The 255,041-nt window shown below is 33.2% G+C and overlaps 27 protein-coding genes and 2 pseudogenes across 34 annotated transcripts; 16 read left to right on the top strand and 13 right to left on the bottom strand.

Annotated features, from left to right (window-relative positions):
* Nucleotides 1–6,267: 6,267 nt before the first annotated feature.
* Nucleotides 6,268–7,658, bottom strand: LOC11418892 (uncharacterized protein At5g48480). The gene is made up of 3 exons (XM_003626828.4): nt 7,446–7,658; nt 6,951–7,136; nt 6,268–6,610 (listed from the first exon to the last, which is right to left on the bottom strand). The coding sequence occupies exons 2-3, from the start codon at nt 7,133–7,135 to the stop codon at nt 6,415–6,417; spliced, it is 381 nt and encodes a 126-aa protein (XP_003626876.1). The 5' UTR covers nt 7,136; nt 7,446–7,658; the 3' UTR covers nt 6,268–6,414.
* Nucleotides 7,659–8,979: 1,321 nt separating this feature from the next.
* LOC11435005 (uncharacterized) lies at nt 8,980–13,273 on the top strand. The gene is made up of 5 exons (XM_003626826.3): nt 8,980–9,165; nt 9,265–9,398; nt 10,942–11,044; nt 11,926–12,106; nt 12,885–13,273. The coding sequence occupies exons 2-5, from the start codon at nt 9,282–9,284 to the stop codon at nt 12,988–12,990; spliced, it is 507 nt and encodes a 168-aa protein (XP_003626874.1). The 5' UTR covers nt 8,980–9,165; nt 9,265–9,281; the 3' UTR covers nt 12,991–13,273.
* A 2,046-nt stretch (nt 13,274–15,319) lies between these two features.
* LOC11435004 (uncharacterized) lies at nt 15,320–19,958 on the top strand. Its single transcript, XM_003626825.4, has 5 exons — nt 15,320–15,775; nt 17,291–17,451; nt 17,814–17,844; nt 18,126–18,228; nt 19,418–19,958. The coding sequence occupies exons 1-5, from the start codon at nt 15,467–15,469 to the stop codon at nt 19,540–19,542; spliced, it is 729 nt and encodes a 242-aa protein (XP_003626873.1). The 5' UTR covers nt 15,320–15,466; the 3' UTR covers nt 19,543–19,958.
* A 3,143-nt stretch (nt 19,959–23,101) lies between these two features.
* LOC11434486 (uncharacterized) lies at nt 23,102–25,442 on the top strand. Its single transcript, XM_003626824.4, has 4 exons — nt 23,102–23,431; nt 23,578–23,793; nt 24,829–24,996; nt 25,211–25,442. The coding sequence occupies exons 1-4, from the start codon at nt 23,423–23,425 to the stop codon at nt 25,256–25,258; spliced, it is 441 nt and encodes a 146-aa protein (XP_003626872.1). The 5' UTR covers nt 23,102–23,422; the 3' UTR covers nt 25,259–25,442.
* Nucleotides 25,443–34,728: 9,286 nt separating this feature from the next.
* Nucleotides 34,729–40,663, top strand: LOC11434024 (fimbrin-2). The gene is made up of 14 exons (XM_003626823.4): nt 34,729–35,021; nt 35,157–35,327; nt 35,913–36,154; nt 36,240–36,411; nt 36,500–36,538; nt 36,676–36,744; nt 36,828–36,944; nt 37,034–37,245; nt 37,670–37,825; nt 38,366–38,565; nt 38,667–38,824; nt 39,283–39,379; nt 39,639–39,730; nt 40,245–40,663. Exons 1-14 carry the CDS (start codon nt 34,935–34,937, stop codon nt 40,431–40,433), a joined length of 2,001 nt encoding a protein of 666 aa, XP_003626871.1. The 5' UTR covers nt 34,729–34,934; the 3' UTR covers nt 40,434–40,663.
* A 2,421-nt stretch (nt 40,664–43,084) lies between these two features.
* LOC11420686 (gamma-tubulin complex component 2) lies at nt 43,085–52,196 on the bottom strand. 2 transcript variants are annotated; one of them, XM_003626822.4, is made up of 19 exons: nt 51,905–52,196; nt 50,945–51,082; nt 50,187–50,318; nt 48,213–48,296; nt 48,031–48,129; nt 47,809–47,900; nt 46,951–47,023; nt 46,697–46,849; nt 46,460–46,579; nt 46,290–46,343; nt 45,690–45,773; nt 45,464–45,538; nt 45,247–45,381; nt 45,035–45,160; nt 44,842–44,949; nt 44,542–44,604; nt 44,318–44,392; nt 43,554–43,738; nt 43,085–43,461 (listed from the first exon to the last, which is right to left on the bottom strand). In XM_003626822.4, exons 1-19 carry the CDS (start codon nt 51,965–51,967, stop codon nt 43,326–43,328), a joined length of 1,995 nt encoding a protein of 664 aa, XP_003626870.2. In that variant the 5' UTR covers nt 51,968–52,196; the 3' UTR covers nt 43,085–43,325. The 2 variants fall into 2 exon arrangements, with proteins under 2 accessions (XP_003626870.2, XP_024629562.1); XM_024773794.1 differs by lacking the exons at nt 50,945–51,082; nt 51,905–52,196 and having other exon boundaries at nt 50,170–50,307.
* A 3,690-nt stretch (nt 52,197–55,886) lies between these two features.
* LOC120577406 (G-type lectin S-receptor-like serine/threonine-protein kinase RLK1) lies at nt 55,887–57,388 on the top strand. Its single transcript, XM_039828723.1, has 2 exons — nt 55,887–56,001; nt 56,300–57,388. The coding sequence occupies exons 1-2, from the start codon at nt 55,887–55,889 to the stop codon at nt 57,340–57,342; spliced, it is 1,158 nt and encodes a 385-aa protein (XP_039684657.1). The 3' UTR covers nt 57,343–57,388.
* A 119-nt stretch (nt 57,389–57,507) lies between these two features.
* Nucleotides 57,508–59,150, top strand: LOC11434023 (G-type lectin S-receptor-like serine/threonine-protein kinase RLK1; the record flags this gene model as incomplete). Its single annotated transcript, XM_039828721.1, has 1 exon — nt 57,508–59,150. A coding segment is annotated over one exon (1,107 nt), but the record flags the coding sequence as incomplete, so codon positions are not given.
* Nucleotides 59,151–59,454: 304 nt separating this feature from the next.
* LOC112417187 (G-type lectin S-receptor-like serine/threonine-protein kinase RLK1) lies at nt 59,455–61,020 on the top strand. The gene is made up of 2 exons (XM_039828720.1): nt 59,455–59,466; nt 59,791–61,020. Exons 1-2 carry the CDS (start codon nt 59,455–59,457, stop codon nt 60,952–60,954), a joined length of 1,176 nt encoding a protein of 391 aa, XP_039684654.1. The 3' UTR covers nt 60,955–61,020.
* A 692-nt stretch (nt 61,021–61,712) lies between these two features.
* On the top strand, nt 61,713–65,323 carry LOC11430405 (G-type lectin S-receptor-like serine/threonine-protein kinase RLK1). The gene is made up of 3 exons (XM_003626820.4): nt 61,713–62,014; nt 62,697–62,936; nt 63,837–65,323. The coding sequence occupies exons 2-3, from the start codon at nt 62,855–62,857 to the stop codon at nt 65,111–65,113; spliced, it is 1,359 nt and encodes a 452-aa protein (XP_003626868.2). The 5' UTR covers nt 61,713–62,014; nt 62,697–62,854; the 3' UTR covers nt 65,114–65,323.
* A 5,575-nt stretch (nt 65,324–70,898) lies between these two features.
* Nucleotides 70,899–94,505, bottom strand: LOC11428594 (G-type lectin S-receptor-like serine/threonine-protein kinase RLK1). The gene is made up of 2 exons (XM_024771778.2): nt 93,742–94,505; nt 70,899–72,883 (listed from the first exon to the last, which is right to left on the bottom strand). The coding sequence occupies exons 1-2, from the start codon at nt 94,488–94,490 to the stop codon at nt 71,176–71,178; spliced, it is 2,457 nt and encodes an 818-aa protein (XP_024627546.2). The 5' UTR covers nt 94,491–94,505; the 3' UTR covers nt 70,899–71,175.
* Nucleotides 87,204–88,441, bottom strand: LOC112417185 (G-type lectin S-receptor-like serine/threonine-protein kinase LECRK4; annotated as a pseudogene).
* Nucleotides 94,506–101,686: 7,181 nt separating the features above from the next.
* On the top strand, nt 101,687–107,301 carry LOC11421994 (serine carboxypeptidase-like 20). Its single transcript, NM_001423434.1, has 14 exons — nt 101,687–101,880; nt 102,031–102,176; nt 103,403–103,479; nt 103,864–103,986; nt 104,087–104,189; nt 104,271–104,308; nt 104,385–104,486; nt 104,599–104,679; nt 104,759–105,001; nt 105,169–105,234; nt 105,308–105,429; nt 105,706–105,819; nt 106,647–106,692; nt 107,062–107,301. Exons 1-14 carry the CDS (start codon nt 101,738–101,740, stop codon nt 107,143–107,145), a joined length of 1,488 nt encoding a protein of 495 aa, NP_001410363.1. The 5' UTR covers nt 101,687–101,737; the 3' UTR covers nt 107,146–107,301.
* Nucleotides 107,302–107,772: 471 nt separating this feature from the next.
* Nucleotides 107,773–113,109, bottom strand: LOC11424953 (linoleate 9S-lipoxygenase). Its single transcript, XM_039828444.1, has 9 exons — nt 112,861–113,109; nt 111,861–112,165; nt 111,516–111,756; nt 110,939–111,280; nt 110,551–110,636; nt 110,306–110,395; nt 109,702–110,000; nt 109,240–109,503; nt 107,773–108,764 (listed from the first exon to the last, which is right to left on the bottom strand). The coding sequence occupies exons 1-9, from the start codon at nt 113,069–113,071 to the stop codon at nt 107,996–107,998; spliced, it is 2,607 nt and encodes an 868-aa protein (XP_039684378.1). The 5' UTR covers nt 113,072–113,109; the 3' UTR covers nt 107,773–107,995.
* Nucleotides 113,110–114,053: 944 nt separating this feature from the next.
* LOC11421221 (uncharacterized) lies at nt 114,054–120,763 on the bottom strand. The gene is made up of 4 exons (XM_003626811.4): nt 120,401–120,763; nt 120,153–120,324; nt 119,397–119,607; nt 114,054–119,008 (listed from the first exon to the last, which is right to left on the bottom strand). Exons 2-4 carry the CDS (start codon nt 120,309–120,311, stop codon nt 114,270–114,272), a joined length of 5,109 nt encoding a protein of 1,702 aa, XP_003626859.1. The 5' UTR covers nt 120,312–120,324; nt 120,401–120,763; the 3' UTR covers nt 114,054–114,269.
* Nucleotides 120,764–122,954: 2,191 nt separating this feature from the next.
* LOC11435003 (putative disease resistance protein RGA3) lies at nt 122,955–126,836 on the bottom strand. The gene is made up of 3 exons (XM_024772330.2): nt 126,568–126,836; nt 123,605–126,447; nt 122,955–123,299 (listed from the first exon to the last, which is right to left on the bottom strand). Exon 2 carries the CDS (start codon nt 125,200–125,202, stop codon nt 123,619–123,621), a length of 1,584 nt encoding a protein of 527 aa, XP_024628098.1. The 5' UTR covers nt 125,203–126,447; nt 126,568–126,836; the 3' UTR covers nt 122,955–123,299; nt 123,605–123,618.
* Nucleotides 125,530–126,614, bottom strand: LOC112417184 (putative disease resistance protein RGA1). The gene is made up of 3 exons (XM_024772388.1): nt 126,568–126,614; nt 126,222–126,447; nt 125,530–125,811 (listed from the first exon to the last, which is right to left on the bottom strand). The coding sequence occupies exons 1-3, from the start codon at nt 126,612–126,614 to the stop codon at nt 125,530–125,532; spliced, it is 555 nt and encodes a 184-aa protein (XP_024628156.1).
* A 9,037-nt stretch (nt 126,837–135,873) lies between the features above and the next one.
* Nucleotides 135,874–149,527, bottom strand: LOC11421220 (putative disease resistance protein RGA3). Of its 4 annotated transcripts, none has more exons than XM_039828453.1 (4): nt 149,418–149,527; nt 139,579–139,626; nt 136,562–139,464; nt 135,874–136,197 (listed from the first exon to the last, which is right to left on the bottom strand). In XM_039828453.1, the coding sequence occupies exons 2-3, from the start codon at nt 139,623–139,625 to the stop codon at nt 136,572–136,574; spliced, it is 2,940 nt and encodes a 979-aa protein (XP_039684387.1). In that variant the 5' UTR covers nt 139,626; nt 149,418–149,527; the 3' UTR covers nt 135,874–136,197; nt 136,562–136,571. The 4 variants fall into 4 exon arrangements, with proteins under 4 accessions (XP_039684387.1, XP_039684388.1, XP_024628095.1 ...); XM_039828454.1 differs by lacking the exon at nt 149,418–149,527 and adding an exon at nt 139,745–139,910; XM_024772327.2 differs by lacking the exon at nt 149,418–149,527 and having other exon boundaries at nt 139,579–139,738.
* On the bottom strand, nt 143,793–149,737 carry LOC11434022 (putative disease resistance protein RGA1). The gene is made up of 4 exons (XM_003626807.4): nt 149,534–149,737; nt 149,370–149,417; nt 145,691–148,376; nt 143,793–145,267 (listed from the first exon to the last, which is right to left on the bottom strand). The coding sequence occupies exon 3, from the start codon at nt 148,215–148,217 to the stop codon at nt 145,695–145,697; it is 2,523 nt and encodes an 840-aa protein (XP_003626855.2). The 5' UTR covers nt 148,218–148,376; nt 149,370–149,417; nt 149,534–149,737; the 3' UTR covers nt 143,793–145,267; nt 145,691–145,694.
* Nucleotides 149,738–150,554: 817 nt separating this feature from the next.
* Nucleotides 150,555–159,153, bottom strand: LOC11420685 (protein transport protein SEC23). The gene is made up of 12 exons (XM_003626806.4): nt 158,347–159,153; nt 157,760–157,933; nt 156,017–156,178; nt 155,279–155,421; nt 154,154–154,229; nt 153,877–154,052; nt 153,698–153,779; nt 153,036–153,113; nt 152,287–152,448; nt 151,910–152,173; nt 151,098–151,202; nt 150,555–151,007 (listed from the first exon to the last, which is right to left on the bottom strand). Exons 1-12 carry the CDS (start codon nt 159,073–159,075, stop codon nt 150,867–150,869), a joined length of 2,292 nt encoding a protein of 763 aa, XP_003626854.1. The 5' UTR covers nt 159,076–159,153; the 3' UTR covers nt 150,555–150,866.
* A 19,633-nt stretch (nt 159,154–178,786) lies between these two features.
* Nucleotides 178,787–182,992, top strand: LOC11428592 (uncharacterized). Its single transcript, XM_024772386.2, has one exon. The coding sequence runs from the start codon at nt 178,787–178,789 to the stop codon at nt 182,990–182,992; it is 4,206 nt and encodes a 1,401-aa protein (XP_024628154.2).
* Nucleotides 182,993–191,057: 8,065 nt separating this feature from the next.
* LOC11431114 (uncharacterized) lies at nt 191,058–199,748 on the top strand. Its single transcript, XM_039829532.1, has 6 exons — nt 191,058–191,373; nt 191,794–191,868; nt 191,967–192,039; nt 192,811–193,028; nt 194,216–194,426; nt 194,904–199,748. Exons 4-6 carry the CDS (start codon nt 192,861–192,863, stop codon nt 199,631–199,633), a joined length of 5,109 nt encoding a protein of 1,702 aa, XP_039685466.1. The 5' UTR covers nt 191,058–191,373; nt 191,794–191,868; nt 191,967–192,039; nt 192,811–192,860; the 3' UTR covers nt 199,634–199,748.
* Nucleotides 199,749–211,215: 11,467 nt separating this feature from the next.
* Nucleotides 211,216–215,432, top strand: LOC11425504 (putative disease resistance protein RGA1). The gene is made up of 3 exons (XM_003626798.4): nt 211,216–211,375; nt 211,640–214,407; nt 215,039–215,432. The coding sequence occupies exons 1-2, from the start codon at nt 211,329–211,331 to the stop codon at nt 214,401–214,403; spliced, it is 2,811 nt and encodes a 936-aa protein (XP_003626846.2). The 5' UTR covers nt 211,216–211,328; the 3' UTR covers nt 214,404–214,407; nt 215,039–215,432.
* Nucleotides 215,433–216,177: 745 nt separating this feature from the next.
* On the top strand, nt 216,178–222,411 carry LOC11421992 (disease resistance protein RGA2). 4 transcript variants are annotated; one of them, XM_024772514.2, is made up of 4 exons: nt 216,178–216,328; nt 216,640–219,349; nt 219,966–220,021; nt 221,867–222,411. In XM_024772514.2, the coding sequence occupies exons 1-2, from the start codon at nt 216,282–216,284 to the stop codon at nt 218,864–218,866; spliced, it is 2,274 nt and encodes a 757-aa protein (XP_024628282.1). In that variant the 5' UTR covers nt 216,178–216,281; the 3' UTR covers nt 218,867–219,349; nt 219,966–220,021; nt 221,867–222,411. The 4 variants fall into 4 exon arrangements, with proteins under 4 accessions (XP_024628282.1, XP_024628283.1, XP_039685505.1 ...); XM_024772515.2 differs by lacking the exon at nt 219,966–220,021; XM_039829571.1 differs by lacking the exon at nt 221,867–222,411 and having other exon boundaries at nt 219,966–220,950.
* On the top strand, nt 221,728–222,243 carry LOC11424952 (uncharacterized). Its single transcript, XM_003626796.3, has one exon. The coding sequence runs from the start codon at nt 221,728–221,730 to the stop codon at nt 222,241–222,243; it is 516 nt and encodes a 171-aa protein (XP_003626844.1).
* Nucleotides 222,412–223,371: 960 nt separating the features above from the next.
* On the bottom strand, nt 223,372–233,577 carry LOC11421219 (pre-mRNA-processing-splicing factor 8A). Its single transcript, XM_003626795.4, has 5 exons — nt 227,092–233,577; nt 226,722–227,000; nt 226,369–226,611; nt 225,909–226,132; nt 223,372–223,714 (listed from the first exon to the last, which is right to left on the bottom strand). The coding sequence occupies exons 1-4, from the start codon at nt 233,386–233,388 to the stop codon at nt 225,938–225,940; spliced, it is 7,014 nt and encodes a 2,337-aa protein (XP_003626843.1). The 5' UTR covers nt 233,389–233,577; the 3' UTR covers nt 223,372–223,714; nt 225,909–225,937.
* Nucleotides 233,578–237,153: 3,576 nt separating this feature from the next.
* Nucleotides 237,154–239,520, top strand: LOC11418891 (peptidyl-prolyl cis-trans isomerase FKBP65-like; annotated as a pseudogene).
* Nucleotides 239,521–240,670: 1,150 nt separating this feature from the next.
* On the bottom strand, nt 240,671–245,601 carry LOC120577422 (uncharacterized). Its single transcript, XM_039828794.1, has 4 exons — nt 245,094–245,601; nt 243,474–244,959; nt 241,293–242,070; nt 240,671–241,157 (listed from the first exon to the last, which is right to left on the bottom strand). The coding sequence occupies exons 1-3, from the start codon at nt 245,413–245,415 to the stop codon at nt 241,986–241,988; spliced, it is 1,893 nt and encodes a 630-aa protein (XP_039684728.1). The 5' UTR covers nt 245,416–245,601; the 3' UTR covers nt 240,671–241,157; nt 241,293–241,985.
* A 4,685-nt stretch (nt 245,602–250,286) lies between these two features.
* LOC11434485 (peptidyl-prolyl cis-trans isomerase FKBP62) lies at nt 250,287–252,529 on the top strand. The gene is given in 8 exon segments (XM_024772379.2): nt 250,287–250,361; nt 250,467–250,679; nt 250,762–250,842; nt 250,948–251,028; nt 251,127–251,300; nt 251,418–251,516; nt 251,602–251,777; nt 252,384–252,529. Coding segments are annotated over 7 exon segments (954 nt in total). The 5' UTR covers nt 250,287–250,361; nt 250,467–250,477; the 3' UTR covers nt 252,525–252,529.
* Nucleotides 252,530–255,041: the final 2,512 nt, after the last annotated feature.

Below are 255,041 nucleotides of genomic sequence, written 5' to 3'. Positions count from 1 at the left end.
ATAGTTTAAATTTGAAGAAAAAACTACATCAAAACTTATTTTTCTTTTATATATAAATATAGATTCGATATTTTTGTTGTTCTTTAAAATCATGCTCTGGACCCGCTCACTCTAAGTCACATAACTATTTTATATTTATCAATCATTAATTATCTCATCAATATTCTATATTAGTATACTAAAAGTATTTCCCTAAGGTGTATATATTCTAGCTGATGCCATCTACAAAAAGCCACTTATAATTGAGTTATCCAAAAGAAGCTAAACCATTCTATGTTCGTTCGTGTTAATGATGATAAAAATGTGGCAGCATTTGATCATGTTGTCCCAAAGTGACTGCCATTGTAGCAGTATGTGTGAGAATAGATTAATATTTCTTATAATCTTTTCAGGTTGGAACTATAATTTCTGGCAGCCAAAATGAGGAGCGGCTTATGTGATAAACTCCAGGTACTGCTTCATTACTATCCCTTAGTTCATTATTATGAATAAACCTGATTTCCTTGGCAGAATTACTGAGTTGGGTTTGCCGCGAGTGAAGTATGAATGGTACTTAGATCTTTGTTGAAATGGAACTGTTAAGCGATCTGGGTTAACTCTAAGGTTTGACCTTATGGTCCTTTTTACGACTGGACTTAGCAATGTTAGGGATGTTATTCCTTTTCCAAGAAGCTATGACGAGGTCAACAACTAATTGTATTTTGGCTAAAATTCAAGTTGTTCTCTCAGGCTATAAATATTGCCATTCCAATCTTTATGACAAGAGGAAAACATCACATTGATTCTGTAACATATAAGCATATCAATTGATTACATATATGCACAATATTAATGTGTAACTGTGTATAAGGAAAATTATGATTGAAATTAAATTAATGCAAGTCTTCCAAAGTTGTTTCTAGTTCAAATGTATTTCAGCTTTAAAATTCGATTGAGTATTCATTTTTCAACTTCAAACAAAACTACATTATTGAAGTTGCGAGCAAACAACTAATTTTAAACGAATGTAACTTAGTATATACACACTTACGTTATTGGAAGTTCCTTCTTATATAAACTCTAGGTTCCTTGTCAGTGTACTTGGAATTATAAAAAAATAAACTGATTTGGATTGTAAACTAAATTAGTTATTTGAAAGGTATTAAAAGTGGAAATCACAAAACTTGTTAAGCAAGATCTTTATTGTGTGTATACCATAAACAGGACAGCTTCAGCTTAATTACCTTGTGCTGTGAATTGTATACGACGTTATTACATCCTCCATTTTATGCTACCAATTCTTTGGTTTATGCAGTATGCATTGGTCAGTTGACTCAGTTAAGTATACTTTCAAGTTTAACATCTTTTCTAGACTCTTAATTTTGTTCAATAAATCAGTTGTAGACTGGTATGCTGTTATTAGAAAACAGAATTAGCCATAATACACCAATGCAGTTTGATTTGCATAATTCATTTAGGCTTGAAAGAAACAAATAAAATTCCAGTTTCTAGTCCAGAAATATTAAAGGCTGCTAAACCATAAGTTGTTTGGTGTAACTAAGTGCATGCCAAATTAAATTACCTAAAGTTTCCAGTGTCTAGCTATCTTTACACTGAAAAAAATGTGACTTCCTTGTATGATTGATGTGCTTTGTTTGATTCTAGTTTTGCAGCTTTGTGAATATTAGAAATTCAAACAAATTATACCCATGTGATCGATATTTTGATTGTTCATATGTAGTATTTGGGACCACTTTCATGTGCATAGTCAGTCTATCTTGTTAAATTGAATAGACTATGTTATGTTGCCCCCTATCCTCCTTCAAAATCAATGATTTTAACTAGTTATACACTTGTCAAATAAAATAAAGAAAACTAATATAATTGTGTTTACTAGCACTAAACTAATTGTGTATAAAGAAACTACATTCTTTCACCAATTTTACAAAATTGCCAAGTAAAAAACAAAAACGGTTTTTGTGGTCCAAACATATTATACTATAGGCGCACGCCTTTGCATTTTCTGCAAACTCAACCCTTGTCACATGCATGCCTCTGTAGCTCAATGATCTTAAACCTAATTTTTGGCTATAAATAACAACAACAAAGGGCATAGAAGGAAGAGAATTAGGAGAGACCATGAAATCGATCACACCATGAATCATACAACTAATGTTCAGCTCCTCTTTCTTAGTTTCTCATACTTCTCCTTCATGTAGTATGTTCCTATCAGTAAAATGAAAGAGAAGTAGTAGAGACTAAGAAAGAGGAACTCACCATCACCATATCCTTCACACAACCATTTCTCATTTATATCTCCCCATTTTTCTATACTATCAACCCCACAAACCATTCTTTCCTCAAGAAAAAGAAAACCATGAATCATCTTCAACTTCAATAAACCTCAAACAATTTTCATCTCCATCTGAAACTTTAATATTTTTCACTCATATTGCACATATAAATATAAATATAATACTATGTCTATATGTGTATACTTAAAAATGATTTCTTTTGGGTGAGTCATGGCCCACCTACCCATCAGATGCTCCGCCCCTAAAAGTTCTAATAATTTTTCTAAAGTATCTAGGAACTAGGAACCAGTTCACCATTCACGTAGACATTATTCTAACTAATGAATTAACTATTGTCTTGATCATCATAATGACATAATTGTTGGTATTTTTTTGTTGTTGATGTCGAGAGGGATCATAGTGTTCTACTTATAAGGGTGGGAGGGAGACATTTTTGTCGTACTAATTACCAACACCACTAGTTATATCATAACTACGTATTCAATATAATTAGTGTTGTAAGTGGCTAGTACGACTAAGATGAACCCTCCCATGCCCGGTGAAGTAGAACACGATATTGTTTTAACTAATATTAACAATTATAAGATTATGATAGAGGCGGTAGGCAGTGAATATGTTTTGATGGTTTCTCACTTGATCTTTGTCGAAATGGAACGATCAAGTGCTCTGGGTTCACTCTAAAGTAATCGAGTGTGCAAATCTTGCCTTAGTGAAGTACTCGTCAAATAAACAGTAGAGATGATTGAATCGATGTCTTCTTTCCGGTGAATGTGTTTATCATAAAACCTGTTATTGTTTCTACATAACCAAATGACATCAACAATATTAATGACGGTGGCAATAATCACAATCTTACATTGAGGGGACATATTTTGCATAGAAATAGCAACATTACCTGAATTCCTCAAATTACCTGCGGATTTTGCTATGGAAAACTTTCTGCCGGAATTGCTAAGGATTTTGCTGCGGTTTCAGTTTCTCTACTTAAGTTTCCTGCGGATTTTAACACTGCAGGAACATCCGCAGGAACATAACTTTTTGCTGCGGATTTGGCTGCGAAAATTCATATGGTACTTGGATCTTTGTCGAAATGGAACAATCAAGTGCTTCGGGTTCACTCTAAGGTTCGACCTTAAGGTCCCTTTTTATAAGTGACCTTAGCAATGTTAGGGCTACAATTTTAGCTAAGATTCAAGTTGTGCTATGAGGCTATTGCCATTGAAACTTTCAATCCTTAATGGCAAAAGGAAAACATACCAATGATTGTGTAATATAAGCATATAATATCATTACATGGGCCCAATGTATATTTGTATATATAAGTATACTTATGATTGAAATTAAATGAAAAAAGTCTTGTGAAGTTTTTTCTAGTTGAAATTTGATTTCTGCTTTAAATTGAAAATGAATATCCATGTTTCGCCTTCAAACAACACTACATTATCTAAGTTGCGAACAAACAATGAATTATAGATGAATATGTAAGACTAAATCGTAGTTCATAGTGGTTTTGTCTAAATATCATAAGCATAATCAAGAAAGAATCGAAGATTTAATTTTAAATATAAGTGTAAGTTTATATTGCATGGATTTTGTTATGATTCCCCTTGTTTATGATATAGAGAAAAGTATGTATTCTCAAATCACTTCAACACCTTCAACCTCCACTTAACTTGAAGATCTCCCACAAACTCATCACACAACAACAACACTCTCTACAATCTCATATCTAGAGACTTCCTTCATCACCTATCAGCGAACCCAAAATTATCCTCATAAAAACCGAGAGAGAAAGAGAAGAGAGAAACATTAAGCATACCATTTTTATGGTGGATAAATTTACATATTCTTTCATATTTTATGGTGGATAAATTTACATATTCTTTGATATTTTGTTTCTTTTGTACATTATTTCAATGTAATTTAATGTACGAAGTTAAACATACCATTTTTTGGGTCAGTAACTTAAACATACTTTCAAGTTTAACATATTTTCTAGACTGGTATGCTGTTATTGGAGAAGCAGAATTTGATAAAAATAAAATAAAATACCACCAATGCAGTTTGATTTGCATAATTTATTTAGGCTTGAAAGGAAAAAATGAAATTCCAGTTTCTAGTCCATCAATATTAAAGGCTGCTAAATCATGCTTTGTTTTGTGTAACTGTCAATATCAGGTCAAGTGCATGCCTCCAAATTAAGTTACCTAAAGTTTCCAATGTCTAGCTATCTTTGCTTCTAGTTTTTCCACTTAGCGAATATGTGAAATTCAATAAAATTAATTATGTGATAATTTGGTCGTTCATATCCACTGTTATATTTGTATTCTTATATGTTTGTAGTTTCAAAATGTTAATTAATTGAGTTTAGTCAGTTTTATTTTTTTGCATCTAAGAAAAAAATACCATTGCAGTTTGATTTGCATAATCTATTTTGGAAACAGATTCTAGAAACGTTGGTGGCTTGCTGCGTTGTTCGCCATCACACAAAGATTAAAAGACTTGCTGCTGCTCGTCGCCACTATTTGTCATTTGGGTTTCATCACTAAAAAATGTTATGTATAGTAGTGCGGTAAAACAATAAAACAAAATGGTTTAACTTCTTATATTGCAACATAAATGGAAGAACATACGAATTTTACATCATTGTAAGCAACTACAATTGCAAAAATTAACAAAATATTGTATAATTGTCTCGAGTTTAGATATACAAGTTTGCTAATTTGTCAACCAAATACTATATTTCATATATATAGAAGAATCAAAGGAAAATGGACTTATCAACAATGACATATTGATGGATGAGGGAAGTTAGGGAGAGGAAATATTGAATGATGAACAACTAGGTTTGTGATAGAATTTCCACTTTTCAATTTGTAGTACGTGATACGCGTGCTCAATGAGTAGCTCCTTCATTTCCCGGCCCTTAATTGCATGAAAGAAATTCTTCAATCACGTGTACAGCCATTTCGTAATCACATTAAACGATTTTGGCCATGTTCGTACAAACTTTGTCACAAAACTTAAAATTTCAGAACCCCAAATTCCAATATACTTTAGATGTAATAAAAAAACATACTTTTAATTGTCTCTCAAGCGTGTATTGCTCGCATTTCCAAATGAGCATTTACGAAGCAAACTATGACTATGCTATAGTGGATAAATAGCGTAGTAGCACATGATATGTCATTTTATATAGTTTATGAAAATTTAAAATTATTTCACGCCCCAAAAATGCAATGCATGTCACGGGAACCGCAATGATCGCATTTGCGACCACGGCCGCAATTTAAGACCATGGTTAGAGTGAAGCTTTGTTATGGTTTACAAATAGATTCCTCTACAAAGTATTGAAAAATGTGATAATAGAATTTGTGTAAGTCTACAATAAACTGAGTGTCTTTAAATTTATGAAAAATATCAAGTTTATAAAACAGTTTAGATGTACTGATGGTGAAGTCATGTCGAATAACAGTGTGGTCTATTATAGGTATTGAAGTCAATAATGTCGATGCAATGATATAAATTACGATTTTGGACTCACTTAATATGAGGATAATGGATTAGAAATAAAAAATTGCCTAAGAAAAAACAATCTTTGTTTATAGGGATGGAAAAAAAATTATAGCTTTGATAACATGTTCTGTTGCATCTATGTACATCATTTTTCCTATATAGCTAATAGCTAGTAGTTATTTGTGCCTTCACACAAGTCTCATGTTTTCGTCCTTGTTGTGCTATGACAAGAAAAGAAATTTGAATTTGTTTGAAACACAATTAGTTGAGTTTGGAAAAGCCAGCATAAGCAAGCTAACTAATTTCAGTTGTTTGTAACAATTATTTATGATACAACTATTAAATTTGAATTTTAAACTTTTAAGCATATGTCCAACAAAGACCAATACTAAAAGAATAAAAGTAGGATAAATGCACCAAACAAGATAAGATAATATAAAACAGCAATTTTTAAGCATAGTCTTACATCCCAGCAATTGTCATAATTAAACGATAATAGAAAGATAATTGTAGCAATAAACACCTAATTAGAACTAAAATGGATGTAGCAAAGTACTGATAAATATAACAATATCAAAGCATGGATCAACCAACCCTTCATTTGCTACTGCAATTTGGCTAAGGACTTGCCCTCACAAATGTACCAAACATAACCAAATGGATCCCTCAGCTTCACAATGTGCTGACCAGCATAAGTAGGTGCAAATTCATCAAGCTCTTCCTCAACAGCCCCAGCGCTCACAGCCTTCTGTACGGTAGCTGCGACATCCGCCACTCCAACCGTCGTAGCAGAGCCGGTCCTAAGATTTAATAAGAAAACGTTTAAGGACCAATAACTCTATTTCTAAATATATAAGCAACTATAGATTGATTATTTTTATTTTTGATTAGATGGTAACTATAAAAACATATTTTCATGTGTTTATGATTATTAAAATATACCCAAACACCAACTCAGTATAGAAAGTTCCATAAAAACCAAACAAATAAAAAACCACAAGAACAAACAGGCCTCAAATCAAATAAACAGAGAGAAAAAACATGATTAGATCTAGTTTTAATCACTTTTCCTCAAGCAATCCTCCAAAAGACAGTGACACAAAATATAAACTAAATTTAAAACATGAAAATCAAACTCACAGGTCGGAAGGGTCCTCGTGGTACTCTATCAAATAGACGGTGCCACCAATAATAACCTGAGCTGCAAAATAGGGATCATTCGCCTCGACAGCATCAAAGGCTGCCTTGTAGAAGGCAACAGCATCGTTCACCTTTTCAGGTTCCACATATAGAATTATTCCCACAGCAGAAAGTTGAGGATCCATTCTACAAAAAAGAACAATAGATTAAGATAAATACATTCGATATACAGAAATAATATATGATGAGTATTAAAATATATGCATCATTATTAAAATATGCTAGTATATGATGGAAAACAAAATAAAATAGGGTTTATTCATGAAATATAAAAACAATAATTTTATTCACCAAATGAAAAATAACATTAACTTTTGAGAATTAGAAAGAGATTCATCTTCTTAGCCATTATAAGGAACAAAAAGGAGGGACCAAGGAAGGATAAATGTTTTGTTGAATGTCTATAATGATGGGTTTAGAAATATTTATTATTACCACTCAGAGATGAAAATTGATGTTCTGTTTGTTGCTGATTTGATTTGGAGACTTCTCCTTAACAAAGGATAGTATTTATACTACTAAATAATAATAATAGGATAGGGTTGTATACTAGCTGAGGAGAAATGCAAAACTTGGGTACAAGGACATGTATATTGTAAGTTCAAGGGGTGGTTGAACTTGAAGGTCAAATAATAAGACAAAATCAGTTATTTGGTCAAGATGGAAATGGACGAGTATCTCAATTCTCAACAAGAATAGATGTGTTTTGCATATTGCTCTTTTTTAGCCCAAAAATTGAATCTGTTAGCTATGTTTGTCCACTTTTTAGAGGGGTCAAAATTGATTTTAGAGGTGTAGAATTAGTTCTAATATGTTTGGTTGCTTTTAAGTTAATTCTGATGGGAAAAGTGAAGAATCTTCTATTTGACATTTTTTTATTTAAATTGAAAAAAATATAAATTGATGGGAAACATTGTAAAATTAAACAATGTAATTTTAATACACCAGGAAGGAAATCTAACAAATTGAGATTCCAGTAAAATTAGGAATTTTATGTGAAGATTAGATAGCAATTGTCTCGAGATGTTTGACATGAATCGGAGCAAGAAGGGGGATCAAATGTTGGCTTTCGTGTATCCATCTGTGAAATACCGGGAGAGAATGTTAGGCTTCTATGAACGTTTAGGTGAACTCGAGGAATTAGCGATGCACGGGAATAGTGAATCGTTCTCTGAAGCATTTTTTAAAACCATATCTCTAATGTTTAAGTGAAGTACAAACGAATGATATAGCTATGAATCAAATACTTAAATTATGATGAAATTAAGTAATATGAAAACAATAGAATGAATAATGCAACATGTGTATTGATTATTATATATACACAAGCTAAGGTGGCAATTGAGGCAAATAAAGATAAAACTAACTTATGATCAATTATTAACATAACAGAAAGTAATATTAGTGAGGTTTATATGGGGAAGCTGGAGGGTGGAAGTAATAATATACCGATCATATAATAGAGAGACACACTGACACAGTGAAGAAAGTGAATTTAACTGGCGGAGCTACATAGAGCTCAGGGGGTTCAATTCCTTCTCTTCTTGCTGAATTGAAAATGTTAGCTCACACACTATTTAAAGTACTAGAAATAAGGCATAAGGATCAAATAATAAGACAAAATTCGTTACTATTCTTGTAGTGATTGTTCCATCATAACCTCTTTTCCAAACTTTTTACAAGTAAATTGTTCGTTGACTAATCAATATATATACTTGCTCATTTGTATGCCTAGTTAGCATTTTTTGAGTCATGCCTCTTTGTATTGTTAGATAAGCTAACAGATAGAATTAATATGAAGAGTTGTATTTAACACTTGAATTAAGTGATTAATATAAAAAAGGAATTACTTCTTTAAGAAAGTAGTATATTACCACATGAATGAATAATAAACAATAAATGAAAAAAACAAGGACTCCCGCGAACAGAACAGCAGAAGAATTTTTCTAGTGACACAACTCTTAAATGACAAAAACACCCTTAGATAAAATTTAATTCCCAATTTCACCAAAAACCTTTGCAATCGTTCTCTCTTCTTCTTCTTCTTCTTCTTCCAACTGAAAACCCTTTCCTTCATTGTTATCTCCTCTTCCAAAAACAGTTCTTCTCTCCACATTTAACAGCAAGATTTCATAGCAATTTTGAAACAAGCAAGGTTAGAAAATTGGGTTTTTTTGATTCATTTATGGTTTTTCTCCCTTATTCTGTGATTGTTGTGTGTTTGGCATTCGGTTTATTCTTTTATTGATTTCAGGTTTCAATTGTTGAATTATGAATAAAGGAAAAGTCTATAAGAAAAGATTGGAAACTTTTATTGAGGGTGATAAAATTACTGAGACTAGGGTTCAAGATGTAGCTTGGCTTTGCTCACTTTCCGAATCTGAAATTGTAAGTTTCTTTTTCTCCTTTCTCTGTTCATTTAATTCATTCTCGTAGTTGCCAAGTTTTGGCTTCCATTGTCATATCTATCATGAGGCTATGAAGTTCTTCTCTTTTAGGCCAATTGGGTGATTTCTCTTGGACTACTTTAGATGCCCCTCCTCATTCTATGCGTCGTTTTTTTTTGCATTTTGATAATAGAGTCTAGCACCCCCTGTATTGTTTCTTAGCCTTTTGACAATTTTCTTTTATCATTCTGTAAAAAAACCTATTCAGTAATATGCCAGTCAAATTATTAAATGTGTTTAAACAGACACATGTACACATGATTCTTCCGAATGAAGGTAACCAAAGGTTAACGGTATTAGTACACTTTTTTATACAATGTCCTAGTGATATTTTTGTAAGCTACTTTCCTTATGGATAAGGTTTTTGGATGTTTGGTAAATATCAATGTTGTCGAGTTTGGATTGCAGGAAATAGTGTTTTATTCAAATTCCTCTTTGCTAATGTATTATAGCGCCGCTGCAAACGCTGTTCGACAACACTTTATACTAAATAGGGTATTGCAGACGCAGACCAATAGTGGTTTGTTCAAATTCCGCTACATTATAGCGCTATAGAGCCAATATAGCCGCTACATGACAAATCTAGTGAATATTCGATGTGTGTGCCCCTTCACCATGGGGAAATTTTTCTTCGCTCATTTTACTTGTGGCTTTAACTGCAGGTAGCAGTTTTAGTATTTTTATGATCTTGCACTAGAGAAATGCCTATGATGTCATGGGATATAGATTTACTGTTATATTTTGGGATAAAATTGCATATATGGATGGATTCTCTTAGGGGCTTATTGTTGTTTCATGTTTTGAGGACAGAGTTACCATTGATAGTAATGTAGTCAGGAACGAGTTCCTACATAGGATTGGTCGGCCGGTGAAAGAACGTAAACACGAGGAACGTAACATGGTTCGTAAGTAGGATCGATAGGTTGTAGATAGAATTGAGAGAAATATATAGGGAAAATAGAGGGAAAGCAGGGGAACCAAGCATAAAACAGAGATATTAGAGGAAAAACAGAGGAACCAAGCAATAAAACAGAGAAAAACAGAGGAAAGCGGCCAAAAAACAGAGAAAACAGAGGAAACAGAGTAAAACAGAGAAAACACGGTTCGTAAGTAGGATCGAAGCACGGTCGAGGTACTGTGGCACGTAAGATCGTGCGATCCTACGTGCTGGGACTCATTCCTGACTACTGAGAGATTAGATAGTGCTGCATTTGTGAATATTTTTATTTGTTCTCTTTTGGTTTATTTTTGTAGGAGATCTTACCATTGGCTTGATTTTCCTGTGCTCTTTTTGTTTATAAAACTTTTTGGAATCTATATGAAAGAAATCAATATGCAAGTAACTAGTCTGAAATAGATCTTACCAGTCATTGATAGTTTGGTTACGACTTACATGTGTTTCTAAATTTTAGTTTTCATCTTGGTTTTTTTTCATACAAGTTCTTGTTCTTAACATTTGGTATTCAAATTTGAAACTTTTGCAGGATATGCTGATTAGCTTGAAATTGTTGATAATTAAGCGGGCAGAATGGATAGGTTGTAAGAATTTGGCTAATAAATTCGACCTTAAGATGCTTAGAGCCATTGGTATGTTTTATACTTTTGTTTAAAACTTATCTGCGTGGCTATTTAAAACTTCTGATGTACTCCCTCAGGCTCAAATTAGGTGTCTTCTTTTATAAATATCTGTCTCAAATTATTTGTCCCTTTTACAATATACCAATACAACATTTATTATTCTTTTCCACCAACATTGCCTTATTTATTGCATTTCGATCCTCTATAACTACTCCATTAACTATAATTAACAAGGGTGTTTTAGTAAATGACACATTTTACCATTGAAATCAACACTATTAATCATTTCGTTAATACCCATGTAAAACTCAAATGGGGCACCTAATATGAGACGGGGGGGGGGGGAGTATAATGGTCTTTTGTTTGGTTATGAAATATGTGTGCAAATCTTGTTGGTTTTATCCATCTATTTTTTATGGTTGTCTTATGATGTTAATTTTGAATCTTGATACCGTAGAGTTCTACAAGTTTCAGTTCAAAAATGAAAGAAGAAAGAAAAAATCCCATGTACTTCAAGAATTGATTAAATTAATATTTCATAATGTTCTTTGCTTGTATCTTATGAAATCCCCTGGGTCTATCCTGGACTGTGTCGCAATATTTTGTAATCATTGAAGGTCTCTGGTCTATCCTGGACCGTGTCGTGTCCAGACTGAGTGACTATTGCATAAATACATTGAACTGCTGGAGTATGAAGGTCACAATTCATCATAACCTGCCTGATTTGTACTGCACAAATTGTGCCTGCAATTTGAATTCTTGAGATTTTGAATTGAATTTAATGGAAACTCTTACTATCATGTGCATGGAAATAAATCAACTTGCATGTAGTAACTATTAGCTAGTTTTAAATTGCTGAATCGTCTAATCTTTCACTAACCTTTACGCAGCACTTGTTTTGATGGAAAATCTCAAAGCAGAGGTAAAAGACGCATCTCTTGTACCAGATATGGTGAAATCTACTGCTTTTTTAGATGTATGCAACCTACTGAACTGTAACAGCGAGGTTTCTGCAACTATTGAAGAGCTAAGTACAAGTGTTGGTGCTGATATACAACCAATTCTCCAAGGGTATGTATACTAAGCTCTTTAATGTATATGAGAAAGCACTTAATAAAATTATATGACTCTGATATTGTATATTGTCTTGGTGGTTGTCTAATTTAATGTGCAAATTATTGTCCATGGATATATCTATGGAGTATGGTGCTGAAAGCTAGAGCTATACTAGCAATAGATACAGAGAATATGATCCATCTTTTCGTTGAGAAGAAGTGAAAGATGTAACCACTTGAATTTAGCTATCATTTAATGCATTGAAATTTCCACTAGAAGTTTAGAGCCATCTAAAAAAAAAAGACCAAAGGTAACAAGTCTTACAGTTTATTAGCATGAGCTTGCCTTAGAATTGTCTCCTGAAAGCATGACTACAAAAGTATGTTGTATATTTATTTGTCACTTGATGCATCTGTCCCTCCTCTTGCCATCCATCTTTTCTGTTTCTTTCCACTCTCACTGCTGATGCCCCCTTGTTTGCTTTGAAACTAAGTACTGATTATGTGAAAATAGTTTCTTAGTGATGAAAAAAAAAAAATCAAGAAATGCTTACAGTAATATGTAGTTAGTTTGAATATTGTCAATCTATAATGAAGTAATGAACAATTGTTATTACGTGCTTATATATAATACTAAATGTTACTATTCTCTGCTCATATAACTATAAACATTAACATCAATTGGGGACAGAAGAAGGTAAAAGGACTATGCATTGAAAAATAACTTTTGCATGATCATCACGTTGAATGCCAGTTATGCTATCTATTTTAATAATTTTATCTTTTTTATACAGTTCCTCCTTATACTGTTCACCCTCTCCCAAACGAAAGAAGCAAAAAGTTGCTGGTCGCAGCGCAAGTTTAAAATTATTCTCTTCAAGGAAGTCTCTAAATTTGTAGCTTATCCTCCTTACTGAAGTGCCTATATTTTTTGCTGCAGAAACACTGATTTTGTGTGACCTTGTTGGCTAATATACACATGTAGTATTTTTTAAAATTTTCTAAATTGTTGTGTTGCTATTTGCATGACACGCAAGTAGTTTCAGCAAATATGTTGGTTGAGTTTAGTCACTTCCTATATCACATTCATTCATAGTGTTTGAAACAACCTGATATTGACATCTATCAAATTGTCTTAGTAAGATCTGTTATTCTTATTGAAGGGTATACAAACTTTAGATAACTAGTGTCTAGCTTGGGAGTGATTATGTTGTTTGAGCTTTTCTAATGCCTTGTTTCCGTACGTTTCATGCCTCGTTTTTGGAAGCAAAAAGTTTGTTTTTAAGATATGATTTCCTTCTTCATTAAGAAGAATTATAGTAGCTATTTTGGATAGCTTATAATCCCTACTGGGTTGTTAAGTGGGGAAAGCAAAAGTGAGAAGTGAGAAAGAAATGAAAGTGCGAAAAGAAACAAAGATATAAGAAATGAAGTGAATTTGGTGTGTTGTTTGGTAAAAGAAATAAAGAAAGAAAAAAAAAATAGTTGGTTATTTTTCAAAGTTCTAAATTAGATTAATTTTATTTGCTATGCACTTCAGCTTTTTGTTGTTGTGTTGTGACAAATGCTAGTCTTTCCAAAAGTTGATTAAGATTACTGTAAACAAAATGCATAAGGCGAGAAGACTAATTTGATTGATCGATGCATGGACCAACTGTGACGATGATCAGAACATTGCTCTTTAAATACATATGGGTTGCTCTTTAGATACATATGGGTTGTTATGTTATCAGGCATCTCAAAATGATAATTTTACTCCAACGGCAGTTAATTATCATTCGTTGGTGAATGATAGTTAATTACTGTTCTAGACCTTTATATTACATTAATTAGGAACAAATTCATGTTAGAACTGGTATTAACTCTCGCTCCAACAGTAGTTAAAGTGGGATCTCTTGCAACATTTTGATCACCTGAGCAGTGAGACTCAAATATTTATACTTGTGTCACACCATTTTAATAACTAGATAACCAATTTGAAATTCAAACTAAAAGAACATTTATTACTTTATGATGAAACCACTCAAACACCAGATTCAATTGGCTGTCTCCACATTACTTGACAGAATAAAAAGCATCATTTAAGAGTTTCTATGATACATCTAATGGTGCCCCACCATTAAGATTCAGATGCCTCTCGGTGCCCATTTCAATTTTTACACTGCAAGAATATTCCATAAAATATAGTATCCAGAAGTAACCTGGTTTATGGCCAAGAAATAGTAGAAGATAATGAATAAATGTTTGGGAGATTTATCATATTTAACGGGGTTTGCTTAAAATATGAATATTGATCCTTCTCGGACAAAGAAACAAATAAATACCTGAGTTCCCCTAAAAAAAATACCCGAGTTGCAAACTCCACAGATGCTTTTACAGCGGGGGTAGATGGTTAGGTGATCAAAATTATTATGCAAGAGATTCCAATAGTAGTTAACTATCATTGGTACGACATTTAGACATAAATGTGTTATGTGTTCCATTCGACAGATCTGAAATGGAAATTACTACTATTGTTTACCAGCGAACATTTGTTAACTTTGTTGGGGCAAAATGTTAATTTTTGGGTGTCTTAAATCCACTTATCCCTCTGTCCTTATATGTAAGTCTCTTTTACATTTTTCACATTTCTTAAAAAAAATTATCAGTGTAATTAATATGTCTGTTTTGTGTGTTAATATTATCAAATTGTCTTTTGTTTATATGTGTATTAAATTTAATTTTTCATATTTCAAGATAAGTTTATAGTATTAATTAATGGTATGTTTAGGGTCTTCTCTCTCAACCATATTTTTTTCATTCATAATACACGAATCCAAGATCTTAATTAAATAATTCGTGTTCAATTTCACTTGTACCGATGTCATATCGTTGATTTGGAAATTTTTATTGGATTAACTTTATTTTTTAAAGATTTTTTTTTTTGGGATTAGTTAAATATTAAAAAGACTCTCTCTTCATCCTAAAATAATGGATGTAATTCGCAAACATTAAAAAACAATTGCCTTTCAAAAAAAGAAAAAAGATAAAGTACAATTGATAAAAATTAATACCTTAATTAAGCTGGGCCAAAGCCAAACATAACCTTAGATACAAAGAGAGTGTATTAATATTATTAAGGTACAAATAAAAAAATTAATTTCTTTTGGTAGTGAATTGAAAAAATTAATTAAATATTTTAGAATAATTTCTTGTTAATGTAAATACTGATGAAACTTTTCTCTGTTCTTACGGATGTTTGTATTATCCTCTAATCTTTACACTAATTAGACATGAAATGAAATTGAAAATCTCTCCACAGTTGTTATCTTCTTCTTAAACCCTAAACCTCAAAATCATCAGAAGCAACACATTTGAATCCATTCAAATCCAATCCATGCTATCTCTCACCAAACGCCTTTCCTCTCTCACCCCCTTTCTTTCTCGCACCTCCCATCAACTTCGCTCTCCTCCTCAACCCTCCCCCACCCATTCCAGACGCCGCCCCAAGTCTACGCCTCTTCCGCTCAAAAAACCGGAGGAAAGATCAGAATGGTGGATCGTCGATGGCGAAATGCACGAAATCGGTGATCACGTTCCGCCACGTGAACGGTTCGTTATTCCTCGTGAGAATATCCCTAACAAACGACGTAAACAGTTGAGAGAACAGTTCATGCGTAGAACTCGCCTCGTTCTTAAGGAATCTGTCAGTCCCTTATCTCTTCTCTTACCTTAAATTTGTTCCTTTTCTATTTTTTCTGTTTTGTGATTGAATTTATAATTAGTTGAAAATTTAGGATTAATTTGATTTTCAAACTATATTAATCACTACACCTGATACCTGCTACACACTGACATTGACAAGACGAGAGACCCGTAGTAATTTGAGAAAATGACATTATTGAATTTAATCATGTGTGTTGGTGGACATGTGTCTGGTACTGGACACACCTTTGATCAGAAGTATTGGTGCTGCTGAGGTCAAAATGTCTTTTAGGATTTAGGGCTTGTTTGGATTGACTTATGTAAGCTTATTTATTGACATAAGCACTTGTGAGGCGAGCCTTTTTGAGAGAGTTCTTGAAAGTAACTTATGACATGGCGTAATATGTTTCCAGCTTCAGGGTAGCTTATGAAAATGGGTTATAGCTTTTATGAAAACAGATTGACTTTATTTGCTCTTTTATTGTAAAAATCTCTATTTGACTTTTGTTATTAAATTAGTGTATATGTAAGCACTTATATAACGGAAATCTTAGTTAAGTTGTTTATCCAAACATGACATTATTTAGTTTAGCCTAGTTTCGGATGTTCTAGAGTAGTATGAAAACAGGGTATCTTTTTAAGGACTAATTTGATATATTTGAGAAGCTTTAGTACAACAACAACAATGACCAAGCCTTATTCCACTAAGTGGGGTCAATTACATTGGTCAAACGATGCCATAGCAAAGTAGTAAAAATATAAAATGAGGTTATATTGCATTTTTAATCCATTATGTTTATTTTAATTTCAAGTTGGTCCCCTAAGTTTAAAAAGTTTCAAGTTGGTTCTTACATTACTGATGTCTGAATACGTTCATCCTTTCTGTCAAATTTTAAGTTAACTCCATCTAAGACGTCCTATGGCACCCCTCAAAGTTATTCGTGTATGCGTCTTTGCTAGCCACATGGACGTTTTAGACAAAGTTGGCTTAAAATTTAACGAAAAAGACGAATCTATTCTGACATCAGTAACATTAGGGACCAACATGACACTTTTGTTAACTTAGAGGACCAACTTGAAACCTAAAATAAACGTAGGGGACCAATCATGCAATTTAACCTAAAAATAAATATCTTGTTATGTGTTATTTGAGTATTGTTTAATATATGCTGTATTTTCACCATTCTAGTAAGTTTGCGTTGATTTAAATTAATTTATTTATGGCTTGAGATTATCTTTATAACTAGATCAAAGGAATAACATGGCAAAGGCACAAATCGATATAATAATCTGCCAATGTCTTTGTATACTATGTTTCAAACTTTCATGATTAAGTGGTGATTTTCTTTTGTAATGTGAATGAGAAATGTGATGGGCCTGTTCATATTTATGCCATATTGACTTGTTTGTGTTGGAAAAAATGTTGTCAATTAGTGATAAGTATTTTTGGTTTTTTATATATATCTGTTAATTGAATCCTAGTTACTGTCCTAAAATGTGCATATTGTATTGAAAGGAACATGATCCTTGGTGCAAAAGGTATATGGAATTATATAATGAACTTCGAGAAAATTGGGAGAGACTTTATTGGGACGAGGGTTTTTCTAACAAGCTTGCTCGGGATCATGCGAACTATGAGTCTGCTGAAGATGATGATGAAGATTTCTCTCCTTACAGGTTTGCCTCCATCGTTTTTCTCCTTTTCTGCATAGTTCATAACTGCTTTCTTGGAAGAATATAAATCGATCTTAATGTCATGTGCATGAGCTTGTCGCTTGACTGCATTTGAGATTTTCATGCCAAAGAAAGGGACTGCGTCACAATTATTCTTTGAATATTTTGAAGAGCTTTTTTTATTATCTCTGTACTCCCTTGGTGCTGAATTTTCTGTTCTTTGAATATTTTGATTTAACAGCATTGCATTGTTTTTGCTGGTCAATCAGATAAATGGTTTAAATTTCTTCATTCATTAAGTGATGGATTGGGGGGGAGGGTGTCATGGATATGGTGTCTAATCTTGGTATTTCATGGCATTTCAGGAATAGAAGACCCCAGATGGAATACAACAAGGTATGGTTGAATATACTTGATAATGACTAGTACAGCAGTTTGCTAATGATATTGTTTGATACGTGAGTTGCGCAGAATGAATTGCCGTAAGAAATTATGCTTACTGTTGTATTTTTGATCAATTTAAGGCATATCATCTTTTGAGAGGTGATAGATGGGAAAGGAACGATATTCAGTGTGTAATTTATTATTACTATTATTGTAATCTTTAAGATCGGAATTTTCTTTACTATATTTTTTTTGTGTTGTATTTTCTGTCTGATGACTGTATTGTAATGCAGGACCTGAATTTTGTTAGAGACAGAAAGTCTGATACTTTGGAGAAAGTTAACCTCATTCGCGATAAATTTGAGTATGACAGAGAGAGAAGAATGAGGGAGAAAGGTTAGTTAAGATTCTAGATTTTTCTGCTCATTCTCATACCGCATCACAAATTTTATAATCCCTGCATTCAACCCACTTAAATGGACATTTTTATTGAATGTTTTAAAATGGGCAACACACTTTGTTGTTATAGTAATGGTGTAGCCCTCATTGTGGTGATGAGCCGATACAGTTTTTCCTGAGTTTTCGATGTTAGACATGCAGACTGACAAACTTTCCACTGAGCTCAGCTAAGCATACTATAGTGTGTTGAATTGAATGCAAACGTAAATTCTGCTAAATGTACTACAAATCAAAGTAGCCTAAGTTAAATCAATTATAAATATCAGAGTAGATACCTTTAGGCCTTTGGTTAATGGTTGATTTGTGTTTAGTCTAGCTGTAGACTGTAGTGTTGAGAGAAGCTTGGCAATTTGAGAATAGTCTTTGTAAATATGTTCAAATCTGTCTTTCATACTATTCCAATTTCAAATTTTCAATCTCACTTTTGCAGGCCAAAAGTAATTTGCCATGAATTTGTTTTTCTAAAAGTAATCTGGTCATTTTCTTTGATTATGTACTGAAGGAGCAATTTAAGTCTACTACAATATCTATTGCAGTTTTTTGTCATGTTATTCTATGGTATCAATGTCAAAACATAGTGAGCCTTTAATGGTGCAGATCCTAGAGATTTAAATCCAATCTCTAGGTATGTCTGGATTGGTGATCTCCTAGAGAGCTAATGGTATGTCTGGATTGGTGATCCTAGAAAGCTAATGGTATCTTTGGATTGGTGGTATAGGGTAGAATGGATGGGAATGAAATGGAATTGGATAACATCTCTTTCTTAAAATTTAACTAACCTATATTATTACATTCCACCCTACGCCACCAATACAAACATACAGTCTTAAAAAAAAATTAATAGAGAGACACTTGGTAATCAATGAAGAGTTTTTTTCTTTTTTCATATCACTTATTTTATGATGCGATAAGTGACTATGCCACCAATCCAAACATTTCGTCTTCAAAATTTTAATAGAGGCGCTTGGAATAAATGATGAGTTTTTTTTTTTCTTGTCACTAATTGTACGTTGCTTTTTCTTATCACTTATTGTATGCTGCGAGAAATGACTATATGATTCAAGAACATTGTGTTTTGTTTACAATTTTGTTTTGTGGGTTAAAGTCTATCAATATTTCATTGCAGCATTTGCTCCCATGCATGGAGGATCTGTTGCTGATTCTCATGATTCAGAAGGTTGGAACCAACCACTAAATACAGATCGATATTTTAGCCAAACGGAAAGGTATCAAGAGGACAATAATAAGTGAGCTATGCCTGCTATCGCACAAGGGGGCAGTTTTTCTTTTCACTTAACATTTCTTTCGGTTTACCCTCAATACTCTTTTTGCTTCAATATAGTGTTTTCTAAAAATATGTTTGACAGAGAGAGATTGTCTGGATGTTTTTGGTTTAACGCCCCCCTTCAGTAAGGAATTAATGAAGGTGAAATTGTGTTTTGTAATAGAAACATGATAATGTATTAGAGCACTGACCTTAGCTCTGCCCCAAAGGTAGATTGTTGTGACATGTGAGAATGTAAATTGGAAGCAACATGATACTGATGAGAAATTGTAACTGAAAAACTCATTTTATCCGCAGTATGTAGATAGTATCTTTTTTGCTTACTTATGCTAAGCAATAGAATGCAAGCACATGCTCATGAATACAACATGCTTTTAAATGAGATTGTGTGATTAAATATCATTATCATCAATAAATGTAATTTGTCAACTTTTGTTTATGAATTATTCTGTATGGAGTATTGAATTTTTGATTGATTGTGTCTGTGAACATTAGCATGTTCTCGATTTTCATGCTATAATTAGCCTATTTATAGTCCTTAGTTTCAAGAGTCAAATTTGTAACATTTATATCGAAAAAAAAAGGTAAATTCTGCAACATTAGTAGTAACTTTTAAAAGTCTTGCTATGGTCGATTTTTTTAATGTCAAAAGGCATTAACAAATTATCTAAGAGCATCGTCTACGAGTGAAAAGAAAATATTTTTTGATAAAAAATTAATTTAAGTATTATTAGTCTATTATATTTTACATATAAAAAATATATATTGATTATATTTCTAGTGTGGTTGCCTACTTGCTAACAAAGATATTCTTCGTTAGTTAATTTATAAGTGTGTCTTGCGTTTATTTTGAATGTTTCAAAATTATGAAAGTATGATTAAATTATGGGAAATGTTAACTTAAGGCACAAGTTAATAAACTAAAGATAAATATAGAAATATTTTATTGGAAATTATGGCATTCCATGTTATAATTCCATTTTTAGCTTCTTAACTTATGTCCTTAAATTATTAATAAATTGATACAATAAAAACAACAAATTAAAATAAAATGAAACACTAAGTTAATACTAAGTATGTGTTTGGTTCTTCGACGATGAGAGTTGTTTTGAATTAATGGATTTTTTATAATTGATTTTAATTAAAAATGAATTTAAATGTAACATAGTTTGTGTTTCAATATGTTCAGAGTTTAATTAATATGCTATGTCAATGTATAATTATTTTACACTAACAAAATTTACAAATTAAATTCATGTTTATATATAAATGTTCTAACTTCAAATAGAATCAATTCAATAAACAAAACCAATTAAACTTTAAATATCAAAACATGTCAAACCCAGTTTTATTCCTCTAGAATCAATATTCACCGTTCCAAAATTAAAACTAAACACACACTAATTATAATAATAATGTACGAAAATATTTTGGTCTAAGTGATAACTTACTCAAAGGTCAATTATGCCGTATTTTGGCTGAGTTTGTCAATCACTCTCAAAGTTCATAGTTATTCTCTTATGTTTTTGTACTTTTGTGTGTGTCTAGCTATAAGACTATAAGCCAATACCCTCATTCCTTTATCGTTATTAATTATACACGAGTTTAGAGTTTGAAAACATGACTAGTTTCTACTTTCAATGGCTAGCTTAATAATGTAGATTGATTGATGGTCGTTGGGGAATATTGTTTAGGTGCTCGGTATAGAGTTACTACGTCAACCCACAGAGAGACGTAGACAGGGTCACATGGAAATTTATGGCACAAAGCACTAAGACACATATGGTTAAGCGTGTGACTTGTGATGCAAATAAAGTTAAACCTATCTCACGAGCAGAGCAGATTGGTAAATATATATGGGCATCGAGCTTGGAGTTCCCCAAGAAAGAAGCAACCAACTTTGTCACTTTTCTCATTTTGCATTGATATTCACGTTTTTGTTTCTTCATTTCAGCGACATATTAGGCCAAAGGACTGACTGTTACACAGATTATTGACCCCTCCATCCATTCAACTAAAACAAAAGCAGTTCATCGGTTCAAGCAGAGTAGTAGTAGTAGTACAAGTACTACTATTGTTTAATGCAAAATAAAATAAAAGTCATCAGAGATAACTTATTCACTTATTTACTGTTTACTTAATACTTGTACTCCTGTTCCAATAATATTAGAAAGAAATTAATATTGACAATAAATATAAATATTCATTGGAGTGGAGTGAAGACAATAATCGGAGTTGGTTGTAGAGTGTTCGTGGTGTAGTTTGAATCGATTTTGAGATAAAATGTCTTCAGATAAAAAGATTGTATATGGTTTGGTTTCGACGACTATTCTAAAAAAATTAAACCAATTCGATTCAAATATATGCAGTTTAATTTGGATTGGTTTTTGAATATAAAATGCAAAATATATATTTTTTATTTACTTTTATGGAACAATGTAATTTTTTTTATTAATATATAATACTTATAAAAGAATAAATTAGTATTAATATTTACTTTTGCGGTTCGGTTCGGTTTTGAGAAAGTGATCCAAAATCCGATACGATCCTAGCAGTTTTTACAAAACAACATCCAAACGCATCCAAAAATATTTGATATTTGCGGTTTTCGGTTTTATTGTTTCGGTTTGTGATTTTCTTTTGGATCAATTTGAATTAAAAAAAACCCTAGTTGGTTGGATGCGGTAGAGGAAAATTGTTGCTCGTCGCAGGGCGCGTTGATTTAATTTTTAGAACTCTGACGCTCAAGCCAATTGTGGTTCTAAGACAATTTATACGCTTAATCCAAATTCAAAACCATGGAGGCACATGTAAGACTTCAAAACTTGGTAATAAAAACGTAGTATATACTCCATCCGTTGTCACTTATAAGCAAATTTTGACTTTTTAAGTTCATTCAATTAATGATGTATGTGGTTCATAATATAGATCACATTCATTAATTCAATGAACCTAAAAATATAAAAAAATTTACTTATAATTGATAACAGAGAGAGTACATAAAAAAAAGTGTTAGAGATACTTTCTTTTCAAAATTTACTTTAATGATCACTCTCTTATTAATGAAGTTCATGTAATATCCCACCATTTTTAAAGATTTACTTTAACTATCACTCTCTTATTAATCAAGTTCATGTAATATCCCACCATTTATGTCATTATGCGACATTTATATTGAAAATGTAGAACCTACATTGATTCTAAAAATAGAGTGAACGTTAGAATGAGCGTTAAAAGAAGATGAAATATGATGATGAAAGTAGCATGCACAATCAACTTCTAAAGTGTTCACATTAAATTTTAATATTTCATTAAACTAAAATGGAGAAAGAGCAAGGTAGTAAATTTTAACAACCGTAGACCTAGTTTAGGTAAAGTAGCAGTAAATTAGTAGAAAGTTAATTGGAAATGTAGTATAGTATGTAGATAAAGATGAAAATGGTCATTTGAAAAAGAGAACACGAATGTACATTCTCCGCACCCCAATATCTTCTATGTTTAACACAAAGTACTTTCCTTTTCAACCCTACTCTCTATGACTCTATCTATCTATATAGTCTTTTACCTTTTCTCATACCTTACCTCTTTGTTCCTCTGTCTCCTACTCTGTTACGAGTTATCTTTTTTACCATTTCACCTTATTTCCTTTTTCATCATCTCCCACTTCATACCTCTTTCTTTTTCAACCTTTATCATTCATTTACTCTCTCTCTCTCTCTCTCATTCTTTCTCCTCCTTTTATATTGCTTCCAACCACCTGAATAACACACTTCAAAGAAAAGAAACAAAACCTCTTGGTCAATAACCTTCTACATTCTATCACTCAACACTTGTTTCATCAAAACAATGGATCATGTAAGTCTCTAATTCTTTTGTTATATACACTTATGTTAACTTAAGTTAATGTTCTTGTTGATATATATATGTAAGTTAACTTTGTTTATGAAAACTAAAATGTATGTTTTATGGGGGGTGTGGTTTTTTATTTGGGGGTGTAATAGGAATACCACTTCAAGAGGAACCATGTACCAGCATTTGGTAGCTGGGATTGGAATGATAATCTTCCATTCACTCAATGCTTTGAATCTGCAAGACAAGGTGGTTTTCTACACTATAGTTACTCTGAAAGTAATGAAGATCAAGATCTTTATGTTGCTGGTGATTTGTATGATAATCATGTTGTTACTCCTGCAATGATTGTTGTTCCACGTAGAAGGGTATGTTACCTTAACTCTCTTATCCTTGTTTTTCTCTCTTTTTATTTTTTATTTTCTAAAAGAGGAAATAAAAATTCAATTCACATATATTGTCAAAGTTAGAGAATCTATCATTCTATGTTGGAGTATATTCTTCACATCAAATTAGAAGTTTACATGGGTCTTACTAATTTTACTCCTACTATTTTATTGTTTTGCATGTCTTTAATTGGATTGGATTTAAATCATTAATTATGGAATTTTGTTTTGAGTTTTAATTTTACTAGGCTGTCCTCAATAGGAAGAGTGTGAAAATAAAAGTGAGTAGAAAAATTAAATTGTATTGCATCAAAGTGATTATAGGCTTTTAGACCGTGAGAGTAGAAAAAGAAAGAAACTTTGCCATTGTTAATGAAAAATAATTAATTTCTCTATGGTAGGTCACACTACTTTATAATTGGGCCTCCTATTGTATTGACATTAATGATTCCTGCGATAGCGTGACAAATTATTAAAGCAAGAGCTTTCTGACAACAACAGCAAATTGTTTGTGATGTTATTTTTAACTCTATTATTCAAGTTACTAAATTTTGATAGTGATAAAGTAGGATTATCCATGACTTTGTTTAATAATGCATCTAACTTTAGGCTTTATTATTGTCTATGTTAATGGAGAGTCTTTTTTCCTATTTTATGAGGTTTTCACGCGCATTATATAGTTTGGATTTTAAAATTTGAACTTTATAAAAATTTAATAAAATCTTCAAAAACACGTTGAAATATTTTAGATTTTAAAATCTGAATAAGGTGCGCGAGAAATTTATAAGGTACAAAAAGTAATGGCCATGTTTAATGGGTCACTAAAAATACAGACAATGGAATCCATGTGAATGATAACAAGATAAAGTAATCAAAATTGCATTCATAATGACACATGCAATGTGCTAGATATACAAAGCATGCATGTCTAGACATTAATTAGACTTATGTAACCACAAATGTCACTTTTTATAAAGCAAGATAGAATTATTAATTAATTTGTTGTTAACATTGTAGGAAAAGGTACGTTCCCAACATGAAAAGGATGTGAAAAAGCAAAATTGGGTGAGCCATGTTGTGAAAGAACCACCAAGTCCCACTCCAATGTCAAGACCAACACCAAAGCCTGTTGATGAAGACTTGTACAAAATTTCACCAGATCTTCTTTATGTCAAAACTAGGAAGGTATAGTATAGCCCCACACACCCTCTTTTGCTTTTGAAACCACTAAAATTAAATTTTCATTTACCTTTACTACTTTGCTTTCATAAATGTCTTTACCTATTTAGTGCATATTCAATTATTCATACTTTTGCTCTTTTCTTCTTTAGCAAAAGTTTTATTAATTTTATAAATTTCCTTTTCTAATATGACTTTTTCTTTTTTTTTGCCAATGCAGAAGAGAGGGTTGTGTTTCTTTCAAAGTTGCTTCACTTGCATTGCATGAGTCAAGAAAAAATTGAAAGGCCAATATTGTACATATAAATGATTAAATGAAGGCATTATTATTAATTAGTAGATAGATACTCTCTTGGATGATATTTTATTTGAAAATATAATATTTAAGGACCAAGAAGATTATCATATATAGACACATGATTATTGTGCTAAGCTTTTGGATTTTTTTTCTTCTTCTTATTTTTCACTTAAACGGTTTGTTTGTCTTTTAATTTTAGTCTTTGATGTACTTTGAGGTGTATCATTGCTTGAACTTGAACTTTGTTTGTAAAAGCTATGTTACCAGAAATTAAGGAAAAAAAAGTTTAAAGCTAACATTCTGTTTCTGCAAAGTAATCATTGCTAACATTCTCACTTTTCAGTTATGTTCACCTTGTTTGTTGTTTTTATTATACTAAATAGCTACCTCCTATAACTAGCTTAAAATGAGAAGTACAACATAGTATTAATAGTAGATTAAATGTTTAAAACTAGAGAAGGAAGAAATAAAAATTATTCTCTAAATTATTCTTTGCGAAATTAAGTAGCAAAATTACAAACACATAATAATAACACAAGGGAAATGATAAAAAAAAAACTAATACAAAATCACGTTGGAATACAACCTACGGATTTAAGTTGCATTCCGTTCTCCTTCAACGCAGTTTCCTCCGCCGTTCTTTCTTATATGAGAACGTGACTTATTCTATTAGTTTTTTATTTGGTGGTGTCTGAGGTTCGAACCTCAAACCTTACATATATTATACATTGTTCTTGTCAATTAAGTTAAGCTCACGTAGACTTTATCTACGAGTTTAAATTACTATAGTGTATACTAATTAAATTTTTATTGTATACTCCCTCCGTTCCATGTTATAAGAAAAAAAAAAATTACCATTTCCATGATTATCCTAGAATTCAACAAACTTGTCCTCGAATTCTTATCTATTCTCACGTTACCTATGTGACTTAGTATAGTATGCAATCCAACAAACTTGTCCTTGAATTCTTATCTTTTTTTCCATTTCCATGCAACTCATTAATGTGCTTTAGCGGTGCTAACACATTTTGGCATTTTTTTTTCTACTTGTTCAAGGGTCCAATTTCTTACCATCCTATACCAGTTTATTGTTAATTTTTCTTCTTCTTATCACATAAGAAAGTAAATCATTAATATGTAAGACAAATAAATAATTATGTTTTTTAAATTTATAAGATATGTATTTTTTTTAAGGACTAAGATATGTATATTGTTGCTCACGTTAAAAATATTGATCCATAGAGATGACTGGTCAATGGTCAATTCCACATAGATGTGATATAGTAGAATCATATGTGCTCTCTAGGCGACCGATCAATTGTTGAGAAATATAGATATCATGTTGTGTCACTAGAAGATAATCACATAATTAATTTTCATTTAAGAAAAAAATCATTTTGCCTCTTTAAAAAATTGAATAATATATATTTGATTTTATATGGGTTGCCAATATATGAACTTCCTTAAAATATCAAATAGAAATTTATTCACTAAGCTTGTAGTCCTAATTAATCACTATTATTATCTTTGCATTTGTTTATATCAAAAAATAATAATCTTTTCAATTCCCTTCCTAATTACAAAATGCTAATAGTCAATAGAGAAACAAATGAAAGTAAAGAACCATAGTTCTATACTCCTTGTTTCATTTTGTTTGATTGCTTTTCGTACTTGATTTAGTGCGACCAAACAACCTTTGTCATTGCCTTCTCATTTTTTCCATTTCCATGCAAGTAGTTAATACAGCTTGGCATTCAAACAAGTACAACAACATTGGTGCAAACTGCATCAAGACTGTAACCAAAAAAAAAATAAACTGCATCAAGACTGAAGAGTACTTCAGCACGAACCATAATTTGGCCTTTTCCTCTTCAAAAAGTTGTTTTAGTCTAGTTTCATATTTAGTATAAAATGCAAGAAAGGGATTGAAATTTTATATATGGAGAGTGAAACAGAAAAAACATTACACATGTGACTCATGGACTTCTTTCTTTTTCTTCTTCCAACTCATATTCTCAAATCCTATCAACCATACTAAACAAAAAACAAAAGGAGGAAGATGAAGAGGGAGTGAAAATTTTAGTTTCTGATATTAAATCAACATATATTTTTTAATGTATCCATTCAATTTGAATAGCATGCATGCATGCATTTAGGAATAACGTGAATTTTTTGAATAGGAGAACAATATAGGATCTCTGATGTTGTTAGGATTAGAATCAAAACCAAGTAATTTAACAATCAGTGCATTATCCATTGTTTATTTTAAAGAGATATATCGCTAACTACTTCTTTCCCCAACATTTTATTCCCTCCGTTTCAAAATACATGTCCAATTTTTGCAATGTGCACTATTTACTTGATTTACTTTGACCATACTTTTTAACTAATGTATAAATACAAATATTAGCATGTAAGATGTTGATTGATTTGTCTCGACAAATATTTTCAAAATATTAAAATTTTATAATTTTTTACTTTAGATATATAATTAATTATAATAACAGTCAAAATTGTGCATTGACATATCTGAAGTGATTGATTTGGACATGTATTTTGAAACGGAGGGAGTGGTATGTTATTCTAGTAAATTATTTTCGTCTTAATTATGTCATTACTATTTACGATATCAATAAAACATTAATGTTTATTTTTAATTTATCTTTTTTATACCATTAATGAAGGATATTTTAGTAAAACGATTCATATTTTCTCTTCTCTATACCACATTAATTACATTTCTTAATCTATGGAAAATTGTCAAAATGACATATAATTTAGAACGAAGGGATAAGTATCCTAACGACACTCTTTAAGAATTCTGACTTGAGAAACTATTTACCAAAAATGTCAAGTACTTCAATTTTTGATGCATTGAATTCATAAATTTCCATAAAAACTAACTACTCCCTCCGTCTTAATTTATAAGCAAAAAACACTAATTCACACTTATTAAGAAAACTAACACTTAATGATTTGAGGTATAATTTTTTGTGTTCTCGTTGGAATAAGTTTCATGGAAAGATGTAAAAATAATTCTCATTGGTTAAAAATTATGGAGAAAATAAAAAGGAGAACAAATTGAATGCAATTTGCATTTAATTTTACATTGGAAAAGATGATTTGTTTGAAAAAAACATAATAATAGCATAAAAGATTGTCTTTTTTGCTTATATTTTGAAACAAAGAAAATGAGATTTTTTTGCTTATATTTTAAGACGGAGGGAGTATCTAAGATGAGAAATGTTAGCAATACTCATTTTTGAACACTATCTCCCGTACTCATTCTTTTATTAGATGGAATCAATGTATGTTCCACCATTTTGTGTGAGTTATATTTCCAAAGTATAGTCTCACAATAATTTAAACCAATGAAAAGTATAATGATCCCACAATGATTTAAACCAATAAAAGAGTGAAAATTAGAGAAAATATTAATAAGAGTGTTGTTAACACTACTCATTTAAGATTCGTAAAGAGTGTCCCTATGACACTTCTTATCATTTCTCATATTTTAATACGCAAACCTTTTAACAAGGAATCACCTTCCTTCAAAGAAAAAAAAAACAGAAATCACCAATACTAATTAAACTTAGCTTTCAATGATATCAAGGTTTGATCTCTAATCTTCAATGATCACATCTTTGGATACGGCTATGAACGACATTTAGTAGTAGTTAACCTCACATCTTTGGATAACTGAGGTCGACAAAGATGACATTTTCTTTTTCAATTGACTATGGATTTGTAATTTTAAGAATTTGGGTAATGTCAAAAATATGTTTTTCTTGGCATTATTCAAATTCTTGAAATTTTATAGTCGTAATCAACTGAAAAGCGCAAAATGTCATGTATGTTGGCTTGGATTATCTTAAAATATAAGGGCAATCATCAATGCATGTTTATCATGTCCTTACCACGTTCACGCTTATTGAAGTATTTTGGAATTATTTCATCAAATACATCATTCTTAATACTCCTTTTTTATTTTATTAGTTGTTTTGACATTTTCACACGTTTAAGAAAATTATATAGTTAATTTTGCATTGTCTTTCAAAAAAGTTAATTTTGTATTGGAAATAGAAATTATGAGGGATTTTACAAAATTATCCCTCGTTAATGATATGAGAAAAAGAGATGAAAAGAATGGAAAGTATAGATAGTAATAAATGGTAAAGGATATTGTTCCACATCAACTAGAAGCCCAATAACGCATGTCCCAATAAGTCAAGACCCAAGGCATACAAGACTATAAATGGTGAAGGAACACATGACGCTCTATGTGGATTACCGCACATGAGCGCACCTTAGCCCCATATCCACCGTCCACGATATCTCCAACAACTCCCTAAGGAGACGCCGCTTAACGTCACCCTCAACGTACACTTCACTTTTCACCATTTTGGCACATAACCACCTCTTTAGATACTCAGTTGAGCGTTGTAGTACTAACGTGTCTGCATGCACCGGAATACCGCGAACAACCGCTTAACATCCTCAATCTTCATTGAACATATCAGGTATGATAGGAAAAAAAAATCATTAATGATACATTGGTATTTTAAAGCGACTTATAATAAAACCAAAACTTTTTTTCTTTCCAAAGTGACTTATATATATATATATATATTCAATTAGCTATTAAAAACGGAAGATAATTTTTTATTTAAAATTTATATTAGATTTTTGATTAATTATCTTAATACTTATTAGAATGGTTTTAATATGAATTATATATCAATTCTGAAAATGAAACAAAATATTAAAACTAAAATCAAATAAAAGTTCAAAATTTTTTTTTTTTTTGACAAACAAATATCTCTACATGATGTTTAATTGTTTATACAAAATATTTCTTATACAATACCTACTAACTATATTTTTTTTTTTGGAGATCTTTGGAGAGTTGGTTTAAACTTAACTCAGTTGATCGAGCATCCGTTCCTTGCATGTTTTTGCAATGAATCTATTCATTTGTTCCAAGTAGTGGTCGAAGCTAAAAGACTTGAAAGATCTTTGTTATCTATTTGTTTTCCTTCTCATGCTATCTCTCAAATTCCTACTAAATGGACTGCTTGGCGTCCATTGAAAGAAGATTGTTTTGTTCTCAATGTTGATAGCACGTTGTATGGGAAATTCTGCTCAGAATGGGTAACATTATTTGGGCTATTTATTATGGCTTAAGAATTTCTAAGAGCATTGCATGCACTCATCTTCCATGTTACTCAAACTCAACCCAGCAATAAGTATCATTTCTGTAGCAATTGTAATCAATTTTGTTTTGTATAGCTCTGACACAAATATAACTTTTATCTATTTACCACAACTGCCCTCATGAACTCCTTATATTATTCCCCGAAATATGTTGCTCTCTAATTTTTTTATAAGGTACAATTGAAAAATTTGTTTAGCGCATATTGTACTTCTATTATATTGTAAATTAGTATAGTGTGTTTTTTTTTTTTTTTTTTTTTACGGTGGATGATATAATCGTTTGATTTTGAATTTTTTACACCCTTTGAAAATCTTATATTATATTAAAAATAACTCAATTGATAAAAAAATATTAAAAAAACTCATACATTAATATTATTTTAAAATGATTTTATGAACCAATAAATATTCATTTATGATTTTAGATAGGTTGAAATAATTATCTAAAATGAGGATGAGGTGTTTAATTTTATATACAATTGATTGAAATGATAATTTGGTCAATACACGTTCAAAATCAATTTTGATTCAAACTATCCAAACAACATCAACTCATAAGAATCACTTTTAAGTGAGTATATCCAAACATAAATCAATTCATATCAAACTCACTTTTAACCAAAATCAATTCTCTCAAACTCAATTCTATCAAAATTAATTCTCACCACTGCTATACCAAACACACACTCACGTGTAATATAAACCAAAAAAAGTCAAAAGACACATTTCATTACAAAACTTCCCAAACACGAAAGTTGATTAAGCCACCATATATGAAAGTTGAAAGCGATATTAAGATAGTTCAGCCATCAAAAAGACTTAAGCTTGATTTTTTCAAAAAGATGATGTGAAGTAATCCTCTTTTGTTGAAAAACTCGAGTATGTCTTTCACGTCGAATAACCCAGACATAAGCTATCCAAATCATTTTCCCTAATTAAATATTTTTAAAAGAGAAACAATACTTCCAAGATTTGGATACTTTGCTTGAAAACAACTCTTTAACTCAACAAGATGGTGGGAAGATCAAATTCCTGCATGACAAACTTGTATAATCTTTCAACAACAAAATTTTATTTTTCTAAAAGTGAATTTTATTCATTTAATAAAATTAATTAAAGTGGTTGAATTCAAGTGAGTAATAAAATTCAATTGAGATCACGGTCGAAAGTATCTAAGCTTGATCAGACTCAAGTACTAAAGTAATCAATTGACTTCATTCAAATCCAAATGGTCGCAAGTATCTAAGTTTTTATCATTGAACTAATACCACTGATTAGTCTAACTTATATACTAAGCTTCAACCAAACATCATTTTATGATGACGACATGTCAACAAAACCTGTATCTTCGGGTGTTCTCCTGAACCGAATTCAATTTGAGTTTTTTCCATTTTGACTAGGTTTAGGTATGTGCTTGAGTTTTTTTTTCTTCTGATTTCAAAATACCGGTATGGAGTGGGTAGTGGGGATATATGTATCCATTCCGAAACTGTTTCCAAACTCGTTTCAAATGTAGAATATGCAACATACAAGTCTCTAAATGTCATCCATACTTTTGAGATATTTTAGAACTGTTAATCACTATCACCATTTCCCTGATTTGCAATTGAAAAATACACATAGTATTGAGAGTTTTCCTACCATAAATGAATTAGATTAAAAGAAAAACGTGGAAATTAATTTCTGGCTGTAGGTTCATGTTTGGGTTATGGGTACGGGAAAATCCAAGGTTCGGGGTGCGTTTGGGGCTGGTAAAATTTCTTTTTTATTAAAAAAAAAATGATTTGATTGTGATGATGGGGACGAAACGGGGATACTCAAACCCATCAAATATGTTGTTCAATTTTTCATCATTGTTGAAAATCAGATATGTTAAGGTCTAGTGTGAAATCCATCTTCACCTTAACCGATTAAAAGAAAAGAAGTGGAGAATTAATACCAGAAGAGGGAGTATTATAACTAGAAATTATCTCACAATTGACTTGTGAAATCATCGGCTTAAACGATTAAAGGTCTCTTTGCCCAGAATACATGTTGGTGATGACGAGTTCATGAGTTTATTATTATTATTTTTTTGTAGTGTTCTATATGAGTTATTCTTTGCTACAACATACTCCTCCGTTTTTTTTGTTTACTTTTTTGTACTTACTCCTCACTTTCATAATGAGTATTATTTTAGCGAAAAAAGATTGCGTTTTAAAATGAATGTTACTTTACATTTTCAATACAACTTTAATTTTTTCCTCCCAACTTTACCCTCAATAAATACTTCAACTTTTCTCTCGCACACTTTTCAATGCAACTTTAAGTTTGTCTTTTCCTTTGGCAGTTTAGTAAAAGTGTCATATTTAATGATTATTTCATTCTATTTTTTAATTTGTGTGTAATTGACTAAAACGACACTATTTTAAAATAGAGGAAGTATATCATTTCCATACCGAAAATATTGATTAACAAAATTAATTTTTCATGCCACGAATCTACAGTTACTTAATCTAAGTTCGATTAAAATCATTGGATTTTAAATCCGGATTCATGTTTACTATTTCGGATTTTATAATCCGGACAATTCTTATGTATAATCAGCCATCAGACTCTCTCACATTTTAACAGTTTTGAGTTTTGCTTTTAAAAATAACAAAAAAAACTAAGTAAAAAAATGCTTAAAACCTGTCAAATAAAATCATAAAAATAGCACCAAAAAATTCTAAAAATCAAATAAAACTAATGCAAAAATTTTCGGATTTTTCTGAGAATATGAAAAAAATTTAAAAAAAAATTGAAAAATGGGTCTAAACGATGAAATTTTGGATTTTGAGGGGTGGAGTCGCGTAAGTAGTCCCTCCTATGGGAGTCATGGTCCTTGAATTTTTTATGATTTTCTGGGCAAGTTTCGGAGCAATCCGATCAAGTAGTCCGAAAACTCGATTTTTGACTAAGAACATGTAACAATGACCCAAAACAGAAGGATGAGAGTTAGGAAGATTAATATTGTCCATAAAATGATTATCCATGTTACAAACATGTTTAGAATTTGTGCTGATACAGTTCAGATTATATAATCGGAACTGTTTGTTTTACCTTGAAAAATGGTGTTTAGGGGGTTTCCGGATTATGTAATCCGGAAACATCATGTAATGCGCCCTATTTTTTGAAGTTTCCGGATTACAAAATCCGGAAAAACCCGTAACTCCATTTTTCACCCTATAACAAAGGAAAACACCATTCCGAATTATTAAATGCGGAATGCTCCAAAGGTAATTTTAGAAAGAAAAAAATAGGGGGCGCGAGGAAAGACATAGGGTAGGAAAAGTAATAGTCTTATACTAAATAGATATTTTTAAAGTCAATCTAAAACAATGGCAAGACAATTAAACAAAATCATTTTCACTAAATTAATTATTTTCAAAAGAAAAACAATGGATAAATAGTAATTTTAGTCGATGAACGAGTAACAAGTGGTCATAATCATTGTCAAAATTTCGACTTAAATCTTAAAATTCAGGATTTTGCTACTTTCTTCACCTTCAACGACTCAAATCCATAGTAGAATCCTAAAATAGGCAAAATCCATCGATTTTGATTGCGATTTTACGATTTTTTTTTTTTTTATATAAACTAAGTCATTTATGACTATATACCATTTATAACATATATTTAGTATTTTTTTTTTTTTTGTAAAATCTATCAATTTTGATTGCGATTTTTACAATTTCTTATATGCCTACAAAAGTAATTGAGTAAAATCCTTCAATTTTTGTTGCAGTTTTACGATTGTCGATTTTGCTCTACTCTTTCCACCTAAAGTAAAATCTTGATTTTGACAACCTCACAATAGTCTTTCAATATATCAAAATTTTAAAATAGTCTTTAATTTTATATTACGTTAGTCAAAATAATCTTTAACATTAAAATGTTCTGTTAATACTGTCATATTAGTTTTTCAATATAGTTATTTATTGTCATATGTTAAGGGTTATTATCATCATTGAAAAACTATACGTCCAAGTAAACAATACTTCCAAGGTTTGGGTAACTTCCCTTCAAAATAATCTGACTCAACAAGATGATGGCAATTGGCAAGATTAAAATCATGCATAATATAAAGTTGGGAACTAAAAATTTGAAAATGTCTTTAACGGGCAAAAATGGGTCCCATGTCAAATATTACTAGGAATTTCAAACTTCGGACATTATTATAATTTTAATAATTTGAATTTCTCTCACTCTCATAGAACAAACTTTTGAACTCTGACAGCTCTAAACTGTCCCATAATGTTGCCAACTTCTCTCTCCTTCACTTAATAGCTTTTTCAAAACTTCATAAAAAGTGATTATTAATATTGAAATTTATAGAAACTAAATAAGGAAACTCTTTAGATGCATTAAATTGTTACATAAACTTTGAAACACAAATAGAAACATAAGCATTATGTCTGGTCACTGGGGAATTCTTGTTTCAGATCCATGTCTTCAGAATCAGTTCACACAAGTTGAACTTAGAAGCTTGAAAACACATGTAAGTGAATTCTTTGTTACAATTCAATTGTTCAATTTTAATCAATCCCATGTTGTTTTTTTCTATGAAAGATTGGATTTTTGATGTTGTTATTGAAATTTGGAATCTGGGTCATGATGATCATTGTTTGTGTAGTTTATGAGCATGAGGAGGGAAAGTGGGAAGCTTGTGATTGCAGATTTAGCTTCCAAGATGTCAAGATTGAAGGTTGTGGGAGAAAATCTGAGTGAGAAGGAGAGAGCTTCTTATGTTCAGGATTTATATCAGAATACTGATGAGGAGGTTGATTTTGAATTGTTTCTCAAGGTACGTTTTTTAATCTAGATTTGATTTGCTATCATCTGTTCAATTATCAACTTTTTGAGGATCACCACCTTTTTCTTGCTTTTTTCTGATCCTCTTACTGTTTTATTTTTTATATCACTCTTAAATAGGGGAGCTGAATATATAAGATGTATGTATGAGCTCAGTAGCATATTTTCACCATTGATTTTGCAGAAATTTGCATTGCTTGTAATTTTCTTGCTGCATAATATGTTTGTATTTAACTATACTGTAGAGTATTTCAATTGTTTTAGAATTTAGTAAGCAAACATAAAAATTGGACAACCTTGACAGGTTTATCTCATATATAGGTTTTGTTTAGATAACAACTCAATTAAACCTTTTTTTTACATAAGTGTTTATAACAAATCAACAAATAAAATCAAACTATTTTTACATAAGCTCTCTCAAATAGTCACAAGTGTTTGCGTCAATAAATAAGCTCAAATAAGTCAATCCAAACAGACACAAAGTGTGGAAAATTTCCATAAGTATACTTCATGTGAAACCATTGAAGTTGTTGTGAAAATGTCAAATTTTGATGCACTACTGCTATAATGGTGACAGGTTTACTTGAAACTGCAAACATTTGCAAATTCAAGAACAGGAAGCAGTCCAAAGAATTCCTCGGCATTCTTAAAGGCAGCCACTACTACATTGCTTCACACAATAAGTGAATCTGAGAAGTCATCATATGTTACACATATAAATCACTATCTTTCACAAGATGAGTTCCTCAAGAAGTATCTTCCCATTGATCCTTCAACCAATGAGCTCTTCGAAATTGCAAAAGATGGTGTTCTTCTTTGGTACTACACATTTTCAGTCACCCAACTTACTATTTTTATTGTTTATGGAAATTTTAATTAAAAGAATTGGATATGTTTTTTGCAGCAAACTTATCAATGTGGCAGTTCCAGGGACTATTGACGAACGGGCAATCAATACGAAAAGATTACTCAATCCATGGGAAAGGAATGAAAATCATACACTTTGTCTTAACTCGGCTAAAGCTATTGGATGTACAGTGGTCAACATCGGCACACAAGACTTCATTGAAGGAAGGGTATGTTTAATATATATATATATATATTTTGTTTTTCGATTTTTCATTTCGGCTCATTAGTAACTAGTTTATTTTGTTCTTGCTTCAGCGTCATCTGGTGCTTGGAGTGATATCACAGATTATCAAGGTAAACAGTCATTGATTAAACGGAACATTATATAATCTTTTGTTTATCTTTTTAAGAACTTTGTGAAATCCTACAAATAAATCTTGAGTTTTGTATTTTCATGCTGAAAAAATCTAGTTACTGATGGTTTTGAATAGATACAACTACTGGCAGACCTCAATCTAAAGAAAACTCCTCAGCTTCTTGAGTTGCTTGATGATAGTAAGGTAAATACTTTCTATCATTATCATCTTTTCCGATTTTCTTCATTTTTCATAACGTGTTGCATTCATATATTTTGAACTAACAGGATATGGAAGAGTTGATGAATCTAGCACCAGAGAAGATATTGTTAAGGTGGATGAATTTCCATTTGAAGAAATCAGAGTACAAGAAGATTGTCACTAACTTCTCCTCTGATGTCAAGGTAACTAATTATGGTTTTCGATTAATTCTTCACAATGCATTTCTTGTAAATAGTCTCTGATTGAATTTCGTATGGTTCTGACACTACAGGATGCTGAGGCTTATGCACACCTTCTAAATGTTCTTGCACCAGAATACACTAATCCTTCCACACTGGCTATCAAAAATCCCTTTGAAAGAGCAAAATTAGTTCTTGAACATTCTGACAAGATGGGCTGCAAGCGATACCTAACTGCAAGAGACATAGTGGAAGGATCTCCAAATCTTAATCTTGCTTTTGTTGCACATATTTTCCAGCACAGGTCAGAATAATCTTCCCCTTGAGAAAAATTATAGTATGCTATGTTTAATTCAAGGAAAAATACATTATGCGGTCGTTTAAGTTACTGGAATTGTATGAAATTAGTCCTTTAAGTTTTTTGGTAAAAGGTTAGTCCTTTAAGTCCTAAAACATACACACCATTACCCTTTTTAGCAGATTCTGTTACAAAAATGCACAGTATCCGTTAACTTATCCCACGTGGATTAGATGTTTAAGAACATTGTCACAAGTTCACAACCCTGATTCATGTGGTTAATTTTATAATGCTTTTGAATATGATTAACATTACTTACCTTTCTTCATCTTATAAATTGACAAAAGAATTTGAAATAGATCCAAATTTTCTTTTTGGTTCTGAGAATTGTATGCTTCTAGCTATAAATACATCCATTTTTTGCTTGTAGGAATGGACTGACGGACCAGACAAAACAGATTTCTCTCCTTCAAGCAATTCCTGATGACAATGAAGACTCTAGAGAAGAAAGAGCATTTCGCCTTTGGATTAATAGCCTCGGAAATTCAACATATATCAACAATGTCTTTGAGGATCTTAGAGACGGGTAAAGTATCGCTCACACTTTTGCTATTTTTCTTGCACACCTTATTCTTCGACTGTTTTTGTTAAAAGATCTTGTATGGAATTGAAACGACCTGCAAATTGCAATTAATTGAACTTCTTAAATATCTCCATTTCATTAACATAATTGTTCATATTTCAACTAAATAATGTAATTTCTTTTGGTTGCATTTACTTTGTTGAAATTATTCTGGCATTTATAGTAGGGTCTGTTTGGATTGACTTATTTTTATTTATTTACTACTAGTATAAGCTCTTCTGAGACTATTTAGAGATCTTATGAAAACAACTTATGGCATGTCAGTAAGCTGTTTTCAGCTTGTTTTCACAAGCTCTCCATGATAGCGTAGTAAAACAGCTTATAAAGTTATATAAAAAAGTTCGATAATATTTTATCTTTCGTTATAGAATTATCGATAAGCTCTCGTATGATAAATGCTTATTCTATAAGCCTAGATAGTGACACACTTGTTTTGAAGATAGTTTACATCCATTGAGTTGGTATGGTGTTGATTCTTTGCAGATGGATTCTTTTGGAGACTCTTGAGAAGGTGTCAGCAGGGATTGTTAACTGGAAGATTGCTAACAAGCCTCCAATTAAGATGCCATTTAGAAAAGTTGAGAATTGCAACCAAGTTGTTAAAATCGGGAAACAGCTTAAATTCTCATTGGTAAATGTTGCTGGAAATGACATTGTGCAGGGAAATAAAAAGTTAATACTAGGTAGGTTCTTGACATTCAAATCATTATCCAAATTACTCGGTACTAATTAATCTGTTAAGCATAATCTAACTAAATCATTGGTCACATATATCAAACTTTAGCTTATCTGTGGCAATTGATGCGATACAACATCCTACAACTTCTAAAGAACTTGCGATTTCACGCTCGCGGGAAGGAAATAACTGATGCTGATATTTTGGAATGGGCTAATAGCAAAGTTAGCAGCAGAGGAAGTCAAAGCAGCATGAACAGTTTCAAGGTAAATCCTTTCAATATTCAAAGCAGCCTTAAGAATGGTATATGTTAGGGAAAACCACACACACTGACGAAGTAATGCACACATCTATGGATCTTCGATGAAAACAAGCACACCACAAAGAAAGTGATAAGAGAACACATAAAAATTATGTGGTTCTGCACCAAAACTGTCACAAAGGAAATAAATAGCTTAAGCATGTGACATTATCTGTGATTATTTAATAAACATTGAAATAATGCCTTCAGATACAATAAATATTCAATCTCTTAGATATATTTTCTCACTCATTATTACTGAAATCAGATGATAACCTTGCAATTTGTTTAGACTGGTTTTTATTTAACTAGTACTGTGTTTTCTTCTATGTATCGTTGTTACTTTTTTTCATTTTCTGCCCATTCTCAGGGATTAAATGGTTACATGTAAAGTCTATTAATTGTTATAATCTCAATTTTCAGGACAAAAGTTTAGCTGATGGAATATTTTTCCTTGAGCTTCTTAGTTCTGTGCAGCCTAGAGCTGTAAATTGGGGTCTTGTAACAAAAGGAGTAACTGGTATGTTTTCTTGTTACAATAATTTGAACATTGCAATTATTTAATTATTGCATGTTTAATGGAAGTTTTAAATGCAAAGTTTATTTATAAAACTAAATGCTAAATTCATGTCTTTGACCAAATGTATTGCACAAGTAATCAAGTATTATAACATTCATGTTCAATTCATACATATAAAATATTGAAAAAATGTATTATTCTCTTGACCTTGCTTTACACTCCTATAACATTTGTATTGACAAACTCTTGTTCTATGCAGATGAAGAGAAAAAGATGAATGCCAGCTACATCATCAGTATTGCAAGAAAGCTAGGGTGTTCTATATTCCTGCTTCCTGAAGACATCACTGAGGTAATTTGGAAGAATCAATATTGTTTCATTGCTCCCACTCTCTCTTTTATCATTCAGTGTTGTTTATTTCTTTGGTATTGACCAACTTCTTTTATGAAAAATTAAACTTTTAGGAGATTTCTTCTTTAAAAATAGTCTATTAGTATTAGCTAGCATAGAAAATTTGGTTTTAATCTAAGAACAAGATGAATGATCATAGAGTGTGGTCAACTGTGTTTCGATCGTTGACAGTAGAGTGACTACTGTAGTTTTCTATTACGCAATGGATTAGGGTTACAAAGTTTAATGCTTAGTTTAATTCCTATGGTTCGATTTCCAAGATTATCCTTGAACCAACCGTCCACTTATCGGTGGTGAATATGAGCCATACTCAACAAGATTTACTTTTTTATATGGTTCTTGCGTTTTTTTCTTCTGAAAATCATATTATAGGTATGAAGTATCCACTGTTGTTTAGCAATGACTAATCATTTATGCTTTTTGCTTTGCGACAACGCCTGTTATACAATATCAGGTGAATCAAAAGATGATCCTTACTCTAACAGCTAGCATCATGTCTTGGTTCCTAAAACACCCTCATGAAGAAAGGACAGTGGGAGGAACTTCAGATAGTGAGAGTGGGAGTCAATTGGAGACTACATCAAATTCAACACTTGATGATTCTGCTTCTGATTCATCTATTGATGAAAATGGAAACATGTAAATATGCCACAAGTGAACCATTTTTTTATTAATACTATCTATATTTGAACCCCTCATTATAGTTGATCAAAAGGTCAATGTATGATACTAGGTAATTTATTTGTTTCAAAGAAAATTTTGTTCCAGCAACTGCTATGTAAATATTGTTTTTTATCGTAAGTTTGGAACCCAAGTTTTGTAATATGCCTGGAATTACCTCCTATAATAATCAGTTTCAACGTGTTTTTGTAAGGGGATTTGACTATTTTTGTGTGGGTGTGCACCATATCGGATACAAGTACGGTCAAAAAAATGTACACGTATACTTTTTCAAAATTATTTTTATGTACAAGTATAGAATTATTAAGTTTTAATAGTATTAATAATAAAAATTTATATAAACATGGCCTAATTATATAAAAGATAAAAAAAAAATGTATATTTTCAAAGATGAAAATTTGAATGGAAAGAGACTTAAATGACTACAATAGGATACTAGATTTGATATTAAATTGTGAGATAGTTAACTCTTAGTCACTTGTGTTTATAATAAGTGATAGTGAAAGTATGGTACACTTGAGTCAAATCCTATGAAAATTATTTGTACTGGTATGTGCATGAACTTGCAAAACAAGTAAACGGATGCAAAGTCATTTATACATGCAAGTTAGATGCATGATTGATGCATTAACTGGTGCTAAAACAAGAGGTAATATTGATTCATTATTGAAGTAAAATAATGGTAAAATATCTCAAAGAATAGATGACATAAATAGTTGAGCAAAGCAGTCATTTCAGGCTAATCGAGCACCCTTCCAAAAACTAATCATAACTATATCGCAAAAAACAATGATTGAATGCAGTTGGCCTCTAAAACCAGAATCATTTCAAATTCACGCAATGATTCACAAATCCTCTACCTAATATTCTCTTTGGAATTAATTATAAGCATTTTAATTATAAGTAAAAATATCTACTTTCACATTTTTTTTTTTTTTGAGGGAATCTACTTTCACACTTGTAACGTGGTATATACGTGGGTTTAATCTTCTTGTTTTCGTAAAAAATGAAAACATATTTACTAGCCTACCCCTAATTATAATATGATCATCTCACACCATTAATAATTAATGTAAGGGTGTTTTTGGAATACAAACATTTAATGTGCATAGAATATTTAACTCTCATTTGAAATTGAATCCGGAGTAGTACCTTCCCAAATTGTATTAAGAGATTTATATTACAAAGTAAGTTCTAGGTAGCTTCTAGGAAGTAAGAAGATATAGAGTATGATTTTGATACAACAATGTACAAAGTTCAACATTATCAACAAATTACAATTAATTTTTGATACAGCAATGAAAAAAATAAGAGTATTGCTCTTCACACATTCAGTTCAACTGAGAAACACGAATAAATTACTTAAATGTCATTCGGCAGTTAACTGTCGAAATTTTAAAGAACCGGCTGCAGTTAATTGCTGATCTAAATTTCGGCAGTTAACTGCCGAGGAATTTCAAACTTGAAATTAAATAAGGAAATACACCTAAATTTTCCTTAATTAAATTTAATTCTTTAATACATGATTCTTTTTATATGTTGCTGACTTCATTCATATAATTTTGTTGGCATAAATGAAGAAATGTGAGATACTAAAATTACATATTCGATCACATTTCTTACTAGTAATAGAAAATAGGTTTTATTTCTACAAAAAAAAAAAGAGAGGTTTTATTAATAGAATAATTACAAATATAATTATTTGAAAGAGAGATGAATAATAATATCTAAAATATTATAAAGTAATAATAGGTCAGTCAAACATATGAATAATGACAGACATCAATAAAATTAATTACAAATATAATTATTATTCTATCATTTTTTGTTGTTGCATTTTTTTTTATTGAATCACCATTTTAGGTCCATTAATTACCGAAGACAAACATTTTTCTTTGTTGTTGCGTTTTTATTTTTTGTTGTTGCGTTTTTCATGTTAATTAAAGTAATAATATCTGAAATATTAGTATAAAGTAATAATAGGTTAGTCAAACCTATGAATAATGACAAACATCAATGAAATTAATTACTAATAATTACAAATATAATTATTCTATCATTTATAACGTTTTTGTTGTTGCATTTTTTTTGTATTAAATCATCATTTTAAGTCCATTAACTACCGATTGCAGATATTATTCATCTCTCATATTTCTTCATTTATGGCAACAAAATCATATGAATGAAATTATAAAAATAATTATGTTTAATTTCTTAAAAGGATTAAAGAATTAAATTTAATTAAGGAAAATTTAGGTGTATTTCCTTATTTAATTTCAAGGTTGAAATTCCTCGGCAGTTAACTGCAGCCGGTTCTTTAAAATTTCGGTAGTTAACTACCGAGGAACATTTGAGTAATTTACTCGTGACTTTCAGCCAAAGGGAATGTGTCAACCGCAATACTCAAAAAATAAAATACATTATCAACAAATTACCGTCAGTCACATGTCTATTATAGTAGTTACTTTAAAAGTCAAACATTTTTAATGATTTGATGATTCTGATTAATTGGTAGTGCAAAAAATCATTGATATGACATTGTATATGAATGAATTAAATCCACACACAACTTATGTCCCTTGTTATAAACATGTTTCGATAATTTCACATATATTAAAAAAAAAATAGGTGGTATATAATTTGGATGTTACAATTGCTGGTACAGTGCTTGCAAAATTGCAATAGGTAAGTATTCAAGTCTAGTAGAAAACACATAAGAAAAATATTCTCAATATTGTTACAAAGAAAAAACCACAACTTCACAAGAATGTAAATACCCACACTCAGGAAAATATATTAACCTATGCACAATAATTGCTCAAGCAACTTACTGATAATCGACACTGAAAACCTATCACAAACCATTATGTTCGTGTTTAACACCAAGAACCCATTTCGCAAGATGGGCCAAATATGGCTCTGCCTGTGAGCTACTACTCAAGATTGATCCAAGACTCTGAAGCTCGGCATCAAATTCCTTCTCAAATTTTCTACAATTATTTATTTAGGTCAGAATGCTTGCATGACACGAATTCATCAGTATAAACAAATAATACAACAAATGTTTTGTTTTGGGACTTACAGAATAGATTCAGTGACTGCCGCATTTCTGGTGGTTGACTTCAGGACCTGACCTGATTTCGATTGTTTAGCTCCAGTTGAATCAACTTTAGGTTCATCTGGACTATGTAATACGATAGAAGATGATATAAGCCACTGTGTTGCGGCTGCATATTGTAGGCACATGGATTTAAGCCTCTCCACCTTCTGCAATGAAGAACTCAATAAAAACCAATCATGAGAAGTCTCAAACCTTTGACAATTAGCTGATGGAAAATATCAAATAGTCTACTATCTCTGACCAAAAAATGCAGCATCCCCATAATTAAAACAATGATCAAGAAAATATTTCTGAATTAATTGATCAAAGACAAGTCTAGTCACATAAGGAAAACAGTGAATTTATAAATAAACCCTCAATTTGGTCCTTCAGAGGCTAAGGTGGTGATGCTACATTACTCCTTTCAAAATTTGTCACCAATGCATATTCTAATATGATGTATCCCCCTCTGTTTCATTAGGAGATTTCAGAAGAGTATTGTTAGTCATGGAATTACCCATTTTAATTTCCTTAAGATTACATCCTGTGATCAAATAGATGTTTTAAAGTAATATTTGATTTTTTAAATTGTGCAATCAGGATGTCAAATTGTCAAAAGTAAAAAAAAAGGTTGACAATAAAGTGAGGCAGAGAATAGTTTTAATTGATAAAAAGTTTAAATTACGGGAAGAGACACACACACACACACACATATTATTAAAAAATAAATAAATAAAGAAACTAACCTTCAGCAACTCAGGTAACAGTAGTAAACACTCTCTCAAACATTTATCAAGGAAAAAATCATGATGTTGTATAACCTGTTACATACAGAAAATGTCAGACTTTCAACATCAGAGCCCCCCAGCCCCATCCCTCTGATAAAATAGAGAAAATACTCTAGTATTATTATGTATGTAACATGACTTATACATCAGTGTTGCAATCTATGACGACAATAATAACTTACCTCATCTATGCTATTTGCTGACTGAAGTCTGGTATACATCATATGCCAATTGGGTTCAATAACCTATAAAATAAACTAGAGTCAAAAAAGGATACACATAACTGCTCAGTTAAAAAACCAAATTTGAGAAAATGAGAGAAATAAGAAACCCATATCCAATCCAATAATCTTTGAAAGCCTTGACTACAATTATCTTTTTGCAATACAAATTGGTCATAAAAATAAGATTTGAAAACGTATTTAATCTAGTTTTGATAAAGCAAACAGACGATATGCATGTCAAAGAAAAGAAAAACTTGCCTCAAATGTTAGATAGTGCAAAAGGCTATTGACAAATTTAAGCATACTTCGGCACAGAAGAGATGATCGGGAGATAGCAGTTCCACGTGTATTGAGAGCACGAACTCCCTACAATATGGGACCAAAAATGAAGGTAAAACGAAATAAACATTAAACAAAAGACAATGTGAATTAAAGGCATTTGTAGCCATACTTGATGTGTTTGCCATGCTCCACATAGCTGACGGTCAACATGTTTGCAGTGGAAAAGAAATCGAAAAATTAACTGGTACTTTGTAAGGGCTTTGCGTGATAATACTATAGACAGTGGCCAGTGCGCCTGAAAAGAGAACCAAAAACAACCATATGAATGATGCAACGAATAAAAGGCAGACTTTCTCAGAAACTTGTAGAGAAAAAATATACCTTATAACTTAGTGAAAATGTTTCAAGGCCGGTGATGCTAACAGGCTCTTCCAGAATATCATTATTAATTACATCTCTCTGGTTAACTTCAGTAACATTAAATGTACCTAACCTTTTAAGCAAAGATGATCTTTCCTGAAAGTGTAAAGTTCGCATTGTGAGTGAATAAGGAATTTTACAGCTCCAAAATTCCATACAAGATAAATTAGTTACTTGCCACAATACAGGTTAAGCCTTCATGATACGGATCAACAGCAGCTGCAGTTGTACGCAAAGCAAGGTCTAGAAGAGACTGAGTCATACAGGAGGACAGCCAAAACAAACAAGAGATAAAGGAAAATCAGAGTCCATCACCCATTCAAAATTAAAATAGGCAGATGGCGATTTAAATTTTCTAGGAGAAATAAATGTATACCAAAGTGAATAATATCCCATAACTATACCTGCAGCTTCTCAACAGAGACTTCATCAGGTTTTTTGGCCAGCTCATCTCGAGCAATATCCATGAAATGTACTAAGAAATCCCCCTGTATAATCATGAACATATATAAAAAATATCAGTCAAGAAAAAGTGTTTCTGAAGTGATAAAAATATTCCATGGGCATTTAGAACTGCATTTATTATTGCTTCATTCAAAACCATCATATGTCTTCAGATTACAAACAGTAAGATATCACGTAATATCTCTAAAGTCGTTACAACTTACAAGGAAGGTGGAAGTAAAGGAATACTTAGGTTACGTATGGTGTGCATTTCATTTGTTTTTGCACTCATCAATAATTGCAAAAATACCAACATATTCCCACCTTTCCTGTTTGTTTATACCATTTTCTTTGCAAATTGTTGCAAACAGGAAACAAAGCAAAACAGGTTAGCATCTTTGTGATTATTAGAGAAAACATATTAACTGAAAATTGAAAATTAAGGAAAACGCACAAAACAAACACAACCTTAAATTTCGATCCTTTATCCATTTTTAGGTTTTCTAGTATTGGTAGTTATTGTCTCCGAATTGAACAATGTAAGACGAACATGATCATACCTGATCAAGAAGAAGGTAGTGTTTTATAGACCGCAATTTTCCTGTTAGATCATACTACACATACAAACACAATTCACAATCAGAACTTGGATTTTAAACAATAACAAATATTGCAGAAGCATTAAACTGTAAGCTGAGAACTTAAAAAGCCTAAATATATTTAAAATCACCTTTTCCTTAATGAGATTCACGAGTTCACCACTTGCAAAGTTATAAGCAGCCTTGATACATTCAAGATAATGATGATTTGAGCCAAAGCTCATTAGTTTCGAATTTTCTGATGGAGGCACCTAGAATAAAAAGTAACTACATTTAGTGAACAGTAAATATTTCACAAGCACACTCCAACTTGAATGGCTAAAGAGAAGATAAATTTATTCTACATACAAGCACAACAGTATCAGCACCTGAACATTGTGTCCACATTCTCTCAGGACATTTAGATATTTTCCTGTGGTCAAAATTGTTCCTGCAGAATTCGCAAGGAAGCTTGGAATTCCATCTTTGAGGCTATAACGTTGTCGCCAGTACTTAGCATCATAATCTTTAGTGAGACTCTCCTATAGAGAATATGAAACTGAGGTCATATGAAAAAACAAGTTTTGATATTAATTTTAGGCTGTAATAAGTGATTGAATATTTTGATATTAATTTTGGGTACCTTTTGAAGAGATTTGTCTTCTGCAATGAAAAATTCACCATAAGGATCATCTATTACTCCTTCATAGACCCATCTTTAGGATTGTTTGATTCCCAAATGAACAATAATATGGAATGTTAATTAGAGATAACTCAACATCAAGAGTGCACAAGACAATCATAACTTAAGGGAAATTAACTTGTAGAAAAGATTATAAGGAGTTTGAAAAAGGGAACTTAGATGTATGTGTCCCCATAAGCATGGTCTGGACGCCAAAAGACGGTGACATGGCTTTTAAATATTTATTTATAGTGAGATTCATGTAAAAACCAATACAAACAGTATAACTGAATATTAATTTGATTTGGTGTAAGTCTATGGCTTTTCTACATGTTATAGATAGATCATACCAATGTACAAGATTAATTATTCTTATTTGTGCAAAATTCCAATACAAACAGCATAATAGTAGAATATTAATCTGATTCAACATAGGGCTTTCTCTACATATTAATTATCAGATCTAGGTAAACGGATCGAAGAGAATGGAAAAAGAAGGTCAATCCTTCATTTTGCTTGGACCTTGTGAACTATATGAAAAGAAACGAATGAAGGATTTTCAGGTGATCCAAAATCAACCTATATTAAATTTTATGAACATTTTTTTTAAAATCCACACAAAAGGAAGTAAATTATTTACTTATCGTTCCTCATTTTTTTTTCTCTCTCTTTTCTTCCATATTTTTACTTTAACTTATTTGGTTCCCTTCTCTCCAAACATACCCAATAACCCAAAGGAGATGGAATACGGGAGAAGAAAATAACATATGCATTTGCTAGCCAATGATAAATGGCATATTAAAGGAGATAAATAGAAACCTTTCTAAAATGCTCATGTAGGCCCTACTTGCACATTGTGTCATTTTCTCCAGCAACAACCTAACTGCATTATCTCCAGCCATAGCCTTTGCCTATATACAATTGAATCCATAGTGGAGAGAGAGTTAAGTGCTTGAGAAACTGATACATGAAACTAAAGGGAAGTTTTTTAACATGTGAAGACTTTAGAAAATGGTGACAATTACAAGAGATATTCATTACCTGGCTCTGCAGTAAGTTAAGAACGGCGGAACCAGTAAAATTGTTGACTGAAGCCTTCTGTATGACAGTAGACAATGCTTGCATTGACCTCAACATGGGCTGAAACACATCATTGAAGGTATTATCAGCAATAATTTGACAAACATTTACTGATTTACATTTAATCCGAAACAAATTCATACCTGACAGTAGAACCACAATCCTTGAAGGGAAAGTCTCCCAAGCCGAAACTGGTGCTCAAGTTGTGCCACCATGGCCTGGTAATCCTGGTAAAGATAATGGCATGCCTTAATGGTAAAAGTAATTTCGTATTCAAATTGCACATTTTAATCAAAAGATATCATATACGCAGGCAGAACTGAAACAGATGTGAAGATTTATTTTGTTAATTTATGCTATGCTACTAGTTTTTGCTTATTAAAATCATTTTAGCTTTCTCATTAAGTAATAACCTGCAAATCAGATATTTACATAGGCTTAGGTGGTTTCGGCATGTAGAGAGAAGACCTATGATTTTGTGATAAGGAAAGTAGATCAGATGAAGGGGAGTGAAATCACTAGAGGTAAAGGAAGACCTAGATAACTATAAGAGAAACTATTAAGAAAGATCTGGGGATTGATGAGTTGGATACACATATGGTATTTGATAGACATTATGAAGTGGTTTGATCCATGTAGCCGACCCACTTAATGGGACATGGCTTGGTTGTTGTATTGGAGAAGGAAGCTATTCAGCAGAACCTTGGTTCTAAGATTACGAGAGTATCAAACAAACTGCTTTAGTTCAACAAAAGGGGGTAATACCCCCGGGGTATCATCTTTGTGGAGGGATTTCACTAACGGGCACTGGCAACTTTGGCCCATTGAAGTTTCATCTTTTTTTGGAAGATCCCTTATCCTACAAATTCTTCTACCAAAATTTTTTGAAAATAAAAACACTACATTCCAAACTAAACTAGAGCACATTTCAAACATATTGAGTCCTACTACTTCTACAAAATATTTGACCCTAAATGAGTTTGAAAATTCAAGTGGGTAAGATACTAAATAAAATTTTAGACTTGACCTCATGATGCACTGAAACCGACACATTGTAGACACATAAACACCGGCAATGTCCAAAATATAGCACTCCATGACACACAAACAGAAAGAACTTGAAGTATTACATTTTCCTACCATAACGAGTCACGCCTAAAAATACTAGTTAGTTAAGCACTTTGATTCTTTGCAACAAAATATTCTTTTTTTTTTTAGATAAATTCTTTGCAAAAAAGATTCAATACAATATGATGAGATATTGAACCTTTGTCTATCACCTTTAATCCATCCATCTATTACCAAATAGTGAAAAAGTATATTAAGTCAATGAAAGGACTTTCATCACCATTTAAAAAAAAAAAAAAGTTTTTGGTACCAACCATGTTCCTTTTAATTTCAGGCCAAACGGAAGGGTATGCTAGATGTCAGAGCAGTGTCCTCGACATATCGAAGCCTAAACAAATTATATCCCAACACTAAAATTGAGTGTCAGACACATGTCATGTGTGTGTCGGGCACACCTTAAACCTAAAGCGCCGGTTTTGCATAACACTACAGGACAACTAACTCTACTGATTTTCAATCTTAGAAATCTGTAGTCCAGAAAATGAAAATTACCAAACTTTTATTTTTAAGAAGCTAAACTAGCCCACCAAAATTGGCACCGGGGAGAAAATTAACAAACTAAATGCACACTTTTAACTAAAGTTTGATTGCCATTCCCTAGGAAAGAGTATTCTCAAAGTAAATAAATAAATAAAAGTGATCACTAAACAACAGTTCCTCGTAGAAACTATGATCTATTTATATCCCCTGCCCCCAACAGAAGATAAATAAAGGTAGTGTGCTGTAAGCTTCGTTCGGAAAAGAATCAGAAGGTGCTACTTCAGGTATACTGAGCCAGCATCATGCACTAAACATTAACACTTGAAATACTTAAGAAAAATAATTAGTCTACCAGACAATAACAGGTTACCAAAAGAAGTTAAGGGCCATTTATAAAAGGTGAATATATATAGACACACAGACACATGAAAACATATTTTCAAGAAGCAAACAATTACTTCATGCGAAATGTAAATCAACCAACTGACTCACTGTTCAGAAAAACATACGAGAAGGAATGCCCTAAGTGCGGCAGAAAAGGCATGATTGACTAGGCCATTCTCGAACTGAGACCTTGATTCCACAAATTGGTTGATCAACAAAAAGCTCCTACATAGAGGAAATATCCGTTTTGCCAACTCCTGCAACAACAAAACTGGCTCAGACTCAGCTCTATCATTGTATTAAATTATACTGTTCATTATCTAATCTGAATAATACAGCTATAGCATAGGACAATTTACATTCCCCATCAGCTTTCTTAGCAAATAGATACCTCCAAAAACACAATTCGGGGGCAGAGTTATGGATGCAAATCACAGTTTGAAACAATGACCGAATATAGAAAACATGGTTGCAGAAAATAATTTCCTTTATTTTGAATTACTGCCAAACACAGAGTGCAACTTAAATTAAAAAGCATTGCAGTATTTGAATTGCAAGATAGATGCTTCATATTCCATTTCTAAAGTTTACAAAAAATAATAATACAGAAACATGAAAGTAAAACCTAAATGGCTTTAATGAACCTATTTTATTTTAGCACTAGGTTATGATACTGAACATATTAAACACCTTATAAACTTCTAGTCTATAAAAAAAAAAATGTATAGAAAGTATTTCCGTTACCGCTATAGTTTGGCTTGCCATCTAAACTTCCTATCAGTTATCAGTTATTATCACCATAAAGAAAAAGGGGGAGGTTTAACACCTTTAATGTTATGATTGCGGGTCAAACCATGGTAGCGAAAAATTATGCAAATCTCACCTGTAGTGCCAAATCCATAGATGGGTCAACCAGGAAATTAATAATCTCATCCTTCTTTCCACGAAGTGTTTTGATTGAAATGTAACGCCCTTCAACTCCAACCATAGCAGAGAGGACTTCATCAATAACAATAAGCTCCTATATTTCAGTAGAACAAAACAATAGCTTAAATTTTTAAATCTTGAAACCCTAAATTGAATATGAATGCAGATATACACAGTACTTGAATACATATGAATAGAAATGAATACATACACACACAAAGAGAAAACTTTAAAAACCAATACAACACCAAGCCAAATAAGATGGCAGCATATAGAGGACACAAAGTGAAATAATTTTCAAAAATATTTAAAAAACCTAATCTATGCAGTTTGATGAAAGAATAACATTGTTGTCAATCACAGATTGCAATGTAGTAGTTTGTTCAAATTATGCTATGCTTTCCTATATCCGATATTTGAGGATACTTTGAACTAAAATGTGTGTCATAAAACCATAACGATATGTTAAAATTCTGTTTCTGCTATAGCCGCTACTTGATGACACTACAAAGCATAGCCAGGACCTTAATTTCTTACCAATAATCATAGCATAGTTCACTTTGTCTAATTTGTTAAAAAAAAAAAATTGAAAAAAAAAAGGTCCTTCCCTTGGCATAACAAATAGTACATTTTCTTAATTCCGAGCAATGTGCCGTATAAAAAAGCTTATATACAGTATAAACATATGTATTTTGAATTGAAGTTAGGTTTTTGAACTAAGATAAAATGTTAGGTAAAAATTGAATAGAATCGAAGGCAATTACACTACTAGAGAATACTTGAGCAATCACATTCTTAGAGACTACACAGAAATTCGAAAAACAAGCACCAAAATGAAGAGAACAAAAAGTTGATAGGTGACAATAGATCTGAGAATGGTTCGATAAGTGAGAGAGAGAGAGAGGGAGGAACGTACTTGAACAGGAGGATCGTAATAGCCGATAAGATTTTCAAACCCTGCGGCGGCGGTTTGATTCATGTTGAAATGCAGTGAAAGCAGATCGGAAGAAAAAGCGCTTTTCAGTAATCGCTTTTTTAAAGATTATTTGCGAATCGAAATGGGAAAGAGATGTTATGAACTATGGGAAGATAAATGCAGAGAGAGTGAAGTGAAGTTGTTAACTCACTAGATTTTCTTCTTACTTCTTTATTCTCTCTATTATTTTGAATTTTGTCTGGTTTCTTCTTTTCAGGAATCTCTCCATTCCATTCTTCACTTTTCAAAATAACTCCTTTTTATTTTATTTTATTTTATTTATTTTTAAGTCAAAAACTCACTTTGATTTTATCTCTGAAATTGTCCAAGTTATTTTTCTTTAGTAAATTACACTCTCCTCCTCTCAAAGATGCTTGAATTACACTCCCCTCTCCTCTTATATTAAAATATACACTCCCCTCTCTTGAAAAATAAAATTTATAATCCCTTCCCTTATAAGATGTTTAAATTACAACACTCTCCCTTAATAATTAACTATGGACTACACTTTAATCTATTTAAACATAAATAAATATTTTTATAATATATTTCAATTTTAAACCACCATTTAAGAAAAATTAATTCATTTCTTTATAATTTAAATGTCAATGATAATTAAGTTTAAACATTTTGCTACTGATTTTATAATTTAGAGTATAAAATTAACTTTTAATTTGTCTTTAGTAATTTTTCACATATTTTAATTTTAGTTTTGGTTGTTTATATTTTATAATAGGGTTTAAAACTACATGTTAATGAAATTGTGAATAAAAAATAGCGAAAAATATGTATTCAATTTTTATTATATTAAAATAGACCCACAATACTATTTTTTTGAAGTGTGTTAGATTATTATTTTTTTGCTAGATTATTAAAAATAAAATAAAAATTAATATTGAAGGAGTAAAGTGTAGATTTTAACATAAGAGGGGAGGGGAATGTAATTCAAGCTTCTCTTAGGGGAGGGGAGTGAAAAAAATTCAAATAAGTTTTGAATAAGAGGGGAAGGGAGTGTATATTTTAACATAAGAGGGGAGGGGAGTGTAATTCAAGCATCTTTGAGGGGAGGGGAGTGTAATTTACTCTATATTTTAACATAAGAGGGGAGGGGAATGTAATTCAAGCTTCTCTTAGGGGAGGGGAGTGAAAAAAATTCAAATAAGTTTTGAATAAGAGGATAGGGGAATGTATATTTTAACATAAGAGGGGAGGGTAGTGTAATTCAAGCATCTTTGAGGGGAGGGAAGTGTAATTTACTCTTTTTTTTTTTCTTTCTCATTAATAGTATCAATCTTGAAAACTTAAAAAAAAAAAAAAAAAAAACTCATCGAAATTGATATCGGGAAAAATCAAACCTGATACGTTAGAAGAAACACGTTTCAAGCTCTCAACTACCACCGTGGATTTGAAAACTTAAATCGGGTTAAACACCTTTATAATTTATATAAATATAAATACATTACATTACATTTCGTTTCTAATTGCCATAAGAATTTTTTAAGTTTCCTTTGGTACATCTTGTTAACGATTGCCCTACGGACATTATTTAATGATTTCATTAAATGAAATTTTGTCTTAAAAATATAAGTTACTCCAATAATTACACGTTTTTTTAGATAAATTTACCACTTTTAATACTTTAATCAATACCCCAAAGACACTCGTTAGTCTTTTTTAAAAATATGGTTAGCCTTTTTTAAAAATATTTGCATAAGCATGCTAATTTTTTTTTATTTTTTATGGAGACATAAATATGTCAATGTTTTTTATGAGGACTAAATGTGATATATTTATAGAGATCAAAAACATATTTAACCTTAATATAGTACGCTAAAATGTGAAAAGAAAAATACATAAAAAATGTTGTATTATGACTCAAATTTGATGAATAGAGGGTAGGCCAAAATCAGGCCACGATTTTGGCCCACTTTTGGAGTGTTCTTTCGACATTTTTCAGACCACAATTTGGTAAAATCGAAGTCCGATTTTGGATAAGGAAATATGTGTACTGTGGTACTATTGGGTAAATTGGGGCACAATTTGCTGAAATTGGGGCACATTTTTGCCGGGTCTGAGCACTATAAAAGGCTTCAAGAGAAAGAAACTTAAAAAAATCAAATTAGATAACTTTAGAGTTAAGGGTTTTTGCTTAGGATAATGCTTGTTTTTAAGGGAACCCGAAGAGACAAAACGCACGAAAATATCCAAGCCGTGCATTTTCACCAACACATGGGCGTGATTTCCATTACATAAGGATTAATACTTTTTTATTTTTTAGAAAAGAGCGGACAATGTTATTCTTGCTATTCTTGCGGCCATCTTTCCTACAACATAGCATTGCCCCTTTGATTAAGGTTCTTTTGAGGGGTTTTCTTGGGTAGGAAAACATTTGTAAACATTTCCCCAATTTCTTGTAACATTTTTGTATCTCTTTGTAAGAACTCATTGATAATGGCTTGGAGAGATCAATCTCTCCCCATAGTAGGTCAAGTTGGGCCGAACTGGGTAAACATTTCTATGTGTGTTTGTTTCTCTTATCTCTTTATCTTTTGCTTGTGGTTTTGTACTCTTCACTTTATTCCTAGATTAAATCTAGGTTTGTTGTTGTTGTTGCTGCTCATTGTGGTTACTTTGATACTGGTTATTACTTTCCTTTGCTCCACATATGATAGTTTATTGGTGTGTTTTTGAGTCCGAATTCTAGCGTTATGGGTGTATTATGTTTATGCATACTTAATAGGCATTATCCTTCGTATTTTATTGTAAGTCACTTTAAAAGAAAAAAAATTGGTTTTATTATAAGTCGCTTTAGAATTGAAATGCATCATTCCTATCGTACCATTTACCATTTATTACTCTATTTTTTTCAATTTTTTAATCTTTTTTTCACATATCATTAATAAGGGATAATTTTGTGAAATCATTTATAATTTCTCTTTGCAATACAAAATTAACTATATTTCATAATATGTGTGAAAATATCAAAACAAGTTTAATAAAATAAGGAGAGAGTAATAGATTATAGGTAAGTTTGTTACAAGATATAATAAGAAATGAAAAAGTCAATTCAAATAATGTATTCCTTTTATATATAATTTTTTTAGGGATCCTTTTATATTTAATTTATTTACAGGGTCAATTGCTCAAATTAACCTGATGTCTGAAAAATGTCTCAGTAAAATAAATAAAAAAACAAATATACTAACCTTGTAATAAGACTACACACAAAAAAAATTCCACTAGGGACTGATAATTATGATTTTTTATGCCATGATTAATCTCTCTCTTTTCTTAAAACTTTAAAATTTTATCGTGAAGATTCTTACGATGTTCTAGCCATGACTACACAATTAAAGAATGAAATTTGACTTATGAGTATACATTTATTCGAAACAAAATTACAATTTTGCATATTTTGGTTTGAGAGTAAAAATAAATCAAAACATTTTTGAAATCTCATGAAACTATGCAAATCTTTTTTATGTATTTTTATAGATGTCTCTCCAAACAAATAACTAAAAATTTGATTTATAAGTCAAAATCTCCGTTATTTTGTTTTTTAAGTTTTTACCGTTTTAAAAATTCATAATTAATTTATCCTAGTTGAAAAATTCCAATTTTTTTTTGTGCAAATCCATACTTTAATGTCTTAAACATGTATGGAAAAAATCTTGAATTTTTCATGTAGAACCATATTTTTTTTCAATGGGTTTTAACGTCTTTTTTCTATTATAATCACCACCATTTATTATCTTTTGTCTATTATTACTCTCATTTCTTTTTCTATAACATTTTTTGTCTATTAGTATGAGATGACCAAGTCTACACAGAATATTTAACAAATAGAAGAAAGACTAATGACTTGGTGCCAAAAAAAAAGAAAAGAAGAAAGACTAATGATGATGAAATTTTTATAAATCATATGGATCAATTTGATTCTACAATCTGTTTAGCTTTTCTGTATTATGGTGGACTTAGCCACCTCTTTCCTCTAGATGTTTCCGTTACAGGGATAGATCTAATTTTCCTTTTCGCAGGTTATACACTTACTGACTTTGTTGTATTGGTTCAGGCATCTCCTGTCTTTTATATTTTAGTGCTTTGATAATTTTTTTTTTCTTTCTACTTCTTCCCTTTTTTCTCTTCTCACTGATTCTTCAATCCATCAGTGTTGTAGCTCAAACCAAAAGTACCATAGCAGCTGGTGATTTTCATATTTCAGAAACCAACACCTCTCCATGGTTGCTTTCACCTTCTGGTGACTTTGCCTTTGGTTTTCTTTCAATCAAAACACTGATCATTTTTTGCTTTCCATCTGGTATGCAAATTTTTTAGAGAAAACTGTTGTGTGGTATCCTAATGGAGTCAGTCCTGTAACAATAGGGTCAAAAGTGGAGCTAACTTTCACTGATGGGTTGGTGCTAACTTCTCCGAATGGTGTAAGGTTATGGAATAATGAGCAACTCAGTAGTGATGTTTTTTCCAGTGTGCTCAATGACACGGGGAACTTTGTGCTTGGAGGTCGCGCTTTCAACACTCTTTGGCAGACTTTCGACTTTCCCTGTGACACCTTGTTGCCTTCTCAGGTTATTCTAAAAGATGGAAAGCTTTCTTCAAGGCTTAAGGAGTCAAATTTCAGTAAAGGAAGGTTTGAGCTTGTTTTAAAAAATGATAGTAATCTTGTTATTCATTCTATTATCTTACCATCTGGTAATGCTAATGAAGAAAACTACTATGAAAGTGGAACTGTGGAATCCAATACTTCAAGTCCTGGAGCTCAATTGGTCTTTGACAAATCAGGAGACTTGTATCTCTTGAGAGAGAACAGTGAGAAATTCTATATCTCAGGAGAAGATGGAGTACAAGATGAGGAGAGTAAAGTCTCCCCTACTAATTTTTATCTTAGAGCAACTCTTAATTTTGATGGAGTGTTTTCACCTTTCAAGCATCCAAAGAACTCAACTGATAGTGGAAATTGGACTACAGTGTGGTCTCATCCTAAAAATATATGTCAATATATTGTTAGTTCAGGTAGTGGTGTTTGTGGATATAATACCATCTGCACTTTGGGAGATGATAAGAGACCAACATGTCGGTGTCCAAAACGTTACTCACTGCTTGATCCTGATGATCCACATGGTAGCTGCAAGCCAGATTTCATACAAGGATGTGCAGAAGATGAACAAAGTAAAACAAAGGATCTATATGAGTTTCAGGTTTTGAATGACACTGATTGGCCTCTATCAGATGCCGTGCTTCTAACGCGTTTTACAGATGAACAATGTAGGAAAGCTAGTATGGAAGATTGCATGTGTTCTGTGGCTATTTGGAGGTTAGGTGATAGTTGTTGGAAGAAGAAGTTACCACTCTCAAATTGAAGAGTTGATGCGAGTCTTGGTGGTGCCAAGGCTCTCTTAAAAGTGAGAAAAGAAGTGAACACGAATAATAATAATAATAATAACAATAATAATAATAACAATAACAATAATAAGAATAATAATAATAATAATAACAATAATAATAATAATAATAATAATAATAATAGACAAACATTGGTTTTGGTTGGTTCTGTGCTTTTTGGTAGCTCTGCTATTCTCAATGTTGTATTGATTGTAACAATCTGTGTCAGCACCTCCATTTTTCAGCACAAGAAAAAGCTTAGAAGAGTTATCAAAGGTGACACGTGTGTTGAAATTAAATCCAATTTGTGTTGCTTCACTTATGAAGAGCTTGAAGAAGCTACCAATGGATTTGACAAAGAGCTAGGAAGGGGAGCTTTTGGTATTGTTTACGAAGGAGTCATCAACAACGACACAGATTCCAAAACTCGGGTGGCAGTGCAAAAGTTAAACAGTTTTTTGTTGGATCAAGCCCATAGGGAATTCAGGAATGAGTTGAATTCCATTGGTCTCACTCATCACAAGAACTTGGTTCGTTTACTTGGATTTTGTGAGTGTAGAAGTGAAAGATTGCTTGTTTATGAGTACATGAGCAATGGCACTTTGGCAAGTTTTCTTTTCAATGCTGATGATGAGAAACAAAAACCAAGTTGGAAACTAAGGCTAGAACTTGCAATAGGTATAGCTAGAGGACTTGTGTATTTACATGAAGAGTGCATCACTAGGATCATCCATTGTGACATAAAGCCTCAGAACATACTCCTTGATGATTACTTCAATGCAAGAATTTCTGATTTTGGATTAGCAAAGCTGTTGAACATGAATCAAAGCAAAACCAACACTGGCATAAGAGGAACAAAAGGGTATGTTGCACTTGAATGGTTTAAAAACATGCCTATCACAGCTAAGGTTGATGTGTATAGTTATGGTGTAGTGCTACTTGAGATAATTTCATGTAGAAAATGTGTTGAAGAAATGGATGAAGAAGATGAAGACAAAGCTATCTTAACTGATTGGGCTTATGATTGCTACAAATATGGTGCTTTAGGTGCATTGGTTGAGGGTGACAATGAGGCATTGGAGGACAAGGAAAATTTGGAGAAATTGGTAAAGATTGCTATTTGGTGTGTTCAAGAGGATGCATGTCTTAGATCAACCATGAGAAATGTGATACATATGCTTGAAGGTACTGTTGAAGTGCAAGCTCCGTTAAACCCCTCACCGTTTAGTATTCAATATTCTCTAAATTAATAAGTTGCTAAGCAAGGGGTTCAGCTTGTGCTTATCCTTGTTTCGCTGTTTTAAGCATACTGTGATATTGCTTTTATGTCTGTGTATCAAGCTGTGGTTTTATGTTCCTTCAAGAGTAGTTGTGTTTTGTACCCGTGTATATGGGTGCGACTGTAGTTTCTATATCTAATATCTATATCTACATAGTTGCTCTCTCTCTCTCTCTCTAAAGATTAGATGGCCAATTTCAAAATGAAAATTGAATCTTTTACATCATCTGTGCAAGTAAATCCAAATGCTAATTTTAGTCCATATGAATCAAATTTTATTATTGTGCATCTGCTTCACTTTCTTCAATTACATTGAGTGATCAAGTTGTGCTTCACTTACCCCAAATGGTACTAATTTAAATCATGTTGAATGTTGACAACATTTGGAGATCAATAGCTTAGAAATTGTGAATTTCTTCTCCTTCAACTTTGAAGCAATTAGTCTGCTATTCTCTTGGATATCATGCAGAAGGTAGTGTTTTATAGACCGCAATTTTCCTGTTAGATCGTACTACACATACAAATACAATTCACGATAAGAACTTGGATTTTTAACAAGGCTTAAATATTGCACTCGTCCCTGCAAATATGGTCCGTTTAAGTTTTGGTCCTTGTAAAATAAAAATTCAGAAATCAGTCCCCGCAAATTTTTTTGTTTTTGAAAATAGTCCCTCCAGGGACTATTTTCAAAAACAAAAAATTTTGCCGGGACCTTTTTAGAAAACAAAATATTTTGCAGGGACCAAAAACTACAAAATGGGTTCAATCAGCGTGCGCCACGTAGGCATTTTGGTGACTTGTCATGACTTAAATGGGTCCAGGGGTATTTTTAAAAGACAGATTTTTTTGCGGGGACTGATTTCTGAATTTTTATTTTACAAGGACCAAAACTTAAACGGACCATATTTGCAGGGACGAGTGCAATATTTAAGCCTTTTAACAATAATAAATATTGCAGAAGTATTAAACTGTAAGCTGAGAACTTAAAAGCCTAATCATATTCAAAATCACCTTTTCCTTGATGAGATTCACGAGTTCACCACTTGCAAAGTTATAAGCAGCCTTAATACATTCAAGATAATGATGATTTGAGCCAAAACTCATTAGTTTTGAATTTTCTGATGGAGGGACCTAGAGTAACAAGTAGCTGCGTTTAGTGAACAGTAAATATTTCACAAGTATACTCCAAGACATTGGTGATTCTTTTACTGCAGATACCGGCAACTCTCCATGGTTGCTTTCACCTTCTGGTGACTTTGCCTTTGGTTTTCTTCCAATCCAAGACACTGATCATTTTTTGCTTTCCATTTGGTATGCCAACATTTATGAGAAAACTGTTGTGTGGTATGCTAATGGAGACTGTCCTGCACCAAAAGGATCAAAAGTGGAACTCACTGCTAATGATGGGTTGGTGCTAACTTCTCCAAATGGTTACAAGTTATGGAATACTACTGAGGGACTGAGCAGTGTTGGAGTTTCTCGCGGTGTGTTCAATGACACTGGCAACTTTGTGCTTGAGGATGGTGAATTCAAAAGTCGGTGGGAAACTTTCAACTTTCCTAGTGACACCTTGTTGCCTTCTCAGGTTCTTCGTAAAGGTGGAAGCCTTTCTTCAAGACTTAAGGAGACAAATTTCAGTAAAGGAAGGTTTGAGCTCCTTTTACAAAATAATGGTAGTCTTGTTATGCATTCTATTAATTTACCATCTGGTTATGTTAATGTAGAAAACTACTATGAAAGTGAAACTGTGGGAACTCAATTGGTCTTTGACGGATCAGGGGACTTGTATCTCTTGAGAGAGAACAATGAGAAATACTATGTGTCAAAAGAAAAGGTTAAAGTCTCCACTACTAATTTTTATCTTAGAGCAACTCTTAATTTTGATGGAGTGTTCACACTTCTTAAGCATCCAAAGAGTTCAACTGATAGTGGAGGTTGGACTATAGTGTGGTCTCAGCCTGAAAATATATGTCATTATTTTCCTAAATTAGGTAGTGGTGTTTGTGGATATAATAGCTACTGCACTTTGGGAGAGAATAAGAGGCCAACACGTCGGTGTCGAAAAAGTTACTCACTGGTGGATCCTGACGATCCATTTGGTAGCTGCAAGCCAGACCTCATACATGGATATGCAGAAGATGAACTAAGTGAAACAAAGGATCTGTACTACTCTAAGATTTTGAATGGCACTTATTGGCATCAAAACGATTATACGCATCTAAAGCCTTTTATTGAAGTACAATGTATTATAGCTTGTATGGAAGACTGCATGTATTATTATTTGTTTATATTCTGGCACATTGATATTTGATATATCCTTGATGTTCAATTTCACATGTTATCAACAACTTGACTATATAAATAATTAATAGTTATTTATTCTCTAATTTTTTTCAGATGCCAACTTCAAAATGAAAATTGAATCTTTTACATCATACTGTGCAAGTAAATCCAAATGCTAATTTTAGTGCATATGGATCAAATTTTATCATTGTATATTTGCTTCACTTTCTTCAAGCACATTGAGTGATCAAGTTGTGCTTCGCTTACCCCAAATGGTACTAATTTAAATCATGTTGACAACATTTGGAGATCAATAGCTTAGAGATGGTGAAGTTCTTCTCCTTCAACCTTGAAGCAATTATTCTGTTATTCTCTTGGATATCATGCAACTTTGTTGCAGCAATGTTTCAAATTCACTTAAAATAAATTTATCAATCAAACTTAATGAGATTGTTCTAAATTCATGAAAGACAAAAGTAAATAGGTGGAAGCAGAACAAAATTCAGATTGGATTCTACTTCAATGTTTAATCTTGTTTAGAAAAAAATATATATATCTGAATTTTTTTCACTGTGTAAAGTCCACTTTAGAAGAACACAAATACATGTCAAAATTGTAATATATTTTAATTTTCTATGAAAAGGGAAGTGTATCATACGTTTGTTATCTCCAAACTCCAAAGTATACCAACTTGTGTGTTGGTTAATTGGTTTAGTATGAGTTGACCAAGTCTACACAAGGATACAAAAATGACTAGTGACTAAGTGCTTTAATTTTGATGGCACAAACAATATCTACTTACTATGAATCATATGGACCGAATTGCTTCTATAATCTAAACAGGTTCTATAATCTAAACACTGTTGTAGGTAGCTCAAACCAAAAGTACTATAGCCATTGGTGATTCTTTTACTGCACAAACCAACACCTCTTCATGGTTGTTTTCACCTTCTGGTGACTTTTCCTTAGGTTTTCTTCCACTAGAAGATACGATATTTTTTTGCTTTCCATTTGGTTGCCTTCTCAGGTTCTTGAAATAGGTGGAAGTTCTCTTCAAGGCTTATGGAGAAAAATTTCAGTAAAGGAAGGTTTGAACTCCTTCTACAAAATGATTGTAATCTTGTTATAAATTTTGTTAATTTACCATTTGGTTATGTTAATGAAAACTGCTATGAAAGTGTAAAACTGTGGGATCCAGTAAATCAAGTGCTGGAACTCAATTAATCTTTGAAAGATCAGGGTACTTGTATGTGTTGGGCTATGTAGCACTGACACCTCTGATCTAAGGCATGTCCGGTGTCTGACACATGTCAGTCCCTGACACGATACCGACACATGTTATTACATTCAATTAATCCATTTTCTCAAATTATTACCTGTGTCAACATGTCGGTGATGTGTCCGTGTCTATGTCGGTGCTTCATATATCTTCAGAGAGAACAGTGAGAAATACAATGTGTAAGAAAAAGAGAGTAAAGTTTCAAACACACATTTTTAACTTAGAGCAACTCTTAATTTTGACGGGGTGTTTACACTTTACAAGCATCCAAAGAGTTCGACTGAGAGTGAAGGTTGGATCATAGTGTGATCTAAACCTGATAATGTGTAATATATTGTTAGTTTAGGTAGTGGTGTTTATGGATATAACAGCTTCTGCAAATTTATAATTGTGGATGTGCTTTATTTTCTTCAACCACATTAAAGTGGTCAAGTTCTGCTTCACTTGGCCAGATGATATACTAATTTAAAATATTTTGACTGCATTTGTAGATCAATAGCTTGGAAATGATGAATTTGAAACAACTAGTCTGTTATTTTTGCGGAGATCATGCAAGTTGTTCCAATTCATCCACGACCAAAGTAAATAGGTGGAAACTGAAGGAAATTCAGATGGAGTAGTACAACAAGTTCTACTTGAAATAAGAAAAATGAACATGACAGAAGAAGAGGTGAGGATGGTTTTAGGACGAAAATGGCCGGAGGCAGCTGGAGTGGCTCCAAGACGACAGGGTGAGTCTCTGGTCTGTCCCTTTTACAGATATTATCATATATGTTATTTTAGTTTTGTTCCTTAAAATCACTAATCATCTCAATGTTTTGATTGATCTAACGGAAAAATTAGTGAACGGTAGAGTACCTTTCCCGCGCAAACTTAGAGTTTTCGCACCCAGCACAGAAAATAGGTAATTAGGCCATGAAGCACTACATACATAGCGTAATTGTTCTAGTTCAACTACACTGAAATTTGCATGTGTACAAACATGCAATGACACAAACATATTCAATAATCAACAATCAGCCACTGTCACTCTAGCAATGTGATTGCATCCAACTTGAACCCTGTAAAACTATAACCTAATGTAGTTAAAAAGTCAATAACAAAGAGCGAGGAACTTGTAGATATGGTTACCTGGATTCGAGAGTGAGAAGTTAAATTTACTAAATTAGATAAATATTCTTGTCTGTAACCTACTATAATTTATAATAATATTCTTGTTTAGAAAAAATAATAAATATATATCTGGAAAAAAAAAAACTGTCCTGAAAGTCCATTTTACAGAAGTCCATGGTCAAAATTGTAATGTATTTTTATTTTAATTTTCTATCAAAAAGGGAAAGTTTTCATACGTTTGTTATCTCCAAAGTTAAGCCAACTTCTTTGTTGATTTAGTATGAGTTGACTATAAGGACTAATGGCTTTAATTTTGATGGACACAAAAAAATATCTATAAATCATATGGACCAAATTGGAAGACTAGTGGCTCAGTGCTTTAATTTTGATTGAAACAAGAGATATTTATTTACTATAAAAATCATATGGATCATATTGATTCTACAATCTAGACATGACTCCCTCTTTGCTTTCCTTTGTCCTCTGCTCACTGATTCTGCAATCCATCTGTGTTGTAGCTCAAACCAAAAGTACCATAGTCATTGGTGATTCTTTTACTGCACAAACCAGTACCTCTCCATGGTTGCTTTCACCTTCTGGTGACTTTGCCTTTGGTTTTCTTCCACTCAAAGACACTAATCTTTTTTTGCTTTCTATTTGGTATCCCAAAATTTCTGAGAAAACTGTTGTGTGGTATGCTAATGGAGACAGTCCTGCACCAAAAGGATCAAAAGTGGAACTCACTGCCAATGATGGGCTGGTGCTAACTTCCCCAAATGGTGTCAGGTTATGGAATACTGAAGGACTCAATGTTAAAGTTTCTCGCGGTGTGTTGAATGACACTGGCAACTTTGTGCTTCAGGATGGTAAATTCAACAGTCTGTGGGAGACTTTCAAGTTTCCTAGTGACACGTTATTGCCTTCTCAGGTTGTGGATAAAGGAAGAAAGCTTTCTTCAAGGCTTAAGGAGACAGATTTCAGTAAAGGAAGGTTTGAACTCATTTTACAAAGTGATGGTAATCTTGTTATGCATTCTATTAATTTACCATCTGGTTATGTTAATGAAAACTACTTTGAAAGTAATACTATTAAATCCAGTACATCAAGTGCTGGAGCTCAACTGGTCTTTGACAAATCAGGGTACTTGTATGTTTTGGGAGAGAACAATGAGAAATACAATGTGTTCGAAGAAGAGAGTAACGTCTCGACCACACAATTTTATCTTAGAGCAACTCTTAATTTTGATGGAGTGTTCACACTTTACAAGCATCCTAAGAGTTCAACTAAGAGTGAAGGTTGGACCACAGTATGGTCTAAGCCCTTTAATATATGTACTTATACTGTTAGTGCAGGTAGTGGTGTTTGTGGATATAATAGCTTCTGCACTTTGGGAGATGATAAGAGACCAAAATGTCAGTGTCCAAAACAGTACTCACTGATTGATCCTAATGATCCATATGGCAGCTGCAAGCCAGATTTCGTCCAAGGATGTGGAGAAGATGATCCAAGTAAAAAGAGAAATGATCTCTATGAGTTTGAGATTTTGATTGACACTGATTGGCCTCTATCAGATTATGTGCTTCAAAGGCCTTTTACTGAAGAACAGTGTAGGAAATCTTGTATGGATGATTGCTTGTGTTCTGTGGCTATTTTCAGGTTAGGTGATAGTTGTTGGAAGAAGAAGTTACCACTTTCAAATGGGAGAGTTGATGCAACTCTTAATGGTGCTAAGGCTTTCTTGAAAGTGAGAAAAGATAATGCCTCCCATGGTTCCACCGTACCTGTCACAAATTAGTATTAAATATTCTCTAAACAAGTTGGTTAGCCGGTGTTAGATGCTGGTCCTTGTTGTGTTGTTTAAAGTCAATAATAAAATTTGAATGTATGGCTTTGTATTAAGATGTGACTTTATATTCCTTCAACATTAGTATTTGAGGTCCAAGATTAGTTTACTTTGTATGAATAAACCTTATTACATTGTTTTTTTTGAGAGAAAACCTTATTACATTGTTGTTTTGTTTTGGATAAAGTCAATTTAATATCTAACTAAGAAAATAAATGACAGAACATGGTATATTTTCAGGACCTATAGATTGAGTAATTTGTAAAATGAAAAAAAAATCAAAGATTAATATTGTAACTGTAAGAACTAAAAGTTATTTCAGAAACTTGAAGATAATTTCATTCTGCATCAAAATAAAGTTTCTGATACAATATATAGAAAAAACAGAAAAAGTGAACAGCAGGACAGCATAGTAGTCTGTCACCTAACCAAGATTACAAAGTCTTAAACACTCTAACAAGTATGGGTCACCATACTTCTGCAGAGGTAACTTCAACTACTACATTAAAATAAAAGAAAACATAAAATATCACAAAATACTATTGTGTACATCTGAAATCTCAATGTCTCAACACTCCTCCTTGAGATTTTGGATGGACACTCCAAGCAATTCTCGAAACTTTTCAAACTTAGCTCTTGGAAGAGATTTAGTCAATATATCAGAAACTTGAGAGTCAGAACAACAATGAATAAGTTTGATCTCTTGATTTTTAACAGCCTCGCGTATGGCATGGTACTTCACTTGAATATGCTTTGTTTTTCCATGTTGAACTGGATTTTCAGCAATAGCAATTGCTGATTTACTATCACAATAAAGCACAGTTGCTTCCAGCTGTTGTATGCCCAAGTCATAGAGTATTTTCCTCAACCAAATAGCTTGGTTTGCTGCTGCAGCTGCGGCTACATACTTTGCTTCAGCCGTGGATTGAGCTACAATTTCTTGTTTCCTCGAGTTCCATGAGAACATGCCAGAGCCTAAAGAAAAAGCATAGCCTGTAGTACTCTTCATGTCATCTATATTTCCAGCCCAATCACTATCAACATAGCCTAACAAACTTTCATTTTCACTTGGCTTGTACCATATTCCGAATTGAGTAGTACCCTTAACATATCTAAGTACCCTCTTTGCTGCAACAAAATGTGTCTTGGTAGGATTCTGCATAAATCTTGAGAGTAAGCTTGATGCATACATAAGATCAGGTCTAGATGAAGTAAGATAGAGTAGACTCCCAATCAAACTTCTATAACGAGAAGCATCAATTTTTCCAGCTTCATCTTCCTTTGAGAGTTTCAAATTCCACACCAAAGGAGTTGGAGCAGATTTGCAGCTTTCCATTTTAAACTTCTTCAAAACTTCACGAGCATACTTCTCTTGATTCAAAAAAATTCCATTCTCAGATTGATGCACTTCCAAGCCGAGAAAATAGTTCATTTCCCCTAAGCTAGACATCTCAAACTGGTTTTTCATCTCCTCCATAAGTTGTTGAACTTCTTGTTGATTATTGCTTGTTACTAGCAAGTCATCAACATACAAAGAGACAATTAAGGAACCACCATCCAACAATCTTCTTACATAAAGAGTTGCATCATTTTCACTCCTTTTGAATCCTTGATTAAGAAAGTGGCTATCAATTTTGCTATACCAAGCTCTAGGGGCCTGTTTCAGCCCATACAAAGCTTTATTAAGCTTATACACCTTGTCTTCCCTCCCTTTTACCAAAAAACCAGCCGGTTGAGCAACATAAATTTCTTCATCAAGGTTACCATTTAAGAATGCTGATTTGACATCTAAATGCCAAATTTTCCACTTCATTTGTGCTGCCAACGCTACAAGAATTCGAATAGTATCCATTCTTGCTACCGGTGCAAATGTTTCTGTGTAGTCAATCCCGGATTGTTGAACATAGCCCTTGACAACAAGTCTGGCCTTGTATTTGTTGATGGATCCATCTGGGTTCATCTTGACCCTATAGACCCATTTCACTCCTATGACATTCTTGTCTCTAGGCTTGTCAACCAGCTGCCATGTCTTGTTCTTTTCAATGTTGTCCATCTCCTCTTTCATAGCCTGGTATCATTCATCAACTTTACTAGCATCTTCAAAGCTGGTAGGTTCAAAGACAACACTATTGCATCTTTGATAAATCTCTGAAAGAGGTTGGGTACCTCTAACAGCAAAGTCATCATCAACTTCTTCATCTTGATCTTCATTTGCATCCTCGAGAGAAGACAAAGTTGAACCTCTATCAACTTGAGAGGTCTCCCAATTCCAATATGCATCTTCATCCACTTTAACATCTCTATTAATGAAAATTTTATTTGAATCAATTCCATAGACTTTATAGCCCTTAGACTTTGAGCTATAGCCTATTAAAATTCCTTTTTCAGCCTTTTCATCCAATTTGCTTCTTTTCACATCTGGTATGTGAGTGTAGCACAGCGAACCAAACACTCTCAGATGCTTGATAGACGGCTTGAAACCTCCCCAAGCCTCAATAGGTGTCATCCCTTCTACCGCCTTTGTAGGAAGTTGATTTTGGAGATAGACAGCAGTGTTTATTGCCTCTGCCCAGAAGGACTTTGGCAATTTCTTCTCAAAAATCATGCATCTAGCCATTTCAAGGACAGATCTATTCTTTCTTTCAGAAACTCCGTTCTGTTGAGGCGAGTAGCTGACTGTAAGTTGACGTTCAACACCCAAATCATCACAAAATTTATTGAATTCTGCAGAAGTATACTCCTTCCCGTTGTCAGTTCTAAGTTTCTTCAATAAACAACCACTTTGATTTTCAACAAAGACCTTAAACTTCTTAAAAACAGAAAAAACTTCAGACTTCTGTTTCAGAAAATAAACCCAAGTCATCCTTGTAAAATCATCAATAAAAAGAATAAAATACTTGCTTCCATTGAGTGAAGAAGTATTCATAGGTCCACAAACATCTGAGTGAACCAATTCAAGTTTTTCACTTGCTCTCCATGTTGCTGAACTTGGAAAAGGCAACCTATGTTGCTTACCAAGTTGACAACCTTCACACACCTCCGAAAAAGTTTGAATATTGGGCAAGTCTTTGACTAACTCTTGCTTTTGAGCAAATTGAATAGATTTCAAATTATAGTGGCCAAATCTTTTGTGCCAAAGCTTAGAATCAAGTTCAGCTTTACTCATATTACATTCATGTTCAGAAACTAAATTCCAGTTAATAGGAAAACTTCTTTTTCTCATATTTACTTCAAATAATTCATGACCATTAACATCAGTAACCACACAACTTCCTTCTTTAAATAACAAACAATAACCTTTTTCAATCATTTGGCCCACACTCAACAGGTTTTGATCAAGTTCAGGAACTAAAAGTACATCAGAAATGTATTTAATACCTGTTGCAGTGTGAATTTTCACCGTTCCTCTACCTGTGATGGCAACTTTCTGTCCATTTCCAATCTTTACAGATCCTGCAGCGGGTTTGATCTCTGAAAACAGTTCTGGTTTGCTAGTCATGTGTTGTGTGCAGCCACTATCAATAAACCATGTGTCTCCATCCTCCGAACTCCTTGTAGTATTGGCCATGAACAAGAGTTCTTCACTATCTTCAATTTCAGTTACATTTGCCTTTTGAGAAGTATGATTTTGTTGATTTTGGTGCTGCTGTTTCAGCCTACAAAACCTCTCAATATGCCCAGTTTTATTGCAGTATCTACATTGAAATGGTGGTGGTGTTTTTCCTTTGTACCAACAATCACTTTCCTTGTGGCTGGTTCTTTTGCAAATTCCACATTTTGGAAATCTTTCCTTCTTCTTTGTATCTTTCCCAGAGTGCTCTCCAACAAATTTCTTTTCACCTTTGGTTGCTATGGATTTTCCTTTGTGTTTGACTTGTAAAGCTGTTTCTGATGCTTCCTCTTGTCTCAAAAGTCTTCTCTGCTCTTGAGCTTGAAGAGCATTTATAAGCTCTGTTAAGGTTATCTTGGAAAGATCTTTTGATTCTTCAAGTGCAAAAATCTTTGATTCGAATCTTTCAGGTAAAACCACCAAGACTTTTTCTACAATTCTGCTATCAAGAAATTGTTCTCCCAACAATCTAATTTGATTCACAACTTTCATAACTTTCGTCATGAAATCATTTATGTTTTCAGCCTCATTCATCTTTAAGGCTTCAAACTCTCTTTTGAGATTTAGAACCTGCATCTGCTTGGTTCTTTCATTCCCAAAAAACTCTTCTTCTAGCTTTTCCCAAACTTGTTTTGCTGTCTCTAAGTGTGAGATTCTCATGAAAACATCATCATTCACAGCAGAGTGAAGGATGGTAAGAGCCTTAGCTCTCTTGGCAACTTGCTCACTGTGGTATCTCATTTGAGCAACAGTTGGATTTTCTTGCAAAGGTGGTGGTTCAGCAGCTGTTTCCACCACTTCCCAAAGATCATATGCCCTCAAATGAGTCTTCATCTTCACAGACCAGATTTCATATTTCTTTCCTGTAAATACAGGAGGTGCTGGAAGGGTAATATTGTTTAAAGCCATCAAGAAAAATGGTTGGGTGTCAAGAAAGCAAGGGTTTTTAATCACAGGCCCTTTAAGAAGAAAGAAGCTCTGATACCATTTGTAAGAACTAAAAGTTATTTCAGAAACTTGAAGATAATTTCATTCTGCATCAAAATAAAGTTTCTGATACAATATATAGAAAAAACAGAAAAAGTGAACAGCAGGACAGCATAGTAGTCTGTCACCTAACCAAGATTACAAAGTCTTAAACACTCTAACAAGTATGGGTCACCATACTTCTGCAGAGGTAACTTCAACTACTACATTAAAATAAAAGAAAACATAAAATATCACAAAATACTATTGTGTACATCTGAAATCTCAATGTCTCAACAGTAACAAACAACTTATAACTACTCAAGATTTGCTCCATGTGTCTATAATATCAACCATTTGTAGAAACTTAGGAAGATATGAGAAATGTTAGTATATCCATTGTATGTCTCAAGTACAAGTAGGTGGTCCTATTTATATTATAGGACTGGAAACAAAGAAAAACAAAAAATAATTACACATAAATATTAAACCCATTTGGGTTGGTCTGGTGGTATTGGTTTGGGTCTTGGGAGTGTGCTCCTCTGCAAGGTCTCAGGTTCGATTCTCTTCGGCGTCAATTTAGGTGGGCTATTTAGCTTCTTCAAGAAAAATGTTACACATAAATATTGATTACGCCTAGCATAATTACAATAAATAGAGAATCATAATATATCTTAACATCTAACTTGAGTTTGAAAACTAAAGTGCGGAAACGTCCTGGAGAATGGGGTTTCGTGAACAAATCAGCCGGCTGGTCAAGAATGCCAATGGAGATAAGAAGTTCACCACAAAGGAAATGTTGACAAATGAAGTAGAAATCAATTTCAATATGTTTGGTTCGCTCATGGAAAACATCATTGTGAGCAATTTGAATGGCACTATGATTGTCACAATATAGGTGAAGACTATGATGTCTCTAAATCAGCAAGAAGCCAACGAAGCCACGATATCTCAAAAGTAGTATCAACAAGAACACGATATTCAACTTCAGTCCTATAGCGAGCCACCAAAGCTTGTATCTTGCTACACCAAGATATAAGACAATCTCCAAGAAAAAAAATGCAAAAATCAGTGGTGGAACACTGATCACTAGGATCACCGGCCCAATCGACATTAGAGTAGGCTCTAATAATTAATAAGGATGTAGTTGAGTAATGAAGATCATAAAATAAGGTACCCTTGATATATTGAATAATCCGAAGGACAACTGCATAGTGTGTGGTACGTGGAGATGAACAACATATGATTGAGGGGTACGTGGAGATGAACTAATATTGGAACCTACCATAATATGGAAACAACATCTTGATACACAAAAATAAATGCAAATATTACGGTACACTTAAAAGAGCACAACAAGTATCAGCACAAGTTGTCAATCTTAGAAAAGAGCACAACAAGTATTAGCACAAGTTGCCAATCTTAGCTTACAGACTTATTAATTTAGAGAATATTGAATACTAATTTGTGAGGGGTATGGTGGAACTTGCACTTCAACAGTACCTTCAAGCATATGTACCACATCTCTCATGTTTGGTCTAAGATATGGATCCTCTTGAACACACCAAAGAGCAATCATTACCAATTTCTCCAAATTTTCCTTGTCCTCCAATGCTTCATTGTCACCCTCAACCAATGCACATAAAGCACCATCTTTGTAGCAATCATAAGCCCAATCAGTTAAAATTGCTTTGTCTTCATCTTCTTCATCCATTTCTTCAACACATTTTCTACATGAAATTATCTCAAGTAGCACTACACCATAACTATACACATCCACCTTAGCTGTGATAGGCATGTTTTTAAACCATTCAAGTGCAACATACCCTTTTGTTCCTCTTATGCCAGTGTTGGTTTTGCTTTGATTCATGTTCAACAACTTGGCTAATCCAAAATCAGAAATTCTTGCATTGAAATAATCATCCAGGAGTATGTTTTGAGGCTTTATGTCACAATGGATAATCCTAGTGATGCACTCTTCATGTAAATACACAAGTCCTCTAGCTATTCCTATTGCAAGTTCTAGCCTTAGTTTCCAATTTGGCTTCTGTTTTTCTTCATTGAAAAGAAAACTTGCCAAAGTGCTATTGCTCATGTACTCATAAACAAGCAATCTTTCACTTCCACTCCCGCAAAATCCAAGTAAACGAACCAAGTTCTTGTGATGAGTGAGACCAATGACATTCAGCTCATTCCTGAATTCCCGATGAGCTTGATCCAACAGAAAACTGTTCAACTTCTTCACTGCCACGCGAGTTTTGCAAGTTGTGTTGTTGTTGATGACTCCTTCGTAAACTATTCCAAAAGCTCCCCTTCCTAGCTCTTTGTCAAATCCATTGGTAGCTTCTTCAAGCTCTTCATAAGTGAAGCAACGCAAATTGGTTTCAACAGAAGTGTCACTTTTGCTAACTCTTCTAAGCTTCTTCTTGTACTGAAAAATGAAGGAGGTACAAACACATATTGCTACAATGAATACAACATTGAGAATAGTAGAGCTACCCAAAAGCACAGAACCAACCAAAACCCAAGTTTCTCTATTATTGATCTTGTTCACAATTGTTGAATTTGAATTTGGAGGAAAGATAGCAATGGAGGTATTATGTATTCTAACTTTCAAAAAGGCCTTAGCACCATCAAGAGTTGGATCATATTTCCCATTTGAGAGTGGTAACTTCTTTTTCCAGCAACTATCACCTAACCTGAAAATAGCCACAGAACAAAAGCAATCTTCCATACAAGCTTTCATACATTGATCTTCAGTAAAAGGCTTTTGAAGCACAGAATCTGACATAGGCCAATCAATGTCAGTCAAAGTCTCAAACTCATAGAGATCATTTCTGTTTTTACTTAGTTCATCTTCTGCACATCCTTGTATGAAGTCTGGCTTGCAGCTACCAAGTGGATCATCAGGATCAACCAGTGAGTATCGTTTTGGACACTGACATGTTGGTCTCTTATCAACTCCCAAAGTGCAGAAGCTATTATATCCACAAACACCACTCCCTTCATTAGCAATATAATTACATATATTATCAGGTTTAGACCACACTATGGTCCAAACATCACTCTCAGTTGAATTCTTGGGATACTTGTAAAGTGTGAACACTCCATCAAAATTAAGAGTTGCCCTAACATAAAATTCAGTGGTAGAGACTTTACTCTCTTGCTCTGACACATTGTATTTCTCATTGTTCTCTCCCAAGACATACAAGTACCCTGATCTGTCAAAGACCAATTGAGTTCCAGCACTTGAAGTATTGGATTCCACAGTTCCACTTTCATAGTAGTTTTCATTAGCATTACCAGATGGTAAATTAATAGAATGCATAACAAGATCACCATTTTCTTGTAAAAGAAGCTCAAACCTTCCTTTACTAAAATTTGACTGCTTAAGCCTTGAAGAAAGCTTTCCACCTTTTTGAAGAAATTGAGATGGCAACAAGGTGTCACTAGGATACTTGAAAGTCTCCCAACCACCACCCTCGAGCACAAAGTTACCAGTATCGTTGAACACACCACGAGAAACTTTAGCACTAAGTACCTCAGTAGTATTCCATAACCCGACACCATTTGGAGAAGTTAGCACCAACCCATCATCGGCATTGAGTTCCACTTTTGATCCTTCTGGTGCAGGACTTTCTCTATTAGCATACCACACAACAGTTTTGTCAGGAATTTTTGCATACCAAATGGAAAGCAAAAAAAGGTCAGTGTCTTGAATTGGAAGAAAACCAAAGGCAAAGTCACCAGAAGGGGAAAGCAACCATGTAGAGTTGCTTGTTTCAGCAGTAAAAGAATCACCAATGGCTATAGTGTTTTTGGTTTGAGCTAGAACATGGATGGATTGAAGAATCAGTGACAAGAGAAGAAAGGGAAGCAGTAGAGTGGAAGCCATGTTTAGATTCTATCTCAATTTTATTCATATGATTTTTATAGAAAATAGCAATTGTTTTTGTCCATAAAAATTTCATCACTTAGTCATTACTCTGCTGAATAATCTTTGTGTAGACTTGGACCTGGTCAACTCATAAGTCATAAGTTGGTTTAACCATCTGGATATAACAGACGTATGATATACTTCCATTTTTGATAAAAATAAAAATGAAAATAATTTACAATCTCAACAAAGGATTTGTGTTCTTTTAAAGTGGACTTTGCATGGTTAAAAATATGAACTATATTTTTGTTCTTCTAAATTGGTTTTCCCTTTTCAAAATCCAGTTTTTGGATCCTTAGCTAAGATATATAGATTCAAAAGTGGAATTATGAAAACAAACAAAATATTGATGTATCATAAGACCTACATAGTAGAGGTTCATTTGAATGATTCTTTGTTTGGTGTCAACTCTCTGATTTTCATGAGACGAGAATTTTGGTAATTTCGATTTTGATCGTGAGATAAGTATAGTCTGATCAAAATCATTTGACCATAATTACTTGGTTAATTTTTTTTTTTTTTGGTAGATAGACGAAATGACAAAGCCATTATAAAACTCACACACACAAGTGGAGGCACCGGGTTTCGAACCCAGTCATGGCATCCGGCCTAACAATTTCGGCATTTTGCCAGTTGAGCTAGAACTTCTGGATATTACTTGGTTAATTTATCTAAATGATTTTACAAAAGTAACGTTATATGCCATGTTAATAAATGGTTTGCCATATCACTTCTTTTAGGTCTAAAACTAAAACCTAGATTTTTTTGCCACATCACCTCATTGAGCTACAACATAGATGAGATGAAGTTTGTCTAGACTCTGAATCAATTTGGTCCATATAATTTTGATAGTAAATAGATATTTTTGTGTCCATCAAATTTAAAGCACGTAAGTCCCTCCTACAAGTCTTTCTATGTGTTGAATATTCTTTGCGTAGACTTTGGTCAACTAAACCAATTAACCAACACACAAGTCGTTATACTTTGGAAATTGGAAATAACAAACGTATGGTACACTTTCTTTCCCTTTATCACATAAAACCTCTATAGAAATATGCAACCCTGCATTAGCCTTGCAGACAATTCTATTTTTGTGAATTGCTAAGAACCCAATGAGAATGGTCAAGGAAGGGAAGTAGAGGAGGAGGGTGTAATATAAGAGATAGTGTAATTTTAGAGCAACTCATATATAGACACAACCCTAAATAAAATTTATTTAGGCGTACACCCATGATTGATAAAATTTAAAAGAGAAATTTTATTAAGTGATGTGACTAAATTATTTCTCTTTTAAATTTTATCATTTATGTGTGTATGCTTAAATACTCTTGATTTGAGGTAGTGTCATAATTATTTCTCGTAATTTACTAATTTTTTTTTGGTATGCAGAAGTGTAAATCAAGGATGAAACTCGTACAAAATTACAAAGTTACGGGTTCAAACTAGGGTCAAAATATCTAGTCTAATAAGGGAACTTCTACGGTATACTCAGAAATTTTAGTGTACCGATACTCTTGTTTCACAAAACTTATAAATTAACGATCATTTTTATGAAATAAAAAGTTATTTGTCAATATTTATATTTTAGAAAACGTCATATCATAAGAAAAAACATCATTTCATTGTTTATAAGGATTATATTAAAAAATTTATATTTTGTCATAAAAAATAATCAATATTTATTATTATGAGTAGTAAAAATTTGTAAAAGTTAAATTTTATTTCGTCGAAGATTTTGGTAAATAAAGTTTAATTATTATAGTTGTCAATGATAGAAAATAATTATTTTTCTTCAAAAAAATAACTAATTTATTATTAATTTAACGAATTGGTGTACCGATACATCCAAATTTATTGGATATACCATAGAATTTGCCGTCTAATAATCCTTGCAGACTAGTTGCATGCTATTTTCTCGGCAATTTACACCAAGGTACAACGATTTACTTGCAACTATTTTAATTAATAATGCCAATATATATTTCTTATTCTTATCTTCAATTTCATATGATATCAACAACTTGACTATATAAATAGAATAGTTATTTATTCTCTAATTTTTTTTTTCCATAACTAAAACATTCAAGATATTTGCGCAACGCACGAGCTTATATCTAATTATAACTAATTCCTAAAACTGTATTGAGAAACAGTAAGTTAGCAACTACTCCTAGGCTAACTTGTACATCAACTACTTCTAATTCAAGCTGGAAATAGATGTCAAGTATTTCAAGCTTGTTGTGCAAGTCATTGAATCAACCTGGATGCGGTGATGTTCTCGGGATGTATATTGTGGAGCGTGTAGCATTAGGGCATGCTCCCCAACCTGAGTCAGAAACACCACCACATCAGCAACCCCAACGTTGTGACCCATTCTACCATCTCGCTGCCAATCTATGGTCGTTTAAAAGGACAAAGTGGTGAAGATAGCCAGTGGTGTAGGGGATGGACGGCTGTTGGCAGCGTTGGAACGGCGACATCCAGAGGCAGCAGGAGTGGCAGCAAGAAGGCAAGATGGCTCACGGCGCATTGGTTTCCGGTTTGTCCCTTTTACGGATATATGTTGTTTTAACTGTTTCTTAAAATTTTGTCAAAAAAAAAAAAAAAAAACCTTTGTTTCTTAATTTCACTAGAATGGCAAAGTGGAATCAGCACATTATTACTCTAGTAATGTGATTGCATCAAATTTGAACCCTGTAAAACTATAATCTAAGATAGTTAAAATTAGAAAGTTGAAACATAGTAAAAAGAGAGGAATTTGGTTACATAGATTCGGTACGAGTAAGTTTTTAGTCTCTCCAAATACTCACATTAGCATTGATTTTCTGAGATTCTTTTGAGTTAGAATTTAACTTTACTAAATGAAAACAAAATATTCTTGGTGATCCATCTAGCACCTGCAAGCCGGAATTAAACTTTACCACTCACAAACGGGAGAGTTTATGCAACTTGTTGAAATTGCCTTGAAATTGTGATTCTGAGAAAGTTCAGAATCGTGACATGATTTGGTAGGCGTGTCACGATTTTCTAGACCGTGAGCATGGTTTTGTTTGATGTTCAATTGTGACACGATTTTTGGCATGTTTGACACGTTTTCAAGATAAGGTTGGTCGTACATTGGGTCGTATGCATCAATCGTGACACGAATTTGGCAATCGTGACACAATTTTGATAGCTGCAGAGTACTATATAAGTGTTTCTATGCAGATTTTGAAAGAGAGCTTGAAGAGAGAGAAACTTGGGACTATAAAGGAGAGAACTTTAGGGTTGAGTGTCTTTGTAGTGGGGTTCTCTTGAGTTGGGAAACATTGTAAACATCTTGGGTAGTGAGATTTCACCATTGGAAAGATCAAAAAGCTTCCTTTTGTGCTTTCTCTTAGGATTCATTGAGAGTGTAAGTGACATGAAAAATGGGTAGAAATTAAGTTTTGTTCTTTGTGAGCTCTTATGCTAATTTCTTGTAACTCATTTGTATCACTTTCATCTTAGTGGATTGGAGAGGTGCTCTCTCCTCCAGAGGAGGTTATATTAGACCGAATTGGGTTACTAATCTTTGGTGTGTTTGTTGTTTTCTTTCTTGCTTTCTTATGCTTGTGGTTTTGAGCTTTTCACTTTAATTTCTAGATTAGATCTAGGTGTTGTTATTATTGTTGTTGCTTGTGATTGCTTGCTTTGATTGTGGTTACTACTTTTCTTTACTCCACACATCATTATTTATTGGTGTGAGATTTGAGTCCCAATTCACAACAACTGTTAATGGTTCTAAGGCTTTCTTAAAAGTGAGAAGAGATAATGCCTCCCATGGTTCCACCATAACTGTCTCAAATTAGTATTAATTGTTCTCTAAATAAGTTATGTCTTTGTATGAACAAACCTTATTCCATTGTTGTTTTGTTTTGGATAAAGTTAATTTAATATCTAACTAAGCAAAATAAATGACACAACACGGTATATTTTAGGGAACTATGAATTGAGTAATTTGTAAAGTAAAAAAAAAGATTAAAAATTAATATTATAACAACTTATAACTACTCAAGAGTTGCTCCTTTTTGCTCTCAAAAAAAAAAAGAAGAGTTGCTCCTTCAAAAAAAAAAAAAAACTACTCAAGATTGTTATACATGTGTCCATAATATCAACTATTGATTTATTTAATCAACGATTGATATTAGCCGTTTTTAATTGATGAGATCATGAGTGCTCCCAATGATTTGAGTTACCCGGGTTGGTATTTTTTGGAGTTGTGTAAAATATGCATATTTTCCTTTACTTTTTACATAATATTTATTTTGGTCATTCATTTTTTAATTTGAGGAGATGAAAATAAGCATAGATCCGAGTGCTTACATGACAGTCGTTTTCAATTGAATTAGGGTCCATAAATTTACAGAGATAGAAAAACCGATTCTCACGATATTTTTATTGTTGTTAAGTTGTGTAGTATAACCCTCTCAAAAAAAAAAAGTTGTGTAGTATAAGTTTAGTGAGGTATAACATTTGCAAGTAAACGAGACTATAAAAAATATTATACATCCTTGAAAAAATGAATATTAAACATAAAGTTTCAAAATAAGAAATTACATTTCAAATATTTCACTGTGCGTTTGTTTCAAGTTATAATTGTTGATTCCCGGGAATAAAATGATAGGAATGTATATGCCTATGTTTGTTACAAGTTTACTAAATTTTATTCCCGGGTATAAAATGTTCCTGGGAATAGAAAAAAATTTCCAAAGAAAAGGGTGGGAATAAAGTTCCCATGGAGATGAGAATAAATTCATAAATAGTTTACCTATTATAATCCCTATTTTTATGATTCCTAGGAATATTATAAAGATAACCAAACATATTTTTTCTAAATTCCTTCGAATAAAATTCCCATCTTTATATTTCAAGGAATGTTATTCCTATGAATAAATTTGATAAACTTGAAACAAACACACCCTAATACTTTATAATGAACATTACTTTATAATTATTTTATAATAAAATTAAGGAAAATGCTACTAAGTGCCCTAAGAGTAGTGACGGAGCCACACACCATACTTGTAATATACCACTATTAGATTTTGCAGGCAAATTAAATATATGAATTGGAATATACCCCATATAGATTTTGCACTCAACTTATTCACTTTATTTTGCCGGCAATTTATCCACACAAACAAATCATGTTACACTCTCTCATATATTTATTTATTTTTAAGTTAAAATAAGTAGTTTTTATTACACCCCGTCTCACTATATGTTAAAATGTCTCACATCGGTTGAGAGATGACATGGATAAATATTTAAAAGTGGGAGCAATATTCATATCACATCCATTTTTGTGAGATTTTATTTTTAAATCCACCTATGATTATCTCTTTCTCAATGAGAAAAATGAAAACTCTTCCTCCTTGTTTCATGCAACCATAAAATCAAACACGCATACTTTTCCTCCTAACAAATTTCGTGTAATGGTGCCTCCACTATTCAAAATTACTGGCTCCCCTACCTATCTAAGAGCACTTGATAAGAAGCTTAAAGTAACAACTTTATCTTAGAAATTGTGTATTCAATTTATTGAAAGTTTAAAAAACATCTTTTTTTCACATAATTTCATGTAGAAGATGTGTTGAAGAAATGGATCAAGAAAATGAATACAAAGCTATCTTAACTGAATGGGCTTATGACTGCTACAAAGAAGGTATTCTAGATCCCTTGGTTGAGGGTGACAATGAGGCATTGAAGGACAAGGAAAATTTGGAGAAATTGGTAAAGATTGCTATTTGGTGTGTTCAAGAGGATCCATATCTTAGACCAACCATGAGAAATGTGATACATATGCTTGAAGGCAGGGGCGTTTCTGAGGGGGTGCAAACAGCTCAAACGAGCTGGGCCTCCCTCAAGGATGGGCCTCATTTTTTATTTATTTTATATCCAGTATAATGGTGGTTTCTTTTTAGGCCCCCTTAATATCTCTTAGGCCCCCTAAGATTATTTCATTCCCTCACAAGGATGGGCCTCTTTTAGGATTATTAGAATTAGTTCCTCTTGATTTTGGTGTTAGGTGAGGGTTCCTCGTGTATACGGTAGTCATTTTCATCTCTAGGTGTACCGCATATATACGGCACCTTGTATTTATCTTTTAAAAAATATAAATAGTATATTGCTCTTTTAAAAAAAATTATGTTTTGATTTTATCACTGGCCTCTTTTCATTTCCAGAGCCGAGCCTCCGAATTCTCAGAGACGGCCCTGCTTGAAGGTACTGTTGAAGTGCAAGTTCCACCATACACCCTTCACCAATTAGTATTGAATATTCTCTAAATTAATAACTTTGTAAGGAAGATTGGCAGCTTGTGCTAATTCTTATTATGTTGTTGCAAGTGTACTGTAATATTTGCTTTTATGTGTGTGTATCAACCTGTAGTTTTATGTACCTTCAAGACTAGTAGTGTGTCCGTGTATACGGCTGTGACTGTGGTTTCCATATTAAGGTAAACTGCAATATAGAATAAAAATATGCAAGTGTATTATACCGGTGCAACTGATAATCATATTTTTTTTCTGCTATTAATTCGAGATTAAAATTGAAATAAATAAATAAATTAATTCTGATAATCATATATTGAAAAAGTAAAACGACACTTACTGTAGAATAAATTATTTCTGCAAAAGCAACAATTACTTTGTGCAAGTAATAGACTAGTCGCAATGCACAACACTTTCCCTAAGTCGAATTTCATCAAGAGAAAAATATTCTTTAAAGATTACATTGTCAATTTCAAAATGAAAACTGAAACTTTTACATCATATTGTACATGTAAATCCAATTGGAAATTTTAGTACTTAGGATGCAAATGTTATTATCGTGCCCGCGATTCACTTTCTTCAATCACATTGAGTGTGGTCAAGTTTTTCTTCAGTTATCCAAATGGTATACTAATTTAAATCATGTTGACAGCATGTGAAGATCAATAGCTTAGAAATGGTGCAACAAGTTATTCTCTTGGATATCATGCAACTCATGCAACCAGAACAGAATTCAGATAAAGTAGTGCAACAAGTTATACTTGACATAAGATAAGGACTAATTAATTATAGTTTTAGTCTTTCTAGACTAAATTTCGTATTTGGTCCCTTAACCTATTTTGTATTTTCAATTTTATCTCCATAACTATTTTTGTTGGTCTAATATGTTAGATTTCAACCCCAAACGTTGGATTTGAGAAGCATGTTACTATCATACTATGCACTCGCAACATCTAATAACTTCCATTTTTTTCCCCTCCATCCTCATAGTCCAATGTATCTACGCCAAAATAGAGAAAAAATTATAATCATTCTTATATGATCGAATTTTGTGGTTGTATAATTCAATCTTTTATTGACGTGTCATAAATCCTGTATAGTATCGGTTCATCCGATGATTCCACATCATCAAGTTTTAGGCCGCATTTTTATTTTTTTTGCCACACGACTTCTTTTAGGTCAAAAACCTAATTTTTTTTGCCACAACAAAGATAAATTGAAGAATCAGTGATTAGAGGAGAAAGGAAAGTAGAGAGGAAGCCTTTATCTAGATTCTTAATCAATCTGGTCCATATAATTTTGATAGTAATAGATATTTATTTGTCCATCAAAATTAAAACACGTAAGTCACTACAACTGGTCTTTCTATGTTGAATGTTCTGCGTAGACTTGGTCAACTCATACTAAACCAACACACAAGTCGCTATACCTTGGCAGTTCTAAAGCCCCAATATTTTTAAAATGGTGAAGAATCATGTCCGACACGTATTGATACTGATACGTCCCGATACGTGTATCGGAGAAGTATTGGGCAATTAATATTTATTTTTTCGAAAAAAATTTACCGATACGTGTCTGATACAGCTAACTTGTACTCCGACACAGCTAATTTATACTCCGACACCGATACCTCTGTCTTACATATTTCCTTTAAAAAAAAAAGAAAAAGAAAATAATTAGAAATAAAACTATAAGTTTGGCAGCGCTATCAAAAACATATTGTCTCTTCTAACCCAAAAAAATAGGGTTTCTCGTCACCACATAACGATAACTATTCCCTCTTCTAACCATTACCACCAATTGAATTCTACTATGTTTCTCTTTGCTCTAATGCCATGTTTCTTTGGTTCTTCTCTCAAATTGGGAAAAAAATTGTTTGTTTTTGATATAAATTAGTGTTAAATATTAAGTAGTCAACATTAGACAAAGGTGTTATTTTTTTTTTATAGTACTTATGATGTTCTCTTTGGATGGTACTAATGATGCTTAGTTGTATTCTATCTAATTTGTGCTGAAAAAATATGTAATTATCACTTGTTTTGATCATTTTCATTAATGTGAACGTTTTTTTATTATCATTTTTAGTTATTATACATTGTGCACTTATACTATTAATTTTAAATTTAATTTTTTAATAACGTATCGAGGCCATATCGTATCGGAAATTTTGAAAATTTGCCCGTATCGATATCGTATATGTATCATGTCAGGTATCAGAGCTTCATAGCTTGGAAGATATAACAAATGTATGATGCACTTTTCTTCCCTTTTTCACATAAAACCTCTAGAATATGCAACCTTGAATACATTCTATTTTTATAAACTTAAACTAGAAAGGTTAGTATTGTAAATTTAACTAATTTAGCATATATTTTAAAATTATTTAAAATTTAGAAGTATATTTTATTTTATTTTATTTTTAAAAATATTCTCTATCAATATTGTTAAATGAACTAAATTGTACTCCCTCCATTTTTAAAGTGTTGTTTTATAATAGCACACTCAAATTAAGAAAGTGAATTATTGTATCGTTTTTTCAATAATACCTTCATTTTAATTCACCGATAAATTATTATTTTTCTCCCATAACAAGCAAGTTATACAGTCTTCATCTTTCAAACAATTATTCTTATTTGTTTACACACATTCCATCTCTCTCCCATGACAAACAATTATCAATAGTCTCATTGTTCTACACAATTTTTTTAATAATAGTAAAGCAAAAGAAAATTTCACATTAATCAAACTTTAAACTTGTTCTTCACCTTCCTTAAAAAAAAATGTTATTCACCTAAGTAAAACTTAACTTCCCTTCAACTCCTTTAACCAACATTTAGGCTCCAAGTATGACTTTAACTAATACTAGATTCACACTTTGTAGCATTATTATAGAATTTCAACTCTTTATTGCTCCATTATTATAGATTCATTATCGTAAGTAACAACATTTTGTTTCAAAAAACAATATTCGTTTTAAAATGAAACTTGAATTTTCCAAACATATAACATTAATTAATTTAATTGAAAAGTTGTAAGCAATAGTAATTATAAAAATAATATAATTGATAAATCATATTCTTAAACTATCAAAACGATAATTAAATAGAAACACAAAATATGTACCCAAAGGATACTTGTAAAAGAAAAAGATTGAGTATATATTTAAACATAAAAAGAGAGCTAAGTGTGATATTAGGATCTCTCACGAGAGATAGTGTAATTAGGGTCATGGTGTCTAATTGCATGCATTTTTCCAGGTGAAGAATATTTCAATCAAGAAGGTAAAATATTTAATTATAAATATATCCTTAAATTTTGAACAAACTATTTCTTGTAGTAGAGTCCTCCATTCTGCTTACACTGTCCCAGAGATTGAATCCCAAAACAAACAATAAGTATCAAAAAAATGAGTTTGACACCTTTAATTCCAGGTTACTGACAGGCTACAGGATAAATTTGGGACATGTGAAACATCTTGAAGAGTTAATAATGGAGAAATAATGACAGAACATTTTCCTGCCACGACTAAAAGAGAACCATCGGCAATCTTAATTTTTAAATTACCTGCACAAGGACTATATGAAGAAAACATACTAGACTCTCCTGTCATATGATCGGTAGCCCCTAAATCAACAATCCAAGTGCGACTTAGTTTGACACTAAGAAGGGCTGACTCTAAAGAATTGCCTTTTTGGGCAATGGAACCGAAAGAAAACATATGAGAAGTTGTTTAAGACTCAAGAAGCTTGTACAATTGTTCATTAGTGGACGGAAGTGAGTTTGAGAAAGACTGCTGCCCTTGATCAGAAGTATCTTGGAGTGCACGACCTTCGGTTGATTAGTTGAAAATTGTCTTACCCATCACCACCGTCGTCACACCTTCTCTCTTAGATTGTCTTACCTAAATGGTCTTAGATTTATTCATCCTTTTTTATTTTCACTTTTTGATCTGACTCAAACTGTAAGCTACGAAATTGAGTTTTTTTTTTCCTTCTTCTTTCCGATGAATAGTGCACGTGAACAGTACCACGTGGATGAACATTGCACGCGCGAATAGTACTTGGTGAACAATGTTGCTGGATATCAAATCCAGAAGAGAAAAAAAACGAAAGATGCCATAGTGATGGAGGCTAAGGTTTATGCCGAAGCAAGGCCACCAAAATCGAGGGCTCTGATGCCATGTAGAAATTACTCTATTATTTAAAGTTGTTATTTGTCACTGTATCTATCATTTCCCAATGAAAAATGAAAAATAAACAACCATTAAAATAGAATAATAATAATAAAAGGAAATAATATATATTTCAACAGCTACCCAAAAGCACAGAACCAAACAAGACCATAGTTTGTCTATTATTATTGAGTTAGGATCCGTCGACACCAGGTGTCAACGAATTCGTTGACACCAAATGTTAACCGTTCAATCTAATTAATCTAATGGTTGAAAATATGGAAACTAAAGATTTATATGTGAGTGTATCACGTGATAATAATTTGTTGATTTAATTAATCCCAAAAATTACTCCAATAAAAACAAACCGCTTAATCCTTGTCCCGGAAAGTCTTCCCTGACGGTCTTTTGTTATTGAGCACACAAGAATAAAGAATGAAGTAAGGACCAACATTAAGCCTTTGAAACTTAATTTAGTCCCAAATTGAATTTCAATTGTAATTTTGAATTTCAATTATATAGGGGGATTTTTTTGTCACGATGTATTAGAGTTTCTTGCAAAGGGCAATAAATCCTACATGACATGGTGTAAGCAATTGGAATTAGAAAGCAAAAAAATCAACCATGCATTAATCGACTTTGCAATAGCTTTAGCGATTTGTTTCATTCCCATAAAAGACAATTGGGTGAAGGAAAAAAATGAGTTTTATTGTACTTTGGATGGAGAATGGAATCGAAAACAAGAAAACAAAGGGATGATCAATTGGTATTTGGGTGTGTGGAAGAACCCGAACCATAAGAATACCCGACCTCAGGAGGAAGATGATGAGAGTGTGATATGTTTTTCTTTGAAGAGTCCCCACATTAACAATTAAGTGAATAAATGGGAGCCATTAAGATCAAAATAAAGAATGGTTAGGATTTGGTGTCAATGAATTTGTTGACACCAGGTGTCAACGGATCCTAACTCATTATTATTATTATTATTATTATTATTATTATTATTTGTGTTCAGTTCTTTTCTCACTTTGAAGAAGGCCTTAGCACCATTAAGAGTTGGATCATATTTCCCATTTGAGAGTGGTAACTTCTTTTTCCAGCAACTATCACCTAACCTGAAAATAGCCACAGAACAATAGCAATCTTCCATACAAACTTTCATACATTGATCTTCAGTAAAAGGCTTTTGAAGCACAGAATCTGACATAGACCAATCAACGTCAATCAAAGTCTCAAACTCATAGAGATCATTTCTGTTTTTACTTAGTTCATCTTCTGCACATCCTTGCATGAAGTTTGGCTCGCAAGTACCAAGTGGATCATCGGCATCAACCAGTGAGTAACTTTTTGGACACTGACATGTTGGTCACTTATCAACTCCCAAAGTGCAGAAGCTATTATATCCACAAACACCACTACCTGCACTGACAGTATAAGTACATATATTATCAGGCTTAGACCACACAGTGGTCCAACCTTCACCATCAATTGAATTCTTCGGATGCTTGTAAACTGCGAACACACCATCAAAATTAAGAGTTGCTCTAAGATAATAAAGCGTGGTAGAGACTTTACTCTCTTCTTCTGACACATTGTATTTCGTATTGTTCTCTCTCAAGACATACAGGTCCCCTGATCTGTCAAAGACCAGTCGAATTCCGGCACTTGATGTATCTGTTCCCGCAGTTTCACTTTCATAGTAGTTTTCATTAGCAAAACCAGATGGTAAATTAATAGAATGCATAACAAGATTACCATCATCTTGTAAAAGAAGCTCAAACCTTCCTTTACTGAAATTTGACTCCTTAAGCCTTGAAGAAAGCTTTTGACCTTTTTGAAGAAACTGAGAAGGCAACAAGGTTTCCCTAGGAAACTTGAAAGTTTCTCAACTAGCACCCTCGAGCACAAAGTTACCAGTATCGTTGAACACACCACGAGAAACTTTAGCACTAAGTACCTCAGTAGTATTCCATAACCCGACACCATTTGGAGAAGTTATAGCACCAACCCATCATCGGCATTGAGTTCCACTTTTGAACCTTTTGGTGCAGGAATTTCTCTATTAGCATACCACACAACAGTTTTTTCAGGAATTTTTGCATACCAAATGGAAAGCAAAAAAAGGTCAGTGTCTTGTATTGGAAGAAAACCAAAGGCAAAGTCACCAGAAGGTGAAAGTAACCATGTAGAGTTGCTGGTGTCAGCAGTAAAAGAATCACCAATGGCTATAGTACTATTGGTTTGAGCTACAACACCGATGGATTGAAGAATCAGCGAGTATAGGAGAAAAGGAAAGGAGTAGAGAGGAAGCGATGTTTAGATTTTGTAATCAATTTCATCCATATAGTTTTTTTTAGGCTTATTGATGTGTTTAGCTCTTGCAATTAGGCGGCATTTAAAAACTCGTCCCTGTAATTGCTAATCCTGGCATTTTAACCCTGCAATTGTTAATCATTTAAAATTTCGTCCCTCTCCCCACTTAATCACTGCCACGCCACATGAAATTCCAAATTTACCCCTGTGTTTCCAATTCTTTCTTCAATATTTTGTCCTCTTCTTAAGGTCAAAATTGGAATTTTATGTGTGACAGTGATTGCCACGTCATCAAATTAGTGACGTGGCAGTGATTAATTTGGTCCAAGGACCAAATTTTAAACGATTAACAATTGCAGGGTTAAAATGCCAGGATTAGCAATTACATGGACGAATTTTTAAATGCCGCTTAATTGCAAGGGCTAAACACATCAATAAACCTTTTTTTTATAGTATTGTAGCTATTGTTTGTTTCCATAAATTTTCCAGCACTTATTCATTAGTCTTGCTATCATTTGAATAATCTTTTTGTAGACTTGGACCAACCTGGATCAAGTTTGATGCCACAGTATAGTTTTTTTCCAACACGACTTCTTTTAGGTTAAAACCCTAAATTTTTTGCCACATCACCTCACTGAGCTACACAACAAAGATAAATTGAAGAATCAGTGATTAGAGGAGAAAGGAAATTAGAGAGGAAGCCTTCTGAATCAATTTGGTCCATATGATTTTGGTAGTAAATAGATATTTTGTGTCTATCAAAATTAAAGCACGTAAGTCTCTACTGGTTTTTCTATGTTTGAATGTTCTATGTAGACTTTGGGAGATAACAAACGTATGACACTCTTTTCTTCCCTTTTTCACAGTAAACCTCTAGAACACAAAACAATCTTCCATTTGAGAGTGGAGGCGTTATCTTTTCTCACTTTTAAGAAGGCCTTAGCACCATCAAGTGTTGCATCAACTCTCCCATTTGAGAGTGGTAACTTCTTTTTAAAACAACTACTACCGTCCCTGAAAATAGCCACAGAACACAAACAATCTTCCATGCAAGCTTTCATGCATCGTTCTTCAGTAAAAGGCTCTAGAAGCACGGCATCTGATCAAAATCTGAAACTCATATAGATCCTTTGTTTTACATAGTTCATCTTCTGCACATCCTTGTACGAAATCTGGCTTGCAGCTACCATAAGGATAGTCAGGATCAACTAGTGAGTAACTATCTGGACACCGAAATGCTGGTCTCGTATCATCTCCCAAAGTGCATATGCTATTATATCCACAAACACCACTACCTTCAGTAACAAAATAATGACATATATTTCGAGGATGAGACCACACTGTAGTCCAATTTCCAATATCAGTTGAATTCTTCGGATGCTTGAAAAGTGAAAACACTCCATCAAAATTAATTGTTGCTCTAAGATAAAAATCAGTTGTGGAGACTTTACTCTCTTCATCTTCTGCCCGGCCCATCTTCTCCTGACATATAGAATTTACCATTGTTCTCTCTCAAGAGATACAAGTCTCCTGATCTGTCAAAGACCAGTAGAGTTGCAGCACTTGAAGTATTGGATCCAACAGTTTTACTTTCATAGTAGACTTCATTAGCATAATCAGATGGTAAATTAATAGAATACATAACAAGATCACCAGTATCTTCTAAAAGAAGCTCAAACCTTCCTTCACTGAAATTTGACTCCCTTAGCCTTGAAGAAAGCTTTCCATCTTTTTGAAGAACCTGAGAAGGCAACAAGGTGTCACTAGGAAACTTGAAAGTCTCCCAACCGCCACCCTCGAGCAGGGTAAAATATGAACTATACTTTTATTGTTCTATTAGATATACTAGAGAAATGTCATTTGCCGACAATAGAGTAAGTTTAATTATAGTTTTGTTCTCCTATTATCACATTTTCTAAATTGGTTTTCCCTTTTCAAAATCCAGTTTTTTGATACTTAGCTAAGTTATATAGATTCAAAAGGGGTTATATGAAAACAAAAAAATATTGATGTATCATAAAACCTAGCTGATAGAAATTCATCTGAATGATTCCTTTTTTGGTATTAACAGTTCTCATGAGACGAGGATTCTGGTAATTCAGATTTTGATCGTGAGATAAGTATAACCTGAACAAGAATTATTCTATTCATTTATCATTTGACCATAAGTACTTGGTTAATTTGTAAATGATTTTTCAAAAGCAAGTCATATGCCATGTTAATAAATGGTTTCCCACATCACTTCTCTTAGGTCTAAAACTAAAACCTAGATTTTTTGCCACATCACCTCATTGAGCCACAATATATGGGTGAATAGACTAGAAAGGGAAGTGGAGATGAAGTCTAGCTAGATTCTGAATCAATTTGGTCCATATAATTTTGATAGTAAATAGATATTTTTTGTGTCCATCAAATTTAAAGCACGAAAGTCACCACTACTAGTCTTTCTATGTGTTGAATATTCTTTGTGTAGACTTTGGTCAACTCATACTAAATCAACGCACAAGTCTCGTTATACTTTGGAAATAACAAACGTATGATACACTTTCCTTCCCTTTAACACATACAACCTCTATAGAAATATGCGACCATTCTGTTTTTGTGAACTGCTAAGAACCCAATGAGAATGGTCAAGGAAGAGAAGTAGAGGAGGAGGGTTTAATACAAGAGATAGTGTAATTTTAGAGAGTCAAGATCTTCTTCATTTTGTATCCTCTCCATTTCTCCATAGACATAACCTCAAATAAAATTTATTTAGGCGTACACCATGATTAATAAAATTTAAAAGAGAAATTATATATATCAAGTAATGTGACTAAATAATCTTGATGTGAGGTAGTGTCATAACTATTTCTCGTAATTTTAAAACACTTGAAAGAAATTTTTAAAAAATTCCAGAGATTTTTTTTATTTTAATTAAAAATATGGGAGTAAAATTGAAATTTAAGAAAATTGTATGGTTGTGGGGTCTAGTTGCATGCTAATTTTTGTTTGGTATGTAGAAGTGTCAATCAACGATGAAACCCGTACGAAACTTCAAAGTTACGGGTTCGAACTAGGGTCAAAATATCTAGTCTAATAATATCGATATTTATCAATTGAATTAAGGAGACTTTTACAGTGCAGTCAGAAAATTGACTTTTTTAAAAAAATTATTTTGTTTAGCCAATAGTAGAATTGCTGATGTCATGTCAACAAGTGTCTTGCTGGTGGACCACTCTAAAACTAAACTTTACCTTATTACAAATCAATCATCATACAAAATATTAAGGGAATTTCAATCTTAGTGCATAAATGGGAATCTAAGTTTAATTTTGATTTAATCAGGGACACAATTGCAATAAGTAAAGATATAATGACACACCTTATGGACAGATGTGCAATACACTGTATAATCTGACGTGACATAAATTAAATAGACAAATGCTCAATGATATTTGTTGTTGTGTACAAGTGTGAGTTATATGTCCCACATCGGATAAAATAGTAAAGGTTGAACACTTTATAAGTAAAAGGACCCATAAACCCATTGCCTTAAGGTTTTGGGTAAGAGTGTGGCATCTCTCTTGCTTGTGTGGTTGTTCTAGCCTCGATGTGGACGGTCCTCCGAGCTCCCTCTCAGTGACCCAACAGTGGTATCAGAGCCTCGTTCGACAAAGGGTAGGACCAAGGCAGCCGGTCCGTTTGCGTAGAAAGTGTCGGTCCGTTTGAGGAGAAACCAGCAACGGCGATACAAAGCAAGTAAGAGCTTCCGCTTGAGGGGGAGCTCGATGAATTGATGGACTCACACTTTAGGGGAGTGTTGAGGACCCATAAATCCATTAGCCTCGATGTGGACGGTCCCCCGAGCTCCCCCTCAGTGACCCAACAGTGGTATGGCGTCTCTCTATCTTGTGTGGTTGTTCTAGCCTCGATGTGGACGGTCCCCCGAGCTCCCCCTCAGTGACCCAACAGTGGTATCAGAGCCCCGTTCGACAAAAGGTAGGACCAAGGCAGCCGGTCCGTTTGCGTAGAAAGCAGCAATGGATTGAAAGTGTGAGTTATATATGTTCCACATCGGATGAAATAGTAAATGTTGAACACCTTATAAGTAAGAGGACTCATAAACCCATTGTCTTAAGATGAGCTCCCCCATAAACCCATTGTCTTAAGATGAGCTCCCCCTCTTTTCCTTGAATTAAACCTTGCAGATTAGTTGCATTCTATTTTCTTGGCAACGCACTAATTAACTGTAAGGTTGAGAAGGAAATAGAAGTAGCTTGATGTACAAGCTAGCTAGGAGTAGTTAATTGTTTCTCAATATTTGTTTCTTAAAATTTTGTAAAAAAAAAAAAAACCTTTGTTTCTTAATTTCACTAGAATGGCAAAGTGGAATCAGCACATTATTACTCTACTAATGTGTGATTGCATCAAATTTGAACCCTGTAAGACTATAAACTAAGATAGTTTAAAGTAAAAGTTGAAACATAGCAAAAATATTCTTGGTGATCCATCTGGCAGCTGCAAGCCAGAATTTAACTTTACCACTCTCAAATGGGAGAGTTGATGCAACTCTTAATGGTGCTAAGGCTTTCTTGAAAATGAGAAAAGATAATACCTCCATGGTTCCACCATAACCGTCTCAAATTAATATCTAACTAAGCAAAATAAATGAGAGAACACGGTATATTTTAGGGACCTATGAATTGAGTAATTTGTAAAGTAAAAAAAAATTAAAGATTAATATTATAACAACTTATAACTAGTCAATATTTGCTCCTATATATGTGTCTATAATATCAACCATTGATTTGTTTAATCACAAATCAATGATTGATATTATACCCGCTTTTAATTGATGAAATCATGAGTGCTCCCGGTGATTTGAGTTACTCGGGCTGGCATTTTTTTGGAGTTTGTGTAAAATATATTTTTTTCCCTTTACTTTTTACATAATATTTTTATTTTGAAGGTACATAATATTTATTTTGGTCATTCATTTTTTAACTCAAGGAGTTGAAAATAAGCATAGATTCGAGTGCTTACATGACAGTCGTTTTCAGAGAGATGGAAAAACCGATTCTCACAATATTTTTATTGTTGTTAAGTTGTGTAGTATAAGTTGAGTGACGTATAACATTTGCAAATAAAGGAGACTATAAAAAATGAATATTATACATCCTTAAAACAATGAATATTATACATAAAGTTTCAAAATAAGAAATTACATTTCAAATATTTCACTAATACTTTATAATGAACATTACTTTATAATTATTTTATAATAAAATTAAGGGAAATGCTAACGGATGCTCTAAGACACTGGATAATAAGTTTAAAGTAGCAACTTTATCTTAAAAATTGTGTATTCAACTTATTAAAAGATTAAAAAACAACTTTTTTCACATAAAATTTAATAATTAATTCCTTTTTGAATCTTTAACAAATGCCTAGCATAACCTAAAAATTAAATATTTTTATTCTATATTGGGACCTACCTTAATATGGAAATCACATCTTGAACACAAACATAAATGCAAATATTACACGGTACACTTAAAAAGAGCGCAAGTATTAGCACAAGTTGCCAATCTTTGCTTCCCAACTTATTAATTTAGAGAATATTGAATACTAATTGGTGAGGGGTATGGTGGAACTTGCACTTCAACAGTACCTTCAAGCATATGTACCACATTTCTCATGGTTGGTCTAAGACATGGATCCTCTTGAACACACCAAAGAGCAATCATTACCAATTTCTCCAAATTTTCCTTGTCCTCCAATGCTTCATTGTCACCCTCAACCAATGCATCTAAAGCACCATCATTGTAGCAATCATAAGCCCAATCAGTTAAAATTGCTTTGTCTTCATCTTCTTCATCCATTTCTTCAACACATTTTCTACATGAAATTATCTCAAGTAGCACTACACCATAACTATACACATCCACCTTAGCTGTGATAGGCATGTTTTTAAACCATTCAAGTGCAACATACCCTTTTGTTCCTCTTATGCCGGTGTTGGTTTTGCTTTGATTCATGTTCAACAACTTTGCTAATCCAAAATCAGAAATTCTTGCATTGAAGTAATCATCAAGGAGTATGTTTTGAGGCTTTATGTCACAATGAATGATCCTAGTGATGCACTCTTCATGTAAATACACAAGTCCTCTAGCTATTCCTATTGCAAGTTCTAGCCTTAGTTTCCAATTTGGCTTCTGTTTTTCTTCATTGAAAAGAAAACTTGCCAAAGTGCTATTGCTCATGTACTCATAAACAAGCAGTCTTTCACTTCCACTCTCACAAAATCCAAGTAAACGAACCAAGTTCTTGTGATGAGTGAGACCAATGGCATTCAGTTCATTCCTAAATTCCTTATGAGCTTGATCCAACATAAAACTGTTCAACTTTTTTACTGCCACACGAGCTTTGGAAGCGGTGTTGTTGTTGACGACTCCTTCATAAACAATACCAAAAGCTCCCCTTCCTAGCTCTTTGTCGAATCCATTAGTAGCTTCTTCAAGCTCTGCATAAGTGAAGCAACGCAAATGGGATTCAATTTCAAAACTAGCGTCACTTTTGCTAACTCTTCTAAGCTTCTTCTTGTACTTAAAAATGAGGGAGGTGCTGATACAGATAGCTACAATCAATACAGCATTGAGAACAGCAGAACTACCCAAAAGCACAGAACCAGCCAAAACCAACGTTTCCCTATTATTAGTCTTGTTCACAATGGTTGGATTTAGAGGAACAAGGGATGTATTATCTTTTCTCACTTTCAAGAAAGCCTTAGCATCATTAAGAGTTGCATCAACTCTCCCATTTGAAAGTGGTAACCTCTTCTTCCAACAACTATCACCGTACCTGAAAATAGCCACATAACACATGCAATCTTCCATACAAGATTCCTTACATTGTTCTTCATTAAAAGGCTTTTGAAGCACAAAATCTGAGTAAGGCCAATCAATGTCAGTCATAGTCTCAAACTCATAGAGATCATTTCTGTTTTTACTTGGTTCATCTTCTGCACATCCTTGTATGAAGTCTGGCTTGCAGCTACCAAATGGATCTTCAGGATCAACCAGCGAGTATCGTTTTGGACACTGACATTTCGGTCTCTTATCAACTTCCAAAGTGCATAAGCTATTATATCCACAAACACCACTACCTGCACTAACAATATAAGTACATATATTATCAGGCTTAGACCACACTGTGGTCCAACCTTCACCATCAATTGAATTCTTCGGATGCTTGTAAACTGCGAACACACCATCAAAATTAAGAGTTGCTCTAAGATAATAAAGAGTGGTAGAGACTTTACTCTCTTGCTCTGACACATTGTATTTCTCATTGTTCTCTCCCAAGACATACAAGTACCCTGATCTGTCAAAGACCAATTGAGTTCCAGCACTTGAAGTATTGGATTCCACAGTTCCACTTTCATAGTAGTTTTCATTAGCACTACCAGATGGTAAATTAATAGAATGAATAACAAGATTACCATCATTTTGTAAAACAAGCTCAAACCTTCCTTTACTGAAATTTGACTCCTTAAGCCTTGAAGAAAGGCTTCCACCTTTTTGAAGAAACTGAGAAGGCAACAAGGTGTCACTAGGATACTTGAAAGTCTCCCAACCACCACCCTCGAGCACAAAGTTACCAGTATCGTTGAACACACCATGGGAAACTTTAGCACTAAGTTCCTCAGTAGTATTCCATAACCCGACACCATTTGGAGAAGTTAGCACCAACCCATCATCGGCATTGAGTTCCACTTTTGAACCTTTTGGTGCAGGAATTTCTCTATTAGCATACCACACAACAGTTTTTTCAGGAATTTTTGCATACCAAATGGAAAGCAAAAAAAGGTCAGTGTCTTGTATTGGAAGAAAACCAAAGGCAAAGTCACCAGAAGGTGAAAGTAACCATGTAGAGTTGCTGGTTTCAGCAGTAAAAGAATCACCAATGGCTATAGTACTATTGGTTTGAGCTACAACACCGACGGATTGAAGAATCAGCGAGTATAGGAGAAAGGAAAGGAGTAGAGAGGAAGCCATGTTTAGATTTTGTAATCAATTCGATCCATATAGTTTTTTTTTTTATAGTATTATAGCTATTGTCTGTTTCCATAAAAATTCCAGCACTTATTCATTAGTCTTTCTATCGTTTGAATAATATTTTTGTAGACTTGGACCTTGATCAAGTTTTATGCCACATTATAGTTTTCTTCCAACACGACTTCTTTTAGGTTAAAACCCTAAATTTTTTGCCACATCACCTCACTGAGCTACACAACAAAGATAAATTGAAGAATCAGTGATTAGAGGAGAAAGGAAATTAGAGAGGAAGCCTTCTGAATCAATTTGGTCCATATGATTTTGGTAGTAAATAGATATTTTTTCGTGTCTATCAAAATTAAAGCACGTAAGTCTCTACTGGTCTTTCTATGTTTGAATGTTCTATGTAGACTTTGGGAGATAACAAACGTATGACACACTTTTCTTCCCTTTTTCACAGAAAACCTCTAGAATATGCAACTTTGAATATACAATTCTATTTTTATAAACTTAAATTAGAAAGGATAGTATTGTAAATTTAATTAATTTAGCATATATATTTTTTTTTTGAATAATTTAGCATATATTTAAAATTTAGAAGTATATTTTATTTTTAAAATATTCTCTATCAATATTAAGTTAAATGAACTAAATTGTACCCCTCAATTTTTTAAAGTGTCGTTTTTAATAAATACTACACTCAAATTAAGAAAATGAATTTTTGTATCATTTTTTTCAATAATTAATACCTTCATTTTAATCTACCGATAATTCTTATTTTCCTCCCATAACAAGCAAGTTATACACTCTTCGTCTCTCAAACAATTATTTTTTTTATTTTTACGTACATTCCATCTCGCTCCCATTACAAACAAGAGTTTTTCTACTTGCACCCTAGTTAATCATGGTTGCACCCCAAAATGACAAGATTACCCTTTCATAACATTTGATTTTCAAAAAGCCTATTTCTTCTTTTTTGGTTACACCCCAAAACCCTTCTTCCAAAACCATAATTCTCCAATCGATCGATTGTGTTCTGCGAAGATTTTCAAAACCATACTTTCTCACGTTCATTCATGATTTCAAAGAAAATTCGAAGCAAATCAGGTTAGCAAGTGTTGTTCTTCAATCGATTGTGTTTTCCTTGTTCTGCGATTCACAGTTCTGTGATTTTGTAAACACAGTTTAAGTAGGTTCATGTAAACTCAGTTTAAGTAGGTTCATGTAAACTCAATTTAAGTAGGTTCATGTAAACTCAGTTTAAGTAGGTTCATGTAAACTAAGTTTACATGAACCTACTTAAACTGAATTTAAGTTAACCTTGCCAATGTAAATTAAAACCGTAATCGTACAGTGCATCATTGCAGTTGAAGGAAAAAAATTGAAACTATCAAATAGAAGAAGAAATTCACTTACTTATATCCAATTGAGTATGGATGAAAAATATTTTGATTCACTCTTTAATTTTCATGGAGATTGATATTGAACATCAAATTGTTTGATCGATCGCTTTGTGGGGTGAAAGAGGGTGAAACTCACTGACAATGAATAAAATTAGAGTTTTAAGAAAATTTATATAAAAGGGCAGTTTTGGTATTATAAAAAAAAATTAAGAAAATTTGGGTATAACCAGAAAAACATGGGGTGTAAATAGAAAAACTCTACAAACAATTATCAATGGTCTCATTATTATACACAATTTTTTTAATAATAGTAAAGCAAAATCAAATTTCACATTAATCAAACTTTAAACTTGTTCTTCACCTTCCTTAAAAAAATGTTATTCACCTAAGCAAATCTTAACTTCCCTTCAACTCCTTTAATCAACACTTAGGCTCCAAGTATGACTTTAAATAATACTAGATTTACACTTTGTGGCATTATTATAGAATTTCAAACTCTAGATCCATTATCGTAGGTAACAACATTTTGTTTCAAAAAACAAACTTTGTTTTAAAATCAAACTTGAATTTTCCAAACATATAACATTAATTAATTTAGTTGAAAAGTAGTAAGCAATAGTAATTAAAAAAAATGATATAATTGATAAATTATAGTCTTAAGTAATCAAAACGATGATCGAATAGAAACACAAAATTTGTACTCAAACTACACTTAGAAAAAAAAAATAACAGATTGAGTATATATTTAAACATAATAGGAGAGCTAAGTGTGATATCATGATCTCTCACGAGAGATAGTGTAATTAGGGTCATGGTGTCTAATTGCATGCATTTTTTCAGTGAAGAATATTGGCTAAAATATGTTTTTGGTCCCTGTAAATATGGCTCATTTAGGTTTTGGTCCCTGGTAAAAAAAAAATTGAAATCAATCCCTTCAAAAAATTTTGTTTTTTAAAATAGTCCCTATGTCCAATTTCTTGTTTATTTGGCACAATTCAGTCTATGTGACAGATGCTGACTGTGTAAAGTTGGCCACGTGTCGTCAAGGTGGCAATTATGTCATTTAACATATTTAAAAAACATTTTTAGAAATAAAAAATACATAAAATAATTTTTGATTTATTTTAATTATAGTTTTCAATTGGAAATTAGAGTTTGTATATATTCTTCATCCAACCCCAATCTTCAACAATGAATTCAATCACTAAAACCCAAAAATTCAACACTAAAAATTGATCCAAAACAATGTCAGAATCATTCTCTCACAAAAATCTTATCTTGAAATTTGGCCTTAGAAGAGAGGTAGAGTGAATTGGTTGCTGCCTTGCATTTAAGGGTTTGTGTGAGAATCATTAGCAGGTCAAAATTAACTGGGACGGTTAAATGGTTCGACAATAAAAAGAGGTTTGGGTTCATCACCCCTTGTTTCACCATGCTGTCGTAACACCGCCGCTGCCACCACCGCGGTAACAGAGGCTATAGTGGCGCTTCTTCTCTCTGAATATGCAGCCACCACCACCTTCAAAAACTCAACTCGAACTTGAAAAAATTACCTAGAAACAGTGATAGTAGATCTGCAGGTTTTGAAGATGGAGAAGCAATTGATGGAAGGAGGGTAGCAACTGAGAACAATGAGGATGTATTTTGATGAATTTGATTTGGGATCTTGGTAATAGTGAGTGTATGAATAATGGGTTGATTTGAGAATGGAAGAATTGTTGTTGTGTTGTTGTGGATGTTGATGCCATGGAAGGGGAAGAAGAAGAAGCTGAGATAAATGCAGCAAAACAAGAAGAGGAAATTAATAAAAAACAAAACATTTATAGATTTATTGATTTATTTTATATATATTTAACTTAAATTAAAATCCACTTGTACAAAATGATACAGTCAACATGTGACATCTAAGTAAAAACTTGCCAAATAAGCAAGAAAGTGAGTCTAGGGACTATTTTTAAAAACAAAAAAATTTGCAGGGACGGATTTCAAAAAATAATTTTACCAGGAACCAAAACTCAAATGAGTCATATTTGCAGGGACCAAAAGCATATTTAAGCCAAGAATATTTCAATCAAGAAGGTAAAATATTTCATTATAGATATATCTTAAATTTTGAAGAAACTATTTCTTGTAGTACTAACTAGTATTTGTCTCACGCAGAACTTGTTGCAGATACATTGTATCTCTCTCATGCTCATTTTGTCTCTATTCTGCAACCATTCTTGGCTTTGAAGCTAACCAAGGTTTCACAAGTTGCCATTAAAGAAAAAAAAAGTAGGTGATGGACTTATTATGAGATCAAGAACAAGAGAAGAATCAATTTAACTGAATCTATTGAATAAAATGATCTAACTTCAAGTTAGTTACATGAATCCGTCTTTTGATTTGAGTTCTGAAACGGTTATGGTGTTTGGATTATCGAGTGTTACTCGTTCTTGATCGTCACAACTTCAAATTTTTATCATCATAATTTTTGTTTTGGGATTTGTTTTGTTGTACAGTGTGATGATGATTGAGAAAATTAAGAGAGAATTTGGGGTTTTTTTTATTATGTAATATAGAAGAGTTGAGATGTGAGTAAGAGGAGGAGAAGTCACTTTAAGGATACATGGGAGGGTTGAGCATTTTGTTAGCTTACGGTTGTTGATCACCGTTAGTTGTTTGGTTTTGGATTCGTTATCGTGTTGGCGATCGAGTTCACCACCATCATCGAAAAGTTCGAGTTTTATGGGTTGATAGAAAACCCGAGAGGGTCTGTCAAGAAACTGTTGTTGTGTCGGGTTAGTGTTCTCATTATTAGACTCTCTGATGCATCTTGTTGATGTTGTAGGGAATTGATGGTACATGATCAGTTTGTGTTGACGATCAGTTCATTTGCCAAGTTATAAACTCAATTAGTTTGTTTAAATTGATTAGGATTGAATCAAATGTGTAGTTTTTATTGGTTGTATTACCTACAGGGGTTGATTCACTTGGATCGACTGAGTTTGGTTCTATGTCCCCCAATTTTTATGTATTTTTTTCCTTTTTTTAATAATATATTTAAACATTTGACAAAATTTAAATTGTTTTAACAATTTAGTTGGACATCCTCTATTCTCTTGTCATATGCTCTTAATTTATAATATATATATATATAGTTAGGATCCGTTGACACCAGATGTAAGTCAAAAGACTTACACCAAATCTCAACCGTTAAAACTAATAAATCGTACGGTCATTATTAAATTTGAATATTGGAACACGGCTCATTCTTTCTCCTTCCTCATAGTAGTTTTTTCTCTAACAATGAAACTTGCGATTCCGTTTACTCTGGCTTGAGATCCATTATGTCACCACTCACCAACAATCTCACATCTACCATCACTTGAGATCCATTCTTCATTGGTTCAAGACCTAAATGTTCTTAGTCTTCGATAAACCTCCTAATGTGACAACAAATTTTTCTATGGATGAAAAATCATGAGATTCAATCAATTTTATGAATCCAAAAGTAATTAAAATATTTCAATTTTTCTTTTTATCCCCTTTTAGCGTTTCTTTTCAATTATGATTGTTTTGAGATTTCAATGCTTTCAATTGCATCTAGATCCTTTGGTTTCTGATCTGATCTTTTTAGCGAAACTAACAGAAGGTTGTAGTTGGTGTAGATGACATGCTTTCAATTGTTATGTGTTCCTTCCGTTTCTTCCGTGGATATAATTTAAACTATACGATCAATTAAATTTAACGGTTAAGATTTGGTGTAACTCTTTTAACTTACACCTGGTGTCAACGGATCCTGACTTTTATATATATATATATATATATATATATATATATATATATATATATATATATATATATATATATACTTTGTTCATTGTGTGCGTGAAAAATATTGCAGATAAAATTGAATTGAAATTTAAGGAAATTGTATGGTGACTTTTCTTTGAGTGAACTTATTCTTTTTTAACAACATTTTTTTTGGGTGAAGTCGACGATGACTAGTTTTTGTTTTTTGTTGACAAAAATCAATGATATTTATTCATTCAAATTGATAGATTATATTGATACTACAAATTCTCTAAAAACAAAAAGAATGAAGACATCCATGTTAATAACATAAAATGACAAAGTACAAAAGTCTACACATATGACTATATTCAAGTCTCCAGAATACTCATGTCTCTGGATATGCAACTAGATCGAACCTGATAACAATCTGAACCGAACAAATACATGAACAAAATAAAAAAGACAAACAATGCAGCATAAAGACGACGAACAAACCAACATCACGTTAAAACGAAGTATATATGAGAATCACTTATTTCAATAAAAGATAAAGAGAAAAACAAGCTCGAGAAGTGATTTTGAAACAAAAATTGATCATGAATCACTACTCTTTAATGAATGAAGGAGAAGAAACAAATGTTTTGGTGACGGAGGAGAGAAAGGGACAATAGAATATGTTGTTATCGATGGTGATGACTAGTTGCATGCCTTCTATCTTGTAAGTAGATTTTTTTAATATAAATATGATGACCCATCCATAACGCCACTTTGCTTATCTTCTGCGTTCCGTTACAATAAAATCCAAAACAGTCACATCACAATATCACATACATTACATGCCATTGATAAGATAACAGTTTATATCCTAATTTAAAATATTAATTAATCTCATTCAATTTTTCTAATGTAATATTCCTTTTCTTCGTATTTCATATTTCGACCTATCATTTTTCTAAATATGATTTTAAATAAAAATAAGTATTGTTAGATTTTTTTTTTGACAAGAATAAGTATTGTTAGATATTAATTGATTTGTATTTTTCTGACAACATTGTGTATAATTTTTTTTTTGACAAAACAACATTGTGTATAATAAAACCCCTAAAAAAACATTGCATATAGTAAATATTTTTTGGACAACGTTGTGTATAATCTAAAAGAAGATTGTATTGTTGTAAAAAAAAAGACATTGTATTGTATATAATAAAAGGTGAACCCTATGATATTCGTTAGTTTAGTTAAATATCATCATTCAATGATATACTATATTTTTATAATTTATTTTAAAATAAATATAAATATTGATTTTTTTTTTTTTTTGGAATAAGTAAATTTAAGGTGAGGGGATGATGCTCCAATTGAAGATAGAGAAGACTTTCAAGTTCAAAAAACACTTACCCCATTCATAGGCACTAACATGACTTAGATATAAGATTTCTTGAATTAAAGACTTATCTTTTTACGACTAGTCCAAACCTTTAAAAAGTTTTTTTTTTTTATTGAGAAAACTCTAACATATTTTTTTAATAATAAAATGATTTAGTATTTTAAGAAAAATATTTTTTATATATATGTGACCAAATACTATTCATTTATGTTTGTGCACATACAAGAATACCTCTAATATAGAGTTATATATAGATAATATAAGTTATTTGTGGAACTCATTTATTTTATTTTTTTAGAGTTTTTAATTTAAAGATATATTGAGTGTTTATCTTACTTAATTAACAAAATTAGTTAAAATTTACTTATAAAGAAAGATAGTAAAATCATTGTAAATATCCTAAGGTTTATTTTTTTGAGTAAACTATTTATGGTAACTTAAATACTAATCTCACGCAAAACTCGTTTGAGATATTCTAATAAAATGGAGTATCTCTCTCATATTACTATTTGTAACAACTCTTAGCTTTCAAGTTAATCTATCTAGCTCCCACAAGTTGCAAAGTGGACCCATCATCACTCTTTTCTTAGATTACTCTATAAATTTAACTTCAACCTGTCTTGTTTTTTATAAGGTTGTTTTTTGTTTCTAATTTATTTCCTGTTTTGGAACAAACAAGGATGAACAAAACACGTAGCACTGTCTGTTTGGTCTTACTTCAGATTTACCTCAGCATTGTGCTGACAATTTCAGCACCTGAAACTGCCATTGTAACACAGGTTCCTGGTTTCAATGGAACAATACCTTCCAAGCATTATGCTGGGTATGTAGATTTAAAAATTCCAAATTTTTGTAATTTTTATTCATGTTTTCTTATAATAAATTTTGGGTTTTTTTTTTAATTCTTTGTTTTTTTGACTTATTTGAAGAAACGCATTATGTTATGTTTTGATTAATTGACCCTTGAATGAAGGTATGTGACTGTGGATGAAAGTCATGGAAGGAATTTGTATTACTATTTTGTTGAGTCTGAAGGTAAACCTTCTGTGGATCCAGTTGTTCTTTGGCTTAATGGTGGACCTGGATGTTCTAGCTTTGATGGATTCATATATGAGCATGGTAATTTTTCTCATTTGATTGTCTTGTTCTTTTTAATACAAATTAGTGTTTTAACCCTTGCAATGAATGATGTATTATAAAAAAAGTAGATGTGACACATGTAGTAGATGCTTGTGCCCATCAACAATTTGGTTAAGAGTTCGAGCCCTCGCCAGTGCATATGGAAAAACATATGTTGGAAGTGGTCAATGCCTTAAATGATTTTCAGTCGAGGGATTAGTACCTGCAGTTACATTGAGGGATAACTCGATATAAGTAAATATAATATGCATCAAACAAGAAAATAATGATCATACTATTCAGGCATTTTATCAAACACATAATATGCTTCATTTTTAAATTTAGATACTTAAAAGATTATGTTTAAGCCAATGAATGTTGACTCAGTTAGTAAGGAGTTGACTCACCTACAAGGTTGTGGGTTTAACTCCTGTTGCTAGTGCAATGACCTCTTTGATGAGTGATCTATAAGTACGTTTGTTAACGCCCATCGAGCCTTGATGAAGCACGGACACTCCTCGGATTAGCCGTGTCACAGTGTCAGACACGTGTCGTGTCCGACACTGACACCTATAATTACACTGAATTATGTGATTTTCTCAAATTATTAGCAATGCCGGTGTCCGTGTTGTATCCGTGCTTCATAGGCCTTGAGGCCTTCCCTGACCCAAGTGAACCCCAAGCTGAACTCACCTAAACTTTTTTTCTATAAAAACAATGATTATGTTTAACCTAGCCTCAATTAACAGTGAACACGCTGTTCTAGGATTCTTAATTTTTTTTTTTATTTTGAATTAAGAGATGTATATTTTTTTTAAAGGATTTACTAAATTAAGCTTTACGATCATTGTCTATCATTTATTCCTTTCAGTTTGGAACAGTATCAAATCACAGAATGTTCAGTTGAAATGAAATTTTTAGTCCTTTTCTTGTTCCTCCAATTGCCTCCTTCCAAACATATTATTAGGACGAACACGAGGAATTGCTACAGTGAAATGGTTTTCAATCAATCACACTAATTTCTTTTTGTTAATTACTAGCTACTAAGTACACTGGTTCAACAGACTTTTATGTGTAGATTTCCTGGTTATCTTGATAAAACATCAGCAGGAAGTAGTTATGGTTCAGTGGCTTTGATAGTTTCTGTCTTGAGTTTTCCATAATTCTTCTGCCATTGCAAATTGTTATTCAATTTATAAATCATGTGGCAATTGATGATTTTTCAGGTCCTTTCAATTTTGAAGCAGCAAAGACAAAGGGAAGCCTGCCAACTCTGCACCTCAATCCATACAGCTGGACCAAGGTACCAAATTTTTGAACTTTGTTGAATTTTGAAAGGGAAGAATGATTTCTTCTCATAGTTCGGTTTTCGGTAGAGACTCTATAGGGTTGTTTGTATTGACTTATTTGAGTTTATGTATAATAAGCACTTGTGAGACTGTTTGAGAGAGCTTTTTAAAAGAATGAGCTCTTCATGATAGCTTATGAAAGCAGCTTGTAACTTGTAAACTGTTTGACTTTATCTTATGTTATAGAAATAATTTATATGCAAGCCCTTACATGATAGACATTTATGCTATACGCACTTAGTTAAGCTGTTTATCCAAACAAGACCTGTGTAATTCAACAATTACTAGTTATTTTTTCTTGTTATCAAATGGTATATGATTCTGAATTTGCATTATAGGTTTCCAGTATTATATATTTGGACTCTCCTGCTGGTGTTGGGTTTTCATACTCTAAGAATGAAACTGATTACATAACCGGAGACATAAAGACTGCGTCTGATACACATGCCTTTCTCCTTAAGGTAGTTAAGGAAACAACTAGTAGATTTTGATGTATTATTGGAATCAACAAATCTGTATTCTCATCAATTTTCTTACATATCTTTCTTTTGATAAAACCAGTGGTTTGAACTATATCCCGAGTTCCTTTCCAACCCTTTCTTCATTGCTGGAGAGTCATATGCAGGAGTTTATGTGCCTACTCTTGCCTATGAAGCAATGAAAGGTAGAAAGTTATGTCCATAAAAATGTGTTGTATTAATGTGTTAGAATCACTACTAAGATCCACTTTCTTGATCTTCTACAGGGATTGATGCTGGTGTGAAGCCGAAACTGAATTTTAAGGTATTTATCTTTAAGTGATCAATTTATGTTTTTGATTTCATGGCTACAGCTGACATCTGAAACTCCTTGTGTGCAGGGTTACATAGTTGGAAATGGTGTTACAGATGAACAAATTGATGGCAATGCTCTTGTTCCATTTGTACATGGGATGGGTCTTATCTCAGATGAATTGTTTGAGGTGAAAATAAACCCTTTTAAGAGCAAGTTTGGAACTATATCTATTGTTTGAAACCTTGCTATATATTGTCTTGTAAGTATGTTTCTTTAAGTCATGTTGCGTTCTGTTGCAGGAGGTTAACCGCGAGTGTAATGGGAATTTCTATAATTCACTCAGTGATAATTGTACAAACAAGCTTGCAAAAATTGATGAGGTGATTTAATTATACTACATTTCTGAGATTATAAGAAATAAGTGAATTTGGCACTCATTGATGATTCTTACTATTTTAGGACATTGATGGGTTGAACGTATATAACATTCTAGAACCATGCTATCACGGCACAGAGGCAGATAAGATTATCACATCCTATATTAGGTTGCCGTCTAGTTTCCGCGAGTTAGGTGAGACTGAGAAACCTCATCCCGTGAGGAAAAGAATGTTCGGTCGCGCTTGGCCCCTTAGAGCACCTGTGAGAGATGGCAACGTACCAACATGGCCACAACTTATCAATAGCAACAATGTTCCATGCACAGTATGTTTCTTTACTACTATCTAAGTGTCTATATTTACCGTTTAATATCTACATATTACCTACTAATTGATTTAATTGCTTGATTATTATTGCATACTTGTATAAACCTTAGAAATGCTAATTCTTTATTGCCAAAAACAAGTAACATGATCTAACAATATCTTTAGGATGGCTCTGTTGCAAATGCATGGTTGAACAATGAAGAAGTTAGGAAAGCAATTCACACTGCAGAGGTGAAGTTTCTTGTAAGATACCTCTATACTTTGAATGTCAAAGCACTAAATTATTATCTCTCTGATGAAACAGAAAAGTGTGGTCAGTAGTTGGGATTTATGCACAGACAAAATTTCCTTCGATCATGATGCTGGAAGCATGATAAAATACCACAAGAACCTAACTTCCAGAGGATATCGAGCTCTTATATTCAGGTGAATTTCCAGCATTACAGTATTCTTACATTTATGATAGACATAACTACTCCATTGCTATACGTTTAGGTGCAGTTCATTGTTCCAATTGATTGTATGAAATATGAGATATAAAAGTTGGATGTTCAATCTTTTATTATTTGTGGTATTTTAGAAAGTGGGATTTACTACTTTTTCCATTTGCATCAATGCAACTGTCTCTGATCTTTTCTGTGACTACTGAAAAAAAAAATACAGAACATACTGGAGAAATTGAAAGTTTCATGTTTCTTGCAGTGGTGATCATGACATGTGTGTTCCATTTACTGGGAGTCAAGCATGGACGAGATCAATTGGATACAAGATTGTTGATGAATGGAGGCCATGGTTATCCAATGGTCAAGTTGTTGGGTACTTATTCCTTCTTATCTTACCTTACTTAATGAATTTTCAAATATTTTGCTCTCTTATATGAAAGGACTTTGTACGACCTTATGGAATTGTTTCAGAAATAGTTTATAGATGTGAATTAAAATTATCTTCTTTAATAATCTACTCCATGCTCTATGAAGCATATTATCTTCTGGTATGGGATCTATGAATACTTGTATTCTTTTGTGGCATTAGTCCACCTTCGCAGTAGGAGTTGAGGCGTCAAGATTGCAATCTGCTGTCAAAATATGCCTCATAAACTTTTGCGTGTGTTATTTTTACACAAAATGAGACACTAGAATTCAAAAACAATTTGGATGGTTACCATTCAAATACATGATTAATTACATTTAGTAAATAACTAATGAATATGATAAGGTGTTGCAACTCATTAATCATTCACAGAACACAATTAAACATGATTTTGTATGTTATCACTCATGATTTTCAGATGTATATTTGAACACAAATTGTGATTAATAGATATCATATATTTAAAAAACCTGAAAATCATGTATAAAACATACTTTGGATGGTTATAATAGATTTAATTTATATTTGAACATGTAAATATCATGGTTAATTACATTCAGCGGATAATTAATGAGTTTTGACACTATGCTAATCAGCCATGCACTAAACGTAATTAACCACATATCTAGACGGTGTTAAGTTAACCATCCAAATTGTTGTTGTCATATTTGTGGGTCCAAGTATCATTTCTGTAAACTTTTTTCACAATGTATATTTAGTATAAAATACCAATCTTGGTTAGAAATTGAGTTAATTACTTTTATTTGCTGCAGGTATACTCAAGGATATGACCATAATCTTACTTTTCTGACCATAAAGGTATGTATGGTGCGTGTGTGTGTGTGTGTGGATTATGGCATTTGAGAGCATAAGAATTAAAAGGAGCTAAGGAGGAGACAGAGAAAGTATAAAGACTTTGAATTAGGACCATGCTTAATTATAAAAGATTAGCATTAGCTCTTATTTATGCTAATTGTTGACTTTTTTTAATACTAATACTGGTTTCTTATTAATGAATCCTGATTAAATTGGAAAACAAATCATGAAAAAATAAATAGAATATGAAAACCAAAGATAATACTAGTTAAGAATTCCAAGGAGTTGGTTTAATCTGTGAAAAAACAAGTCTTAGCTTCGGATGTACCTGGTTCAAGCCCTGAAAATATTTATTTGATTGCATTGGTACAGGGAGCTGGACATACTGTTCCAGAATACAAACCACAAGAGGCATTGGATTTTTATAAACGTTTTCTGGCTGGATCCCCAATATGAGACAGTGATACTGCTATGGATATTCCATGAACTATATAGATGATTTGTGGGTATATGTATATGTTGACATTATATTATTATATCTGTATACTATGTTTACCTCTCTAATTTATTGCTAGATTTAATTGTTTCCAAATTTTCATGTTTGAAGTGAGGTTATGGCAATTAGATTAATATACTTTTCATCGATTTGAGATTGGACGGTTCAGAATATACAATAACAAATCATCTTAAATAAATCTCGATCGATAATTTGAGATTGGACGGTTGGGATGTAAAACTGCATGGCACAGTAAATGACCAAATGCAAATCCGTCTATGGTATTTAACCAAAACAAAAATTTAGGCCAGTGCAAAAATAAGCTTAAATTTGATTAGCGTTGGATTTTAAATAGTGACAGTTGTTGGTTCTATCATTAGGCATTACATTTTGAATAGTTAACAACCATGCACTGTTTTAGATGGTTTGTCGCATGATTATCTTAATACTATACTAATTGAATATATTGTTTTAGGATATTGTTCAATTTTATCACATATGTGGCGTTTTGAAAATTGGATTTTTGATAAATTTTTCCATGATCGTTAGAACTATTTGTTAAGAGTTAGAGTTTAACATATACATATAACTACAAATCGCTTAGGGAGAATTCAAGTACGAATACTGGCTTGATTAATCATTGACCAAAGTTTACTTACTTTTTGGGCGGACTCCAAATTATCATGGCTCTCTTGTCCGAGGAAAGGAGAGTTAAAGACAAAAATAAGAAAAGAGAGTGAGAGATTACATATTACTAATGGCATGCAGAGTTAGGGAACACAAATTCTATGAACAAATTAACTTGATATGTTATAAGACACTCCTCTTCCCATGATTCCATCTTCTTGATCCAGAACTAGGCATCTTAGGATACAAAATATTGTGATCAATTTTTGCAAGGCCGCGCCTATTCTTAAGCTTTGGATCTTTGTTTCTTTGCAAAACCCTTGTCTGAATCTCCTTAAGTTCTTCTTTGAACTCAGCAAATCTGTTGAGAACAATTTCATTGTCTATCCAACCATGTGATGGTTGACATCTCAACAAGTACACTTCATCATAACTGTTTTTTGATAGAAAATCTACCAATGTCAAACCAAGACTCATCTCAAACCTATCAGGAAACATCTTCATAAAGAATTTATCAGGATCCTTGAGGAACTCACCAAACTCAACTGTTCCTTCTAGTGGAATGAACTTTCTACATAGTGTAGGATAATTAGGAGGGTAATTACCATTTTGTGCATGTTTTTGGTGGTTTATAACTGCATGACGCGCCGCAGAAATCCATATGAGAGTTGTTAGCGTTTCTACAAGGTCTGAGAGTGTTGTCATTTGATACCACCATGTCTCATTGTGGTTGTCGCCGTGGCCTATAGTTCGAATCTCTGACCACCATACTTGGAGTTCAGTATCAGCTATGATGGCTTCATTGTCTTTGTAGAAGAATGAGATGAAGTCCCTGACCCATGATTTGATGGCAACCCATATTTCAAGTCCATCAATGGCATAGGGATAGTCCAACATGAGAAGTTGAATCCCAGTTGAGTTGTTCTCATCTTGGTCTTCTAAAGCCATGCTCCTGCAAAATCAATTCTTGGTTATCAGTATCTTACAATACATGCTAGTCGTATCTCGTTTTGATACTAAATTGAACCCAATCGATACGAATCTTAAGTGCGTATCTATTTGGACACAAATTCCTTCTTGAATCATGAGTCATTATCCTGAATCTCGATAACTCGGTAGCCCTTTCCGAGCCATCGGCAACTAATTATGATACCAATTGATAAGTATATAAGAACTAGGAGAACTCTCTATTAAAAGCTAGCTATCAAAAAGAAAAAACGAAACCACAATCCACCACCGAGCATCCCATACTACTCAACATACGACTTAGGCAGCCCAAAATACCTACGTTCCTATTAGAAACCTGTCATTTTTATCCTAAAACATGAAATCGTAAACAAGATCAACCATATCATGGTAACGAAATTAGAGAAATATGCCATGAAAATTTAAATATTGTCTATAACTAGCTAATAGTTCTATTGTACCTTTTGATTAGATCAGCAGGTAGTCCTTGTTCAGTAAATTTCCACTCTTTATAGAGATCACAGGTTATTTGCATACAGGTTTCACCAGGAAATAACATTCTCTCAAGAATTCCTCCAGAGTTAATAAGGATAAGTCTAGTCAAGGCATTTATATGCATGGTGTCTTTGAAATGAGGACTCAATATTCGATGGATTGGATGCATTTCACTTAGCCTTCTTTTGGTAGCAAGGATAAATGGTTCAACAACTGCATGTGTGTATAACCTGAAAAACTTTTCATTGCAGAATTATTAGATGGCATAAATAACACTGTAATTCAATAATTAAATTTCATATATAAACATGATCAAATCTACAATCCCATGTTTAATTGTTAAGCTATTCCCGTTGTACATGTGCACTTTATTTAAACCACTTAAAAGGGGAAATAATCTCTTTGACTTCATAAAGAGTTTAACTCACCAATGGCTTACTAGTATATGGTAAAAAGTATCATTAGCTAAAACATGAGCTTTAGCAAGCTGCCAAAGTGCTGCTTGTGTCCCTTGCTTTGATGGAAGAAAAACTCTTTGGATTTCAAGAGCTAGAGATGATCCCGGCAAGCTGAGTTCTATTGCCAGTGGCTTAAGCATGCCATCACTTCTTAAGAATAGAAGTGTCCTTGATGCATAAGCAGATACCCCATTTGCATTTATTCTGTTCAAGTATGGCATGAGATAGTCATGGTGGTCCAACATGAATATTCTTCCTTGTTCCAAAGCCTAAACACAATTTTGTGGTGAAAGAGAGAGAATTAAAATAAGATTTTCATCCTAGGATGGAGTACATTGCAAGAAGGACACATTAACTACTCACAGGTACTAATTACATGCATATTAATGTTTTGGCTGAATTACACTTTTGATCCCTCAAGTGTTTTTCATGGTTCACTTTATCTGTTTTTTTTTTGTTCCATTTTGGTCTCTTAAGTTACAAACGTTAGACATTTACATCATTTCTAATAAAATCTAAAATAAAAATTGACTGGAGTCTTGAAATTCAAGTGTTCTGGACAGTTGTTACTTACTTGAGGAAGCGTCCATCCTTCAAGCATCTGTTCTATGATTGATTTCTTAATTGAACTCTGTACTCCAAATTTGTTTTGAGGTGGAAATGTCTGAAAGTTATGTATAGAAACCAATGATGATTAGGCCAAAATTGTGAGTTTAAATAACTGTGTGTGAAAACTTACGAATTACACAAATTTATTGTTGTATATTATACACGATAACAAAATATTTCTAGAGCATAGTTCATGAGTGTATGAAGTACCATCAAGCACTGGATTCGGACAGGATGCGTTCCTGCAAGCATTTGTCTTCCAAACTCCATGTCATCATTCCAAGCCCATTCTTTTTCTGATTTGCAGAAGACATCTCAGAAAATGTCATAAAATTATTTTGCATTAATTAATAGGTCAGATAGAACACAAATTCATAGTGTAAAGTTTACAATCAGTGTAAAGTTTTCCCATCAAAGGCTTATTGACATAAAATTACAATCAGTGTAGAGTTTTTTTACAGACAGTCATTCATAGTCGTCAGATCATTAAAAAAGTTTGACTTTAATCATAACTACTTTGAAAGTCACACATGATTTGATCATTGTCTAAATTCGTTAAGTAACTCAAAGTTAACCTTTGTGAAACTAATTCTTTTACCATGTATGATTGGAGGGATAGGAACATGCCAATGATTTTCCTTGATTGACTGAGTTACTTCCTTTAAGTACTTATTTGGTACCAATTTCTTTAAGTTGTCTCTGATCAATCCTTCTATTGTTTGGTTTCTATTGGTAGAGAGCATGTCAAGTATCTCTTTAAATGATTGAAAGCTTCTAGAACTTTGTTGAGGTAATGATTCTGTCTTTGAAGATAGTAAATGTACAATGGCTTGGATAGAATTTGATTTGATCTCCTTCAATTTGTTAGGGCTAAATATCTCATCTGAAGGAACATATATATCAAAGTTCGTTGCTTGTGGCCTGCTCTCAGATGATGGACCTAAACATTTGTGAATGAAAGCATGTTAAAATGCTGCAATTCCAATGTAGTTTTAATTGCAATATTCAACATCATGGTAATACAGGTCTCTGCAATAACGACGCAACTGCAATTACGACTGCAGATGTTTTTGTAATATCGAGAATCATAATAATCTGAAAATATTGTTTCAATGGTCCATGACAATTGAAATTGCCACCTTAAACTAAAATTGAGAGGCAAATAAATAAAGTACCTGTTGCACTATGTTTTCGACCTGTTCTAACTCGACGTGGATATGGATATAACCTTGAACCACCCAAGATAGGTCTAAAATGCTCCGAACCTTTGTCAGGATCGCCAAGGTCATTGTAGTAGTCATAGTCGTATATTCTATCCCATTCCTTTCTTTCTTCCATTCCATTACCTCTCAATTTGTCAAGCTCTTCTTTTCTTAGTTCCGCTAATGCTCTAGGTGTTTGACTTGGAAGATAGCACTATCATGATGAACTCCATTTTGTAATTTCGTGTAATGTAATTTAATAACAAAAAATCAATCAATATATCAAGCATGTACATTGTTATATATAATGGAACTTACTCTATTCGAGAAAAATAGTCTATCAAATTTGGTTTTCTTGATTGGATAAATCCAAGAATTGCAATCAAAGTGAATGATTCTATTGGTACAAGTCTCAATAGATGCAGACAGAAGATAGAATTTCCTGTTTTGTTTGTTTTGAATTACAAAAGCCCTTGGAGTTCCAAAATGTGAGTCAACCTGTAGTTTAATTTTATATGTCTTAACCTTTGTTTGTGCATCATCAACATCGTCATCATGGTGAGGTTTCTTGCGCCCACATTCCTTAAAATATGCTTTCTCACTCAACCACCCTTTACCAGTATCTTTTCATTGCAATACAAAGTTGAAAACAAAGTAAGTTGTTCATCTTGTTCAAACAAATCATAAGTAAAATCGTATATTATATGTTTAATTGCATGTTTGGTCCCTTAAGTTTATTTTAGGTTTCAAGTTGGTCCCCCATCTTTAAAAAGTTTCAAGTTGATCCCTTATGTCACTGATGTCAAATTTTGAGTTCATTCCGCCTAAAACGTCCATATGGTACCCTCAAAGTTATCCATGTGTACGTCTTTGTTAGCCACGTCTTAAATGTAAGGGACCAACTTGAAACTTAAAATAAACGTAAGGGCCCAACCATGAAATTTAGTGTTATATCAGCGAATCATTATTTTGGTCATTAAAATTGTAGCAGTCAGGGCGATTTGTTTAGAGCAGCTCATTTGGATTATGCTTATAGAAATTGGTTTAGAACTTTAGTTCATTTCTATTATGTAATTCAGATTTTTTCTGAATTAATTGAATTGTTGACAGATGACTACATTGATTGACATTCTTCAATTTCATAGATTAATTTATCACTTTATAAATTTTTGGACCAAATCCAAGTCTTACAATTTAGATTAAAAAAATGATTTGAATTTGTGAGCTAAAGAAAAAATTTACAATTGAAAAGGATAAACTAAATTAAATTTTTCAATCAAAAAAACATTGACAGTGTTAGTGTGTAAAATGTACTTACTAGGATCAACTTCTGAGCCACTATAAATCTGAACAGAAATGAATTTTCCAGGTATTGATTTCTTTTGATTCAAGATGATCACAAACTTTCCTCTGAATGTTAATTTTTGGACAGCTTGGCAAACAGGATTGAAGTTACTCACAAGTTTGCTTTTGGTTGATGAGTATTGCCACTTTGAGATACAAGAAGAAGGCCTTTTTGAGGCTTCCATTCATGAATGCTTCTCTTAGTGATAGTGTTTGTTTGTGTATATATAAATCATCATGTTTGAGTTTTGCAGTTATTATTAGTTGTGTTTGAAATTTTAATACTTGCCTTGTATTACACGTTTTGGAATCTGATACTTTGCTTGCCTTGGGATTTTGTTCTAGCAAGGAAAATGCTACGAATCCTTGTTAGTATAAAGAACCAAAGCCATCACTTTCATGTTCTTAATTTATGTTAATTGATGTGTTGTTCAGCATTTTCAAAGTTTTTATTTTTTATTTTTTTAAAGTTGTGTTAATTGTTCCCTAACCACTCACTTGGAAGGAATTAATTAATTAATAAATTTTCTCATATCAAGCAAAGCTTCAATGATCTTAAGTTCATTTAAAGGCATATTGATCTTCTTTCTTAAGACAAATATCATGAATTAAAAGAGGACAAAAAACATATTCATAAAAGAAGGTACAAATATCATACATGCAATAAAAAGAAGTACATGTACTAAGAGACAAATGTAAAAAGACTTCACTTTTAGACACTATACTAGTACCAAGTTCAAAGTTACACAGCATCTTGAACTCAACACTGGCTTCCTGTGTTAAATAATCTAATCCAATAAACCTTGAAACAACATTTATTATCACACTTGACAGAATCAAACCACTGTTCGATGGTTCAAATGTACTTTTTTCCAGAACCAAAACTTAAGAAATATTATTATTATTATTATTATAACTTTAATTAAAGCACTAATGAATTGTTCCATGCTTGCAAGCAAGCAAGGAAAAGAGTGCTTCTGCATGATACAAAATAAGATGTGAAATTTAAATAACTGCTATTGTGCTATTGAAATTTAAATCATTTGACGTGTTGGAATGAAGTGGTTTGTTAGAGCCTGGTCAAAGTTTATAGCACCATTTCATCAGAGGGTTTTATGAACATATGCAGATAAGTTGCTAACATTATTCAACTCTAAAAAGAAATGGTTGATGCATTGAAGTTGTGCAATAGTTCAAACTATTATAGTAGCAATTGTATCAACAGAGTGAATTTCTACTGCCATAATTAAGGGTTATCATAAGAGTCCAACGACTGCTCATCAGATAATAACAGTATAACTAGCAAAATATTGTAGATACATAATTAGATAAGGCAGACATAAGCAAAATAGTGAAAACACAAGTAAGCAGTGCCAATAAGAGTTAGTCAAAAGGGAAGGCAGAACTGAGAAACTCCTCATCCTCAAGGTCAATCTGAAGATTCTTGGATTCCATTAGAAAATCAATTTCTTCATTCTTGAATTTCATCACAAAACCCAATGTGATTAGTTCGGCCAGTGCAGGAATATCATCATGATTCTCACGCAAAATACCCTCGGATATTGCTTCAGAGAAATTTGTAGCATACTTCAATGAATCACCAAGAACTCCATCCATCTTCTGGATGATAAACTTGCAACTTTGACTTTCCCAACGTACCCTTTTGTTTGATTTCTTGGTAATGATGTCCCCTGATGATAATGATAAACTATAGCTTACATTGATTGGCTCTGTTGTCTCATGGAAACTCAAGTTGATAAGACTTTGAACAGCTTCTTGTCTCCTTTTTGGTTCCATTTTCAGGCTAGAACATGCAAGAAAACCAAGAATAAGCTTAACCAACCCCTTTAAGTTGAAAATATTATTTGGATCAACATACTTCAGTTTACCACCATCATTCACCAAGGACGATTCTTCTTTGCATAGTGATTCAGAGATATTTCTAGCACCAATTTTTCTGTAAATGTTGGATAGTTTAGACTTGGACAATGGTGTCATGTTATACTGAGGATACCATACAAAAACTTTTTCCTTCTCAAAAAGCTTCTTCATATGAAGGCTATCAGGAATAAAAACATCTTCCTTATCTACCAGAAATATTTCATTATTTCCTGATGTTGTAGGTAGTTTCATCAAACTCTCAGCAAGTTTTTTCTCTTCATTTGTGCTCAAATGTTTCGAGATAGACATCCAGAACCTGCAGCACTCATCATAGGACAATTGCTTCATTGAATTCCCCCAATCATTCCAAAGGTCAACATAATCTTCTAGCGAGGGCTTATTCTTGATATCCATTGCAAAGTAGAAAAAAAGAAGAATATCGTTGTTATCATAGATATCTTCTAAAACGTAAAACTTTGAACCAAAAAGTTTAGCAGGGTCGTGTACGATGCATTCTTCAGAATCAACCCACTTACCACCTACAATTCCATCAAGAATCCAAATCTTTTTTGCAGCTTTCTCGTCAGGTTTCCAGTTGTGTTGACATAAATACTTGTATATTTTCAAAATGGTATCATGATCAGAGAGAGAGTCAAGGTGACTGGCAAGCAAGGAGCAACCCTTCTCAACTTCACTAGTGACCCCTATTGCATTCAGTTCTTTCTGGAAAATTGCAATTTTAGGTCCATAAAATTTCTCATCAATAAAAGGCCCATCAGTTGGATTCAAGAAAGAACTCCACTTGGAATCAAACAACAAACACTTCTCTGGAGGTTTATAACCAGCATTTGTCTTCAACCAATTTTTTGACAATCTTTTTCTGAAATCATCTTCAATTGTATTCTTGTTATCTAGCATTAGAAGTTGGATGCTTTCCAGCAAAGCAAACACACTTTCAGGACTAATGATGGAGGGATTTGAAGGAAACATCAGACATTCAGCCACAAAACTCAACCCGTCTTTCAATTCAGTAACAACACCAATGCTCTTCAGCTCTGCCTTATAACCACAACATTTGTCACTATAATCAATGAAAGGGAGACAAGTTATAGAAGATATTGATTTCCACTCCGGACCATATAAAATGCATTTTCTTGGGCACCTAAAATCACCAACACGAGTATGCAACCACTTTGTTTTACATAAGATGGTTGCGAATTCAGAAGGAAAACTATAGTCGGTTCCCTCCAGCAGCCTGCAACAATTGAGAAATGACATGACATGTTGTTGGTTAATTGAAGCTTCTGATGCCTTTTGTTCAAACAGACTAGCAAATTTTTTGATAGCATTTCCAAAATCAACCACCACCCCGATTTGCCTCAGTTCATCTTTAAAAGAGAAAATCTTCTGCCCGTAAAATTTATGATCAATAACAGGGAGACCATTGAATACCTCCAAAATGCAGCCCCACACTGGATCGTACAAGAAACATTCAGCTGGTGTCTTGAAACCCATGTTGGTCTTCAAGCAGCCTGTTCCATTTAAAGAATTCAAGAGTTTATCGGGGGCATTCAAGTGTCTGATGCACTCCATTATCAAAAGAACAGCCTCAGCTGTCAAAGAGGCCAAATTTGAGAGTGGTTTTAAATGCTCAATGACAACTTGGTAATTTCCATTCAAGTCAACTATCACTCCTAGCAACTTGAGCTCTTCTTTGTAATTATATATTTCCTCACCAAAATAAGCATGATCAATGAAAGGAATATCACTAATTTGTGATGATACAACTTGCCATCCGGAATCATTCAATACCGATCCCACAGGAGACCTAAGACCAAAAGATGTCTTTAGCCAATTTCCCTTTCTTATGCTGTCGACAAAATTGTCCAAAGGAAGAAGACTTTTCTTGAGATATTGGATGAAGTTAAGCATCAAAAGAACATCACTCCTGCTTAGTGAGAATGAAGCTGCACGAGACATGAGCTCTCTTCCAATGAATCCACATGCTTCCTCACAATTGAACATCACTCCAATTGTTTTCAACTCCTCTTTGTATTCATTTATTCTATCCCCATAGAAGCTCTCATCAATCAGGGGAATGTCAACAAGTACTAAACCACTTTGCAAAAGTTTTCCCAATGATAAGCCAATTAAGAATGACTTTGAAGGAGGCATGTATCTATTACCTGTAACTTTAAGCCAGTTGCCTCCTTTTAAGCATTCCAAGAACTTCTCTGGTAGGTGAACTCCCCTTTTCTTCAGATCCCGAATCCACTCCAAAAGTAGAAATGCATTGTCTTTGGTAAGTGGTGTATCCGCAGCTGAAAATCTAGCATTTGGAGGAGATATATAAGGTATGTCAGAAGCTTTAACATGAGTTTTGAGGAATTCAATAAATTTCCCAGAATCCATATGTTGGCCTGCATAAGAAGAATCATTTAGGTATGCCTTTCCTAGCTCAACATAATTTTCATTTCTCCATGGATTAGAACCAATCAAGTCTGCCCATTTGCTCACATTTGCAGGCAGAAGAACCCCATTTCTGCTTTTAGTTATACGTCCAAATTTGTCCACAAGTGGCATAGAACTGCATAAAGCATTAACCTCCTGACATGACAAATAACCCTTTGACAAAGAGTGGTATAAGAAATGAGCATAAGCAATGGCAAGCTTGCAGTTATCATTAATAGAACGGCAGAGGACATTTGCAAAATTGTTCACATCTAGAATACGGACATTAACTTCTTTTGCTAGCCATCCCAACAGATTATGCTTATTGGGGGATTGGGAGATGGCTTGTTGTGTGCTTTCTGGCATAAAAAAAAATTGGTTTGTCGCACATGCAAATACATTGTTCCAATTAATCAGCCAAGAACAAGGACAAGTCTTACTTGAGTCTGCTAGTACTAATCTCCGTGCACCTTGCTGTCTGCATTCATGAAGACTAGAAAAGGACAGAATCCCATCACAAGCTACATACTTAATCAATGGAATATTAATGATGTTGGATTTGGAAATCATTGAAGACCAGTGTCTTGCAACAAACAGCAAAAGCTCAAGATAGACATCTTCTGATACTCCATCTACGAGATTAGAACTCTGGATGCACTTTGCATACCAATCACAATTCACATGTTTCACCCCTAAAAATTTGAGTATTGCATCATACTCACTTTTATCAAATGAAGAACTCAAGATTTTCATCCCATCAGGAGAAGATAGGTCAAGCAAGTATACTCCTTCCTCGCGGGCCTTTGTCAAAATATTCCAAAATTTAGGTAGTAACCTGTTAACTTCACGGGGCTTATAGAAGTGCTTCTGGTTTATGAATGTCTCGATAGGTATAATTTTTTCTTCATCCAGCTTTGCTTTGATTTTCTGCCTCACACGATTGAAGATCTCAAAAGGAGAACTATGAATTGGAAGGAACTTGAACATATAAGGCAAGCTGGATAGTGGAGCTTCATCAGAACCAGTCACAAGTGTTTTGAATGCATCTATAAAAGCTAATGGAACATATTCAAGAATCCCTTGATTCCACTTATCATCAAAGAGAATTGTCTCCCTTGACGAGGCAAGAACAAAATCTGCTTGAATTATGAATGGAAAATTAGTGACCATCTCTGTAGGAAGAAATGCATAAACCCCTGGTAAGCTCTTATCCTTGTCTAGCCTCTCCTGTTGTGGGAAGGCCAATGTCACAACACACTCTTCCACACCCCTTCTCCTTTCCACCACATTTTCCAGCTTGACAGGAAACTTTTGCTTCCACATGTAGTAACTGCACTCCTTTTTATCCCTACTACTTTCTCCCGTAGATAGATGGATTGTGTATGACTTAGCATTCATGTTTTTCCTTGTCACAAAGTTAATCTCGCTTGAAATAGATACAGAAGTTGCAGTGTTCTGGTTGAAGTCCTTATTACCTTCTCTTACAGAAAGGTGTCTAATTTTCGAAAGAAACAACAGAACTTCCGGGTGAATACTAGATAGTTGTTGTTTAACAGGTTTGACCTTGTCTGATTTCAAAGGCAACACAATCGTTGTAGTTGGAAGGGAATCTTTACCAGCTCCATATATCTTCTGTATGTCAACAAGGGTTGGCTTCTCCTCAACCCATTCAGGAACTACATACCCAATTCTGCAATGTGGACAAGGCCTCTCATTGAACCTTATATGATATCCATTGCTAAAAATATAAGGCTGAGCAGTAACAAGAAACACACTCTTGAAACCAATTCCTGTAATTCAAAACATAGAAGAGATTATGTCAGAGATTTCCATTATCTTCTTCAATTTGGCTACTATAATGGATATCCATAGTCCAGCATTATTTCATAAATTTTGCACAAGGAGTACAACTAAAGAAACACATTTCAATTATGAAAATGTCCTCTTTACAAAAAAAAAAAAAAAAAAAAAAAAAAAAAAAAAAAAAAAATTGACATTGAATTCATTCAAACATATTAAAAGCATATTCTTACAACTCAGATATTAAAATACCAATACCAATGAAAACATTCAACTAATTTTCATTGAAAGTAGTCATATTAGCACAACAGCACATTTCCTTCTTAAGTCAAAAGCACACAACATTTTAAGAAACATTTAAATAAGAATGTGATGTACCTTTCTCTCCTATGTAACCACTGCTCCTATTGTCTTTCTTTGTTGATCGTCCAACACTGCAAATAGACTCGATGTTTTTTGGAGAGAAACCCTTTTCATTATTGAAAATTAGCAACGTGGCTGGAGCACCAGTACCAGTAATGTCATCAGAAGTTATGACAAACTCTAGAGTTGGATTCTCTCCATCAATATAATGGTTGTCTTCAGCATTCTGTTGAAGTTGACAAGAAAATTATGGTCATGAATATAAACAACTATGATTTGACAACAAGATTGCATCGTTCAAGATTCCTTGTTCATAAAAAGATTAAATTTATCCTTCACTACTATTTTGATCTAGGTTGACGATGTGATCATTGCAGGCAATAACTTACAAGAAAGCACAACCATGAAATCCTTTCAAGACTAACTTCAAAATGAAAATACAGCTCGAGCATCCTCTCAAAAATTGAACTTTCTGCCAAATATCCATTCAAACATGTTTTGACTTAAAGTCATTATTATTATTATTATTATTATTATTATTATTATAATCAATGGTTAATTAAGTAAATGGCCCCTATAAATACGCATAATATAATTTTTAATCCCTACAAAAAAAATTGCATTTTTTAGTCCCTCTAACATTTTCCTTTGCTGAAAATTTTTACTAGAACTAAAAAATCACATTTACAATGCATTATTATAATAAAAAATTAAAAAAAAAAATAGAAAAGAGGTTCAACAGAAAAAGATGAAAAGTTAAAGAATGTGTACTTGAATGAGTTCCATGAGAAAATGAACATCTTTGGCGTAAAGCTCGGCAGAGAGATTCTTGACTGCATGATGGAGATCATAAGTCAATGGATTAGGTTTCCCACCAATAGAAAACTTTTCTCTTCGTATCTCTTCAATGTGTTCTTTCGGTGTACCCATTGATCTTCTTCTTCTGTAATGAAGAAACACAAACACATTACACAAACTGAAATGTGTCGTGAAGAGACAAAAAACAAAGTGTTGGTTACCTGAAGAAACAAACGACACAGCTTCTAGGATTGGATTTTTGTTGGCTGTTTCTCTTGTTGGTGGTTTAGTTTAGGTGCAAAGCTCCTCTGTTCTGTTCTGTAAATGAGTTCTTCTAGGAGTCAGTCAGGGGAGTTACAAACAAAATTGTTCGTTGGATAAAAGCTTACTTCCTTGTATAATATAATGAGTATCGGTAAGCGTGTAGTACTAAAAAATTAATAAAAATACAAAATAAAAAGTTGGATTAAGCGTTTACCGATTCTTTCTTTTTCAAAACCCAATTCATTTTCTACAATAACACGTTCTCAGAATGAAAAGTTTCTTTTTCTTTTTAAGTTCTCAAACTATGAACAAGAGAGTACATATCAGTTAGGGTTGGGATTCCAAAGATGAAAATTTAGATTTCGATGCCGGTTAGAGTTGCGGTGGTGTTGTTTGTTGACCATTTGAAGAAATTAACTAGTTTATTTTTTATATAGTTTTATTAACAACTTTATGAACTTGTAAAACTTTTTTTTTGGATGGTTCTATGGATGGAAGACTTATGAAACTTATAATTTTGTGCATTAATTTTTGTATTTTGATGCTAAGTTGAGCATAACGTTTTATTATGATAGTTTGGTATAATTTGTCTTTGTAATTAAGTCATGTTTTGCACTATTGACTTATTTACGATGTTATATTAGCTTATATATTTCTTGCATATAATAAATTTTATATTGATTTTAATTTTAGGTAAACTCGTACGAATTCTCGAATCGAGTTTTGCTAGGCAAAACGAGTTGAGGTAAACTCTCGAGTTGTAAAACCTTGATTAAAATGATTGTATTCTACAAATATTAATACTCCCTCCATCGCTTTTTACATGATAATCTCGTCCGAGAATGGATCCCTTCCATTGAAGTTTTCACTTGACTCTCTCGAGTATTAATCTCCACCCTTAAATGCATCTTTTCCTTTTTTTCTCTTTCTCTCTCATTACAAATTTAGGGATGGAAATTCAGTGACTCTTCCAATCTCATCCTTGTGAATAGACCCCTTTGTTTTTTTTCTTCTTCATATTTCTTAAGAAAAGTTGTTAGTATAATTAATATGTCTATTTTATGTGTTAATATTACTAAATTATCATTTATCTGTATGTGTATTAAAATTGACTTTTTATATTTCTATTAGGATTTATATTTTTATATTTGACTTGTAATAAAATTTGACTTTTTATAGTTAGTAATATTAGAGGTGTTCGCGGTGCGGTTTGGTTCGGTTTCAAGCATAATAATCATCCAAACCGCGAGAGAAAAAAGCATGCGGTTTGGTTTGGTTCGGTTGATTTTTAAAAAGTCATCCAAACCAAACCAAACCAAACCAATGCGGTTTGGATTGGTTCAGTTGATGCGGTTAATCGCGAGATAAATAAAAAAATTACATTAACTCTAATATTGCCAACTAGTACCAAGCAATTTAATTATTCAAAAAAAGAACTTGAAGTTCCAAAATAGCATTACAATACCAATAAAAGTTATTTATCTAAAATAACATTACAGTACCAAAATAATATTTAAGAACCAAAAAATAGCTGGATAGTGTTGGGCTTGGGCTCACTTTGGTATTGGGCTAGTACAGTACTTACTTAGTTTAATAACATTGAGTATTTTTGCGGTTTGGTTTGGTTTGGTTTGGTTCGGTTGCTGAGATGCAAACCGCAAACCGAACCGCGCGGTTCAGTCTAAAAGTAATCCGAACTCATCCGAACCAAGTGCGGATTTTTGCTGTTTCGGTTTGGGTTGGTTCGGTTTGCGGTTTTTCTATTGGGTTGGTTCGGTTTTGAACACCCCTAAGTAATATTAATTAGGGGTATCTTTAGGAAGAAAATAATAAATTCATCTAGTAATTTGAAAAGAGATTTACATTTAGGAACAAAAATAAAGTCAAATAGGTGTTTACATACCGGGACGGAGGGAGTAATATTTAATTAAGGGTAATCTAGTAATAGCCACACACATTTGAGACAATTTGTAAACCTTGAGATAGAGGGGGCTGGAAACAAGGGTTTAGAAACAAATAACAAACTAGAGTTTGTATAGAGTTTGCTCTTAACAACAAACAATAGGGTTGGATTGATTCACTTTGGAAAACACTATTAGCATTGAGTCTCTTGGTCACGGAAAGAGATTGGGACTTTGGGTAGAATTAGGCGGGAGACTTATTCTTGTAATCCATTGATATCTCTTTTGTAAAGTTGCTCATCATTATAGTGGAACGGAGGGGTGCTCTCTCCCCCAGACCAGGTCAGTTTTGGACCGAACTGGGTAAACAAATTCTTGTGTTCTCCCTTTCTTCTCTCGTTGTTTGTACCTTTTCTTGTATTTATAACTTCCATACACTTTGTTTGGTTGTTTGATTATTACTTGCTCCACACATCAAGTATTTTATTGGTGTGATTTTCATCGAATTCACAACATGTACCTTTTGTTGCAAGTATAAACAGGTCAGGTCAGAATGGAGTTTTTTAAGTTATTGTTTTTATAACATAAGAAAGTATGAACAAGGTTGAAATTGCATGAAATTAATACTTTTTTAAGCCAAAACTCTTGTCCTTCCAAAAAATTGGATTCAAAATACACAATTTCATGCACCTGGATTCCAACTATATATCCATCCACAAATTAACAACATTTCTTCCTCCTAACAAAACAAGGAAATTCACCGATCATCATTCCAGAAATTATCAAAAGCTTTACCATCTTTGGCAATCACAAAAGAAGACAAAAACAAATCATCAAACAACCTTCTGCACCATCTTCACTCATCTCCATGCATGCTTCCATTTCTTTTGTTGAGCAAGCAAGCTTGTATAACTCTACAGCAGGTATTTGCTTAATATAAGCAAACATAACTCTTCTATGTCCAAAAAATAACTTAAATCAGTATTATAATCCATATAAATCTTAGAATAGATTATTTTCAACAGTATAAGAAGAAAATGGCATACAACTAGCGCTATTGCCAACAGAAGTAGAAAAAGTGGAAAGAAAGAAGATAATAATTAATTGAATGATATGTCTTTTATCTTCTTCAAAAAGAATGATCTTCCTTTTATGCATTATTATAGAATTATATATGTGAAAAGACATACTTTCGAAAATCAAGAAAACCAAACAACAGAAACAAAAAATACAAGTTTTTTTATTAAGAAGATAATGTACCTTTCTATTGCAAATCACTTCATGATTATGTTTGGGATGTGAGCAATTTTAGACCAAATTGCACTTGTTTCTGTCTGGCATTCTTCAACTAAAAGTGGACATTTAATGAATTCTAAGGTGCATAAGTTAGTAAGACGAGGCATTCCTTGTGGCAGCAATGCCAAATCTCTGCAGTTGATCATCTCTATATGATGCAGTGATGAGAGGTTGCATATCCAATCTGGTAATGCCTTTAGATGAAAACAATTATAAAAGTTGATTCTTTTTAGGGAAGGAAGATAGATGAAGTCATCTTTAAACCACGTCTCAATTACTTCAAATTGTTGACTTGAAAGAAAGAAAAATTCAAGATTCTCAAGAGAAGTGAGATTTTGCAACCAATTCTTTGGGAGTTTTTTCACGTCTGAACTGAATTCGCCAATTTCTATGGATTTGAGCATGGAAAGAGGAGGGAAGCCAATCGAATATTGTGACATTGCTATATTTAGTGTTGCTTCCAATATCTCCACACAACACTCTGTCAATGATAATCTCTTCTTAATGTTTGGAAAAGTAGGCATGTGAGTCAACATTTGACACCCTCTAATTGCTAATTTAGATAGACAATGAAACTGAGGCAACAAGAGATGATGTGAAGAATTAATATCATCGAAATCATCTCCCATTCTCTGCCATCCCCTCAGCTCGTGGCATTCCCAAAGTTTTAGGCTCTCCAAAGATGGAAAGAATGATTCGAGAAGAATAGGCTCCTCATAATATATGTACTCCAAATTATTAATGCAATGTAATTGAAGTGACCTAAGGAATGGAAGGCGTTCCAATGGTGGGAGATATCGGAAACCTTGACAATAACCAAGATGTATTTCAATAATATTTGTGAGTGAAGATAGCCTTTCTGAAAAGATCACCCCCTTGCCCTTGTACCGTTGTAGGCCCATTTTTGCAAATCCACCTCGTTTCTTGTCTCTATGGGTCCAATTATAAACCTCAAGGTGTCTCAAATTGATTAATTTTGAGACAATTTTTGTAGAAAGTATAACTTCTTCAGCCAATGAGACTTTTATTGTTTGTAAACAGATTAGATTGCCTATAGATTTAGGAAGACATCCTAATTCATGACATGACAATAAATTAAGATATCTTAAATGCTTCAACTTTTCAATTGAGCCAGATAGCTTACTCAAAAAAGAATCCCTCAGCTTCAAGACGCGTAAGAATTTGAAATTTGAAATAATTGTCAATTCCTCTCTATCTAGTTTGATGTCGTCATAAGAAGAAAACATAATCAATGTTCGCAGCCTACTTGCATCCAATGATTCCAACAACAAAAATGCATCAAATTCTACGGATACATGCACAGGTCTTCCTATAAATCTTTTTGACTTATTATCCAAGTAACAACAATCAGTGCCAGCTACTTGTGTTGCGAGATCATGCATTAAATCATGCATTTTAAAATCTTGTATATCACCATCTAGATTCAATTTTGCATCTTGGAAGAATGATTTCATCAAGAAAATATTCACAAATTGGTTACCAACATCTTCCATGCAGTGCTTTTCAATTGAACATTCAAGATAACCTTGCGCCATCCACATTTGAATCAACTCGTCCTTCTCAATTACCCAATCCTTAGGATATAAAGCACAATAAGCAAAACATTGTCTCTGTTGAAATGACAAATTTTGGTAACTCAATTTTAGGACCGGCAAAATGGTACCGTTATCCTCACACAATTTCCAAAATTCACCTTGTAAGACATCGATCCATTCCCTTTCTTCACTTTTATTTTGTAATATGCCTCCCAATTATCTAATTGCTAATGGAACTCCTCTGCACTTTTTCACTATCTTCTTACCAATTGACTCAAGAGTTTGATTCACTCCAATGGTATCATCCCCAAACGCAATCTTCTTTAACAAACTTCATGATTCTTCTGGAGTCAAACCATTCAAAAAATAGGGCTCTCTTACACCCATTGTTTGTGCCACAGCTTTACTACGAGTTGTCACTAAAACCTTGGTGCCTTGAGCATCACACATCAAATAAGTCCTCAATTGAGCCCATTTTTCAAAACTCTCGTTCCAAATGTCATCGAGGATTAAGAAAAATCTCTTCCCATTTAAATTTTTGCAAAGCATATTTTGCAAGTTTTCAAGTGACAACTTATCATCAATTTTGCTATTGGTTAATGATTCAACCATGTTCTTCACAATAGTTTTTACATCAAAGTTTTCAGAGACACATACCCACATACTTATTTCAAACAAATTTTGCACTTCTCCATCATTATATACCAACTGAGCAAGAGTTGTCTTTCCTAAACCACCAATCCCAACAATAGCAATCAAGGAGACATTTTGGTTTCCATGTGGTTGTCTCAAAAGGTGTATAATCTCCTTTTTATCGTCTTCTCTTCCAATGATATCCGATTCTAACACCAAAGAACTAGTTTCCCTCCCTACATTGTAATTTTGTTCAACCACCACAACATTTGGGTTTAGATTCACCCAGACATATCTTTCACAACATCATTAAAACTTTTTTGTATTTTTTCAATCTCAAGAGCCATTTTATGGCAAAAAGCAGCTCTGCTTAGAGAGAAGGAATGAAATACCTGTGTCACTTTGTTCTTATCAGCTTTATCCCTTTTGTGTATCATATCTTCAATAAGAAACTCATCTATCAAATCAACAGCAGGAAGAAGCACGTCTTTGAGCTCTTGTTTGTCTTCAGCATCAAGGAGCACAGCTTTGATGGATTCAACTGTGTTCTTAAGCCTTTCCAATTCATCCATAACACCATTAATCCTTCCAAATTCATCAAAGGCTGCAGAAGCCAACCTACGAAAACAAAATTTTCAGCAAATAAAATCACTGTTTTCATTTTGACATCCCTTGTACAAATTTTAAGAAAACTCATATGTATGAATCATGATAATAAAAGGTTGAAAATGAAGTCACCTATTAATGAGGCGTGTAGCAACACCGTATGCAATATGTGCAGTCATCCTTAAAAAAGAGACACACAAGACAAAGGCAAGCAGATGGATTAACAGGAAGATTGAAAATTTTGCAGAGTTTGATAATTGCAATCAATATGTAGGAAAAACATTGATGGACCAAGGGAAGTGCCTAGTAGTTTGCAAATGAAGTCGTCGCTTATCTACATGTTGCATCAATAATAATATAATATCGTCCATAAGACCAATATAATATTATCTCAATGAAAAGAAAGAAAAAAAAGTAAGGAACAATAACCAAATAATTAGGATCTGTTTGAAATAGTTTTTATTTTCAGTTTTTGAAATATACAAGTCCTCTTCTCACAATGGTTATCTTTTTACATGTTTTAGTTTTTTAGTCCTCAAAACTAAAAAATTCAAAACAGTTTCCAAAACTGTAATTTTATAAATAGTTTAGCAAATAAGTTTTTAATTTTCAAGTTTTTAAAAACTAAAAAAGAGTTTTTGGGAAGTGTTTCAAACAGGCTCTTAGTCTCTCTTCCAAAATAATCGACTTTGACTATATGCATTATTCAATATATTTTTACCATTTTTTTTTTACTATTATATAAAGACATGAAAACATATAAAATATTCGTCAAACAAATAAATATGTTAATGAAAACAATCATCCTCCCTTAAAAAAAACAAATCATTCAACATTTGATTTTCTCTCAATCTCTCTTATCCTCAAATCACTTATTTATCATATCGGTCTTTTGTTTTAGTCTAAATTGTTTTTATTTGTAACAAAAAAAAATATAAATATATTGAAAAAGTACTATTATATTAGTAGAATACAAGGTGTCCCATGTTTGGACTTGAATAATTCATACAAGAGGTACAAAGGATCAATCCCAGATGATAATTGGTCCAGAGGATCTTGTACCCCAAAGGAACCAAAGGGTCAACATAGATAGATGATGCATTGGTTCACTAATATAGTGTATAGCTGTTGTAATGTATATATTGTATAGAGTAATGATATTTGAACAACTATTTTGGTACATGCGATGATGAGGTTCCCATGATGATGACATGCAACGTCATATCCGTCCGAACAGACTGAACATCTAAAGAGCTCATCGTTGAGCTAGACCGGAAAGATGAACGCCGAGCTAAGGGCGAAATAGCCCGAGACTGTAAGGGGTGCTGAGAATGAGGTACAGGTCTCTGTCGATTTAGACGGCCGTGGACCCGGCCGGCATTCAAAGCATGAGAAAGCCTTTGTTAAGCAAGGTAGGAGTAGGAGGGAGTAATTCTGTTAGGAAAGAAAGGTAAATCATTCTCGTAGGGCAGGCAGTAATTTCAGGTCTCGAAGGTACCTTATAAAGTGAAAGTAAAGGCATCATCTAGTAGGGCATACGTCCCCCCATCCGTATCTATCATATGTGTTGGGTGAAGAGCTAAGACAATGCCTGGGCCGGGGGGCAACAAAATCAATTGAATAGACAGCGGTAAGCGTATCGATTCAAGCAAGTCCGACTCAAAATCATAGTACGATTTTGGATGGTTCAGGTTTGAGTTGTCATTGGAAAAATTGTAGCACGATGGGAGAAATCGTAGTACGATTTTGATGGACAAGGCATAGTATTGTACTGTCACCTGCTCCATCCTAGTACGATGGGAGAAATCGTCGTACGATTTCTCGAAATCCTAAACACTGTTTAAGCACTTTATGACCCAATTGTTGAAAAAACCTTGGTGAATCTCATAGAAACCAAAGGAGAGAACTTTTAGGGAATTTAGATACTAAAGGTTGAGGGTCTTTGGGTGATGTTCAAAGCTTCAAGATGTGAATCTTGGAGAACCAAAAGAGGGGGTTCTTGGGATATGGTTGGTGTCTTTTGGGGAAAGATTCATGGGGATGAGAAACACATGAGTAGAGAGTCAATTGTGAGCAACTTGGGCGAGTTTGACCGAACTGAGTAAACATTTCTTGATGTTGATATCTTTTCTCTACTCTCTTTATCTTGTTTATTCTTTGGTTAGATTGTGATTTTGCTATGCACTTGATTATTGTTGTTGTTGCTTGTTGTTATTTTCTTTTGATTAATGAATGTTGAATGTTAGAATACATCACAAGACTCAAATAATCTCAAATACCGGGGAATGTGAGTCCTCCAAAGATTTACATTTCCTTCATTATAATATATTTTAATTTGTCAATTTGCATGGGTTAACAAATAATCACTAATACCGGGTAAGGTTAATAGTATACTATAACAATATAATTTGTATGGATTGTATTTTGTCAACAATGATTCAAAAATATATTTACCTTTTATATGCTTAGTATATCTTACTCTAACAACAAAAACTACATTATTTTAAAGCATATATATATCAATATTTTGGACTCAAAATTATATATATGAAATTTTACCGCGCATTATCGTCTAGTTTATTATTGAATCCACCATGATGGTCAAAAAGTATTGCTTCACCATCCTTGTTATGTATTGAGAAACTGAATTGTAACAGAAAGGAAAGAGAAAATAACAGAAAGAGAAAAATAGAAAAGAAACTATGATTTTTCATTGAATGAATAGAGATTACAAGAGAACCATTATTTATAGTGTATCATAAGGTAGTGTACACTAAGCTAATATGAATCTTACATATATGATTGTAACTCTAATTGTAACTAACTTTGAAGGTTGTTAGAACAATAAAACTAGCTAAGAGTTTAGTTAACTTGTTGCACAAGTTATTGGTGTGTAGTATGTTCCTTCTCTTTATCTTTGATCATTTGTGTTTCCATATGATCTGTGTTATTCTTCAATATCCTCCCACAAGCTGGAGCATGATAAATATTTATCATTCCAAGCTTGGATACAAAAGAATTGAACTTTGGAGGTGGCAGAGGTTTTGTAAGGAAATCTGCAAGCTGTTCTTCAGTAGGTATAGGAAGCAACCTTAATATTCCTTTTTGCACCTTTTCTCTGACAAGATGGCAATCTATTTCCAAATGTTTAGTTCTCTCATGAAACACTGGATTGGAAGCTATGTGAATTGCACTCTGACTATCACAGTATAACACAGGTTGTCTGATGCAAGTAACTTTTAAATCTTTCAAGAGATATAGCAGCCACTGAAGTTCACATGTGCCAGTGGAAAGTGCTCTATACTCTGCTTCTGAGGATGACCTAGAAATAGTTGCTTGTTTCTTTGCACGCCATGAGATCAATGATGAACCTAAGAAGAAACAAAAACCTGTTGTTGATCTTCTAGAATCAATACAACCAGCCCAATCAGCATCTACATAACCAAGGATTTGTAATTCAGAATGTCTAGGAAAGAATAAACCAAGGCCAGGGTTATGTTTCAAGTATCTAATGACCCTACAAGCAGCTTTGTAATGTGATACAGTAGGAGCATTTAAAAACTGACTGAGTTGTTGAGTTGCTAGTGTGATATCTGGTCTTGTAGTATTGAGATAGAGAAGTCTTCCAATGAGTCTCCTGTAACAAGACACATCAACAAAGGGTTTGCTATTGTCTTGGTGCAATTTTATGGAAGTATCCAGAGGAGTAGAAGCAGGTTTAGACGCTAAAAGTCCAGAAGAATCCAATAGGTCAAGACAATACTTTCTTTGAGAAATAGAGATCCCTTCTTTGGAATGAGCAACCTCTAATCCTAAAACATACTTTAGAATTCCCAAATCTTTGATCTTGAAATGAGCATCAAGTGTAGCTTTGATTCTAGTGAATTCAGTGATAGATGAACCAGCAAGAATAATGTCATCTACATATACTAATAATGCAGTAAAATTAGAACCTTGTTGAATAGTGAAAAGTGAATAGTCTGATGGTGACTGTGTATACCCTTCTGCTATCAATAAAGATGTCAACTTCTCATACCATTTCCTACTGGCTTGCTTCAAACCATATAGGCTCTTATGTAACTTGCAAACCTTGTTTGGTGCACTAGAGATACCTTCTGGTATATTCATGTAAACATTCTCTTGCAAATCACCATGTAGAAAAGCATTGTTTACATCCAACTGATGTAAATGCCAGTTTTTTATTGAAGCTATGGCAAGTAAAATTCTTACTGTGGTAAGCTTGGCTACTGGTGAAAAAGTATCAAAAAAATCAACTCCTTCAACTTGATTATATCCTTTAGCCACCAGTCTAGCTTTGTATCTTTCTATACTGCCATCTGCCTTGTGCTTAATTTTATAAACCCACTTACTACCAATAGGCTTCACATTGTGAGGAAGATCAACAATAGACCAAGTTCCATTCTTAGCCAATGCTTCTAATTCAGATTCCATAGCTTTTAACCAACATTCAGACTGACTAGCTTCTTTGTAGGTTTTTGGCTCAGTACATTGTGTGACAGACATAGAAAAAGACTTTTGGAATGATGATAAATGTGCATAAGAATGATATGATGCAATAGGGTAAAGAGTACCTGAGGATTTTGGTGCTGATGCAAAAGCAGATGAAGAATTACAGACATAATCTGTCAGATAAGAAGGTGCATTTCTAATTCTGGTAGGTTTGGAAATTGATGGTAAAGAAGTGTCTGTAATATCAGGGTTAGGTGCATTATCAATGTGCATATCAAGGGATGTTTGTGTTGGAGAATTTTGGTCAGAAGAAGTAAAATCATTGCAAACAGAAGAATTGGAATCAAGATTTTGATCTAATGATTTTGAAGGTATGCTGGAGTAGTAGTTCCAAAGAGGTGGGGATGATGCAGGTTGATAAGGAAAGATATTTTCATGATGTGTAACATTTCTAGAAACAAAAATTTCCTTTGTAATTATATCAAGCAAAACAACTCCCTTCATGCCAGGTTTATAGCCTAAAAAAGCACATTTTCTTGCTCTAGAAGCAAGTTTGTTTCTGTTTGCTTGTAAAGTGGATGAAAAAACTAAAGAACCAAAAACTTTCAGTTGATTTAAATCAGGTATCTGTTTATGCAATAGAAAATAAGGAGTGTTATTATCAATAATAGGGCTGGTCACTCTATTCATGATGAAGACAGCATGAATAGCAGCATAAGACCAAAATTGTTTAGGAAGATTTGATTGAAAAAGTAAAGCTCTCACAATGTTTAAAATGTGTTGATGTTTTCTTTCAACTCTAGCATTTTGCTGAGGAGTTTCCACACAACTTCTTTGATGTAAAATTCCTTTTGAAGAGTAAAAATTTGGCATGAGGAACTCAGGACCATTATCACTTCTTATGGTTTTAACTTTACAAGAAAACTGATTTTCAATAAGAGTAATAAAATCAACAATGTGTTGTCTGGTTTCAGTTTTGGTTTTCATCAAAGTTAACCAAGTATACCTACTGAAATCATCTACAGCAGTGAGAAAATAAGAATGACCATGTATGGATTTAATAGAAATAGGACCCCAAATATCAAGATGTATTAGCTCAAAAGGCTGTTCAGCTTTATTACAACTGGGAGTAAAAGGAAGTTTCCTATGTTTAGCAAAATGGCATACATCACAAGTAGCTTTGCTATCAACATTTACAAAGGGAAATTTTGAATGTAAAACATTCATTCTGGAAAAAGAAAGATGACCTAGTCTAAAATGCCATAAGGCACTATCAGGTAAAAGAGTGGAGGGTGATTGGACAATGCTAGAACTGCAAACCATCTTATCTGGTGGATTCAAGTAATATAATTCTTCTCTCTTTTCACCAGAACCAATCATCCTCTGAGTATTCTTTTCCTGAATAAGACATTTGGAACCATCAAAAATGACAATGCAATTTAGTGAATCAGATATTTTGGACACAGATAGCAGATTGAAATGAAATTCAGGCACATATAATACATGAGATATTGAAAAATTTGAACTAAACTTAATGGTTCCAGCATGTTTGGCTATTGCATAGTGGCCAGTAGGCAATTTAATATGCATAGGAGTGATTTCATTGTAAGAATGAAACCATTGAAGATTTCCACAAATGTGATCACTAGCTCCTGAATCAATGATCCAGGAGTTTAAAGCAAAACTATGACAAGTTAAAGAAAGGATGCAACTAGTACTGTGCTTACCATTTGATGTATGACCAGATGGAGTGGAAAAAACCTGATTTGCAGAAGCTTGTGCAGTTACTGAATCTTGTTTAGAAGATGAAACCTGAAGTAAACTCATTAACTTTTCATATTGTTCATTTGTGATAGATGTAGAAGCAACTCTCCCAGGCTCATCAGGAGTGGGATTTTCAGTCTCTGAAGATGCAGTATGATTAGCATAAGATGAATTATTGAAATTTCTCTGGAGATGAGGAGGGTATCCATGCTTTTTATAGCAAGTTTCTATGGTATGATTGCTTCTACCACAGAAAGTACAAGACCTATTCTTGTTATAGTTGGAATTAGAACTTTGATTGGTATTTTTGTACATATTTCCAGAATTACCATACTTAGGTTTTCCAGAATTCACAGCATTGATAGAAGGTAAAGAATCTTCAATAATAGGTGCAAAATTACCCTGTCTTTCATGCTGCAATACCATAGAAAAAATCTTATTCATTGGTGGAAGAGGATCCATGAGAAGGATCTGAGACTTCACCATGTTGAAATTTTCATTGAGACCAGTAAGAAAACGCATAGCATATAACAGAACATGATTTTTCCTAGCAGTGCGCATAGCTTCACAAGAACATTGGATTCTGCAACTACAGCTAGGCATAGGTAGATATATTTCTAACTCTTCCCATAATACTTTCAATTCAGAGTAGAAATTAGTAACAGATTTTGAATCTTGTTGTAAAGAATAGATTTCTTGCATAAGTTCAGAAATACGAACCAAATCACCTTGAGCAAACCGTTCCTTAAGATCATTCCACACATCCATGGCGTTTTCCATGAAAACAATAGATTGAGAAATTGAAGGATCTACTGAATTCAAGATCCATGAGTGAATCAGCATATTACACCGATTCCAAGCACGAAAAGAAGGATCAAACGAATCTGTAACCGGAGGAATAGTTCCATCAACAAATTCAAACTTCATTTTTCCCCCAAGAGCTCTTCGCATCGAACGAGCCCAAGAATGATAGTTAGAACCATTCAATAATGGCGTAACTGTTACAGAAGAAGGACCATCACTAGAATGAACAAAATACGGGCTTGTTTGATCAAGAGCAATCTCATAGGAAGAACCTGCACCATTGTTGTTGCGAGGCGCCATGAAAACTGAAGAACAGAGAAAGAAAAACAAAGAAGAAAAGAGAGAATCGTAGCGGAAGAAGAAGCACTCTTTGGATCAAGAGGCTCTAGATACCATATTGAGAAACTGAATTGTAACAGAAAGGAAAGAGAAAATAATAGAAAGAGAAAAATAGAAAAGAAACTATGATTTTTCATTGAATGAATAGAGATTACAAGAGAACCATTATTTATAGTGTATCATAAGGTAGTGTACACTAAGCTAATATGAATCTTACATATATGATTGTAACTCTAATTGTAACTAACTTTGAAGGTTGTTAGAACAATAAAACTAGCTAAGAGTTTAGTTAACTTGTTGCACAAGTTATTGGTGTGTAGTATGTTCCTTCTCTTTATCTTTGATCATTTGTGTTTCCATATGATCTGTGTTATTCTTCAATATTATGTAATCTAAACCATTGTATAATTTCAATTCAAGAGTTTTCTCATTAAACTCGTGCTTGTGTTTGGAATGATCTGATTGCGGTAATGATATATGTTAATTTGGTTTGAGTTAAAAAAAATACTCAGAGAGAAGTAATATAATTACCCGATCGTATCAACCGATATTATAAAGAAACAGACACAGTGATATCGATTTGTGAATGCCACAATCTTCCATGCACACCTTGACCAATTACAACATCTGAGCATAATGGGTTTTTCTGCATATATAAAGAAACAGCAAAACATTTGTGCAAACTCTTTAAAGTTTGCAATCTAGTATGTAATCCAGGGAATTCTTCTCTACATCATCTAATAATTACCAAATCCGCAAATCGACTGATATTAGAGTTACAGCTCTAATTTTCGGGGTCATGTTGAAAGAGGGAGCTGAAAAGCATTAGAGTTTTCGGAATTTGAGAGAAGACTGAAATCATTTCTTGTATAATTGATGAGATCAATGAATTGTTGAATCACTATAGAGAGCCAACTATCATATATATACATCAATACCAGCACTCCAACATTCAGCTGTAGCGGTGCATCATAGCAAACTTCTAATAAATGACATAGTAATAATGTTAAGTCTTGAAACCACATTTATACATTATATATCAGACAATTCATCACTATTCCAATTTTCCTCAACCGTAGTCCACCCTTCAACAATTGCATCAGTACAATATTTATCAACAGACGCTATCTACCTAAAAATTGTTACACAATATTAGTGAAATTTTCCGAGTTTTGGAAAAACATTAGGATCTTAGCAGCTAATATTAAAGAATAAAAAACTTACTATTTTCATAATGAATATAGTAGCATATTGCATTTCCATATAAAGAGAATCTTTAAACATGGGAAGAATGTTTCATTCAAACAAGGCTCTTCATAACATATAGTGATAGACTTAAGGAACAGAAGATATTCCATTGGTGGGAGGTACTTCAAACCTTTACAATCATAGAGAGTGATTTCAACAATATTTGCAAGTGAAAATGTCCAATTAGAAAAAATTGCACCCTTGTATCGCTTTCCCATGCCCTTGGAGCTAGTTTTTTTGATGTGGAATTGGGGTAACCTGCAACTTTTAGTAGGTAATTGGAGTTGGTTCAGATTTGGATGTAGGACTGATATCATAGTTTATGTGTTGCCGAGGTATATAGTTTATGTAATCGGCATTCAAGTATCCGAAGTTTGTCGAGACATCAGCACATTGATTGGCTTCATGGTAAGAGTGATGCATCACTACCTCCCATTCCAAGTCAAACAATGGACAAATCTTCACAACTATCCAGCAATTAGAACTAGAATTGTCAAATAAGCTCCAAACTCTTGAGCCTCTTAATTATAGTCCTCTATTGAAAAAACTTTTTTCGACCAAATGAAAATATTGAAGAGACTCAAATGATAAAAAAAGATAACAAAATCCAAACTAATATATGGTCTAGCAATATGATAAAGTCAAAACTAATGTCCATCCACCAGTTAGAACTCAACACAAGAAGACTACTTGTGAAAATTTCTAGTCAGACTCTTATTTCAATTTTAAAAAAACAAAAAAAAAAAAATGCAATAGCATCTTATGACAAACTAAGGCATCCTAACTATGTTGACACGTTTTGGCTATCATATATAATTTGCAATACTCTATAAATATTATTAAATAAAAAGAAAATAAAGATACAAAAGTATTGGGGACTAGACCAAAATACAAGTCAAAATAACCAAGTGAGCACACACAATCTGCCTCGTTAAAAACCTTTTCAGGAAAAAAGAGTACAGAGAAAACAACAGATAAAAAAAGAACTCTTAACAAAGAGAACCCGTGATCAATCATCCTCTTATGAGCAAATACAAAATAACGTTAACAAGACAAGAAAATTCACTAATAATCATTCAGAAAATCCATCTTCACGCATCTCCTCCAGTCTTCCATGTCTTTTATTGAGCCAGCTAGCTTAACACAAGAACACATTTAATCAGTATGATAGTGTATGAATATTGGAATAGATCAGTTTTAAGAGTATAAAAAACGAAAAAAAAAATATGGCATACAAGTAACAATATTGCATATTTTTAAATCTTATGGAGTATATCAATATTTAAAATGTTATTAAAGAATAAACAACCAAAGTTCCTAAATAAGTGGTGTACAAAACTATGGAAATTCAGAAATATTAAAAAGTCTTTGACATCTCAGTATTTTTTTTGTACAACAACAAAAAATTAAAAAGCGTTTCAATAAAAAATAATGGAATCCATTTTACTTTTTAACAAATAAAATTATAAACAACAGAGATAAAATAAATAATAGTCGGTACCTTTCTGACTTCAAAAATAGAGGATACCGTCAGGATAAGTGTTGGAGGTACATTCATACTCGCCAGCAACAAAATAATTACGTTTGATGATTTTTGGGATGTGAGCAATTTTAGACCAAAGTGCACCTGTTTCTGTCAGGAATTCATTAGTATCTAAGATTGAACATCCAATGATTTCTAAGGTGTGTAAGTTTGTAAGACGTGACATTCCTTCAGGCAGATCTACCAATTTGCAGCGGAACATCTTAAGATGCTGAAGTGATGAGATTTTGCATATCCAATCTGGTAATGCCTTAAAACCACAATAAGTAAAATTGATTGTTTGGAGGGAAGGAAGATAAATGAGGTCATCTTTAAACCACATTTCAATTACTTCAAATTGTTGACTTGACAAACTGAAGCAAATATTCTCGAGAGAAGTAAGATTTTTCAACCAATCCTTTGGGACATTTTCCATACTCGTTCCATCAATTTTTAAGGATTTGAGCATGGAAAGAGGAGGGAAGCCATTTGAATATTGTGACTCTTCTACATTTAGTGTTGCTTCCAATATCTTCGTACTGCAAGACTCCATTGATAATCTCTTAATGTTTGGAAAAGTAGGCATCAAAGTCAACATCTTGCTACGATAAATAACTAATTGAGAAAGATAAGGAAAGTGACGCAACAATAGATGATGTGAAGAGTTAATATCATTCAAATCATCTCCCATCCTCCTCCATCCCTTCAACTTATCACAACCATAAAAGGCTAGGATCTCCAAAGATGGGAAGAATGATTCATGAAGAATAGGCTCTTCATAATATATGTACTCCAATTCATAGGGGAAACGTAACTCGAGTGACTTAAGGAACGGAAGGCGTTCCAATGGTGGGAGATGTTGGAAACCTCGGCAATAACTAAGAGATATTTCAATTATATTTGTGAGTGGAGAGAGCCAATTGGACAAAGACAGACCCTTGGGTTGTTGTATGCTCAATTTTCTAAATCCAGACGGTGTCTTGTCTTTGAAGGTCCCATTATAAATCTTAAGGTGTCTCAAATTGATTAATTTTGAAACAACTTCTGGAGAATCTACCACAAAATCTTTCAATTTTATGGTCTGTAAACAAACAAAATTGCAGATAGATTTGGAAAGACTTTCTCCTGATTCATAATTGCGCAAGTCAAGATGCCTTAAATGCTTCAATTTTTCAATGAAACCAGCTCGCTGGCTACTACTAATTTGCATTTTCAAAAAGCGTAAGTATTTGAAATTTCGAATAACCGATAGTTTTGGTCTAGGGAGCATATAGTGATTGTAATTCATCACAATCAAAGTCCGCAACCTACTTGAATCCAGGGATTCCAACAAACACAAGGCATCATGTTTCACTAATACATGCACGGGTCTTCCTAAACATTTGTTTGCCTTACTTGAATCCAAGTAACAACAATCATTGCCAGCTACTTGTGTTGCAAGATCATGCATTAAATCATGCATTTTAAAACCAGTTACATCACCATCATCATTAAAATTTGCATCTTGGAAGAATGAATTCTTCAAGAAAATATTTACAAATTGATTACCAACATCTTCCATGCATTGATTTTCAACTGAACAACCAAGATAACCTTGTGCCATCCACATTTGAATTAACTCATCCTTCTCAAATTCCCAATCCTGAGGAAATAAAGAGCAATAAGCAAAACATTGCCTTTGTTGAGGTGATAAGTTCTGGTAACTCAATTTTAGGACCGGCATGATGCTATTTTCACCATCACACAATTTCCAACATTCACCTTGTAAGACATTGATCCATTCACTTTCTTTACTTTCACTTCGTAATATGCCTCCTAGTGATCTAATTGCTAACGGAACTCCTTTGCACTTTTCTGCTATCTTCTTACCAATTGATTCAAGAGGTTGGTTCACTCCAACAGTAACATCCCCAAAGACAATATTCTTGAACAAAACCCATGATTTTTCTGGAGTTAAACCTCTCAAAACATGTTGGTCACTTACACCCATTCTATCTGCCACAATCTTACTGCATGTTGTCATTACAACCTTACTGCCTTGAGCACCACACATCAAATAAGGCCTCAATTGATCCCACTTTTCAAAACACTCATTCCAAACGTCGTCGAGAACTAACAAGTATCTCTGACCAGTTAAATTGACTTGAAGCATACTTTGCAACTCTTGTAATGTCTTATTTACAACATCATCTTTGGTTAATGACGCAACCATGTTCTTCAGAATAGTTTTGAAATCAAAGTTATCCGAGACACATACCCACATATGCTTTTCAAACAAATTTTTCACTTCACCATCTTTGTATACCAGTTGAGCAAGAGCTGTCTTTCCCAAACCACCAATACCAACAATAGCAACCAATGAGACATTCTGATGTTCATGTGATTGCCTCAACAAGCTTATAATCGTGTTTTGATCTTCTTCTCTTCCAATGATCTCAGATTCTAACACATAAGAGCAAGTTTCCCTCCTTACATTGTTAGTTTTCGCAACCACCACAACATTGTTAAGTTTCAAATAAGACATATCTTCCTCAACATCTTTAAAACTTCTTTGTATTTTTTCAATCTCATGAGCCATTTTACGGCGAAAAGCAGTTCTGCTTGGTAAGAAGGAATGAATTACCTGTGTCACTTTGTTCTTATGAGCTTTATCCCGTTTGTGTATCATATCTTCAATAAGAAACTCATCTATCAAATCATCTGCAGGAAGAAGCACGTCTTTGAGCCTTCTTACCCAGACTTGTACAGCAGGACTTTTCTCTTGTTTCTCCTCAGCATCAAGGAGTACAGCTCTGATGACTTCAATTGTGTTTTTAAGTCTTTCTAATTCATCCATGACACCATAAATTCGTCCAAATTCACGAAAGGCTGCAGAAGCCAACCTATGAAGAGAAAATATTCAGTAAACAAGCTTGTATGATATATATATTCGTCGGTTAAACTATTTTAACTTGAACTAAAAAAATAGATAAAGTGTTGAAAATAAAGTGTCAGACCTGTTAACGAGACTTGTAGCAACACCGTATGGAATTTGTTCAGCCATCCTTCAAAAAGAGACACACAAGGCAATTAGCATATCTGAAGATCGAATGAATTTTTTTTGGAGAGTTTGAGAGTGGCTGTGATTGTGAAATGTGAATGTAGGAAAAGTATCATACATACAACAAAATAAGGAGCGCCAAGGAAGGGATACAAAAGTAATTACTTCTTTGTCCACATAAATTACAAAGATAGTATGTTGTCTCTAATTTTTAAGAACAAAACAAATATTATCCTCACTCAAGTGTAAAAAAGTTATAAATATAATAAGGGATAATAGTTACTTTGGTCTCTGAATATGTAATGAGTAGTCATTATAGTCATTCAATGTATCAACATAATCTCTAATTATGCACTATGTTAGTCAAAATAGTCATTGACGCTAAAATAATATTTCAATACTCACAATAATTCTTTTTATATATGAACTGAAATGAAAATAACTAAGTATTTATGAGGGTCACTAAAAAAAAGTATTTGTGAGGGTTGATATGACAATAATAGGTATATTAAATGACTTATATGACAACATTAACAAAAAATTTATATTATTAGCTGCTATTTTGATTAACGAATTACACAATTAAACACTATTTTAAAATTTTGTTTCATTAATACATTATTGTGATTACATATTAATTAATTGAGAGACATGAAGTCCTCAGGGTTGCTATTATGATATCCTCCACCGAAAGTAGGAAGTGATAATAATGAAAAGTACTCTTGTCTGATAGGTATAAATAATGAATTATAAATATCTTTATATATGATAATTGTTAGATCAAAATCGAAGATTGTAGAAAACAAGCAGAATATTTTTTTTTTCCCAAAGCTCTAAAATGTTGAACTTAAAATCTAAATCCTCAACCTTGGTTCAATGGTCAATGATGTGCTGACGGTGTGAATTTGTGATTATACCAAATCTGAATCTGTCATGTTTGGGCTATTTTGTTCACTTAAATGGAATCAGTATATAATCATCCCTGAGGAATGGCCATGCATGATAATGGAGATTTTTTTTTAGGAATTTGTTGATAATGAAATGCTTATCTTGCTAATAAATATTCAGATCATCCCAACGACTATTTGTGCAAAATTTTGAAATAACAAACCAATTTAATACAACAATGATAATCCAACTGCATAACCAATCAAACATATTAAAGTTATTTAAGAAAAATATCCAAAATCAAGTTTTTTTAATAAAAGAACCTCAATAGTTTACAATTTTTACAATTTCGTCTCCAAGTATTGCGATTTTGGTCTCTTAGTTTTACAAGAATTGACTCCTAAGGTTTATCCCAAATTCCAATTTCCCGTTCCCCTCAATTTTGCCTGATTCTCAAGTCAGGTTATGTTTGAGGAAAATACTTTTTTGGTTTCTATCATGAATGCTCCTACAGTGACAAGCTACAATTTTACTCTTAATGGCTAATAAATAATTATGTATGCAGATAACTTTACTTGTCTAGAGTAATAGTCATTTTGGTTCCTAAATGTGAAACGATTAGTCACAATAGTTCTCAATGTATCAAAATTTTAAAATAGTCTCTGATTGGAAACTATGTTAGTCGGAATAGTCCATGGAGGTAAAATAATATATCAATGCTCACAATAACTCTTTTTATATAGAGACTGAAATAACAATAAATAAATACTTATAAGGACTAGTATGACAATAAGTAAGTATATTGAAAGACTAATATGATAGTATTAATGAAACATTTTAACATTAAATACTATTTTGACTAACAAAATGCACATCATAAACTATTTTAAAATTTTGATGCATTAAAGGACTATTATAACTAGCATCAAAAAATCAAAACAATTATTACCCTTTTTCTTTTATGTCTATGTCAGTTCCTCCTTTCGGTGACCTTTCAGAAAAGTGGAGCCATTTAGTCAAAAAGAAAAAGAAAAAGTGGAAGCATCTAGAAAAAAAAAAAAAAAAAAATTGAGGCATCAATTCTAAGTGAGTTACACTTTCATTTCCTAATATGAGTGATTTGCTTTGGATTCTAGTTAGAGAAGAACAACCTCAAGGATTACCATAATAAATTAATAGATCAGAAATTATTAGTTGCTAATGTCGAAGAATTTTAGTGTTGCACTCACACACCCTTTTTATTGTTAATTACTCCCTCCGTCCCTTAATAAATGACTTAGTTGACAATATACATTATTGACTTGACATATTTTGACCATACTTTTCTACTAATTTACAAAGATAAATAATATCATGTAAGATGTTGTTGGATTCGTCTCGATGAATATTTTTAAAATATTAAATTTTAGTAGAGAATTGAAGATATCAAGATAAAACATATGCATTGGTATGTGTGTCAGAGTCAACTAGGTCACTTATTCAGAGACGGAGGGAGTATTATATAGTAACCTATATTAAACAGCTGCAAAGTCTGAAGTGAAACTGACTATGTACAATGTGGCTACAAAAGTTTGTTTTATTTTCATAATAAAATATTTACACCAACCACTGGATATGGACTTCAATTAACAGATTTTATTCCTTAATGTGAGCAGAAACAGAAAATGTAAGCAAAATTTCCTATGAAGGTAGAACTTAGACCAAACTGCTAATCCAAGAAAACGGCTCTTGTGCATCCATGAAGCTGAATTAAGTATTGTATTAAATTGCAACAAAAACCAGTGGCTGTTTTGCTATTTATGTTCAACAAATTACAGAAGAAAATGGTTATATTTAATTGATCAGACAACATGACAAAAATAGTTAGAAGAGTTAATCAGATAAAGAGAAACCAAGGAAAACATTAAGAGAAAAGGGAAAATATTTGCTTAATGAGAAGTAGAAAAAGGGCATCAAATTCACCCGATACATGAACAGGTTTTCCTATACATCAACAAAAAGATGAAAAACCGTAGCATGATTAAAAATCATGTAAAACTGCTGATCTCGGGATGGTATAGTGACGTAGTCCAAATAAACCAAATCATATAACCCGTTCTCCTTAAGCGGTTGCCAAAACCAATCATGATTATTGTTTGGACGCCGAAGACTCAAAATTTTAGTCCCATGATTAATCGGTTTTACAATACGCAACTTACGAACCTGAAATAATAGAAAAATAAACATATTTTAAACAACGTAAACATTTAACTAAACAAAATAAAACTTAACACATGTAAAAATAAAAATCGCAAATTTAAATTGTCGCACGTATTTTTAATTTAATACATAAAGAAAATATAAAGAAAATAATTAAAGCTGATATAAAGAAAATATAAAGAAAATAATTAAACATAAAGAAAAGAATTAAACAAAAACACATATAAAAGTTAATATAATAATTAAACAAAAACACTTACGTTATTAGAATTATACCAAAGCGGCAATGTCATATAGTTGGCATAAGAGTGCAGCAAAGATGTATCTTCTGGTCCTCCAGAAAAGGGAGGTTGATCAGGTAACGCCGCTGGGGCAGCTGCTGCTGCAATGTCATCATGATCTGGTATATGCTGCTCTGGTATATGTTGCTGGTCATACCCACCATCAGTGACATCGTGGTGTACCTAATCCTGATAATTCAGGTACTCCTCCTGGGTCGGGTCAACCACCTGTGACTTTCAGGCTGTGTAGCCTAAGAAGTCCCTGAACCATCCCCCCTCCGACCTCTTCCCCTCTTCGGTATTTGTGCGTTTTTCCTCTTCTTCTGATGGCTTTGTGTCATACCACGCCTACCACCAATCATCTTAGATGGATCAATCAGCTGCCCCTGGTCCTGATCAGACATATCTACACAAAAAATTAAAAATTAACATCATTTCCATAACCTAATCAAACACATTAAACCTAAACTAAACATAAACATTCACATTAAACCTAAATTAAACATAAACATAAACATAATCAAACACATTAAAATTCCAATGAACATCATTTCCATAACCTAAAACCATTCCATATAATCATCATTTCAATATAATTTGTGTGCATCATTTCCATCATAACCTAAACATCATTCGATACAATTCTCATAACCTAAACTAACTAAATAATCAATAATCAATATACACTTTATCAAACTATAATTAACATCATTTTCATCATTTCCATAACCTAAACTAACTAAATAATCAATATAATTGTCGTTGAGGCATTTTATCAAACACTTTGTGTGCAAAGTATGAAACTTATTCAAATTGTGTTTATTTGGCATCATTCAAAACCACATTATACTTAAAAATCATTCAAAGATCAATTACATTCATCTATAACATCTTAACAACACATGCAATCATCAAATTGTCAATTTTAAAATCAACCCTAACCACATGCAAACTACTCTAATTTTTTTAAAAATTAAACCTAAACAAACTAACATAATGATTGATGCAACTTACTTGTGATAATGTGTGGCTGATTTGGATAAGATGATTTGTTTTGGTGTTAGGAAGCATCTAATGAGATGACTGTGTAACTGGGGCGATGCGTTATTTATTTTCACCATGGGTGGTTAAAATTCAGTAAATTTGATACTGTAGTCCTATTTCAAGGGCCGATTTTGTCTATCTTTAAGTTAGTTGATCTACTCGAGTTGCATGGGGCATTGGAGCTAGTTTCTTTGATGTAGCATTGGGGCAACTTGCAACTTTTATAGGCAATTGGAGTTGGTTTCAGATTATCAATTATAGTTTATGTGTTTTTGCTAAAGTCATTTGAGTTGCTCAAGCTTGTGTTGGTTGTATCTTTGAGAATTATAGTGGTGGTTTCTTTCATTCTCATACCTCTTTCTTTTGGATTGTAATTTTATACACTCACAGTGCTTTTTTTTAACGAACTTCTCTTTTGCTTCAAGAAAAAAATCAAAATTCAGGTCTATCTACTGTAAACAATTTCCAAATCCACAGTCATTCAAAATGTTGGATTCAAGATACAGACCCCAACCATCCACCTACTAGAATAAGCCTCTTAATTATAGACCTCTATTGCAAAAACTTTTTTCGACCCTGGTTCAATCTCAAGTACAATGGTGATTTAGATGAGTGAATATATGAGAAAATATAAGACACAAATGAACATATTAAAGAGAATCAACTGATAAAACAAAGATAACAAAATCTAAACTAATATGGTCTAGCAATATGTTTAAAAGAAAAAAGATAGATGATAAAGCCAAAAACTAATGTCCATCCATCAGTTAGAACTCATCACAAGAAGACTACTCATGAAAAATTTCTAGAGTAGATCAATCAAACTCTTATTTTTATTTTAAAAAACAAAAAAATAAATAAAGCACAATATAATTTTCAATCAGACTCTTATTATTAAATAAAAAGAAAATAAAGATACAAAAGTATTTGGCAGCTAGAACAAAACACAATTCAAAATAACCAACCAAACACTCATGATCTGCCTCATTGAAAACCTTTTCAGGAAAAAAGAGCACAGAACAAACAACAATAAAAACAACAGAAAAAGAGAACTCTTAACAAAGAGAACCCTTGATCAATCAGTCTCATGTTTATGAGCAAGTACAAAATAACACAATAACAAGAAAAGAAAGTTAACTTATAATCATTCAGAAAGTCAAAACTCTTAATATCTAGAGCAGCCATCTTCACGCATCTCCTTCAGTCTTCCATTTCTTTTATTGAGCAAGCTAGCTTAAAACAAGCACACATTAAATCAGTATGATAGTGCATAAATCTTGCAATAGATCATTTTCAAGAAGATAAAAAGAACAAAATGGTATACAAGTAACAATATTGAACTTTTAAAATCAATATTTGTAGTCACTTTTTAAAAGTTTATCAGAGAATAAACAAACAAAGTTTCTAAATAAGTGGTGTACAAATCTAAGGAAATTCAGAAATATTAAAATGTCTTTGGTATCTCAGTATTTAGTCGTGATGCATAAATATGATTCTTTCCATTTTCTTTTGCCAAAAGAAAAGTTTTTTTTCCCAGCCATATGCATTCAAACAATGAGCGAAGAAACAAAAATCATAATATAAATTAGTACAAAAACAAAAAATTAAAGAGCGTATCAATAAAAAATAACGGAGTCCAAAAATAATAATCGGTACCTTTCTAATCCCAAAGACTTTCTTTTAAGATTATGTTTGGGATGTGAGCAATTTTAGACCAAGTTGCACTTGTTTCTGTCTCACATTGTTGAGCTAAGAATGGACATTCAATGATTTCTAAGGTATGTAAGTTTGTAAGACGTGGCATTGCCTCAGGCAGATCTTCCAAATCTCTACAACCGCACACCTCAATGTGTTGAAGTGATGAGATGTTGCATATCCAATATGGCAATGCATTTAGGTCACAATGAAAAAAAGTGATTTTTTTGAGGGAAGGAAGACAGTTGAGGTCATCTTTAAACCACCACATTTCAATTACTTGAAATTTTTGACTTGAAAGAAAGTAAAATTCAAGATTCTCAAGAGAAATAAGATTTTTAAACCAATCCTTTGGGGCTTTTTCCATACCCATAATGGTATCAGTAATTATCAAGAATTTGAGCATCGAAAGAGGAGGGAAGCCACTCGAATATGGTGACTCTGCTATATTTAGTGTTGCTTCCAATATCTCTGCACTGCAACTCCTCAATTTTAATCTCTTCTTAATGGTTGGAAAAGTAGGCATGAAAGCCAACATGTCACACCCATTAATATCCAATTTAGAGAGACAAGGAAACTGAAACTGAGGCAACAAGCGATGATGTGAAGAGTTGATATCACTCAAATCATCTTCTATCCTCCTCCATCCCATCAGCTTCCCACAAACTAAAAGTTCAAGCCTCTCCAAAGATGGGAAGAATGATTCATGAAGAATAGGCTCTTCATAATATATGTACTCCAATTCATAAAGGTGACGTAACTCGAGTGACTTAAGGAACGGAAGGCGTTCCAATGGTGGGAGATGTTGGAAACCTTGGCAATAATTAAGAGATATTTCAATTATATTTGTGAGTGGAGAAAGCCAATTGGACAAAGTCAAACCCTTGTGTTGTTGTATGCTCGATTTTCTAGATCCAGAGAGTGTCTCGTCTTTGAAGGTCAAATGATATATCTCAAGGTGTCTCAAATTGATTAATTTTGAAAGAATTTCTGTATAAAGTACATCATCATCATTCATTAACAAATTTATTGTCTGTAAACAAACAAGATTGCTGATAAATTTGGGATGACTTTTTAGTCCATCACGCTTTGACAAGTTAAGATGCCTTAAATGCTTCAATTTTTGAATGGAACCAACTAGCTTGCTATGATGACGAGAAGTCACAAGCCTCAAGACACGTAAGTATTTGAAATTTGAAATAACTGATAATTCCTCTTCATCCACTTTTTCCGAATTGGAATCCAACATAATCAAAGTACGCAGCCTACTTGAATCCAATGATTCCAACATACAAAAGGCATCCCATTTCAATGATACATGCACAGGTCTTCCTAGACATCTTTTTGCCTTACTATCCAAGTAACAACAATCATTGCCAGCTACTTGTGTTGCAAGATCGTGCATTAAATCGTGCATTTTAAAACCATCTATATCACCATGGTAATTCATTGTTGCATCTTGGAAGAATGAATTCTTCAAGAAAATATTTACAAATTGATTACCAACATCTTTCATGCATTGCTTTTCAACTGAACCGTCAAGATAACCTTGTGCCATCCACATTTGAATTAATTCATCCTTCATAAATTTCCAATCCTGGGGAAATAAAGAGCAATAAGCAAAACATTGCCTTTGTTGAGGTGACAAGTTATAGTAACTCAATCTTAGGACTGGCAAGATGCTATCTTTATCCTCGCACAATTTCCAAAAGTCACCTTGTAAGACTTCAATCCACTCCCTTTCTTCCCTTTTGCTTTGTAATATGCCTCCCAATGATCTTATTGCTAATGGAACTCCTTTGCACTTTTCTGCTATCTTCTCACCAATTGACTCAAGAGTTCGGCTCACTCCTTGTTTCTCATTCCCATATGTAATGACAGTCTTTAACAATCGCCACGATTCTTGGGGAGTCAAGCCATTCAAAACATAGGGGCTACTTACACCCATTGTTTGTGCCACTGATTCACTACGAGTTGTCACTACAATCTTGCTGCCTTGAGCATCACGCATCAAATAAGTCGTCAATTGATCCCACTTTTCATTACTCTTGTTCCAAATGTCATCTAGGACTAACAAGTATTTTTTACCAGTTAAATTGTCACGAAGCATGTTTTGCAAGTTTTGCAATGATAACGTATCATCAAATTTCCTATTGGTTAATGACTCCATTATGTTCTTCAGAATAGTTTTGACATCAAAGTTATCAGAGACACATACCCACATTCTCTTTTCAAACAAATTCTGCACTTCTTCATCGTTGTATACCAATTGAGCAAGAGCCGTCTTTCCCAAACCACCAATACCAACAATAGCAACCACAGAAACTTGTTGATTTTCATGTGATTGCCTCAACAAGCTTATAATCTTGTTTTTATCATCTTCTCTTCCAATGATATTTGATTCTAACACATAAGAACAAGTTTCCCTCCTTACATTGTTAGCTTTCTCAACCACCACAACATTGGAGTTAAGATTCAACACAGACATATCTTTCACAACATGACTTGTACAGCATGACTTTTCTCTTGTTTCTCCTCAGCATCAAGGAGTACAGCTCTGATGACTTCAATTGTGTTTTTAAGTCTTTCTAATTCATCCATCACATTATTAATCCGTCCAAATTCGCGTAAGGCAACAGAAGCCAACCTACGTAAAGAAAATATTCAGCAAACAAGCTCTGTGATGTGTGTGTCTATATATATATAATTTACACCTACTTAAAAACATTAGAGTAGATTAGCAACTTACATCTACCTAAAAAGTAACTTAGTAACATACACCCGCTTAATTATTTATATCCACCTTGCTGGTTATTTACACACACTTTCATCGTTCAGAATATTGTTTTCTTAAAAATTTATCTCTCATGTTACAATTACATTTTTATAAATCTTGTGTGTTACTCACGTTAGTGTTTTGTTCTTCTAACATTTTTTAGCACATTAACTTTTTTTTGTTGTTGAAAGTCGGGCAGATCTGCATCATGTCTATGTATGGTTATAGCTACACATGAATTTAAAAAATAAAAAATAAAAAATGTTTAGCCATACTTAAAATGTATTCCTAGATCCTTCCCCTTTGAAAGCACATTAACTTCTTTTACGAACATGTATATTTCAAAAGAAAAATTATCAAGCAGTAGCTTGATTGAAAACTGAAAGTGAGCTCAAATGAAATTAGGACAACATGAGAACTCATATATTGCAACAAAACTCATATTTAAAAAAAAAAAAAAAAAAAAACTAAGCATATTTACGTGATGTGTGACGTTGAAACAAATATATGAAGGAAGCGACGCTTCCTACTTTTCCGGTGTTATTAAACAAGTTTGGGATGAATTAAATATTTGATTTAAAAAAATGAAAATTACATATATACCCATTAGTTGTTTTAAAGAAAGATTGGTTTATGGTAAAAAAAACTAATAGGTGTAGGTTTAGGTCGATGATTTACTCTTTCATTTTTTTCAAACTTCTTTTCGTCTCTCCTTCTTCTCTAAAGTCGTAAACAAGGCCTTAGTATTTTTAGATGAGTGTAAATTAGTAGCATATATGTGTGTATATATATATATATATATATATATATATATAGTTAGTTTAACTAATTTAACTGAAAAAAAAGTGTTGAAAATGAAGTCACCTGTTAACGAGACTTGTAGCAACACTGTATGGAATTTGTTCAGCCATCCTTCAAAAAGAGACACACAAGGCAATTAGCAGATCAGAAGATTGTAAAATTTGGAGAGTTTGAGATTGGTTGTGATTGTGAAATGTAAATGTAGGAAAAGTAGTATATACACATACAACAAAATGAGGACCAAGGGAAGGCAGACAAATGTAATTATCCTCAGCAGAAGTAAAAATAATAAAATTGATGTTTTAACCTTGACTTGAAAGATCTCAAGTCGTCGCTGTGAGTTGTTGCATATCTACACATTGCATTAAAAAGTTACAGCATGAGTAAAGAAAGAGTAGGAAATAATAATAATGAAAAGTACTATTGTTTGGTAGATATAAATAATGAACTATAAATATCTTGTCTACTCTTGTTTGGTATTTACGTAACCAAGCTTCTTACAATAACATTAATAGATGAGATTTTATTTCAGAATTGTATAGGTTCTGATGTAATCATATTTCAGATAATGGTAAATACAAAGTGAAATCACAGCTTTCAATCAAGATTTAAACAAAAAGTTATCTAAGTTATAGAAATATATCTCATTTTGTTGTTCGTAGATGATACAATGAAAGTTATTGAAAGTTAAGTAGTAGAATTTAGGATTAATTAAAAGAAAATGATTTTGATTTTGACTTTCTAATTGGTAACTAGTTCATCCTAAGATTTAGATTTGTCGCGGCCATAAATCCACACAGTTAATATATCGATAATCGTTGGATCAAAATCAAAAATTGCATAAAGCAAGCAGAATTTATTTTTTCATAGCACTCTAAAACGTCGAGCTGAAAATCTAAAACCTTCAACCTCGGTCCAATGGTCAATTATGTGCTAACGGTGTGAATTTGTGATTATAGCAAATCTAAATCTGTCATTTTTGGGCTATTGTTCACTTAAATGGAAAACCAAGTGATGATCAGTACATAATCATCGCTGAATGACCATGCATGATGGAGATTTTTTTTTTAGGAATTTGTTGATAATGAAATGCTTATGTTACTAATAAATAAATAATCAGATCATCCCAACGACTGTTTATGCAAACTTTCGAAATAACAAACCAATTTAATACAACAATGATAATCCAACTGCATAACCAATCAAACAATCTTTATAACCAAAGCTAGCAGACTTAAAAAAAAATAATTAAAAACCCCCTCTTCTTTATTTCAATTACATAACACCCCACATTTTTCTCATATTTCTAAGGTAGCATGATTAAGAACAAGTCAAACCACCAAATGAAGGATCTTAAATTATTTGGCAAGGTTCTGCAAACAAAAGCCAAAATGCCATTTGCATAAGGCGCTAGTCACCAAGGTCAGTCAATTGGGCCGTAAAAAGTAGACGTAAACTTTCCTGTCATTGACCAAATAATTACAAGATTTTGCACTAAATAGGAAATAATAATAGCAATCCAAGAATTTTTTTACAAAAGTCGTAAGACACAATATAATTCTATTGAACAACTAATCTCTGTAAATGATCAAGGAAGACGTCAAAGCTAACATCATCCGTAAAGATAATGTCCCCTCCAGGGAGTGAAGCTTCGGTGTTATATGTTGCAGAAGGATTTAACTTTGCTAGAAGAAATCGAGCCTGCACAATGTGCATGAATGCCAAACATGTCAGATTCCAAAAAAATATACTAATATGCAACAAGCCAGATCAAAGTATAAGAATGTAAACCTGGGATCCATGCTGATCACAAACAACCAGGCGAGGCACAGGAAATCTCTCTTTCATTATTAAATCTGAATCATCATGAGGAGCTCGTAGCAACTGAGCAAATGCCTGCAAAAATATTTGACCGAAGTTAACCAAATTGACAATGCAAAGATAAGATCATTACTCATCACAAATTTCCTATGGTCATCAGTGATGCATTATGACTTAGGAAAGGTGTCGAACAACCAATCCAACTATCAAGTAGGTTTGGCACAGGCCATAACATGGATTTCATAGTTAAAACCTTTTGATTATGCCCCAAATAGTTAAATGTTTCAAGTTATCAAGGCTTTGAGATAGGATGCTTAAGAAGTTCAAAATTTGTATAATTTTGCAAAACCTCTATCAAATAAAAGTTGTCCACAAAAACATGTTGTGGTACTGATCTTATATTCACATTGAGTTCATTAATGTTTTATTCTTTTGATTCTTTCATTACCAAAATGTATTCATCCCCCAACTCCCAAAATAATCTAACAAACAAACAATCACAAAGTCTTAGAAACTAATACAAGGCCCAATAAACTGAAAGTCCTTGTCGAAGCAGCAGGCGCCTTACTCAACCTAATCTTGACTCATAATCATCAGGTAAAGCCCATATACTACTAGTACAATTTATCCCGACAATGAAACCGTGTCAAAACACTAAATGATTTCACCTATTCTCGTATACTTTCACAATGTATATTGTCCCCATCAGCCGGATACTCTTGTTCATCAGAATTAACTAGCAGACATGATATTAGATCAGCAATAACATGTCCAGAGAATACCTGATGTTCTGGTTCATTATGATATCCAGCCTTGCGCCATTGGGCAATGGTTGAACCATGAAAAATAACGACTGTGAAAAATGCATCCAAAAGCAGAACCCTGTCAGCCGCAATGGCTGCGACATCGAGAAGAGTAGGCTCAGGACCAGAATGGAATGAATATGAAATCAATGAAGGCTGAACCATGACGACAGAGTTAGTAACATTTTCCCGGTTTAAAATCATTCTAAAGTAAGCAGTCTCGTCTGGGCTGTTGTTGAAGACCTACAATTATATAATTAACGGAAAAAATAAATACTGTGGAAGTACAGATATAGCAGCACGAAATATCAACAATGAAAAACTTTATAAGAGGTCTGATAACACAAAATGAATACCTGAACAAACTGAGAACGTCGCAAGTGAAACATAAATTGTGGGAATATTGACAACCTGGGAGACAAACTAAATGAAGATGGGGTTTCTTTTTGAAAATCTCCGAAACGGGAACACAAATTTATCAATGCCTTGTCCAACCATCTGATAGGATCAAATTCAGCCTGATACAGAAATTGCACCATCACAGGGTGTCAAAACAATGACATTTTTCATAAGCAGGCACAAAAAACATATCAAGCTAATCAGTGAGAGAGAAAAGCAGGTCCACAGTTCTCACAACTATGGATGTGTCATAAACAAACTGGCAAAGAATACTTCTGTGTCAATGTACTAGTCAACAATTCAACAATATAATACAAAAGTGTAATCTGTAATGGGTTCTGATTCACTGAATTCCATTATTCATGTTCCACTGGAATAATCAATTTACAGAAGAATAATCCATAATAATCCAAGTAAAGCATGTTAGAGAAATGGTGCAGAAAAAGTGTGTGTGTGTGTGTGTGAGTGTGCGCGCGCGAGCGTGCGTGCGTGTGTGTGTGTGTGTGTGTGTGTGTGTGTGTGTGTGTGTGTAGAGAGAGAGAGAGCCTTTTTAAAATTATTCTTAACTGGTGTATGAAAATAAACTTCTGCAAGAGAAACAAAAACCAATGACTTGGATTATATCCAGCTAAATACATGTCGAACAGGCTAAGATACAATTATCCAAAATACAATTAAAAAGAAGCAGAAAATATCCAGCACTCACCTCCGTTTCCATTTTGAAAGACACTTGGCGTGCCATGACTATAGCAGCTGCTTCTTGGTCAAATCCAGAAATCAAATCCTACAAAATTTTACATATAACTGATATAAAACATTGATGAATTCCAGAAAATGAATTTAATGATGAATTTATTAAAAACAAGTGGGAAAAAAATTGTAATTACAGTAATGAATAGAGTGCTCATGTTACTAGATAAATCATATCATACTATCGTTAACTAATTGTAAAAGTTAATGAACATAAAACTAGCATTGGTCATTATCCAAACACAATAAACATAAAACTCCAATTCAACAAAGAAATGAGTAAAATAAAAAGGGCAATTAAAGAAAAATTGTGTATAAATAACCCAAAATAAGCTCAAAATGATGTCTCTATCAATTTCCCTGAACTACTGATAAATATGCAAGGGAAGAAATATAATGATAATCAAAGAAAAGTCTTTGTTTTGTTAATTCCTTCTGTATAACTAAATATGCATTGTATATAATTCCCAAGACCATTTTTTATAATAAATTTTACAAAATGACAAACCCAAATGAATTGCTTTGCAGTATTACCCAAATGAATTGCTTTGCAGTATTAATAATGGATATCAAAATAACTAAATTTGGTGAATCAAATGGTGGTAGATGAAAGCTTACCTGTATGCTTCCTGGTCCAGCAACCCATCTACGTGAAAGAGTTGTAACCCGAAACCTCATTTGTCCACTGTTATTCTGATAACTGAAGCAAAAAATCTGTGATGAGTGAGAAATATTTCAACCACATTACCACAAAAGACAACAGATTACTCAAAGGCGCACTAAGATAGTTTTCATACTAAGTCAAGAATTGGAAGTAAAATTGATTGCTTGTGGATTGCATTGTAGCGTCTGGAGTTTCCTTCCTCACAATGTCAAAAAACAGGCACAGTGATGTCGATTTGTCAAGGCCACACATCTTCCATGCACTAGTACCCCCTTGACCAATAACAACATCTGAGCATAATGGGCTTTTCTGCATATACAAAGAAGCAGCTAAACATTTTGTTTTCCTTTTGGGAGAGGCTATATGGAATTTAACATGCGAAAAAGATAGAACAAAACTTCTAGACATACCTTTTCAAGAGAAGCACAAGGGCCAATAATCCCTTGGACTTTGATGTCCTTAGAGCAGTTTATCTCAAATATTCCACTGCACAGAGTAGATAAAATAAGGTTAAGTGCCAGTCAACTTCTCATAGATTTGTTTTGGTTAGAGAACATGTGTTTCTGGTATCTGGCTGGAATCAGAAGCCAAAAGAATACGCTTTTGTTTATGAATACAGGGATCTTTCAGATTTGGACAAAAAGTAATATGTAACCTCGTAACTATTCATAGCCAGAAATCATGTTTCTGGATCCAGATGCCACAGACCTACTTGCATTATTCCAGCAACCTTGGTTTGGTACTCCTAATTTGTTGGCGACTATTTTCCATGGTGTTTATTATGTGATACTCTTCAAATTCTACAATTATTGTTATAAATCGTATCATAGAATTAAGGTGGCTGTCGATATCATTATTATTTGCTTTTTATCCTACTATGTTAACAGGAGATAGTCCTTCAGTAATTAGAAATAGAATCCTACTATAATGGTTGTCGACTACTCACCGTGTATATACCATTTAACTGGTTTCATGTTCTAGACCACCTTCGACAATGTTTAAAACTACGTCTGATCAACTCCAAAATCATCTTACTTGTCCCAATTATAGTCTGCCGTCTATCTTTTTTCCTCATTCCTTAACCCTAAAATCTGGTACACAAATGTAACTGGTACTGCTCACCGAATATAAATGAGTCGTATCTTATCTAACAATAATAAATTTGCGCATACAATAGATTGTCCCCATTAGTCAGGTGAGAATTGTTTGAGATGGAAAATGCTGAATATAAATAACAAGGAGGTTTGAGAGGTGAGAGATCTAGTCATTTGAGAAAGATTTGGGTCTTTAGGCATATGGAGGTTGATGACAGGACAAGGCTCAAGAACAGTCTTTGATGCAAGAAAAGCTGACTAAATGGATCTGTGGCACTGGGGAGGCCATGGACAGAAAAAGACAGCTTAAGTGTCTGAATATAGAGCACCAAATATAAGGGGAGAACGAATAGTAGGGTTAACACTTAACTACACATAGCAAGAAACAAGAAATTCAAGACGATCCATATCATAGAAAAATTAAAATCTTTTATTACTTACTTTGATGCGAGGCCCAGATCATAATCACCAGATTGAAAAACACGCTTAAGTGAATCCTTGAACACTGGATGGCCAAAACTTTCAGTAAGTACAACAAGGCCCCCGGTCCTTTCAACAGCAGTTTTAAGCTCAGCAATGCCAACCTGAAAGATAAAGAGTAGACCAAAAAAATTATATTTTCAAATATAAGAACATTAGACAAAGCAAAAACAACCACCAGAATATGATTACAAACATTTGAAGCCATTAAACAATAACGCATATTTCAATAGGAAGAAAATCAAGTAGGCCATTTAACAAAATGTTCAACATTTTTCTATTCTAATCTCCTTGAAATTAGCCAAGGATTTTAGACAACAGGAATTATAAAGTTGGACAATCAAGTTATTAATAGTACGACTGTAGGAGGCATCATTTCAGAATTAACTCGTCATATAAAACAACACTTAAGCTTTGTAAAAAAAAATTAAACAATTTTTCCCATGAAACTACAATCTTAGTTGACAAGGTTACAAGCAAGGAACATCAAGAATGCCTTTAGAACAAAGAAAACAGGTGAAAAAAACAACTTGGTCAAATATAAAAATATTCATGGAAAAGAAATTGTAAACATTGTTTGGTAACTACTTCTGATTATAAAATGAGTGAACTGGTTTAAAGGATCTCTTTGCCAGCTTACAAACAAGCATAATGATGTACGCCAACCAGAAAAGATCAGTTGAAAAAGGAGAACTTTACCTGATCAAGAGCGCAAGCAAAGAGATCTAGCACATGACCCTGATGTACTAGCTGCTTTGAAAGCCCATCATAGAATTTCACACATTTATGGTAATGTGGCACAGAATCTTTATCCAGATCTTTGTGGGAGCGAATTGGTTCAGAAAGTTGTTTGGATACAATCTACAACAATATACAATAGTTCGTACGGACGGAAACAGTTGAGTGTCAACCAATGAAAAGAGATGGAAATCATTTCTATCCATAGCATCAGTAGAAGTAAATGAAATACCTAACAGTATGATCATAAACAGTCAAATACATTCCCTTGGTACAGGCACTCAAAAAATAGAGGTCAATCATTATCATACACACTAATGTCAAAATGACAACAGAACAATTGCCTCCACGACATATATTTTTATTTAGATAAAAATGAATTTCTATAGACAGAGAAAAAGTACAGGAGAGGGCCCAAAAGCAATGACAAAAGGACAAAACTGAGGAAGAAAAAAACCCACAAAAGAAACCACAAAACTCTCCAGAATCATAAGACGAAATGTAAATGGAGATACAACAGCTGCTATCCACTGAAACTGGATAACTTTGTCAGAAAAAACTTACAAATGAAAAGGTAGATTCTATTATGTAAATAAAGCCTAAGGGTATGTTTGGGAGATTGGAGGGGAGGGCTTTAGGGGGAGGGGATTAGAGGGAAAAAGAGAGAAATTTTTCATCTTTTCTAAGAGAGAGAGCTTGTAGAGAATGATAAAAGAAATATATTTTCAATTTTAGGAATATTATAACAACATTGTTTGGGTTTGAATAATTTATCCACGCCCTCCAAAATCTCCCTTCAATAAATTTAAGTTCCCCCAAATTAGGGGGATTTTGTGTCATGAAGAAAAATACAAAACCACTAGCTCTTGCTTACAGTCAATAACTCATCCTAAATGTATGCAGTACATTAATATGCAGATTCCGAAGGTTACACACACACACATGCATATTCTTGTTGGAGGAATTATGCTTTACCTTACAACATGAATAGATGTCAAGTAAAATTAGTCTCTGATAGATGTAAGCATAGAGTAATTAGTAGAACTATTTTTAGAAAGATATAATATTTTCATGTGAGTCCCAAAATAATCGAAATATTATCTCGAAGGCTTCCTGAATAACATTTTAGTCCTCAAATGTGTAATCTTTGGTGTGTTTGGGAGGGGGTTTTGGAGGGCGAAGGCTATATTTAAAAAAAAAAAAAAATATATATATATATATATATATCAAAGAACCGTATGATAAATGGTCATATAATACTTCAATCACAGCCCGCCCTTCTTCTTCAAAATCATCCATCCAAACATACCCTGGTGAATTGGTAACTAAAATATTCTAACCTGAGGTCCTGAGACTAATTTAACCAACAAAATATTAAATATGCATTCAAGTACAACATCTGTAATTACAAATTTTCAATTATCTAAGGACTAACACCATAAATGATGCTGTCTAAATCTTTCACAGTTAATTTGACTATATAGTATGTGTTTGGATTTCAATCCACACGTTTTCCAATGCATTTGAGAAAAAGCTACTATCTAGTCTCTACTTTGCTGGCTAGACACAAGTAAAGCTACTCTATACTTTCTATCGGCCAGACACCTTCATGTCCAACATACTATCAAATCAAACCAACTATATTGTCTGTTTCAAAAAAAGAAACTATATTGTCACTCTGTAAGTAAGAAGAGAAACGCTTACAGGAGCAGGTCCTTCTGTTGCCGGTCCACCAATAAACGCCATTATTCTTGCGGCAGAACCAGGAACACAAGCACCCAACAAACTAGCCGCAATGCTCAGCGCCGTGCTGGTGCACCTCGCCTCCCGTTGATCACCCGGCACCGGCCAGGGATCCCTCTGCAACTCATCTAAAACCTGCAAAAACAATCCAAACCAAAACTCACACAATTCAATTCATCAATACCAGTGTTGTCAAATTGCAGCTATAGTATAACAAAATCTAAACAAATCACTATTGTTCTGTGGGCGCAATGTTATCAATCGCAAAAACTAGTAGTTTGTTCAAATTCTGCTAGAAAACAATGTCAAAGCATCACTATAGCCGCTACTCCACAACATTTTATCCCAAATAGTAAATAGGGTATCATGAAACAATTGTGATTTGTTCAAATTATACTACAGAATAGCATGATACCACCGCTATAGTTGCTATTTAACAACACTACGTGAGTGTTGTTAAATAGCAGCTATAGCAGCGGAATTGAACTGCAATGTGCCACTAACAACTTTGATCAACACACAACCAAACTATCCAACATGCAAATTACCGAATTAAGGGCGAATTCACATTCCGAAGCTGGAAGCAAAAACCTCGAAATACTCTCAGATGAAAGTCCATCTCGCGCACCGGCAACAACACCAACCGCCGGCTTTGGTTTCTTAGCGAAAAAACTCATCTGCTCCAACAACTGCTCCTTAGACAAATCCTTATTACCTCTAAACACATAAGTTTTGGGAACAATACCAAACCCTAACTCATGAACATGAACAAAACTCCCAAACGTAATCAAACCAACAAGCGAATTATCCGGCAAAAGCTCAACAGCTTGAGAAATCGCAGATCGAAGAAAACCAATCTCCTCCTCAATGACACACGTATCAACAACAAACAAAAACACCGGCGGCACGTGCGGTCCAGAATCGTTAACAGAATCATATTCAACGGTAGTGTATTGAGGAAAAAGTTCCGCTGGCATATTATCTTCAGAGATTGAAGCGTAATGATTAGGAAAATGATTGCGTTGGAAGCAAAACGGACAGATCCAGATCTTGGCGGCGAAATCGACGATGCAGAAAGGGTTGAGGATTGAGCGACAAGTGCGGCAACGGAGAGGGGAGTATGGGAGGATTGGCATTGTTGGGAAGTGTTTGATCGGAGTGTAGATGGCGGCGACGGGAACAACGACGTTTACGGATTCTTGTTTTGTGCCGGGGATTACGTTCCATGGCATCCGTACGCCGTCTTGGGTTTCGAGATCGATGAATTCCGTCGTCATATTGCTGAAAGGAGGAGGATGAGAGTGAGAATGGGTGGTGTGATGTGAGGATGTTTTTTTATGGTATGTGGTTAAATTCAGTTATGACTCAATATTTAAGGTATGTTTGGCAATAATTCAATTTTAATTTTAACTTAGTTTATGCTTATGAGATCGTTTGATTGAAACCAATTGTTTGCTAATGTTACTATTAAGAAAGTGAAAAAAAAAAAAAAAAAAAAAAAAAAAAAAAACAAGAAAGTGAATTTTTTAAGTTTTTAAATTTATTATCTCTTTTTTTTTTTTACAAAAAAATAAACGATATTCATTCATTCAAATTGATAGAGTACATCGATACAATACATATTCAAAGTCGTTAAAAACGATAAGAATGAATCTGTGAACAAACACATATCATCCATCTTAATAACATAAAACGGCAAAGTACTTATGCCTACAAATACGGTTATATTAAAGTCCGGAATACGCATGTCTCCAGATATGCAATGCTGATGACACCAAAGTCATTGATCGGATTTGCACTTGCTCAAAGCGGATCTTTCAACCTGAATCAAATAAATACCGCACTAAGACGGAAAATAAAAAACACACCGCACAAAAACGGAAAATCAAAACAAACAAAGTTGTGCAGAGACGACAAAATCACAAAAACAAACGAAAGAAAACTAAAAATATGTGAAAATCACTTATTTAATTAGAATATAAAGAAAAACAACTCGGAGGAGAGGTGATTTTGAGTCAAAATTGACCATAAATCACTCATCTTCAATAGACAAGAAAAAGAAAGTACCAACGGCGGGAGTTTGAGAATGAGGTGGGTGAGAGAGAGTAATACTGAATTTATTATATCTCTTCTTAATCCACCAATGGATTGAAGTTTTTTTTTATTGTACATCTTTTTGATCCACCAATAAATAATTAACGCTTAAATGATATGGTAATGAGTCTCTTCTAACTTAATCGAAGTTTTGGGTTCGAACACTTTATCCGTCATAATAACCATTTTCTTTAATAATTGTAAAGCTAAATAAAAAAATTCAATTAGTATAAAATCAAGGCAAAATTACACAATTAGTCCCTTAACTTTATTTTAGGTAACACTTTCGTCCTTTATCTTTTTTTTGTCACGATTTAGTCCTTTATGTTATAAAATAACAACATAGTTATCCTTTTTTATGAAAAAAATAATCAAAAACTCCAAAAAAAATCATCAAACTCATAGGCAAACATAAATCTTCATCATAGAAGCATAGAAAATCAAATTTCTTTGAAAAAAATCTCATAAAAAAATGATAAGATATTGTCATTTTATAACATAAAGGACTAAATCGTGACAAAAATAAGATAAATGACGAAAGTGTTACCTAAAATAAAGTTAAGGGACTAATTGTGCTATTTTGCCTAAAATCAATTATCAACGATCATCTATAAATTCATCTACTATAAATTAGTAAATTAGTTATGTTTTGTTTTTTTACTTTTAAGTTATTTAATCCTAACAAATTGTTTTTTAAGTTTTTTTCCTTCTACTTAGATCCTTTAAATTAATTAATTATAACAAGTTGATGATTTTAAGTTTTTCTCATGCCAATTATGTTTTTTAATTGTTTAACGCGGTAACAATTGAGATGATTTCAAAACTACTAGGCGAATAATAAATATAAGGATTGTAAATGTTGTAGGAGCTAGCACTGCTATGAAACTATATTGAAGCCACTTCTTGAAACATGCAATATGAAGCCATGTTGACCATCATCTATACAAAAGCATGGTACCTTTCAAATATTACAGATCCTTCTTTCTTTGCAGCCATTTGATTCATTCCATTAACTGAAACATGCTTTAAATTCATCATCCGTTCTATATCTCGAAGAAGAGCATGCTTTCCTTTTTTTACAATGGAAACTATTTTTTTCTTTCTAAAAATGGACCGTTTTCAGAAAACGTTTTAACACAATATTTTCAAAAGCTCAGGTAAACATATTTTCACAACCTATTTCCGTTTTTTCTATAAATACAAACAGAAAATGGCTGAAGTAAACAACTCCTTACCATTCCGATCAAGGAGACGCAGTCTTGAAGTATTTAAAATCCCATTTCATCATTCTTCGCAAAAGTCTTCTATTGATGAATCAATGAAAGCAAAATGGATTTATCAAAGTCTCTCAAATTCCATTTCATACATCCAATTTACTAGTTGCTTGGCAGAGAACAACAACTACTAAGTCTTATAGATCGACTACATGAATCAAATGAAATCACAGTGTTTTATCAAAAATCATATTTTTATCTAATTCATTTATCTCTAGATTCTGCATAATAGTTTTTTTTAAAGTAATTCTAAGTGTACTCCTAACTTTAGGGATGTGACTCTCCTCTATCTCATCTACCATCTCTACTGCAAAATCTGCATGTCTTATCTCAACATGCTCAAAAACACTAAATCCTGTCTCTTTATTTTTTAGTAGAAAAAATGACATTGGGCTGGGCTTTTACAAAGCAAGCAGCAGCAGAGCCTGGGCTATAGCCCAGCCTAGCTGGGTGTTGCCTGCACCGCTGGGTGTGATGTTGGAAGAAAAATTGGAAGATTAAACATCAAATAATTATATTTTTATCTAATGTTATGGGAATTGAAAAAATAGAGTGTGAGGGTCCCATATAAAATAGAACACACACATTAGTAGTGTTTAAATTGCGGTATTTAATTTTAAATACTTAATAATGATAAAAATTATAGTAATTATTATTTTTATTCGTGAATATCACTTCCTATAAATTTACCTTACAGTGGTTCTAATAAGAATAAGAATTCAACTAAATTTTTTTATCTTTCCTTCATTCATATCCAATGAGTTTGTTTCCTCCACTTTTGTGGATTTGTTTCTTTTGATCCGATCCACTTTTGTGGCCTGCTGCCGCAATTTTTGCTAAAGCAGTTACAAAATCTCTATATAAATTGAAGACTACTCAGTTCAAAAATCACACCAAAGAGTTTCTATTAAATTGTCGAGAATTCTTTCTCTCTTCTCCCTCCAGCTTGTGTTGACGAGTTATTCTTCTCTTCATCTTCTTTTTTTGTCCCATAGGAAATAAGAGTGTTCTTAAGACCTTAGTCCCTGTTCGGTATAACGTCTCTTCAGAATTAAGAACGGTCTTAAAAACATAGTCCCTTCAGAATAAAAAGTATTTTTAAGATCATAGTCCTTTTTTGAAACAATAATGTCCCGTCGAAATTAAGAATGATTTTAACAGTATATAAATATTCTTTCAATATTTATTTTTCTACTTGAGGAGAAATTAAAAAGTCGAAATGGTGGTATCACCATATTTGAGTGGGCGTAGTACCATATCGATAGATTAGAGAACTTAACGTTAAAATGGTGGTAACATCATATTTGAGTAGTCTCAACACCATAACAGAGTGGTAACAATACTATATTAAAGTAGTTTTAGTATTAAAGAGTGGTCTTAGTACCATATTTGAGGGTGTAAATCTCAAATGGTTTTCTACAGTGCAGTAGTTAACTGCATAGTTGTAGCTGGACTTGTTTTATCCTAGAGGCGGTGTGGTTGATAGTGTGTCTTGCACAATTTTAGGCAGTGCCACGAAACGTTTTAAAGAGAGCGACCTGGTCGTGACTCACCTAGTAACAAATTTGGTGGATATTTCTTTTCAAAATAGAATTTGGAAATTCAAATACAGCAGTTTCGAAATCCAAAAACAACAATTTTAAGACGTTTTGACTGCTATATCTACCGAAGAAATTACTTACGGTTTCATTGTTCCTAAATACAAGAAGAATAAATCAGATTATAGATATACATCTTTTAACTGAAACGATGAAGTGTTTGTTGTCATAACAACAACACTAAAAAATTCACATAGGTAACTTAGAATCTGTTTCAAATTCAGAATCGAATCGTGAATAAATAACTTCAATGATTAAAAGAATAGAACCCTCATGTGTTATTGCATGGTCCTTAATTTTCTACTTGACTTTAACAATTGACAAAGACAAATATTTAGCAGACAATCTACTAACTATTTATTAAAATTGATGCTATGTAAAATTACAATTTTGTCCATAGAAGGGGCAATTTAGTAATTCTATAACTCCTTAATCTTGGTGAGTGCCACCTCATCCAAAAAAATTTCTTTTTTATTTATTTTATATTATTTTCTTTTTTATTTTATATTTATTTTATAAGAATAAAAATAAACCTAAATTCAGTTGCTTCTACATTATCGTTGTGGGAGATTAAGTTATCGTTTGACCCGACTTTTTTTCCAACTTCTCTACGTTTTTAAGGAGAAGTTAAGCCAAACGCAATATCAATTAAGTACTTAATAAAAAAAATATTTTTTTAAATGCCTAAAATTGAAGGGAATGAGTTTTGGCCAAAAAGTTTTTGAAAGTTACTTTAAAAAATTATTTCTCGATAATTTATTTGACAAACACCTCTTTTCAACTCACACTGGGAACATTTTATTTTATTTTTTAATATTATATTTCAATATATTTTTTCTTCCATTTTATTTTATTTTATTTTTTGAACCGTTCCATTTAATTTTTTAAGGAGGTTCCATTTAATTTTAGTATCTTTTTTTCAAAGGAATTTTATTATCTTTTTATCGCTTATATATTTAATTTCAATATCGTTTAATCATCACAACCTCACAAATATTTTTATTCACGTTGTCATTTAATGATACCAAATATTTTTATTTCCTTTCTTCAACCTCGCGAATATAGACACACACACATTAATGTATAGAGTAATATTTTATGTCCGTCCGTCTGTCTGTTTTTTTTTTTGTTATGCTAATGCATATAATTTTTTTTAGTGTTGCGTTAGGTGCTATCTACACCGCCGTTGTGGGAGATTAAGATACCATTTGACCCGGTTGTTTTTCAACTTCTCTATATTTTTAAGGAGAAGTTAAGCCAAATACAAAATCAATTAGTACTTATTAAAAAAGGTACTTTTTTTAATGCGTAAAATTGAATGGAATGAGCTTTGGTCAAAAGTTATTGAATGCTACTTCACAAAACTACTTCTCGACAATTTTTATTTTTTTTTGGCTTTCGCACCGGTTTCTGACCCACCAAAGGTGGGCGACTAATCCGGTTCGTGCGTAGAGGCATGCACATTGGCCAAGCGTTGTTCCTCATCGGAATCGAACACGGTATTCCCCGGGTACGTTCTTGGAAGGAGCTACTTGCCACTAGAGTCCAAGCAACTTGGTTTACTTCTCGACAATTTATTTCATAAGCATCTCTCTTCAATTCACATTGGAAACCTATTCTTTTATTTTTTAATATTATATTTCAATATGTTTTTTTCTTCCATTTAATTTTTTTTTGGAACCGTTCCATTTAATTTTGTTTAAGGATGTTCCTCTTAATTTTTCTACCTTTTTTCAAAGGAATTTTATGATCTTTTTATCACTTATATATTTAATCTCAATATCGTTTAATTATCACAACCTCACAAATATTTTTATTCACGCTGTCATTTAATGATAGCAAATATTTCTATTTTCTTTCTTCAACCTCACTAATATACACACACATTAACATTTAGAGTAATATTTTTTATGTGTCGTTTTTTTTGTTACGCTAATGCGTATTTTTTTATTTTTTTTGGCATTGCATAATACGTATGATTATTTTTATAATATTTTTTATTTTAATTAAAAGTAAAATTGTAGATGTCTTTTCTTCAAAAAAGGTATAGATGCCTAAAAAAATTATACTTATATATATTGCACCTTTATAGTGTTGGTGTAAGCCCTAGATGCCAATAGTTTATGTTAAACTTATCTTATGTATCATGATTTTTATTATTGAATAATATATGACACTTTTTATTATATTTATAGTAATGTTTAATAAAGTCCTTAGAATAGATAGTTCGTGTAATAATATATTAAGTGTGACTTAATCATGAGATTACATTATCATAAAGAACACTATTCTTAAATGTATTCGTGTCAAACTTTAATATAATTAGGATAATAATAAAGCGTAGAGACTATTATGTATGTAGACTAATGACCGTATCTCATGGGTTATAAATATGAGATATTAAGTCTATACATAGGTATAAATATTAGGAGTAATATTTATACTGGATAGACCTACCGCGAGAATACTACATAGTACATTATGAGATTAATTGTCATAAGATATTCTCACAATGATAATAGCGTATATCCCTCTTAGACCTGAAACCACTATGATCCCTAGACGTGGACTCAAGTACTTTGTTTCCATTCTAACGTTGTCTGCAAAAGGATAACCATAACGTTGGTTGATGGTTACTTGATGAATCATGCTGAGGGACATGAGTGTCCTAGATGGGATCTGTCCCTCCTCATAAACAGGAGATATATCTTTAGGTCTCTTGATGAAATATGACTGTAAAATTGCATGGCCATGCCGAACTAAGTCAATATGAGATATTGGACTTATTCGTTATTCAGTATATTTCGGAATCAAGAAATATAAACATTGATCTATACAAGGGTGACAATATCTATGCATTTGGATCAATAAAGATATCGAGAAAAAGGAGTAATTGTACACATAATTATTATCATGGAAAAGGTTTCGTTAGATCACTTGACATTCTTGTCACTTGGGTAGCAATGATGTGTTGTTAGATACTGCTCATTATTTATAGTAATAAATATTAGATTTAATATTATTACCAACGTGACTAGAACCTATAGGGTCACACAAAAAGAACAGAACAGTCAAAAGATAAATATATAAGTATGACTTATATAAGGGTGCGTTTAGTAAATAACATTAATTAGTTAGCAGAATTACTAAACAAGTTATTGGGCTTACTGAAGCCCAATAGTGGCTTCTGACTTGAAGAGCACATAAGGAGTTCTATAAATAGAACCCTATTGCTGAAGTTTGAGGTTGCACGTTTTTTAGAAACCTTAGCTATCTGAAACTTCTGATTCCTTGGCTAGAACCGAGTTTTGGAGGAGCACTGTTCGTTTGGACTTGCTAGAGGCTTTGCTGCTTGTTGCTTGCTTTGTTGTGATCGTGATTCCAGTTTCCAGTTTTCAGCTTTCAGATTCCACACTTCGAGGTAACAATCGGATCACTGATTCATGTATAATTCGTAATGATCCAAGGAAAGAAAATCGAAAATTTTATCCGCTGTTTATTCTGTTTTGAATTTGATTTTCCTTTAGTGGTAATGTTTTGACACAATTGTTATTTTACCTTCTGGTACTGTAGTTGAAAAATTGATGCATGTGGGTTATTTTAGTTTTTGTGAGTAATCCTAAAGTTGTAACAATTTTCATATTTGGTTAATTTTTTCCCATATCATTGATTATTGAAAAATTGGTGAAAATTTGTTTTGGTCACATCATTGAGGTCTAGAAAGTTGATGATACATAATTTTGTGCATTTAAGTTCACATTGATTTCATGATACAAAAATTGATCACATAGAAATATGTTAGATTCTTTCGATATGAGAATGAACAAAGGGAATAAAATTAAATGATGTATTATTGTATTTCCATATAGGACTTTCAATGTCAAAGGATTATGACTACATTAAGGATCTCAAAAATGATTTGGACATTTGAAAAATAGGATTTGGAGTGCTGGATTCTTGGATTGTGACTGGTGGTAATGAGAATCAAAGGACTCCAAATCCTATTTTCCAAATGTCCAAATCATATTTGTTTTATTTGATTTTGTATGTCTATTTTTATGTGTGGATTCTTGGATTGGACATTAATGTTGTTTTTGCTTCTGATACAAAAGTGTAGAAGTATGACAAGTTAACTGACATTGTTACTCATGAATTTTGCTTTAAGTTATTTAAGGAAATTCAAGATGGAAAGTTCAAAACTGACGTTTTATATCATATAGTTATGTGCTTTAATTTATTTACGTGTTTTCTCTGATTATAATGTTCTTATAGATGTAATTTTTGTTTAAAAATCATTGTGGTTCTTCATTAGATTGTCCTTTATGAACGACAACAATTTCTTAAAAAAATGCAGCTATTTCCCTTAATTTGCTCATTTCTTCTTTATAACAAAGATTTTTCTATTTTAATCCCTAAAAAAAACAAAGTTTTTTTTTTTTTAAAATACAGTAAAAGTGATTTATTTAGAATATCCGAGTTTGTTCAATATTCATTAATTTGCACATTTTTTTTTGAACAAATTTTTTACAAGATACGTTATTCAACCCGTGCGAAGCACGGGTTTGTAACTAGTTGACAAAGACAAATATTTAGCAAAGAGCCGATTGAGTTGGATAAAATTAATTGTCAAGAATTGGAAAATTTTGTATAATGCAATGACAAATTTTGTACCATGTTATAAGCATCGTCGGCGTACTATACCAATAATTGCTTCAGTTCAGCACATGAACCAACTAATTTTCTTTTGATAAATTAAAACAAGAACATATATTTATGTGATTGATTATAACTATTAATGGGAGCACCAATTTTTGGTAGACGGATATAAGTCGAGCACTCAATTATTTTAGGATTTTAATTCTATAATTTTACGGATATAGATTTACGGGTGTCTTCAATTGTAATTACTATAGATTTAAAATAACTTTAAAATAATTTTTACGGATATAGGATTTGAACTCAATTATTTTTGGTAATAGATTGTACTTGTAAGTTAAACTCAAAGTAGAGTTCAAATCTTCTCGGTGATAGTTAATAATTTTATTTTATTTTCAATATTATAAACTAAAACGTTTCTATGAAGGTTTTAATTTGTGCATGGCATCTTCTTCGCAACAGGTAGTCTACCAAGGATAATTTTGTTCGTCGCGGCATCATTCCATTTGATTCTCAATTGTGTATGACGGATGTGGTTACAATGAATCAACATACCATCTCTTAATTCATTGTCTCACTTTCGATGAACTATGACAACATATCAAAACTTGGATTGGTGTGTATTCAGTGGATACCCAATATATAATGGATTTTTTTTTGAAGAAGCTAAATGATATATATATAGATAAAATAATCAGTCCCTTAAGCACAAGATGTGCCAAAGGGAGCTGAGAAAGTTACAGAGAATACAAAAAGGCTACATCCGCCATAAAACAAAAACCAAAAAACAGACTTTACACAATAGTTTGTAAACAAGATAATGGGTTTTGCCTCCAATAAGAATAATCAAAAACGAACAATATGTAGTTCGCTTTCAACCACCAAAACGTTTGAAGTTTGACCCTTTCAAGAAGAACTTCCATATGAACAATTTCGTTTTGAAAAATCCTCCTGTTACGATCTTTCCAAATAGAAAATAAGACCGAAATCCAAATAATAGAAAAAGTTTACATAGAATGCTTTGAGAATCCTCCAAGTGCACAAAACTGATTAGCATGTGAATATAAGTTTCCATTGAGCGCCGTGACAAAACCTAACCAATCTGATAGCATAAGCCATAACCGACCATAATAATCACATTGAAAGAATAAATGGTCTCTGTCCTCCTCCTTACCACATAAAGCACCACAAAAAACGTTGGTAGCCTCGAGGACATTATTTGGCTTATTCTTCAAGAGGCTTTAAACCCCACCGATCATTCTTGCAATTTATTTGGCTTTGCGTGTTTGAGTGATATGGAACGAAAGGAATCATAGGCTGTTCTCTAACAATGCTAAAACAATTATGCAACTTCTGAAGAAAAAAAAAATCAAAATTACTTCTCTACAGTGGTTGAAAGCTAAAAGTGTATGTTTTAATTTCCTTTTGGTTACCATATGTGGTGGCAGCAACCTCTTTGTCTGTTTAGGAATTGGTTGAGTGTCTTTTTTGTATATATTCAGAATACTTTGCTATATTTTGCTTTGCTCTTCTTTGCACGCTTTGTACTAGAGAGTAGAGCTCTCCTAACGACGGTAGATGTACCTCCAGAAAGGGGAATGTTTGACGATGTGTGACACAGACAAGCACCGTTAAAGATTTCGTTGTTCGCATGGAGGCTTCTTCGCAATCGACTTTCAACAAAAGACAACTTGGTGCAACGACGCATCCTTCAAAGTGATGAAGTGATGACAGAGTGTGTGTGTGGGGTGGGGTTCACCTGAGACCATGGATCATTTGTTTTTTGGCTGCTACACATTCTGTAGTGTTTGGTTCTTGGTTTTTAGGTGGCTTGGCATCTCCTGCGTCATCCCAAGTTTGGCTCAGGATCATCTGCATCAGTTCAGGCACCTTGCGTGGTTACCGTGTTCTTCTCACACTTTCCTTAGGATAATCTGGCTAGCTTATGTCTGGGTTATTTGGAAGGAAAGTAATAATAGAGTTTTTAATAACAAGGCTGTGGATTCACATAACATGGCGGGCAAGGTTAAAAGGCTTTCTTTCGTTTGACTAAAGTCTAATATGCACATCTTTGTTTTTAGGTACCACGATTGATGGCGGCACCCCTTAGTTTGTATGAGTGTTATGGTGTAATTTGTTATTACTTCAGTTTTTTGCGGTGTTTCTTCTTTTGACATCGATGACTTGACATTGTAAATTTCTTAGTGATGTTCTTTTTTGCAGGCCTTGTGTGAGTTGCATCACCTATTATAATATTATAAATCCATTTTGGCTTGTTAAAAATAAACATTTAATTTTTTTATGATATTCACGGAAAGCTCTTGCATCTATTGCAATTGTTACAATACTATCTTTAATTATTGTTAGCTTTCAAACTTTCATATATCAATATAATAATTTTTACAAAAATGTTTTTTTTTTTTTTTTTGTGGTGACCAGGATTCAAACCCCGAATGTTACATATTATTATGCATTGTCCATACCAACTGAACTAAGCTCACGAGAACTTACAAAAATGTTTAAAATGTACTCAAATCGTTTATGTTTAGTGTGTGTGTGTGTGTGTGTATATATATATATATATATATATATATATATATTATTTTTTTCTCCCAAAATATCTCTGCACGGAACCTGCATAGATTATTATTAATTTTTAAAACAGGTAGCACCGTTATGAGAGACAAAAACTTTCTGTCTAGAAATTTAAGACTTGTCTTAATTTTCTTTCTTTTGATAGATTGCAGTTTATTTTTTAAAATATAATAGGTTAAGTGTAGGATTTTGAGAATGTATTATTAACTATAATCCTTCAAAAAAAGAAACTATTGGTTAACAAATCTTATGTAAATATTTTATATTGAATCGAATATAAATATTACATTCATATGCCTATCAAATTATGAGTGCGTTCAAAATTCAAATTTGATTTTTCATTAGGCAAACAAGATTTAAATGTTTTACTTTTTTTATTGATTCAAGTTCAAACGTAATCTTTTAAGATTTTAAAATTTACCAATTTTGAATTAGGTAAAAATATAAATATTTTATTGTATTACCAAAAATATGAATATTTATCGATTCAAATTTTAATGTTTGGCCTTAAGATTTTAAAATCCAAAGATTTGTACTTGACCTTAGTCAATATATTAAGTAATAAAAACTTGCAAATATTTTATTTTTGACGAGAATCAAATTTGATTTAATTTTTTTCCTGACCTCTACATATCACATGTAAAAGCTATGGTTGCCGGTCAATTATACCAATTTTTTTCCCCATAAAAAGTAAAAAATTAAAAATAAAATTCCATAAAAAAAAGTTTCTCATATAGACTAATATATCGGACAGATTCTTAATAAAAATATATTAGGAAATAGCCTGATATATTGACGTGAATTATTAGGAGAAACAATATATATTCTTCAATCCTCTAAAGAAAAGAAATTCAATTTTCTTATTATTTTGATTGAAAGAAACATAATCATCCTGGGAGCAATATTAGAGAAAGGACGATCAAGAAAGGTTAGCAATCCAGAATATTAATATTTTACAATCTCAAAGTTAATTTGTTCATGACATTAGTGTTTCTAATTAATGGAGGTTTATTATTGCAGGTACTTACTCTTGGATCACTACATCTACTACTGAATTTGAGGTTGATATGATTGAGTTGTTCCCTATAAGCAATAACCCATTTTGGTTTTTGACTCTACTAAAATTTTGCTTATTGATGTTTCTCATTTTGTAGATAGAAACAGTTCTCAAACTTGTATCATCTCTCGTCCAGTTCTCTAACAATAAGCTTCTTTTTGCTAAGGGTAAGGTTTTTCCATGCAAGACTGATTAATGTTTTTAATGAATAGTACTACTATTAATTAAGCTCAAAACAAACATTATAGTAAAGTGAGAATCAAAGTTTCTTTTGTTTTTTATTTTTTTTTTCTTCCAGCCATTGATAGATTTTGAGATCCTGATCCCAACCGAGCCTTAATATATTCAATAAACTTTTATAATTCTGACTTTTTTATTTGAAAATAAATAAATAAGCAAATCTTTAATGGTTGATTGATATTATTTTAAATTTTTTTTTTTACTTGAATTTGAGAGGACCAAACTGGTGTGCTTGGGTCCGTTTGGTTCGGGGGTTTTGATGGGGAGGGGAGGGAATATTTTAAATTTCTTGTGTTTGGTTCAATTTTTAGAAGGGGAGGGGAGGGAGAGGAAGGGGAGCAAAATCCCTTATAAGTTCATTTATTGCTCCCCCTCAAATTGGAGTTTTTTGGAGGGGAGGGGAGGGAAAGATAAATGATTTAATGCAATTTTAATTATATTGACATAATTATCCTCATATTCATTTTTAAATGACAAAATCGTCCTTATTAAAAATTTAAGTGTTTTCAATATATTGCTTATTACCCTTTTTTCTTAACATGCCTATATCATCCTTTTTTTTTTTTTTAATTTTTTTTTTAAAGTAGAACCACATATTCTTTTCTTCTAATATTTTTTTTACAAGAATTCTTTTTTCTTTGTACTAACGTTGTTCTCATTTTTTTTATTTAATATTTTTTAATTGTATTATATATTAAAACGTTATCAACAAATTTTGTGCGGTATTTTTTATAAATATATTTTATAAATCAGTTCTAACAATAATTTTTTTATAAATTTTTTTATATTTTCGTAGATTATTTTATAAATATATTTTATAAATCAGTGCTCTAATATTTATGAATATCCAATATCTTGTCAGAAGTTTTGTGTATGATTATTTATGGTGTTTACGGTTACTAAGTTTTCATGTTTAATTTTTTATTAAGTGGATAATTTAAAAATCGTGATACTATTTTAATATTAGAGGGATAAAAAAGTAATTTAGTTTTAAAATCTCTACCCTCCCCTTGTGAACCAAACATATATTTGATTAAAATCTCTCCCCTTCCCTTCCCTCCCATCATTTGAACCAAACATATATTTAATTGAAATATCTTCCCTTCCCTTCCCTCCCTTTCCCTCCCCTCCACTAAAACCCCTCCCCTCCCCTCCCCTTCGTTGAACCAAACGGACCCTCAAATGGTAAGCAATGTGAGTCTCTTTTTTGTTACAAAATTTTAGGGTGATATGATGGTGTCCCAAAGCGGTATGAGTTTTTTGATCACATGTTTGATCTATAATTTATGCTTATCCAAATTCACCATTTAAAAATGTTAACTCCTACACTTCGTAGCTAGTCAGTGTTTGCAGACATGAGTATATATATATATCTTGAGCAATAATATATTTTTTTTAAGTTTTGATTCAACCAACAAAAATACCAAAATTATTAAGTCTGGTGTTCTTTTGTTATTCTAAAAACAATTGTTATTTTTTACATTTATATATCTTTTATACAATTATTCTCTTCTTTTTTATACACACCTGACTTTTAAAGGTTCTTTTTTACAAAATAAAAATAACTTTATTAATAAACAAATATTATAAAATATTACACTTTTAACTTTTATTGACCCATTCACTCGTTCATTCTCTATTCATTAATGCAAGTCTAAAATAATTTCTAAGGAAATGGTATAATTAAAAAAATGTAGTCAACTCAAACCTTAAATTTCAAAATTAAAAATAAATAAGAATTAAGTTCGACAAAAAAATGTAAAATGAACAAAAAGAGTAATTAATAAATGCTTTGTTTAATTACTTGATATCAATTGACCTTATTTTTGTAACCAAAAAAAAAAATTGACCTTATTTTCAAAACTTTATATAAAAAAATGGATAGTTTTAGGCCTAGCCCTATAAAATGTAGATAAGAGTTAAAAGTGAATAATTTCTTTTGGGGACAAAATTTAAAAGTTCTTGATTTGATAGGGAATAAAAAGAAAAATATAACATTTGTTTTTTCATTTTTTGAGTCTTATTCTTGGAGAATACCTAGAATGACTACTTGAATATTACTCGTGGGTTACTGCAGCTAACCCTGAATTTGGTGTATTAACTTTACAAGCAATAGTCCATTTTGGTTTGACTCTACTAACATATTGTTTATTGATGTTCTTCATTTTGTAGATAGAAACAATTCTCAAACTTGTTGGATACTCTATATTCTAGTTCAAATTTCTAGCAAGAAGCTCGAGATTTGCCAAGGTAAGGTTGTATTCCAAGCAAGACTGATTAATGTTTTAATGAATAGTATTAAGCTCAAAACAAAAAATATTAGACAAAATTATGTTCCTTGTCGTTTAACTTAATTTTGTTGGGTTTCAAGTGTGAGTGATTATGTCCCACATAGACTAGGAATGGAGAAAATGTTGGATATATAAGAGAGAAGACCCATATGCCTGATGCCTTAAGGTTTTCGGTGGAGATGTGGCGTCTAAGTCTCTTATTGGTCCTGGACGTTTGACCCATTGCCGCTCCCGGGGCTTCCCAACAACTGGTTTCAGAGCCCTTGGTTAGGCTCGGTGGGGGAGTGGGAGCAAGATCCTAGTGTGGATCAAGCTAGTGATGTGGGTGACTCACACTTGAGGGGGAGATTGTTGAGTTTCAAGTGTGAGTGATTATTTCCCACATCGACTAGGAATGGAGAAAATGTTGGATATATAAGAGAGGAGACCCATATATACCCAGACTCCCTAACAAATTTCAGATAACGACTTCGATATTTATTTATTTTTCACGTCCTTTTGTACTATTTACATATGGATTTTCAGGTATCAAATTTAAAATTTGTATGAAAACATGATGACGGTCATATATTTGAATACTAAGAGCTCATATCCAAATAAAACCATAAATTTGAATCTTGAAAATTTATATGTAAATTGATTAAAATGACAAAAATGACATGAAACAAAGTTAAAAGGAAAAATCGTTAAACTGAAATTATGTTAAAAGAAACATGAGTAAATTTGCCAACAAAATATAGTGAAGGGAGAATCAAAATTCTTTTGTTATTAATTTTATTTTTTTCAGCCATTGATAGATTTAGTAACTTATTATACGATCACACACACCTATAAAAAAAATTAGGTCGGAATTCAAATTCCTACATGTTAACATTCCTGCAATTGTCAATCATCTTAGTTGTTCTTACAACCTTAACACATATTTTTTCTCTACTAAATAAATGATCTTCTTGTATTTTCTTATACACTTCAGAGAGTGTGTGCTTCACTATACTAGCTGGATACTTTGCCACCTTTGATTTTGAGAAGTGAGATATGGAAAAAATGACCACAGAGAAGGAACACATTGAAGAGATACGAAGAGAAAAGTTCTCTATTGGTGAGAAACGAGCAAATCCTTTGATTGAAGATCTTCATCAAGCTGTCAAGAATCTCTCGGCTGAATTATATTCCACAAATGTCCATTTCGTCAAGGAGCTTATTCAGGTACCTTACTTAGTCAGTTTTCATCTTTTTAATTTTTCACTTATTTTTATACATGCACAATCTATGCTAGCTATTTATTTAATAATGCATATGAATCATAGTATTATTGGTGTTTACGATATTACTTTATTCCTTAACCTTTCCAGCTCTACCATTTTTTTATATACCTCCATCAAATTATATCTTACTTACTGGATATTCATGTAGATATTTTTATGAAATATTAATATTATGGCATAACGCGGTGAAATATTACTATTAATATTTTTATGAAATATTATGGCATAACTGAATTATCATTGTTTAAAAAGAAGGTTGTGATATTTAGACACTACAATTCGGGTGAGTTCCACATTCTCACCTTCAAGACACCATTTTTAGGTGAATAAAGTGTCCACCATTTCTCGTAAAAAAAAAGTATCCACCATTTTCTCTCTCTTAAAACAATGTTAGCAACACATAATTTAGCAATGTGATATACATATACATACATACATATATATATATATATATATATATATATATATATATATATATATATATATATATTTTGGGTCAAAAGTGTGATATTTTTATTAGTATGTCGGAAAGAGTATCCGAGAGAGTCATTAGTAACTTGAACAACTATATAATCTTAAATAAAATTTATTTGAACACACACATAACTGATAAAACTTAAAAGAAAAATAACGGAAGAGATGTGATAAAACTTAATTTTTTTATTTAAATATGTGTGTTCAAATATTTTTTATTTGGGGTTGTATTTAACTAAGTATTTCTCTTTCTAATCTGATTGCATAACAAAAAATGATATTTGTACAACTATTTTGTGACGATTTTTGAAACAATTGCCTCTCTTATACTCTCGTCGTTTTCTTACTCTCTCACTATTTCTTTGGTTTTCATGTCAATACTTATATTTCTTTGTATGTATTTAATTGTTTTATAAGTTGTCACGTCACAAAACGATTGTTCGAATAACATACATCTAAACAGGGGCGTCCCTGAGGGGGTGCAAACAGCTCAAACGAGCTGGGCCTCCCTCAAGGATGGGCCTCATTTTTTTTTATATCCAGTATAATGGTGGTTTCTTTTTAGGCCCCCTTAATATCTCTTAGGCCCCCCTAAGATTATTTCATTCCCTCACAAGGATGGGCCTCTTTTAGGATTATTAGAATTAGTTCCTCTTGATTTTGGTGTTAGGTGGGGGTTCCTCATGTATACGGTAGTCATTTTCATCTCTGGGTGTACCGCATATATACGGCACTTTGTATTTATCTTTTAAAAAATATAAATAGAACATTGCTCTTTTTAAAAAAAAATTATGTTTTGATTTTATCACTGGCCTCTTTTCATTTCCAGAGCCGAGCCTCCGAATTCTCAGGGACGGCCCTGCATCTAGATAACATACATATAAATTTTTGCTGGTAGATAGAAACTCAATTATTGCACCCAAATTACTTTGTCATCTTCAGCTGAATGAATGTGTGTTTAGAATCAATATATTGTGTTGATATACAATTTGTGAAATGAGAACTTGATTCAAACCAAAAACCAGTAAACAATTATTTTGGTCGCTGAATGTATTGAAATTGCAAACAAATTCTCCAGTCACTTATTTTGTTGCATGAGTGACAATCATTGCTTGAAACTGACTCCAGGTAACGACGTCCAATCTAACAATATCAATATTTATCAGTTGAGCCAGACTTTATGAACTACTCCACCGTCTCTTTAGTTACTCGTTTTGGTCTTCAAATGTGTATTTTGTTAGTCACTTAGGTCTGTTTTTGGTTTGACTTATTTGAATTTATCTACTAGCATAATATTTGTGAGATTTTTTTGGGAGTACTTGTGAAACCTGCTTATGACATGGTCACATGTTGTTATCAATTTGTTGTAAGTTCTCCAAAGATAGCTTGTGAAACCAGCTAATAGCTTATACGAAAAATATTTAACGTTATTTTATCTTTTGCTATAACTGTTTAGTTCATACATAAGGACTTATCATGTTAAACACTTAAGCTATAAAATGCAAAAAAGTTGTTTATCCAGACTTGACCTATATTCTCAAGCTCATCTTCCAAAAAACAAGAATATCATTTATATGTGACTATTGATTGAATTATTTTTTTTAACATGTCACATGTGTGTTTAGAAGAGCTTATTCTGAAACAAAAAGAAAAGTTTTAATAACCAACGTTTCTAAACAAGTTTATGAATATTTATATTTGGAAAATAATCTATTTCTAGATATCAACTAAGCTACATTATAGTTGGATACAATGCTGGCTGATTTGTTTAATTTTTACTATAAAAGAGAATAAGAAAGTCTTTTGAACCATTCCTAATAATGAACTGAGTTTGTGGTCATGTGTGTGATTATGGTTAAAAGTTGAGTATGTGAGTCGTTTCAGTTTCCAGCAGACACTGGTTAGTGCTAGGTAGCAGTGTCAAGCAATAGTTTCTGTATTTCTATGTTCATCTGATCTATCTCTATCTAGAATGATGCTATCATGTGCATTGTTTCAGTTGCCGTCGATGGTTAGCGATAGGCAGTAGTGTAAAGGAATAGTTTCTCATAAACTACTCCTTTATAATTGTAAACTCATAAGCAACTAGTGAAATAAAGGGTTTACCAATTTGATCAAAATTTAATCGAACTTGTAACTTGTTTACTAAAAAGAGAGTTTACGTGCAAGTTAACTTGTTTTCGTAAGGGTTAACTTGAGAGTTTAACAACCTTGATAGTGGTTGATATTCATCATGATAAATTTTTTCTTAACTTCTACAGAATGCTGAAGATAACCTCTACAATGACGGAGTGAGTCCATCATTGGAGTTCATCATAACTTCAAAGGACATAACAGCTACTGGCGCTCCAGCAACGTTACTTATTTTCAACAACGAAAAGGGTTTCTCTCGCGAAAACATTGAGTCCCTCTGCAGTGTTGGACGGTCAACAAAGAAAGAAAATAGGAGTAGCGGTTACATAGGTGAAAAAGGTACGTATATTATCACATTTAAATGTCTGTTAATTTCTTTTTGTACTTCTGCCTTATGAATGAAAGACCTGTGTTAATGTGGTTGCTTAATTCATTGAATGATATATTTCTTTTTACCAATATTCAATGATGTTTTAGTACCTGGGTAATTTTTTAAGTATAAACATGTAACTTGCTTGAATCAATTCAATGTCAATACCATTAATTCATTTGCATAAATAGAGTATTTCTTGTGCAAAATATCTTTCTAAAATTTAAAAATGCTATTTTTTATAGACAGTTTTGTAGCTTTTGAAAGGTCTTATTAATAAAGTATAATGATTAATATCATTCATAAATCTTATGAATCAAGGGCTATAAGATTATTCTTGAATATGGATATCCATTAGAGTAGCCAAATAGTAGAAGATGATCCAAATATTTTGACAGAAACTATCCAATGGTTGAATTTCAGGAATTGGTTTCAAGAGTGTGTTTCTTGTTACTGCTCAGCCTTATATTTTTAGCAACGGATATCAGATCAGGTTCAACGAGAGGCCTTGTCCACATTGCAGTCTTGGGTATATAGTTCCTGAATGGGTTGAGGAGAAGCCAACCCTTGTTGACATACAGAAAATATATGGTGCTGGTAAAGATTCCCTTCCAAATACAATAATTGTCTTACCACTGAAGCCGGACAGGGTAAGGTTTGTGAACCAGCAACTCTCAAGCATCCACCCGGAAGTTTTACTCTTCCTTTCAAAAATCAGACGCCTTTCTGTCAGAGAAAATAGTGAGGATCCCAAAGAGAACACTTTAACTGCTGTATCTATTTCAAGCGAGATCAACTTTGAGACAAGTAGAAACATGGATGCTGAATCTTACACAATCCATTTATCTGCGGGGGAAAACAATAATGACGAACAGGAATGCAGCTACTACATATGGAAGCAAAAGTTTCCTGTCAAGTTGGAGAACGTTGTGGAAAGGAGAATGGGTGTGGAAGAGTGTGTTGTGACATTGGCCTTCCCTCACCAGGAGAGGCTTCACAAGGATAAGAGCTTACCAGGGGTTTTCGCATTTCTTCCTACAGAGATGGTCACTAATTTTCCATTCATAATTCAGGCAGATTTTGTTCTTGCCTCGTCAAGGGAGACAATTCTCTTGGATGATAAGTGGAATAAAGGGATACTTGAATATGTTCCATCAGCTTTTATAGATGCATTCAAAACACTTGTCACAGGATCAGACGAAGCTCCAATGTGCAGCTTGCCATATGTGTTCAAGTTCATTCCAATTAATAGTTCTCCTGTTGAGACCTTCAATCATGTGAGGGAGAAAATCGAAGCAAATTTGGCTGATGAAAAAATTGTTCCTATTGAGACATTCTCGAACCAGAAGCACTTCTGTAAGCCACATGAAGTTAGCAGGCTACTACCTAAATTTTGGAATATTTTGACAAAGGCCCAGCAGGAAGGAGTGTACTTTGTTGACCTATTTTCTCATGGTCAGATTAAAATCTTGAGCTCTTCATTTGATATAAGTGAGTATGATGACGTACTCAATTTTTTAGGGTTGAAGCCGGTGATTATTGATTGGTATGCAAATTGCATCCAGAGTTCTAATCTCGTGGATGAAGTATCAGAAGATATCTATCTTGAGCTTTTACACTTTATTGCTAAAAACCCGCCATTGTTTAAGTCCTCCTACATCGCTCGCATTCCTTTGATTAAATATGTGGCTTCTGATGGGTTTCCGTGTTTGTTCAGTATTGATGAATGCAGACAACAAGGTGCCACCAAGAGAGTAGTATTAGCAGACTCAGGTCAGACTTATCTTTGTTCTTGGATGATCAATTGGAACAATGTATTTGCTTGCAAAACAAACCAGTGTTTTATGCCAGAAAGCACGCAACAAGCTATCCACCAATTTCTCAATAAGCAAAGTTTGTTGTTTTGGTTAACAAAATATGTTAATGTTTGTACTCTGAATGTGGATAGTTTTGCAAAAGTCCTCTGCAAATCTATTAATAACAGGAGCAAGCTTGCCGTTGCATATGCTCATTTCTTACACCACTCTTTGTTAAAGGGTTATTTGACTAGTCGGGAGGTTTGTGATCTATGTAAATCGATGCCACTTGTGGACAATTATGGACTTATAATTAAGGAAAGAGATGGAGTTCTTCTGCCTGCAAATGTGAGCAAATGGGCACAATTGACTAATTCTGATCCATGGATAGATGAGAATTATGTTGAGCTAGGAAAGGTGTACCTAAAGGCATCTTCTTATGCAGGCCAATGTACAGATTCTGAGATGTTTATTGCTTTCCTCAAAAGCCATGTTAAAGCTTCCGACATCCCTTTTATACATCCTCCAAATGCTGGGTTGTCAGCTGCAGATACAACACTTACCAAAGAAAATGCCTTTTTGCTTTTGGATTGGATTCAGAATATGGAGTATGATCTACCAGAGAGGTTCTCGGAATCCATCAAAAAAGGCAGCTGGCTTAAAGTTACACATAATAGATACATGCCTCCTTCAAATTCATTCTTAATTCATTCATCATTGAGAATTTTTTTGCAAAGTGGTTCAGATCTTGTTGACATCCCCCTGATTGATGAGAGCTTCTATGGGGAAAGAATAAATGCGTACAAAGAAGAGTTAAAAAGAGTTGGAGTGAGGTTTGAGTGTGTGGAAGTATGTTATTTCATTGGAAGAGAGCTAATGTCTCGTGCGGCTTCTTTCTCTTTAACCAGGAACCATGTTCTTTGGATGCTTAACTTCATCCAATATCTCCAGAAAAGTCGTCTTTTTCTTTGTTTAGACTTATTTGTCGACTTCCTCAAACAGGGAAGTTGGCTAAAGACATCACATGGTTTTAGGTCTCCTGTGGGATCTGTATTGAATGATTCCGGATGGCAAGTTGCATCACAAATTAGTGATATACCATTCATTGGTCGTGTTTATTGTGGTGAGGAAATATATAACTACAAAGAGGAGCTTAAGTTGCTGGGAGTGATAGTTGATTTAAGTGGAAATTACCAAGTTGTTACACAACATTTAAAATCACCCTCAAATTTAGCCTCTTTGACAGCTGAGGCTGTTCTTTTGATAATGGAATGCATCAAATACTCGAATGTCCCTATTGAAGTCTTAAATTCGATAAAGAGAACAAGGTGCTTTAAGACAAACATGGGTTTCAAAGCACCATGTGAATGTTTCTTGTACAATCAAGTGTGGGGATGCATTTTGGAGGTATTCAATGGTATTCCTATTATTGACCATAAATTTTATGGAGAGAAGATTTTCAGTTACAAAGATGAATTAAAGCAAATAGGGGTGCTGGTTGATTTCAAGGATGCCGCAAATATTTTTGCTAGTCTATTCAAACAAAAGGCATCAGAAACCTCAATTAACCCAACACATGTTATCTCATTTCTCTCTTGTTACAGGAAGCTGAAGGGAACTCGCTATTGTTTTCCTTCTGGTTTCCCAACCATCATACGTAATATGAGTTGGTTGCATAGTAGTGTTGGTGATCTTAGGAGACCAAGAGAATGCATTTTATATGGTCCGGAGTGGGGATCTATTTCTTCAATTACTTGTCTCCCTTTCATTGACGATAGTACGAGAATACACAAGTACAAGCAAGAGCTTATGCACATTGGTGTTGTTACTGAATTGAAAGATGGAGTGACATTTGTACCTGAATCTCTGAATTTTCCTTCCAATCCATCCACTATTACTCCTGAAAGTGTGTGTTCTTTGATGGAATGCATCCGACTTCTAATGCAAGATAAGAAGTTTTTTCTTGAAGATGATTTCAAAAAAAGATTGTCCAAAAAATGGTTGAAGACACATGCTGGTTATAGGCCTCCAGAGAAGTCTCTGTTGTTTAATTCCAAGTGGAGTTCTTTCTTTAATCCAACTAATGGGCCTTTTATTGATGAGAGTTTTTATGGACCTGAAATTGTCCTTTACCATAAAGAACTCGCTGCCATAGGGGTCATTAGTGAAGTTGAGAAAGGGTGCTCTTTGCTTGCCAATCACCTTGAGTCCCTATCTGATCATGACAGTATTGTGAAAATATACAAGTACTTATGTGAACACAACTGGAAACCGGAGGAGACAGCTGCAAAAAAGGTTTGGATTCTGGATGCAATTAAAAGTGGTAAGTGGGTTGATTCTGAAGAATGCATCATACACGACCCACCTAAACTTTTTGGTTCAAAATATTATGTTCTTGAAGATCTCTATGATAGAGATATTCTTGTTTTTTTCAATGCATTGGAAGTCAAGAAGAAGCCCTCACTAGATGATTATGTTGACCTTTGGAATGATTGGGGAAGTTCAGTGAAGCAATTGTCATATGATGAGTGTTGCAGGTTCTGGACGTCTATCTCGAAACATTTGAGAACAAATGAAGAGAAAAAACTTGCTGCGAGTTTGATGAAACTACCTACAACATCAGGGAATAATGAAATATTTCTGGTTGATAAGGAAGATGTTTTTATTCCTGATAGTCTTCATATGAAGAAGCTTTTTGAGAAGGAAAAAGTTTTTGTATGGTATCCTCAGTATAACATGACACCGTTGTCCAAGTCTAAACTATCCCGCATTTACAGAAAAATTGGTGCTAGAAATATCTCTGAATCACTTTGCAAAGAAGAATCATCCTCGGTGAATGATGGTGGTAAACTGAAGCATGTTGATCCAAATAATATTTTCAACTTAAAGGGGTTGGTTAAGCTTATTCTTGGTTTTCTTGCATGTCCTAACCTGAAAATGAAACCAAAAAAGAGACATGAAGCTGTTCAAAGTCTTGTCAACTCGAGTTTCCATGAGACAACAGAACCGATCAATGTAAGCTATAGTTTATCATTATCATCGGGGGAAATCATTACAAAGAAAGCAAACAAAAGGGTACGTTGGGAAAGTCAAAGCTGTAAGTTTATCATCCAGAAGATTGAGGAAGTTCCCGGTGATTCTTTGAATTATGCTACAAATTTCTCTGAAGCAATATCCGAGGGTATTTTGCCTGAGAATCATGATTATGTTCCTGCACTGGCTGAACTAATCACATTGGGTTATGTGATGAAATTCAAGAATGAAGAAATTGATTTTCTCATGGAATCGAAGAATTTGCAGATTGAACATGCAGATGAGGAGTTCCTCAGTTCTGTGTTCCCTTCTGGCTAAGTTTATTATTGCCATTGCTTACTTGTCGTTTTTATTTGAATATGTTTTTGAGTTGTACTTTTGTTTCCCTATCAATAAATGTGATCATGTTTAGACTCTTGATATCATTGTATGACTGGATTTTGAGCTGTAATTTTGCTACTATTCTGTTATGTTGGATGCACCACTGCATGTTCACTGTACACAAAGTATCTATGTTTTTTTTTCTTCTTTGGGATAGAAAACGTATTTACATTGTTTTTTAGGTGAATAGGAAGCATAACTACATTGTTGTTATTGCTTGGTGTTAAATTGTTAACAGATCTTCTTTCAAAAAAATATTGTTAACAGATCTTGCATATTCTAATAATGGAAATAAAATAAATGCTTTTTAAAATATATATATATATATATATTTTAAGATGGTAAACCTAATGGCTTTGGTTTTTGTGATGGAAAAAAACTGATAATAGATAAGTTAGCTAATGACAGGTGAAGTTACAACAGATAATATGTAAATTAACTAAGGTCAAGCATATGCAGAAGCTCAATAACTTGAGAGGTTGTTTCGTCTGCCATAATTTCAAATTTCGGCGCTTCCATAAACTCCAAAGAATGGTTGCAAATAAAGCACATTGTGGTGATTGGAGTTGATACATTAAATTCAAAACAACCACTGCCCGATTATGATAATCATGCAATCCCAAAGGTTTATTTCTCACCGTACCTAAATCGTCTAAGGACAAGTAAACAGAGCATGTAATGTATTCTCAATATTCTCACTATAAACAACACACTTAGTTAAGCCGCGCATGAATGAATAGAAGAACAATCGCAACATACCCTCTAAACAAGATTTTTCACCTTTGGCGGAGGTTTGATCTTCCATTGTTTCAGCCTTCGCAAGTGACTTGTAATTCTAATGGTCTAGGTATAAATCCGATACGAAATTTTGCATATAAAAGAAAAAAATATTTAATAAAAAAATTACATTAATGTTGATAATAAAGATAATATCCATGAAATATGTTTAAATATTTCACAATATTACAAAAACAATTACTCCCTCCGTCCCTAATTATAAGACCCTTTTGAGAATTTTTTTTGTCCCTTTTTATAAGACCCCTTTGCTATTTCCAACTACATTAATTATTTCTTTACATGCATGCCCCTATTTATTATATATAATTTTCTTCAATCAGCAATAAATATCATGTTGAAAACATAAACCAATTCTCTCTTAAAGGATAAAATTGTAAAAACAATAGTAATTACAAACATATTTAATACAAATATCAACTATCTTAATTCCCGTTATTTTTTTAAAAGGGTCCTATAATTAGGGACGGAGGGAGTATTATTTTTTATATAATTAACGCAATGTTATGCACACTCGTTAAAGTGCACCCTCTTCAATTCAAATAAATCCAAATATCCAATTAAGGAGAAAACAATAACTTCCTTCTTTAGCATTAATGTAATAGGATCACACTCGAAATTTTTTTGACAACCAAGACATCATCACAGTCTCTTAATACGTCCAAGTCTTTCTAGCGCAAGAATAAATTGGATCACCTTGTCTAAGTCCCTTTGCTTAATTACTTTAGTTATAATCCTGTAGCTAACGTTGCGAAGAGCTATAGGTCTCGGTTGAGTAACAAACAAGAGATAGCTCCTTATTTTCCTCCTCATAATTTGCTATATGGGCAAAACTAGATCAACTACATTTAATGCCATGATTTGGAATAGTTCCTGAAATCTTGGATTTAAATGGAATAGGTGGCGTGTTGTTTTTTATTGACCTTTTTTTTTACTAGGTGAACACTTTTTCAACTTTGATATTTGAATTTATAAATTAAAAATTGGTCTGATTTATAGGCTGATTTAGGTGAATGGACATATTCAAATCAATTCAAACATTTCTTATTTTTTGATTCAAAGAAAGAAGGAAACGACTCAAGTTGAAGTCAAAGAGAGATCCACTCCAATATCATCAGTTATCACCATCAAAAGGGTTAGTAATACTTTTTTTTTAGATTATTATTTTACAATGTAAAAGTTTGTTATGTGAATTTATTTTGATTTCGATCGAGTATATACTTTAAATGTCAAAGTTTTTTTCTTTTCCATTAGTATGATATCTTGTTTTCACATGCTCTCCATATACTCTAAATGTGTTTATGACCTTAATGAATATGATGCATGAAAGAGACCAGTTTGTTTTATTTGGACTATGGATCATAGTTTTTTTAGTAGTTGAGTCACCCTTATATAGACGTCGAGAGTGATAACAACTTACGGGAAATGCGGCGTCATCTTAAGGAGCCATTGGAGATGACGTGGAGAGGGTGGTAAAGCCAAGGTGCATAGGATTTCGCGGGTCCTGCTTGTCTTGGGATTTTGTTTATTGGACTTCTAGTCTATCCGAAACTATTTTGAATTTCATTTTATTAAAAAAAAAAAACTGTTTTAAGCACTAAATTCATGGTTCCTTGATTATAGGGAAGTGACAATGTTGTGTGCTCTTGCCACACTAAATTATGAAGATTATTTTAGTAAGCAATTTATTTTGGAGGGTGAAGTATATCAAATTATGAACGAGTTGGGATCCTTTCTATTTTTCCATTGTAAAATGCTAACCAAGGTATTGGGTAAGAAAATAAATATAGCAGTTATCATAATGGAAATTGTTTAATCAATTTAAAAGTAAGGATGTAGGTTGAGTTAAATTTTGAGAATTTACTAGTGTGGCTTATTCCAACAAATTTGAGAATTTTTTCGACAATGAACCCTTAACTCTTTAGGCCACCATTTTCTATTTTGTGCATTAATTTTATAATATATCTAAATTTTGTGAAACTATGATTATGTAATGTCAAATGATTATTAGAAGTAATTCACTTGGTTACTTAAAATACAGAGGTATAGTCGAAGGTATTGGTCAGATAAAATATAAGATTTCAAGAAATAATGAAGAATAACTTATGTAATTTTTTTAAATGAATAGTATAAATATTAAGAAATAAAATTTCATAATTGTTGTCACTTCTAAATTTATAGGTTAATTTTTTCTTCTGAAGGGTAATTTCAAGGTTAAATTAACTATTGTATTTTTTTGGAGAGAGAAAAAAGAAAAAGAAGGCTTCCATCTCAATCACGACTTAATGATTAATTAGTGGAGTTGGTGAAACAGTTATTGGGGGAAGATTATAATAGGCGAAAAAGAAAGGCAATAGGAGTAGCGGTTACATAGGCGAAACTGAAGCATGCATGTTGATGCAAATGACCTTTTCAACTTAAAGGGCTTGAAAATGGTACCAAAAATGAGACACGCAGCTGTTCAAAGGAGCCAATCAATGTAAGCTATTATTGTTTATCATTATCATCAGCAAACAAAAGGGTACGTTTGGAAAGTCAAAGTTCTATCTATGTTTATAATCCAGAAGATGGATAGAGTTCGCAATGATGCAATGAAACATGCTAAAAATTTATCTGAGGGTGTTTTGCGTGAGAATCATGATCATGTTCCTGCACTCACTGAACTGATCAAAATGTTTTTTTTTTTTCGAATTTTCTTTGTTTGTTTATTTCTGTTTTCCTCTCAGTGTATGACTGAATTATCCAATTATATATGTGATACAATAACTTGCTTGTTTTACTTTATTATCTGATGAGCACCCTGTTGGAGTTTTATTATACAGTACTTGTAGAATTTCAGCGTTGAAGTTCATTTCTAAGAAAATTATGTTTCTAAAATACTTTCTTTGAATACTTTTTTACAGTACATGTAGAATCAAAATCAAAATTTTAGATTTGGATAAAACTCAACTATATATATGCTTAATTGATAGCTTAAGTCTACTATTTTGATTGAATTGATAGTATATCTTTTCTACGATGAACTCCAATGTTCTGATAACAATTGCTACTATCACAGTTTGAAGTTGGAACCATTACACAACTTCAACTGATCAATACCTCAACCATTTCTTTGTATTGAGTTTCATATAACCATATGATAAAATTGCCCTGTCTAAGTTCCAGAAATGGTGCTGTACACTTGAGAAATAATAATTTTAGGCATAAATTTGAGGGTTGTTCAAAAGCAATGAAATCACTACAAAAGTTTATTTAAATAAAGAGAACATCTTTTTTTTTTTTTTTTTGAAGGAAAATAAAGAGATCATCTGAAAGCCCTTTAAAAGAATTTGGTATTTGAAACCAAATTTTAAACTCGGTGGTCGATTATGCGTAGGAAAGGTATTCAAACCCTGTGAATCCGTTCGAAAATGATTACCATTAATTAACTTTTCCAAGATTTTGTTAACTTTGTCTCACATTTTAAAATTAATTTATTAATTTCTTAATTTATATACACATATATTTCACTGTTGTAAAAATTATTTTCAGAATATATTACAAAGATGGATTTCTATTCTAAAGAAAAAAGATTCCTATGTTTCTCACAAAGTAAGGAAATTAATTCACATATATAAAGCATTCAAGGAATAAAATACCTTCCTACTTCATTTCCCTTACGAGGTGTTTGTTTGAAGGTTGGAAAAATTACTCTTAGAAATATAAAGGTCAGATGTATGGTTCAAATTAAAGTTAAAGATTAACTCCAGGAATAAAATGTTTGTAGGTAAAATATAACTACCATTTATCCATTCTCAAGAAAGTGATAGGGTATAGAAGGTTCCCAGGTAGATAGAAATGAAATTGAAATAACTAGCCATAATACCTACCCTTATAAATAATTCGGAGGAATGAGACAATTGTTAACCAAACATATTTTTTTTATAAAAAAAAAAACACTTATAAAAGACGACCCTTTTATTTGAAGGCGAAGAGACGACCCTTATTAAGTCCTTTTTTTCCAATAAAAATAAAGTTGCTTAATTTTTTTTTCTTCTTATTATTAATGACAATATTGGTGTTACATTCATGTTTTTAGGTCTTGCAATACTTTAAAAAGGGCAGATCAAGTATAAATATGAGAGTATGATAGATAATATGTATGACTCATACCTAACATTTTTAATTAGATCATACTCAAGTTTTGCAAAGTCTATAGCATAGCCTAAGTATTTTTTTTTGTTGTTGAGGGAGCATAGCCTAAGTATTTTATAAATTATTAAAATAAAAAGTAAACTAAATGAATAATGTTGATTTATGAAATTAATTATATAAAAAAGTATTTAAATTAAGATTATAGTTTAATAACATTAAAAGAATACCTAACTTAATTCAAATAATTTATTTCTCTTGAGTTTCCACTAAAAATGTTTTTTTTTTTCTTCTAAATTTTGAGGTCAATCTTACCGTCTACTTGCTAAGACTATATTTAAAGGCTAGAAACTACCCCACATAAATTATCACCAAGATCATTTGAACCTGAAAAAGCTTGAGAGTAACCCACTTTAAAGTCTCAAACCTATACACTAGAAGGATCAGAACTTGAAAACCTTAAAGTAAAAAAATTATAAATTAACAAAAAACTCAATTTCATTTGATTTAAATATGAAATCCAAATGTCAAAAATATAATATGAAATTCTATGTACCAAAACTGACCCAAAAATATGAAATTCAGAATTCCCTAAAAAATGAAAATTAAGCGGTGATTAAAAAGAATATGAAATTCAAAATTAAAATTCACCGCTTGAATTTAACCAAGAAAAAATGACAGTAGTAACTTCCTTAAATTGTGCCTCAAATTAAAACTAACTTCCATACATAACTCATTTTTGAGGCATCGATTATTAAATGGCAACAAATCACAAAAAACAGCAGCATTAGAGGGACTGAATTACAGAACCGCCGATATTGGATCCATTCATCGATCAACACTCAAGGTTTTGTCACGATCATTAGGGTTAGTACCATTTCTTAGACTATTTTATTTATTTATTAGTATGTCAATGTTTTTTCTTTTGTGAATTTCTTTCTGAATCGTATATGTAACATTAGAATAGCATTCTCAAATTTGTCTAGGTTTTGTTGATCCTAAGTATATTCAAACGTTGCATGCAATTATATATAGGCTATAGCCATTGAAGGAGTTCTATTTCGATCTCTTGAAGTTTTCATATCGCCTTTGATATTGTATGTCTTTTAACGAACATGATGCATGAAAAGGTCGATCTAGGTCTACCTCAAATCATTTTGATGTCTTATTTATTGGAACGTTATTTTTATTTTTAGGGTTAAGATTTAAGGGTTTGTTTGGGTAAATCACACCTCTATCGTATTTTAAGTGGTGTTCTCTTTGATTTTAGGGTTTGTTTTGACTGAAATATAATTTTATTCAATGCTTATGGGTACAAAATTACATGAGATTTGTTGTAAAAACCGTATCCTTCAAAGAGCAGTGCAGTCTGAAAATGACGCAATCATGTTGATTAAAACGGTCCCTTTTTTTATTTTATTTAGAACAAGGTCGACTATGGTCATCAATCTAGGTCCATGTCGCCTCTTTTGATACCTTATTTATGGGAATATAACATTTTTGAAATATATGTGTGTCCCATCACTTTACATGGATTTCATTTCCAAAATGTGAGACATATATATGTTTCATCCAATAAAAGTGTGGATTTCATTTCCAATATGTGGGACACATATATGTTTCATCCAATAGAAGAGAGTTTAATCACTTTATATGAGACCCATTTCTATAAGCGTTAAATATGTTTTTGATTCCTATAAATTTACCAATTTTTTTTCTCTTAGTCCCTTAAAAATTTTCCTTCAACTTTTAGTCCTTATAATTTCAATCACTATTTTTGGTCCCTATTTTTAAATAAATTTTTATATTTTTTAATTAAATTGTACAGAAATGTATAGAATATTGTAAAAATCATTCTAAAAAATTAGAACTTTTTAACAAAACATAAATTAAATATGAATTTTTTACCACCACAAATATAAAAATTTCATACTTAATTCGTGGTTTGGTAAAATATTCCAATTTATTTTGGAGTGATCTTTATACAACAACAACCAAGCCTTAACCCACTAAGTGGGGTAGGCTAAAAATAGATATTATAAATTTTTCTGCAGTTCCCGTGAGCTTAACTCAGTTTGTATGGTCATACATAATATATGCAAGACCTGAGCTGGGCATCAAACCCCTGGCACCACAACAACAAAAAATCTGCAAAATTTATTTTATTCAAAAGTAAGAATTCTACGTAATAAAAATTTATTCTATGTTTGAAGGACTAAAAGTTGAAGAAATTTTTTAGAGGGAATAAAACGAAAAAGTTGACATATTTATAGGAATCAAAAACATATTTAACATTTTTTATGATTGTTAAAAGAAAATATTCTTTCCCTAAAAAAAAAATTATAAACCTTTCTATACCTCGTAATAATACTCAACTCTACCTTATGGGCTGTCACAATTATTAGTGGTTTATGGTTAAAGAGGTATAAAGAGAAGAAAAGGAAAGGAGAGTAAAGTTTCTTTCAAATAATTGTTTGTCCTCGTGAGCTTAGCTCACTTGATATTGGTAGGGACAATGCATAATTATGAAAAGTTGGGGTTCAAACTCTGACAAAAAAAAATTGTTTAAAGTTTTGACTTAGATATCAATCATTTTATTTAATGGGATCTTAAATATATTAAGGGAAAAAAATTGAAACTTTAAATAACTTACCTCAATGCCTTTCAAAAAATAAATAACATACCTCGTCCAATGAAACACAACATTTTAATCATTATTTCCTTTCTTTTTAAAAATATATTTTCCCTTTAATCTTATTAGAATGAGTCATGCTAACAAACAATAAGTGTCAAAAGAACATTATTCAAGAAACTTTAAAAATAAAAATTTTATTTAAAAATATAAGTCAAATAGTTATTAAAGTCATAAATATACGATATCTCTTGATTCATTAAAGAATGTCCCAAAAACATTTATCATAATTTCTTTTAGAATTTCATAAGATTTAACAAAATTTAATTTTTTTGTTATATAGACATTTTACCAAAATCAGTTTTTATTTCACTTTTGACAATAATATTAAATATTTTGAGAAAAAACTTTATCATTCATTTCAATTTTATTCGCACACAAAAATATAAAACTTTTAGTTCCCACACTCTTTGTATTCTGCTGGGTCTTCATTGATGATGACTCAAATCCTCCTCTTCCTCTTCCTCCCTCCGTCGTCGTCACTGCCGTCACCTAACTTCTAATTAAAACAACACTTTTCTCTTTTATGTTTCATATTTATCATTTATCATACTACCAAATTTTCTCTGCTCATTAATTCACTTACATTTGAATTTATTTTCTGCAGAATACTTATCTTCCTTCTTGGATACAACCAAATCAAGCATTCAGTTTGGAGTTTGCTAATCTCACAATTATTGTTATCAATAGTGCAATTAGAGTATGTACTATTACTTTTCAAATTACATAAATCATCTTGTTTGGATTCATTTATTTGAGTTTATCTTTGCCGATGTAAGCACTTTTAAGATTGTTGAAGTGAACTTGTGAAAACAGCTTATCACAACATGTTCTACATTAGCTCTTCAACATGTCTCAATTCACCTGCACTATGTTTTGAGAGAAATGATATTTTAGCTTTCTCAAATTGAGGAATATTGTAATCAATGAAGGGATAAGAGCAGAATTGAAAACGACTTACTCATTAGGACAGTTAAATATGAAAGTGTGATAATTTTATAAAATATGGTGATTGACCCACTTGTACATGCTTGCTTGCCTTAAAATAAATAGTACTTTTTTTCATGACATTAAATTTTAGCTTTTCTAAGTGTTTCTAATTAATGGAAGTTTATTGCAGGATAACTATAATGGCTTGAATGTTGCTCTTGGATTACTGCAGCCACTGAATTTATCTGTATTAACTTTATCTGAGGTTGATTGATTGCGTTGTTGCCTTTTTTCCAATAAGCAATAATCCATTTTGGTTTGACTCTACTCATATCTTGTTTATTGATGTTCCTCAAATTGTAGATATAGAAACAATTCTCAAACTTGTAGGATCAGCTGCACTTGTTCAGTTTGCTAGCAAGAAGCTTCTAAATAGGTAAGACTTTCTCCATGCAAGATTGATTAGTATTATTTACTATATCATCAGTTTTCATGCATTAATTTAATTAAAGAATCAAGATTTCTTTTGTTATTATAATTTCTCAACCATTGTTAGTTTTTGAGATTCTGATCCCATCCCAACTAACCTAAACATTAATAAACCTTTACAATTGTTTCTTTTCATGTTTTAAGGCTGTTGTACTGAAATTGGAGAGGACCAAACTTGTATAGTTCAAATGATAAGTAATTTGAGTCCTTTATGTTTGCGGACTATGAGTTGAATTTCTGACTTAGACGTACAAAAGAGACAACCTTTAAACATGCTAAATCCTCGAATGGATTAGACTCGGCTGTTACTCGCAGAAAATATCAACAAAAGAGTGGGAGGACACTACTCTCTTTACATGTTATTAGTCTACTCACTGATTTACTATGTCTATTAATGTAAGTGTAAAATATTTCATAAAGTAAGGGTGTAATTGACAGAAAAGTAGTTAATATAACATTAAAATTTAAAAATAACAAATAAATATAAAAATTGTTCATTCCTTCCTTTTTCTAAAAACTACTTGAATGGTAATCAGATATTTAACATTTCATTAAAATCAAAATTATTTATGTATTGTCTAGATAAAAATTGCAAAATTGAGGAAGTAATCACTAGTTTTGAAGTGTGTTAAACCTTTCAAGTAAAATTAAAACTTGATTTTTTTTCTTCTTCTCCGGCTTAATGATCTTCTTGTATTCTCTTACACATTTCAAACAGTGTACTTCACTACCAGTTACTTTGCGGCACTTGATTTTGAGGATTGAGATATGAGCAAAATGGCTACACAGAAAAAACACATTGAAGAGATACGAAGGAAAAAGTTCTCCATTGGTGGCAATCCAAACCCTTTGACTGAGGACCTTCACCAAGCTGTCAAGAATCTCTCAGATGAACTATATACCAGAGATGTTCATTTCCTAATGGAGCTCATTCAGGTACCTTACCTAGTCACCTTTTCATCACTTTTCTTTTACACTTCTTTTCTTACATACAAACTCTATGCTAGTTTTTTAATAATGCATATTTTTTTCTTTGTTATGAAGTTGTAATATTGCATTTTTCATTATAGTATTATTATTGGAGGTTAAAATATAGCTTTATTCCTTAACATTTGCACGGATAGATTGTATAAAATTTATGACCATGTAAAATTAAATTTTCCTATGTAGATATTTCTGCATATAGGAAATAACGTATGACATGATACTATAGTGAAATATAGTTAGACACATGAAAAACATTTTTACACTGTTCTTTTTGTTATATTATTGTTTAGAAAAATATTAGCAACCCATTTTGTAACACACTATTTCGAGCACAGACTTTTCTTGTGTTTAAAAATCATATGGATCCCAACAAATTTATGTAGGACACACAATTTAGTAGGATCCATTTTTAAAAGAGGAGTGCTAGCAACACGCACTCTATTTAAAATTGTGAGACCGGTTTGATTATCAATGATGACTCAATGACCGAGTATTTTGGGTATAATGTGTGGGAGAGAATGTTGTTAGAACTTCTGGTGTGATTGGTTAACTAGGTTTTTCCCCCTTAATTAAATTTGAGGTTTTGTTAAATGTTAAGTCACTCATTTCATATCCATTTTTTTTTTCATCATTCATTTGTAATTATTCATTAAATTAATCTTTTTGCTGTCACATGTGTGTTTATAAGATCTTATTCTTCTAAAGCCAAAAAAGAAAAGTTTTAACAACCAAGGTTCCTTGCCTCAAAAAAATAACCAATGTTTCTAAACAAGTTTTTCAAATATTTATATTTGGAAAATAATCTATTTCTAGACATCTTCTTCTAAGCTACATTATAGTTGGATCAAATGTGGGATATTTGTTTAACTTTCAATACAATGTAGAAAAGAATTAGAAATTCTTTTGAACCATTTCTAATAAGAAGCTGAGTTTTTGATCATGTGATCATGCTTAACAGTTGAGTATGTATGTTGTTTCAGCTGCCAACAGTAACTGGTTAGTGCTAGATAGCAGTGTAAAAGAATGGTTTCTCTAGTTCTATGTCCATCTCTATCTCTATCTAGAATGATGCAATTTTATTTCCAAATTATACTGGTTGACACTCATCACCCTAAAATTTTGCTTTGCTTATACAGAATGCTGAAGATAACCACTATATTGAAGGAGTGAGTCCAACATTGGAGTTCATCATAACTTCAAAGGACATAACAGCTACTGGTGCTCCAGCCACGTTACTAATTTTCAACAATGAAAAGGGTTTCTCTCGCCAAAACATTGAATCTATCTGCAGTGTTGGACGGTCAACAAAGAAAGGCAATAGGAGCAGCGGTTACATAGGCGAAAAAGGTATATTGTCACCTTTAAATGTCTCTTAATTTATTTTGTACTTTTTCCTTGAGAAGAACTAGTGATTATGTGGTTCTTTCATTGAATGATAGTTAAATGATATTTTAGTACCTGGTTGAATTGTATGTATAGGCATTTAACTTTCTTGAATCAATTTAATATCAATTAATTTGTTCATATACAGAGGATATTTTCAGCCGTTATATCATAGGAAAGAAACATTGGCTAATTTAACAGTGTTTCCACAATAGTATTTCTTGTGAAAAATATATTTCTGAAATTTAAACATGCTATTTTTTCGAAGACAGTTTTGTATATTTTGTAAAGCCTTTTTAATCAATTTAGTGATTAGTATAATTCAAGAAGTATCTGAATCAAGGGCTGTAAGATTATTCTTGACAATGGATATCTACGAGAGTAGCCAAATTTTAGATGATACAAATCTTTGACATAATCTTTCCTATGGTTGAATTTCAGGTATTGGTTTCAAGAGTGTGTTTCTTGTTACTGCTCAGCCTTATATATTTAGCAACGGATATCAGATAAGGTTCAGTGAGAGGCCCTGTACACATTGCAGTCTTGGGTATATAGTTCCTGAATGGGTTGAGGAGAAGCCAAGCCTTCTTGACATAAAGCAGATATACGGTGCTGGTAAAGATTCCCTTCCAACGACAATAATTGTCTTGCCTCTTAAGCTAGACAAGGTCGAACCTGTGAAACAGCAGCTCTCGAGCGTTAACCCGGAAGTTTTACTGTTCCTTTTAAAAATCAGACATCTTTCTGTCAGAGAAGACAACGAGGATCCCAAAAAGAACACTGTAACTTCTGTATCTATTTCAAGCGAGATCGACTTTGTGACAAGGAAAAACATGGATGCTGAATCTTACACAATCAATCTATCTGCAGGGGAAAAGAGTAGTGACGAAAAGAAATGCTGCTATTACATGTGGAAACAAAAGTTTCCTGTCAAGTTGCAAAATGTGGTGGAAAGGAGAAAGGATGTGGAAGAGTGTGTTGTGACATTGGCCTTCCCACGTCAGGAGAGGCTTCAGAAGATTAAGAAGCTTCGCAAGCATCAGAGCTCTCCAGGGGTTTATGCATTTCTTCCTACAGAGATGGTTACTAACTTTCCCTTCATAATTCAAGCAGATTTTGTTCTTGCCTCGTCAAGGGAAACAATTCTATTGAATGATAAGTGGAATCAAGGGATACTTGAATATGTTCCATCAGCCTTTGTAGATGCATTCAAAACACTTGTGACAGAATCAAATGAATTAACAGTATCCAGTTTGCCTGATTGGTTCAAGTTCCTTCCAATTGATAGTTCTCCGATTGAGAATTTCAATTATGCGAGGGAGAAAATCAAAGAAAAACTTGCTGAAGAAAAAATTGTTCCTATTGAGACATTCACAGAGCAGAAGCAGTTCTACAAGCCTAGTGAAGTTAGCAGGCTACTACCTAAATTTTGGAATATTTTGACAATGGCCCGGGTGGAAGGAGTGCACTTGCTTCACCTATCTTCTCATGATGGGATGAAAATCTTAAGTTCTTCGTTTGATAAAAGCAAGTATGAGGCAATACTAAAATTTTTAGGGGTGAAACATGTGAAGTTTGAGTGGTATGCAAAGTGTATCCAGAGTACTAATCTTGTGGACGGAGTATCAGAAAATCTCTATCTTGAGCTTTTACTGTTTTTGGCTAAAAATTGGAAAAAGTTTAAGAATTCCAACATCATTAATAATATTCCATTGATTAAATATGTGGCTTCTGATGAGATTCCGTCGTTTTTGACTATCAAAGAATGCAAACAGAACGAAGCAGGTGCCAAGCGAGTAATGCTGGCGGACCTAAGTCGGACTTCTTGGTTGATCAATTGGAACAAAACATTTAGATGTGCAGCAAACCAGTTTTTTATGCCAGAAAGCACACAGCAAGCTATCTCGCAATTGAACTTTAAGAAGGCTTTGGTCGATTGGCTTGTAAATGATGTTAATGTTCACACTCTGAATGGGTACATTTTTGCAAAGGACCTCTCCAGTTCTATTAAAAATAACCGCAAGCTTGCCGTTGCATATGCTCATTTCTTATACCATTCTTTGTCAGAAGGTTATTTGTCATGTCAGGAGGTTGACGATTTATGTAGTTCTATGCCACTTGTGGACAAGAATGGACGTATAACTAAAAGTAGAAATGGTGTTCTTCTGCCTGAAAATGTTAGCAAATGGGCAGACTTAATGGTTTCTAATCCATGGAGAAAAGAAAATTATGTTGAGCTAGGAAAGATGTACCTAAATGCATCTTATGCAGACCAATCTACAGATTCTGGGAAGCTTATTGAATTCCTCAAAAATCATGTTGGAGCTTCTGACATACCTTATCTATCTCCTCCAAATGCTGGGTTTTCAGCTGCAGATACTCAACTCACCAAAGAAAATGCCTTTTTACTTTTGGATTGGATTCGGGAACTGAAGCATAAGGGAGTGCACCTACCAGAGAGGTTCTTGGCATGCATAAAAGAAGGCAGCTGGCTTAAAGTTACGGGTAATGGATTCATGTCTCCTTCAAAGTCATTCTTAATTGGTTCATTGGGAAATATTTTGCAAAGTGGTTCAGTTCTTGTGGATATTCCCTTAATAGATGAAAGCTTCTATGGAGAGAGAATAAATGAGTACAAAGAGGAATTGAAAACAATTGGAGTTATGTTCAATTGTGAGGAAGCATGTGAATTTATTGGAAAAGAACTAATGTCTCGTGCTGCTTCTTTCTCATTAAGTAGGAGTCATGTTCTTTTGATTCTTAACTTCGTCCAATATATCCGGACAAACCTTCTTCCTTTGGACAATTTTGTTGACAGCATCAAAGAGGCAAGTTGGCTAAAGACATCTTGTGGTCTTAGGCCTCCTGTGGGATCGGTATTGAATGACTCAGGATGGCAAGTTGCATCACAAATTAGTGATATCCCTTTCATTGATCGTGCTTATTTTGGTGAACAAATATATAATTACAAAGAGGAGCTCAAGTTGCTAGGAGTGATAGTTGACTTAACTGGAAATTACCAAGTCGTCATTGAGCATTTGAAGTCGCCTTCAAATTTGGCTTCATTGACCGCTGAGGCTGTTCTTTTGATAATGGAATGCATCAGACACTTGAATGCCCCCGATAAACTCTTGAATTCGTTAAGTGGAACAGGCTGCTTGAAGACCAACACGGGTTTCAAAACACCAGCTGAATGTTTCTTGTATGATCCAGTGTGGGGCTGCATTCTGGAGGTATTCATTGATCTTCCTGTTATTGATCATAACTTTTATGGGGCGAAGATTTTCTCTTACAAAGACGAACTGAGGCAAATCGGGGTGGTGGTTGATTATGGAAATGCTATAAAAAAGTTTTCAAGTCTCTTTGAACGAAAGGCATTGGAAACTTCAATTAACCAAAAACATGTTATCTCATTTCTAAAATGTTGCAGGCAGCTGGAGGGGTCTTTTCCTTCTGATTTCTCAGCCCTCATGCGTAAAATGAAGTGGTTGCATACTAGTGTTGGTGGATTTAGGTGCCCAAAAAATTGCATTTTATACAGTCCGGAGTGGGAATCAATATCTTCTATAACTCGTCTCCCTTTCATTGATTATAGTGACAAATGTGGTGGTTACAAGGCAGAGCTGAAGAGCATTGGTGTTGTTACTGAATTGAAAGACGGGTTGAGGTTTGTGGCTGAATGTCTGAATTTTCCTTCAAATCCCTCCACCATTAGTCCTGAAAGTGTGTTTTCTTTATTGGAATGCATCCAACTTCTAATACAAGATAACAACCTTGCATTTGAAGATGATTTCAGAGGAAGATTGTCCCAAAATTGGTTGAAGACACATGCTGGTTATAGGTCTCCAGAGAAGTGTTTGTTGTTTGGTTCCAAGTGGAGTTCTTTATTGAATCCAACTGATGGACCTTTTATAGATGAGAATTTTTATGGACCAAATATTGCATTTTTCCAGAAAGAACTCAACGCGATAGGGGTCATTAGTGAAGTTGAAAAGGGGTGCTCCTTGCTTGCCAGTCACCTTGATACTCTCTCTGATCATGATACCATTGTGAAAATATACAAGTTTTTATATCAATACAACTGGAAAGCTGAGGAGAATGCTGCAAAGAAGGTTTGGATTCTTGATGGAATTAAAGGTGGTAAGTTCGTTGATTCTAAAGAATGCGTCTTACATGACCCTGCCAAACTTTTTGGTTCAAAGTTTTATGTTCTAGAAGATATCTATGACGAAGATATTCTTCTTTTTTTCTTATATGCAATGGATATAAAAAGTAAGCCCTATGTAGAAGATTATGTTGACCTCTGGAATGATTGGGGGAGCTCAATGGAGCAATTGTCATATGATGAGTGCTGCAAGTTCTGGACGTCTATATCAAAACATTTGAGCACAAATCAAGAGAAAAAACTTGCAGAGAGTTTGATGAAACTGCCTACATCATCGGGAAATAATGAAATATTTCTGGTAGATAAAAAAGATGCTTTTATTCCCGATAATCTTCATATGAAGAAGCTTTTTGAGAGGGAGAAAGTTTTTGTATGGTATCCCCAGCATAGCATGAAAACATTTTCCAAGTCTGAGCTGTCTGACATTTACAGAAAAATTGGTGTTAGAAATATCTCTGAATCACTGTGCAAAGAAGAATCAGCCTCCGTGAATGACAGTGATAAACTGAACTATGTTGATCCAAATAACATTTTCAACTTAAAGGGGTTGGTTAAGCTTATTCTTGGTTTTCTTGCTTGTGCTTTCCCGAAAATGGAACCAAAGAAGAGACATGAAGCTGTTCAAAGTCTTATCAACTCGAGTTTCCATGAGACAACAGAGCCGATCAATGTAAGCTATAGTTTGTCATTGTCATCAGGGGAAATCATTACAAAGAAAGCAAACAAAAGGGTACGTTGGGAAAGTCAAAGCTGCAAGTTTATCATCCAGAAGATGGAGGAAGTTCCTGGTGATGCATTGAGATGTGCTACAAGTTTCTCTGAAGCAATATCCGAGGGTATTTTGCGTGAGAATCATGATCATGTTGCTGCACTCTCGGAACTAATCACACTAGGCTTTGTTCTGAAATTTAAGAATGAAGAAATTGATTTTCTAATGGAATCCAAGAATCTTCAGATTGACCTTGAGGATGAGGAGTTCCTCAGTTCTGCCTTCCCTTTTGACTAAGTCTATCTTGCCACTGCTTACTTGTGTTTTTCAGTTTGTTTATTTCAATTTGTTTTCCTTTCAGTGGATATGTCATTATCTTAATGACTGAATTATCTAATTATTTTGTCTACAATATTGGCTTTCTTTACTTTTATCTGATGAACATTTGGTCTTTATAAGACAGCACTTATGGTTTGTTGAATTTCACTGTGTTGATACAATTGCTACTGTCATGATTTCATAAAACATAACTGCTAAAACCACTTCACTCTAACATATGCCAGATTTTTTTCTTCCACCCAACACAGTAGCAGTTATTGTAAATCACTATACCTTTAGTTGTATAAGAAAGTTTTCTAGACTTAAACATTGTATGAGTAATATGACAATTAATTTTGTCATTGAGCAGTTAGTAAATGTTAGGGACCATCATCTTTTTGTCAGTTTCATTTTCTCTACTAACATACCTCCAATATTTCTATTATAAAAATTTAGTTAATTTCCATCTGAAGAGTAAACTTCTAAGACAATATAAATATCTGCAGTATAATAAATGTTACATGTTTTTCCAGTAATATTTAAATTTTGTCCCTTAATGTTGTAAAATTTTCTTTTTTATGAAAACTATAAAATGTGGTTACAAATTGTTGAGAGACTCAAATATCTATCACTTGTATCATCTCTACTATTCTCGATGACAAAATATGATTGAATGCATTTGTAAACCTTTTCTACATACTATCTGGCTCCATCTCTTTATAAACCTTTCATTCGAATTGTACATTGTTCTTAAGAAGATAATTAGTTGTGCTAATGTTCATGATAAAGAAAAAAAGGGGGGCACATGTAACCATACCAAGGATCACACTCTGAGCTTTAGAATCCTGGTGTTTTTTTGTTTTGCACCAGACTCAAAGATCTTTCATCTAAAGTCCTTGGATTTTGTTCCATGATTATGGTTATGATCACTAAATGTCTATTATCGATGATATTTTTCTTTTTAATTCTAATTGGTAAATAATATAATAAACGTATACAATTTTATACGTTTATTTTAAGAAAATAATATTTATTTGATTGGATAAAATATTATAATTATAAGTTTAATAGTTTAAGTAAATTGTGAAATAAGACAAAAAATCAGTACTGAACTTGGCATGTGTATCTATCTATATATTTTATAATTATATTATGTTTGACAAAAAATAAGGTAGGATAGAATCTTTAGTGTTAGGTAAAATTAATTACTAGTCAACTAGTTTATTTATTTTTTATTTTTTGAGTGGACTAGTTGAATTAGCTGATAAATATTAGATGACATAAATATTTTCAATTAATTTTTAACATGTTTCAACTAAGATAGTAAAATTAAAATTTAGAGGACAGATAATAAGTTTTAAGTTTTGTCAATTTTTTTTTTTTAATATATTAAAAATTAATATCCTGATTGCACCAAAAAAAAAAAATCATGAAATGACAATGATCGATTATGTTTCTAACATATGAAGTAGTAGAAAAAATAGATTAACTTAAAAAATAAATATTATTAAATAAAATATAAAAATGAATGAATAATAGATTAATATGATAGATCATAATAATAAAATGTTAAAATATATCTACGCTAATATGTATGCTAATAATTGATTAGGCAATCACTTGTCAAAAAAATTGATTAGGCAATCAATTATTAGTCATAGTCAATGATAATTGATTTTTGTATCAAAAGGAAAACTAAAGCAAAAAAAAAAAAAAAAAAGATAAAATAAAATAAAAACTACAAACAGGAATTGAGTTCCCATGGTCTCAATTAGACAATATCCGAATAGACGAGAAGGATAAGTAGGGTGATCTAAGCTCATGAGTAAGCGAGACGTCTAATTTAGCGATTTAATATGCAGAAGAATTCTCTTCATGCAAGGTATGACCAAAACCAACATTCTAATCTCTCAACATATATAAGAACGAATTTTATCAATAAGATGTGCATAAGAGTAAGTAAGTAGGATCCCGTACTTGATAACATTCAATGTCGTTTGAGAGTCTGACTCATAAATGATATCTCTAAAACCATGATCCTAAGTTATTTGTAACTCATAAGAAATAGCACGATGCCCCCGCATTAATATTAGTAACATAACCACAACTTCCAGCAAAACCAATAATCCAACCACCCAGAGTATTTACGATGAGACCCCTAAATCTTATTCTACCAGGGTTATCTACCAATCGAACTACCATCAACATTAACTTTAATCACGTTATCTGAAGGAGGATGCAAATAAACCAAACTAGAATGACCACAAAAAAAAAAAAAAAAATCTTCTTGGTGGAATAAGAGAGTGAATTTGACTAATTGAAATGTCGATTGATTTATGAATTCCATCATTTCAGTTGATCAATTTAATAAACATATATATTTTGGAGTCTTCTGTTTAGTGAGTTTTAAAACTCCTTTTTGATGATATTTTCGGACTTAAGAATTTTCTTTTAATCTCTTAGTTTTGATTTTTATTTTTATAAAAGTTACCAAATTTAGTCACTTGTAATTGGTTAGCAAATCAATTTAGCCATTGATAAAAAATAATAACAACAAATTAGTCTATTAAGTAAGAACAAATTACTCCATGAACTTGAGGTTTGGGTTAATGGTGTAAGTTTGGAACTTAAAATTGTGTTTCTCTTTTGATTTGAGGTTTAAATATCATGTAGATGTCTACAATTTTTGTGTTGGGTCATGAATTCATATATAGTTTCGCTCTAGTTTCAATGAGTCTCTCCTAATGACCAATGAGATTGATCATTTAGATTAATCGATTTTTTGGACGAATATTTAAAAAAAAATATTAGTTCGTGACTTTTTTTTTTTTTTTTACACATAGTTCGTGACATTTTAAAACATGAGACAATTTCCTTTGAAAAAAAAAAAAATGAGACAAGTTAGATTTTATGGCCTAATATTATATTTTGTTCGTAAATAAAGTAAAATTTAGGGTTTAGCCTTTATTTTTTAACTTTTCTTCTCCAAAAGGAGTCTTCGTTTACAGTTTTCACTGTCAGTATTTGCGCTTCACTGCCATCAGAGAATAACGGCAACGCCAAAGGAACACATAGAAGAGATACGAAGAAAAAAGTTTTCCATTGGTGGGAAACCTAATCCATTGACTGAAGATCTTCATCATGCTGTCAAAAATCTCTTTGCGGAACTTTACGCCAAAGATGTTCACTTCCTCATGGAACTCATTCAAGTACACATTCTTTAATTTTTCATATTTTTATTTCTTATAGTGTAATCATGCATGAATATGAATGATAATGTTGTGAAAATTTGTTTTTTTGGTGTAGGTTTTGAGTTACACAATATTAAGACCATTCTTATTCTGATTTTTATTTTTTAATTGTTTCGATTTTCTTTTTTTTTTTTGTTGAAGGAATTGTTTCGATTATTTTGTTTTGATACGATGCACGATTCTGATGAGAATACTTATACATGTAAATGAGTGATGTTCTATATTTAGTTACATCCTACGAAGCACAGACACATACACGGGACACAACATGGACACAGTCGACGTTGATAATAATTTGAAAAAAATGACATAATTTAATGTGACACACTTTCGATCAGAAGTATTGGTGCTAGAGAGGTTATATCATTATCATTATCCCTATTTAGAATTATGCAATCATGTTTCTAAACGAGGGATGTTATATTTGAAAATAAATAAACTAATATCTTGTTATGCTGTAAAAATACAATATTTTGTGTATGTTCGATTTTGCAGTGACAAAAATTGATTTTGAATGTTGATTTGGTAAAAAATTGATTTTTTGTCAAAAGTGAGTTATGTTTGGATACATATATGTAAAAGTGAGTTGATCAATATATTTGAGTGTAAAAATCATGTTTGAAGTCAAAAACGACAATCCCTAACTTCAAGTTAGAATCAATTATGGAGTCAAAATAGATTATACACCTCAAAAATTGACAATGTGACTGGGAAAGAGAAAAATAATATAACAAGTCAAAATATATTGCAACTGTTTATATATATTTGGTGCTGGCCACAATTTTGTTGTCAATATAACATTTCTATTTTTGAATTATAGTGCTTAAAATTCTTTTCCATAATTTTTGTTGTTGTCAATTCTTACAGAATGCTGAAGACAACCACTATAATGAAGGAGTGAATCCAACACTTGAGTTTGTCATAACTTCTGATGACATCACTGGTACTGGTGCTCCAGCCACATTGCTTATTTTCAATAATGAAAAGGGCTTCTTTTCAAAAAACATTGACTCCATTTGTAGTGTTGGACGGTCAACGAAGAAAGGCAATAGGAGCAGTGGTTATATAGGAGAGAAAGGTACATTACATTCTCAAGGACTGTTGCTAAAATATTTACTTTCAATGAAAATTAGTTTAATGTTTTCATTGTTTTTTTAATATCTGAAATGTAAGTATATGGATCTAATTTGTTTGAATGATTTCAATGCCAGTTAATCTATTTTGTAAAACTTAAACATCTTTACTTTTCTATTAGAAATACTTGTTACTCAAGAAATACTATAAAATTATTCTCGACTATGGATATATATTTGAGTGGCCAAATTGAAAAAGTTGACAGAATCTTTGCTATGGTTGAATTTCAGGAATTGGTTTCAAGAGTGTGTTTCTGGTTACGGCTCAGCCTTATGTTTTTAGCAATGGATATCAGATAAGGTTCAATGAGAAGCCTTGTCCACATTGCAGTCTTGGGTATATAGTTCCTGAATGGGTTGAGGAGAAGCCAACCCTTGTTGACATAAAGAAGATATATGGCGCTGGTAAAGGTTCCCTTCGAACTACAACAATTGTCTTACCTCTGAAGTCGGATAAGGTCGAACCTGTTAAACAGAAGCTCTCAAGCTTTCATCCAGAAGTCCTTCTGTTCCTTACGAAAATCAGACACCTTTCTGTCAGGGAAGTTAGTGAGAATCCCAAACAGAACACTGTAACTGATGTGTCTATTTCAAGTGAGATTAACTTCGTGACTAGAAAAAACATGAATGCTGAATCCTACACAATCCATCTCTCTGCAGAAGAAAATAGTGATGCTGAGAAGGAATGCAGCTACTACATGTGGAAGCAAAAGTTTCCGGTCAGGCCAGAAAATGCGGTCGAAAGGAGAACAGATGTGGAAGAATGGGTTGTGACACTAGCCTTCCCTAATCAGGAGAGACTTCATAGAGGCAAAAGCTCACCAGGGGTCTATGCCTTTCTTCCTACAGGGATGGTCACTAATTTTCCTTTCATTATTCAAGCAGATTTTGTCCTTGCCTCATCAAGGGAGACAATTCTCTTGGATAATAAATGGAACCAAGGAATACTTGACTGTGTTCCATCAGCATTTTTAGATGCATTCAAAACACTTGTCATAGGATCAGTTCAAGCTCCAGTATCTAGTTTGGCTAGTATGTTCAAGTTCCTTCCCATTGAAAGTTCTACATTTGAGAAGTTTAATTATGTGAGGGACAAAATCAAAGCAAAATTGGTTGAAGAAAGTATTGTTCCTATTGAGACGTACTCCAAGCAGAAGCACTTCTATAAGCCTGGTGAAGTTAGCAGGTTGCTGCCTGAATTCTGGAATATTTTGACTAAAGCCAGGGACGAAAGCGTGCACTTGCTTAACCTATCTTCTCATGATGGGAGGAAAATCTTGAGCTCTTCATTTGATAAAAGGGAGTATTATAATGTACTCAATTTTTTAGGGGTTAAATCGGTGACTTATGGTTGGTATGCAAAGTGCATCCAGAGTTCTGATCTTGTGGATGGAGTATCAGAAGATCTCTATGTTCAACTTTTACTGTTTGTTGCGAAATACTGGTCTTCAAGATTTAAGGGCACAAATATTAATAGCATTCCATTGATAAAATGTGTGGCTTCTGATGGAACTCTATCCTCTTTCAGTCTTCATGAATGCACACAGCACTATGCAGGTGGTAAGCGAGTAGTGATAACAGACTCAAGTCTCTTGGATGATCAATTGGAACAGGGAGTTTGCATGTGCAGAAAATCGGTTTTTCATGCCAGAAAGCACACAAAAATCTATATTGTCTTTGGCCCATAAACAGACTTTGATGGAATGGCTTACAAAAGAAGTTTCTGTTACTAATTTGAGTATGCACGATTTTGCCCACGGGCTATACAGTTCTGCTAAAAATAACAAAAAACATGCCATTACATAAGCTCATTTCTTATACCACTCTTTGCCACAAGGTTTTTTTTCAAAGCGGGAAGTTGATAGTCTATGTAATTCTCTGCCACTTGTTGACAACTATGGGTGTGTCACACTAAGAAGAAATGGGGTTCTTGTGCCTGCAAATATGAGCAAATGGGCAGACTTGATTGTTTCTAATCCTTGGAGGAATGAAAATTATGTCGAGCTTGGAAATGATTACCTAAATTCATCATCTCATGCAGGTCAATTTACAGGTTCCGAGATGCTAATTAATTTCCTCACAACTCATGTTGGAGCTTCTGACATACCTTATATATCTCCTCCAAATGCTGGGTTTTCCGCCGTTGATACACCACTTACCAAAGACAATGCCTTTTTGCTTTTGGATTGGATTCGGAATCTGAAGTACAAGGGAGTACACCTACCAGAGAGGTTTTTGAAATGTATAAAAGATCGTAGCTGGCTTAAAGTTACAGCCGGTGAATTCAGGCCTCCTTCAAAGTCATTCTTAATTCGCTAACCATTGGGGAAAATTTTGCAAAGTGGTTCAGTTCTTGTCGATATTCCCCTGATTGATGAGAGCTTCTACGGGGATAAAATAAATAAGTATGAAGAGGAGTTGAAAACAATTGGAGTGATGTCCAGTTGTGAGGAAGCATGCAATTTCATCGGAAAGGAACTTATGTCTCATGCATCTTTCTCCGCTTTAAGCAAGAATCATGTTATTTTAATGCTTAACTTCATCCAATATCTCAGTAAAAGTCTTCTTCCTCTGGACAAATTTGTGAACAGCATCAGAGATGAGCCTTGGCTTAGGACATCTTGGGGTCGTAGGTCTCCTGTGGGATCTTTTTTTTGAACAAATCTCCTGTGGGATCTGTATTGAATGATTCCGGATGGCAAGTTGCATCCCAAATTAGTAATATCCCTTTTATCGATCAATCTTATTATGGTGAAGAAATTTATAATTACAAAGAGGAGCTCAAGTTGCTAGGAGTGATAGTTGGCTTATCTGGAAATTACCAAATTGTTTATCGAGCATTTAAAATCATGCTCAAATTTGGCCTCTTTGACAGCCGAGGCTGTTCTTTTGATATTGCAGTGCATCCGATTATTGAATGCACCTAGTAAACTGTTAAGTTCACTGAATGGAACATGCTGCTTGAAGACAAATATGGGTTTCCAAATACCAAGTGAATGTTACCTGTATGACCAGGAGTGGGGATGCATTTTGTATGTATTCAATGACCTTCCTGTGATTGACCATAAATTTTATGGAGAGAAGATTTTCGATTACAAAGATGAACTGAGGAAAATAGGTGCGGTGGTTGATTTTGGAGATGCTATCAAAAAATTTGCTTCTCTCTTCAAACAGAAGGCATCACAATCCTCATTTAACCAACATCATGTTATGTCATTTCTCTCTTGTCGGAGGCTGCTGAAAGGAACTGCATATAAATTTCCTTCCGATTTCTCAACCATCATACGTAATCAGAAGTGGCTGTATACTAAGGTAGGTTGTTATATGTGCCCAAGATATTGCATTTTATACGGTCCGGAGTGGAAATCTATATCTTCGGTTACTCGTCTCCCTTTCATTGACGACAGTGACAAATTTTATGGTATGGCTATACATGAATACAAAGAAGATCTGAAGAGCATTGGTGTTGTTACTGAATTGAAAAATGGAGTGAGGTTTGTGCCTACATGTTTGAATTTTCCTTCAGATCCCTCCACCATTAGTCCTGACAGTGTGTTTTCTTTGCTGAAATGCATCCGAAGTCTTGTGCAAGAGCATAGTCTTTCTATTAAAGATGAGTTCAGCAAGAAACTGTCCAGAAATTGGTTAAAGACAAGTGCTGGTTATAGGCCTCCAGAGATGTGTTTGTTGTTTGATTCCAAGTGGAGTTCTTTCTTTAATCCAACTGACGGACCTTTTATTGATGAAAATTTTTATGGAATTAAGATAGCATCTTTCCAGAAAGAACTCGGTGCAATAGGAGTCACTATTGAACTAGAGAAAGGGTGCTCCTTGCTTTCCGGACACCTTCATAATCTCTCTGACACTGATAATATTGTCAAAACATATAGGTACTTCATTTAACCAACAACATGTTATGCATCTCTTTTTACTTCTTTCTTTCCAGTCACCTTAATATTCTTTCTGACTTGATAATATTGCAAAAATATGCAGCATACAATTGGAAACCAGAGCAGAAAGCCGACAAGAAAATTTGGATTCCGAATGGAACTAAAGGTGGAAAGTGGGTCAAATCTGGAAAATGCATCATACATGACCCAGATAAACTTTTTAGATTAAAATTTTATGTTCTTGAAGATATCTATGAATGGGCGCTTCTACCCTTTTTAAAATTTTCCTTGGAAGTCAGGATTAAGCCCTCACTTGATGATTATGTTGATGTGTGGAATGACTGGGAAAGATCATCGGAAGGATTGTCATATGAAAAGTGCTGGAAATTCTGGATGTTTATCCTGAAACACTTGGGCGAAAATCCAGAGAAAGAACTTTCTGAGAGGCTGATCAAACTACCTGTAACAACAGGCAGCAAAGAAATATTTCTGTTGCATAAAAAAGACTTGTTTATTCCTGATAATCTTCATCTGAAGAAGCTTTTTGAGCAGGAGAAGATATTTGTGTGGTATCCTCAGCAAAACTTTGGGCCATCATCCATTTCAAAGTTATATAACATCTACAGAAACATTGGTGCTCGAAATATCTCTGAATCGCTGTGCAAAAAAGTATCATCTTTAGTTAATGATGGTGTTGAAAGGGTCCGGTGCAAGTTGATCATAATAGAATTTTCAACTTAAAAGGTTTGGTTAAGCTCGTTCTTGGTTTCCTTGCTTGTTCAAGACTGAAAATGGAACCAGATAAGAGGCATGAAGCTGTTCAAGGTCTTATTAACCTGATCACCTTCCTTGAGACAGTGGTGCCGGTCACGGTAAGTTATAGTTTGTCGCTGTCATCAGGGGACATCATTACAAAGAAAGAAGACAAAATGGTACGCTGGGAAAAGAAAAGTTCTAAGTTCTTCATCCAGAAGATGGATAAGCCTATGGGTAATGCACTGAAATATGCCACATATTTCTCTGAAGCAATATCAGAAGGTGTTTTGTGTGAGAATCATGATCTTGTTCCTGCTCTCTCTGAACTGATCACATTGGGTTTTATGCTGAAATTCAAGAATGAAGATATTGAATTTCTCATGGAGTCCAAGAATTTACAGATTTTCTTTGAGGATGAGAAGTTCCTCAGTTCTTCCTTCCCTTCTGACTAAGTATTCTGCATTAGTTTTCCTGTTACTACGCGTGTCTGTTTACAGAACATGTTTTAAGTTTTCTTGTTCTCTTCATTTTATTATCATTTCAGTGGTTTGTGACTATGTTGAGATAGACGCCTTTGTTATTTATTATTGTTTGACCTAATTACTTACGAGTACCTGTCGATAATATTTTGCTTCCTTTACTTCTATTTGATGGCTATTTGGACTTGACAGACTAAGAAATTTTTTATTAACTGCATGAAATACAAACCTTAAAAAATTGGTGTGCAAGCATAAGATATTAATGATTGAATTTTCATATTGAACATCCTTTTGCTAATAACTATGTACTTTATGGAAAATTTAATGCTTGACTATGTTTGCGATTTCCATGTCAAGTCATGAACATAATTGTGAGAATTTGTATAGAAGTATTGGTGTTCATTATACCAATTACTTTCCTGAACATGGGAAAATTATGCCATCAAACTTTATACTGATTTTAATTGATCAATTGGAGCGCGATCTCTTACGGAAATTTTCTTTTTGCCAAACGGATAATACAGCCAATACTGTCATAATAACCTGGGTGACCAGGTTGAGCTTAGACTCCCATATTAAAGCTCTACTGGAACTTACAATTAATTTCTTTAATTATATAATTTTTTAAAAGGATTATCAAATAAATAATATGAAAGAGTACTCATGTTATTCGTTTTAACAAGCTGAACGTCTTACTTAATTCTTGGATTCTAAACAATTCAAGAACAAATACAAGAAGAAAATATTTCTTTAATCTGCATCTATATTGAGACTTGTATCAGTGGCATCATTCACTTTGAGTACAATTCTTGGATTTACACAATGAAAGCCAAAATCTTATGCACTATTTTCTGAAATAGAGCTAGTCTCCTCCCAAGATATATATACTTAATTTATTTGCTAATTTTGTGTTGTTACATTGCTGGAAGTTACAAAACTATGTAGCCATGACAGCTTTGACTATGATTGATATAACTATAGTGACCTTGGTGGTCCTCAAAAAGGTCCACGGCATATTACACATATCTCTGGTGGCTCAAGGTTATAATAGCCTATAAAATATGAAACTCGGACACATACACGGATACCTGACACTGCTAACAATTTAGGAAAGTGAAAGTGATTGAATTGAATGTAACTATGTTTCAGAGTCGGACACAGGACACCTGAATGCAGTTCTAAGAAATCAAAGGGTCAACATTACACTATTTCTGCAAAATAGCCTACTTATTCTACGAGACAATACTTGAGTTGATTGGTGGTTAATGGATATCTATATGGAAAACTTTAGGTCAATCAACTTGGAACAAGCCACAAGCTTTGAATTTTGCTATCTATGTTCCTTCAGATGAGAAATTTAACCCTAGAATATTGAAGAAGTTCAAATCAAATTCTGTCCATACCATGATACATTTTCTATCATCAGAGGTAGATCATTACCTCAACAAAGTTCTCGAAGCTTTGACTGATTCGAAGGTATACTTAACATGTTGTCCAGCAATAGTAACCAAACATTAGAGAGAAAATCGTCAACGATTTCATATACCTCAGATCATATATGGTAAAAGGGCTTCATTAATTTGTATGTAAATACTTTAGTTACTTGTTTTCCTTGTTAGTCATCAAGTTAATTTTTTCAAGAAAATTGTATTATTTTGGTGAACATAATTAAATTTTGGAGTGTTCTCTCTTTAACTCAAAGGGATGGAGAGTTTATGTTTACTCTGCTGATTTTTATAAATTAATTAATTTTGTTTTTGATTGCTGGGCCATGTTACTATCCCAAAGAAGCATTGGGCAGGTCAGAGAATCACATCCAACCAATAGAATAGCAACATCATAAGAGGCCCACATCAACTGATCAAAAAAACCAATAGAATTCAAATTTGTGGAAATTGATGCATTCACAATAATTTATACCAATCTTTACTTGTGAAAAGTATAATAATAACGACAGAGACTTTACAATAATTGTTTGGTAGGTAGTGTTGGGTTGGTCCACCTAGCAGCACAAACTTGACTACTTTTCACCTTATAATTCCATTTTTGTCCCTTCCCTATGTATGTACATTGGACACCAATTATTTTCCTACATTCTTTCTTTCTCACTCTCAAACTCTTCAACTTTTCAATCTTCCTATTGATCAGTCTGCTCTTTTTGAAGGATGGTTGAACAAATTCCATATGGCCTTACTGAAAGTATCATTAAAAGGTGAACAAATTTTTCATCCCTTACTCTGCACATTTCATTATAATTGTAACATCTAACATACATGGTTTTTTTATGGCTTAATTACTTTTTTGGTCCCTTAACTTATTTTTTAGTTTCGTTTTGGTTCCTTAACTATTAAAAGTTTTGTTTCAGTCCCATAACTTATTTTTGGGTTTTCTTTTGGTCCCTTAATACCTTTTTAGAAGAAAAATCTCAAAATGAAAACATTTAGTTAGTGTACTGAATTTTTGTTTCTTTTTACAGCTTGGCTTCTGAGGCCTGTCGTGAATTTCGACGGATATATGGTGTTAAGTATGAGGTCGATAGGCTTCGGGAGACGGTTGAATCCATCAAAGCTGTGCTCCTTGATGCTGAGGAGAAACAAGAACAAAACCATGCTGTACAAAACTGGATTAGAAGACTCAATGATGTGCTTCATCCTGCTGATGACTTGCTAGATGAATTTGTTATTGAAGGCATGCGACACAGAATGAAAGCACGTAAGAAGAACAAAGTGTCAAAGGTATTGCATTCCTTATCTCCAAAAAAAATTGCTTTTCGCCGTAAAATGGCTCGAGAGATTGAAAAAATAAGAAAAATATTTAATGATGTAGTGGATGAAATGACTAAGTTGAATTTGAGCCAAAATGTTGTGGTGGTGAAGCAAAGTGACGATGTAAGGAGAGAAACTTGCTCTTTTGTATTAGAATCAGATATCATTGGTAGAGAAGATAATAAAAAAGAGATTGTAAATTTATTGAGGCAACCACATAGAAACCACAATGTCTCCTTGATTGCCATTGTTGGTATTGGCGGTTTAGGTAAGACAGCTCTTGCTCAACTGGTATATAATGATGGGGAAGTGCAAAAAAAGTTTGAAAAGAAGATATGGGTATGTGTGTCTGAAGACTTTGATGTCAAAACTATTTTGAAGAACATATTGGAGTCGTTATTAAATGGAAAAGTTGATGAAAACTTATCATTAGAGAACTTGCAAAATAACCTCCGGCAAAATTTATCGGGAAGAAAATACTTTTTAGTCCTAGATGACATTTGGAATGAGAGTCATCAAAAATGGATTGAATTGAGAACTTACTTGATGTGTGGTGCTAAAGGCAGTAAGATTTTAGTGACGACTCGGAGTAAAACTGTGGCACGGACAATGGGTGTATGTGACCCTTATGCTTTGAATGGTTTGACTCCAGAAGAATCATGGGGTTTGTTAAAGAACATTGTTACATACGGTAATGAGGCTGAAGGAGTGAACAAAACTCTTGAATCAATTGGTATGGAGATAGCAGAAAAATGCAGAGGAGTTCCACTAGCTATTAGAACATTAGGAGGCCTATTGCAAAGTAAAAGTAAAGAGAGTGAATGGAACAATGTCTTGCAAGGTGACTTATGGAGATTATGCGAAGATGAAAATAGCATCATGCCGGTTCTGAAACTGAGCTATCGAAACTTGTCGCCTCAGCACAGACAATGCTTTGCATATTGCTCCGTATATCCTAAGGATTGGGAAATAGAGAAGGATGAGTGGATTCAGCTGTGCATGGCACAAGGTTATCTCGAAGGTTTGCCTGATATTGAGCCCATGGAAGATGCTGGTAACCAATTCGTGAAGAATTTCTTGACAAAGTCATTTTTCCAAGATGCAAGAATTGACGGAGATGGTAATATACATAGTTTCAAAATGCATGATTTAATGCATGATCTCGCAATGCAAGTAGCTGGAAATTTTTGTTGTTTTTTGGATGGCGATGCAAAAGAACCAGTAGGAAGACCCATGCATATATCGTTTCAACGTAATGCAATTAGTTTGCTGGACTCATTGGATGCAGGCAGGCTGAGAACATTTTTGTTGTCCTCGTCTCCCTTTTGGACAGGATTGGATGGGGAGGAATCGTCAGTTATTTCAAATTTCAAATACTTGCGTGTCTTGAAACTATCAGATTCTTCTTTAACTAGACTATCTGGTTCAATTGGAAAATTAAAGCATTTAAGATGCCTTAACATATATGATTGCAAGGCTTCGATAGATCTTTTCAAATCTATAAGCAGTCTTGTTGGCCTAAAAACATTGAAATTGAGAGTGCATGAAATCAGTCCTTGGGAATTCCAGATGTTGCGGTATAATGGTATTATTAATCATTCAAAATGGCTTTCTTCACTAACAAATATTGTTGAAATCTCTCTCACTTTTTGTGGAAGTTTGCAGTTTCTCCCCCCATTGGAACATCTTCCATTCCTTAAGTCACTTCATATAGGTTACCTTGGTATGCTGGAATGTATACATTACGAAAAGCCTCTTTTTCCTGAAAAATTCTTCCCATCTTTGGAGAGCCTCAAGTTGGAGTATTGCTTAGAGTTGAGGGGATGGTATAGGATAGGAGACGATATTAACTCTACACAATCACGCCATTTATCCTTACCTCCTTTTCCTCTTCTTTCTCAATTATCAATCGAAGGATGTCGGAAGTTGACTTGCATGCCTGCTTTTACAAAACTTGACAAGAGATTGATGTTAAATGGTAGTCATGTAGAGGCACTGAATGCAACACTAAACAATCAGAGTGTCTCGTTTCCTCCTCTTTCCATGCTCAAATCTCTGTCTATTGGTGGACACAAACTTCCTGTCTATAACATCCCAGAAAATTGGTTGCATAATCTTTTTTCTCTCCAACATCTTCAAATAGAATATTTTTCAAGTAAACAAGTTCATGAAATTGCAGTTTGGTTTAGTGAGGACTTCAACTGTCTTCCTTCTCTACAAAAAATCACCTTACAACATTGTGATGACCTAGAGACATTGCCTGACTGGATGTGTAGCCTCTCATCGCTTCAACAAGTGACCATAAGGTGTTTCCCACACTTAGTATCGGTGCCTGAAGGAATGCCTCGTCTCACCAAATTACAGACCCTAGAAATCATCGAATGTCCCCTGTTGGTTAAAGAATGTGAGGCAGAATCAAGTGAAAATTGGCCCAAAATTGCTCACATTCCAAACATCATAAGGGATCTTATTTAAAAAGGTACCATATCCTCTTAAAACAACTGTTATTTTATTTTTTTTCTTTCTTTTCGTTTCCATTCTTTGATTATCTGGAAATTCAATAGTAAATGTCTTCTAATATTTCAACCACAAAAGTAAATGGTTTCAAATTTCTGGATTTTCAAAATAATTGGCTATGAATATTTTTCTAATCCTATCATAAAACTGATTTTCAACTGGTTTATAATTCATAATCTTAGTATTCCTGTTTCTGGACTATATATGTGCCTTGAACTAACTAACTAGGTATATCCTATTTATTAATTGATTTGTGTTATATTAAATTTAGTATTAGATAGCTGTTAGCTTCTTTCCATTCTTCTTATTTTTCTATCCAATATTGTTATTTGCGCTCAATTTTTTATTACACCAGTTTGTTCTAATACTCTTTAAAATTATCTACTCAAGGAATTGTGTTTGACGGACTTTCATATTGATTTGAGTTTTTATCCTGTCGCATATATTTTGTCAACACAGATATGAGACACGTGATTCTATAAAAGAATTAAAAAATGAATAGGTTTGGCTTGTGCCTGCTAAACAAATACCTGCTTTAGATGTATGAAGATGGTTAGAGTGTAATATTATTTTCATTTGCGACTTTTGGACAGGTGGTAAATATCATGGACCGATGATTTGCTTCTGTTGTGCGATAATCATGATTAACTGATCACATTGAGGTTTTGTGCTGAAACTCAAGAATGAAGAAACTGAATTTCTGATGTAGTCCAAGAATTTACAGATTTTTTATGAGGATGAGGAGTTCCTAAGTTCTGCATGACTTTACGGCCTATGTTTTAAGTTTTCTTGTTCTCTTAATTTTTTTATCTTCTAAGTGGTTTGTAACCATGATCAGACACCTTTGTTATTACTGTATGGCTGAATTACTTCTGTGTACCTGTCTACAACATTTTGCTTCCTTTTCTTCTATTTGATTTGATGATCTTTTGGACTTTGCAGACTTAAAAAGTTTAACTACTAAGTCCAATAAAATTAGATTGAATATGTGTATGAACATTTCATTATTTAAGTCCCTCCCTGCCTTGCCAAAACAACAGTACCTGGAAAACCAAAAGACCTATCACACTGCAAGTTTTTTCTATTTTATTTTTTATTTTGCATTTATTTTTCTTTCTTTTTTTAAGAATATTTTTCATTTTGTTTACTCAAAATCAAAATAGATACTGTATAATTCTAGTTTGTTTCGATTTTTATAAATTAATTAATAATTAATTTTGTAGTAGATTATAAATTAAAAATAAAAACAAAATTAAGTTGGGCGTAAGTAGAGGTAAACTTAATAAAAGTATTACCCCAATGCATGGCGAAGAGAAATGTTATCTTGATTTCTTAATTATTTGTTTCTTTCTCTTCAAGTCACATCAATAGTTACAAGTGAATTCTTAAAATAAATAAAAAATTATAAACGATGTATTTTTATATCATATGGAGATACATTACAAATTTATAGTTGTTTAAATATCATTACGGTGTAAGAAACACATCCAACCAAAATGACTCCACAAAAGGAATCAATGGCATTCACGACTCTATAGAAATTGAAGTGTCCATATTTTCAAGGGAATGTAATCATTTTTATCATCAAATATGTAACAAATAACCATAATAATTTTCAATAGAGTGAAATCACAAAATAGTATCTAAGCGTGCACTTTAGTCAAACTCAATTTATGTGTTGGATTTCTCTTATAATATTGGTTGGTCCTGCTAGCAGCGTAATTCCATTTTTGTCCCTTCCCTTTGTCATTCTCAAACTCTTCAGTTTTTCCTTTAACAAAAGTCAAACTCTACAACTTTTCAATCTTCTCTTGATCAATCTGATCTTTTTAAAGGATGGCTGAGCTAATTCCATATGGTCTTGCTGAAAGCCTCATTAAAAGGTGAACAAATTCTCATCCCTTATAACTTTACTCATTTCATTAAAACTGTCACATCCAACATATATGTGTTGCATACATGGTTGTTCTTTATTTAATATCTTTTGTAAATTGTAATGACTAGAAAGAAAGTGTCAAATGGAATAGAAGTTACTCCCTCCTCCGGTATTGAATATAAGCAAAAAAAAAATTCAAACAAAGTTGATGTATTTAGTTAAAAATTTGAACAGTGTACATCTACTTTGTTTGACATTTTTTTGCTTCTATTCGAGACCGAGTAGTATATGCTCTACTGAAGTTTTAAATTTTGACAGGTTGGCATCTGCGGCCTTTCGTGAGTTTGGAGGAATCTATGGTGTTATGAATGAGTTGGAAAGGCTTAAGAATACAGTTGAGTCTATCAGAAATGTACTCCTTGATGCTGAGGACAAACAAGAACAAAACCATGCTGTAAAAAACTGGATTAGAAGACTCAAAGATGTGCTGAATTTTGCTGACAACTTGCTAGATGAATTTGTTATTGAAGATTTGAGACACAAATCGGATGTACGTCAGAAGAAGAAAGTGACTAAGGTATTTTATTCCTTATCACCAAACCGAATTGCTTTCCGCTATAAGATGGCTCATGAAATTGAAAAAATTCGAAAAATATTTAACGATGTAGTGGACGAAATGTCCAAGTTGAATTTAAGCCAAAATGTAATGGTGGTTATGCAAACTGATATCATCGGAAGAGAAAATAACAAAAAAGAGATTATAAGTTTATTGAGGCAGCATCATAGAGACCACAACGTCTCCTTGATAGCTATTGTTGGTATTGGTGGTTTAGGCAAGACAGCTCTTGCTCAGTTGGTATACAATGATAAGGAAGTAGAAAACATTTTCGAAAAGAAGATATGGGTGTGTGTCTCTAAAAACTTTGATGTCAAAACTATTTTGAAGAAAATATTGGAGTCATTATTAAATGGGAAAGTTGACGAAAACTTATCATTGGACAACTTGCAAAATAACCTCCGTCAAAATTTATCAGAAAGAAAATACTTGTTAGTCCTAGATGACATTTGGAATGAGAGTCACCAAAAATGGATCGAGTTGAGGACTTACTTGATGTGTGGTGCTAAAGACAGCAAGATTTTAGTGACGACTCGTAGTAAAACTGTGGCACAGACAATGGGTGTATGCGACCCTTATGTTTTGAATGGTTTGACTCCAGAAGAATCATGGAGTTTGTTAAAGAACATCATTACATATGGGAATGAGGCCCAAGCAGTGAACGAAACTCTTGAATCAATTGGTATGGAGATAGCAGAAAAGTGCAGTGGGGTTCCACTAGCTATTAGAACATTAGGAGGCCTATTGCAAGGTAAGAGTAAACAAAGTGAATGGAACAATGTCTTACAAGGTGACTTTTGGAGATTATGCCAAGACGAAAATAGCATCGTGCCGGTTCTGAAACTGAGTTACCAAAACTTGTCACCTCAACAGAGACAATGTTTTGCATATTGCTCTATATATCCTAAGGATTGGGAAATAGAGAAGGATGAGTTGATTCAACTATGCATTGCACAAGGTTATCTTGATTGCTCGCCTGAAGTTGAGCTCAATGAAGATATTGGTAACCAATTCGTGAAAATTTTCTTGACAAAGTCATTTTTTCAAGATGCGAAAATGGATGAAGATGGTGATATATATAGTTTCAAAATGCATGATTTAATTCATGATCTAGCAATGCAAGTAGCAGGAATAGATTGCTGTTCCTTGGATGGCGATGCAAATAAACTAGTAGGAAGGCCGATGCATGTATCGTTTCAACGTAATGCCATTGGTTTGTTGGACTCGTTGGATGCAATCAAGCTGAGAACTTTGGTTCTATTGTCCTCGTCTCCCGGGTGGACAGGATTGAACGGGGAGGAATCGTCAGTTATTTCAAATTTCAAATACTTGTGTGTCTTGAAACTGTCAGATTCTTCTTTATCCAAGCTATCTGGTTCAATTGGAAAATTAAAGCATTTAAGATGCCTTAACTTATATGATTGCAAGGTTTCAATAGATTTTTTCAAATCCATAAGCAAACTTGTTTGCCTACAAACATTGAAATTGCGAGTGCGTGAAATCACTCCATGGGAATTTAATGTGTGGCGGTATGATGGTATTATCTATTCAAACTGGCTTTCTTCACTGACAAATATTGTTGAAATTTCTCTCACTTGCTGTGAGGGTTTGGAGTTTCTCCCTCCTTTGGAGCGTCTCCCATTCCTTAAATCTCTTTATATAAGTTTTCTTCGTGTGCTGAAATACATACATTATGAAGAGCCTATTTTGTCTGAAATTTTTTTCCCATCTTTGGAAAGCCTCAGGTTGGAGGATTGCTCATACTTGATGGGATGGTGTAGGACAGGAGATGGTATTGACTCTTCACAATCACATCATAGATCCTTTCCACCCTTTCCTCTTCTATCTCAGTTATCAATCGAAGGATGTCAGAGGTTGACTTGCATGCCCACTTTTCCAAATAGGCTCTTCATAATCCCTGTGTATTGAATGCAACACTAAACAATCAGAGTCTCTCATTTCCTCCTCTTTCCATGCTCAAATCCCTGTGTATTGGTGGGCACAAACTTGCTGTCTATAACATCTCAGAAAATTGGATGCAAAATCTTCCTTCTCTCCAACATCTTCAAATTGAACTTTTTTCAAGTCAACAAGTTCATGAAATTGCAATTTGGTTTAATAACAACTTCAACTGTCTCCCTTCTCTACAAAAAATTACCTTACAATATTGTGATGACCTAAAGGCATTGCCTGACTGGATGTGTAGCATCTCATCACTTCAACATGTGACCATAAGGTATTCCCCACATTTAGCATCGGTGCCTGAAGGAATGCCTCGCCTTGCTAAATTAAAGACCCTAGAAATCATTGGATGTCCCCTGTTAGTTAAAGAGTGTGAGGCGCAAACAAATGCTACTTGGCCCAAAGTTGCTCACATCCCAAACATAATCTTAAGGGATGTCATTTAGAAAGGTACCATATCCTCCGAAAACAATTGTTTCTATTCTTTGATTTTCTGGATTTTCAATAGTAAATGGCTTCTAATATCTGTACCCTCAAAATTAAATGGTTTCAATTTTCTTGATTTTCAAAGTAGTTGGCTGTGAGTATTTTTCTAATACTATCATAAAACGGATTTTCAACTGGTTTATATCATATCATAATCCTAGTGTTCCTGTTTCTGAACTATATACGTGCCTTCAACTAATTAACTAGGTAGATCTTATTCATTAGGTAATTTTGTTATGCATAGAAGGTAGATTTGTGTTACAGGTAGTATTAGATAGTTATAAGCTCCTTTCACCTTTTCTTATTTCTCTTTCCAATAATGTTGTTTGCATGCCATTTTTATTAGACCAATTTCTTCTTATTATACTCTTGAAAATTATCTACTCCAGGATTTCTGTTTATAGACTCTCATACTGATTTGAGCTATTATCCAGTGATTTGTAAGAATAGATAAGAAACACTTGATTTTATAGAAGAAATGAAAAATGGATAGGTTTGCTTGTGCTAAACAAATACCTGCTGTAGCTGTGTGAAGATAGTGCAGAGTGTAATATTACTTTCATATACACCTTTTTGGCAGGTAAATATCATGGACTAAGGATTTGTTTCTGCCCTCTTTTATGGTCACCAAAGATGGTAAATTTTAAATTTTCTGATAGTTTGTTGGTGTGTTTTTTCGTATTGTTAATGCTATTTTTATACTTGGAACATAAGAGTCTGGTTGATTTTATCTTAAGTAAAGATTTCCATAGTGGTCTTTATTTTTGTAGGCTAATAGAACTATTTGGCTTTGTCCCTATGAGCTTAGCTTAGTTAGTAGGGACAATGCATAATATATGCAGGGGCCGGGGTTCGAACCCTGGACACCCCACTTCTCCGCATTAAAATGTGTGAGCTCTAGCCACTAGGCTACTTGAACAAAAAAAAAAAAAAAAACTATTTGGCTTTTTTCATATTTGTGATTTTATCCTTTGGTGTTTGTTTTTCATGTCTAGCATGAAAGAGGTGTTGTCATATCTACTTTATACTACAATAATTTCCTATTTTGAATCATGTGCCTAATCAATTTGTAAAAGTAGTAACTAGTGAGATTTGATTCTCAATCAGTTTGAATTCATGATCAGATTTGATACTAACATATTGCTCAAGCATGAGTATATAACTAAAAGACTCAATCAGGTTTCAATTCACTATTTACAGTTAAATATGTATATGAAGCCAGAGCAAAAGGTAATCTTGGACAGAAGAAAACTATTTAATATTGAAACACAAAACTGTAACCAATGTGTTATGAAATTAACAAGTGGTTTAGGTTTCCATATTACAAAATTAATGATCTCTATGCAATGAATTTCTTGCTTAAGACCAATATTGGAGCCTAAGCATAGATTTATCTTGTTTCCATATGGTTCTTCATAAAGAACAACGTCTTTGGAGCCTAACCTTATAGATAGTTCCAGCTAGTTTAATTCAATAGTTTTGTTGTAGTTATGCTTCTTTGTTAATGTTGACAAAATTTGTTTCCTTGTTTGCGAATGCCAACAAAGAGTTTGTTTCGTAGTGAATTTGCTGGTATATTTGATTATGAGCACTTATAACCTACAAATAATCATTTTGATAAAATAAACCCCACGCAACGCAACGTGCGAGGTCATATAAATCACTAGGTACATTTATTCTTTCTTTTTCCAATAAACTAGTAACAGATATCACTAACTGTCTTGAAATAAGAAAAAGTAAAGTTTATCATATACATTTTAGGTATATATGTATACATAAAATGCACGCATTAACTACACTACCATTTCTTTTTTGTCTTAGACGAAGTGGTAATCCACTTGAAATTAAACTCCCATAACTGTGAGGTCCCGGGTTCAAACCCGGATCACGACGTCCGACCTTGAACTAAGACTTCTACACTACCATTTTTTTCTTAATGAAAGTGAAAAAAAAGTAAAAGGTGTTTACACCGTTACGAAAAAAAGGAGAAAATATAGTGAATACAACTAATAATTTCAAAAGGCTTCGTATCGAGTTAAAAATGCACCGTGTTTATTTTAACAAAGTATCGTGAAAATATATACTGTGCACATAAATATTTTGAGCCTATTCATTTTATTTAATTGTATATATATAAAATATAGACAATCTCAAACGTCATATTTGCTTGAGCAACAAACTATCTCCCGATTTCAACGCTTCAATGTTTCCCCTCCCTTCTTTGAAACTTTCTAATCTTTGGTTCTTAACAAACAACCATGCATTCATCTTCTGCAAAATCCTCCAACAAAACAATTAATATAGAAAAAAATTGTTGTCCTTGTTATTGATCTTCCTCTTCAATGGGGGATAGAAAGGGAGATGTTAGAATATACGTCATCTCTTGTTTTTTCTTTGCATGCACAATTGGAGGAGGAATTTTCCTTTGCATGTACATATTCCTACCAGATTCTGAATCTTTACCATGGTATCTCTTTGCAGGCATGGCATTGGTTGCAATTCCATGGCTATCTTGGTTTCTCATCTTGATATATAGATGCATTAGACCTATTAATGTTCAATTTGATGAACATCATACAAACAATTATGGTAATACTGGTGCAATTTGGACACCAAAATCTCCACAAACAGCTGCTACTGCTGTTAGAAGCCCTCGTGGTACAAAATCCCCTTCTCATTCCCCTGTTGGTGGCGGCGGTGGAGAGCGTCGTGTTCAATTCGGCACAGTTGTGGAGGTGGGAGATGAATTTGGTGGCGGCAGCGAGGAAGAACACCACCATAATGATGATTTTGTTGAGCATCATGAGTCCAAAAAAGAACAAGACATACCACAAACATTGATAACGGTTGAACACTAGTCTAGATAAAGTGAAATTCCGTTGTAAATGTCTTAATGGATTGAATGCACATGGTGATATGTATATGATATTGGAGTCTAATACACACAAGTGATGATGATGTACATTAGTTGAATTGATGCATACATGCTACATATTCAGGGCAAGTAGTAATTTTCACCATGGTCATATTGTAAGAGTTGGTTTTTATTTTTCTTTTATAGGCAAATGTTAGCAGTAAATTTTGTTAGGAGGAGGAAAAAATTTATTAACCGTAGAGATCGAATTTTGAACCTTTTTCATACCATTCGGCTACACGCTCAGAGACTATTGTAGGAGTTAGTCGGGCTTGCATACACGAGACAACATAATTAGATCATAGTGATGAGATAAATTAGATGAGTGACTAAATGAGGCATCATATTGTAGAAAAAGAGCAAAGTTGAAAAGGGAAGAATCCACACCAAGACAATGATATTTATGTCCTTGAGTAGTGATTCTAAATAAAATTGAAAAGGAAAATTAAGGATTTAGATTCTCCATGATATTGAGTTATATGTACTGATTGAATGATATGTGGTGTAAATGATAACTACGTGAGAAATGTAATAGAAAAAAGTTTTAAATATGATTTTAGTCTCCACATATATTATTTTATGTTATTAGTCTCTGTTAACATTTGTTTGCATACTAATTAAGATGTGACTCTCTCAACAACCCAAATGCCAAATGATGGCAATAATGATGCGTTGTTGAATAAAAAGAGCATATAGTTTGAATCAATTTTCAGGGATGAAATTAGCAAGACCAAGCTCACTCGCAAATATCAATACTTATCCTCAAATGTTTTTATTAGAGTTTCTGGGAAGTAAAAATTACAATAAAAAGTGATTCTTTCGTTCATTTTAAGCTTTTTTACTGATTTTTTGCAATTATCTATTATCCTCAACTAAATGTGAAAAAATTATCTTTAAATTTGTTTATGCAAAAAAAACAGATTCATTGGTTAAATTATGATCCTTTGGTACCGTGTAGAAATATGAATCGTGATCCTATATGAAAGGTGAGTTTAGCACTCAAATCCTTAGCACTTGTGAGTTCTGTCATTCCTGCTTAGTGGAATAGAGACCATTCATGCGAAATAAAGAATTCAAAAATTCATTGTACATGATTACTTTTGGAGGAGTTGTACATTGATTACTTAAAAAACAAAACTAACACAGAAATTTATTTCTCTAACCATTTGCCAACAAGTATTGCTAACAGTTCAGTGTAACAATAGTTGAGACATTCTCAATGTGCAGTGACTATGTAATTCAAGTTCTAGCTGAGCAAAACCTGTAAATTTAGTACAAACAAAATAACAGTGTGTGATAATTCTAGCTCATTGTTACCAAAAACAGCCGCCAAATCCAACGCCCCACTGAAAGTTAATCTAATATAGACTGTCCCAGCTCCACAAGGATCCAGCCGTAATCAAACATCTTCACCACTACGTTACAGAGATATACAAAACCAGTTAGTCGCTAACTAGATGAATCAATCTCCAAAACAATCATCCCAACCATGCTAAAATATTAGAAATTGAAAATGTTATTTTATGCGCAACAAGAATCCAAATGTATACAAAAAATAGATACATACATACATACCTACTATCCAAGTGAGGAGTGTAAGTAACACAATCGACAACCTATATCCAGATTTGTTAACCAAAATAAAGGAATCTCTACACAGATACTGCACAATTCTAAACCATTGAAACCAGTCTGAATAAATCTGAACCATGGGTGAAAGGCTTCTTCTAAGTTATAACAAAGGCTGAAACCATGGACTTGTAAAAAAAAAAAAAAACAGAAAAGGCAGTCCTAACTTCTAGCTAGACCGATTCATTCAATAAATCACCAACAACAAAAATTAAACAAGCTTGACATATTCAACAACAAAGGCATATTTAGCTGAATAAATTACTGGCTGTAATAATTATTATCATGGAGTATGATCATGGAAACAAAATGTTCCTTGGAGACACTGGAGAGGAAGGTAACGGTCACATGTTTCACATGCCACTACCTTCATCTTCGTCAACAATATCAAACAAAATACCCTATGTTTCTATGTTTCACATGCCACTAACTATTCCATACCATTATTTTAGATTGGTAGACTATGAATATATATAGTTTCCATACAAATATAATTTACTTGGTGACAATGAAGTTCTCCGTGTTAATCTAACTATTTCCCATAACTAACCTAATCTAACTATTGCCCATAACTATCATCATATACTTAAGCAGTTGATGCATTGACTATGAAAGAACTTGAGTAATTATAACTTGGTTATTATCCTTTTTCAAAAACAAAAAAAAAAACTTAGCTATTATCCTAGCATCTAGTCAGATATCAAATTCAATTATAACTGATATTCATGCAGAATTTGTTACATATAATCAAATCTCAGCAATAAAGGAAACAATACTAATGCATAAGCATACATTTCTTCCAAGTTTCCCTTTACTGTTGAGTCTAACTTTTGCAACATTGGGTTCTAAACCAATGGGCAGAAGCAACTGATAATTTGGGAGGACGATTTTATCATCCCACCCAACCTGCCATTAGTTGTCAAGAAGCACAACTTTATCACTGCCTAGCTTTGACCAGACAATATAGCTCCATATGCTTATATCTTGTCACAACTAATAAACAAGGAAACTATATACTACAAATAAGGACTACTACATTCAGTAAGTCATGGAAACAAAAACAAGTGAGAAATTGAAAACCCACAAGAGATAAAGATTTTGACTTGTGCAGATAATTGAATATCAAATTTAAAATTGTTGAAAATGAGTTATGGGGACTGAGGTTCAAACTCTCAAAACATGTACATGAGTGGAGTCAATAACCCAAGATAGAATTCATTTAAGTGGATCTATAAAACAAACAAAAGGAAGAAACTATGTATAGGTTTTAACAAGAAAACTGGAAAAATAGTAATTTGCAACCCCCTATCAATTTGGTGTTTGGATAAGAACCGCTAGATAAACCAGATAAACTTTGATTTACATATATGTGAATAAAACTTACTAAAAAAGAGTCTAAAAAAACATATAGCTAGTTAACATATATCAAGGTATTCTATTCCAGCAAGCATACGAAGACTTTGCAAGCAAGTTTAACAGGTTTTAAGGCTAGAAATACAATGTTTTGATTCAAAAAGTACTCCTTGTAAGTGTTTTTTCTAACTTGTTCTACAGCTGAAACTTCACACACAGGCACTTGAAGAGAAAATGAAAATTATAACTTCCATTAGATTTCTTATTTACTTAGTAGAGCTATGTTTGACTGAGTTTATCAATCAATCTTCGAAACTGAATATAAGCAGTGGCAATTTCACCTACTAAATATCAGAGCACAAAACCAATACACAAAAATACCAGTAATTGAGAAATTAGAGGTAACCTCATCAATGACTTTCACTAAGTAGTTAATAAAGCTTCAAGGCTTTGATCTCAGCACAAACAGAATCAACCAACAAAAATTCAAAAAGAAATTATAGAACATGTTGAAATTTCCAGAACAGTGTTCAATATAGCAATGCTACAACATACCACTTGATAGTGTTTGAAGAAATAGTGCTACAACTAAGACAAATCATTTTAAATCCCTCAAAAGTATTTTACCTTTTTACAATCTCCAACTCAAACACACTCTAAGAGAATGTATCCTCTCGATCTCCCTTGGCGATTGTCTCCCCTTCCTCCATATTGCTGAACTCTAAGAAATGGGTTGGCCTATGATCTTCATGGTAATACTCCCTAGGGGTCCCAAGCTTCACTCCATACTTCATGCCTGATGCGTGCCTCACTCCCATAAAGTTGTAATTCCATGGACCATTATCAGGAATCTAGGAAATTGTGACAAAAAAAAAAAAAAAAAAAATTTTAAACATTCAGTAAAATAATAATGACAATAATAACAAGACTGTAATTGCATTAAGAAATATAACCATTACTTGATAATACGATAAATTTAATATAATTATATTTCTGTCATTCAATCATATGCGAAGAAATAAAACATAAAATAAAAAATATGCGAAGAAATAATAGTAGGAAAACTTCAGGAAGCAGTAAAGCTTACCATGTAGAAACCAATGAAGCGATCACTGAGGAGCATCTGAACCTTCTCATAATGAGTGGGAAGATAACCATGTGGGTTGCTTCCTGTATCCTTGTTAATACGTCCCCATTCATAACCAGATGGAGTTAGTTTATATGCAGTTAAAGAACAAGAACCCGGAGTAAAACTGCAAGTCAAGATAATACACTTCTCCCCATCCCATTGTTTATTGTTCTCTAGGACCTTAGCATGTGAAGTGAGATCCTGCAATGATAATTTCTCAGGTTAGACAATGTTACCACTATTCATTAATATATTTCCTTGAAAAAAGGCAACAAAAAAAAAAGTTGCAATTGAAACTAAAGTAATCCAACCTGAGGCGACAACTGCGGAACTTCATTTGGTTGAGTATGCATCCATCCCAAAGGCTCCAAATCATTCAAGAAATCATGTTCTGGCAGATCTGATGGGAGATGGACATGTTGATGAGTCCCCCACTGTGGTGGCATCACAATGCACCGGATTTCCTTAACCTGAGGATTGTCAGGAGGACTTATACCATACAAATACCCAGAAATCTGTGTTCGAAGATCTGCTATGCATATAAACTTTTTCAAAATGTTCTTTGGCATGATATAAGTATAGCCCGTTTCCTGCACCGCAAAATTCAAAGTTAAAACATGATAGGAGTTGTGACTTAATGAGTATAAAAACAATTAACAAGATTTAAAGAAATGAAGAAACCTTTATGTCCTCCGAATTCACATATATATGGTTTACTCGAAGGTATAAATTTGTGGCTGATATTGCTCTGACACGCCAATCAGTCTTCGAACCAAAAGCAGCTTGCTCATAGGGACTAGTGGTGGTTACAATCAGTCCTTCACCGTGAACATTTGTAGTCTGTGTTGTTACAGCTGTCACCTGATTTGCTTCGCGTGCCTGTTTTTCAATCTCTGCAATCTGTTGCCGCTGTTGTGAAGGGGGAGTAATCTCAGCTCCAAGTATAATATCACGAATCTCAGACTGGGTCAAAGCTGAAGTATTCACATTGTTTTTCTTTGCATAATCAGAAAGTATAAGATCTCTTAATGCAACCTCCACCTTCATCCACTGGTCATCACTTAGAGAAGGCCAGATGTGATGAGGTTCAGTGACAGCAGTTATGTCAGGCCTCAGTAACATCTTTGCCTTTTCATTATTCACATGAAGTGCACGCAGAATAAGAATCAGCCTGGAGAATGCAGTGTATGAGGAAATGCTCTTCAGCCAGTCGTCGTAAATGTTGAACAAAACCATTTGTGGTTCTGTGGCCTTCAAAATAAGATCCCCAAATTTCTCAATTTTCAAGCATGCTTGGAAAGGAAGTTGCAGCTCACTTCCTTTGATAACAATATTGGGGAAATCCAACAAGTGAACCTCCAACGGGTCCAACATTCCTTTACGGGTAACAATAATTTGCTTTGGCTCTTCTTCTACAGGCAAAGACCTTACAAGAGCAGCAACTTCTTCTGCTGTTTTCCACTTCGCCAGTTGGCCGAGACGCTTCTGACCGGCCCATACACTCGTATGGATAACCTTAAGAAACAACTGCCCAGTCCTTGGATTGAAGATAAAAATGGCACCATTGATGGGTTTTGTTGTAAGATTTCCTTCAAAAGTCTTATGAATTGTAACGCGATACACATTAGTGTCATCAACAAACCATTTGATTTGGTTGTTGAATATCTCTCCATAATTTTGGGAAGACAAATATGGTTCAGTGGGCTCAGAAGAGTACAACTGCAGACCTTTCCTGATTCGTTCCCTCAAAACATACAATGCAGGATTTAACTTCATAATCTTATTCATGGCCTGCTGAAGTAGTGGCTTTGATCCAGGGAACCAGTTCCCAAATGCAGAATGCAAGTTATATGCCAAATCAAGGCCAATCATAACCCCAGTAGGAGATGGGTATATAGACATATTATCTGTTGTGTAATCCATAAATTTAGCCCTGGTGTAACGCTCAATATCGTGAGAATCATAATCACCCCATCGAAGCTGAACATCAATCCAATACTTATTGCTTGCCTTCTGATCAAAAACATCCTTAGATTCAGCTACAAGACTAGGCTTTGACATTGGCCATTTGTGGGCAGCAAAGAGAAGGATGTCTGCACAAGAACTGTTCATTTTGTAACTCTTCCTAGGATGGATTGTTTCCTTCTGGACAGTTTCAATCTCCAAAGCGTCCAACTCTTGATCCAATACCTGACAAAGATCCATGACAACACTCTCATGGATCTTCTGCCACAAGTGAGCTCTGAATATCTGAATAAGAGATATCTTCAAAGTTGGAATTTTCCCATGCATGAAAATACCAGTCAGATCTAGCTGCACCTGGAAACCAACATAAACATTGGCTCGGTTAATGGTTGGTGACCACCAAAGCGTAAATCTACGGTTGGGTATCTGGTTGAGACCAGATCTTTGTGCATTGGTGAGCTTCTTATACTTCATAGATTCCTCAAAACCTGATGCTTTTTCCCAGAAGAGACCTTCCCAAGTTGGAAAATATGTTCCTTTGAATAAAGTGTGTTCAAGAATTTGTTCAATTCCTCCAAGAGCTTGAATAACATCAGTTCGGTAATTATTCAAGTTCCACAACTTCCCATCATGCCTCTGGTGTGTCCACCAGAAGGGATTTTGTTTTAAAACTTGATACTGCTTGAAGTCTAAACGTACCCTCCATCCTTTATCATAAGCCAAAGTGTGTCTATCCTTCTGAAACAAAGTGTTAATACGTGGAATCCCTTGGTCCCATGAGTCTTCCAAATCCTCAAGGGTCAAGCGCCTATTCTGTGCTTGTGCTACCTGCCTTTTCACTGCATATTCAGCCCAGACACGTTGTGAATCATTGAACTCCCTTTCCCAGGGCTGTATATAACGATGAAGGCTGGGAATCAACTGACCCTCCTCATGACTCATCCCACTTCTGAAGTGGGTTACACCAACATCTGTCTTCTGATTGTGACGTATATCACTTTGTGGAATCAAAATGTGACCCATAGACAACATCCCAAGTCCTCCAACTTCCTTGGGCGAGTAGAAAATGACAGGCGGAAATCTGCTAGGCATCTTTGAGTTGAGTCCTATCTTGATACGGGTCTGAATTTTATTTTCACATTTGACAAGCAAATCCAACAACTCTTGAGTATGTACAGTTGCCTCTCGGAAGTAAGTCATGAGTCCTATTAAAGCTGTATTCCACTTATTGACAATTTTTGTGAATGTAGTAGAACCCGAAGACATAAGAATCTGCCTCACACGATTCTCAAACATTTTAATCTGTTCATCATCAACTCTTAAGAAAGCAGTAGCTGTCCTTTCTTTGGTTTGTTCATTCTGGAGATTCCAAACACCATCTCTTGTGTTACCGAATGCTTCTTGAGTCGTTCTAATTTTAGGAAGTATCCGCACTTCAAATCCACACATGCTAAAAAGCAAGTTTGGATTATCTTTGCTGTAAACAGAAACGAAGCTGTTTTCCCATTCCAGTGTTGTGATGCTTCGAGGAAGACGGTTTTTCATATCCCAAAAGACACTCCTCCCAAGATTGACATCATGCTTCATGAGCCTCATTCTTGCATCTCTTGGCCAGCACTTCTTATTATTGTACCCCACCATGTTCTCATTGTTAGGATCAGGGTGTTCAGTGAGATATTTCTGAATGAGATCCCGAGCCTCCTCATGTGTGAAACGAAATAACATATAAACTTTATCTATGTACCGGGAATGCAGCCTAATTGGATGCCTGGTCTCAACTTTAGTGTCCCAATAAGTAATGAACTCGTTAGGCATCTGCGGCGGACCAGCAATCTCTCTCGCTCGAGTCAATCCAAGAAGCAAGAGATCCAATATCAGGCCATAATACTGAGCAACAAAGGAGGCAAACTGTAGTCCACGTATAAGACCATATTTATTCGTGTGGCTCATATCCTTGTATGACAACACAACATTGTTTTTTGCAGTGATATAATCAGCAATGTTGTGGTCTAGAACCAAACGGAGAAGCCTATTTAACATTAGTATATCAATCTTCTCGAAAAACTTCTCAAATTTGGTCTGCAACATCACAACGCAGTGACCATCACTGGTGTCCCAGATGCCTTCCAAATTATTTATACCTTGACACCATTTGTAAACTAAAAGAGGTGGTGGCTCTGAATCTGCTGGCTTGATCCAGTTAGGAAATAGATGACGTTTGTCCCCTTCATACCACAGATATTGATCAAGATATGCATCTGTAATTTTCTCCAGAGGCTCTATTTCGTAAACCGGAATCAAGTAACCATATAAATCCATAAACTCTATTCCAACTTCTTTGAATGCACGTTGGGTGAGGAGGTGTCGTTTGATTCGTGATAATGCCTCGTGTGGATTGTCATAAGCTTGTTCAATCAGCCCCAACTCTTCTCTTTGAAATTGATTTAATCTTGCTGAACCACTGTAGGATTCCTTCAACCTCTCAAGTGCAAGGATAAGCAGCTTTGTATCATGCTTGTATGATAGAGGTGGAAATGGAATATGGGAGAACTTCCGAGATTCTAACCAATGGACTATAGTTGTATAAATAGTAACACCGTCTTCAGGAGTAACATATGGGCCATCTTTTGAATAATTGCATTGGCGCTCCTGCTCTGCCATCAGCCAAAGACGAGTCATTCTTCCAAGATTCTTGCGACAAACAGTCTTATCAACAGTTGCTCCTCTTCTTATACGCTCACGATTATAATGGGTGACATTTGTCCACCAATCTGCTTTTGATTTCACATATCGAAGGATCATATTCTCTATTGGAACAGCCATACCAGGGACCTTCCAAGGAATATTTGCCTTCCAGCATCGCCATGCTTCACTCAAATGCTGCAATATAACTCTTGACTTGGTCTCCTTCATACCCTCCGGGATGGCATCAACCACATCGTGAATAACAGCTGCCCGAAGCTCCAAGTCAAAATGGCTTTCAACACGTTGCTTAGTTACGGTCTTCGCCACTCCTTTAGAGTGGCGTCCCTCAAACTGTCGTGCCAGTAAATTTCCAAGCCATCGTTCAAGAAGGGGCACAATACCACGAAGAAAGAATAACCAAACCCTCCACATCGGTGCCCAAAACCCACAACCGGGTCCCTTCCCGACAGGGCCAGTGTTAAAACGGTAGTAAATCAAGTGTTTCAAGTCTTTGCACATTCTTATTTGTCGCAAAAGCCTATACTTGTATCGATACATACCGGTCAATTGACCAACATGAGAGAAAGTATATTGGAGGCCATCCGCCAGCTGAAAAGCATCAACATTACCCAAGCGATACTGAACATTGGCATCCACCACAAGTTTCGTCAAACGAAGGATCTCACGACAGAGATGAAAAGCATTACCAAATCGTGATTTCTTACGCTCTTTTGTAGTCAAGGTTTTGACAGGCTTCAAATTAAAATTATAATCAAGGTGAAGGTAGTTCAAATTTTTCCTGTGTATCAACAGATTCAACATGTTGTACCCCTGCTTACAAACTTGAAGACCTGCTTCAACCCAATCAAGTTCTGTGGTCTGGAAAAACTTTGTCGCTTGAAGTGATCTGAATAAGTTCTTCTTTTGTTGAGGCTTAGGAGGTCTATGATGCAGTTCATTCAACACAAAACACTTGAGCAACTTTTGATAACTAACCCTCACTTTAACCGGATACGATGGAGGACAATGCTCCTTGTACCATTCTGACACAAGAGGAATGTCTTCTGCACGCCTCATTCGGCCCGATCTCATGTTAAAAGGACGGGGAGCAAAAAGCAATGACATTCCATCAGTGGTAGTGTCGGTATAAAGCTCCACATCTTTGAGAAAAGGTTCCACACCATCAGGCAAAATCCAGTCATCATCATCCTCATTGCAGATTTCCATCTCGCACCGCTCTTTGTTACCAGCACCAGCTATCGGGTGTATCAAGGGATCATAATAAAATGCAGGTAAATCAGGATCATCAGCCTTCACATACACAACCATGGGAGTATGGTAAACACCAAGCCTTACTTTCCTCGGCCTATCGTTATAAAGATGCGGAAAAGCAATCCTATACTCAGTCCTAAGTTTTGACCTTATAATAAGTTTGTGAATGTCATTAAACTCATTCCAATCTTCATCTCCTTTCTCCGCGTCACGATACAGAGGCTCAAACTTCGGCCCACCAGGTATACACATATTCAAAGCCTTAGCTGTAAAAAAGGACTCCACATCAAACAAATAGAAATAATTCCTATCACACAAATCAGACAAAAGCTGCCCAGCAAGCCTATGCAAAGTTTCCATCACCGGAATCGGAAGACACCATTTTCGATAACTCAGCCCATTAACAAATTTAGTTTTCACGAGTGGCTTATGATCATAAAACCAATCAAACACAGGACCATCCTCCTCTTCATCTAACTCAAGGTGAATTGCTTCGAGCGGTTCAACTTCCAACAGATTATCAGCATAATCAATCACAGGCTCCTCATCATCAAACGGTGGGAACCTCATCCTCTTAAAACATCGTCGATCACGCTTCTCTCTCCGCATCATAATCCACATTGTACTCCATTGAGCGATGTAAATTGGTTCAATAACAAGCGGAATTTCATTCACAAATGTAATAGCACCAGAAACATGATACAGAACTTTAACATCTCGAACTTGCTCCCATGGCATTGGCATATTTTCCAGAAGCTTATAAATAGCATGCGGTACGAATTTCAGTGCTCCGAGATAAACTCGCTTATCGTGACGGAATTTCGTTGATGACATATCACCGTGATCGCGGATGATTTTTCGAACGTGTTCCGGTGGCATGAGTTCTTTCTGAGATTCGATGAACCCTAACTTTCGACTATCGCAGTAACGATTTGAGTTCAGTTTCTTCCATTTTCTAGCTCTCTCGTCGAGAAGTGATTCTGAATCGGACGGTGGCGGAGGAAAGTGAGGGATGGTGGTTCCCGGTGGTGAAACATGGTGGTTGTTGTTCGACATGACGGTGGTTGTTCGAAGCGTTTTGGGTTGACGGTGGCGATTGTTCTTCGAAACGATTAGGAATTTGGGTTGAAGGTGGTTCACGGTGGCGATGGTTGTGCGAAACGGTGGTTTTGGATTTTGAGGGTTTAAGAGTTCAGAATCGAAAGAAGAAGAAACTTAGTTGAAAATAGAAACTTGTGTGATCAATTTATTGAGAAATAGGATTTGTTGTTATTTATAAGCGTGAAAAAATTTGTTTCTTTTAAAAAAAGATTTGTTACTTTTTAAAAAATAATAATAATAATTGAAATAAGATTTGTTATGTTTTTAATATTTCACTTTCTTCCTTCAAAAAGGAATATTTCACTTGGTCCCCCTTTTGGCAAGCTTTTTGTGCTTGGTTCAACTCCTGCCCAAACCAAATTGCAAAGTCTAAATTTTTTTTTTTTTTAGGGAATGCAAAGTCTAAACTTAAAATTCATAATTGTTGATAAAACATAACTCCTTTATTCTATTTAAAAAAAATCTTTTTTAAAACATATAGCATATTTTTTATTCAAAAGAGGACCTCAACTAACTTTTATAACATATAACATAAACATTAAAATACCCTTAAAAAAATATGATATCATAAAAATATTTAATTGTATAAACACTATTTTTTAGGTAAAAAAAAACTATATTCTTCATTAAATTAAATATATATTTCATTATTGTACTTGATTATAAGTATACTTTCTTATGTAATGTTATTTTTTACATCACTATATGCCATGAGTTTTATTTTAACTTTTTTTTGACTCAGTCGTTTGATTCAATTTGATTTAATACTAGTCGTCTGTTTATGAAGGCGAGTTATTCAATTCAGTCGTGAGGTTCAATCGATGACCTAGTTGTTCGATCAATTATCTTGTATTTTGTCTGGATTGATAATCGACTCAGATTTTAAAATGCTAGCTTGAACTATATTCAACAAATAACAAGTCTATAGTTATTCAAACTAACCAATGATAAAATATAGTTCCTTTAAAAAAAATGATAAAATATAGTTATAAGAAAATCAAGCTCCATCAATATTTATGGCCGACCCAAGCTTTTTTTTCCTGACTCCGTCACTGCCGATATTAAGTCACTGAATAAATTCCGTAGAAAGAAACCTATGTTTTCAGAATTCCCTCCTTTCTCTCCTTTTTCAACCCCTCTCTCTGCTCTTTTTAGTAAGAAGAAAAGGAGGAAATTGTGAAATCAAGGGTTTTGAAACCTATAATCAAATACTTGGGTTTTCTCATATTCATTCATCTTCTTCAATATCAAGTAAGTTCCTTAAATTTGAACTGGGTATTAGGGTTTAAATGAATATGAGTATTAAATGAATGACATGTCACTTATTTGGAATGTAGATAAATTTCAAACCTCCTAATAATGATTTATGAATATTTAGGGTTTCATCATATCAATAAGCTTGATTCCCTGTATAAAGTGTATGAGTATAAAGGAAATTCTTAGTTTATTAGTAGAAACTTTGTTATGATAAGTTTAGAGACTTAGGGATTAGGTAAGTAACTACAATGAGTAGAAAACTTAAGCAGGTACGTCGAAATTCTAATATGAACTAGATATGACTACTTGAAAGTAAATCAAGGTACGTAGTAAGTTATACAAATATGCTAGAATTTGAATAATGAGAAGTGTTTATATTAATCAAGAAAGTTTATCTTCTATGATTAATAATAATTGTGAGGGAAATACACCATAAAGGGTTTGATTCCACCCGGTTGGCGGGGACCCTGTGATTATTCGCTCTTAGGGTATCCGGAGTTAAAATTGACAAGATTATATATTCTATGATACACATTTACAATTTTCATATATCACTTGAATACATATTGATTAATTGTGTTAGTGAAGACTACAATGTAGTTAGTCAGGAATTAGACTGATTTGGGTTTTAGTAAGGAATTTACTGAGATGTAATTTTATCCCAATAGTTTTACGTTTTATTTCATATGAACTGCAAGTATCAAAAGGGAAGGAGAAGGCCATTTACTTGAAGCTTAGTTGTGTCTTATGTTTTATCTCATGAAATTTCATGTTGACTGATATGAGTTATCATGTAGCTCCCTATATATCATAATCATATTATGTCCTTAATGATTAAGACATGTGTTTTGATTATCCATTGTGAAGAACTATGTTGTATTCTGGTTATGTACCTTGTACTTATATGTTTAAGACAAGTATGAATAATTAGAGTCGAATTTGATTGAACATGTTAATTCCTTGTTTTGTTTTATTGAAAGTATCCAGTATCACATCATAACACCTCATGTAATATATATTCCAGAATTTGGTAAAAGAAGATTGATTTGGAAATGACTAGCGGCGGCGCTAACAATCAATTTGATGAACTTACGTATGGAAAAAGTGAGTGAGTTTATTAAACAAACGTTATGATTGGTTGGTTTTTGTTTATTTTGTATTATTTTAAATTGATTTAAATCATTTAATTTATTGAATTTATACGGACACACATCACACAATGGGATTTGATTCAATACAAGAAGAAAGCTGCTGCTCCTACTGCTGATGAATATGATGGTAATACTATTCTCAAATACAATTAATTAGATGAAGGTTTTTATTTTCTTGTGCCATTCAATTTATTGAATTGATTGATATTGTTACCATTCATTTGGCCAGCTAGATATATCATTCCACTCAGCAAATACAAGAAGAAAGTTAAATATACTAATCCGGAGGATATTTGTAAGGATGGAGGTTTGGTAAAGAAGATACTCAAGCCCAGGGATGACAAATATCAACATGTTGATGATTATGATTATGTTTTAGGTATAAATATATACATTCATGATCATATTTCATTTTTTATTTTCTCATTTTCTGGATCTTAATTGGTGTTATTGCTTTGCAGTTAAGTACGAAGCACGTCTTGATGATGGAACTCTTGTTAGAAAATCTGATGATGATGGAGTGGAGTTCAAACTCAACAATGGTCAGTTAGTCGTTCAGTCACTGCCTACAAGTTTTATTATACATACTACTCTCTTGTATTTTCCTTTTCCGGGTCGATCTTACATTCTTTTACGCCATCTCATAGGTCATTTTTGTCCTGCATTGTCAATCGCTGTTAGGACCATGAAGATCGGAGAAAAAGTCATTTTAACTGTTAAGCCACAATGTAAGTAGTCTAGAAATTAACTAAACAAGTTTTGCAAAACAAGCATCACTACTCTTTGAGAACGGAACATAACTAGAAATCCTCGTATTCTGTTATAGATGGATTTGGTGACAAGGGCAGGCCAGCTCACCATGATGAAGCTTCAGTTCCACCTAACGCAACATTGCAGATCACTCTCAGGTTAGTTTCTTGGAACAAAGCAACTTTTCATAAGCAGCTTCTCAAGGAAGGAGAAGGAGCTGACGTACCGTCCAAATGAGGGAGCTCTTGTGAAATGTAAATCATCATTCATCATTGATTGATTGCTAATATATTATGATATGATGGCTCTCTTTTTTAATGGATTTAGTGCATCGGTTCTGATGTGTTATCTCCTCATTTTGCATTTTTGTAGTAAAACTAATTGGTAAGCTGCAAGATGGCACTGTATTTTTGAACAAGGGATATAATGATGGTGATGATGATGAAGCGGATCTGTTTGAATTTAAAACAGACGAGGGTAATTTTAATTTTCCCAATGTTTCACCCTCTCACCATCATTTGTTTTTAAATCAAATAAAGTGAATGCTTTTTGTATTGAGCAGAGCAAGTGATTGATGGGCTTGATAAAGCTGTACTGACCATGAAGAAGGGTGAGGTAGCTTTGTTGACTATTACGCCTGAATATGCTTTTGGTTCATCAGAGTCTCAGCAGGAATTGGCAGTGGTTCCTCCTAATTCAACCGTATTATGAGGTTGAGCTAGTATCGTTCGTAAAGGTAAATAAATAACTTGATGATAATTAGCAATTGTGCATTGTGACATATTTCATTGCTGTTTTTTAAAATTCTATTATTGAAAAGGAACACTAGCAGCCGGTGTTTAACAAAGCAGAGATCTGCCTTTTAGTTTTATTCTACTTACTTCAATTGCCAAGTCTGGTATTTTTTTCTTGTCATTTTTGTACCGTTTTTCATTTCTTTGTTCATTATTTATAATCAGTATCTATTGTCAAACCTAAATTGAATTTCTTGACATAAATATGATTGTTGTTTGGTTGCCATCATCCTGGTCTAGCAAGAATGTCCAAATTGCTAGGCTGGACGCCGTGACCGGGGTTTGAACTCCAGCCCCAAAAAAAAAAAAAAGCCAAATGCTTAACTGTGTTTACGGGGCTCTTATGGTTAAGGTTCCTTAGAAATAATGTAGCATTGGTTAGCAGTGTTACACTTTACACTTTTCAATAAATAAATAAAAGTGTTTTTTCATTGAGTTCTGTCTCTCAAATAATTAATGGTTGGATACCATTGCAACTTTCTTTATGCATTTATACCTTGGTTCATTGTTTGCTTTAGGCTAAGGAGGTATCGGACATGAACACTGAAGAGAAGATAGAAGCTGCTCGTGAGAAGTGACAAGAAGGCCTAGCATTAGTTTATGCTGCTGAATATGCAAGAGCTTCTAAAAGATTTCAGAAGGTAATTAACAAGGTTACATTAATACTACCTCCGGTCCTATTTATAAGAGAAATTTAGGTCAACAAAAGTGAATGTATTTGGACTGAATTTTTAACTAGATACATCAACTTTTGTTGACCCAAAATTCTCTTATAAATAGGACCGGAGGGAGTATATTTCACCATCTACAATGCGATAGGTCACTTAAGCCTATGGTCCATTGGTGAGCTAAGCATTAGGACAAATCTGCATAAGCCCAACATCTAGGAGTGCATGAGGGGAAGGAAGGTAGGGCTAGTGAGATAATAAGTTAGTTAGCGACTCCGACACAGACATCTGACACAGCACCGACACTGACACGTTGACACCACTAATGTAAAAAAAACATAGGACACCGACACTGCTACTTGTATACTAATTTATTTATGAAAGATCTAAATTGAGAATCACGTATGTATCTTACTTGAGCAATTTATTTCATTAAAAAAAGGTCTATAACAAGATACAATAGTATTTGGCCTTTATTTATCCATCTACTATCGAAAAATTTAAAAACGTTGTATTCAACTTTATAGCCCTTCGTTGATCAACATTTTCCGCACGTCTTTAACTCTTGAATATACTATGTGTGGAAGCATAGAAAAAAAAAATCAGACATTTGTTTGAGTTGTCTGACATGCCTCATGGAGTATAAGTTTTATAGAGGTGTTGGGTACCAGTCCAAGGAGTGTCAAAATAAAGGAGAAAAATATTTATTTAGTACACTTGTCTGACAAGTGTCGTACGAGTGTTGGACACCGTGACACGCGTAGGTTAGTGACTTGTGCACCAATCTCATGTGAGTAGGGAGATAAAAGAGAGGGGATGGGTAGTGGAGAAGGCATTCTGAAGTATTGTTAGAGTTGGTTACTAGAGTTTCTCTAGTTAGGAGCATAGTGCTCTCTTTAGGAGTCTTTGACTCTGGTTTATCTATTTCATTCTGTTATTCCACCCTTGTAGAGCCTCTACACTCATATTTATCATTTGATAGTAATATACAAAATTACCTTGTTCATTCTGCGGGTTCTATCAGGTATCTTTTCTGAAACTGAAACCGTAATGCAGGCTCTGAAGTTTATAAAGTATGAAACTTCCTTTCCCGATGAGGATAGGGAAATTGTTAGCTTGAGGTTTTCTTGTAATCTGGGCAATACATCGTGCTTGATGGAATTGAAAGATTATGAACGGGCAAATAAATATTTTAAGGTATGGCTGCTGTCTCCCATCTTATAGAAAATCACATCTCTTGTTTAATAGGAGTAATAATCAGTAACTTTGTTTTACACGATGAACAAGCAGGATCTCAACTTAAAGCGCATAGACACTAAAACGTTGGCTGCGAACAGGAAACTTTCATGCAGGAGGAAACAGTCCAAGAATTGTCCTGGCATTTGCATATGATGTCAAGTTGAAGTCAAAAAATGGATGGTTTATTTAAAGGGTCTCGTTAACGAGTGCCCTCAAGTCATTCTTAAGCATCCCATATTTAGTAATTATTTTTTTAAAAAGTTAACTATTATAATTTCCAATGCATTCATTCAATGCACAACGTTTCATTAAAAACTTACTACTCCCTCCGTTCCTTTTTAAGTGTCTCTTTTGGAGAATTTTTTTGTTCCTATTTAAGTGTCACTTTACATAGTTCAATGCAACATTAAATGTTACTTTACTAATATTACCCTTATTTATTATTGTGGAGAGAGAAATATATGTAATGAGATATTAAATAAATAAGGTTATTAAAGTAAAAATAGAAATTATTGTATCAAAAGTAGCAACATTTATTGATTGTCTTGGTTTGTGTAAAATGTTAAAATGTGACAATTAAAAAGGAACGGAGGTAGTATTTAAAGTGCTTAAAGAGTGCCCGGGGGCACTCTTAACATTTCCTTATTTAAATTGTCTTCGCATCTAATCTTGTACATTTATTGAGCATGGAGAAATTCGGGCCAAAGATGGTACATATGATGTGAATTGTGTGTTGATGTTTGTTTTTTTCTTGACGCAAATGTGTTGATGTTTCTAGAGTAACTTGGACTTGTGAGTTTATAGTATTTTCTAAAGGACTTGTAATATTCCATCAAGTGTTTAATTTCTATGTATTGACGATGTAAATCACTTATTTACATAGGCTGACTCGTGGAACACCAATAATGGGTGTCCCAATAATGTTGTTAGAAATATTTATAAGAAGAAAAAAAAAAATATTGACGATGAAAAAAAAATCAATTTTCAATTTGGTCACCTCGTTTATAAAATTTAGACATTTTTGAGAGAACATGTTTGTTGGAGAGACGAAGCTTTTCTTATACATACTTCACACACTCTTCCATTATCAAATTTTGAAAAGAAGGGCATCAAAAGTTAACAATTATGAAAATATGGAGACCAAAATTGCATTTAAGCCAAAAACATCTTACATGTAAGATGTAACCCAAGAGGAATGCATGATTTTACAGTAGGGTAAAATGATACTCTTCTTGTTTTGCATTCTAAAGAAGCTCACGAAAAATACGATATCTAGCATTTGTAGAAAATGACTAATTAAATCAGAAATGCAATATATTTGAACAAAACATTAGTAAAAGACTAAGGGGCAGGAACAGAATAAATATAAGGATTGGACAACTAATATTTAATTCTCATTCAAATTCGAAAGGGTTTTTTATACCTATTCTTACGATTTATTTTCATATATTGGGCTATAGCCTTTAATGCAGAACAAGTTCTTAAACTTGTTACAAAGTTTAATTCAAAGCTAAAGTACTTAAATCTTGCTTTAAGGAACGTAGTATCTTATTGGTTTAATTGATCCTTTAGTCCTCTAACTTATCGGGCTCGCTAAGCAGAGGGAGAGGATGAGAAAGACGGATCTCAAGAATTCTGCGCCATGTGCCATCAATTAGCAGCTCTTTCACCTATAAAGTAGGCATAGTTAGGGCATAGTTAGCCCAACAGATTGAGTTAGAATAAAAGGAAATACTTCTGAAGGGCTTTCCTTCAACCATTTCAACTTTGTTATCAACAATTCCACCAATTGAAGGATTTCATTTTCGGTGAGAGACATAAAAATCATGGGTCCATGCCTTTGTAATCTATGAGCCAGATCCTCCCTGACAACATAAAAAACATGTAGCAAATTATTACTATTGAATTATTCCTTCAACAAGTAGCTACATAATGATCATAAAAAATATTGCATAGCGAAAGGGATAGTTATGAAGAAAAGAACTACAAAACTAGCAAACCTGCTTCTTGATCGGGAAATAAGACGTGATCCTCTAGATGAGAAAACAAAAGTTTCCACATCATCCCCAAAAGAATCAGTAGAAAATAACTCACGCATTTCTGAATGATCAGCAACCCTCTGCTTCTTCTTCTTAACGGTAGATGTTGTTGATGGGATCAAACGTACACAAAAATTATCATCTCCTATATACAAGAGTTGCACTTGTGGTATAGATGCTATCACTTGGGAAAACATTTTAGTATCACCAGAAATACCCAATCTCATCTTAAGTTCTCCGACGGGGATTCCGTTCGGGTACGAACTCAATACCTCCCTAACCGGCCTATACCACACCCTTTGACCTTCACGAGAAAACGAGGAAGGTATATGGATCTCTGCATTTTGTGAAGATGTGGGCTCCTCAGCAGCTAAGAAGGGATTTTTAGGACGCACCTTCCAGTTTCTATACCACTCTGGAGGATATTCAAGAGGCACCCGCGCCTTAACATACCACTCAGGAGGATAACAGAAATATTTTCCAGTAAGATATTTCCCCTTGAGCACTGAAGACCACCGCCATACTATAAATGCTCTTCTGCTGACATAATCTTCAGCCTTTCCTGGACATGCAAGCAAGAGGTTCTCGTTCCTCCTATGAAAGTTCCTCCTATGATAGTTTCGAAGCAATATGCAGGAGAAGTTTATGTCTTTATCACCAGATATCAAAAAGAGGTGCATGGGTGAGGAGGGATTTTGAGAAAACCAATCCGCAAAGCATTTGCTCTTGTTCTTTCCACCTGTAACAGAGTAGTTAAAGGTCATTATTATTTTAAAAGATAAAGTAGATAAGATTGAATGATACATTTCAGCAAGTCGTCGGTATGGACAAGATTCTAAAACTGATTTGTTAGCTGCACATCCATCTCAAACCATAAGAACCAAGCTCCATAACAAACAAGGACACTACATTCAAAATACAAAAGAGTCGTCTATCTAATTGTGATAACTAAAGAGCAATGTTCAACATTTCAAAAATTGATTCTTGATATGGGTGTATTAGAATGGAGTTTTAAAAAACTTTTTTGGACAAAATAATCTTGCGGTATTTAATCAGGACTTTTATATAATATAAAAAATCTTATGATATTCAATTTGGATTTTCAAGATTTTTTAAAGAGAGTTTCACAAAACTCAATTGTATTCGAGACTTTTTACAACTTAAAATAGAATCCGTCGGTATTAGAAAGAAAGAAAGAAAGAAAACACAGATTTTGAGGAATTACTTTACTAAATAGATTTTGTATAAGACTTTTTAGTACCGTTAATATTTAATTAAATAGTAAACAATTGTATTTACATTGTAAATATATTCTAGCTTACTTTAGGATAAAATATTACGTAGAATATTCCTTTTGTAATCTCCTATATAATAGACCTTCCGTAGTGTTATTCAGACATAGTTTTTAGCATATGTCTCTCTTTTTTCTCTTATTCAACAAGTACAATCTATAAACACTACACCCAGCAAACAATCCCACCTAAACTCATGGGACTTTTAAACTCTATCATTCCCTGCTTGTAGACCTCTTCAAGTGAGTATTTCTATCTCTCTCTTCCTTTTTATACTCAAAGTTTATCCATCATTATAACTCCTATCCTATGTATTGCAAAAAATGTGATCAGCAACTGCTCTTTTACAACTCTTGACTCTGCTCTCAATTTCTTAATCTCGCTATCAGCAAACTTTGTTAGGTGCTCTCATTATTTTTACCCTTGGTATTGTAATCATATAGAGATAATGATCAATGATAACAAAAACTGAAAAACAAAAAGTATAAGGAGATCACATAAAAAATATAAATAAAAAAAAAAAGAAGTAAAATCCTATTGCAATAATAATCTTAATAAGTTTTCTCTTAATTTTTTTTGATGAAGTTTCTTTTGATGTAATTGGGTTATGCCATAATAATCTTTTTACGCCTGTAAAATCGAAACAAAAATGTTTTGAAAGCTCGGCGGAATCATTAAACTCGGGAAATTTCTCCAAAGTCTTTTAAAATCTATTGGACTTTTTTCCTAATAAAACAGTCCTATAAAATCCAAAACCAATACACCCCTTAATTTCTGGTAAAGAAAGAAAAACAATAGAACTGAAAATGAAGATGGTAATAGTTTTAGATATAAGGTAAGAAAAAAGAACCTGGAATGTGGTGGAGAACAATGCCAGATTGGAAAAATGCTTCTTGTCCCATAAGCGTCAATATGAATTGGGCCCTTAATCCCGTTGGCTCTAAGAACTCCCATAATTGAAGGTGCTACATTCAAAAAGCTAATGCCGGAGGGGACGCCACAGCTGTCAAAGTCCCACCATACTGCAACCCTAAATTTAAAGTTATCCCAATGAGGTTGCAGAGGATGACTAAGATCCTGTTGCAGTTCTGATGACTTGGGCTCTTCAAAATGACTAGCACTATGGTCTATTTCGGACTTAGCATTGCTTTTCCAAAATGTCCACCAACTACTAATCCAACTACAGAAAGTTGAAGTAAATGGGCTACGACAAACTTCATCAACCTCCTTTCTAGTTGGAATCTCATGGTTGTTTTCCAATATGGTGCAATCATTAGAAGTAGACGGATTCTGTGAAGGGATTATTTTTTCAAGGATTTCAGGATTTCCATCATCAGACTTAACAACGTCATTGTCAGATTTTTTGGAAATATTGTTGTCATTTGGAAGAAGTTGAATCTGCGGCAATGGTGCACAGGCCACATCCAACTCCAAAGATTTTTTCTGCAACTCATTTGGAGGCTGATGCACAATACTGTCCATGAACAAAGGAGTTGATGATTTACCATCAGCGTATTCCCCGAGAGGTTTTCCTTGTGAAGGGATAGATTGGAATGATTTTAAATCATCACCCTCGCTGTTAACACACGATGAGGATATTTTGGGAACCCCGTCTGCACTTCTATCCATATTTTTACCGTCATTGGGCAACTTTTGAGTTGCGGCACCATCGTTCTGGTTATTCTTAACAGCAGATGTCGTTGATGGGACCAAACAAACCCAAAAATTATCTCCTCCTAAATACTGGAGTTGTACATATGACATAGATATTAGGAAGTTGGAAAACTTTTTATTTCCATAGAAACGTTTAACCAAAGGCATATCACAGTTTGTCAACTCTGCACGAAGATCTCCTATGGAGATCCCATTTGGATGCGAACACAATATTTTCATAACCTGGCTAGAAAATGATTTTGAAGCTTGACTTAACTTTATGTCCAAGGTAGGTTTGTATATCTCCTCCTCCGAATTTTGTGAAGATGTGTGTAACTCAACAACTGAGAAGGGGTTTTCAAGAGGCACATTTGAGTTTTCATACCATGAATAAGTGGGACCATCAGGAGGATAGTTGAAATGTTTTCCTGTAAGGTCATCCCCCTTGAGCATGGAAGACCACTCCCACATTATAGTTGCTGCATGGCAGAGAGCAGCAACATAAGCCCTTCCGGGACATGCAAGCAAGATATTGTAGTTGCACATTCTTAACCGGTGCAATATGCCACTGCTAGAAAAGTCTCTATTACCAAATATCAAAAACAGGTGTAGTGGTGGAGGATTTGTGGAAACCCAGTCATTGAGATCCATAAGAAAATGCTTATAGGTATTGTTCTTTGTATCTGCAACAATATAGTTGTTATTTATTATTTGAAAGAGTTGTGTTATCTATATGACAACTAAAATTTTACAAAGAAAATGAAGTATTAACACAAAAATCAAAACAAAAGAGAGAGAGAGAGAGAAAGGAACGAACCCTTATATCTTTTGTGAATGCCAAAAGGGTAATCGTCGGAAAAGGAGTGTAGAGTAATGTTGGTTGAATTAAAAGCCTCTTTGTCGACATCACCATAAGCGTGAATATGAATTGTACCCATAATTCCGTTAGCTCTAACGGCTGCCGTAATTGAAGGTGCTACCTTGGAAAAGCTAAACCCTGAGGGCACGGGACAGCTGTCAAGGTGCCACCATACTGAAACCTCGGGAGGAGAAGAAGAAGATGATGATGAGAACCCACGCCCTTTAAACCTAGTAAAAACCTTGCGAGAAAGACGAGAAGGTAGAAAAAGAGGAAACATTGTCGAGGAGAAAGGAAAATAGCAATATGGAACGAATATCTAGGCAGAGAGGGTGATTGGCGGCAGCGAAGTTGTTAGTCTTGTTCGGATTGGGCGGCGGTTTCAGATTCGATGACAGCTTGTCGGATTCAAGCGGCCATGGGCAAAGGGGAGATGAAATTGCAGTTAGGGGGGAGAAGACGTTTGCGTTTCTGTTTGTTGACTATTCCGCCACAATATGCTTTTGGTTCATCAGAGTCTCGGCAGGAATTGGCAGTGGTTCCTCCTAATTCAACCTTGTGTTATGAGGTCGAGCTAGCATCATTTGTAAAGGTAAATAAATAACTTGATTCAATGTTGATTATTAAAATTATATTATTTAACAAGATTGTCTAACCTAAATTGAAATTCTTGACATAAATAAGATCCTTGCTTTTGCAATCGTCTTAGTTTGTTATAGTTAATTTACAAAGCTGATTTTTTTTTTTTTTTTTCCTTTTCTTTTCAATTGGATAGCATAGTTAAAGGTTACACTTTCCAATGAACCTTTTTAAAAAAAAATCTATGTTTTTTTTTTATCCTCATTCTGTTTTCTGACTTCCGTCTATCAAAATATATGTACTTGTTGGATACCATTGCGACTTTCTTTATGCATTTATACGTTGGTTCAATTTTTGCTTTAGGAAAAGGATTTCGAGGACATGAACAATGAAGAGAAAATAGAAGCTGTTCGTAAGAAGCATAAACAAGGGTTGGCATTGCTTGCTGCTGGGGAAGATGTACGAGCTTCTAAAAGATTTATGAAGGTAACCGAGGTTACATTGTTATTCCACCGTTGTAGAGCCTCTGTGCTCGTCTTTATCATTTGTTAATATACAAAATTACCATGTTCGTTTTGTGTGTTCTATCATGAGGAGTTCAAAATTGTTAAGATCTTGAGGTCTAATTTCACTAGGGACTTTGATAAGTGCAAGACGGTATGGGAAGGTTTTGAACATGCAGCTAATTGGTTTAAGGTATGGCTGTCGTCTCCCATCTTATAGAAAATCATATATATCTCTTGCGTACGAATAATCAATAACCAAGTTTTATATGAACAAGCAGATCCAGGAGCTTAAGGAGGGCACAAATGTTTGGAACAGATACACTTATTGAGTGGTTAAGCAGCGGCCGCAGGAGTACTACGGGGGCATTCTTCACGCAGAAGGGGGTATCTATTATTGGATTATGTAGTATAGTTTTACTTCTGGACAATACACTGCCAGTGGTTCTAGACGGTTCATATGATGTCAAGTTGAAGTCAAATATGATTTTTATTTTGTTTCTCTCCTTATGTAATCTTCTACATTTTCTTAACTTGTAGAAATATGGGCCAAAGATGTTCAACACTTTCTTTTTACAGTTATAAATGTTTGTTCTGAATTTTCTTGTTTAATTTCATTTTTTATATTACCATGATAGTGACAGGGTCATCCAACTTCTCTTGTTTCACTGGTGTGCTCTTCTTCTTCCAATCCAACTGCTCGACCATGTTTGCAGAAAATGTATGAGTTTTATTAATTTTATTAAAATTCAAGTTATTGTCGTGGACTAAATTGATCAAGTATAGTAGTGCTTCATAGGTGAACAATAATAAACGGTATTTAAAGTATGAGGTGTTTCTAAGTTTTTTCCATGTATTACTTAGAATATAAATTTATTTAGATCAAGAGAAATTCACTTATTCATGTTTGCCCCACTTTACTGCGTGTTAATTTAATTCTTGTGACATCAACACAAAATCTTTCCTTGCCTTCAGTTTTCACTTAGTGGGGGTTGTTAGTATAATGACATTCAAGTTAATTCATTTGCCATATTTTTTTCTTCTACCACAATAATTTCTCTCACAAACATTTGTTAGTGACACAATAATAATTGCATTACAATCCCCGGTGGGACGGAGACTAGTTTTACCTTTCTTATTCTCGTCCCCAGATCTCATTAATTATATGTCACCCTACCCGATCTTTAATGGGGATGAAAAATTGAACCACGTCTCTATCCCATCCCTTAATCAAATCATCATTTTATAATCAAAAAGTTTTTCGAGGCTTAAACCTGAACCCGTTGTGAACCTAGAATTTTCCCCAAACCCTTGACCCAAACTCAAACCCAAACCTACAACCAAAAATTGTTTTCCACCATTTTTCCATTGATCTAATACGTTTGGGTAAGAAAACACCCAACACCATGTGTATTTATCAATTCAAATCAGAGAAGGTAACCTTATAACATGTTCACGATGATTAAAAGTTTAAAAACATCTCAAAAGTAGGGATGACACTTAGAGGCTTTCATCTTGCACATCAACATGTAGCCAACATAAAGTAATTTTGAACATTCTGGACAAGTTCACGGTGGATACTTATATCCCGCCACACGCCACATACCCGTATTTTGAAATCGGGGAAAACTCATATTCAAATCCAATCAAAACGAAAAAAAATCCATCAAATTTGAGTAGGTATGAACGAGTACATGTTTTGTTGACAGGCCTTATTACAAAACATTTTTCTTAGCAAGATATGAATGAAATAACCATTGGCTTTTATTTAAAATGTAATTTTTTTTAGGCAAATTCTATGGTACACTCAACATTTTGAGTGTACCGGTACACCAAACATTAAATTAATAATTAAATTGATTGTTTTTTGAAGAAAAAATAATTATTTTCTATCATTGACAATTATAATAATTAAATCTTATTTACCAAAAGCGTCGATGAAATAAAATTTACTTTTTTGAATTTTTATTGCTCATAATGAAGAATATTGATTTTTTTTATGAGAAAATGTTAAAAATTTAATATAATTCATATAAACAATGAAATGATGTTTTTTTTCTCATGAGATGGTGTTTTCTAAAATATAAATAATGATAAATAACAACTTATTTCAAAAAATGATCATTAACTTATAAATTTATGAAACAGAGTATCGGTACACCTCAATTTATGAGGTGTACCGTAGAAGCTCCTTTTTTTTAAAGCTATATATATTAAAAAGGAGGAAACTCCTAAAAGAGCATAGATAGATACAAAACCATAGACATATACAAATATATAAGTACAAGAAGTATGCAAGTCAATCCAAAACAAAACAAAATGATCCCTGTATAACGATAACAAAAAATTAAAACAACACTGGAATAAAAAACCAACTAACCACCAAATACAAACACCCAACCTTAGTCAAACAAGAGGAAGACTACGATAGTAACCCTTACTCAACAAATCCCTAAACAAATCCGCCACATGACACTATCAATGTCAACACAAAATAGGTTCATGACCCCATTCATAGAAGGAGCATGTGTGACCAGATTGATTTAACCAATTTAAAAAGTGATGAATGACAATTAACTATCTCGCGAACGGTAGTTAGTAAAATATACCAACAGGCCCGAAACATTAACAAAAAGTTGGGCTGTTATTATTTTGGCCTTTTTGATGCAATTTGTTATATATACACCATATAAAACAAGTATTTCTATATTCACCCTCCCAAAAAAAATTGGCCCTTTGTTTCTAATAATGTGCCAATAACATTTTTATATTTTTTGGGGCCCTTTGTTTCTAATAATGTATCTTACTAATATTAAAAATATATGTGATATTTATTATCCAGAAAATTGGGAGAATCTTCATAACAAAACAAATAATATTTTAGTAGAAAATGGGCCTACTAGAAAAATTAATCTTAATCTTGCCTTTAAAGTATCCAAAATAAATTAATTATATCAATATAGTAATATAAACTTGGTACTTGTAGCATATAAAAAGAAGAGTGATTTATTTGTAGTATACAATTACAAATGAGTTATTGTATCTTAGATTTCTCTAAAAATTCTAACAGTGATTTTTTTTTTTTATCAAGTATTATTGTTGTTATGAGTTTAATATTGGAGAATTTTGTATCCAAATGTCTAAAATTTAATTAATGACGTGTTGATATATATACCTCTATTTTTTTGGTTTTACTATCATTAGATGTCAAAAATTCAGTGTCTACTATTTAAGTGCTAAAATTTCAGTTTATTTCGCAGAAGCAATTGTTCTCTAATCCTATGGTATTTTGTTTAGTTTTGGTTTCTATGGAGTATTTGATTTATTTGAAGATGTTGCCTAGAAAACCTTTTATCTTATAGTGAAAAGCGAAGAAAAAAAATTAAGTGTTAGTAAAATCATAACAAAAAACTAAAAAAGTTTATGATATATTATGCAAGGGCCCATTTTTTTCAAACTATGCCTAAGACCCTTAAAACGCTAGGAACGGCCTTGGCAGTTAACTGTCGTCGGTTTACTAAAAACTTCGGTGGCAAACTGCCGAAGGGCATTTTGGTATTTTACTCGTGTGACACAGCCAAACAACACGCAGGAACAACAATTCTCTTGCTCTTTATAAATACCGGTTGAAAAACCAAAGAAACCTTGTTTTCTAGAGTTCCCGTACACGAAAACGTGCTTTTGATTAGAAGAACAACAGAATTTTGTGAAATAAGAGTTTTTCTCATATTCTTCAATATCAAGTAAGTTCCTTAAATTTGAGGTACAAAAACCTAGTGGGATTGTATTTCATAGCTGTATTAATGATTTTGGAGGTTTAAGCTCATGCCAATGGTTTTACGTTTTATTTCGACTCAACAGGTTAACATTCCAGAATTATTTAGGTTTTTTTTTTCTTTTTAATTTTCCAGGATTTGGTATAAGAAGATTGATTTGGAAATGTATGGCGGCGTCGCTAACAATCAATTTGATGAATCTACGTATGGAAAAAGTGAGTGAGTTTATTAAACAAACAAACGTTATGATTGATTGTATTATTTTAAATTGATTTAAATTATTGAATTTATAGGGACACACATCACACAATGGGATTTGATTCAATACAAGAAGAAAGCTGCTGCTCCTTCTGCTGAAGAATATGATGGTAATACTATTCTATTCTCAAATACAATTAATTAGGTTAAGGTTTTTTTTTATTGAATTTTTCTTGTTAAGTTGAGATTCATATTGTTACCATTCATTTGGCCAGCTAGATATATCATGCCACTCAGCAATTTCAAGAAGAAAGTTGAATACACTAATCCAATTCGCAAATACAATGAGATGATTGGAAGTACTTCTTCCGGTATTTCTTTTCTTGTGTTGACGGAGCCGGAGGATATTTGTAAGGATGGAGGTTTGGTAAAAAAGATACTCAAGCCCGGGGATGACAAATATCAACATGTTGATGATTATGTTTTAGGTATAAATAAATACATTCATGATCATATTTCAATTTTTATTTTCTCATTCTCCAGATCTTAATTGGTGTTATTGCTTTGCAGTTAAGTATGAAGCACGTCTTGATGATGGAACTCTTGTTAAAAAATCTGATGATTATGGAGTGGAGTTCACACTCAACGATGGTCAGTTAGTCGTTCTTTCACTGCCTACAACTTTTATTATACATACTACTCTCTTGTATTTTCCTTTTCCGGGTCGCTCTTACATTGTTTTACACCATCTCATAGGTCATTTTTGTCCTGCATTGTCAATCGCTATTAAGACCATGAAGATCGGAGAAAAAGTCATTTTAACTGTTAAGCCACAATGTAAGTAGTCTACAAATTAACTAAACAAGTTTTGCAAAACAAGTATCACTACTCTTTAAGAACGGAATATAACTAGTAATCTTCATATTCTGTTATAGATGGATTTGGTGACAAGGGCAAGCCAGCTCACCATGATGAAGGTTCAGTTCCACCTAACGCAACATTGCAGATTATTCTCGAGTTTGTTTCTTGGAAGGAATGACCTTTTCGTAAGATGGTCCTCAAGGAAGGAGAAGGAGACGACTGTCCAAATGAGGGAGCTCTTGTGAAATGTAAACCATTGATTCATGCTAATATATTATTATATGATGGCTTTCTCTCTCTTTTTTTTTTAATGGATTTAGTGCATGGGTTCTGATGTGATATATCCTCATTTTGCATTTTTGTAGTGAAACTAATTGGTAAGCTGCAAGATGGCACTGTATTTTTTAAGAAGGGATATAGTGATGGTGATGAAGTGGAGCTGTTTGAATTTAAAACAGACGAGGGTAATTTTAATTTTCCCCATGTTTCACCCTCTCACCATAATTTGTTTTTATATCAACTAAAGTGAATGCTTTTTGTATTGAGCAGAGCAAGTGATTGATGGGCTTGATAGAGCTGTACTGACCATGAAGAAGGATGAGGTAGCTTTGTTGACTATTGCGCCTGAATATGCTTTTGGTTCATCAGAGTCTCAGCAGGAATTGGCAGTGGTTCCTCCTAATTCAACCGTGTATTATGAGGTTGAGCTAGTATCATTCGTAAAGGTATATAAATAACTTGATGATAATTAGTAATTGTGCATTGTGACATATTTCATTGTTGTTTTTTAAAATTCTATTATTGAAAAGGAACACTAGCAGATGTTGTTTAACAAAGCAGGGATCTGCCTTTTATTTTTATTCTACTTACTTCAATTGCCAAGTCTGGTATTTTTTTCTTTTCATTTCTGTGTTCATTATTTATAATCTGTATCTATTGTCAAACCTAAATTAAATTTCTTGACATAAATATGATAGTTGTTTCGTTGCCATCTTCCTGGTTTAGCAAGAATGCCCAAATTGCTAGGCCGGACGCCGTGACCGGGGTTTGAACTCCGGTCCCAAAAAAAAAAAAAAAAACCAAATGCTTAACTGTGTTTACAGGGCTCTTATGGTTAAGGTTCCTTAGAAATAATGTAGCATTGGTTATAGCTGTGTTAAACTTTACACTTTTCAATAAATAAATAAAAGTGTTTTTAGGACAATGGTTAGCAGGATTTAAGTAAGAACGATGTATTTTTTTCCTTGACTTCTGTCTCTCAAATAATTATTGGTTGGATACCATTGCAACTTTCTTTATGCATTTATACCTTGGTTCATTGTTTACTTTAGGCTAAGGAGGTATCGGACATGAACACCGAAGAGAAGATAGAAGCTGCTCTTGAGAAGCGACAAGAAGGTGTAGCATTAGTTTATGCTGCTGAATATGCAAGAGCTTCTAAAAGATTTCAGAAGGTAACCAGGTTACATTAATATATTTCACCATCATCCACTACAATGTGATAGGGCACTTAATCCCATGGTTCACATGATGAGGTAAGCATTAGGATAAATCTGCATAGCCCAACATCTAGGAGTGGATGAGGGGACGGAAGGTGGGGCTAGTGAGATAATAAGTTAGTTAGCGACTCCGACACGGATATCTGACAAAACACCAACAAAGACACGTCGACACCGCTAATGTAAAAAAAAAACATAGGACACCGACACTGCCACCTGTATACTAATCTATTTATGAAAGATCTTAATTGAGAATCACATATGTATCTAACTTGAGCAATTTAGTTCATTAAAAAAAGGTTTATAACAAGATACAATAGTATTTGGCCTTTATTTATCCATCTACTATTGAAAAATTTAAACACGTTGTAATCAACTTTATAGCCCTTCGTTGATCAACATTTTCCTCACGTCTTCAACTCTTGAATATACTATGTGTGGAAGCATAGAAAAAAAATCAGACATTTGTTTGAGTTGTCTAACATGCCTCATACTCCCTCCGTCCCATAATAAGCGAGCCATTTGCAAAAAAATATTGTTCAGAAAAACTTTACCCGTTTCACTTTTCAATACAATATGAATTATTTTTTACCAATTATAACTCTAATTAATACTACTTTCATTCCTCTAAATTCAATATATTCTACTTTGCATTTATGATAAGGAAGAATGTATCAATAAATGACAAAACACTGAACCATTTTTCTCTTTCTTTCACTTATTCACCTTTTCTTAATAGTTGTGAAATGAACAAAAAGCTTATTTATAATGGGACGGAGGGAGTATAAGTTTTATATAGGTGTTGGACACCAGTCCAAGGAGTGTCAAAATAAAGAAGAAAACCATTTATTTAGTACACTTGTCTGACACGTGTTGTATGAGTGTCATAGGCGTGTCGGAGACCGCGACATGCGTAATCCTAGAGGTGTCCGTGCTTCATAGGTTAGTGACTTGTGCACCAATCTCATGTGAGTACGGAGATAAAAGAGAGGGGATGGATAGTGGAGAAGGCATTCTGATGTATTATTAGAGTTGGTTACTAGAGCTTCGCTAGTTATGAGCATAGTGCTCTCTTTAGGAGTCTTTGACTCTGGTTTATCTCTCATTCTGTTATTCCACCCTTGTATAGCCTCTACGCTCATATTTATCATTTGATCGTAATATACAAAATTACCTTGTTCATTCTGCGGGTTCTATCAGGTATCTTTTCTGAAACTGAAACCGTAATGCAGGCTCTGAAGTTTATAAAGTATGATACTTCCTTTCCCGATGAGGATAAGGAAATTGTAGGCTTGAGGTTTTCTTGTAATCTGGGCAATGCATCGTGCCTGATGGAATTGAAAGATTATGAACGGTCAAATAAATATTTGAAGGTATGTCTGTTGTCTCCCATCTTATAGAAAATCACACCTTGTTTTTTTTTTGTGGTCAAAATCACACTCACACCTTGTTTAATAATAATAATAGTAATAATAATAATCAGTAACTTTGTTTTACACGACGAACATGCAGGATCTCAACTTAAAGCGCATAGACACTAAAACGTTGGCTGCGAAACGGAGACTTGCAAGCAGGAGGAAACTCTCCAAGAATTGTCCTGGCATGTGCATATGATGTTAAGTTGAAGTCAAAAAATGGATGGTTTATTTAGATTGTCTCCGTATGTATTCTTGTACATTTATTGAGCATGCAGAAATTCGGGCCAAAGATGGTACATATGCTGTGAATTGTGTGTTGATGTTTCTTTTTTTCTTGACGCAAATGTGTTGATGTTTCTAGAGTAACTTAGACTTGTCAGTTTATAGTATTTTCTAATGGACAAGTGATATTCAGTGTTCAATTTAATTTCTATGTATTGACAATGTAAAAAACTTATTTACACAAACTTATGCCACGTTTAATTAGATAATACTCTCTTCTTCCCTAAACCACCCCAAAACAGTTATGGGATCAAATATTTTAAATTAGGGTTAATAGTGTTTTACCCCCTGTAATATAAGTCATTTTCGGTTTTCCTCCTGTAAAATATATTTTTTGAATTTCATCCTTGTAATTTGAAGATTTTTTGGTTTTGGACCTTCAAGAAAAATTTTATCCCTGTAATTTGAGTAAATTTAGGTTTACCCCCCTTGTAATTTGAGAAAATTTCAGTTTTTCCCCCTGTTAATTTGAGCAAATTTCGGTTTATCCCCTGTCATATCTTCGATTTTGTACAGTCAAAATTCATGAAGGTCCAAAACCAAAAATCTTCAAATTACACGGACTAAATCCAAAAAAAATATTTTACAGAGGGTAAAACCGAAAATGACCTATATTACAGGGGGTAAAACATTATTAACCCTTTAAATTATAATTGTTTGGTTCAAGTTTTTAGGAGGGCAGTGGGATCAAAATCCTGTCCTGTTAATTTTTTTTAGGGATTTTGGGTTAGCAAAAATAATGGCAAATTCATCAGATTTTTTTTTAAAGTACTCAGATTCATATGAGGGA

This window comes from Medicago truncatula, chromosome 8 (assembly GCF_003473485.1).
Source record: "Medicago truncatula cultivar Jemalong A17 chromosome 8, MtrunA17r5.0-ANR, whole genome shotgun sequence".
Classification (NCBI taxonomy): Eukaryota; Viridiplantae; Streptophyta; class Magnoliopsida; order Fabales; family Fabaceae; genus Medicago; species Medicago truncatula.
Note: the sequence above shows the minus strand (reverse complement) of the source record. Positions and strands in the feature narration are given on the sequence as shown.

Excerpts from the sequence above, each read along its gene's own strand:
- LOC11418892 (XM_003626828.4), bottom strand. The coding sequence starts at position 7,135 with ATGGATCCTCAACTTTCTGCTGTGGGAATAATTCTATATGTGGAACCT. Across the intron at positions 6,611-6,950 it reads CACGAGGACCCTTCCGACCT|GACCGGCTCTGCTACGACGG; the intron begins GTGAGTTTGATT and ends ATTAAATCTTAG.
- LOC11435005 (XM_003626826.3), top strand. The coding sequence starts at position 9,282 with ATGAATAAAGGAAAAGTCTATAAGAAAAGATTGGAAACTTTTATTGAG. Across the intron at positions 11,045-11,925 it reads TAAGATGCTTAGAGCCATTG|CACTTGTTTTGATGGAAAAT; the intron begins GTATGTTTTATA and ends ACCTTTACGCAG. Across the intron at positions 12,107-12,884 it reads ATACAACCAATTCTCCAAGG|TTCCTCCTTATACTGTTCAC; the intron begins GTATGTATACTA and ends TTTTTTATACAG.
- LOC11435004 (XM_003626825.4), top strand. The coding sequence starts at position 15,467 with ATGCTATCTCTCACCAAACGCCTTTCCTCTCTCACCCCCTTTCTTTCT. Across the intron at positions 15,776-17,290 it reads GCCTCGTTCTTAAGGAATCT|GAACATGATCCTTGGTGCAA; the intron begins GTCAGTCCCTTA and ends TTGTATTGAAAG. Across the intron at positions 17,845-18,125 it reads CCCAGATGGAATACAACAAG|GACCTGAATTTTGTTAGAGA; the intron begins GTATGGTTGAAT and ends ATTGTAATGCAG.
- LOC11434486 (XM_003626824.4), top strand. Across the intron at positions 23,794-24,828 it reads TTGTTGTTCCACGTAGAAGG|GAAAAGGTACGTTCCCAACA; the intron begins GTATGTTACCTT and ends TTAACATTGTAG. Across the intron at positions 24,997-25,210 it reads TTTATGTCAAAACTAGGAAG|AAGAGAGGGTTGTGTTTCTT; the intron begins GTATAGTATAGC and ends TTGCCAATGCAG.
- LOC11434024 (XM_003626823.4), top strand. The coding sequence starts at position 34,935 with ATGTCTGGTCACTGGGGAATTCTTGTTTCAGATCCATGTCTTCAGAAT. Across the intron at positions 35,022-35,156 it reads TTAGAAGCTTGAAAACACAT|TTTATGAGCATGAGGAGGGA; the intron begins GTAAGTGAATTC and ends TTGTTTGTGTAG. Across the intron at positions 37,826-38,365 it reads TTTGAGGATCTTAGAGACGG|ATGGATTCTTTTGGAGACTC; the intron begins GTAAAGTATCGC and ends GATTCTTTGCAG.
- LOC11420686 (XM_003626822.4), bottom strand. The coding sequence starts at position 51,967 with ATGAATCAAACCGCCGCCGCAGGGTTTGAAAATCTTATCGGCTATTAC. Across the intron at positions 51,083-51,904 it reads ATTACGATCCTCCTGTTCAA|GAGCTTATTGTTATTGATGA; the intron begins GTACGTTCCTCC and ends ACTGAAATATAG. Across the intron at positions 44,950-45,034 it reads GAGCATGGCAAACACATCAA|GGAGTTCGTGCTCTCAATAC; the intron begins GTATGGCTACAA and ends CCCATATTGTAG.
- LOC120577406 (XM_039828723.1), top strand. The coding sequence starts at position 55,887 with ATGGATCAATTTGATTCTACAATCTGTTTAGCTTTTCTGTATTATGGT. Across the intron at positions 56,002-56,299 it reads TCTAATTTTCCTTTTCGCAG|AGAAAACTGTTGTGTGGTAT; the intron begins GTTATACACTTA and ends CAAATTTTTTAG.
- LOC11430405 (XM_003626820.4), top strand. The coding sequence starts at position 62,855 with ATGAACATGACAGAAGAAGAGGTGAGGATGGTTTTAGGACGAAAATGG. Across the intron at positions 62,937-63,836 it reads AGTGGCTCCAAGACGACAGG|CTCAAACCAAAAGTACCATA; the intron begins GTGAGTCTCTGG and ends TCTGTGTTGTAG.
- LOC11428594 (XM_024771778.2), bottom strand. The coding sequence starts at position 94,490 with ATGGCTTCCTCTCTACTCCTTTCCTTTCTCCTATACTCGCTGATTCTT. Across the intron at positions 72,884-93,741 it reads CAAGAGAGTAAAGTCTCTAC|CACTGAATTTTATGTTAGGG; the intron begins CACTCTTTATTA and ends TAAAGTCTCTAC.
- LOC11421994 (NM_001423434.1), top strand. The coding sequence starts at position 101,738 with ATGAACAAAACACGTAGCACTGTCTGTTTGGTCTTACTTCAGATTTAC. Across the intron at positions 101,881-102,030 it reads CCTTCCAAGCATTATGCTGG|GTATGTGACTGTGGATGAAA; the intron begins GTATGTAGATTT and ends CCTTGAATGAAG. Across the intron at positions 105,430-105,705 it reads TATCGAGCTCTTATATTCAG|TGGTGATCATGACATGTGTG; the intron begins GTGAATTTCCAG and ends TGTTTCTTGCAG.
- LOC11424953 (XM_039828444.1), bottom strand. The coding sequence starts at position 113,071 with ATGGAAGCCTCAAAAAGGCCTTCTTCTTGTATCTCAAAGTGGCAATAC. Across the intron at positions 112,166-112,860 it reads TGGCTCAGAAGTTGATCCTA|ATACTGGTAAAGGGTGGTTG; the intron begins GTAAGTACATTT and ends TGCAATGAAAAG. Across the intron at positions 111,757-111,860 it reads GACTATTTTTCTCGAATAGA|TGCTATCTTCCAAGTCAAAC; the intron begins GTAAGTTCCATT and ends TCATCATGATAG.
- LOC11421221 (XM_003626811.4), bottom strand. The coding sequence starts at position 120,311 with ATGGGTACACCGAAAGAACACATTGAAGAGATACGAAGAGAAAAGTTT. Across the intron at positions 119,608-120,152 it reads TTCTCATGGAACTCATTCAA|AATGCTGAAGACAACCATTA; the intron begins GTACACATTCTT and ends CAACTTCAACAG. Across the intron at positions 119,009-119,396 it reads TGGTTACATAGGAGAGAAAG|GAATTGGTTTCAAGAGTGTG; the intron begins GTACATCACATT and ends TTTGAATTACAG.
- LOC11435003 (XM_024772330.2), bottom strand. The coding sequence starts at position 125,202 with ATGTGGATGGCGCAAGGTTATCTTGAATGTTCAATTGAAAAGCACTGC.
- LOC112417184 (XM_024772388.1), bottom strand. The coding sequence starts at position 126,614 with ATGACTGCACATATTGCATACGGTGTTGCTACACGCCTCATTAATAG. Across the intron at positions 126,448-126,567 it reads GCTACACGCCTCATTAATAG|GTTGGCTTCTGCAGCCTTTG; the intron begins GTGACTTCATTT and ends TTGTTTTCGTAG. Across the intron at positions 125,812-126,221 it reads ATAAGAACAAAGTGACACAG|AACATGGTTGAATCATTAAC; the intron begins GTATTTCATTCC and ends ACTATTGTGAAG.
- LOC11421220 (XM_039828453.1), bottom strand. The coding sequence starts at position 139,625 with ATGGCTGAACAAATTCCATACGGTGTTGCTACAAGTCTCGTTAACAG. Across the intron at positions 139,465-139,578 it reads GCTACAAGTCTCGTTAACAG|GTTGGCTTCTGCAGCCTTTC; the intron begins GTCTGACACTTT and ends TTCTCTTCATAG.
- LOC11434022 (XM_003626807.4), bottom strand. The coding sequence starts at position 148,217 with ATGTCTGTGTTGAATCTTAACTCCAATGTTGTGGTGGTTGAGAAAGCT.
- LOC11420685 (XM_003626806.4), bottom strand. The coding sequence starts at position 159,075 with ATGACGACGGAATTCATCGATCTCGAAACCCAAGACGGCGTACGGATG. Across the intron at positions 155,422-156,016 it reads TTGCTTGCGCTCTTGATCAG|GTTGGCATTGCTGAGCTTAA; the intron begins GTAAAGTTCTCC and ends TTTATCTTTCAG. Across the intron at positions 153,114-153,697 it reads CTGGACCAGGAAGCATACAG|GATTTGATTTCTGGATTTGA; the intron begins GTAAGCTTTCAT and ends AAAATTTTGTAG.
- LOC11428592 (XM_024772386.2), top strand. The coding sequence starts at position 178,787 with ATGGGTGTGGAAGAGTGTGTTGTGACATTGGCCTTCCCTCACCAGGAG.
- LOC11431114 (XM_039829532.1), top strand. The coding sequence starts at position 192,861 with ATGAGCAAAATGGCTACACAGAAAAAACACATTGAAGAGATACGAAGG. Across the intron at positions 193,029-194,215 it reads TCCTAATGGAGCTCATTCAG|AATGCTGAAGATAACCACTA; the intron begins GTACCTTACCTA and ends TTGCTTATACAG. Across the intron at positions 194,427-194,903 it reads CGGTTACATAGGCGAAAAAG|GTATTGGTTTCAAGAGTGTG; the intron begins GTATATTGTCAC and ends GTTGAATTTCAG.
- LOC11425504 (XM_003626798.4), top strand. The coding sequence starts at position 211,329 with ATGGTTGAACAAATTCCATATGGCCTTACTGAAAGTATCATTAAAAG. Across the intron at positions 211,376-211,639 it reads ACTGAAAGTATCATTAAAAG|CTTGGCTTCTGAGGCCTGTC; the intron begins GTGAACAAATTT and ends TTCTTTTTACAG.
- LOC11421992 (XM_024772515.2), top strand. The coding sequence starts at position 216,282 with ATGGCTGAGCTAATTCCATATGGTCTTGCTGAAAGCCTCATTAAAAG. Across the intron at positions 216,329-216,639 it reads GCTGAAAGCCTCATTAAAAG|GTTGGCATCTGCGGCCTTTC; the intron begins GTGAACAAATTC and ends AAATTTTGACAG.
- LOC11424952 (XM_003626796.3), top strand. The coding sequence starts at position 221,728 with ATGGGGGATAGAAAGGGAGATGTTAGAATATACGTCATCTCTTGTTTT.
- LOC11421219 (XM_003626795.4), bottom strand. The coding sequence starts at position 233,388 with ATGTCGAACAACAACCACCATGTTTCACCACCGGGAACCACCATCCCT. Across the intron at positions 227,001-227,091 it reads TGAATTCGGAGGACATAAAG|GAAACGGGCTATACTTATAT; the intron begins GTTTCTTCATTT and ends TTTGCGGTGCAG. Across the intron at positions 226,612-226,721 it reads TTCCGCAGTTGTCGCCTCAG|GATCTCACTTCACATGCTAA; the intron begins GTTGGATTACTT and ends TTATCATTGCAG.
- LOC120577422 (XM_039828794.1), bottom strand. The coding sequence starts at position 245,415 with ATGTTTCCTCTTTTTCTACCTTCTCGTCTTTCTCGCAAGGTTTTTACT. Across the intron at positions 244,960-245,093 it reads CATTCACAAAAGATATAAGG|ATACAAAGAACAATACCTAT; the intron begins GTTCGTTCCTTT and ends ATATTGTTGCAG. Across the intron at positions 242,071-243,473 it reads TGTTCTCCACCACATTCCAG|GTGGAAAGAACAAGAGCAAA; the intron begins GTTCTTTTTTCT and ends ACTCTGTTACAG.